We start from the raw sequence: 288,358 nt of genomic DNA, 5'->3' as shown, positions 1-288,358 counted from the left end.
GTTGACATGACTCTGACTTTCTATTCAGGGAGCAGGGCAGAGACATCAGCCGCTCCACAGGAGATGGAGCCAGCATTATGGTGGCAGAGCACAGCCCTATTCAGAGTCCAGGGGCACTCCTCCCGCCCATCTGGATGTCAATCTCTCTATTCACCACCAGGCTACCTAGCCCTGCCCCTCTGGGTTTCCCCAGCCCTGTCACTCACACAAACCAGACAGGCAGATACACATCATAGCAAAGGCGGGCTGAAATGGTTAGGCAAGCAAATACCAACTTTCTAAAAGTGGTATTTGCAAACCCAGAATATTAAAATAAACTTTACTAAAAGATGTATTTTATTATTCTGAGTTCAGGCATACTAAACTCGAATTTCTACCATGTTCCCTGGGTCTGTTAGGATCATAGGGTGTAACAATTCTAACAGCCCATTCTGGCCTATGGGAACAGGTAGCCTTGCAATAGTGAAAACGAAAAATGGCTGTAATTCACTATTAGGACATGCCACACACATCAGGGCGTGTCCTACCTTATGCTTACAATGCACCCTGCCCTTGGGCCTACCATAGGGGTGACTAATATGAAGTTCAGGGAAGGTTTAGGGACTGGGAAGTGGGTGCACTTGCCCGGTCAGCATGACAGTACCAGACTGCACGCCAGTTCTGCAATGGCATACCTTAGACACATTTTACTAGGCCGCTTCTGTGGGTGGCACAACCAGTGCTGCAAGCCCACCAGCAGCATTTGTATTTACAAGCCCTGGGCACTCCTGGTACACTTTATTGGGGTCTGACAGTAAACCAAATAAGCCAATCATGGAATCCAACCAACATATACATTTTAAAGAGGGAGCACTTGCACTGTGGCACTGGTTGGCAGTGGCACAGTGCTCTGAGCAGCTAACACCAGCAAAACACATGAGGCACAGCGACAAAAAGTGGAAGGGAGACTCACGCCAAGGTGCCAGGTCTAACAGAGCATGTGTAGTGATGTTGTCTCACTTTGTCATCCTCACAGGTAACTGCCTACGAGAAGGGGGTCATCTGGAAGAGGATCGTCAGGGCCGTGAGGACGGCGGGGGATCGCAGGCGGCGCCTGCCCCAAGTCCGGAAACGCTGGCAGGACATCCGGTGCTGGACCCGGCGGATAGCCCGGGTCCAGCTGAAACTAACACCTCCACGCAAACACGGCGGGCGCCGACGCATGACCCCCCACATGCAGCGTGTCCTGGCGGTGGTCTTCCCTGACCTGGATAGGCGGTTCCAGGAGTTACAGCAGCAAGGAGGGGGTAGGTACATGTGTGTTTGTTGTGTTGTGTGTCACCAGCCTTTCGAAGTGCTCTGTCGCCTGGATACACTATCAGGGTTCATATGTGCAGTGCATATTTTGTTCCCCCAAGTCAAACAGTGCTCTTGTTCATCCCTTCCCCTCCTTGACATGTGTACCCTGGTCTGTGTGTAATCACTATTGCACATGGTCATCTGGGCTTCCAGTTAATCCAAGTGCACATTACTTTATGCATCATGTGTGAGGGTGGAATGTGACATGTGTTGGTATCTTGCCTGTGCCCTGTCCTCTTCACTCAGTTGGGGGTCCATATTGGTTTGCACTGATGATAAGTCTCACCATAGGAGTGTGAGGTTTCCAGTGAACACACTTGCAGCATGCATTACCGATGTTGTGGCCTCAGACATGATGTGCATGAGTGGGAGATATGCATGGTGCCAGGACGGTTGCTCATGTTACAGTCAGATCATTCCAGGAACAAGGAGCAGTGTGCCCACTACAGTCCCCTGAGACACCCTTGCCTCGTAATCAGGTGTGTCATCCAACACTGTGCCCATTCTCTGTGTGTTCAGCATTGGTTTGCCTCTGTGGCATTGTTCCCTGGCCTTATCATTATTTATCCAAAGTGTGCTACATGTGTTCACTGGACAGGGAGACCCTATTTGGCTTGTGCATACTCTCACTGGGCAGTGCCTGTGTGGCTATTCACAACTATCTGTTGATGGTTGTTTCTCACATATATGTGTTGGCAGCCTCACGAGGTGATGTAGAGTAAATTTTGGGAAAATTAGAGCAAAGTTTAGAAAACCCTGATTAAGATGTGTCAGTTCTTGATCTGTCTCAATCACATTGTCTCAGGTATGGGGGGTTTGTGCGGGCAAGGCCTACATGGCCAAACCTTAAGTCTCCTTGACAACGCTGACCTGTGTGCAATAATTGTCTTGACAGACACTCAACGTGCAGTGACCCAGTCATGTTGTGCGGTGTTTAATGTTTGTGCATTGCAGCATGTGTCAGTAGTTTAAATACATGATTCCTGGTCATACTTATTTTGCACCAGTGTGTGGTCCAGATGCTACGTCGTTTTGTCTTTGTGTGCTGACATCTGTGTGGACATTCTGGCTTGCAATGAGGGTGTCTGCTAAGTGCAGGTGTGCCTTTTTACGACCCAATTGCAGTCCCCGCAGCTTTTGCATTGTCCTGTGTTTGGACATGTGTGCCACTCCACATGACAGGCAGTGGGTCAGATGGGTTGCCAACTGTGTCATCAGGGAACGGATGGCCATGTGACAACTGGCATAATTAAAGTTGTTAGTCAAAAGAGTCTTGTACCTTGGCACTCACTACACTTGTCAACATGTCTTCCAGTTTTCAATGCTTTAGTTTGATGTTTTTGTGTGAAGAACAATAATGTGCATGCATGACAGATGTCTCCCAAGGAAGTGCACAACAAACCACCTTTACACTTTCATGGAACACGCTGGCACTTTTTAAAAGAAGCCACTGTTCTCATCAGACTGTTTAGTAGGGGTGGGCGGAATTTGCATAATCGCGTTACGCAAATCTCCGCGAAACGGTAAAAAATCTCCGCGAACACGCAGAAATTCCGCAAACACGCGGAATTGCTTGTTCGCGATGCTTTTTTCCTGTTCACAATCGCTGTTTGCGTGGTTGGGGAGAAATATCTCGCGAACACGCATTTTGAGAACGCGAACAAGCAAAAATTTCGCGAAGTCACGGAAAGCGGCATTTTGGGCAATTTCGCGTTCTCCGCAGAACGCGAAATTACCCAAATTCCGCAAATTCCGCGAACGGAACGGAATTTGCCACCCAGGCCTACTGTTTAGCTGATTATACATATACTTGTTCCCAGAGTGTTGTGGAATTTGGGTAAGTGCTTGGTTGTTAGTGATACCAACTTACGAGTGTCAAGTCATCAGGACCTCTGTGGGCCCATGTATATGTACTTTCTGCAACACCATTTCTTTTGGACAGTGGGTCCTGTGGATAAGGCTGCCAGCTTCTTCAATGACTGGGTAAATGTAGTTTTGTGTGCACCTCCTTTGGAGACATCTTTTATACAGGCACATGTGTGTTGTGTTCACAAAATGGAACATTCCCACATTATTGACATGTCGATTGTGTGAAGTATTGTTATTCCCAAGGGACTAAAGTTGTTGGGGTTACTGTTTGAAATTACTTACAAGGCTCTGAGTGTGGGGACACCTTTAGTATTGCGGTGTGTTAATTTGCCTTGAGTGCACCACTCGTGTTTCTTTCAGAGTAAACAAGAGGTGGCATGACTTCATTGTATTGCTGTGCTCACCTGTTCCCAATCACTAGCTTCTCAGTATATTTCTCAGTCTAGTTTTGGGATGCTGTGTCCTATTTTTCCTTGTGTCCAAGTGTCATGGTGGGTCTACCAACTGGGGAGTACAGGGCTTACATATGTGCGGAGTAATCTAGCTGTTACTCATTAAGCATTACCTGATATGCACTGTGACCTATTGTTTTGGTACTCATGTGTCAGATATATACAGGTGACTGATGTTTTTCTGTATCTTCACCTTGCCCACAGCATCATCAACGGTAACCGAGGGAGACACCAGCACGGACCTTGAGGAGGGACCCAGCACCAGTGGCACCAGTGCTGGCGACTCATCGGGAGCCAGTGGCATGAAGGGTGAGGAAAGTCAGTCAGAGGACCTGTCTGGTGGCGACACCAACTACAACGCAGACGGGTCCGAGGCTGACCTCATCGAGGGGGCGGAGGCTGCCACTACGCCTTGCAGCAGCCCAACATCTGGTCCCGCCTCCTCTATTCCCATCACCGCCCTCCCAGTTGCTCAAGTCCCTTCTGTCCGTGCTGACTACCACCATGTCTCCTTCGGTCCTGGCACCGCACCCCTTGCCCCTGTCACCCCTGCTGCCCTCAGTGCTGAGTCTGTGGACATACAGCGGCAGTTGCAGGTTGGCCAGGCATCGATGCTTAATGTCCTCCATGGCCACACCATACTGCTGACACAGATGGTGTCGTACATGGAGGGCATGTCATCAGCGATGTCTGAGCAACGCCGGTTTCTGCAGTCCATGGACTCTTCACTGACGGTAGCAGTGTCTCTCCTGCAGCGCTTCATCCCCCCCTACCCCAGCCCCATCCACAATTCCCTCTCCCATACCTGTCCCATGCACACACAGACCTTTCCACGCACGCACCACACCAGACACATCCAGCACACCACCAAGAAAGGGCAAGCGCACACATCCTGACACGCACACTCAGGGGGAGATAGGCACACCCACTGGGTCTGGGGCACAAAACCATACATGCAGCCACAGTCTGAGTACGCATGCCTCACAGCCCTGTCCCCCCACCAGCACTCCCCTTTGCTTCCCTGCCCCCACTGTGTCACCACCCCACAAGCGGTCAAGGAAATCCCCGGGCAGGGGAGTTGAGTCCACCCCCATGTCCACCCCCTCCCCCAGGAGCGCTGAAACCCATCCCTGCGGCCCCCCCCTCGGTTGTCCCTGGGGTTTCTTCCGGGGCAGGGCTTACTCTGTCCGCCCTTGCAGAAGTGTGCAGCGCCGAGCTAACCACCACCTTTGGCGCTGCCCCACCCCCTGTGGTGGACACGTCCACCCCTGCACCCACCCCACTTACCCTTCCCCCTCCTGTCCCTGCGGTGCCTGGTCCTTCCCCACATGATGCCCCCCCCGGTCGACGAACATGAGGGTTCCAGTGTGCAGGCAAGCTAGGGGAGACATGTGCCCCAGTGTCCCCCCAAGGACTCATATGATGGACTGGCCATTGGCCTTTGTATATAGTCTTATTACTTCCTTTTGTTTAATGCTGAATAAAGCATTTTATTTTTCATTTGAACACTATTGCATTTTAGGTATTGATGTTGGTGCTGAGGCTCCAGGAGTTGGGGTTATGGTAATGTGTTATTGTTCTGAGAAATGTTCGAGTCTGATGGTGAAGATGTTGACCATAGTATCTGCGTGCCATCACAAGGTCTCTGCCAAGTATCATTTGTAGTGTGTGTTATGATGGTTTTGAGACATTGTCCCAAGTAGTGTTCCTTCCTCTGTGGCACCTGACATCTTCCCTGCAAAGAGTTGCCCAATTGTTGTGCTGACCTGTGTCTGCATTTCCTTTGTTGGTGACGGATCCCTTCAACTATGGCCATGCCTGCTCAGCAATGTCTCCGGCTGCATCGTCTGTGCCATCCTTGCTAGTCACTGTACTTGTGTATTGAGTATGTTGAAATGCCTTCATGTAGAAATCCTCCCTTTTCAGCACTATGCATGTGTGTAATCCAGGCCTAGCACACATATGGTACTTGTTCTGCTGGGTATTTGGGCATGTGACTCACAATTGTGGGCATTGTATCTGTGGAAACTCCAACCTATTCCTTCCATGAGAGACGACATCTTGGTGGCTGGCCCAGCACCTGTACATTCCTATCATTCCTGGGATGTGCGTACAATGTGTGTTCCCTTTGGCTCTCTTACTTTAGTAGGCAGTGACATGACTATTCAGTCTTGTGGCATGGTCTCAGTGTGTGTATTGTGCTGCATCTGCCAGGGGTGGGTATGCATGTGTCATTTGTCCTCACACCCACATGTGGTGTGTCATGCAGTGGGGGAAAGACAGCCATCCTCCTGGGAGTGGGACACTGCTGTCAGTGATGTGTTGTTATGGCACTATCATCATAGTCAAAACTCAGGGATGCGTAATAAACCCATGGAGTCGTGGGCATATGCTAATGATGTACACACCACCATGTCTATGTCCACTGCTGGGAGTCCTCTGCACCCACCCCCATGTCTCTGTCCATTGCTGGTAGTGATGTGCACCCACCCACATATGTCTGTCCACTGCTGGGAGTCCTCTGCACCCACCCCTCATATGTCTGGGCACTGCTGGTAGTCCTCTGCACCCACCCCTCATATTGCATGCCACTGCTGGGAGTCATATACACCCACCGACATATGTCTGTCCACTGCTGGGAGTCCTCTGCACCCACCCCTCATATTGCATGCCACTGCTGGGAGTCATATACACCCACCCACATATGTCGGTCCACTGCTGGAAGTCCTCTGCACCCACCCCTCATATTGCAGGCCACTGCTGGGAGTCCACCGCACCCACCCCTCACATGTCTGGGCACTGCTGGGAGTCCTGTGCACCCACCCCTCATATGTCTGGGCACTGCTGAGAGTCCTCTGCACCCACCCCTCATATGTCTGGGCACTGCTGGGAGTCCTGTGCACCCACCCCTCATATGTCTGGGCACTGCTGGGAGTCCTGTGCACCCACCCCTCATATGTCTGGGCACTGCTGGATGTCCTCTGCACCAACCCCTCATATGCCTGGGCACTGCTGGGAGTCCTCTGCACCCACCCCTCATATGTCTGGGCACTGCTGGGAGTCCTGTGCACCCACCCCTCATATGTCTGGGCACTGCTGGATGTCCTCTGCACCCACCCCTCATATTGCAGGCCACTGCTGGGAGTCATATACACCCACCCACATATGGCTGGGCACTGCTGGATGTCCTCTGCACCCACCCCTCATATGTCTGGGCACTGCTGGGAGTCCTGTGCACCCACCCCTCATATGTCTGGGCACTGCTGGATGTCCTCTGCACCCACCCCTCATATGTCTGGGCACTGCTGGGAGTCCTCTGCACCCACCCTCATATGCCTGGGCACTGCTGGGAGTCCTGTGCACCCACCCCTCATATGTCTGGGCACTGCTGGATGTCTTCTGCACCCACCCCTCATATTGCAGGCCACTGCTGGGAGTCATATACACCCACCCACATATGTCTGGGCACTGCTGGATGTCCTCTGCACCCACCCCTCATATGTCTGGGCACTGCTGGGAGTCCTCTGCACCCACCCCTCATATGTCTGGGCACTGCTGGGAGTCCTGTGCACCCAACCCTCATATGTCTGGGCACTGCTGGATGTCCGCTGCACCCACCCCTCATATTGCAGGCCACTGCTGGGAGTCATATACACCCACCCACATATGTCTGGGCACTGCTGGATGTCCTCTGCACCCACCCCTCATATGTCTGGGCACTGCTGGGAGTCCTGTGCACCCAACCCTCATATGTCTGGGCACTGCTGGATGTCCTCTGCACCCACCACTCATAGTGCAGGCCACTACTGGGAGTCATATACACCAACCCACATATGTCTGTCCACTGCTGGATGTCCTCTGCACCCACTCCTCATATTGCAGGCCACTGCTGGGAGTCATATACACCCACCCATATATGTCTGTCCACTGCTGGGAGTCCTCTGCACCCACCCATATATGTCTGTCCACTGCTGGGAGTCCTCTGCACCCACCCATATATGTCTGTCCACTGCTGGGAGTGAGGTGCACCCACCCATATATGTCTGTCCACTGCTGGTAGTGATGTGCACCCACCCCTCATATGTCTGGGCACTGCTGGGAGTCCTCTGCACCCACCCCTCATATGTCTGGGCACTGCTGGGAGTCCTGTGCACCCACCCTTCAAATGTCTGGGCACTGCTGGGAGTCCTCTGCACCCACCCCTCAAATGTCTGGGCACTGCTGGGAGTTCTGTGCACCCACCACTCATATGTCTGGGCACTGCTGGATGTCCTCTGCACCCACCCCTCATACTGCAGGCCACTGCTGGGAGTCCTCTGCACCCACCCCTCATATGTCTGGGTACTGCTGAGAGTGCTGTGCACCCACCCATATATGTCTGTCCACTGCTGGGAGTCCTCTGCACCCACCCATATATGTCTGTCCACTGCTGGGAGTGAGGTGCACTCACCCATATATTTATGTCCACTGCTGGTAGTGATGTGTACCCACCCCATGTCTCTGGCCACTGCTGGGAATCCTATGAAGCCACACACCCACCCACCAACCACCTTGGTGCTGTACACTGCTCTCATTGACCTCCACACACACCAATATAATGGTGATATGCTACACCAGGCCATACAACACCATTCGTGGCGTGTGTACGCCTTGTATCCCAAGTGTACTGGTGCCGTAGGGGTACGTGTGATACGGACCGTACCCCCGCATTCAGAGAGTGTGTACGGACCGTACCATGCGTACCCCTATGGCCCCAATCCAATAGTGGTACGGGCCGTACACCCGCTCTGAGAGCGTGTGTACGGCCCGTACCACGCGTACTCCTACGTCACCAGTACAATAGTGATACGGACTGTACCCACGCTATGGATGTGTGGGTACGGTGCGTATCAATAATCTAGTGGTGATGTAGGGGTACGTGTCCACGTCCACTTCCGTTGTTGCGGGACGCAGGGATTGTTGGACACGCCCCCCCCCCCCGGAGTGACCAGACCCTGGAGGTAATATATGTACAGAATATAGTAGTTTTTCAATTGGGTAGGGGTTATGTTTCGTGCCCCTCGCCCCACTTTGCCCCTGGGTGTTGTTCTGACCTTCTGCGGCATGCGCGGTGGTTTTGGTGTACCAGGTCGTAGGCTAGGAGGGCCGGGATGACACGTAGGATGGGGTCCATGGCTGTCTGTCGCGTACCGGGGCTCCTTATTCGCGTCGTACTCAATTTCCCGGGAGTTTTTGGCTGCCGTAAAAAATAAGCCGTGCGGAGTGACGTAGGCACGAATCGTACTTGCTGGTCCGTAAAACGCTGCCTGACTCCGTCCGGACGTCATGTATGCGCTGTGCCGGATCGGAATAGGTGGTGTTTTTTAACCGTACGTAGTTTTGTACGATTCGTACGGAAATGGTATTTCTGTACGAATCGTACTTGCTGGTTTGTAAGGTGGATTTCCCGGGTACGAGTCGTACGGAGAATACGCTCCGTACGACCATTCGTACCCGGGTTTTGCAGGATTGGAATCGGCACCTTGATGTATGTAAATGATTATTATTATTATTATTTTTTACAAATACCACTGTACACGATGGAGTTCTCGGACCATGGGGGAGATTTTGATTAACAGCTGACCAAGATGCTTTTGTTAAAACTGCATGTTTGCACGAATTAGTGGTTCCTCATTTGCACTTTCTGTTTTAGTATTGCATATTCCATATTGATCAGTCGCAGCAATTGCTCGTATTTGATCTTCTTACCTTGAATGGTGAGTTAGCAAAAAGAAATGTTATATTTGCTCATTCGAATAAAATTTTGGTTAGAAATAGGAAATAAACATGGAGGCCTAAAGTTGAAGCATCATATTGTTTAATGTAAATGACCTGAACAATAAACACAAGGCAAAAGAAATGGAAAATGGATTTTAAATCATACGCCAGTTCTTTTTAAATATATGCATATCATGTATACGGAAAAAAAAACAATGTTTAATTAATGGGCAGGATTTTAATGAATTTCATCAATAGGTGCAGCTCAGAGAAGGATGTCTATGTACATTAATAGGGGATTGTGGATGGGATTTAGCACATCCTATCCCAATAAAGCAGGAAGATGAGCCTAGATGTATGTATCTACTGGTAGTGAAATGTTTACGTTTGCCTCATTATATGACTCAATGGAAAACCATCCAGAACCCCTAATGGAACTTTTTCAATAAATAATGACATTTCAGGGTAATGTGATTCTGGGATTGGGGGGTTGTTTACAACACCCAGTGTTATATTCTCCAAGTATAATCATAGACAAAACTAAAACTAAAACAGCATAAGTGCTAACCTCTTATCAGACGGATCTAGGTTTGATAGATCATTGGAGAAAGAAGTTACCAAATAAGCATGAATATACTTCCATTTCCGCTAGGTTCATATCCACAGAAATGATGGATTTTTGTTTTTTAACTCTGAATTAATTTTGAAATAGTGTGAGTTTCGCCTGAATGGCTTTTAGGACCACTCCATGACATAAAGGAGTATTGCTGGTATTATGAAATGCCAGTTGGCCTATATAATGTCCACAACAAATTATATTTGAAAAACGTGGGTTTCAGAAGTTAAAACCGAAAAAACCCACTTTTTATTGCAGAATGAGTAAATGGCTAGAGACGATATTGCCTGGAACACATTTAAACCACTCTTAGCGCTTTTAGACTAACTAAAGACATAGCAGATTGAAGCAACAATAAATTGATAAAAATAAGTTGGAAGCCCAGGCCAAGCAGACGTCTGATATATACTTATGTGTAAAGAGTAGTGCAAATCGCTAAACTCTGGCGAATGCAAAACAAGATCAATAAGATTATTATTATAAGGAGACCTATTTGAACAATAAAACTTATATACAAAAAGTGAGTGCGGAAAGTGAGTATTCAGGTAAGTTTTTGGGACAGCAAGCAAGTGTAAAATTGCTAATAATACGATTAAGGTACTTTTCTGTCCTCAAAGACTTACGTAGCGGATAAGAAATTGATACACAATGTGGCATTCCGGCATTATAAGAATATAGTGTTAATATTGATAATTACGATGTCGATATACACCATGATGAATGTATGTATAATACCGAACTCTCACTGCCGTTGTTGAATTCATCTGATATCATCTCCCACTCAACCCCGAGCCAGAAATACGTTGTAAGGCAGGCCCTGGGACCTATGCCCGATGCAACTGATTGACAGATCACAAGTAACCCTTAGACAAATGTGCGAACAGGAAAACCCAGATTGATCCCACTGATAGCCAGCAACTCCACAATGATCTTAGGACCCCAATAAAACAAATTTGGCCAGAGGCCAAAACACCATTAACTCAGATGCCACACTAAGTTAGGATCACTCAGCCAATCAGAGCACAGCATCAACAATACATGCAGTGATCACACTCTCCCCATGTTGGACATCTTGACACATACCCACAAGTTCCGCATTGTGTCAAGCCCCACCTGTGTTTCTTATCAAGTGACCAGATTTATGACTCTGACTAGGCAAAGATTCCTTTTCTAAAAAAAAATGCACAAATCGCTTTATTATACTTTGTGCAATGTATAAAAAGACTGTGAAAACCAGCATACTTTGAAAAAGACTCTGTTGCCGGCTCTCCCGTCCACTGTGTTTAATTAAACCAACTGTTACTGTTTTGCCAAACAGCTCTCGTCTTTCATTGTTTTCAAGGTAAATTCATAATTGTGCAACATTTTGGCAAGCCACATAGGAGAGATTGGTTCTTTGAGCCTGACTGCAGCTGAAGGAACAGGACCGCGCCCATATAGATTCACACCTGTGCAGCAAGAACGGTGTGCAGACCCTGCAATTGATTAGAAGTTCTGCTGAATTCATGGGGCGGAGGTCCGTCTTGATGCCGCCGTCAGTGGGTGAGAGACTACATCACATCTGATCCTTAGTCCCAGCATTTGGAGTATGGCAAACTAGGGTGGAGATCACCTTTCTTTGATAGTCAGCATGCAAGGAAAGGTGAGAGTTGGTATAATCTCTTGGACCACTCAGTGTGACACAGAAGGTATGCTTGTCTCTGGGTGGAATACAGGGACCGCTTGGATCGATGGGTAAGACACAGAGGGTACGCTTGTTTCTGGGTGTAATACTGGGACCACATGGACTGCTGGGTGAGACACAGAAGGTACGCTTGTCTCTGGGTGTGATACAGGGCCGCTTGGACCACTGGGCATGACACAGAGGGTACGCATAGGCTCTGGATGTGATATAGAGCCAGCATCTCGATCCTACTATTTTCATCTAAAGGAGTGTTCTTATTGCTATCAGTTTCTTAGTACTGGTAGCATCTGAAAGAAGTGAGTGGTGTTATTCACTTGGCCCACTGGGCGTGAAACAGCCGATAGGCATGACTCCTGGGTGTGACATAGGGTGTAATTCAGACGTTAGTGAAACATTTGGATAGTAAGGTTTAGCATGTGCTTGGCCAAGGAGGGCATGTAGTTTTTGAGTCGCTCCTTCTTCTCTGCTTAAATTGTTGGTAACTTTGTCCCCTGAGCCAATGTTGACAGACTAACAGGCTCATTTATTTCCGTGTACTTCGCAGAACCCTCCCCTTATCATTGAGCTGCATGCGCTAGGAGCAGATGAAGGGATTTTTAACAAAGTCATACTTTTTTCCTCTGTCATTTTTTCTACTATTTTCATTGTGGTTTTCAATTGATGCATTTTTTTTTGATATTGTAGTGCTGGTAAAATTATTGCAAACTGTGTTTTATGTTAAATGTTATTTCCAGTTAACAATTCTATGTACGTATGAAAAAGTCATCATTTGTTTATATCTTTTTATTCTGCTGATAAAAACACTGTTAATAATATTTTTGAGTTAACCAATGCACCATCTTACAGGTTGTTATTTTCCATATGTGTTGTTTTGTGTATTGTGCAAGTTTGTTTGATGCATCCTTGCCCTAAGCTGAGCTCATAGTTAAAGAAATTATTTCCGGCCTAATCCCTTGTACATATTTTCCCCATGATCAAAGTAGTATTTAAGTTTGTTTTAAATACTTACTATGTGAGAAGTGTACTAGCTCTTAAAAGGTTCCAAGCCCATTATGGAGTTGCCCTTAAACCACTTGCAAACTAGATTCCTAACACCACACATCTAAGAGGCTAGATACATTTTGCAATAAATGGCACATATACACTGCTGGATGTCCTCTGCACCCACCCCTCATATTGCAGGCCACTGCTGGGAGTCATATACACCCACCCACATATGTCTGGGCACTGCTGGATGTCCTCTGCACCCACCCCTCATATGTCTGGGCACTGCTGGAAGTCCTGTGCACCCACCCCTCATATGTCTGGGCACTGCTGGATGTCCTCTGCACCCACCCCTCATATGTCTGGGCACTGCTGGGAGTCCTGTGCACCCACCCCTCATATGTCTGGGCACTGCTGGATGTCTTCTGCACCCACCCCTCATATGTCTGGGCACTGCTGGGAGTCATATACACCCACCCACATATGTCTGGGCACTGCTGGATGTCCTCTGCACCCACCCCTCATATGTCTGGGCACTGCTGGGAGTCCTCTGCACCCACCTCTCATATGTCTGGGCACTGCTGGGAGTCCTGTGCACCCAACCCTCATATGTCTGGGCACTGCTGGATGTCCTCTGCACCCACCCCTCATATTGCAGGCCACTGCTGGGAGTCATATACACCCACCCATATATGTCTGTCCACTGCTGGGAGTCCTCTGCACCCACCCATATATGTCTGTCCACTGCTGGGAGTCCTCTGCACCCACCCATATATGTCTGTCCACTGCTGGGAGTCCTCTGCACCCACCCATATATGTCTGGGCACTGCTGGGAGTGAGGTGCACCCACCCATATATGTCTGTCCACTGCTGGTAGTGATGTGCACCCACCCCTCATATGTCTGGGCACAGCTGGGAGTCCTCTGCACCCAACCCTCATATGTCTGGGCACTGCTGGGAGTCCTCTGCACCCACCCCTCATATGTCTGGGCACTGCTGGGAGTCCTCTGCACCCACCCCTCAAATGTCTGGGCTCTGCTGGGAGTCCTGTGCACCCACCCCTCATATGTCCGGGCACTGCTGGATGAGTGCTTGCAATGTTCAACACTCCGTCCATCATTTCCTTTGGTTTTTGCTTTGTTCGCCATAAGTTGGCAGGGTATGCTCAGACGTGAGTCCCTTGCTCACTTTGCCACTGGATTCAAGCAAGCCTGGCTGAAGACGGCTGAAATGCCAGAAACCGGTCCTAGGAAGCTTGTTTCCGGTCCATGGAAGACATGGCTTGGCAGTTCGGGCTGGACTGTTCCCATGAGGCACAGGGTCAGACTGATTTGCATATGGCCATGTCTGAAATGGGGTGGCAGAGTGGGCTAAAGAACGGTGATGGATTAAACCCAGATCAGTTGACTGGGGGTGAGTGCTTGCAATGTTCAACACTCCGTCCATCATTTCCTTTGGTTTTTGCTTTGTTCGCCATAAGTTGGCAGGGTATGCTCAGACGTGAGTCCCTTGCTCACTTTGCCACTGGATTCAAGCAAGCCTGGCTGAAGACGGCTGAAATGCCAGAAACCGGTCCTAGGAAGCTTGTTTCCGGTCCATGGAAGACATGGCTTGGCAGTTCGGGCTGGACTGTTCCCATGAGGCACAGGGTCAGACTGATTTGCATATGGCCATGTCTGAAATGGGGTGGCAGAGTGGGCTAAAGAACGGTGATGGATTAAACCCAGATCAGTTGACTGGGGGTGAGTGCTTGCAATGTTCAACACTCCGTCCATCATTTCCTTTGGTTTTTGCTTTGTTCGCCATAAGTTGGCAGGGTATGCTCAGACGTGAGTCCCTTGCTCACTTTGCCACTGGATTCAAGCAAGCCTGGCTGAAGACGGCTGAAATGCCAGAAACCGGTCCTAGGAAGCTTGTTTCCGGTCCATGGAAGACATGGCTTGGCAGTTCGGGCTGGACTGTTCCCATGAGGCACAGGGTCAGACTGATTTGCATATGGCCATGTCTGAAATGGGGTGGCAGAGTGGGCTAAAGAACGGTGATGGATTAAACCCAGATCAGTTGACTGGGGGTGAGTGCTTGCAATGTTCAACACTCCGTCCATCATTTCCTTTGGTTTTTGCTTTGTTCGCCATAAGTTGGCAGGGTATGCTCAGACGTGAGTCCCTTGCTCACTTTGCCACTGGATTCAAGCAAGCCTGGCTGAAGACGGCTGAAATGCCAGAAACCGGTCCTAGGAAGCTTGTTTCCGGTCCATGGAAGACATGGCTTGGCAGTTCGGGCTGGACTGTTCCCATGAGGCACAGGGTCAGACTGATTTGCATATGGCCATGTCTGAAATGGGGTGGCAGAGTGGGCTAAAGAACGGTGATGGATTAAACCCAGATCAGTTGACTGGGGGTGAGTGCTTGCAATGTTCAACACTCCGTCCATCATTTCCTTTGGTTTTTGCTTTGTTCGCCATAAGTTGGCAGGGTATGCTCAGACGTGAGTCCCTTGCTCACTTTGCCACTGGATTCAAGCAAGCCTGGCTGAAGACGGCTGAAATGCCAGAAACCGGTCCTAGGAAGCTTGTTTCCGGTCCATGGAAGACATGGCTTGGCAGTTCGGGCTGGACTGTTCCCATGAGGCACAGGGTCAGACTGATTTGCATATGGCCATGTCTGAAATGGGGTGGCAGAGTGGGCTAAAGAACGGTGATGGATTAAACCCAGATCAGTTGACTGGGGGTGAGTGCTTGCAATGTTCAACACTCCGTCCATCATTTCCTTTGGTTTTTGCTTTGTTCGCCATAAGTTGGCAGGGTATGCTCAGACGTGAGTCCCTTGCTCACTTTGCCACTGGATTCAAGCAAGCCTGGCTGAAGACGGCTGAAATGCCAGAAACCGGTCCTAGGAAGCTTGTTTCCGGTCCATGGAAGACATGGCTTGGCAGTTCGGGCTGGACTTTTCCCATGAGGCACAGGGTCAGACTGATTTGCATATGGCCATGTCTGAAATGGGGTGGCAGAGTGGGCTAAAGAACGGTGATGGATTAAACCCAGATCAGTTGACTGGGGGTGAGTGCTTGCAATGTTCAACACTCCGTCCATCATTTCCTTTGGTTTTTGCTTTGTTCGCCATAAGTTGGCAGGGTATGCTCAGACGTGAGTCCCTTGCTCACTTTGCCACTGGATTCAAGCAAGCCTGGCTGAAGACGGCTGAAATGCCAGAAACCGGTCCTAGGAAGCTTGTTTCCGGTCCATGGAAGACATGGCTTGGCAGTTCGGGCTGGACTGTTCCCATGAGGCACAGGGTCAGACTGATTTGCATATGGCCATGTCTGAAATGGGGTGGCAGAGTGGGCTAAAGAACGGTGATGGATTAAACCCAGATCAGTTGACTGGGGGTGAGTGCTTGCAATGTTCAACACTCCGTCCATCATTTCCTTTGGTTTTTGCTTTGTTCGCCATAAGTTGGCAGGGTATGCTCAGACGTGAGTCCCTTGCTCACTTTGCCACTGGATTCAAGCAAGCCTGGCTGAAGACGGCTGAAATGCCAGAAACCGGTCCTAGGAAGCTTGTTTCCGGTCCATGGAAGACATGGCTTGGCAGTTCGGGCTGGACTGTTCCCATGAGGCACAGGGTCAGACTGATTTGCATATGGCCATGTCTGAAATGGGGTGGCAGAGTGGGCTAAAGAACGGTGATGGATTAAACCCAGATCAGTTGACTGGGGGTGAGTGCTTGCAATGTTCAACACTCCGTCCATCATTTCCTTTGGTTTTTGCTTTGTTCGCCATAAGTTGGCAGGGTATGCTCAGACGTGAGTCCCTTGCTCACTTTGCCACTGGATTCAAGCAAGCCTGGCTGAAGACGGCTGAAATGCCAGAAACCGGTCCTAGGAAGCTTGTTTCCGGTCCATGGAAGACATGGCTTGGCAGTTCGGGCTGGACTGTTCCCATGAGGCACAGGGTCAGACTGATTTGCATATGGCCATGTCTGAAATGGGGTGGCAGAGTGGGCTAAAGAACGGTGATGGATTAAACCCAGATCAGTTGACTGGGGGTGAGTGCTTGCAATGTTCAACACTCCGTCCATCATTTCCTTTGGTTTTTGCTTTGTTCGCCATAAGTTGGCAGGGTATGCTCAGACGTGAGTCCCTTGCTCACTTTGCCACTGGATTCAAGCAAGCCTGGCTGAAGACGGCTGAAATGCCAGAAACCGGTCCTAGGAAGCTTGTTTCCGGTCCATGGAAGACATGGCTTGGCAGTTCGGGCTGGACTGTTCCCATGAGGCACAGGGTCAGACTGATTTGCATATGGCCATGTCTGAAATGGGGTGGCAGAGTGGGCTAAAGAACGGTGATGGATTAAACCCAGATCAGTTGACTGGGGGTGAGTGCTTGCAATGTTCAACACTCCGTCCATCATTTCCTTTGGTTTTTGCTTTGTTCGCCATAAGTTGGCAGGGTATGCTCAGACGTGAGTCCCTTGCTCACTTTGCCACTGGATTCAAGCAAGCCTGGCTGAAGACGGCTGAAATGCCAGAAACCGGTCCTAGGAAGCTTGTTTCCGGTCCATGGAAGACATGGCTTGGCAGTTCGGGCTGGACTGTTCCCATGAGGCACAGGGTCAGACTGATTTGCATATGGCCATGTCTGAAATGGGGTGGCAGAGTGGGCTAAAGAACGGTGATGGATTAAACCCAGATCAGTTGACTGGGGGTGAGTGCTTGCAATGTTCAACACTCCGTCCATCATTTCCTTTGGTTTTTGCTTTGTTCGCCATAAGTTGGCAGGGTATGCTCAGACGTGAGTCCCTTGCTCACTTTGCCACTGGATTCAAGCAAGCCTGGCTGAAGACGGCTGAAATGCCAGAAACCGGTCCTAGGAAGCTTGTTTCCGGTCCATGGAAGACATGGCTTGGCAGTTCGGGCTGGACTGTTCCCATGAGGCACAGGGTCAGACTGATTTGCATATGGCCATGTCTGAAATGGGGTGGCAGAGTGGGCTAAAGAACGGTGATGGATTGAACCCAGATCAGTTGACTGGGGGTGAGTGCTTGCAATGTTCAACACTCCGTCCATCATTTCCTTTGGTTTTTGCTTTGTTCGCCATAAGTTGGCAGGGTATGCTCAGACGTGAGTCCCTTGCTCACTTTGCCACTGGATTCAAGCAAGCCTGGCTGAAGACGGCTGAAATGCCAGAAACCGGTCCTAGGAAGCTTGTTTCCGGTCCATGGAAGACATGGCTTGGCAGTTCGGGCTGGACTGTTCCCATGAGGCACAGGGTCAGACTGATTTGCATATGGCCATGTCTGAAATGGGGTGGCAGAGTGGGCTAAAGAACGGTGATGGATTAAACCCAGATCAGTTGACTGGGGGTGAGTGCTTGCAATGTTCAACACTCCGTCCATCATTTCCTTTGGTTTTTGCTTTGTTCGCCATAAGTTGGCAGGGTATGCTCAGACGTGAGTCCCTTGCTCACTTTGCCACTGGATTCAAGCAAGCCTGGCTGAAGACGGCTGAAATGCCAGAAACCGGTCCTAGGAAGCTTGTTTCCGGTCCATGGAAGACATGGCTTGGCAGTTCGGGCTGGACTGTTCCCATGAGGCACAGGGTCAGACTGATTTGCATATGGCCATGTCTGAAATGGGGTGGCAGAGTGGGCTAAAGAACGGTGATGGATTAAACCCAGATCAGTTGACTGGGGGTGAGTGCTTGCAATGTTCAACACTCCGTCCATCATTTCCTTTGGTTTTTGCTTTGTTCGCCATAAGTTGGCAGGGTATGCTCAGACGTGAGTCCCTTGCTCACTTTGCCACTGGATTCAAGCAAGCCTGGCTGAAGACGGCTGAAATGCCAGAAACCGGTCCTAGGAAGCTTGTTTCCGGTCCATGGAAGACATGGCTTGGCAGTTCGGGCTGGACTGTTCCCATGAGGCACAGGGTCAGACTGATTTGCATATGGCCATGTCTGAAATGGGGTGGCAGAGTGGGCTAAAGAACGGTGATGGATTAAACCCAGATCAGTTGACTGGGGGTGAGTGCTTGCAATGTTCAACACTCCGTCCATCATTTCCTTTGGTTTTTGCTTTGTTCGCCATAAGTTGGCAGGGTATGCTCAGACGTGAGTCCCTTGCTCACTTTGCCACTGGATTCAAGCAAGCCTGGCTGAAGACGGCTGAAATGCCAGAAACCGGTCCTAGGAAGCTTGTTTCCGGTCCATGGAAGACATGGCTTGGCAGTTCGGGCTGGACTGTTCCCATGAGGCACAGGGTCAGACTGATTTGCATATGGCCATGTCTGAAATGGGGTGGCAGAGTGGGCTAAAGAACGGTGATGGATTAAACCCAGATCAGTTGACTGGGGGTGAGTGCTTGCAATGTTCAACACTCCGTCCATCATTTCCTTTGGTTTTTGCATTGTTCGCCATAAGTTGGCAGGGTATGCTCAGACGTGAGTCCCTTGCTCACTTTGCCACTGGATTCAAGCAAGCCTGGCTGAAGACGGCTGAAATGCCAGAAACCGGTCCTAGGAAGCTTGTTTCCGGTCCATGGAAGACATGGCTTGGCAGTTCGGGCTGGACTGTTCCCATGAGGCACAGGGTCAGACTGATTTGCATATGGCCATGTCTGAAATGGGGTGGCAGAGTGGGCTAAAGAACGGTGATGGATTAAACCCAGATCAGTTGACTGGGGGTGAGTGCTTGCAATGTTCAACACTCCGTCCATCATTTCCTTTGGTTTTTGCTTTGTTCGCCATAAGTTGGCAGGGTATGCTCAGACGTGAGTCCCTTGCTCACTTTGCCACTGGATTCAAGCAAGCCTGGCTGAAGACGGCTGAAATGCCAGAAACCGGTCCTAGGAAGCTTGTTTCCGGTCCATGGAAGACATGGCTTGGCAGTTCGGGCTGGACTGTTCCCATGAGGCACAGGGTCAGACTGATTTGCATATGGCCATGTCTGAAATGGGGTGGCAGAGTGGGCTAAAGAACGGTGATGGATTAAACCCAGATCAGTTGACTGGGGGTGAGTGCTTGCAATGTTCAACACTCCGTCCATCATTTCCTTTGGTTTTTGCTTTGTTCGCCATAAGTTGGCAGGGTATGCTCAGACGTGAGTCCCTTGCTCACTTTGCCACTGGATTCAAGCAAGCCTGGCTGAAGACGGCTGAAATGCCAGAAACCGGTCCTAGGAAGCTTGTTTCCGGTCCATGGAAGACATGGCTTGGCAGTTCGGGCTGGACTGTTCCCATGAGGCACAGGGTCAGACTGATTTGCATATGGCCATGTCTGAAATGGGGTGGCAGAGTGGGCTAAAGAACGGTGATGGATTAAACCCAGATCAGTTGACTGGGGGTGAGTGCTTGCAATGTTCAACACTCCGTCCATCATTTCCTTTGGTTTTTGCCGGGAATCCTATGAAGCCACACACCCACCCACCAACCACCTTGGTGCTGTACACTGGTCTCCTTGACCTCCACACACACCAATATAATGGTGATATGCTACACCAGGCCATACAACACCATTCGTGGCGTGTGTACGCCTTGTATCCCAAGTGTACTGGTGCCGTAGGGGTACGTGTGATACGGACTATACCCCCGCATTCAGAGAGTGTGTACGGACCGTACCATGCGTACGCCTAAGGCCCCAATCCAATAGTGGTACGGGCCGTACACCCGCTCTGAGAGCGTGTGAACGGCCCGTACCATGCATACTCCTAAGTCACCACTACAATAGTGATACGGACCGTACCCACTCTATGGATGTGTGGGTACGGTGCGTATCACTATTGTAGTGGTGACTAGGATTACGCGTGGTACGGGCCGTACACCCGCTCTGAGAGCGAGTGTACGGCCCGTACCACGCGTACTCCTACGTCACCATTACAATAGTGATACGGACTGTACCCACGCTATGGATGTGTGGGTACGGTGCGTATCAATAATCTAGTGGTGATGTAGGGGTACATGTCCACGTCCACTTCCGTTGTTGCGGGACACAGGGATTGTTGGACACGCCCCCCGAAGTGACCAGACCCTGGAGGTAATGTATGTACAGAATATAGTAGTTTTTCAATTGGGTAGGGGTTATGTTTCCTGCCCCTCGCCCCACTTTGCCCCTGGGTGTTGTTCTGACCTTCTGCGGCGTGCGCAGTGGTTTCGGTGCACCAGGTCGTAGGCTAGGAGGGCCGGGATGACACGTAGGATGGGGTCCATGGCTGTCCGTCGTGTACCGGGGCTACTTATTCGCGTCGTTCTCAATTTCCCGGGAGTTTTTGGCTGCCGTAAAAAATAAGCCGTGCGGAGTGACGTAGGCACGAATCGTACTTGCTGGTCCGTAAAACGCTGCCTGATTCCGTCCGGACATAACGTATGCGCTGTGACGGATCAGAATAGGTGGTGTTTTTTAGCCGTACGTAGTTTTGTACGATTCGTTCGGAAATGGTGTTTCTGTACGAATCGTACTTGCTGGTTTGTAAGGTGGATTTCCCGGGTACGAGTCGTACGGAGAATACGCTCCGTACGACCATTCGTACCCAGGTTTTGCAGGATTGGAATCGACACCTTAATGTATGTAAATGATTATTATTATTATTATTATTTTTTACAAATACCACTTGTTAGACCCGACCCTCGTAACATAGTCGGACCTGACCCCTGCACCTCACACCAGCCCCGAGCCCCTGGCCTGGCTGATCCTTCCCACCAGAACACACACACCGGACCCGGACTTCCCCCGTCTGTAGGCCTTCCCCCTTCGGCCACCCCGGGCAAGCGTGACCACTTCATGCACCAAGATGGCCGCCCGGCCCCAGCGCGACCCTAGCCTACAGGCGCCACTCCGGCTGGAGGACCTCGCGCTCCCCTTGGGATGAGAAAGGGAGGAGCAGTTTCCATCACACCTCTGCGCTTCCCTGGGAAGGTGGGTTTCGATCGACCCGCCGGCCTCCCTGAGGGCTGGCTCCACGCCTGCTGGGTGTCTGGGGCTCCTCCCGACCCGGCCCTGAAAGGATCAAAGGACTATGGCAGGAAACCCCCAACAAGCGACCCCCAGGTGACAAGACCCCTGCCTGCACAGACTCCGGACATCAAAGAGGAGTCGCCCTATAACAAGGGGTGCCCTGGGACTGTCTGGCAGATTCGCCTTGGAAACACCTGAGCCCTGCTGAGTGACTCGCGGCTCCCTGAAGATCGTACGACCTCCTAACTTGTGCTTGAGCCCTGCTGAGTGACTCGCGGCTCCCTGAAGATCGTAAGACCTCCGAACTTGTGCTTGAGCCCTGCTGAGTGACTCGCGGCTCCCTGAAGATCGTAAGACCTCTGAACTTGTGCTTGAGCCCTGCTGAGTGACTCGCGGCTCCCCGAAGATCGTAAGACCTCCGAACTTGTGCGTGAGCCCTGCTGAGTGACTCGCGGCTCCCTGAAGATCGTAAGACCTCCGAACTTGTACTCGAGCCTGCTGAGTATCTCGCAGCGCCCCCAGACTCCCTTGGTCCCGCCGGACCCCACGACGACAAGCGCATCCCCCAGCTCGAGGATTGTGAGCTGTGCGCCGGATACGCTCCTGCATTTGATCCATTCCCCCAAAGACTGTCCCGCTACCCCCTAAACCCCCTCCAAGACTTTGTGAGCCCGCGCTCTACTTGTATATATATTGCCTTGCTGATCATAAAGATCTTACCACTCCGACCTGATAAAGATTTGCTCGTAAGAACTCTCGGTGTGGTGTCTCTTTGTCGTGTGGTGCCGAGTGTACGATCCTAGATACGAGATTCCTCCCCTGAGGAGTCTCCCGCCAGTGCCCGGCTACGATACCTCGAGGGTTGGTCTCAGGACAGTCAGGGCCCCCTCCGGGCCCCTCTGAGGTCGCCTTCTAACATTGGTGGCAAGCGGTGGGATTCGGGCCCATAATCTAGAGATCGTACCGTGAACGGCTGACGCACTACCGACAAAGATGGCAGAAGGAAACGCCGTGGTTCTCGTAGAAGACGACGCCAGTACCGTGTTCCAGGTGGAACAGCTGGAAGAGTACACTCACAGGGAACTAAAGCAATTCTGTAAGGAACTCAGAATCGCTACCACTGGTCTCAACACCAAAGAAGATATGCAAAAGGCACTGAAAGCTTGGGTGGATTCGGGAGCCCCCCGCCCATAAGGAGCGGTGGAGCCCCACGACGAAGCAGGACCCTCCCAAGGAGAACGCAGCAGCAACCAGGTGCGAGGCTTCGTACCAGACGGGGGCCTATCCCCGGAGGAACTCGCAGACAGAGAAAAAAGTCGCCATCACGAGCTCGAATTAGCCAAACTCAAAATTGAGGGCGAGTTGAAATTAGCCGAGAAAAAGCTAGCAGTAGAACAGTTGCGAGAGCAAGGAGAACTGGAAGAGAAGAAACTCCAACGAGAACACGAGGGAAGGAGACTTCAACTAGAACATGAACGCAGTTTGAAGGAAATAGAACTGAAAGCAAGAAGCGAAGAAGCGCGGCCCCCGGGGAACCGAGAGGCGGCCGCCCCGACGGAACAGAAGGTCCACATCCCCAAGGATGTGGTCAAGGAATATTACAAGAATGATGACATTCAGCAGTGGTTTCGGGCCTACGAGGTCGCCATGACCTCCCATCGGGTCCCGCAGAAAGATTGGGGGGCTGGGTTATGGGGACGGTTCCTGAGCGAAGGAAGAGACACCCTGCTCGACCTACCCACCTCCATGCAGACCTCATATGAACACATGAAAGCGGCCCTCCTCACAAGGTACGGCCTCACCCCGGAGATGTACCGCCAGCGGTTCCGGGACTGCCGGAAGATCCCGGGTACCACCTGGGTGGAATATGTGAATTTCTTCAGCCGTGCCTTCGATGGGTGGATCAAGGGCAGCAAGGTAACCACCTTGGAAGAACTAACTGACCTTATGTTATGGGAACACCTGGCTGCCAACTGCTTTGTGGAACTACGCCAGCATCTGCTCGACAGCAAGCTCACGGACCTGAGAAAGCTGGCTGTCGAGGCGGATCGCTGGACCAACACTCGGGTCTCCCGGGGCCCTGTAGGAGAGTACCCCCGAGCCAGTCAGGGACCACCCCGCCAGAGAGGGGGGGGAAACCAGGGAGGGCAGAGAGAGCCCCAGACTAGTCCCCGAAGTCCTAACCTCCGCCTTTCCCGGCACCCCCACCAGCTGTAGAGACGGGGGCACCGGGTAACCATCACTTGTTTCCGTTGCCAGAAGCCCGGGCATTACGCCAAAGACCCTGAATGCCCCATGGCCCCACGCACCAACCAGGCAGCAACCCCTGCTAGACAGATAGCCAATATAGCTCTGGGGGAACCCGCCGCTATGGCCCTAGTGTCCTTAGGAGATATTGAGATGGTCCCTGGGAGCCTCCTGCCCTCTAACACAAAGAAATATGGGCAGCTCGTCACGATCAATGGCCACCAAGTAGAAGCCCTCCGTGACACCGGGGCCAGCATCACCGGTGTCCTCAGCCATTTAGTCCACGAGGACCAGGTCCTCCCCAACGTATTTTGCCCGGTCATTTCAGCCGACAACACGGAAAGCCTATGTAAGGTAGCCCTGGTGCCTTTCGAGTGGGGAGGGGTGGTCGGTAAACTGAAGGTCGCCGTGAGAACATCCCAGCCCGTCGACTGTCTCCTGGGGAACGACCTGGAAAGTTCCCCCTGGGGGCAAGTTGAGCGCAAGACCCACCTAGGGATGATGGGCCTCCCTGAGTGGGTGTGCGCCACCACTCGATCCATGGCGGCTCGACTGACCCCCCTGAGGGACGTCGACGACGCCCCGACCCCTGAAGATGGGATGGTCCCGGCCGAGGGCCCCCACATCCCCCCACCGGAAGAGTCGCTCACCAGTGATGAACCGCCGCCTTCCGACTCCACCCCAGACACCGAGTTAGGCGATCTGTCCGAATTAGCACAGTGGCGCCACGAAGGGGGCCCCTCCCGAGAGGAGTTCTGCCGAGAGCAGGCTACCTGTCCCTCCCTGGTCGGGCCCCGGCACCAGGCAGAGGCCCAGGCCGCATGCGACCAGACGGGGACGCACCGGGTCTATTGGGAGAATAACCTGCTGTACAGCAACCAGAAGTCGGTGGAGCTAGGGTCCGGCCGAGTGCTGGTGGTACCACTACGCTTCCGAGACCTCCTCCTGGGCTTGGCCCACGACGTCCCCCTCGCAGGCCACTTGGGTCAGGACAAAACATACAGTCGCCTCGTGACTCACTTCTACTGGCCCCGAATGAAAGCGGATGTAGAAGCCCACTGCAAGTCCTGTCCCACGTGCCAGGCCAGTGGGAAGAGTGGAGGGAAGCGCAAGGCTCCCCTCCAGCCCTTCCCTGTCGTCAGTACCCCTTTTGAGCGGGTCGGGATCGACATTGTAGGACCTCTGGACCCCCCAACTTCCCAGGGGCACCGGTTCATCCTCGTCCTGGTGGACCATGCCACTCGTTACCCTGAGGCCATCCCCCTGCGCACTGTCACGGCCCCCGTGGTGGGCCGGGCGCTGATGGGGATCTTCTCCCGCATGGGTTTTCCCCACGAGGTCGTGAGCGATCGCGGTACCAACTTTATCTCCCGATACATGAGGTCCTTATGGCAACAGTGCGGGGTGTCCTACAAGTTCACCACCCCGTACCACCCCCAAGGAAACGGCCTGGTAGAGCGGTTTAACCGGACTCTGAAGGGGATGATCGCGGGCCTGGAAGAGCCCCTCCGGCGTAAGTGGGACCTCCTGCTTCCCTGCCTCCTATTCGCATACTGAGAAGTTCCCCAGAAATCCTTGGGTTTCAGCCCCTTCGAGCTACTCTACGGGCACCCCGTCAGGGGGCCTCTCAGCCTGGTCAAAGAAGAGTGGGAGGCGGCGCCCCGAGGCACCCCCGAGACGTGTTCCGTTACGTCCTGACCCTCCGCAATCAGACTAGGAGGTTCCAGGAAATGGCAGAGGCCAATCTGGAGGCGAGTCAGGAGGAGATGAAGCGCTGGTACGACCAGAATGCCGCGCTAGTCGAGTTTCAGCCGGGCCAGCTGGTGTGGGTCATGGCCCCCGTGAAACCCTGCGCTCTCCAGGATAAATGGACCGGGCCCTTCAAAGTAGTTGAGCGAAAGAGCCTGGTCACGTACTTGGTAGATGTCCAGTCACCCCGGGATCCCCTCCGGGTCCTCCACGTGAACCGCCTCAAGCCCCACTTTGTGCGGACAGAGCTGAGCCTCCTACTGGCCACTGACGACGGGTCCGAAGAAGAGTCAGATCCTCTCCCTGATCTTCTATGCACCAAGGAGAAGGACGGCTCCGTAGAAGGAGTGAACCTCTCCCCGTCTCTCACTCCCCAGCAACGTGAGGATTGCCACCGGCTCCTAGGGCAGTTTCCGGACCTTTTCTCCCTGGTCCCCAAGGTCACCGACTGGTGTGTCCATGATGTGGATACCGGGGACAGCCCACCAGTGAGACACCGAGCCTACCGAGCCCCCGATCGGGTCCGGTCCTGTATCCAAGTCGAAGTCTCGAAGATGTTGACCCTAGGCGTGATCGAACCCTCAGACAGCCCCTAGGCCAGCCCCGTGGTCCGGGTCCCAAAAGCAGCCACCCCCGGGGTCGCCCCGGAACTCCGCTTTTGCGTGGACTACCGGGGGCTCAATGAGGTCACCCGAGCCGATGCCCACCCCATTCCCCGAGCCGACGAGCTCATTGACCGGCTCGGAGCTGCACGGTTCCTCAGCACCTTCGATCTCACCTGCGGCTACTGGCAAATTGTGCTCACAGAGGGAGCCAAGGAGCGGTCCGCCTTCTCCACCCCGGATGGGCACTATCGCTTTCGCGTAATGCCCTTCGGGATGAAAAATGCCCCGGCCACCTTCCAGCGACTGGTAAATAGAGTCCTGGCCGGGCTGGAGAAATTCAGCGCTGCATATCTCGACGATATCGCAGTTTTTAGTTCCGAATGGAGCGAGCACCTCCAACACCTCCGGAGGGTGCTAACCGCCCTACGCCAGGCGGGCCTCACCGTAAAAGCCAGCAAATGCCAGATTGGGCAAGGTTCGGTAACCTACCTGGGGCACCAGGTCGGAAGCGGGCAGGTCGCCCCTCTACAGCCCAAAATCGACGCCATCCTGGCCTGGGAACCTCCCACTACCCAAACAGAGGTCCGAGCCTTTCTGGGCCTCACGGGCTACTATCGGAGATTCATCCGGAATTACGGCAGCCTGGTCGGTCCCCTCACGGGGCTCACGTCCAAGAAGCAGCCCAAGAAGGTACAGTGGTCCCCTGCCTGCCAAGAGGCGTTCAATGCCCTCAAAACGGCCATGTGTACGGCCCCCATCCTCCAGGCCCCCGACTACTCCAAAGAGTTTGTGGTACAAACTGATGCCTCCGAGCATGGCATCGGGGCCGTCCTCTCCCAAGTAAATGACCAGGGTCTGGACCAGCCCGTGGCCTTCCTCAGCCGACGGCTGTTGCCCCGGGAACAGAGATGGAGTACCATCGAGCGCGAGGCGTTCGCAGTAGTCTGGGCCCTCAAGAAACTACGCCCTTACCTGTTCGGCACCCATTTCAGGGTCCAGACCGACCATCGCCCCTTGCGATGGCTCATGCAGATGCGAGGAGAAAACCCCAAGCTTCTGCGGTGGTCAATCTCCCTCCAGGGGATGGATTTCACCGTAGAACATCGCCCTGGTACGGACCACGCCAACGCCGATGGCCTCTCCCGATTCTTCCGCCTCAGCGAAGAGAACCCCCAAGAAGATGGGTAGTTCTCTCCGGCTTTCAGCTGGGGGGGACGCGTGTTAGACCCGGCCCTCGTAACATAGTCGGACCTGACCCCTGCACCTCACACCAGCCCCGAGCCCCTGGCCTGGCGATCCTTCCCACCAGAACACACACACCCGACCCGGACTTCCCCCGTCCGTAGGCTTTCCCCCTTCGGCCACCCCGGGCCCGCGTGCCCACTTCATGCACCAAGATGGCCGCCCGGCCCCAGCGCGACCCTAGCCTACAGGTGCCACTCCGGCTGGAGGACATTGCGCTCCCCTTGGGATGAGAAAGGGAGGAGCAGTTTCCATCACACCTCTGCGCTTCCCTGGGAAGGTGGGTTTCGATCGACCCGCCGGCCTCCCCGAGGGCTGGCTCCACGCCTGCTGGGTGTCTGGGGCTCCTCCCGACCCGGCCCTGAAAGGATCAAAGGACTATGGCAGGAAACCCCCAACAAGCGACCCCAGGTGACAAGACCCCTGCCTGCACAGACTCCGGACATCAAAGAGGAGTCTCCCTATAACAAGGGGTGCCCTGGGACTGTCCGGCAGATTCGCCTTGGAAACACCTGAGCCCTGCTGAGTGACTCGCGGCTCCCTGAAGATCGTACGACCTCCGAACTTGTGCTTGAGCCCTGCTGAGTGACTCGCGGCTCCCTGAAGATCGTAAGACCTCTGAACTTGTGCTTGAGCCCTGCTGAGTGACTCGCGGCTCCCTGAAGATCGTAAGACCTCCGAACTTGTGCTTGAGCCCTGCTGAGTGACTCGCGGCTCCCCGAAGATCGTAAGACCTCCGAACTTGTGCGTGAGCCCTGCTGAGTGACTCGCGGCTCCCTGAAGATCGTAAGACCTCCGAACTTGTACTCGAGCCTGCTGAGTATCTCGCAGCGCCCCCAGACTCCCTTGGTCCCGCCAGACCCCACGACGACAAGCGCATCCCCCAGCTCGAGGATTGTGAGCTGTGCGCCGGATACGCTCCTGCATTTGATCCATTCCCCCAAAGACTGTCCCGCTACCCCCTAAACCCCCTCCAAGACTTTGTGAGCCCGCGCTCTACTTGTATATATATTGCCTTGCTGATCATAAAGATCTTACCACTCCGACCTGATAAAGATTTGCTCGTAAGAACTCTCGGTGTGGTGTCTCTTTGTCGTGTGGTGCCGAGTGTACGATCCTAGATACGAGATTCCTCCCCTGAGGAGTCTCCCGCCAGTGCCCGGCTACGATACCTCGAGGGTTGGTCTCAGGACAGTCAGGGCCCCCTCCGGGCCCCTCTGAGGTCGCCCTCTAACACCACTGTACACAATGGAGTTCTCGGACCATGGGGGAGATTTTGATCAACAGCTGACCAAGATGCTTTTGTTTAAAACTGCATGTTTGCACGAATTAGTAGGATAGGATAGGATGATCATTTATAGAGCGCATACGTATGCCGGAGCGTCTTGGCGCTGGTAGAGAGAGAGAGAGAAAGGATGTCTTCATCTGCGAGTCTCGTCAAAAAGCCATGTTTTTAACTGTTTCCTGAAGGCCAAATGATTGTCTAATGATTTCATAGAATGAGGAAGCCTGTTCCAAAGACTAGCAGCCCGGAAAGAAAAGGCTCTGCCACCCCATCTGACTTTACGTATCCGATTTATCTTGATGAGGCTTTGTGTGGTAGACCTTAAAACCCGGCTGGGCACATATGGAACGAAAAGCTTCTGAACGTCCTTGGCTCCTCCTCCAAATATAGCCTTGTGCACTAAACATATTGCCTTAAATTCTATGCGCTGCTGGATCGGGAGCCAGTGTAATGTTTTGATGCCGCCAGAGATAGAATGGTCTCTGGGTACAGCAATCAGGAGTCTGGCAGCAGCATTTTGCAGAGTCTGCAACCTCTTCATCTGGGTCTTATCTATGCCTAGCAGCAAGGCGTTGCAGTAGTCAAGTCTCGATAGTACAAGCGCCACCACCACCATCTTGCGAAGGTCAAATTCGATGAGCGGAAGAGTCTTCCGCAACGTCCTTATTAAGAAGGAACACGCTGAAGCAAGATTGCTGACGTGCTGAGAAATTGAGTTGATTGTCAAAGAGCATACCCAGATTCCTGACTTTATGGACGGGACTAGGACATTCCCCCGCCTCCATCGGCCACCAAGATCCATTCCACACCGGGCTGCCCTGTCCAAACTCAATGATCTCGGTCTTCTCTGTGTTAATTTTCAGGAAACTCTCCCGCATCCAGCTCATAATCTCAGACAGGCAGCTATGGAATTTAAGAGCCACCTGTTCAGAATGATCCATGGTCGAGACTATGAGCTGGGAATCGTCAGCATAGGAGATAATGGTAAAACCGTATTTCCTGATGAGCTTGGCCAAGGGAGCTACGTAGATGTTGAAAAGTGTTGGTGATAAGGCAGAACCCTGCGGTACCCCACAGGGTAGCTGGAACGTGCTAGACTGAAGACCATCCCATAGCAGACTCTGTTCCCTACCTTCAAGAAAGGAAGAGAGGAGCGACAGAGCGGTTCCCTGTACACCGATGTTTTGAAGTCTGCGCTTCAACACCGTGTGGTTAACAGTGTCGAAGGCCGCGGACAGATCTAACATCACCAGCATTGCCCTACCTCCCCCATCCATGACGCTACGAATTTTCTCCGCTGCCACCAGGAGTGCTGATTCCGTGGAATGCTGAGCGCGAAAGCCGTGCTGAGAAGGGTCGAGCAGCTCATGCGAAACCAGATATTCTGTTAAAGCCCGGTTTAACTCCCTCTCCATGACCTTAGCCGCCAGAGGGAGTGCAGCAATCGGACGGTAGTTCTTCAAGATGTGCGGATCCAAAGTAGGTTTTTTTAGCAATGGTCTAATTATTGCCCTCTTCCAACTTGAAGGATAGCTACCAGACGCGATAACTTGGTTAATCAGCGGGGACAGCTCTCCAGCGATAACCTCAGCCGCACGATGAAATACTGCTGGGGGGCACGGGTCGAGAGGTGATCCTGGTTTGCACTTTTGCACTTTCTGTTTTAGTATTGCATATTCCATATTGATCAGTCGCAGCAATTGCTCGTATTTGATCTTCTTACCTTGAATGGTGAGTTAGCAAAAAGAAATGTTATATTTGCTCATTCGAATAAAATTTTGGTTAGAAATAGGAAATAAACATGGAGGCCTAAAGTTGAAGCATCATATTGTTTAATGTAAATGACCTGAACAATAAACACAAGGCAAAAGAAATGGAAAATGGATTTTAAATCATACGCCAGTTCTTTTTAAATATATGCATATCATGTATACGAAAAAAAAAACAATGTTTAATTAATGGGCAGGATTTTAATGAATTTCATCAATAGGTGCAGCTCAGAGAAGGATGTCTATGTACATTAATAGGGGATTGTGGATGGGATTTAGCACATCTGTTGGACTTGGCCCTTTTTGCAGGGTCATCCCTAAACTTTTTGCCTTCCTCCTGTATTTTTTCTGAACTGTTGTTGGCTGTTTTATGACTCTGGGCACCTTACCACTGCTGACCAGTGCTAAGGTGCATATGCTCTCCCTATGGTAAAATGTATACATTGATTGGTGTCCATGTTTGGCTTATTGGATTTACTGTCAGTCCCCAGTAAAGTGCACCAGGAGTGCCAGGGCTTGTGAATGCCAATGCTGCTAGTGGGCCTGCAGCGCTGGTTGCGCCACCCACAGAAAGCAGCCTTGTAAAATGTGTCTAGGGTCTGCCACCGCAGACCCCGTGCGCGGTCTGGGACCGTCGCGCTGACTGCGCAAGTACCCCCACTTGCCAGTCCCTAAACCTTCCCTTACCTACATATTAGCCACCCCTCTGGTAGGCCCAAGGGCAGGGTGCCTTGTAGGCATAAGGTAGGACATGCCCTGATGTGTGTGGCATGTCTTAGTAGTGAATTACAGCCCTTGTCGTTTTTCACTATTGAAGGCTACCTGCTCTCCATAGGCCAGAATGGGCTGCTGGGATCACGCCAACGCTGTGACCCCAGTGGACTCAGAGAGCATGGTAGAGTGTCAAGTTTAGTATGCCTGAACTCAGAATAATAAAATACTTCTTGTAGTCAAGTTTATTTTAATATCCTGGGTTTGTAAATACTACTTTTAGAAAGTTAGTATTTACTGACCTGGCCATTTCAGTCCGCCTCTGCTGTGTGTGTGTGTTCTGCCTAGCAACAGTAAGGAGCAGGGTTGGGGAATCCCCAGAGACAGGTTGGCTGCCAGGTGGTGGGTAGAGAAGTGACACCTGGATGGGTGGGAGGAGTACACCTTGACTCTTGAATAGACCTGTGCTCTGCCACCACAAAGCCGGCGCCGCCCCCTGTGGAGCGGCTGATGTCTCTGCCCTGCTGCTGAAAGGAAAGAGCAGAGTCACCATAACAAAGTGCTCCAGAACTGGACTGAGCCAGGCCTAGGCCCCCTGGCGCTAAAGAACAAAAGAATCATGGTATAAAAGTGGAGCCTGGCTCCTAAGAAATCAGAATCCTGTTTTACCACAAAGAACCTCTGCCCGACTAGAAGGAGAAGGAGACGCTGGAGGAGCTGGCCTGCTGCTTGCCTTGCTGAGAAAGAAGAGGAAGAGACTACTGAAAAGACTTTGCTGCTTTGTGCTTGAAACATTCTCCAAGGGCTTGATCTGAGCTTGCCCCCTGAACTGAACCCCAGGACCAGTGGGTTCTCTGTGCTTTTGCTCGTCCTCCGATTCGAGCCGTGTGGGCATCCCGCTGGAAAAGAGACTGCGCCCCTCATCGCCCCTCCTAGGGCCGTGACACTCAGGAGCTCGCCTGCCGTAACCCCGTGAGAGCCCCGCTCCGTCCGGAGCTGCTCTCTGTCCCCGGGCCAGGCCGCCTGCACCCCTGTCACCGCCTGCTACTGGAGCGCGCTGAACGCGCTATCACCCCTCCCGCCGGAAACCGTCCGACGACTGTGATCTACGCCGGGTCATCCAGCTGCACTGACCGTGCCCTGCGACCCCGCTTCGCTATCCCCGGACATCTCAGGCCGCGCCGCCCCCGCTGTGGAGACCCTCCGGCACCGCCGTGCTAAAGGGTCACTGGCCGCGCCTGCCTACGTGCCCACACCTGCTGATTGAGGACCCAAGAACACTTCCCAAGCTGAGAGTCGCACCGACCTGTGCCGACTCTCCACATCACGGAAGAAGTTCCAGTATCGGGCTCGGGGCCCGCAACGCCTTATTTCCCCGTTCGCAGGAGCCGATCTCTGTGAGTACTGGAACCACAAGTAACATTTGCAAGAGACTACAAGGTCTCCATTTGAAGCTACGAACAAAGAACATTTGCCTGCTTTACAACCTGGTGGCATAGCGAAAACGTTATTGGTCTTGTGATAAGTCTGCTGAGATATATATACCTATTTTTACATAAAGAAGCGTATTTTTCTACATATCCAAGTTTGGTGTCCGTTTCTGGGGGGATTGATGTATTTACTGTGTGTATGATTGTAAGTGCTTAACCTACAACGCCTGAGGAATCGCCTTGGCTGCTCACGCCACGCACCTAGAGGGTGAGCAAGGGTCATTCGCGAGGGGTTATCCTGCGCCCTGACGTGGAGGAGAGGGTTCCTGCTTGACACAAGGGCAACCTTGCGCCAACCAGAGATCCCCGACTCTAACATTGTTGGCAGCGGCTGGGATTTCGGATTTGCATTTGTAATTTGCATACAGTGAATTATTAATCACCAGATAGTGAGAGCAGACCAAGTAACGCAGCCACAGGTTTTCATTTTTGAACTGTGTTGAGACATCTGCCATTACTGCAACCATGCCTGGCTCACTCTCTGCTGGAAGAGCGCTCTCTGTGATTTCTGGAATAGATGAGGTGGATTGGGAGAGACTGGAAGGCTACACGATGGAGCAATTGAAAGGCTACAGTGTAAAATTCCGAGTTCCCCATGCTGGATTCAAGAGGAAGAACCAGTACACCAAGGCGTTGAGAGCCTGGAAGGAGTCACGAGACCCACGGAATGCGGGGGACATCGTTCCACCCGACAACCTTGAGGAGCCCAGCAGAGTCCTGTCGCCAGAGGAGCTGGCAGACAGGGCAGCAGACAGGGCGCATGCAATGGAGATGGCAAAGTTGGCAGGACAAATGGAAATGGAGAAAAAGAAGTTGGCCTTGGAGGCACAACAACGCCAAATGGATCATGATCTAAAAATGAGGCAGTTGGATCTCAAGATCAAGAGTTTAGACCGCTCTCCCTCTGGTGGCAGCAATATTGAGGTTTACAGTGCTGAGAGAGTAGTACGCACACCCAGAGATGTGGCGCCTGACTTGAAGGAGGGGGTTAACATACACCAGGAGGTTCAAGGGCATGAGGTAGCTCCAGTAGTGCGCAGTATCCCTGAAGGGATTAGGGTAACTGGCGCAGGGGTTCATAGTCCTAGTGGAGGGAGGGACACTCTACTGACTCTAGCTGAGAGGTACAGGGAGAGGGGTTCCCCCAACATTGAAGTCCTGGTGGGTGAGTGTGAAGACCGCCCAGAAGAGTGTGGGTTGTGGGACAGAGACAGTCAGATACTGTCTTGCCAGTCTCAGGAGAGTGGTGTGGAGTACGTGTGTGAGGCACTGGATGGTAAGGTGAAGGATAGTTTGGTTAACCCTGCTAGGGGGCTGTGTGATCCAATTGTGGGAGAGCATATTGTAAGTCCCTGTTTTCCAGAGCTATGCCAACACCTGTTGGAGAGTGAGTTCTCTGACTGCAGGGAGCTCACATTGGAGGCCGACCTTTTGGTGGAGTCCAGAGGGTCTGGAAAGGCATTGGGGAGTGATCCCACGATGAGTGGTCCAGGTATCTTCAAACCCAGTGTGGTGGAAGTGGCTCAGAGTGGCCCAGCTAGGTCCTGTAATAGTGAGAGGGGTGTAGGGCCTCACGTCCTGTCTGTAAGGGGAAGGAGTGAGAATGGGTTATGTCCCGGTAGTGCCCAACCTCAGTCTCAGAGCTTGGATGGTTCTTTGAGGGAACACCAGGTGGGGAGCCTAGTCTGTCCTGAGGGGCTGCCCGTCGTGCGGGATCCCCTAGTGTCTGGTGAGCTAGGAGTGTCTGTAAGCAGGCCTCCATCAGTTCTGGTGTCTGGCAGTACCGCTCCAGTTGGGAGGGTGCAGAGGTCCAGATTGAGGGGTGAGAGGGGGAAAGAGTCCCCAGTGGAAGAACCCGTGGGTCAGGGGCCAGCCAGAAGGGCTGCGTCCCCCGTGAGTGACCATGGTGACACCACTTCTGTCCTGGGGGACCTTCAGGCACTGTCAGATGGACAGGGGTCGGGAGATCAGCGCCAGGCAGACTGTGGCACGACACAGGAGTTATGTGTCACCCTCAGGGGGGGCATGCGTGCTCCCCGGGAAGTCCTGGTGCGCCAGGCGAGCGTTCAACCGCATGGGTTGGTCCCAGGGTTGGGAAGCCAGGTTCAGGTGTTGTCTGACCTGGAGGGTGGGACTACTGTAATCAGTGTCCTGACCCATGTTGCTTCTGGGGGTACCACGCCAGTTGGGAGTGGGCAGTACTCTGGAAGGGGGTGCAGAGGGAGGGAGTCCTTGCCTCTGACCCCGGCCCAACGGACGGGTTTAGACCCTAGGTTGGAGGGCCAGGTTCAGGGTGTCCCCCCGGACCTGGACGCCCAGTTGCAGGATAGAACACCTGAACTGGTGGGCGAATTGCGCAGGACACCTGCCCCAGGTGCCCTGGCAATTCTGGAAGGGGGTACCACTCCAGGTGGGAGGGTACAGAGCCCCAAGGAGAAGGACCGGGTGTGGGATAGGCCACCCCAGTCTTGGGTCCAGCCGCCGGGTACAGTCCTGGGGCTGGTGGGTCAGTGCCAGGATGTCATACCTGACCTGACAAGGGGGAGAATGGACAAAGGGTGCCAAGCACCTGGGGCTACTGCCCCCCGCTCCCTGGCGCCACAGAGGATTGAGAGCCCTGAGAGGCATATGGCCTGGGTCTCATCCCTGACTACTGTCAGTGGCCACTGTAGCATTTTGCTGTCTGTCTGTTGGGACACACCTGTGGGCCAGTTAAGGTTAGGTGCTGCACAGGTGGTGTCCACAGGTGAGGAGAAGGGTTCCCCATGGATTGGCTTGGTGGGCCCTGAGAGTATGGACAGAGGGAGTCCGATAGGTTCAGATTGGCGTAGAAATGGAGTCTGCCCCTGCAGTTGCGGGCCAGGTCCTTGTTCTATCGCCCCAAGCAGGGAAGACCATCACGGTGGTGATTGGTCTACCCTGCGTTTTGGCTGGAAGGGGGTTGTGTTGGACTTGGCCCTTTTTGCAGGGTCATCCCTAAACTTTTTGCCTTCCTCCTGTATTTTTTCTGACCTGTTGTTGGCTGTTTTATGACTCTGGGCACCTTACCACTGCTGACCAGTGCTAAGGTGCATATGCTCTCCCTATGGTAAAATGTATACATTGATTGGTGTCCATGTTTGGCTTATTGGATTTACTGTCAGTCCCCAGTAAAGTGCACCAGGAGTGCCAGGGCTTGTGAATGCCAATGCTGCTAGTGGGCCTGCAGCGCTGGTTGCGCCACCCACAGAAAGCAGCCTTGTAAAATGTGTCTAGGGTCTGCCACCGCAGACCCCGTGCGCGGTCTGGGACCGTCGCGCTGACTGCGCAAGTACCCCCACTTGCCAGTCCCTAAACCTTCCCTTACCTACATATTAGCCACCCCTCTGGTAGGCCCAAGGGCAGGGTGCCTTGTAGGCATAAGGTAGGACATGCCCTGATGTGTGTGGCATGTCTTAGTAGTGAATTACAGCCCTTGTCGTTTTTCACTATTGAAGGCTACCTGCTCTCCATAGGCCAGAATGGGCTGCTGGGATCACGCCAACGCTGTGACCCCAGTGGACTCAGAGAGCATGGTAGAGTGTCAAGTTTAGTATGCCTGAACTCAGAATAATAAAATACTTCTTGTAGTCAAGTTTATTTTAATATCCTGGGTTTGTAAATACTACTTTTAGAAAGTTAGTATTTACTGACCTGGCCATTTCAGTCCGCCTCTGCTGTGTGTGTGTGTTCTGCCTAGCAACAGTAAGGAGCAGGGTTGGGGAATCCCCAGAGACAGGTTGGCTGCCAGGTGGTGGGTAGAGAAGTGACACCTGGATGGGTGGGAGGAGTACACCTTGACTCTTGAATAGACCTGTGCTCTGCCACCACAAAGCCGGCGCCGCCCCCTGTGGAGCGGCTGATGTCTCTGCCCTGCTGCTGAAAGGAAAGAGCAGAGTCACCATAACAAAGTGCTCCAGAACTGGACTGAGCCAGGCCTAGGCCCCCTGGCGCTAAAGAACAAAAGAATCATGGTATAAAAGTGAAGCCTGGCTCCTAAGAAATCAGAATCCTGTTTTACCACAAAGAACCTCTGCCCGACTAGAAGGAGAAGGAGACGCTGGAGGAGCTGGCCTGCTGCTTGCCTTGCTGAGAAAGGAGAGGAAGAGACTACTGAAAAGACTTTGCTGCTTTGTGCTTGAAACATTCTCCAAGGGCTTGATCTGAGCTTGCCCCCTGAACTGAACCCCAGGACCAGTGGGTTCTCTGTGCTTTTGCTCGTCCTCCGATTCGAGCCGTGTGGGCATCCCGCTGGAAAAGAGACTGCGCCCCTCATCGCCCCTCCTAGGGCCGTGACACTCAGGAGCTCGCCTGCCGTAACCCCGTGAGAGCCCCGCTCCGTCCGGAGCTGCTCTCTGTCCCCGGGCCAGGCCGCCTGCACCCCTGTCACCGCCTGCTACTGGAGCGCGCTGATCGCGCTATCACCCCTCCCGCCGGAAACCGTCCGACGACTGTGATCTACGCCGGGTCATCCAGCTGCACTGACCGTGCCCTGCGACCCCGCTTCGCTATCCCCGGACATCTCAGGCCGCGCCGCCCCCGCTGTGGAGACCCTCCGGCACCGCCGTGCTAAAGGGTCACTGGCCGCGCCTGCCTACGTGCCCACACCTGCTGATTGAGGACCCAAGAACACTTCCCAAGCTGAGAGTCGCACCGACCTGTGCCGACTCTCCACATCACGGAAGAAGTTCCAGTATCGGGCTCGGGGCCCGCAACGCCTTATTTCCCCGTTCGCAGGAGCCGATCTCTGTGAGTACTGGAACCACAAGTAACATTTGCAAGAGACTACAAGGTCTCCATTTGAAGCTACGAACAAAGAACATTTGCCTGCTTTACAACCTGGTGGCATAGCGAAAACGTTATTGGTCTTGTGATAAGTCTGCTGAGATATATATACCTATTTTTACATAAAGAAGCGTATTTTTCTACATATCCAAGTTTGGTGTCCGTTTCTGGGGGGATTGATGTATTTACTGTGTGTATGATTGTAAGTGCTTAACCTACAACGCCTGAGGAATCGCCTTGGCTGCTCACGCCACGCACCTAGAGGGTGAGCAAGGGTCATTCGCGAGGGGTTATCCTGCGCCCTGACGTGGAGGAGAGGGTTCCTGCTTGACACAAGGGCAACCTTGCGCCAACCAGAGATCCCCGACTCTAACAACATCCTATCCCAATAAAGCAGGAAGATGAGCCTAGATGTATGTATCTACTGGTAGTGAAATGTTTACGTTTGCCTCATTATATGACTCAATGGAAAACCATCCAGAACCCCTAATGGAACTTTTTCAATAAATAATGACATTTCAGGGTAAAGTGATTCTGGGATTGGGGGTTTGTTTACAACACCCAGTGTTATATTCTCCAAGTATAATCGTAGACAAAACTAAAACTAAAACAGCATAAGTGCTAACCTCTTATCAGACGGATCTAGGTTTGATAGATCATTGGAGAAAGAAGTTACCAAATAAGCATGAATATACTTCCATTTCCGCTAGGTTCATATCCACAGAAATGATGGATTTTGTTTTTTAACTCTGAATTAATTTTGAAGTAGTGTGAGTTTCGCCTGAATGGCTTTTAGGACCACTCCATGACATAAAGGAGAATTGCTGGTATTATGAAATGCCAGTTGGCCTATATAATGTCCACAACAAATTATATTTGAAAAACGTGGGTTTCAGAAGTTAAAACCAAAAAACCCCCACATTTTATTGCAGAATGAGTAAATGGCTAGAGACGATATTGCCTGGAACACATTTAAACCACTCTTAGCGCTTTTAGACTAACTAAAGACATAGCAGATTGAAGCAACAATAAATTGATAAAAATAAGTTGGAAGCCCAGGCCAAGCAGACCTCTGATATATACTTATGTGTAAAGAGTAGTGCTAATCGCTAAACTCTGGCGAATGCAAAACAAGCTCAATAAGATTATTCTTATAAGGAGACCTATTTGAACAATAAAACTTATATACAAAAAGTGAGTGCGGAAAGTGAGTATTCAGGTAAGTTTTTGGGACAGCAAGCAAGTGTAAAATTGCTAATAATACGATTAAGGTACTTTTCTGTCCTCAAAGACTTACGTAGCGGATAAGAAATTGATACACAATGTTGCATTCCGGCATTATAAGAATATAGTGTTAATATTGATAATTACGATGTCGATATACACCATGATAAATGTATGTATAATACCGAACACTCACTGCCGTTTGTTGAATTCATCTGATATCATCTCCCACTCAACCCCGAGCCAGAAATACGTTGTAAGGCAGGCCCTGGGACCTATGCCCGATGCAACTGATTGACAGATCACAAGTAACCCTTAGACAAATGCGCGAACAGGAAAACCCAGATTGATCCCACTGATAGCCAGCAACTCCACAATGATCTTAGGACCCCAATAAAACACATTTGGCCGGAGGCCAAAACACCATTAACTCAGATGCCACACTAAATTAGGATCACTCAGCCAATCAGAGCACAGCATCAACAATACATGCAGTGATCACACTCTCCCCATGTTGGACATCTTGACACATACCCACAAGTTCTGCATTGTGTCAAGCCCCACCTGTGTTTCTTATCAAGTGACCAGATTTATGACTCTGACTAGGCAAAGATTCCTTTTCTAAAAAAAAATGCACAAATCGCTTTATTATACTTTGTGCAATGTATAAAAAGACTGTGAAAACCAGCATACTTTGAAAAAGACTCTGTTGCCGGCTCTCCCGTCCACTGTGTTTAATTAAACCAACTGTTACTGTTTTGCCAAACAGCTCTCGTCATTCATTTTTTTCAAGGTAAATTCATAATTGTGCAACATTTTGGCAAGCCACATAGGAGAGATTGGTTCTTTGAGCCTGACTGCAGCTGAAGGAACAGGACCGCGCCCATATAGATTCACACCTGTGCAGCAAGAACGGTGTGCAGACCCTGCAATTGATTGGAAGTTCTGCTGAATTCATGGGGCGGAGGTCCGTCTTGATGCCGCCGTCAGTGGGTGAGAGACTACATCACATCTGATCCTTAGTCCCAGCATTTGGAGCATGGCAAACAAGGGTGGAGATCACCTTTCTTTGATAGTCAGCATGCAAGGAAAGGTGAGAGTTGGTATAATTTCTTGGACCACTCAGTGTGACACAGAAGGTATGCTTGTCTCTGGGTGGAATACAGGGACCGCTTGGATCGATGGGTAAGACACAGAGGGTACGCTTGTTTCTGGGTGTAATACTGGGACCACATGGACTGCTGGGTGAGACACAGAAGGTACGCTTGTCTCTGGGTGTGATACAGGGCCGCTTGGACCACTGGGCATGACACAGAGGGTACGCATAGGCTCTGGATGTGATATAGAGCCAGCATCTCGATCCTACTATTTTCATCTAAAGGAGTTTTCTTATTGCTATCAGTTTCTTAGTACTGGTAGCATCTGAAAGAAGTGAGTGGTGTTATTCACTTGGCCCACTGGGCGTGAAACAGCCAGTAGGCATGACTCCTGGGTGTGACATAGGGTGTAATTCAGACGTTAGTGAAACATTTGGCTAGTAAGGTTTAGCATGTGCTTGGCCGAGGAGGGCATGTAGTTTTTGAGTCGCTCCTTCTTCTCTGCTTAAATTGTTGGTAACTTTGTCCCCTGAGCCAATGTTGACAGACTAACAGGCTCATTTATTTCCGTGTACTGCGCAGAGCCCTCCCCTTATCATTGAGCTGCATGCGCTAGGAGCAGATTAAGGGTTTTTTAACAAAGTCATACTTTTTTCCTCTGTCATTTTTTCTACTATTTTCATTGTGGTTTTCAATTGATGCATTTTTTCTTGATATTGTAGTGCTGGTAAAATTATTGCAAACTGTGTTTTATGTTAAATGTTATTTCCAGTTTACAATTCTATGTACGTATGGAAAAGTCATCATTTGTTTATATCTTTTTATTCTGCTGATAAAAACACTGTTCATAATATTTTTGAGTTAACCAATGCACCATCTTACAGGTTGTTATTTTCCATATGTGTTGTTTTGTATATTGTGCAAGTTTGTTTGATGCATCCTTGCCCTAAGCTGAGCTCATAGTTAAAGAAATTATTTCCGGCCTAATCCCTTGTACATATTTTCCCCATGATCAAAGTAGTATTTAAGTTTGTTTTAAATACTTACTATGGGAGAAGTGTACTAGCTCTTAAAAGGTTCCAAACCCATTATGGAGTTGCTGTTAAACCACTTGCAAACTAGGTTCCTAACACCACACATCTAAGAGGCTAGATACATTTTGCAATGAATGGCACATATACACTGAGATGCATGCGTTCCCCTGGCAGGAGGGGGGGAACCTTCGACACCAACATAACAGAACCCACAAGGTCGCACATTTGGACCAAGCACTTAGGGCAGAAGCAAGCTAAAAGAGAGGGATTGTTGGGGTCATCTTCGAGGTGGCCCTAGCTTACAAGTCTGCCCCAGACACAGCAAGCAAGGCTTCTAGACATCACCACCATACACAGCCACTGAGATGCTCTCTCTAATGCCAGCCATCCCTGTCATTACTGCATGGTGTTACCCCAATATGCCAGTTGAGGGGGCCAAAGGGACGCCAACTGGGCAGCGAGTCACCAGATCTAGGGCGGGGAGGTTATCAGACCAGAAAACCCAGACAATTCCAGCCTCATCCCAGTTCAGCACTAGAATACCCCGAAGTTCAACCTCCTATCCATTGCACGCAACCCATCAAGCCCCAGCGACACAGGAACCATATCCTCCAAACCATCCAGTCGAGCTCTCTCAGGTAACTGGAGGTTCATGGTGGTACTAGATAGTGACACCACCAGTGCGAGGGGGAGGTCTTAGCCCTCAAGGGTCCAACATTGAGGGGGAAGTCACAGGGTACACTATCCCGGTGTCTGCTCAGGCAGTGAATGAAATGACAGGAAGTGTGCTGGAGGACAAGTTCCTACAAAGGAGAACCATGCACAGAATCAACAGGGCTAGAAAAATCCACTCGCCTGCTCGCATTTGCGAGTCAAATTCAATCTATTTTTAGGTCCTACTTGCCCTTTCTGGCGAGTAGGAAGACAAACTGACACTTGACCTCTGCCTCTGAAAGCAGAGCAAATGTGACAAGATAGCAAGATTTAAATGCATCTCTATTGCTCACAAAGCGAATGAGCAATAAAAATGCTTTTAAACCTTGTTAACTTGTCAAATTTGATCAGTTTTCAGAGTCAGAGGTCAAGTGCCTTTCAGTTAGGTCGAGTAGATGTTCCATGTTACTAGACCTGCAGGTCTAGTGCAATGTTTATGATTTTTCGAGCCCTGATCAAGTGAAGAAGACAGCCTGGGTGGGAGTTATAAGAGAGGTGTAGGTTGAGGATGGAGACAAAAAGTGCTCTAGCCTGGGAAGCACTGAGGGAGAGAAGAGCAACTCACCCTATCTTGGTCAAGAGCAGAGCTAGGCCATGGGTTCTGCATGACAAGGAGCCCAAATAGAACCAGAAGGGAGGCCTCCGCTGGGAACAGAAACGTGACCAGACCATCCTTGTAGGAGGTGGGCGGATCAAGAACAAAAAGAACAGGGTAGCCTAGCCCAAACTCAATTAATACATTGGAAAAAAGCTGAATTTCATCTTTTTGTTCACGCAAGGAGAGCAGTGATGAGGATTTCTGCCACTTCCCCCAAACGTGCCAGTCAACCAAGCTGACCCCAAGAGTGTGATAGTGTTGAGAGAAGAAGGTAAGGTCTTTGCGTGACCATTCTACCACCTGCTAGTCTATTGGATTTGGAGGGCAAGTACAATAGACCATGGCCGGAGGGGGGATTGTTTGGACCAGAAGACATGACTATCGCAGATGACTGCATTGGGCACGCAGAGGGATAACCCAGATGGAACTTTACCTACATACAGGAATGCCTGAAAAGATCAGAGCGCTAAGTTAGAGAAAATCCAGGGGCGTGGCTCCAAGCCAAAATATGACCATTATTGCAGAAGGCACGTCAGGGACCATCTAGGTCCCATGGGCTCAGATGGACAAAGAAGGGCTCAATACCAAACTGCCCTCATTGATAGACAGGGAGGGAAAATGGACTCATGTTTTGAATAAAAGACTGCGGGGTTAAACCGAGCAATAGCCAATGTCAAGAGTCTGCTCAGCAACTTCATCAGAGAACAGACTAACACAGTGTTTTCCTGAACCTGCATCCAAGCAGTCACGTTGGCCAACACTGAGCAGGACGGGGCTGTAATCAATTTATTTAGACACCAGATATAGACGGCCCTGAGGGAATTTTCCCTTGCCTCCAAGATATAGGAGGATTGATGGCAGAAAGCATGAAGTCTGGGAAAACCATGACCGACTTCCTAAACAGAATGAGGAAGCGATGAGGACAGGAGATAGGACAGCCATGGACCGACATGGGCCGCCAGGTTGCATTCTTCTACAACATCCTCAGAAAGGGACTGCCTACCGAAATACATAGTAGGCTGGATAGAGTAGTAGGATTAGACATCAAACCTTGGCAGGAAATACAGGCCCACATATTGAATTACTACAAAAAGAAGCAGAAAAAGGACATGGAAAAGCAGAAGCAAGACCAAAGAGACACTACTAAGCTGGTCCAACACAAATTTAAAAAGACAGTTCTTGAAGGGGGCTGTGTTGGCCACAAGTGTGCAAATGGGACCAGTCTTAAAGGGAACTTCACCACAAAACCCAGAGGGTTTCCTTCCAATCCTAACGGTAGAGGTCAGGGGGGCTGGCAGCAGCCAGACCTCAGAGAGTGATACTACTGTCACCGAAGTGGCCACATAGCTGACCAATGCCACCTGAAGGTGTACCATGAGCAAAGATCCATAGCAAAATCCCCATCCCCAAAACCAAGCCCAGATCAACCCGAGCGTAAAGCACATTCAGCCATAAGAAAATCTATCAGCAAACACACTACCGCAACAAGGACCAGGTGGTTGGCCAAACACATGGCAAATGCAGCGGGCAGGGAACCCAACCCAGCAAGCTCCGGGATCAAAGCCACGGCAGGGAGAATTGACTCTCTGGGGAGGCAATGTCTTCACACAGGAGCGCAATCCAAATATGCAGTAAAACCCAAAACTCCAATGTGACCTATCCACTTAACACCAATACAAGGAAACTCACCACAACAAAAAGACTAGTGACAAAGCGTTAGGAGAAACCTCAAGCCTTTAATTGCGTTCAGGAAAAGCTCAGAGTTGCTGTATGTTCAGTCAATCGGGAATCCTTGCTAAAATCCGCTATTTGAGTGCCCGTAGATCCCTATGCCCCATTTTGCTGCTAGTCCCCCAGGGAGGGGTTGGTCGGCCTCGCCCCAGGGGAGGGTAGTCTGAATCGGGGCGTGCAGCCCCCAACAGCACCATAAAGCAAGCACCCAGATCCTCACATCTAAGTCCAACAGGGACAGGTTCCTATCACTAGATCAAAAGAACCAATTTTCCAACATTTTTAGGCCTCCAGCTAGTAGAGTCCCTCTTTCAATTTCAAAACAAGGCAATGCTCCACTGCTGGAAGTCAGGTTTTCCGCGCACTTGTGTTTTTAAGTAATAGTTATGTTTGCAGAGTGATGGAGAAAGGGGACAGGCCTCTGAGTAGCTCTCAGGAATCCCGCTGTGTAGGACTTACAGTAGGTACCAGGAGAGCTTCTTGGCCCCCAATGTCACTCAAGAGTAAAGTGAACTTTACCCCCAACCAACCAGTAGTGTGCCAGGAGCGCGTTTGCAGAGTAGTGGAGAAAGGGGGCATGGCCGCTGAAAACCTCCTAGCAATCCTGCTGTGTGGGTCTTACTGAAGGTAACAGAAAGGGTAGTTGGACCCCAAGGATGTACTTGGGGGTCAGCTACTCCTCCTGTTACTTACAGTAAGTCCCACACAGCAGGACTGCTGAGAGGTTGTCAGAGGCCAAGCCCCCTTTCTCCACCACTCTGAAAACGTGCCTCCTGGTGCACTACTAGTAGAGGAATGAAGTCCCCTTGCCTATTGAGGGTCCTTGGGGGCCAACTATCCCTCCTGTTACCTCTAGTAAGTCTCACAAAGAGGGTCTGCAAATGTACCCGCTGGTGCACTACTAGTTGGGGGATAAAGTCTCCTTGGCTCATGAGGGTCCTTGGTGGCCAACTTCCCCTCCTGTTACCTTCCATGGGACCCACACAGCTGGATTGCGGAGAGGTCATCAGAGGCCATGCCCCCTTTCTCCACAACTCTGCAAACATGCCTCCTGGTGCACTACTGGTTGGGAGAAGAAGTCCACTTTAGTCAGAGGCCTTCAGGAGTAAAGTGGAATTCATTCCCCAACTAGCAGCACGCCAGGAGGTGCGCTTGCAGAGTGGTGGGGAAAGGGGGCATGGCCTACAAGTCTTATCAGCAATCCCACTGTCTGGGACTTACTGGAGGTAACAGAAGGGGTTCCTGGGCCGCAAGGACCCTCCGTGTCCAACGGAACTTCATCCTCCGACCACCACTGTGCCAGGTGGTGTGTTTACAGAGCTAAGGTGAAGGGGTGTGGCTTCTGGCAACTTGCCAGAGGTTTTTATTTTAATTTTTTTTAAGGCAGGTGGGCTGGATGCCCCCTTTTCCAGGGTTGTTTTTGGCTCAGGGGACCCCCAACCCCCAGGGCCAAGTCTCTTTTTTGAATGAGTGGGGGGTCCACACAGCCCCCATCCCTGGTTGATTTTGGCCCCAAGTACCCCATCCCTCGGTGTCCACGTTTTTATTATACATTTTTATTAAGTAATGGGAGGGGGCTCGTGTGGACATTTGCCCCAGGAGGTGGTGGTCCCTGGAGGTCTGCAACAGACCCCCTGCATATATATGATTTTATGATTTGAGCCCTAGGAAGGTGGCGTTCCCCGGGGTTGCAGGGGGCTATGCTGGCCCCCACATTTCTATTAGTGATTACCCCGGGGAGGACCCCTGCATTAATATCTTATTAGCCCTGAGGGAGTGGTGGTCCCCGGGTCTGTGGGGGAGATCATTTGGGCCTCCTTCATAATTATTTAATCACCATCCCCCGGGAAGTGGCGCTCCCTGGGGCTGCCGCATTGGAACCCCTGCATTACAATAAAATCTGCCCCCAGGACCTGGCCCACCCAAGGGCTAACTATTAACAAAGCACTGGAGTCCGCACTTACTTAAATAAATTAATTTGTGGGATTCAGGATACAGCTCTACTCACACCTGTGCCCCCCCCCCCAAGAGGCCTAGGGGTCAGGGTGTTCTTACCCTGCCCCCTTTTCATTATTTTTAATGTGTTTTCCTGTGACTCAGTTAAACCGAGTCACAAGATAACTACCAACACATCTTGATTTGAAGTTTTGGCAGCCTATCAGATGTCAGCATGATATGTTGGATGGGGTCATGCATGCAGTGTGCCCCCAGTGGTATATCCTGTAAAATCTTGAACTAACTCTTCAACTACTGAACGGATTTACCCCAAATCGCAGAAGGCACTTCGTTTTACTAACATCTACCTTCCTGCTAAATTTGGTGTTCATTCCGTTCAGCAGTTCTAGCTGTAGCCGTGTCTAAATGTCCTTTAGGATTTAACATTGGGAAAACACATTTTAAGCACTCCCCTGGTTCTTGGCTCATGCTTGACAGATCACCCCGAAGCTTTCAAGATGGCAGCTGAAGTGTGCGTTGTATCCATTTTGGCGACCACTTGTAGGAAATATATATATATCATGTGATCAAGGGCTGCAAAGCCCGTAACGCATCATGGCAACATTATGCATGAAATAAACCTGCATTTTTGCACCGAGAAACTGGAGTCCATTTTCTTCTTGACAGTTTCCGGATCAACGTACTTTCTGAGATGAGAAAATTGTGCATATATATATATATATCTATATGGCAGCCTGTAACTCTACAGGGAGGCAGGTTGATTCACTCCCGCTTCACGGGTAGGTGCGTGACTGACTCTATAAGTGACTGATTAAACGTATCTTACTGAATGCATGGGTTAGTGACTAAACTGTGTGAATGTCTGTATCCATCTGTCTGTTGGTGTGTAAGCGGCTACATGGGTTTGTGAATAGCTACATGAGTGTCTATATGAGTTATTGATTGGTTGTCTGACTATCTGTATTGGTGCCTGAGTGTTTGTGTGGGTGGGGTGTGTGTGACTCTGTGCATAGATGTGTGAGTGGGTGATTCACTGGGTGCATGGTTTCAAGAGTGCATCTGTGATGGACTGTATGGGTGGGTGAGTGTGTGTATGGGTGTGTTAGTGAGTGAATGTATATCTCAGTAGTACATGTGTGAGTAACTACATACGTGAAAGGCAGTATATATGTGTGTTAGAGTATATAAATGGCTATAAGTGAGAGTGTGTGATTATGGGAGTAGCTGTATGGATGAGTGTGTGCTTGTATCAGTGATTGTATAAGAGCGTAAGAATGTGCTAGTATTTGTTTGAGTAAGTGATCTGGTGTGTGTATAACTGTATAGGTGAGTACATGGGAGTGTGAATAATTAGTTGCATGACTGACTAGGTGTGTGAGTACCTGTATGGATGAGTGGCGGTGTGTGAGTGTCGATATAGATGTATGAGTGCATATGATAGTCCTGTACTGAGTGACCATAAGTATGAGTGATTGTACGGGTGAGTGAGTGGATGTGTGTGTAGACCTAAGAATCAGTGAGTGGGTATGTAGGTATTGGTGTTGGAGTGTCATTAGTTTTGAGAATGGCCGTCTGTAATTAAGAGTGGGTGTATCAAAGGTTATATTAGGGTGTGAGAAGATGCATCAATTTATCAAAAGGATGATGTCATCATTTATGTCATCAGTGATGTTATTTGAGATGTCATCATTGCATTGCGGGGGTGTGAGTTATAGTTAGCTGAACTAACTATAACGGGGGAATTTCTATGGTTTTGTACGAGTGAAATGTCCAACTAACTATAACTTTCCCTAAAACCTATGGTTTTTTCAGTGAATTTCTAAGGTTTTTTAAAAGCTCATTTCTAACTATAACGTGCCTGAAACCTATGGTTTTTTCAGTGAATTGCGAAGGTTTTTTAAATACTAATTTCTAACTATAACATGACTGAAACCCATGGTTTTTTCAGTGAATTTCAAAGGTTTTTTAAATGCTAGTTTCTAACTATGCCTACAGAGGTAGGACATGTGATGAAAGAAGCACAACGCACAGAAAGAAAAAAAGAGAAATGCAGAAAGAAGCAACAGGAGTCCAAGACGAAGAAAATTGCAGGAAGAAGCAAGACGTGCAGAAAGAACCAACAGAGGAGCAGAAAGAGGCCTTGTTGCAAAATCATCCTGTGCCCACAACTTTTTCAGACGGGTACTGGTGGTAACTGACTCTGACTAACAAGGCCTAGAGCCAGTGCTATGCTAAAAGACACTTAGAATACAGTGAAAACACCTACATACATTAGGGAACACTATGCGTTGGGGTACCCCTGTGATTAGCATGACCTCCTCTGTAAGACCCTAGTACATAATAGGGCAGGGGGATTAAAACTACCTCTTAAAACGAGCCATGGGGCGCATTTGCACACTGGTGAAGGGAGGGGGGGCCTGAGGTGCCATGTGTGCAAACACGTACTGTGGCCATTTTAAGTTTGGGGATAAAGTCCCCTTGACTCCTGAGGGTCCCTGGGGAAGCGCCACAGAGCTGCATTGCAGAGCAGTGTAAAAAGGGGCATGGCCTGGATCACCTCTCTGCAATGCAGCACAGTGGCGCTTACTGGAAGCACCTGGTGGGCTAGTTGTCCCCCAAGGGCCCTCAGGATTGAAGGGGAATTAATTCCCCAACTTAAAATGCGTCACAGGGCGTATTTGCACACGTCACCTCAGGCCCCGTCCCCTCACTTCACCACTGTGTAAACACGCCCTGTGGCCGTTTTAAGTTGGGAGATTAAGACCCCTTGAATCCTGAGGGTCCCTGGGGTCCAACTAGCCCACTAGGTACCTCCAGTAAGCGCCACAGAGCTGCGTTGCACAGAGGTGTAAAAAGGGGCGTGGCCTGGACCTCCTCTCTGCAACGCAGGCCTGTGGCACTTACTGGAGGTAGTTGGTGGCCTAGTTGGCCCCCAGGGGCCCTCAGTATTAAAGGGGACTTAGTTCCCCAACTTAAAACGCACGTCACCTCTGGCCCCACCCCTTCCCTTTACCACTGTGCAAAGGCGCCCTGTGACACGTTATAATTTGGGGGATTAAATTCCCTTGAATCCTAAGAGTCCCTGGGTCCAACTAGCCCACGAGGTACCTCCAGTAAGCGCCACAGAGCTGCGCTGCAAAGAGGTGTAAAAAGGGGCGTGGCCTGGATCACCTCTCTGCAACGCAGCCCTGTGGCGCTTACTGGAGGTACCTGGAGGGCTACTTGACCCCCAGGGACCCCCAGTATTGAAGGGGAATTAATGTAAAAACAGCGGGGCAGGGCCTCTGGCACGATCGTGGTCCTTTTTTTTTTTAGAAGTGGGGCTGTGTGGCCCCCCTTCTTTTCCCTTTTTGTGGGCCCTGGGGACCCCAACCCCCAGGGCCTGACTCCTTTAAAAAAAAATGAACGGGAAGGGGGCCGCGTGGGCCCCCCTCCCATGGCCAATTCTGGTCCCGGGGATCCCATCCCCCGGGGTATAGCCACATTTTGTTTATTTTGTTATGTGGAGGGGGGCTGCGTGGCCCCCTCCTGAGGCCTCCATTGGCCCTGGGGACCCCATTCCCTGAGGCCTGGCCACTCATTGGGGACCGTGGGCGGAGCCCCATTTCCCCCACGGTCCCTACCGGCTCCCCGCGTCGTGCAGGAGCCGGCATTGCTTTTCCACATGGGGAGCTGCTAACATGTAGCTTCCCGCGTGGAAAAGTAATCTGGTTTGGATTTTGGAAGAGAGAGCAGGATCCCTGCTCCCTCTTCCAAAATCCAAACCAGTGTTTGCTATAACAGGGCGGGAGCCGCGCGGCTCCCGCACTGTCATAGCAAACAGCAGTGTCCCAGGGTTGGGTACCCTGGGACACTGCAGGAGCCAGCCCTGGGGGGTGGCGGTCCCCAGGGCCATCACAAGCTCCAGGAGGGGGGCCGTGCGGCCCCCCTCCCAATCTGTACACAGCCCCGGGGAGGTGGTGGTCCCCGGGGCTTGCGGGTCCTCAACAGACCCCCTAATTTACATATTAGTGCCCCGGGGAGATGGCGGTCCCTGGAGCATGTGGGCAGGCTCAAGCCACACCACACAGGTATTTTTTTTTTGTAAAAGAAGCCCCGGGAGTGGCGGTCCCCGGGGCTGCAGGGGTGGCAGTGTACTCCCCACAAATAATTAATCAAAGCCCTGGAGGGGTGTCGGTCCCCAGGGCTTGGGGGGCCTTTGAGACCCCATACATGAAAAAAAGAAGCCCCGGGGGTGGCGGTCCCCGGGGCTGCAGGGGGCTGTGTGCCCCCAACAAATATTTATAGAAAGCCCCAGGTGTGGCAGTCCCCGGGGCTGCAGGGGTCCCCCTGGGCTCCCGCAATTATTTTTTTTGCTGTGCCGCCGGGACTTGGCCCACCCGGGGGCTAATTAATAACAAAGCGCGGGAGTCCGCGCTCCGTTTTTTAAAAAATTTCGGTCGGATCCGTGGATCATCCATGCATCCCGCGATTTAAAAAAAATAAAATATTAGTCTTGGGCCCTTGGTATCCTTGCGGGACCCCCTGAGCAGGCCTAGGGGGTCAGGGTGTTTGTACCCTGCCCCCTTTTTCTGTTTTGCACATTTGATTTTCTGTTTTCTTGTGCCTCGGTTCTACCGAGGCACAAGATGGCTGCCAACACTTCCTGGTTTGGAGTGTTGACAGCCAATTAGCATGAAGCTCGTGATCGGAGGGTGCGCGGATCCACCGCGACCATAGATATCACTATCTTTATTTCTTAATTTCTCAAAAACTACTGAACGGATTTACACCATTTTTAAAAAGGTCGCCTTCTGAGCCAAGCAGTACCTTTTTGCCAAATTTGGTGTAATTCCGTTCAGCAGTTTTTGCTATAACCGTGTCTAAACCTTCCTATGGGAAATTGATTTTTGGACCTCTATTTTTTGATTTTCTCAGGAACTACTGAACGGATTTACACCATTTAAAAAAAAGGTGTCTTTCTCAGCCAAGGGCTACCTTTTTGCAAAATTTAGTGTAATTCCATTCAGCAGTTCGAGCTGTAGCATGTTCCAAAATTTCCTATGGAAAATAACATGGAAAAAACACGTTTTGGGACCCCCATTTTTTCTCGGCCCCCACTTGATGAATCACCCCCAAACTTTCAGGAAAGATGCTAACCGGAGCGCCCCACCAGTTTTGGAAATTTCGCGAAGATTCGTCATCCGGCGCCAAAAGTTATTGGGAAAAGAATGTTACGAATTTCCTATGGATAATAGGTCCTAACTGTAACTACCTACTGGCGACCGCAAGTAGGTAATATATATATAGATATATATAGATACTATTGACTTATTCAATTAACAAGGCTGTAACTAGGCAAATGCAGAACCTATGCAGCCATCTAAACACCACTTTACAACCCATGCAGTCATTGAAATACCGAGCCATACGCGTACACTGATGACACGCAGGCACTACTCATGCACTCATCTAATTACATAGAGAGTACCATTGTAGTATCCAACAAAGGTGAAACACAATTTCCAGATGCTCAATTAATTTTTATTTTTCAATGCATTCCAGCACTAGTGTTTCAGCTCACACCTTCAACCGGGCAATATATATATATAACCCAGGGCTGCATCTTTTAGCCCAGCACTGACCCTGAAAAGTAATTCTAAGCGTATTTAACAGTAACTTGTATTTCCTTCCATAGGAATCCATTGTGTGGTTTTCACCAGAAAAGTTTCTGTCTATTTTTGCAAACTAAAAATATTCCTAAAAAATCGTATGTATGACTTCAACACATTCTTTCAACTGTTTACAGGAGATTGGCCAGTGCTGGATCCAGAATCCACCACTGATTAAGAAAAAGTAACGATAACACTACTTACCTGCTAAGTGAATTTTCTGCCATAGGATAACATTGGTGATTCTATGTGAACATTTTTCTAAGTGTCAACTTTTAAAATACAATAATATTCCTTAAAAATCACTATTGTAACCAAAAGGCTTTTACTCAACTGTTTACAGGAGATGTCCAAGGACTGAATCTAGGATCCAGTCCCATGGTTAGAAAAGTAATCCATAAAGTAACTAATTGCATTTGACTAGAAATTCACATTGAGCTCAATGTTGCATTGTGTTTGAAATTGTGTTGCCCATTGCAACAACTGTAACTACTGTACTTAAAAGTCTATTGCCTATTTGCAAAGTATTTAAACTAAAGTAATTCATTCTGAGAAAGTATATTTTGTATTGTAATGTATAATGTAATTAAAAAAATAAAATATCTAAAAATAAACAGTTTACAAAATGTAGTAAATCAGTATCAAAATAATCAGTATAACAATTAATACATTAAAAACTGTCATTTACAAAACCTTTGAAATTCACTCAAGAAACCATAGGTTTCAGGCCTGATATAGTTAGGAATTAGCATTTAAAAAAACTTTCATATTCCCTGAAAAAACCATAGGTTTCAGGCCTGATATAGTTAGGAATTAGCATTTAAAAAACCTTAGAAATTCACTGAAAAAACAATAGGTTTTAGGGGTTTAATAGCTAGCAGGACATTTGACTCGAACAAAACCATTGAAATTCCTCCGATATAGTTAGTTGTACTAACTACATCTCGCGCGCCCGCAATGCACTGCTGATGATGTCAAATATTACATCATTCATGACATGGTCAGTGACATCACTGATGACATCTCAAATGACATCACTGATGACGCCCCTTTGAAAAACAGTCTGCAAAGCAGCTCCCTGGCGCTTACTGGAGGCACCTGGTGGGCTTAGTTGGCCCCTAGGGGACCTCTGGATTGAAGAGGGATGAATTCCCCAACTTAAAACGCACCACAGGGCTTGTTTGCACAGTATCACCTCAGGCCTCGCCCCCTACCTTCACCACTGTGCAAACGCGCCCCGTGGGGGATTAAGTCCCCTTGAATCCTGAGGTCATCTGGCGGCCAACTAGGCCACCAGGTACCTCCAGTAAGCGCCATGGAGCTGCGTTGCAAAGAGGTGTAAAAAGGGGCGTGGCCTCATGACACCTCTCTGCAACGCAGCCCCCTGGCGCATAGTGGAGGTTCCTGGTGGGCTAGTTGGCCTCCAGGGACCCCCAGTATTGAAGGAGAATTAGTTCCCCCTCTGCAAACGTGCCAGGGGGTGCGTTTGCAGAGTGGTGTAAGGAGGGGGCGTGGCCTCCGACCCGATCCCGGTCTTTTTTTTCTTCTTCTTTTTTTTAGAAGGGGGGCTCTGTAGCTCTCTTCTTTTTCCATTTTTTTGGCCCGGGGACCCCATCCCCCAGGGCCTGCCCCCATTTTTCATTTATTAAAAAAAAGGGAAAGGGGCCATGTGGCCCCCCTCCCGAAGCCATAATTTGCCCTGGGGCATGGCCCTTTTTTAAAAAATTTTAAATTTTTTATGGATGGGGCTGCGTAGCCCCCCTCCTCTGGCCACTTTAAGACCCCGGGAACCCCATCCCCGGGGGCCGGCCATTGTTTTTTTTTGTTGTTTTTAAAAAAAAATTAATTGGGTACTTATGGCCCCGGGGACCCCATCCCCCGGGGCCTGGCCTCTGTTGGGGGCTGTGGGGGGGTCCCCAATCCCCCCAAGGTCTCAGCCGGCTCCCCGTGTCATGCCGGAGCCAGCATTGATTTTCCATATGAGGAGCAGCTAACATGCTGCTCCCCATGTGGAAAAGCAATCTGCTTTGCTTCATTGAAGCAAGAGCAGGTTTCCCTGCTCTCGCTTCAATAAAGCAAAGCAGTTTGCAATGACAGGGCAGGAGCCGGGAGGCTCCCGCCCTGTCATTGCAAACAGCAGTGCCCTGGGGGTGGGCACCCCGGGACACTGCAGGAGCCGGCCCTGGGGGGTGGCGGTCCCCAGGGCCTATTCAAGTTTCCAGTAGGGGGGCCGCGTGGCCCCCCTCCCACATTGAAAAGTTGCCCCGGGGGGTGGCAGTCCCCGGGGCTGGAGGGGCTCCGAGCCCCACCACCCATTTTCAAGAAGCCCCGGGTGGTGGCGGTCCACGGGGCTGCGGGGGTCTGTGAGCCCCCCCGCCAATACTATCTTCCAGCCCTGGGGGGTGGCGGTCCCCGGTGCAGTGTGGGGGGATTAGGACCTGCAGTGTCCAGGGGTGCCCACCCCCAGGACACTGCTGTTTGCAATGGCAGGGCCGGAGCCTCGCGGCTCCCACCCTGCCATTGCAAATTGCTTTGCTTCATTGAAGCAACAGCAGGGAAACCTGCTCTCCCTTCAATGAAGCAAAGCTGATTGCTTTTGCACATGGGGAGCAGCATGTTAGCTGCTCCCCATATGGAAAAGCAATGCCGGCTCCGCAGGAAGCGGGAGCCTGCTGGGACTGTGGGGGGATTGGGACCCCCCCCACGTTCCCGAACTAGGTGGCCAGGCCCCGGGGTGTGGGGTACCCGGGGCTATTAGTGGCCCGGGAGGGGGGCCACGCGGTCCCCCTCCCCAAAATGTTTTTTTTTTTTTTAAAAATTGTAAAAAGGGCTGGCCCTGGGGGATGGGGTCTCGGGGCAGATTAAAGCCTCGAGAGGGGGGCCATGCGGCCCCCCTCCACAGTTTTCACATAAAAAAAAATTAGGGGCAGGCCCTGGGGGATGGGGTCCCTAGTGCCAAAAAATAAGAAAAAGAAGGGGGTCCCCCGTTTTTTTAAACGGGATCGGGGAGGAGGCCTCGCCCCCTCCTTTCATCACTCTGCAAACGCGCCCCCTGGCGCGTTTGCAGAGGGGGAACGAATTCCCCTTCAATACGGGGGGTCCCTGGGGGCCAACTAGCACACCAGGAACCTCCAGTATGCACCAGGGGGCTGCGCTGCAGAGAGGTGTTCTGAGGCCACGCCCCTTTTTACACCTCTCTGCAATGCAGCTCTGTGGCGCTTAATGGAGGTACCTGGTGGGCTAGTTGGACCCCAGGGACCCTCAGGATTCAAAGGGACTTAATCCCCCAACTTAAAACATGCCACGGGGCGTGTTTGCACAGTGGTGAAGGTAGGGGGCGGGGCCTTAGGTGATATGTGTGCAAACACGCCCTGTGGTGGGTTTTAAGTTGGGGAATTAATTCCTCTTCAATCCTGAGGGACCCTAAGGGCCAAGTAGCCCACCAGGTGCTTCCAGGAAGTGCCACTGCGCTGCGTTGCAGAGAGGTGGTGCAGGCCATGGGCCTTTTTACATCTCTCTGCTACGCAGCTCTGGGGCGCTTACTGGATGTACCTAGTGGGCTAGTTGGTCTCTACTGACCCTCAAGATTGAAGGGGAATTATTTCCCCAACTTAAAATGCGCCACAGGGCGTGTTTGCACAGTGGTGAAGGGAGGGGATGGTGTAGGAAAGTGGCTCTATATATACTGGACCGAAGTAAAATCAGCCGAACTACGAATTCCGATTTACTCACCTGTTATCAGGACAGAACTCAGGGCTGCATCTTTTAGCCCAGCACTGACCCTGAAAAGTAATTTTAAGCGTACTTACCAGTAACTTGTATTTCCTTCCATAGGAATCCATTGTGTGGTTTTCACCAGAAAAGTTTCTAAGTTTCCATTTTTGAAATTCACAAATATTCCTCTAAAATTAGCCGAACTACGAATTCCGATTTACTCACCTGTTATCAAGAGAGAACCCAGGGCTGCATCTTTTAGCCCAGCACAGACCCTGAAAAGTAATTCTAAGCGTACTTACTAGTAACTTGTATTTCCTTCCATAGGAATCCATTGTGTGGTTTTCACCAGAAAAGTTTCTGTGTCCATTTTTGAAACTCACAAATATTTCTCTAAAATCAGCCGAACAACAAATTCCAATTTACTCACCTTTTATCAGGAGAGAACCCAGGGCTGCATCTTTTAGCCCAGCACTGACCCTCAAAAGTAATTCTATGCGTACTTACCAGTAACTTGTATTTCCTTCCATAGGAATCCATTGTGTGGTTTTCAGCAGAAAAGTTTCTAAGTGTGGAGTTTTGGAACTTACAAATATTCCTCTAAAATCAGCCGAACTAAAAATTCCGATTTACTCACCTGTTATCAGGAGAGAACCCAGTGCTGCATCTTATAGCCCAGCACTGACCCTGAAAAGTAACTCTAAGCGTACTTACCAGTAACTTGTATTTCCTTCCATAGGAATCCATTGTGTGGTTTTCAGCAGAAAAGTTTCTAAGTGTCGATTTTTGGAACTTACAAATATTCCTCTAAAATCAGCCGAAGTACGAATTCTGATTTACTCACCTGTTATCAGGAGAGACCTCAGTGCTGCATGTTTAAGCTCAGTACTGATCCTGAAAAGTAATTCTAACCGTACTTACCAGTAACTTGAATTTCCTTTCATAGGCTAACATTGACTGGTTTCACTTGGAAATTCTTCGAAGTGTGGAGTTTTGGAACTTATAAATATTCCTATAAAATCAGCCGAACTACGAATTCCAATTTACTCACATGTTATCAGGACAGACCTCAGTGCTGCATCTTTGAGTCCAGTACTGATCTTGAAAAGCAATTCTAACCGCACTTACCAGTAACTTGAATTTCCTTCCAGAGGATATCATTGCCTCCCACCCCTGTTCCTGTTTAATAGTACTTCAGTGAGCCATTGAGCTGACGAGCTCGTCGATGAAGCACCCGCATGCCTGTGAGAGGTACCTGACCTGAGAAAGATGTTGGCAGCCTACTCAGCAAACCCCAAATTTCAAAGACTGTAATCTCTACTGATGACGGTTAAAGAACCAGAAACACGTGTCTAGAGATCAGCACTATCTGCGCCAACTCTGGCGAAACACTCAAACACTCTTGAAGCAAGCAAATAACTGAAACTGCATTTACCACAATGCCAGGGGTTAACCTTCCTGGGAGGTGCAGCGGTGTGCTCCCACCCCTGTTCCTGTTTGATAGTTCTCCAGTGAGTCATTGAGCTGACGAGCTCATGGATGAAGCACCCGCATGCCTGTGAGAGGTACCTGACCTGAGAAAGATGTTGGCAGCCTACTCAGCAAACCCCAAATTTCAAAGACTGTAATCTCTACTGATGATGGTTAAAGAACCAGAAACACGTGTCTAGAGATCAGCACTATCTGCGCCAACTGTGGCAAAACACTCAAACACTCATGAAGCAAGCAAGTAACTGAAACTGCATGTACCACACTGCCAGGGGCGAACCTTGCTGGGAGGTGAAGCTGTGTGCTCCCACCCCTGTTCCTGTTTAATAGTACTCCAGTGAGTCATTGAGCTGACAGGCTCATGGATGAAGCACCCGCATGCCTGTGAGATGTACCTGACCTGAGAAAGATGTTGGCAGCCTACTCATCAAACCCAATTTTCAAAGACTGTAATCTCTACTGATGACGGTTAAAGAACCAGAAACACATGTCTAGAGAGCAGCACTATCTGCATCAACTGTGGCGAAACACTCTTGAAGCAAGCAAGTAACTGAAACTGCATTTACCACAATGCCAGGGTGCAAACCTTGCTGGGAGGTGAAGCGGTGTGCTCCCACCCCTGTTCCTGTTTAATAGTACTCATGTGAGTCATTGAGCTGATGAGCTCATGGATGAAGCACACGCTTGCCTGTGAGAGGTACCTGACCTGAGAAAGATGTTGACAGCCTACTCAGCCAACCCCACATTTGAAAGACTGTAATCTCTACTGATGACGGTTAAAGAACCAGAACCACGTGTCTAGAGATCAGCACTATCTGTGCCAACTGTGGCGAAACACTCGAACACTCTTGAAGCAAGCAAGTAAACAAAACTGCATTTACCACAATGCCAGAGGCGAACCTTGCTGGAAGATGAAGTGGTGTGCTCCCACCCCTGTTCCTGTTTAATAGTTCTCCCATGAGTCATTGAGCTGAGGAGCTCGTGCATGAAGCACCCGCATGCCTGTGAGAGGTACCTGACCTGAGAAAGATGTTGGCAGCCTACTCAGCAAACTCCACATTTGAAAGACTGTAATCTCTACCGATGACGGTTAAAGAACCAGAACCATGTGTCTAGAGATCAGCACTATCTGCGCCAACTGTGGCGAAACACTCGAACACTCTTAAAGCAAGCAAGTAACTGAAACTGCATTTACCACAATGCCAGGGTGCGAACCTTGCTGGGAGGTGAAGCTGTGTGCTCCCACCCCTGTTCCTGTTTAATAGTACTCCAGTGAGTCATTGAGCTGACGAGCTCATGGATGAAGCACCCGCATGCCTGTGAGATGTACCTGACCTGAGAAAGATGTTGGCAGCCTACTCATCAAACCCAATTTTCAAAGACTGTAATCTCTACTGATGACGGTTAAAGAACCAGAAACACATGTCTAGAGAGCAGCACTATCTGCATCAACTGTGGCGAAACAATCTTGAAGCAAGCAAGTAACTGAAACTGCATTTACCACAATGCCAGGGTGCGAACCTTGCTGGGAGGTGAAGCGGTGTGCTCCCACCCCTGTTCCTGTTTAATAGTACTCATGTGAGTCATTGAGCTGATGAGCTCATGAATGAAGCACACGCTTGCCTGTGAGAGGTACCTGACCTGAGAAAGATGTTGACAGCATACTCAGCCAACCCTACATTTGAAAGACTGTAATCTCTACTGATGACGGTTAAAGAACCAGAACCACGTGTCTAGAGATCAGCACTATCTGTGCCAACTGTGGCGAAACACTTGAACACTCTTGAAGCAAGCAAGTAAACAAAACTGCATTTACCACAATGCCAGAGGCGAACCTTGCTGGAAGATGAAGTGGTGTGCTCCCACCCCTGTTCCTGTTTAATAGTTCTCCCATGAGTCATTGAGCTGAGGAGCTCGTGCATGAAGCACCCGCATGCCTGTGAGAGGTACCTGACCTGCGAAAGATGTTGGCAGCCTCCTCAGCAAACCCCACATTTGAAAAACTGTAATCTCAACTGATGACGGGTAAAGAACCAGAAACACGTGTCTAGAGATCAGCACTATCTGCACCAACTGTGGCGAAACACTCGAACACTCTTAAAGCAAGCAAGTAACTGAAACTGCATTTACCACAATGCCAGGGTGCAAACCTTGCTGGGAGGTGAAGCTGTGTGCTCCCACCTCTGTTCCTGTTTAATAGTACTCCAGTGAGTCATTGAGCTGACGAGATCATGGATGAAGCACCCGCATGCCTGTGAGATGTACCTGACCTGAGAAAGATGTTGGCAGCCTACTCATCAAACCCAATTTTCAAAGACTGTAATCTCTACTGATGACGGTTAAAGAACCAGAAACACATGTCTAGAGAGCAGCACTATCTGCATCAACTGTGGCGAAACACTCTTGAAGCAAGCAAGTAACTGAAACTGCATTTACCACAATGCCAGGGTGCGAACCTTGCTGGGAGGTGAAGCGGTGTGCTCCCACCCCTGTTCCTGTTTAATAGTACTCATGTGAGTCATTGAGCTGATGAGCTCATGGATGAAGCACACGCTTGCCTGTGAGAGGTACCTGACCTGAGAAAGATGTTGACAGCATACTCAGCCAACCCCACATTTGAAAGACTGTAATCTCTACTGATGACGGTTAAAGAACCAGAAACACGTGTCTAGGGATCAGCACTATCTGCGCCAACTGTGGCAAAACACTCAAACACTCTTGAAGCAAGCAAGTAACTGAAACTGCATTTACCACAATGCCAGGGGCGAACCTTCCTGGGAGGTGAAGCGGTGTGCTCCCACCCCTGTTCCTGTTTAAAAGTACTCCAGTGAGTCATTGAGCTGACCAGCTCGTGGATGAAGCACCCACATGCCTGTGAGAGGTACCTGACCTGAGAAAGATGTTGGCAGCCTCCTCAGCAAACCCCACATTTGAAAAACTGTAATCTCAACTGATGACGGTTAAAGAACCAGAACCACAGGTCTAGAGATCAGCACTATCTGCGCCAACTGTGGCGAAACACTCAAACACTCTTAAAGCAAGCAAGTAACTGAAACTGCATTTACCACAATGCCAGGGTGCGAACCTTGCTGGAAGATGAAGTGGTGTGCTCCCACCCCTGTTCCTGTTTAATAGTACTCCAGTGAGTCATTGAGCTGACGGGCTCATGGATTAAGCACCCGCATGCCTGTGAGATGTACCTGACCTGAGAAAGATGTTGGCAGCCTACTCATCAAACCCAATTTTCAAAGACTGTAATCTCTACTGATGACGGTTAAAGAACCAGAAACACATGTCTAGAGAGCAGCACTATCTGCATCAACTGTGGCAAAACACTCTTGAAGCAAGCAAGTAACTGAAACTGCATTTACCACAATGCCAGGGTGCGAACCTTGCTGGGAGGTGAAGCGGTGTGCTCCCACCCCTGTTCCTGTTTAATAGTACTCATGTGAGTCATTGAGCTGATGAGCTCATGGATGAAGCACACGCTTGCCTGTGAGAGGTACCTGACCTGAGAAAGATGTTGACAGCCTACTCAGCCAACCCCACATTTGAAAGACTGTAATCTCTACTGATGACGGTTAAAGAACCAGAACCACGTGTCTAGAGATCAGCACTATCTGTGCCAACTGTGGCGAAACACTCGAACACTCTTGAAGCAAGCAAGTAAACAAAACTGCATTTACCACAATGCCAGAGGCGAACCTTGCTGGAAGATGAAGTGGTGTGCTCCCACCCCTGTTCCTGTTTAATAGTTATCCCATGAGTCATTTAGCTGAGGAGCTCGTGCATGAAGCACCCGCATGCCTGTGAGAGGTACCTGACCTGAGAAAGATGTTGGCAGCCTACTCAGCAAACTCCACATTTGAAAGACTGTAATCTCTACCGATGACGGTTAAAGAACCAGAACCATGTGTCTAGAGATCAGCACTATCTGCGCCAACTGTGGCGAAACACTCGAACACTCTTAAAGCAAGCAAGTAACTGAAACTGCATTTACCACAATGCCAGGGTGCGAACCTTGCTGGGAGGTGAAGCTGTGTGCTCCCACCCCTGTTCCTGTTTAATAGTACTCCAGTGAGTCATTGAGCTGACGAGCTCATGGATGAAGCACCCGCATGCCTGTGAGATGTACCTGACCTGAGAAAGATGTTGGCAGCCTACTCATCAAACCCAATTTTCAAAGACTGTAATCTCTACTGATGACGGTTAAAGAACCAGAAACACATGTCTAGAGAGCAGCACTATCTGCATCAACTGTGGCGAAACACTCTTGAAGCAAGCAAGTAACTGAAACTGCATTTACCACAATGCCAGGGTGCGAACCTTGCTGGGAGGTGAAGCGGTGTGCTCCCACCCCTGTTCCTGTTTAATAGTACTCATGTGAGTCATTGAGCTGATGAGCTCATGGATGAAGCACACGCTTGCCTGTGAGAGGTACCTGACCTGAGAAAGATGTTGACAGCCTACTCAGCCAACCCCACATTTGAAAGACTGTAATCTCTACTGATGACGGTTAAAGAACCAGAACCACGTGTCTAGAGATCAGCACTATCTGTGCCAACTGTGGCGAAACACTCGAACACTCTTGAAGCAAGCAAGTAAACAAAACTGCATTTACCACAATGCCAGAGGCGAACCTTGCTGGAAGATGAAGTGGTGTGCTCCCACCCCTGTTCCTGTTTAATAGTTATCCCATGAGTCATTTAGCTGAGGAGCTCGTGCATGAAGCACCCGCATGCCTGTGAGAGGTACCTGACCTGAGAAAGATGTTGGCAGCCTACTCAGCAAACTCCACATTTGAAAGACTGTAATCTCTACCGATGACGGTTAAAGAACCAGAACCATGTGTCTAGAGATCAGCACTATCTGCGCCAACTGTGGCGAAACACTCGAACACTCTTAAAGCAAGCAAGTAACTGAAACTGCATTTACCACAATGCCAGGGTGCGAACCTTGCTGGGAGGTGAAGCTGTGTGCTCCCACCCCTGTTCCTGTTTAATAGTACTCCAGTGAGTCATTGAGCTGACGAGCTCATGGATGAAGCACCCGCATGCCTGTGAGATGTACCTGACCTGAGAAAGATGTTGGCAGCCTACTCATCAAACCCAATTTTCAAAGACTGTAATCTCTACTGATGACGGTTAAAGAACCAGAAACACATGTCTAGAGAGCAGCACTATCTGCATCAACTGTGGCGAAACACTCTTGAAGCAAGCAAGTAACTGAAACTGCATTTACCACAATGCCAGGGTGCGAACCTTGCTGGGAGGTGAAGCGGTGTGCTCCCACCCCTGTTCCTGTTTAATAGTACTCATGTGAGTCATTGAGCTGATAAGCTCATGGATGAAGCACACGCTTGCCTGTGAGAGGTACCTGACCTGAGAAAGATGTTGACAGCATACTCAGCCAACCCCACATTTGAAAGACTGTAATCTCTACTGATGACGGTTAAAGAACCAGAACCACGTGTCTAGAGATCAGCACTATCTGTGCCAACTGTGGCGAAACACTTGAACACTCTTGAAGCAAGCAAGTAAACAAAACTGCATTTACCACAATGCCAGAGGCGAACCTTGCTGGAAGATAAAGTGGTGTTCTCCCACCCCTGTTCCTGTTTAATAGTTCTCCCATGAGTCATTGAGCTGAGGAGCTCGTGCATGAAGCACCCGCATGCCTGTGAGAGGTACCTGACCTGAGAAAGATGTTGGCAGCCTCCTCAGCAAACCCCACATTTGAAAAACTGTAATCTCAACTGATGACGGGTAAAGAACCAGAAACACGTGTCTAGAGATCAGCACTATCTGCACCAACTGTGGCGAAACACTCGAACACTCTTAAAGCAAGCAAGTAACTGAAACTGCATTTACCACAATGCCAGGGTGCAAACCTTGCTGGGAGGTGAAGCTGTGTGCTCCCACCTCTGTTCCTGTTTAATAGTACTCCAGTGAGTCATTGAGCTGACGAGATCATGGATGAAGCACCCGCATGCCTGTGAGATGTACCTGACCTGAGAAAGATGTTGGCAGCCTACTCATCAAACCCAATTTTCAAAGACTGTAATCTCTACTGATGACGGTTAAAGAACCAGAAACACATGTCTAGAGAGCAGCACTATCTGCATCAACTGTGGCGAAACACTCTTGAAGCAAGCAAGTAACTGAAACTGCATTTACCACAATGCCAGGGTGCGAACGTTGCTGGGAGGTGAAGCGGTGTGCTCCCACCCCTGTTCCTGTTTAATAGTACTCATGTGAGTCATTGAGCTGATGAGCTCATGGATGAAGCACACGCTTGCCTGTGAGAGGTACCTGACCTGAGAAAGATGTTGACAGCATACTCAGCCAACCCCACATTTGAAAGACTGTAATCTCTACTGATGACGGTTAAAGAACCAGAAACACGTGTCTAGGGATCAGCACTATCTGCGCCAACTGTGGCAAAACACTCAAACACTCTTGAAGCAAGCAAGTAACTGAAACTGCATTTACCACAATGCCAGGGTGCGAACCTTGCTGGGAGGTGAAGCTGTGTGCTCCCACCCCTGTTCCTGTTTAATAGTACTCCAGTGAGTCATTGAGCTGACGAGCTCATGGATGAAGCACCCGCATGCCTGTGAGATGTACCTGACCTGAGAAAGATGTTGGCAGCCTACTCATCAAACCCAATTTTCAAAGACTGTAATCTCTACTGATGACGGTTAAAGAACCAGAAACACATGTCTAGAGAGCAGCACTATCTGCATCAACTGTGGCGAAACAATCTTTAAGCAAGCAAGTAACTGAAACTGCATTTACCACAATGCCAGGGTGCGAACCTTGCTGGGAGGTGAAGCGGTGTGCTCCCACCCCTGTTCCTGTTTAATAGTACTCATGTGAGTCATTGAGCTGATGAGCTCATGAATGAAGCACAAGCTTGCCTGTGAGAGGTACCTGACCTGAGAAAGATGTTGACAGCATACTCAGCCAACCCCACATTTGAAAGACTGTAATCTCTACTGATGATGGTTAAAGAACCAGAACCACGTGTCTAGAGATCAGCACTATCTGTGCCAACTGTGGCGAAACACTTGAACACTCTTGAAGCAAGCAAGTAAACAAAACTGCATTTACCACAATGCCAGAGGCGAACCTTGCTGGAAGATGAAGTGGTGTGCTCCCACCCCTGTTCCTGTTTAATAGTTCTCCCATGAGTCATTGAGCTGAGGAGCTCGTGCATGAAGCACCCGCATGCCTGTGAGAGGTACCTGACCTGAGAAAGATGTTGGCAGCCTCCTCAGCAAACCCCACATTTGAAAAACTGTAATCTCAACTGATGACGGGTAAAGAACCAGAAACACGTGTCTAGAGATCAGCACTATCTGCACCAACTGTGGCGAAACACTCGAACACTCTTAAAGCAAGCAAGTAACTGAAACTGCATTTACCACAATGCCAGGGTGCAAACCTTGCTGGGAGGTGAAGCTGTGTGCTCCCACCTCTGTTCCTGTTTAATAGTACTCCAGTGAGTCATTGAGCTGACGAGATCATGGATGAAGCACCCGCATGCCTGTGAGATGTACCTGACCTGAGAAAGATGTTGGCAGCCTACTCATCAAACCCAATTTTCAAAGACTGTAATCTCTACTGATGACGGTTAAAGAACCAGAAACACATGTCTAGAGAGCAGCACTATCTGCATCAACTGTGGCGAAACACTCTTGAAGCAAGCAAGTAACTGAAACTGCATTTACCACAATGCCAGGGTGCGAACCTTGCTGGGAGGTGAAGCGGTGTGCTCCCACCCCTGTTCCTGTTTAATAGTACTCATGTGAGTCATTGAGCTGATGAGCTCATGGATGAAGCACACGCTTGCCTGTGAGAGGTACCTGACCTGAGAAAGATGTTGACAGCATACTCAGCCAACCCGACATTTGAAAGACTGTAATCTCTACTGATGACGGTTAAAGAACCAGAAACACGTGTCTAGGGATCAGCACTATCTGCGCCAACTGTGGCAAAACACTCAAACACTCTTGAAGCAAGCAAGTAACTGAAACTGCATTTACCACAATGCCAGGGGCGAACCTTCCTGGGAGGTGAAGCGGTGTGCTCCCACCCCTGTTCCTGTTTAAAAGTACTCCAGTGAGTCATTGAGCTGACTAGCTCGTGGATGAAGCACCCACATGCCTGTGAGAGGTACCTGACCTGAGAAAGATGTTGGCAGCCTCCTCAGCAAACCCCACATTTGAAAAACTGTAATCTCAACTGATGACGGTTAAAGAACCAGAACCACAGGTCTAGAGATCAGCACTAACTGCGCCAACTGTGGCGAAACACTCAAACACTCTTAAAGCAAGCAAGTAACTGAAACTGCATTTACCACAATGCCAGGGTGCGAACCTTGCTGGAAGATGAAGTGGTGTGCTCCCACCCCTGTTCCTGTTTAATAGTACTCCAGTGAGTCATTGAGCTGACGGGCTCATGGATTAAGCACCCGCATGCCTGTGAGATGTACCTGACCTGAGAAAGATGTTGGCAGCCTACTCATCAAACCCAATTTTCAAAGACTGTAATCTCTACTGATGACGGTTAAAGAACCAGAAACACATGTCTAGAGAGCAGCACTATCTGCATCAACTGTGGCAAAACACTCTTGAAGCAAGCAAGTAACTGAAACTGCATTTACCACAATGCCAGGGTGCGAACCTTGCTGGGAGGTGAAGCGGTGTGCTCCCACCCCTGTTCCTGTTTAATAGTACTCATGTGAGTCATTGAGCTGATGAGCTCATGGATGAAGCACACGCTTGCCTGTGAGAGGTACCTGACCTGAGAAAGATGTTGACAGCCTACTCAGCCAACCCCACATTTGAAAGACTGTAATCTCTACTGATGACGGTTAAAGAACCAGAACCACGTGTCTAGAGATCAGCACTATCTGTGCCAACTGTGGCGAAACACTCGAACACTCTTGAAGCAAGCAAGTAAACAAAACTGCATTTACCACAATGCCAGAGGCGAACCTTGCTGGAAGATGAAGTGGTGTGCTCCCACCCCTGTTCCTGTTTAATAGTTATCCCATGAGTCATTTAGCTGAGGAGCTCGTGCATGAAGCACCCGCATGCCTGTGAGAGGTACCTGACCTGAGAAAGATGTTGGCAGCCTACTCAGCAAACTCCACATTTGAAAGACTGTAATCTCTACCGATGACGGTTAAAGAACCAGAACCATGTGTCTAGAGATCAGCACTATCTGCGCCAACTGTGGCGAAACACTCGAACACTCTTAAAGCAAGCAAGTAACTGAAACTGCATTTACCACAATGCCAGGGTGCGAACCTTGCTGGGAGGTGAAGCTGTGTGCTCCCACCCCTGTTCCTGTTTAATAGTACTCCAGTGAGTCATTGAGCTGACGAGCTCATGGATGAAGCACCCGCATGCCTGTGAGATGTACCTGACCTGAGAAAGATGTTGGCAGCCTACTCATCAAACCCAATTTTCAAAGACTGTAATCTCTACTGATGACGGTTAAAGAACCAGAAACACATGTCTAGAGAGCAGCACTATCTGCATCAACTGTGGCGAAACACTCTTGAAGCAAGCAAGTAACTGAAACTGCATTTACCACAATGCCAGGGTGCGAACCTTGCTGGGAGGTGAAGCGGTGTGCTCCCACCCCTGTTCCTGTTTAATAGTACTCATGTGAGTCATTGAGCTGATAAGCTCATGGATGAAGCACACGCTTGCCTGTGAGAGGTACCTGACCTGAGAAAGATGTTGACAGCATACTCAGCCAACCCCACATTTGAAAGACTGTAATCTCTACTGATGACGGTTAAAGAACCAGAACCACGTGTCTAGAGATCAGCACTATCTGTGCCAACTGTGGCGAAACACTTGAACACTCTTGAAGCAAGCAAGTAAACAAAACTGCATTTACCACAATGCCAGAGGCGAACCTTGCTGGAAGATGAAGTGGTGTGCTCCCACCCCTGTTCCTGTTTAATAGTTCTCCCATGAGTCATTGAGCTGAGGAGCTCGTGCATGAAGCACCCGCATGCCTGTGAGAGGTACCTGACCTGAGAAAGATGTTGGCAGCCTCCTCAGCAAACCCCACATTTGAAAAACTGTAATCTCAACTGATGACGGGTAAAGAACCAGAAACACGTGTCTAGAGATCAGCACTATCTGCACCAACTGTGGCGAAACACTCGAACACTCTTAAAGCAAGCAAGTAACTGAAACTGCATTTACCACAATGCCAGGGTGCAAACCTTGCTGGGAGGTGAAGCTGTGTGCTCCCACCTCTGTTCCTGTTTAATAGTACTCCAGTGAGTCATTGAGCTGACGAGATCATGGATGAAGCACCCGCATGCCTGTGAGATGTACCTGACCTGAGAAAGATGTTGGCAGCCTACTCATCAAACCCAATTTTCAAAGACTGTAATCTCTACTGATGACGGTTAAAGAACCAGAAACACATGTCTAGAGAGCAGCACTATCTGCATCAACTGTGGCGAAACACTCTTGAAGCAAGCAAGTAACTGAAACTGCATTTACCACAATGCCAGGGTTCGAACCTTGCTGGGAGGTGAAGCGGTGTGCTCCCACCCCTGTTCCTGTTTAATAGTACTCATGTGAGTCATTGAGCTGATGAGCTCATGGATGAAGCACACGCTTGCCTGTGAGAGGTACCTGACCTGAGAAAGATGTTGACAGCATACTCAGCCAACCCCACATTTGAAAGACTGTAATCTCTACTGATGATGGTTAAAGAACCAGAAACACGTGTCTAGGGATCAGCACTATCTGCGCCAACTGTGGCAAAACACTCAAACACTCTTGAAGCAAGCAAGTAACTGAAACTGCATTTACCACAATGCCAGGGGCGAACCTTCCTGGGAGGTGAAGCGGTGTGCTCCCACCCCTGTTCCTGTTTAAAAGTACTCCAGTGAGTCATTGAGCTGACCAGCTCGTGGATGAAGCACCCACATGCCTGTGAGAGGTACCTGACCTGAGAAAGATGTTGGCAGCCTCCTCAGCAAACCCCACATTTGAAAAACTGTAATCTCAACTGATGACGGTTAAAGAACCAGAACCACAGGTCTAGAGATCAGCACTATCTGTGCCAACTGTGGCGAAACACTCAAACACTCTTAAAGCAAGCAAGTAACTGAAACTGCATTTACCACAATGCCAGGGTGCGAACCTTGCTGGAAGATGAAGTGGTGTGCTCCCACCCCTGTTCCTGTTTAATAGTACTCCAGTGAGTCATTGAGCTGACGGGCTCATGGATTAAGCACCCGCATGCCTGTGAGATGTACCTGACCTGAGAAAGATGTTGGCAGCCTACTCATCAAACCCAATTTTCAAAGACTGTAATCTCTACTGATGACGGTTAAAGAACCAGAAACACATGTCTAGAGAGCAGCACTATCTGCATCAACTGTGGCAAAACACTCTTGAAGCAAGCAAGTAACTGAAACTGCATTTACCACAATGCCAGGGTGCGAACCTTGCTGGGAGGTGAAGCGGTGTGCTCCCACCCCTGTTCCTGTTTAATAGTACTCATGTGAGTCATTGAGCTGATGAGCTCATGGATGAAGCACACGCTTGCCTGTGAGAGGTACCTGACCTGAGAAAGATGTTGACAGCCTACTCAGCCAACCCCACATTTGAAAGACTGTAATCTCTACTGATGACGGTTAAAGAACCAGAACCACGTGTCTAGAGATCAGCACTATCTGTGCCAACTGTGGCGAAACACTCGAACACTCTTGAAGCAAGCAAGTAAACAAAACTGCATTTACCACAATGCCAGAGGCGAACCTTGCTGGAAGATGAAGTGGTGTGCTCCCACCCCTGTTCCTGTTTAATAGTTATCCCATGAGTCATTTAGCTGAGGAGCTCGTGCATGAAGCACCCGCATGCCTGTGAGAGGTACCTGACCTGAGAAAGATGTTGGCAGCCTACTCAGCAAACTCCACATTTGAAAGACTGTAATCTCTACCGATGACGGTTAAAGAACCAGAACCATGTGTCTAGAGATCAGCACTATCTGCGCCAACTGTGGCGAAACACTCGAACACTCTTAAAGCAAGCAAGTAACTGAAACTGCATTTACCACAATGCCAGGGTGCGAACCTTGCTGGGAGGTGAAGCTGTGTGCTCCCACCCCTGTTCCTGTTTAATAGTACTCCAGTGAGTCATTGAGCTGACGAGCTCATGGATGAAGCACCCGCATGCCTGTGAGATGTACCTGACCTGAGAAAGATGTTGGCAGCCTACTCATCAAACCCAATTTTCAAAGACTGTAATCTCTACTGATGACGGTTAAAGAACCAGAAACACATGTCTAGAGAGCAGCACTATCTGCATCAACTGTGGCGAAACACTCTTGAAGCAAGCAAGTAACTGAAACTGCATTTACCACAATGCCAGGGTGCGAACCTTGCTGGGAGGTGAAGCGGTGTGCTCCCACCCCTGTTCCTGTTTAATAGTACTCATGTGAGTCATTGAGCTGATAAGCTCATGGATGAAGCACACGCTTGCCTGTGAGAGGTACCTGACCTGAGAAAGATGTTGACAGCATACTCAGCCAACCCCACATTTGAAAGACTGTAATCTCTACTGATGACGGTTAAAGAACCAGAACCACGTGTCTAGAGATCAGCACTATCTGTGCCAACTGTGGCGAAACACTTGAACACTCTTGAAGCAAGCAAGTAAACAAAACTGCATTTACCACAATGCCAGAGGCGAACCTTGCTGGAAGATGAAGTGGTGTGCTCCCACCCCTGTTCCTGTTTAATAGTTCTCCCATGAGTCATTGAGCTGAGGAGCTCGTGCATGAAGCACCCGCATGCCTGTGAGAGGTACCTGACCTGAGAAAGATGTTGGCAGCCTCCTCAGCAAACCCCACATTTGAAAAACTGTAATCTCAACTGATGACGGGTAAAGAACCAGAAACACGTGTCTAGAGATCAGCACTATCTGCGCCAATTGTGGCGAAACACTCGAACACTCTTAAAGCAAGCAAGTAACTGAATCTGCATTTACCACAATGCCAGGGTGCGAACCTAGCTGGGAGGTGAAGCTGTGTGCTCCCACCCCTGTTCCTGTTTAATAGTACTCCAGTGAGTCATTGAGCTGACGAGCTCATGGATGAAGCACCCGCATGCCTGTGAGATGTACCTGACCTGAGAAAGATGTTGGCAGCCTACTCATCAAACCCAATTTTCAAAGACTGTAATCTCTACTGATGACGGTTAAAGAACCAGAAACACATGTCTAGAGAGCAGCACTATCTGCATCAACTGTGGCGAAACACTCTTGAAGCAAGCAAGTAACTGAAACTGCATTTACCACAATGCCAGGGTGCGAACCTTGCTGGGAGGTGAAGCGGTGTGCTCCCACCCCTGTTCCTGTTTAATAGTACTCATGTGAGTCATTGAGCTGATGAGCTCATGGATGAAGCACACTCTTGCCTGTGAGAGGTACCTGACCTGAGAAAGATGTTGACAGCATACTCAGCCAACCCCACATTTGAAAGACTGTAATCTCTACTGATGACGGTTAAAGAACCAGAACCACGTGTCTAGAGATCAGCACTATCTGTGCCAACTGTGGCGAAACACTCGAACACTCTTGAAGCAAGCAAGTAAACAAAACTGCATTTACCACAATGCCAGAGGCGAACCTTGCTGGAAGATGAAGTGGTGTGCTCCCACCCCTGTTCCTGTTTAATAGTTCTCCCATGAGTCATTGAGCTGAGGAGCTCGTGCATGAAGCACCCACATGCCTGTGAGAGGTACCTGACCTGAGAAAGATGTTGGCAGCCTACTCAGCAAACTCCACATTTGAAAGACTGTAATCTCTACCGATGACGGTTAAAGAACCAGAACCATGTGTCTAGAGATCAGCACTACCTGCACCAACTGTGGCGAAACACTCAGTCTTGAAGCAAGCAAGTAACTGAAACTGCATTTACTACAATGCCAGAGGCGAACCTTGCTGGGATTTGAAGCAGTGTGCTCCCACCCCTAACCCTGTTTAATAGTACTGCCGTGAACATGGAGAGACCTCAGTGCTGCATCTTTGAGCCCAGTACTGATCCTGAAAAGTAATTCTAACCGTACTTACCAGTAACTTCAATTTCCTTCCATACGCTAACATTGACTGGTTTCACTTGGAAATTTTTCTAAGTGTGCAGTTTTGGAACTTTAAAATATTCATCTAAAATCAGCCGCACTACAAATTCCGATTTACTTACCTGTTATCAAGAGAGACCTCAGTGCTGCATCTTTCAGCCCAGTATTGATTCTGAAAAGTAATTCTAACACTTATAAATTCACCCAGGCACTCTCCTTGCAGTACTCTAATCATTCAGTCAGTATCCAAGTACTCATGCAGCGAGCCAGGCATTAGCACATGGACTGCCTCAAACCCCTATCCACTATGCATGCAGTATCCTAACTAACCAACACACTTATAGTTCTGCACTTATACATTCAACAAAAAAAACAATATTTCAGTTTCAATATTTAAAAAAAAAAAAATCCATTTCTATTAAAAATATATAATGTAATTTAAAAATTAAAATATGTAAAAATAAACAGTTAAAAAACTGTAAAAATCAGTATAAAAAAATACATATAACTATTATTACATTTAAAAATTATGTTTTGAAAAACCTTTGAAATTCACTGAAAAAACCATAGGTTTCAGACATGTTATAGTTAGGAATTAGCATTTAAAAAACCTTAGAAATTCACTGAAAAAAACATAGTTTTCAGGGCTGTTATAGTTAGCTGGACATTTCACTCGTACAAAACCATTGAAATTCCTCCGTTATAGTTAGTTGTACTCACTATAACTCGCGTGCCCGCAATCCACTGCTGATGATGTCACATATGACATCATTCATGACGTGGTCAGTGACATCACTGATGACATCACTGATGACATCTCAAATGACATCACTGATGACATCATCCACGTGACAATCAGATACACCTCATCATACACTAGTATAACCTTTCATCACTCACTGTAAAATACAGAGTACCATATTTGAATCCATTGACACACCAATACAAGTTTCTAAAAACCCACTCAGTGATTCCTAGATCTACACACACATCTAATCACTTACCTATAGAATCACTCATACATGCTGTCAATGATCAATAAAACACTATTGAATATACTTATACACCTATATCGACATTACACACCAGCACATATCCTATTCACTTTTGCAGTCATACTACTCATTTATGCAAACAATGAATCCTAATTACATTTACTCAGCTACACACTTACACAGACACCACTTCATTTATTCATATAGATAGTAACTCATACTTAGTGTGTTATAAAATCACTATTACAAGTATACAGTTATCCATACAGTCACTCATACAATCACTGAGTCTTATGTATACTTATTTATGTACAACAACTGTCACATACTCTGCCTTTTCTTTTTCTAGTTTGTTGGACATGTACCATTAAGAGATATATTTGCTCATCAGCACACCCATAAAGATATTCACTCACCCAAACAAATGTTATAACATGTAGTCTTAACCTCATATACCTACTGAATCAACTATTCACACATCTTTCGGCAGTCACACACCTCTCACCGAACCACACACACATTCACTCTCCAATACAAATACTCAGTTAACTAATCAACAACTACTACAGACTTTCACATAGCTAGTAACCAACTGGTACAGCAGTGTACACAACAACTGACAAAGTGATACAGATATTCACACAGTTTAGTCCCTATCCAATATATTTAGTGAGACACTATAAAATAGTCAGGTAAACAGTCAATCACACTGCTACTAAATCCTCCATCCAGATATTTATATTTATATATCCACTCATTCTTCAATGCAGATTGCTATTTATATCTTACATTTTTAACTAACGAACCAAACCACATTCACTGGGTGATGTCATCAGTGATGTCATCAGTGATGTCATTTGAGATGTCATCCGTGATGTCATCACTGATGTCATCAGTGATGTCACTGACCATGTCATGAATGATGTAATATGTGACATCATTAGCAGTGGATTGCGGGTGCGCGAGTTATAGTGAGTACAACTAACTATAACGGAGGAATTTCAATGGTTTTGTACGAGTGAAATGTCCAGCTAACTATAACAGCCCTGAAACCTATGGTTTTTTCAGTGAATTTCTAAGGTTTTTTAAATGCTAATTCCTAACTATAACATGTCTGAATCCTATAGTTTTTTCAGGGAATATATATATATAGCTGGACTTTTCACTCGTACACAACCATTGAAATTCCCCCGTTATAGTTAGTTCAGCTAACTATAACTCGCGCGCCCGCAATGCACTGCTGATGACGTCACATATTACATCACTCATGACATGGTCAGTGACATCCCTAGGGTCCAACTAGCCCAGTAGGTACCACCAGTAAGTGCCACAGAGCTGCGTTGCAGAGAGGTGTAAAAAGTGGCACGGCCTGGACCACCTCTCTGCAACGCAGCTCAGTGGCACTTACTAGAAGCACCTGTTGGGCTAGTTAGCCCACAGGGGCCCTCAGGATTGAAGGGGAATTATTTCCCCAACTTAAAATGCGCCATAGGGCGTGTTTGCACACGTCACCTCAGGCCCGCCCCCTCCCTTCCCCACTGTGTAAACACGCCCTGTGGCCGTTTTTTAAGTTGGGAGATTAAGTCCCCTTGAATCCTGAGGATCCCTAGGGGCAACATAGCCCACTAGGTACGTCCAGTAAGCGCCATTGCAGAGAGGTGTAAAAAGGGGCACGGCCTGCACCACCTCTCTGCAACGCAGAGCAGTGGCGCTTACTGAAAGCACCTGGTGGGCTAGTTGGCCCCCAGGGTCCCTCAGGATTGAAAGGGAATTATTTCCCCAACTTAAAACGCGCCACAGGGCGTGTTTGCACACGTCACCTCAGGCCACGTCCCCTCCCTTCACCACTGTGTAAACGTGCCCTGTGGCCGTTCTAAGTTGAGAGATTAAGTCCCCTTGAATCCTAAGGGTCCCTAGGGTCAAACTAGCCCACTAGGTACCTCCAGTAAGCACCACAGAGCTGTGTTGCATAGAGGTGTAACAAGGGGCGTGGCCTCAGAACACCTGTCTGCAATGCAGCTCCCTGGCGCATACTGGAGATACCTGTGGGGCTAGTTGACCCTCAGTATTGAAGGGGAATTAATTCCCCAACTTACAACTGGCCAGGGGGCGCGTTTGCAGAGTGCTGCAAGGAGGGGGCATGGCCTCCGGCGCAATGCCGGTCTTTTATTTATTTTATTTTTTTGAGAAGGAGGGCTGTGTGGCCCGCCTTCTTTTTCTAATTTACTGGCCCTGGGGACCCCATCCCCCAGGGCCTGCACCCTATTTGTTTTTTGTTGAAAAAAATAAATTTGGCCCTCCCAAGACCTTATTCCGCCCCGGGGACCCCAACCCCGGGGTCATGGCCTTTTTTTTTTTTAATATATATTTATAGAAACATCTAGGACATGCTGGACAAACCGTATGTACCTATTACCATGACGATTTGCGTGATATTCATTAAAAGGCGACTATGCATAGAATTAATCCACATGGAATGTATTTACACCGCTACTGAAGCTCCGACGTGTCTGACGCCCTACCGTGCCTAATCCCGGCGCCCTCGCCGGTGGGTACTCTCCAAGTAGACACCCTTGTCGTTTATTTATACAAACATGGGTAGCTATTGACGGGCACATTTAATATACAAGCACACCAGGCCATTCAAAGGGGATTCGACAAAAATTCGACCCAACTATGCAAGAAACCCCCCTCATGGTTAATAAAACTCACATCCACCGCCGGATGTGTAATACTTTTTATTTTACTCTCTGGAAAGGAGACGAACCTCACTTGAAAGTCACAGCGTGCTCCTGGCTGAGCCCAATGCTGTGTTACACCCACCAGTGCCCGCTGAGTACCTCACACCTCTGTGTTGTATTTCACCAGCTAGTGCGTATGCTATGGCACTCTCTAGCCCATGTGCACTGTAACACCACCCCGTGAATATGTCATGCCACACTTGCCTTCGCATGGGTTATATTGCCCCATCTAACGTGCCTTCCTCGATGCCTATGTTATAACGCACAGTGCTATGCCATACATATTACAATCTGGGATCCATATCTTTGTCACAGTGCAGATGCAACGTTACACTCCCCAGCACATATTTTATATTACAACTTTAGAGACTAGTTAGGTTACACAACACTGCCCTGTGCATATTACACTGCAAGGCGCATATCGCTTAGCACGCGCTAGTGCCTGTGCTATCTCGCACTCTCCAATGAATCTGTCATTGCGCACAATGTATTGCATATTATATTTCACGCCCCGGTTCATCTAATATCACACTTTTTGTTGCATAGTTTATACCATATACTATATCTAGTTTTCATTTTCAATCATGCTCTCAGGACTATGTTCTATATAACACTGCGTCCACCTACCCTTTTCACGGGCATTACATTTTGTGATGGGGGTGGAGGGTCAGGGGGTGTTTCTGCCAAGTGAGTCCGGAGTCACAGTCACAAACGTCCTCTTCTTCCTGAATAAAAGTGAGATTATGCTGCATACTTGTTCATATTTTAAGTAGTTTGCACAGACACACATTTTAAAAACAATAAAGTTCCTAATACCCACCTTCTCTGAACAGTTAGCTTGCTGCCCCATCCACCTCCTCCCTATCCTCTGTTGTCTGAATCCATGGACTAGCCTCCTCCCTCCTGCCATGCATGGTCTGATGTGCTGCCACTGCCCTCCATTTAGCATGATGTACCAGTCCACTCCTCCTGCACTCCATTGCCCAATTCTATGGGCCATCATTGACCTCCTGCTTAGCCTCTGTGCTTAGCTTGCTGCCCCTATTCTCCTTCCCCCTGCCCTCCGATGTCTTTGTGCATGCCCCAGCTCCATTCTTTTTGCCCACCATGTTCCATGGACCTGCCACTCCTATCTGCTCTGAGTGTTCTGTTGAGCTGCCACTCCCCTCCCACCTGCCTAGCATTGTTAGATGACTGTAACCTGTCCCTGCCACCTCCACCCTGCCTGTCCACATGCCATGCCCCTATCCCCTTCCTCCTGTCCTCCATGGTCCATTTTACTGCCACACCCTTCTGCCCTCCCTGGTCTGTTGTGCTGCAACTGCTCCTCCTGCCTGCCCCGTGCGGTCTGTTGTGAGGCCCCTTCCTCTGAACTCTCTTGTCTGTGCCCAGGTCCTGATCCTCCCTTCTATCCTCTATGGTCCTTTGTGCATGCCCCTGCACCCTCCTTCATGCCCATCATAGCCATTGTGCTGCCACTAACCCACCCGCTTGCCATGCATGGTCTTCTGTGCTGCCATGGCCCCTCCCACCTTCCCTGTGTGGTCAGCTAGCTGTCCCTGACCCCCTCCCACCTTCCCTCCATGGTCTGTGTGTATGCCATCATAGTCTCATTGTTGCTCTCCATGGTGTGTCTTGTTTCTAGTGCCCATCCTGCCTGACCTCCATGGTCATCTTGCTGCTCCTGCCCTGCCCCCTTGCCCCCAGCCCTCTGTTTCCATGTGCAGACCCCTATTCCCTCCCTTCTGGCTTGTCTGTTCCATTTTAATGCCCCTGATCCGTCCCTCCTGCCCTTTATGGTCTGTTATGCTGCAGCTTTCTCTCCTGTCTGTCCATTATAGTCAGCTAGCTATCATTGCCTCTTTCACCTCTGTTCTCTGTTGTCCATGTGCATGGTCCTGTCCCCTCCCTATTGCTTTCTATGGATTGTTGTGCTGCACTCCTGTCCCGCATGTGCTGTGTGGTGTATTGTGCTGCTGCAAACCCTGATGCCTGCCCTGTAGGTTCAGTTTGGTGCACCTCTCCATGTCCCTCCGGTCCTCTGTTATCCGAGTCCATGTCCCTACCCCAATTCCTCCTGCCTACCATGATCCAATGTACCATACTTGCGAACATTTTGAACTTGGTAATAGGGAGATTTTGAAAAAAAACTGGGGTATTGATTTTCCCCTTTGAGTTACATTGAAAAAGAGGAGATTGTAGACAGGAGACAGATCAAATAAAGCCCATTTGAGCTTAAAAACATTGGACGTTTCCTGGCTGAAACAGGTCTGTTGGCATGTATGGTTGTACTACCACTGCCTCTTCTTTCTGCCCACAATGGTCTATTATATTGCCAAATCCTTTCTTGCTAGCCCTGTATTGTTGGTTTGTTGCCCCTGCCCCCCTTTCCACTGCCCTCCATAGTCTGTTGTGCTGCCACTGCCCTTCCTGCGTGCCCAGTCTGGTCAAATTGTTGCCTCTGCACTCTCCTACCTGCCTTCAATGTTCAGAGTCCGTGCCCCTGGCCTCTGCCTCTCAACAGTATCCCAATGAAAAACTAGATTGCTAACATTCTATATTTATTACAAACGTGTGGAACGCCTGACATCATCTTGATGTAATCAAAACTGTAATACCTAGAGTATTTCCTTTAGAAATTACATATATGAGAGGGTCTTATTTGCATCAAAATTATGGTTAGTGCTCTAAAAAACTAAAATGAGGACATTTTTTCTGAGTTTTCAAATAGCGACAAAGAACTTTTAAATTATTTGTTATCTTTATGGTTTTTTTTCTCCAGTTGACCACTTGATTAAATGTTGCACCTAGGGGAGAGGATGTGGTGTTACTTCCAGAGCTGCAGACTTTGCAACTGGGGAACCAGGTTGGAGTTTCTGCTTCAGCTCAACATTCTGTGATTCTGGTCAAATCACTTAATCTCCCCATGTCTACAACCAAAATGAATTTGATCTTGTGTGATGTAACCAATGCTCATGTAAAGCACTCCAATACCGGACAAGTCTGCACTATATAAAACTGCAAATACACAAAAAAATAAGTGTTTTGCACACTTCTGTCATTGGGCTACATGTGGGCTACATCTGGGTGATATTTGTGCTGCATTTGGGCACTCTTGTCTCTGGTGGCCATCTTGGGAGATTTATTTGTTATGAAGTTTCCTAATTTCCTCATTTACTGCAGTCTCCTCAGTAGGAAATGCTTTCAGTTTTTTACTTTGATTCCATCAAGAAGGTATTCAGATATGTCACACATTTGCCATCAATTCTGAATGTTAGCACTCTAGTTGCTCATTAGATCACTGTAGTAAAGCTACTGCTCACCACGGAAGTCTGCTGCTGGTATTAAAAGTGCATGTTTCAGTCTGCATATCAGAATTTTTTAATGAAATAGAAGAGGATTTGAGAAGTCACTCAAAATGTTCCCTAATTTTTCTTTCTTCAGCACTAATCATAATTTCTATGGCAAAATGAACCCCCTCATTGTGTTCCTTTTTAAATTAAATGTTTTAAGTGTTACCAGTTTATTCCAATTAAGATGGCTTCAGGTGTGCCATACTTTTGTCATAAGTAAGACAGTAAGCGCTCTAGTTGTTCTTAAGAACACTCTGGGACATTCTGTCATTGGGCTATACTTGGGCTACATCTGGGTGATATTTGGGCTATATTTGGGCTCTTTTGTCTCTGGTGGCCATCTTGGGAGATATATTTGTTATGAAGTTTCCTAATTTCCTCATTTACTGCAGTCTCCTCAGTGGGAATACTTTCAGTTTTTTATTTTGGTTCCATCAAGATGGCATTCAGATGTGTCACACATTTGCCATAATTTCCGAATGTTAGCACTCTAGTTGCTCATTAGATCACTGTAGTAAAGCTACTGCTCACCAGGGAAGTCTGCTGCTGGTATTGAAAGTGCATGTTTCAGTCTGCATGTCAGAATTTGTTTATGAAATAGAAGAGGATTTGAGAAGTCAAAATGTGCCCTAATTTTTCTTTCTGCAGAACTAATCATAATTTCTATGGCAAAATGAACCCCCTCATTTTGTTCCTTTATAAATTAAATGTTTTAAGTGTTACCACTTTATTCCAATCAAGATGGCTTCAGGTGTGCCATACTTTTGTCATAAGTAAGACTGTTAGCGCTCTAGTTGTTCGTTAGAACACTCTGAAACATTCTGTCATTGGGCTATACTTGGGCTACATCTGGGTGATATTTGGGCTACATTTGGGCTCTTTTGTCTCTGGTGGCCATCTTGGGAGATTTTTTTGTTATGAAGTTTCCTAATTTCCTCATTTACTGCAGTCTCCTCAGTAGGAAATACTTTCAGTTTTTTACTTTGGTTCCATCAAGAAGGCATTCAGATGTGTCACACATTTGCCATAATTTCCGAATGTTAGCACTCTAGTTGCTCATTAGATCACTGTAGTAAAGCTACTGCTCACCAGGGAAGTCTGCTGCTGGTATTGAAAGTGCATGTTTCAGTCTGCATGTCAGAATATTTTTATGAAATAGAAGAGGATTTGAGAAGTCAAAATGTGCCCTAATTTTTCTTTCTGCAGCACTAATCATAATTTCTATGGCAAAATAAACCCCCTCATTTTGTTCCTTTGTAAATTAAATGTTTTAAGTGTTACCACTTTATTCCAATCAAGATTGGCTTCAGGTGTGCCATACTTTTGTCATAAGTAAGACTGTTAGCGCTCTAGTTGTTCGTTAGAACACTCTGGGACATTGTCATTGGGCTATACTTGGGCTACATCTGGGTGATATTTGGGCTACATTTGGGCTCTTTTGTCTCTGGTGGCCATTTTGGGAGACTTATTTGTTATGATGTTTCCTAATTTCCTCATTTACTACAGTCTCCTCAGTAGGAAATACTTTCAGTTTTTTACTTTGATTCCATCAAGAAGGCATTCAGATGTGTCATACATTTGCCATAAATTCAGAATGTTAGCACTCTAGTTGTGTATTAGATCACTGTAGTAAAGCTACTGCTCACCAGGGAAGTCTGCTGCTGGTATTGAAAGTGCATGTTTCAGTCTGCATGTCAGAATTTTTTTATGAAATAGAAGAGGATTTTAGAAGTCACTCAAAATGTGCCCTCATTTTTCTTTCTGCAGCACTAATCATACTTTCTATGGCAAAATGAACCCCCTCATTTTGTTCCTTTTTAAATTAAATGTTTTAAGAGTTACCACTTTATTCCAACCAAGATGGCTTCAGGTGTGCCATACTTTTCTCATAAGTAAGACTGTAAGCGCTCTAGTTGTTCTTAAGAACACTCTGGGACATTCTGTCATTGGGCTATACTTGGGCTACATGTGGGTGATATTTGGGCTACATTTGGGCTCTTTTGTCTCTGGTGGCCATCTTGGGAGATTTATTTGTTATGAAGTTTCCTAATTTCCTCATTTACTGCAGTCTCCTCAGTGGGAATACTTTCAGTTTTTTATTTTGGTTCCATCAAGAAGGCATTCAGATGTGTCACACATTTGCCATAAATTCTGAATGTTAGCACTCTAGTTGCTCATTAGATCACTGAAGTAAAACTACTGCTCACCAGGGAAGTCTGCTGCTGGTATTCAAAGTGCATGTTTCAGTCTGCATGTCAGAATTTGTTTACGAAATAGAAGAGGATTTGAGAAGTCAAAATGTGCCCTAATTTTTCTTTCTGCAGCACTAATCATAATTTCTATGGCAAAATGAACCCCCTCATTTTGTTCCTTTGTAAATTAAATGTTTTAAGTGTTACCACTTTATTCCAATCAAGATGGCTTCAGGTGTGCCATACTTTTGTCATAAGTAAGACTGTTAGCGCTCTAGTTGTTCGTTAGAACACTCTGGGACATTGTCATTGGGCTATACTTGGGCTACATCTGGGTGATATTTGGGCTACATTTGGGCTCTTTTGTTTTTGGTGGCCATTTTGGGAGACTTATTTGTTATGATGTTTCCTAATTTCCTCCTTTACTACAGTCTCCTCAGTAGGAAATACTTTCAGTTTTTTACTTTGATTCCATCAAGAAGGCATTCAGATGTGTCACACATTTGCCATAAATTCAGAATGTTAGCACTCTAGTTGCGTATTAGATCACTGTAATAAAGCTACTGCTCACCAGGGAAGTCTGCTGCTGGTATTGAAAGTGCATGTTTCAGTCTGCATGTCAGAAGTTTTTTAATGAAATAGAAGAGGATTTTAGAAGTCACTCACAATGTGCCCTCATTTTTCTTTCTGCAGCACTAATCATACTTTCTATGGCAAAATGAACCCCCTCATTTTGTTCCTTTTTACATTAAATGTTTTAAGAGTTACCACTTTATTCCAACCAAGATGGCTTCAGGTGTGCAATAAGTTTGTCATAAGTAGGACTGTTAGCGCTCTAGTTGTTCTTTAGAACACTCTGGGAAGCTGTAGTAGAACACAAAGGAATCAACTGACAGTCTCTACCCTTGTTGGATGTACATGTTTTACTGAGAATGTCAGACTTCTTTCTCACATGACTGAGAAAGATAATGTGAATTTACAGAAAATATGCTCTCAGTTTAGCTTATAGATCACCTTCCAAACCTCTGTGGGAAAAGCATGAGAAAATAGTTTTCTCTCAAACATGATTCATGATATCACAGCAGAAGGCTTTTTCACATGGTAAAATCACCTTAGAACACACCACAATTCCTAAAATGAGTATGGTACCATCAACAAATGATTTATAATGTAACTAAAGTCTTAAAACCTTCTATTAACTGCAATGCTTTTTAATGAGGTGCTATCATGTATATTGGCTGCCAACACTTCTTGGATGAAGTGCTGACAGCCAATCAGATCTCACGATGAGATGTGTGGTTAGGCTCCGCCCAGATATATATGTGATTTTACTTTTAATTTTCTCAGGAACTACTGAACGGATTTACACCATTTAAGCAGAAGGCACGAGTCTGAACTGAGGACTACCTCTTTGCCAAATTAGGTGTAATTCCATTCAGCACTTGGGCTGTAGCTGCGTCAACAGGCCCTATGGGAAAATGCATGGGGAAAACGCGTTTTGGGACCCCCCTTTTTTCCCGGCGCCCGCTTGACGAATCACAGTGAAATTTTCAGGATAGGAGCGGACCAGAGCTGGCAAAAAGTTTGGAAACTTTTGCGAAGATTCATCAATCGACGCCAACGTTCTTCCAAATAGAATGTTGCGGATTTCCTATGGAAAATAGGTCCTAACTATAACTACCTACTGGCAACTGCCAGTAGGTAATATATATATATATATATTCACTGAAAAAAACATAGGTATTCAGAGGCCACGCCCCTTTTTACAACACTCTGCAACACAGCTCCGTGGCGCTTGCTGGAGGTACCTGGTGGGCTAGTTGGTCCCCAGGGACCCTCAAGATTGAAGAGGAATTTATTCCCCAACTTAAAAAGCGCCACAGTGCGTGTTTGCACAGATCTCACCTCACGCCCCGCCTCCTACCTTCACCACTGTGCAAACGTGCCCCGTGGGGTTTTTTAAGTTGGGGGATTAAGTCCTCTTGAATCCTGAGGTCCCCTAGCGGCCAACTAGCCCACCAGGTACCTCCAGTATGCGCCAGGGTGCTGCCTTGCAGAGAGGTCTTCAGAGGCCACACCCCTTTTTACAACACTGTGCAACGCAGCTCTTTGGTGCTAAGTGGAGGTACCTGGTGGGCTATTTGTCCCCTAGGGGACCTCTGGATTGAAGAGGAATGAATTCCCCAAGTTAAAACGCGCCACAGGGCGTTTTTGCACAGTATCACCTCAGGCCCCGCCCCCTACCTTCACCACTATGCAAACGCGCCCCGTGGAGCGTTTCAAGTTGGGAGATTAAGTTCCCTTGAATCCTGAGGTCCCCTGGCGGCCAACTAGCCCACCAGGTACCTCCAGTAAGCGCCAGGGAGCTGCATTGCAGAGATGTGTAAAAAGGGGCATGGCCTTATTACACCTCTCTGCAACGCAGCCCCTTGGCGCATTCTGGAGGTTCCTAGTGGGCTAGTTGGCCCCCAGGGACCCCCAGTATTGAAGGGGAATTCGTTCCCCCTCTGCAAACGCGCCAGGGCGCACGTTTGCAGAGTGGTGTAAGGAGGGGGCGTGGCCTCCAGCCCGATCCTTTTTTTTCTCCCCCCTCTGTTTTTTAGAAGGGGGGCTGTGTAGCCCCCCTTCTTTTTCTTTTTTTTTGGCCCTGGCGACCCCATCCCCCAGGGCCTGCCCCCAATTTTGATTTTTTATTGTTTTTTTTTAAACGGGAAGGGGGCCGCGTGGCCCCCCTCCCCAGCTCATAATTTGCCCCAGGGACCCCATCCCCCGGGGCATGGCCCTTTTTAAAAAAAATATTTTTGTTATGGAGGGGGGCTGCATAGCCCCCCTCCTGTGCCACCTATGGCCCCGGGGACCCCATCCCCCGGGGCCATTTAAAAAAAAATTTGGGGAGGGGGCCGCGTGGCTCCCCTCCCGGGCCACTTATGGCCCTGGGGACCCCATCCCCCAGGGCCTGACCTCCATTGGGGGCCGTGGGGGGGTCCCCAATCCCCCCACGGCCCTGCCAGCTCCCCGTGTCCTGCGGGAGCCGGCATTGCTTTTCCACATGGGGAGCAGCTAACATGCTGCTCCCCATGTGGAAAAGCAATCGTCTTTGGTATTTGGAAGAGAGAGCAGGTTTCCTGCTCTCTCTTCCAAATACCAAAGCAGTTTGCTATGGCAGGGCGGGAGCCGCGAGGCTCCCACCCTGCCATAGCAAACAGCAGTGTCCCGGGGTGGGCACCCCGGGACACTGCAGGAGCCGGCCCTGGGGGGTGGCGGTCCCCAGGGCCATCATTGGCTCCAGGGGGGGCTGCGTGGCCCCCCCACTTAAGTTAAAGCCCCGGGGGGTGGTGGTCCCGTAACGGACCCCCTATTTTACATATTCAGTGCCCCGGGGTGGTGGCGATCCCCGGGGCGTGTGGGGGGGCTCAAGCCCCCCACACAGGTTTTTTTTTTTTTTTAAAAGCCCCGGGGGTGGCGGTCCCCGGGGCTGCGGGGTGCCATGAGCCCCCCGCATTCATTAACATAAGCCCCGGGGGTGGAGGTCCCTGGGGCTGGGGGGCCCCTCTGGGCCCCCAATTATAAAACCATATTGCCCCCGGGACTTGGCCCCCCCAGGGGCTAAATCTAAGCGCTTCGTTTTTTTTTTCGTTTTTCGTTTTTTTTTCGTTAGCGGGAATAATAATAATTTTTTTGGGCCTTGGGGGTCCTTGTGGGACCCCCTGAGCAGGCCTAGGGGGTCAGGGTGTTTCTACCCTGTCCCCTTGTTGTGTTTTGCGTCTTTGTTTTTGTGCTTTCTTGTGCCTCGGTTCTCCCGAGGCACAAGATGGCTGCCAACACTTCCTGATTCAGAGTGTTGGCAGCCAATTAGCATTCAGCTCGTGCTCGGGAGGGTTCGGGGAGGGTGCGTGGAGGATCCGCGGATCCTCCGCGGCCATAGATATCACTAACTTTTTTACCTTAATTTTCTCAGGAACTACTGAACAGATTCACACCATTTATGCAAAAGGCATGAGTCTGTACTGAGGACTACCTCTTTGCCAAATTTGGTGTCATTCCGGTCAGCGGTTCGGGCTGTAGCTGCGACAACAGATCCTATGGGAATTTGCATGGGGAAAACGCTTTTTGGGGCCCCCCTTTTTTCTCAGCACCCGCTTGATGAATGAATGCGAAACTTTCAGGAAAGGAGCGGAGCGGAGCTGGCCAAAAGTTTTGAAAATTTTGCGAAGATTTGTCAATAGGCACCAAAGATATTCCCAATAGAACGTTGCGGATTTCCAATGGAAAATAGGTCCTAACTATAACAATCTACTGGTGACCGCCAGTAGATAATATATATATATATATATATATATATATATATATATATATATATATATATATATTTTTTTTTTTTTTTTACTGCCAATGATGCGGCACACAGGGATTCAGTTTAGTTTAGTTGATTTATTCAGCAAACACTCAAACCAACGTGTTTCAGCCTCCTGGCTTTGTTCACGGTCAGTGAGCCCTCTTCTCTTTCTACATATATACCATAAATCCATTATGATGCATTATGGGATCTGTAGTTTGTCATTACAAGTTACATAGTTAATATGCATTTTACGAGGAACAATTAGGCAATAAAGTTATTCAATTCATAACTGTTACTTTACATTGCAGTTCATATAGTTCGCGCTAAGCAGCAAATCACTTTAAGACATGTATAGTACCATAAGTCACTACTTCAGTGAATGTAACTGTGTATTTGGTATAGTACCATATAGTTCACGCTAAGCAGCAAATCACTTTAGGACATATATAGTACCATAAGTCACTACTTCAGTGAATGTAACTGTGTATTTGGTATAGTACCATTTTAAGAAGATTTTAGACTATATCTCTCAGTGTAATTTGGTATAGTACCCAAAACTGTATCTTCAACGGTTTTAACATGTCTTTCTTAATCGTGTTATTGTTCAATTCCAATTAATTCTCAGTCTAAATGTACATAAAGTTCTTCGTCATTGTTCATCCCTTTAGGGGTCTTCGTTCTCAGTCGGATGATGCATTTTGATTCAATTTGTCGTAATTTCTTTATATGATTTCCTCCTTGTTCATCTTGTGATATCATATGAATTCCAAAGAAACTCATCGCTCTCCAGTTACTTCCTTGACATGATGCCATATGTTTGGCAGTAGCGTAGGTCATATCTTTGTTTTTTACTGCTCTTACATGCTCGAGGATGCGCTTCTTCAACATGCAGATCGTGCTGCCAATGTACTGCATTCCACAATTACATTCAATTACATATATCACATGTGTTGATGTGCATGTAATTCTTTGGTCTATTTTGAATATTTTACCATAAGGTTCTGTGAATGAGTTCATGTTTCTTCCGATCTTGCATGCTTTGCATGTATTGCACTTCTTGAAGCCTTTTTGTTGATGTTCCAGCCAATTTGTTTGGTCACTTTCTTTGAAATGGCTCAGTACTAGTGCATCTTTCAGAGATTTGGTCTTTCTATACGATACCATCGGTCCGTTTCCTAATGTTTTTCCTATATCAGGATCACCAGAGATCAGATGCCAATATTTCTTGATTTTATTCATTATTTGGCCACTCTCCTTACTGTAGGTTGTAACGAATCTTGGTATTTGATCTTTTTCCTGATTTTTGCTTCTAGGTTTGAGAATTTCTGTTCTTGATTTCATGTCAATCCTTTTCTTGGCTTTTTGTAGATTTCTTTCATTGTAGCCTCTTGCTCTTTGTCTATCCATTGATGCTACAATCTGATTATCTGTATCCTTCGGTTCAGAACAATTTCGTTTTAATCTGGTGAACTCACCATAGGGTATACTCTTAATCAGACTAGTCGGATGGAAGCTGGTGCCATGAAGAATGCTGTTTGTCGCTGTTTTTTTGCGAAACAGTGTAGAATGGATTTTATTGCCTTCAATATAGATTTTAGTATCCAGAAAGTCAATTTCTTTTCTGCTTGAGGTACATGTGAAAGATAAACCAATGTCGTTATTGTTCAATTTTGAATAGTATTGTTCGAAGCTCTGTTGTGATCCGTTCCAAATTATGAATAAGTCATCAATGTATCGGACCCATAGTATTATGTTATCCAATTCTGCTTGATTTTCAGAGCTCCATGCTACCACCTTCTCCCACCAGCCCATGGTGATATTGGCGTAGTTCGGAGAAAATGATATGCCCATAGCCGTACCACACTGTTGTCTGTACAACTGTTTATTAAAAAGAAAAACATTGTTCGTTAGACACATTTCAATCATTTGAAGTAGCATGTTGGTGTGTTGAAGTTCTGAGATGTTTCTTTGGCTAAAAAAGTATTTACAGGCTCTTAGTCCTACTTCATGCCTTATAGACGTATATAGGGATACTACGTCAATTGTGATTAAAAGATATTGTTTGCACCAGTTTATTCCTTCTAGAATCCGAAGGAAATCGCTCGTATCTTGTATGTATGAGCTCATTGATTTCGCAATTGGTGCCAAAAAAGTTTCCACATATTGGGACATGTTCTCGTACAATGATTCACAGGATGAAACAATCGGTCTTCCCGGTGGATTTGTGAGAGTCTTGTGAATTTTAGGCAGAAAGTATATCGTGGGTATAACTGGAAAGTCATTAGTGAGGAATTTGAATTCTTCTGCGCTCAAAAGATTTCTTTCATGACATGTTTGTAAAAACTTGTTCAATTCCATTATCATTTTGTTAATTGGATTTACTTTTATTTTATAATAGTTGGTTGCGTCATTCAATTGGCGTAGAGCTTCTTTCACGTACTCTTGTGTATTCATAATGACAATATTTCCCCCTTTATCAGCGGGTTTGATGGTCAACTTCTTGTTGTCCACTAACTTGGTGATAGCTTCCCTTTCTTTTTTAGTTAAGTTTTCTCTTTTTGTTTTTTCATTTCTCTTTTTCGGCATTTTTTCCAGTTCCTCAATGATCGCGTCCGAGAATAAATCAAACTTGTTTCCTGGAGAGAGAGTGGGACAGAATCTAGATTTTCTTTTTAAGCCGCTATCGATTCTTTTGTCAGTTGCTATGTTCAAGTGGGTGACCAATTGCGTTTCCGATATTTCTCCCTCATACTGGTTACACATGAGGTCAAACATGTCCTGAAGTTCCGGTATTTCATTTATTGTCCATGTATCAATATTCTGTATATTTGTTGTTGTTGAATCTGTTGATTTTTCTGGTTTACGTGCATGGATTTTAGCTAGTTTTAGCTTTCGGATATATTTGTATAAATCAATTCTAACTTGAGTATAGTTGAAGTGATTCTCAGGGCAAAAGGATAGGCCTTTGTTTAATAGCGATGTTTCTTCTTGAGTTAATTTGTAATGTGAAAGATTGATGATTAAATTTTCTACTTGCGATTTCTTAGTGGGTAAAACCTTTTTCCTTTTCGCTCGTCTTGTTTTTCTTGTTTTTCTTGTTCCTGTTCTTGTTCCCTGTTCGGCATCGCTCTTCCCCGTCCTCGGCTTAAGGGTCTTCCACGACCTCTTCCCCGGGCTAATGTTTTGTCCAAGTTCATCAGTCGCATTTCCTCTAAAAAATTCATTGGGGTCACTCCACTCATTGCATTGGATGGTTCCCCGTCACTTACATCTGATTCAATGCTGCTTGTGGGGGTGCTTGATTGTTGTTGAGTTGGAAAGTTCTTTTTAAGTGCATCAAATCGTCTGGCAAAGGTCAATATTCTGCCCTGGGCATAGTCCTGTTCATCCCTTTTGAATTTACGTTGTTTTCGTTCTTCAATTTCTGTTTCGTATTTTTCTAATCTGCCATCCATCTCCTTGCACAATTTTGCCGTGTCCTCTTTATTGGTTTGTAGCTTAATAAGATCCTCGATTTCTTCGATTTTTTTAGTGATCTCCACGACATCTATTTTGGCATGTTTTATTAATATGCGCATCATATTCAATGAGCATTGTTGATTGTTTTCTACCCATTCGTTTAGTAGTTCTGCCTTTGTTTCTGGATGCGTCGGTAAAGTAAAAATACGCAAACCTCTTGGTATTCTGTTTACTTCTATGTAGTTTTCCAGGGCAATAATCTCCCAACTTTTGTTAATTTCCTTTTTGTACATTCTTTCTACTTCATTGAATAATTGTTTCAAAGTATTTGGTGCTTTGTTCTGCTCGCTTGTGGTTGCTGTTTCAATTTGTGTCCCCATTGGGTTTTTAAACATTGTCGCCGCTTTACTTGCTCGTTTTGCTGCTTGTGCTTCCATCTTGCAATGGTAATGATGGTTTTTGCCTATCTACACAACTGAGTGTTATTGCAATACAACTGCTGTTGTTTTCATAGACTCAAATCCCTACTCGTCGCTACCGCGACCGCCGTACTGTTTGCGGAGCGGTCCTGTCTTCGGATAGCAAACAAGTCGCTGCAGTCCGCTGCTTTGTAGTGAAATTGTTTCCCACTCACCTGCTGGGAGACTCCCGAATCGGCGGCGTCTTCCGACCCCGTCTATCGACGCTCGACCTGCGGTGATTAGTTTCTGGTGCAGTCCTGCTCGTAGCGGAATGGGCGCTGCCGGATCACTGTCACGTTTGCCACAATGGGATCCAATCGATCCTGCGCGCTCAAGTGCGGGTGCTCTGCATAGGGGTCGGATCCAGACCCATTCATCAATTTTACTGCCAATGATGCGGCACACAGGGATTCAGTTTAGTTTAGTTGATTTATTCAGCAAACACTCAAACCAACGCGTTTCAGCCTCCTGGCTTTGTTCACGGTCAGTGAGCCCTCTTCTCTTTCTACATATATACCATAAATCCATTATGAGGCATTATGGGATCTGTAGTTTGTCATTACAAGTTACATAGTTAATATGCATTTTACGAGGAACAATTAGGCAATAAAGTTATTCAATTCATAACTGTTACTTTACATTGCAGTTCATATAGTTCGCGCTAAGCAGCAAATCACTTTAAGACATGTATAGTACCATAAGTCACTACTTCAGTGAATGTAACTGTGTATTTGGTATAGTACCATATAGTTCGCGCTAAGCAGCAAATCACTTTAAGACATATATAGTACCATAAGTCACTACTTCAGTGAATGTAACTGTGTATTTGGTATAGTACCATTTTAAGAAGATTTTAGACTATATCTCTCAGTGTAATTTTATATATATTTATTTATATATATATATATATATATATATATATTTTCTCAGCCCCCGCTTGACGAATCACCCCGAGACTTTCAGGGTAGGAGCTGAGCAGAGCGCCCCATTAGTTTTGAAAATGTCACGAATATAAGTCAACCGGCGCCAAAGTTATTCAAAATAGAATTTTCAGATTTCCTATGGGAACTCGGTCCTAACTATAACTATCTACTGGCGACCGCCAATAGATAATATATATATATATATATATATATATATATATATATATATATATATATATATATATATACATTAACACTCATAAACTTTTTGAAACACTCACAGTCACCGGATGATGTCATCAGTGATGTCATTTGAGATGTCATCAGTGATGTCGCTGACCATGTCATGAGTGATGTAATATGTGAGGTCATAGGCAGTGCATTGTTCAGACGAGTGTTACACTTAAAATTAAGCTAGCACAAGAACTCTTGAGGCATTCTGCAATATTAATCCTTCTCAATTTAAAATAAAATATGTTTCAATAATTACTACCCTCACCACATTAATGACATTTTCATTAGCCTTACTGAACATAGATCACCATGTAAACATATATGTAAACATATATGCGATTTCTTAATAGATGTACACCTTCAAGCCATCGTTCCAAAAATATATACCTCTCTGCATCTTTAAGTAAACTCAAAAGTGCCAACGAAAATATAGCTATGTGCAAGCACTAAAACCATATCTCACCACCTAAGCATATGTAAAGCTGTCTTATAAGTTAAAAAACACATTGACAAACTGTGGGACTTGGCCCTTTGTGGCTAAAGTTCCCTAAACCTTTTGCCTTTCCCCTAGAACTATTTCCTGACATGAGTTGCCAACTTAGATGCTCTGGACATTTTGCCACTACTAAACAGTGTCAAAGTGCAAGTGTTCCCTGTGTCAAGTGTAATGGTGATTGGTTGTCCATTATTGGTATGTTTGCTTTACTAGTAAAGTCGCTAGTGAAGTGCACTATGTGTGCAAGGGCTACTAATGCAAATGCTACTGGTAGGCCTGCAGCACTTATTGTGCCACCCACTCAAGTAGCCTTGGAAAGGGAACTCAGGCCTGCCATTGCAGGGTCTGCGCACAGTTTGCTAAACTGCCATGTTGTTCTGGTAAGAGCACGCACTTACCAGACCCTGCCCTTCCCTTTCCAAACACATCAGGCACCCCTATGGTAGGTCTAGGGTACCCCCTGGACAGATTGCAGTGCATGTGAAAGGTGGGACATGTACCACAATATGTGCTATGTCCTGGCAGTGAAATAATCTCCATTTTGTTTCACTGCTGAAAGGCCATCTTGCCCATTAGACTAGAATGGGGAGTCTGTGTAATATGTTTTCCAGCCTATCTCTCCAAAGGCTTAAGATGGAAAGGGGAAGTTTAGTATGCCTGAACTCACCCTGCAATAACATAACTTTTGATGAGTGTAAGCTGCATTTACTGTGTTCTATCTTACCCGTGGCTGGAGACTAACCGCCAGCCAGCATGAGTGGCTGAGAGACCGCCGCAGGCACCGTGACTGGTGCTTGAGTAACTTACGTATTGCAGTACTTCTGCGTAGCAGAGCATCGGCTGATTGTATAACGCATTGCTTTATGTCTGCACAACGGACTGCCTGTTTTGTCGTATTGCCCATTGTATTAGTTTGTTTAATGAACTGCCTGATAGGTGTGTTACGCATTGCACTAGGTTTGCATAACAAACTGCCTGATAGATGTGTTCCACATTACAATAGTTTTGCATAATGATTTGCCGGATAATTGTATTACACGTTGCATTGCTTTTTCCCAACAGAGTACCTGAAGGGGGACCGTACGCATTGCATTACTGGAGCATAACAGTTTACCATGTTGTTGCTTTACGCATTGCATTACAGTGACAGTACATATCGCCAGATAACCGTATTACGAGCTGCATTAATCTTATGTTGTGAAGTACCTGACTGTTGCATATCGAACTGCACATTAGGACATTAGAATTATGTAGGATTTTTTAGTTTAGCTCAATAATAATAGGCCAGGGGGAACATTACCCTGAAGCATATGTTGGTTTAGTATTGTGTGGTCGCATCGTATCTCGTTTTATAAACATTAACTTTTTTTCTATGAAACTCGTGTGGAGTCTATTTGTGGTGTCCTCATTGGATTGCTGTGAGCGTAATTGCAAATACTTTACACATTGGCCTTGAAGATAAGCCAGGCTGCTTGTGCCAAGCTACCAAGGGGGTGGAGAGGGGTCTATCTCTAGAGGCAACCTGTCTTTTCCCTAACGTTGGGGCTTGCGGGTCCCTGTTTGGCCTACGGTACCTACCTCAGCCAATCAGGGATCCTGGGAATTCCAATACAATCACTTCCCAATACATATCTAACAAGTATTACGTCTTTCTAATTCATATACAGGTGAACAATATGTTCTCATCTTTTATTTGTGACCACACTACTCCTGTTTAATCATATTACTGAAAATACTACAACGCCCAGAATGCAAATAACAGATGTATCTATTCTGCACATGATGTTTAGACATTTAAAACATCCTTAGATCCTCATTGCAACTTTCCACAACACTATACTGTTATTTTTCAATAACATACACAATAATAAAGAGGCACTAATTCATTTTTCTGTTGCTTCCCAAAACATTTACCACTAACCTCTTAAACACATACCCTCTAATAGATACAGTTCATCTCATATATTTTTTCACATCACTGTGATGCTCCTTTTATTCAAACTCACATATACATCTTCACTTCTAAGGTACATTTTTAAAATAATTGCAAAGTTATATAAATACCAGTGAATTGAGTTTATAGATAATTGTTGTTTTAGCTCTTTCTGAATAATTTTGACAATGTTAAGATTTGTAAAATCTAAGCACAAAAATGGTGCACCACTCTTATACAAAGCAACTCTAAAATGGCAACCTCTTCAACTTTCCACTCTATCATCATGAGAACGGCAGCAAATGAAATCATGTCTTTCATTTTAGACTACTGCATTTTCACTTGTGAATGGTTAGCATCTGTTAACCCTTTCCCTCTCTTTCAAAACGAGGTTTCCGTCGGCATGTTTTCGCGATGCATTCGCAATCATCGCAGAGAAATTGCAAAAAAATGTGAGTTCAAACCCATATCTAGCTGCATTTTTCTGAAATGTAAATACTACACAACAGTGTATTTCATAGTCCTGAGTTTGAAATTAAAACGTGCTAATACTTACATTATGAAAAGTAAAGAAGAGATGGGCCTGCACACCAAAATAGTGAAAGTAATCTAACATAAACGCTCAGTTGGTTGGTAGTGTGACTGCTGTAAAGAGTGCTGTCATGTGCTGGTGTTTTAGCCCTGACCCCTGTGTAAATTATCACCCAATTAAGAGGAATGGGATGACCCAAACCTGCATGACGCACAGCTCTTGACTATGAAGTCTCTAACAAATTCAATGTAAACATTATTTATCTAAACAACAATGTGCATAAAACATTACATTGTGAAATGCTTACAATGAAAACAAGACAGGTTGTGTTATATGAAAGTGTATATTAAGTAACATATAACAAAATAATTCTCTCCTTGATAGTTAAGATCCTGTTGATTCATAAGAACCATGTATAGAGAATATGAACAAAGTCTTCATTTTAACAAAAAGTCCCAATGCATTTCGGGTTATTCAACCCTTCTTCAGGGGATAAACATCATCAAGAAGACATAGGTTTCCAAAAAGGACAGAGAGGCTAAGTGAGTGCCACGAGGTCTATTCCCCCAGGATTCCAGGGACAGATGCCTGGAAGATGTGGAGAATTTGACATGGTCTGTAGTGAGCAGTGAGAGGTGCTTCAGCTAGAAACACCCACAGCTGGACTGTGGCCCTCAGGAGTTGGGTTGCACAGCTGCAGAGGAGCAGAGAGAGGTTGCACTCCAGGTGTATTTAGATGGTGGATTGCATGGAGCCGCCCTGCATTGTACATGAAATACGCTTCCACAATATGACTGCTCAGCCCCTTTTCCTCCCTGTGTTGTTTAATGCACTGCTGCATCTGCTACTTTAGTGTTCTGTGAATAGGCCTGCTCCTCTGACTCACCTGAGACTGTCCTGATCTGAGTGGTGGGCAAGATGGTAGGTTGGAGGGGCAATGAGACAGTGAACTGTTTTGTTTGGCTCCCTCTGTATCCAGAAGGTGACCCAGTTGGAAGGACAGGCCTAGTGTCAGAGGACTACACCTAAGGAGGTTAGGAGTGGGAATGCTGAATATGCATGTTGCCTCATTCTGCACCTAGGACCTGTGTATTTACGGGGGTGGTGATGCCTTCACAAGTGTGTGGTTGCAGCTACCTGCTGCATGGAGGATCCTGGTGCTTGCAATTCAATATCCCCTGACTCCTAAGGGAGTGGTGATGCCTCTGGTGTGTAGACAAACTATCAAGTTGGAAATGCTGAACTACTGAAATATCGAGTTCTAAATATCGTGAGTCAGAATTATCGACAGCAAGAATATCGTGGTCAAGAATATCGATTTTAAGGTAAGAAATATTGTTTAAAAAAATATAGAAGTCACTAATATCATTTGCAAAAATAAAGTTGTTTAAAATAGTGATGGTTTAAATATTGTTATGTATTTTAGTATATATTTTAAATGTATGTGATGCATTTTTTTGTATAAGAATTGTTTATGTTTTTTAACATATGTGTTACATTTTTTGTAGTTATCAATTTTTTTTTTTATTAAATGTGTTTTTTAGTTTTGTAGCCGGTTGTGGGTTCATAGTTGAATAGGGTGGGAAGTAATTAAATTATAATAAATTATTGATTATTTTTTTATATTTATTTAATTGAGATTTTATAGTGTTAATTTTGGGAAGTAATTTGTTATTAATTAATTATTATTTGGTTGTTAATTAATATTAATTAATGAATTGGTAATTAATTATGGTAATTGTGTGACTTTTTTATGCGCGGGTTGTTGGGGTTTATAGGAGCAAAGGGTGGGAAGTAAATTATTTTTAATTCATTAATAATACGTTGTTAATATGAATTAATTTTTTGAAAACTAAATATGTAAATTGTGTAATTAATTTTAGGTGCGGGTTGTGGGGTTTATAGGGGTAGTGGGCGGGAAGTAATTTATATGTAATTAATTAAAAATGAGTTGTTAATATTAATGTATTAATTTAAAATTAAATATGGACATGGTGTAATTAATTTTAGGTGAGGCTTGTGGGGTTTATAGAGGAAAGGGCGTGAAGTAATTTATGTTCAATTAATTAATAATTAGTTGATCAATAATATTAATTAATTAATTGATATTTAATTAGGGTGATTTGTTTATTTTTATTATCTACTGGCGGTCGCCAGTAGATAGTTATAGTTAGGACCGAGTTCCCATAGGAAATCTGAAAATTTTATTTTGAATAACTTTGGCGCCGGTTGACTTATCTTCGTGAATTTTTCTAAACTAATGGGGCGCTCCGCTCAGCACCTACCCTGAAAGTCTCGGGGTGATTCGTCAAGCGGGGGCTGAGAAAAAAGGGGCGTCCCAAAACACGTTTTCCCCATGCATTTTCCCATAGGACCTTTAGTCGAAGGTACAGCCCGAACGGCTGAACAGAATTACTTGAAATTTGGCAAAGAGGTGGTCCTCAGTTCAGACTGGTGCCTTTTGCTTAAATAGTGTAAATCCGTTCAGTAGTTCCTGAGAAAATTAAAAGTAAAATCACATATATATCTGGGCGGATCCTAACCACACATCTCAACGTGAGATCTGATTGGCTGTCAGCACTTCATCCAAGAAGTGGTGGCAGCCATCTTGGGACCAATATACATGATAGCACCTCATTAAAAGTCATTGCAGTTAATAGAAGGTTTTAAGACTTTAGTTACATTATAAATCATTTGTTGATGGTACCATACTCATTTTAGGAATTGTGGTGTGTTCTAAGGTGATTTTACCATGTGAAAAAGCCTTCTGCTGTGATATCATGAATCATGTTTGAGAGAAAACTATTTTCTCATGCTTTTCCCACAGAGGTTTGGAAGGTGATCTATAAGCTAAACTGAGAGCATATTTTCTGTAAATTCACATTATCTTTCTCAGTCATGTGAGAATGAAATCTGACATTCTCAGTAAAACATGTACATCCAACAAGGGCAGAGACTGTCAGTTGATTCCTTTGTGTTCTACTGCAGCTTCCGAGAGTGTGCTAAAAAACAACTAGAGCGCTAACAGTCCTACTTATGACAAACGTATGGCACACCTGAAGCCATCTTGGTTGGAATAAAGTGGTAACTCTTAAAACATTTAATTTAAAAAAGAACAAAATGAGGGGGTTCATTTTGCCATAGAAAGTATGATTAGTGCTGCAGAAAGAAAAATTAGGGCACATTTTGAGTGACTTCTCAAATCCTCTTCTATTTCATTAAACAATTCTGACATGCAGACTGAAACATGCACTTTCAATACCAGCAGCAGACTTCCCTGGTGAGCAGTAGCTTTACTACAGTGATCTAATAAGCAACGAGTGCTAACATTCTGAATTTATGGCAAATGTGTGACACATCTGAATGCCTTCTTGATGGAATCAAAGTAAAAAACTGAAAGTATTTCCGACTGAGGAGACTGTAGTAAATGAGGAAATTAGGAAACATCATAACAAATAAGTCTCCCAAAATGGCCACCAGAGACAAACGAGCCCAAATGTAGCCCAAATATTACCCAGATGTAGCCCAAGTATAGCCCAATGACAGAATGTCCCAGAGTGTTCTAACGAACAACTAGAGCGCTAACAGTCTTACTTATGACAAAAGTATGGCACACCTGAAGCCATCTTGATTGGAATAAAGTGGTAACACTTAAAACATTTAATTTACAAAGGAACAAAATGAGGGGGTTCATTTTGCCATAGAAATTATGATTAGTGCTGCAGAAAGAAAAATTAGGGCACATTTTGACTTCTCAAATCCTCTTCTATTTCATAAAAAAATTCTGACATGCAGACTGAAACATGCACTTTGAATACCAGCAGCAGACTTCCCTGGTGAGCAGTAGCTTTACTACAGTGATCTAATAAGCAACTAGAGTGCTAACATTCTGAATTTATGGCAAATGTGTGACACATCTGAATGCCTTCTTGATGGAACCAAAGTAAAAAACTGAAAGTATTCCCACTGAGGAGACTGCAGTAAATGAGGAAATTAGGAAACTTCATAACAAATAAATCTCCCAAGATGGCCACCAGAGACAAAAGAGACCAAATGTAGCCCAAATATCACCTAGATGTAGCCCAAGTATAGCCCAATGACAGAATGTCCCAGAGTGTTCTTAAGAACAACTAGAGCGCTTACTGTCTTACTTATGACAAAAGTATGGCACACCTGAAGCCATCTTGATTGGAATAAACTGGTAACACTTAAAACATTTAATTTAAAAAGGAACACAATGAGGGGGTTCATTTTGCCATAGAAATTAAGATTAGTGCTGAAGAAAGAAAAATTAGGGCACATTTTGAGTGACTTCTCAAATCCTCTTCTATTTCATTAAGAAATTCTGATATGCAGACTGAAACATGCACTTTTAATACCAGCAGCAGACTTCCGTGGTGAGCAGTAGCTTTACTACAGTGATCTAATGAGCAACTAGAGTGCTAACATTCAGAATTTATGGCAAATGTGTGACATATCTGAATACCTTCTTGATGGAATCAAAGTAAAAAACTGAAAGCATTTCCTACTGAGGAGACTGCAGTAAATGAGGAAATTAGGAAACTTCATAACAAATAAATCTCCCAAGATGGACACCAGAGACAAAAGAGCCCAAATGCAGCACAAATATTACCCAGATCTAGCCCACATGTAGCCCAATGACAGAAGTGTGCAAAACACTTATTTTTTGTGTATTTGCAGTTTTATATATTGCACACTTGTCAGGTATTGGAGTGCTTTACATGAGCATTGGTTACATCACTGTTGGACTTGGCCCTTCTGGCAGGTTCACCCCTGAACTTTTTTTCTTTTTACTGATGACTTGGTGTGGTAATTGTTTGGTCTCTGCGCACTTTCCCTGTGTCCCAGGGTAAAGTGCGTGCGTGCTCTGAGTGCATGTGGTGAGATAGGCCTGCCCTCCCATAGGAATGCATGGGGAATGTATGTGTCCCTAGTAGTTCCTGATGCGTGGGGTGTGCAGGCCCGAGTTTGGTATGTGCGGACTCGTGGGAGTGAATGCTGCGCGATGATGTGTGCGGCGTGCATGTACCTAGTGTGGAAGTGCCACTTCTAGAAGTGGGCACTTCTGTGTGCAGTGTGTCTGTCGCGTGATTGGCTGGTCGTGTCATGTGACGGGCTAGGGATTCCCCAGAGTCAGGATGAGTCACCCAGTGGTGAATGGGGAGATCAGCAGCTAGATGGGTGGGAGGAGTACACCTGAGTCCTGAATAGGACAGGGTTTTCCACACACAATGCTGGCCCCGCCCCCTGTGGTGCGACTGACGACCCTAGCCCTGCCAGTGAATAGGGAGAGGTGCTGAGCAAAACAAAGTGCTCAGGAACCAGTTGTAACTGGTTCGCCCCTTCCCTGCACCTTGAAGACAAAGGGTTTCACTGTATAAAAAGGGGCTGTGTCCCCTTACAACTTGTCCTTTTGCTGATCCTACTTTGAGGAGGGGGCCTGCTGCTGCTGGGCGCCAGGAGAGACCGCCACTGGGGACTGCCTCCCTGCTGGAGGGCCCTGTGAGCTGGCCCCTGGGCCCAGTCTTTGCCCCCCCTGCTTCTGGAAGACTTTATAGCTGGAAGAACTTGGCTCCTGGACCTTTAGCAGCTCCCTGAGAGCGCTGTTGCATTTATTTGAATAGAGCGCCTGGCTCTCTCTCCAGCCAACGAAGGATCGCGTCCCGTGGCTGCCACAGCACGAAGCGGCCGGTTTCCCCGAGGAAATCCCGACGTGGGGATTCCCCGGAGTGAGGAGATCGTCACGGGAGCCCACCCCGAATTGTGTGCTGCTTCTACATCCCTAGCGGGTGCCTACCCCGCCAGGGGACTTTGTGCCATTTTAATACCCTTGGCGGGTGCCCACCCCGCCAAGGTCTTCCTATGGTCATACCTAGAGGGAGCCTACCCCTCAGTTGCCCCGCTTCACCGCCGCCGGCCCGAGCCATCCCGACCACCGAAAACCCGGAAGTCAGGCAGTCTCGGAAGGGACGGGGGCGTGGCCCAATCCAGGAAGCGGACGGTAGCCTACCCCGCGCTCCTGCAACAAAGTGAAGAGAAGGAAGCAGTCCGGCAGCCTCGCCGGATCCCCGACGAAGTCCCGGTGAGCCAGAGACAGAGGACAGCCCCACGCACCCACCGGAGGAGGCGTCCCCCGCAGGGAGGAGGCCCCGCGTCAGTCCGGTGAGTGAGGGCACTGAGGGGGGTCCGGGCTGCATTTGTAACTACCGCCGTAAGGAGCCGGCTGCCCCGGTGAGTGGGGGCTGCCTTGTGCCAGAGCGCCTGACGCTCCACCGGAGGGGGCAGTGCTTCTCGAGCCTGTGAGGCTCCAACGCGGGCCATAGTGTGTTCTCGAGTCCCCGCGTGGGACTCCAACGAAGTGGGCACATTGTTTCCCGAGCCTGTGAGGCTCGCGAGTCCCTGAGAGGGACTCCATTGTGGGGGCATATTAGTTTAGAGCGCTCGTGAGGCTCCAACGTTACGGGGGCATTATTGATTCAGAGTCCACAGGGACTCCAACGACGGCACATTATGATTTAGAGCCTGCGAGGCTCTAGGGGGCATTTTCAGTGTTTCAGAGCCCTGGGAGGCTCCAAAGTTGGCCCCAGCATTTCTCCAGTTGCCCAGCACTTAGTGGGCAACTGCTACGTGTAGGTTGTGCTTTGTGCACCTGGGTTGCGCAGCCTGCGCCGGCACGCCCTGACTCTGTTGAACACAGGGCGCCCTTGCCCCTTCACGGCCAGTTGGCCTAGGGACTGCCACAGATAGTGGCTAATGTGAGTTTTTGCGCCATTGTACCTTTCCTGCACCTCTGAGTATGTTTATGCGTCATGTGCTTTGCTTTACACCTCTAAATGTATTTTATGCATCCTGTGTTTATGTGCTTAGACCCCTACAGGTAGAGTGATACTTAGGTGGTTGTTTTCTCCTTAGTACAGGTGGTACTAGTAAGGTCCTAGTTCCCAGCGTGATATTCCTAAAGGTGGTTAGGGTTGCGTAGGTGGTACTTTCTGATACCAGTAGTTACTGGTTGTGTGCTACATGTTCTATTTTTAGTGCTACAGTGATTGTGTGCTATGTTCTCAAATATTATTCCTTCGTTCTAAGTGCTATTTCTACAAAGTGCTAATTCCTGACAGTGGTCCATGTGGCCCTGTCCCCTGTATATATAATCCCTTGTAAATTCTGCCCGTGCCTGTTGGCACATTGTAAAGTGTGTGTTTTTATCTAATGTGTTGTGTATAATACAAAGGTTATTTTTATATAATACCTTGTGTGGAGTTTCCTTTGTGGTGGGCCTTGGGTGTTGTTGCTGGGTGCGTGCGCAAACGCTTTACACATCGCCTCAGGGATAAGCCTGTCTGCTCGTGCCAAGCTACCAAGGGGGTGAGCAGGGGTTATCTTTGGCGTGTAACTTCCTTGCCCTGACTAGAGTGGTGGTTTCTGCCTGACTTTGGCGCAAGCCTTAGCCAACCAGAAATCCCATTTCTAACAATCACACAAGATCAAATTCATTTTGGTTGTAGACATGGGGAGATTAAGTGATTTGACCAGAATCACAGAATGTTGAGCTGAAGCAGAAACTCCAACCTGGTTCCCCAGTTGCAAAGTCTGCAGCTCTGGAAGTAACACCACATCCTCTCCTCTAGGTGCAACATTTAATCAAGTGGTCAACTGGATAAAAACACATAAAGATTACAAATAATTTAAAAGTTCTTTGTCGCTATTTGAAAACTCAGAAAATATGTCCTCACTTTAGTTTGTTAGAGCACTAACCATAATTTTGATGCAAATAAGACCCTCTCATATATGTAATTTCTAAAGGAAATACTCTAGGTATTACAGTTTTGATTACATCAAGATGACGTCAGGCGTTCCACACTTTTGTAACAAATATAGAATGTTAGCAATCTAGTTGTTCATTGGGATACTGTTGAGAGGCAGAGGCCAGGGGCACGGACTCTGAAAATTGAAGGCAGGTAGGAGAGTGCAGAGGCAACAATTTTACCACACTGGGCAGGCAGGAAGGGCAGTGGCAGCACAACAGACTTTGGAGGGCAGTGGAAAGGGGGGCAGGGGCAACAAACCAACAATACAGGAATGTCAAGAGAGGCTGTGGCAATATCATAGACCATTGAGGGCAGAAGGAAGAGGCAGTGGTATTACAACCATACATTATAACAGACCCGTTTCAGCCAGGAAACGTCCAATGTTTTTAAGCTCAAATGGGCTTTATTTGATCTGTCTCCTGTCTACAATCTCCTCTTTTTCAATGTAACTCAAAGGGGAAAATCAATACCCCAGTTTGTTTTCAAAATCTCCCTCTTACCAAGTTCAAAATGTTCGCAAGTATGGTACATTGGATCATGGTAGGCAGGAGGAATTGGGGTAGGGACATGGACTCGGATAACAGAGGACAGGAGGGACATGGAGAGGTGCACCAAACTGACCCTACAGGGCAGGCATCAGGGTTTTCAACAGCACAATACACCACACAGCGCATGCGGGACGCGAGTGCAGCACAACAATCCATAGAAAGCAATAGGGAGGGGACAGGACCATGCACATGTGCAACAGAGAACAGAGGGGAAAGAGGCAATGGTAGCAAGCTGACCATAATGGACAGACAGGAGAGAAAGCTGCAGCATAACAGACCATAAAGGGCAGGAGGGACGGATCAGGGGCATTACAATGGAACAGACAAGCCAGGAGGGAGGGAATAGGGGTCTGCACATGGAAACAGAGGGCTGGGGGCAAGGGGGCAGGGCAGGAGCAGCAAGATGACCATGGAGGTCAGGCAGGATGGGCACTAGAAACAAGACACACCATGGAGAGCAACAATGAGACTATGATGGCATACACACATACCATGGAGGGAAGATGGTAGGGGGTAAGGGGCAGCTGGGTCCTCACAACAGACCGCGCAGGGCAGGCAGGAGGAGCAGTTGCAGCACAACAGACCAGGGAGGGCAGAACGGTGTGGCAGTAAAATAGACCATGGAGGACAGGAGGAAGGGGATATGGGCATGGCATGTGGACAGGCAGGCTGGAGGTGGCAGGGACAGGTTACAGTCATCTGACAATGCTAGGCAGGTGGGAGGGGAGTGGCAGCTCAACAGAACACTCAGAGTAGATAGGAGTGGCAGGTCCATGGAACATGGTGGGCAAAAAGGATGGAGCAGGGGCATGCACAAAGACATCGGAGGGCAGGGGGAAGGAGAATAGGGGTAGCAAGCTAAGCACAGAGGCTAAGCAGGAGGTCAATGATGGACCATAGAATTGGGCAATGGAGGGCAGGAGGAGTGGACTGGTACATCATGCTAAATGGAGGGCAGTGGCAGCACATCAGACCATGCATGGCAGGAGGGAGGAGGCTAGTCCATGGATTCAGACAACAGAGGATAGGGAGGAGGTGTTTGGGGCAGCAATCTAACTGTTCAGAGAAGGTGGGTATTAGGAACTTTATTGTTTTTAAAATGTGTGTCTGTGCGAACTACTTAAAATATGAACAAGTATGCAGCATAATCTCACTTTTATTCAGGAAGAAGAGGACGTTTGTGACTGTGACTCAGGGCTCACTTGGCAGAAACACCCCCTGACCCTCCACCCCCATCGCAAAATGTAATGCCCGTGAAAAGGGTAGGTGGACGCAGTGTTATATAGAACATAGTCCTGAGAGCACGATTGAAAATGAAAACTAGATATAGTATATGGTATAAACTATGCTCCAAAAAGTGTGATATAAGATGAACCGGAGCATGAAATATAATATGCAATACATTGTGCGCAATGACAGATTCATTGGAGAGTGCAAGATAGCACAGGCACTAGCGTGTGCTATGCGATATGCGCCTTGGAGTGTAATATGCACAGGGCAGTGTTGTATAACCTAACTAGTCCCTAAAGTTGTAATATAAAATATGTGCTGGGGAGTGTAACGTTGCATATGCACTGTGACAAAGATATGGATCCCAGATTGTAATATGTATGGCATAACGCTGTGCGTTATAACATAGGCATCGCGGAAGGCACGTTAGATGGGGCAATATAACCCGTGCGAAGGCAAGTGTGGCATGACATATTCACGGGGTGGTGTTACAGTGCACATGGGCTAGAGAGTGTCATAGCATACGCACTAGCTGGTGGAATACAATACAGAGGTGTGAGGCACTCGGCGGGCACTGGTGGGTGTAACACAGCATTGGGCTCAGCCCGGAGCACGCTGTGACTCTCAAGTGAGGTTCGTCTCCTTTCCAGAGAGTAAAATAAAAAGTATTACACATCTGATGACACGCAATTGGTATTCTCCATGGAGGGTAAACATGCTGTCCCCATGGAACGATTCCATGAGTGCATGCGGCTGACCACAAACTGGCTGCAGCGTAATTCTCTACAGTTCAATGGAGGGAAGACTGAGATACTATATTACTCACCAGCAAGAGTGCCTCTACTTTCACCGGTGGAGTTCAGGCTTGCCCCAGAGGATGATTCGTTGACCCCGACTAAGACAATACGCAACCTGGGGGTCCTTATAGATAACAACCTCCAAATGGAATCTCAGGCAGGCAAGACAGCCAGTGTGTGCTTTGGGCTACTGCGCTTGTTGCGCCAGATCTTACCGATTCTACCGAATGAGATGCGCTCCCTGGTCGTGAGCAGCACAGTGATGAGTAGGATGGACTACTGTAACTCCCTGTATTTGGGGGCCCCTCAATATATCATCCAGGGGCTGCAAAGAGTCCAATCAGCTGCAGCCAAATTAGTGCTAAACCGCAGACGTGCTTCATCCTCTACTCAGGCTCTGAGAGAGCTTCACTGGCTGCCAATCAAAGAACGGGTCCATTGTAAATCCCTCTGTTTGGTATATAGAGCAACACACGGGATGGGCCCAATACCCCTCCAGGAAAAGTTCACCTGGTACCTCCCGCAGAGACAGCTTCGCTCTTCCAGCGCTAACCTGCTGGTAGTTCCTAGATTCAAACGGTCTAGGATGGGCGGGAGGGCTTTCAGCGTGGCAGGTGCCTTGCTGTGGAATGAGCTACCACAGAAGATTAGACAACTTGACTCATTTACCGACTTCAGAAAGAGCCTTAAAACATGGCTGTTTCCGAAAGCCTAATCCCCCATCTGTTTATTATCTCGAACCGGTAATAGTTGTGCTATATCAGAGCGCCAGGATACCCGTAGGGTCACAGCAGCGCTATACAAGAATCAATACAATACTACAATACAATCCGGCAGTGGATGTGTATTTTATTAACCGTGAGGGGGGTTTCTTGCATAGTTTGGTCGAATTTTTGTTGAATCCCCTTTGGATGGCTTGGTGTGCGTGTATATTAATTGTGCTCGTCAATAGCTACCCATGTTTGTATAAATAAACGACAAGGATGTCTACTTGGAGAGTACCCACCGGCTGGGGGGTAGGGCGTCAGACACGTCAGAGCTTCACTAGCTGTGTAAATACATTCCATGTTGATTCATTCTATGCATAGTCGCCTTTTAATGAATATCACGCAAATTGTCATGGTGATAGGTACATACGGTTTGCCCAGCATGTCTTAGGTGTTTCTATGAATATTTTTTTTTTTTAAATAACAAAAAGCAAAGGCCGGCCCCGTGGGATGGGGTCCCTGGGGCCATAAGTGGCCTGAGGAGGGGGGCAACGCAGCCCCCTCCTAAAGAATAATAAAAAAAAAGGCCATGACCCGGGGATTGGGGTCCCCGGGGCCGATTAAGGCCTTGGGAGGGCCAAATTAATTTTTTTCAACAAAAAAAATTAGGGTACAGGCCCTGGTGGATGGGGTCCCCAGGGCCAGTAAATTATAAAAAGAAGGGGGGCCACACAGCCCTCCTTCTTAAAAAAAATATATTAAATAAAAGACCGGCATCGCACCGGAGGCCACGCCCCCTCCTTGCAGCACTCTGCAAACGCGCCCCCTGGCCAGTTGTAAGTTGGGGAATTAATTCCCCTTCAATACTGAGGGTCCCTGAGGGCCAACTAGCCCAACAAGTATCTCCAGTATGCGCCAGGGAGCTGCGTTGCACACAGGTGTTCTGAGGCCATGTCCCTTTTTACACCTCTATGCAACGCAGCTCTGTGGCGCTTACTGGAGGTACCTATGGGCTAGTTTGACCCTAGGGACCCTTAGGATTGAAGGGGACTTAATCTCTCAACTTAGAACGGCCACAGGGCGCGTTTACACAGTGGTGAAGGGAGGGGACGGGGCCTGAGGTGACTTGTGCAAACATGCTCTGTGGCGCATTTTAAGTTGGGGAAATAATTCCCTTTCAATCCTGAGGGACACTGGGGGCCAACTAGCCCACCAGGTGCTTCCAGTAAGCGCCACTGCTCTGTGTTGCAGAGAGGTGGTGCAGGCCGTGCCCCTTTTTACACCTCTCTGCAATGGCGCTTACTGGACGTACCTAGTGGGCTATTTTGCCCCTAGGGATCCTCAGGATTCAAGGGGACTTAATCTCCCAACTTAAAAAATGGCCACAGGGCGTGTTTACACAGTGGGGAAGTGAGGGTACGGGACCTGAGGTGACGTGTGCAAACACGCCCTATGGTGCATTTTAGGTTGGGGGAAATAATCCCCCTTCAATCCTGAGGGCCCCTGGGGGCTAACTAGCCCACCAGCTGCTTCGAGTAAGCGCCACTGACCTGCGTTGCAGAGAGGTGGTCCAGGCCGTGCCACTTTTACACCTCTCTGCAACGCAGCTCTGTGGTGCTTACTGGAGGTACCTAGTGGGCTAGTTGGACCCTAGGGACCCTCAGGATTCAAATGAACTTAATCTCCCAACTAAAAACGGCCACAGGGCGTGTTTACACAGTGGGGAAGGGAGGGGACGGGGCCTGAGTTAACGTGTGCAAACAAGCCCTTTGGCACGTTTTAAGTTGGGGAAGTAATTCCCCTTCAATTCTGAGGGACCCTGGGGGCCAACTAGCCCACCAGGTGCTTCCAGTAAGTGCCACTGCGCTGCGTTGCAGAGAGGTGGTCTATGCCGTGCCCCTTTTTACATCTCTCTGCAACGCAGCTCTGTGGCGCTTACTGGAGGTACCTAGTGGTCTAGTTGGAACCTAGGGACCCTTAGGATTCAAGGGGACTTAATCTCCCAACTTAAAACGGCCACAGGGCGTGTTAACACAGTGGGGAAGTGACGGGACAGGGCCTGAGGTGACGTGTGCAATCACGCCCTGTGGCACGTTTTAAGAGGTAGTTTTAATCCCCTGCCCTATTATATACTAGGGGCTTACAGAGGAGGTCATTCTGATCACAGGGGGACCCCAACACATAGTGTTCCCTAGTGTATGTAGGTGTTTTCACTGTATTCTGAGTGTCCTTTAACATAGCACTGGCTCTAGGACTGGTTAGTCAGACTAGGTTACCACCAGTATCCGTCTGAAAAAGTTGAGGGTACAGGATGATTTTGCAAGAAGGCTTCTTTCTGCTCTTCTGTTTGTTCTTTCTGCACGTTATCCTTCTTCCTGCACTTTTCTTCGTCTTTGAGAGCTTCTATTGCTTCTTTCTGCATTTCTTTTTTTCTTTCTGTGCGTTTTTTTTCTTTCTTCACATGTCCTATCTCTGTAGGCATAGTTAGAAATTAGCATTTAAAAAACCTTTGAAATTCACTGAAAAATCCATAGGTTTCAGGCACGTTATAGTTAGGAATTAGCATTTAAAAAACCTTAGAAATTCACTGAAGAAACCATAGGTTTCAGGGGCTTTGTAGTTAGCTGGACTTTTCACTCGTATAAAACCATTGAAATTCCCCCGTTATAGTTAGTTCAGCTAACTATAACTTGCACGCCCGCAATGCACTGCTGATGACGTCACATATTACATCACTCATGACATGGTCATGGGGGCTGAGAAAAAAAGGGGGGTCCCAAAACGCGTTTTCCCCATGCATTTTCCCATAGGACCTTTAGTCGAAGGTACAGCCCGAACGGCTGAACAGAATTTGGCAAAGAGGTAGTCCTCAGGTCAGGGATGTGCCTTTTGCATATATGGTGTCAATGTGTTCAGTAGTTCCTGAGAAAATTGCAGTTGAAAGTACATAAATATCTATATACGTGCACGGTGCGCGCACCGTGCACGCACGGTGCTGTGCGCGAGCGTAATTCTGATTGGTGGTTAGATGTCAGTCAACAGTCGAATCGGTCGAAATCAGGAAGTGTCGGATGCCATTTTGTGTGTGGCAGTGAAAAACAAAGGTGGAGAACGTGAAAGGGGGCAGGGTAGAGAGTTCCTGACCCCCTAGCCTTTGTCAGGGGGTCCCTGAAGGACCCCGAAGGGTGAAAAAACATTTTTATTTTTTTCAAAAAACCGCGGGGTGCGCGCACGGCGGCAAAAAATTCATAAAAAAAATAGAATTACAAATCAAGTTTAAGTGTTTAGATGTTGGTTGGCTCTAAAAAGAGCCGTTGTGTTCATTGAGTGTTTTGTGGTACCTATAAGTAAGTACCGATGCAGAGTCTTTAGTTCAAGAGGAAGACTCTGTTCCCTTCATCTGTGAAATGTACACCGTCTCCTCTATAAATGCCTTGCCACTCCCCTCACTATTTCTTCTTATTTCCTGGGAAAAGGAGCTGAACAGGTATCAATTTTACTTGAAAATGGCAGAACAGCAGTCTACTACAGGGAGTGAGGAGGAGATCTGGATGTACTCAGAAGCATTGGTTCATAGTAGTTTCTGTTCCAGAATCTTCAAACACCACACCCACTCCCCTCACTATTTCTTCTTATTTCCTGGGACAAGGAGCTGAACAGCTATCAATTTTACTTGAAAATGGCAGAACAGCAGTCTACTTCAGGGAGTGAGGAGGAGACCTGGATGCACTCAGAAGGTGTCTTTCAGTCGAATGGCAATATGAAAAGAATGATAGTTGTAAAATGGAGGCTTACATACTTTTTTTTTAATAAAAAGATCTCGTTGGCTGTTTCAGACCATTCAACACTAAAAACTAGGCTGTATGTTTACATTTTTAAAAGCATGTTTTGTATTGGTTCAGAAAAATGTGTTCCCACAGAACATTACTTTGGATTTGATGTTAGGTTTGAAAAGTCAAGCAATCTTGCTCTTTGGATTAGAAACATTGTGTGCTGAACTTCTGACCTCTCTGCTCACACCTGTGTTCCATGATCTGTTGCTATGCTAGCAGGCAGAAGTCATGTTGGGGGTAGGAATCATTTGGAAAGGGTTGAAATTTGCAAGCAATAGAAATGTGTGTTTCCATTTAAAAGAAAGGTGGAGAACGTGAAAAGGGGGCAGGGTAGAGAGTTCCTGACCCTCTAGCCTTTGTCAGGGGGTCTCTGAAGGATCCCGAAGGGTGAAAAAAACATTTAATTTTTTTTCAAAAATTCGCGGGGTGCGCGCACGGCGGCTAAAAATACGTAAAAAAAATAGAATTAAAAATCAAGTGTAAGAGTTTAGATGTTGGTTGGCTCTAAAAAGAGCCGTTGTGTTCATTGAGTGTTTTTTGGTACCTACAAGTAAGTACCGATGCACAGTCTAAAGTTCAAGAGGAAGACTCTGTTCCCTTCATCTGTGAAATGTACACCGTCTCCTCTATAAATGCCTTGCATGTTGTAACGCAAGTTGTTGTGGTACATTGAACCCATACCATAGTCTCTGAGGAAAGCAGAAACAGATTTATTGACGTGCTTTCTTGCATTCTCAATCTGCGGACAATATTGGTTGGACCAGTTCCCCTTTTGCCTTTGGCATATATTAGAATATACAAAGGTAGTTTGTGGAAACAGTGACATCAATTGCACAAAGGTGTCCTTAACAAGCATTTCCAGACCTACCCCAGTTAAAGTGCCTAGGTCATTTCCACCACAGTGCACAATTATAACGTTAGGCTGTGGGAGATGTAGAAAGGATTTCACCAAAGGCATTAATTGGAGCCACTTTAACCCTCTCTGACCAATCCATTTAATGTCTACATTTGGCAAAGCAAGGTCTTTCACAATACCTCTTTTTTCTGCATACTTTTCACTCCAGAAGACATAGCTATGACCTACAATCCACACTGTGAACATCTTTCAAGGAGATCTGGATGCACTCAGAAGGTGTCTTTCAGTAGAATGGCAATATGAAAAGAAAGATAGTTGTAAAATGGAGGCTTACATACTTTTTTTTTAATTAAAAAGAGCTCATTGGCTGTTTCAGAGCATTCAACATTAAAAACTAGGATGTATGTTTAAATTTTTAAAAGCATGTTTTGTATTGGTTCAGAAAAATGTGTTCCCACAGAACATTACTTTGGATTTGCTGTTAGGTTTGAAAAGTCAAGCACTCTTGCTCTTTGGATTAGAAACATTGTGTGCTGAACTTCTAACCTCTCTGCTCACACCAGTGTTCCATGACCTGTTGCTATGCTAGCAGGCAGAAGTCATGTTGGGGGTAGGAATCAATTGGAAAGGGTTGAAATTTGCAACCAATAGAAATGTGTGTTTCCATTTGAAAAAATGTGGAAAGCGATGTGATTTGAAGTTAACATGTATATGTGTGAAAAAAGAGAGGGAAAGTTCTGGTGAGAGGTGTACAGCTCAGAGATTCTGGCTCTGATAATCTGCTGTGTGAGTGCCACATTTCTTTCTCAACTAACTACTTTTAAAGGTGAGTTATGAATTTGAGAGGGGATGTATGTGGTGCATTTTGATATAAATAATAGAAATGTGTTTCTTCTTTTAAAATTGTGTTTTACATTTCATGTTTTGGAAGATATTTAACTGCCTTGAACTTGTAAGATATTATGGAGTATGTCTTCACCATAAGTTAAGGTGTACTGGTATCACTTAGGAATACAGTTTTGTGCCTAGAATCATATCATGAGTCTGAGTGCACACAGGAATTGTTGTCAGAGATTTAATTTGTGTTGCTCTTGTTCTGTAAGACTTGCACTCGCAGGAAAGGGGCAGCTTGTTTTCTTGAACTGTGATGGTTATCATTCAGCACAAATCACTATCTCACAAATGAGAGGCAAATGCTAACACATTTGAAATCAACATGGTAGATTTTCCTTCCACTCCTGCAATGGGTGAGGTAGTTCCTACATGTTCAAAACTCCAATTAACCCTTACCACACATGTACTCTTACATACATCTCTGCAGTCTTCATGCAGTTGTGCAAGCGTCCATGCAGATCTCTCTTGCACCTGACAATACACAGTCTCCAGAAGCACACTCTTAGCACACAGGCAGCTGATTTTTCTGCACTCCCATGCTTACTATTCAGCACTGTGTGGTATTTCAGATAGCAGTGTGTAACGCTAACACATTCAACGTCACCAAGGCTCATTTCCTTTGCTCTAGTCTAATCACTCACCCAGGTTCCACATGCTCATGGTCTCAAGTAGCTGTTAGGACATGTGCTCTTTTCTGCCTCTCTAAACAATAAGGAAAATGTGTCAGGCTGTTACAGTAATTATCACTTGCTCTACCACAGTAGTAAAGGTGCTTTGAAATTGCCAATCAAATATCGTTTTCTGCCTAGAATCACACCATGAGTCTGTCTGCACACAGGAATTGTTGTCAGAGATTTAATTCGTGTTGCTCTTGTTCTGTAAGACTTGCACTCGCAGGAAAGGGGCAGCTTGTTTTCTTGAACTGTGATGGTTAGCATTCAGCACAAATCACTATCTCACAAATGAGAGGCAAATGCTAACACATTTGAAATCAACATGGTAGATTTTCCTTCCACTCCTGCAATGGGTGAGGTAGTTCCTACATGTGCAAAACTCCAATTAACCCTTACCACACATGTACTCTTACATACATCTCTGCAGTCTTCATGCAGTTGTGCAAGCGTCCATGCAGATCTCTTGTGCACCTGACAATACACAGTCTCCAGAAGCACACTCTTAGCACACAGGCAGCTGATTTTCCTGCACTCCCATGCTTACTATTCAGCACTGTGTGGTATTTTAGATAGCAGTGTGTAACGCTAACACATTCAACGTCACCAAGGCTCATTTCCTTTGCTCTAGTCTAATCACTCACCCAGGTTCCACATGCTCATGGTCTCAAGTAGCTGTTAGGACATGTGCTCTTTTCTGCCTCTCTAAACTATAAGGAAAATGTGTCAGGCTGTTACAGTAATTATCACTTGCTCTACCGCAGTAGTAAATGTGCTTTGAAATTGCCAATCAAATATCGTTTTCTGCCTAGAATCCCACCATGAGTCTGTCTGCACACAGGAATTTTTGTCAGAGATTTAATTTGTGTTGCTCTTGTTCTGTAAGACTTGCACTCGCAGGAAAGGGGCAGCTTGTTTTCTTGAACTGTGATGGTTAGCATTCAGCACAAATCACTATGTCACAAATGAGAGGCAAATGCTAACACATTTGAAATCAACATGGTAGATTTTCCTCCCACTCCTGCAATGGGTGAGGTAGTTCCTACATGTTCAAAACTCCAATTAACCCTTACCACACATGTACTCTTACATACATCTCTGCAGTCTTCATGCAGTTGTGCAAGCGTCCATGCAGATCTCTCTTGCACCTGACAATACACAGTCTCCAGAAGCACACTCTTAGCACACAGGCAGCTGATTTTCCTGCACTCCCATGCTTACTATTCAGCACTGTGTGGTATTTCAGATAGCAGTGTGTAACGCTAACACATTCAACGTCACCAAGGCTCATTTCCTTTGCTCTAGTCTAATCACTCACCCAGGTTCCACATGCTCATGGTCTCAAGTAGCTGTTAGGACATGTGCTCTTTTCTGCCTCTCTAAACTATAAGGAAAATGTGTCAGTCTGTTACAGTAATTATCACTTGCTCCACCGCAGTAGTAAATGTGCTTTGAAATTGCCAATCAAATATCGTTTTCTGCCTAGAATCACACCATGAGTCTGTCTGCACACAGGAATTGTTGTCAGAGATTTAATTTGTGTTGCTCTTGTTCTGTAAGACTTGCACTCGCAGGAAAGGGGCAGCTTGTTTTCTTGAACTGTGATGGTTAGCATTCAGCACAAATCACTATCTCACAAATGAGAGGCAAATGCTAACACATTTGAAATCAACATGGTAGATTTTCCTTCCACTCCTGCAATGGGTGAGGTAGTTCCTACATGTTCAAAACTCCAATTAACCCTTACCACACATGTACTCTTACATACATCTCTGCAGTCTTCATGCAGTTGTGCAAGCGTCCATGCAGATCTCTCTTGCACCTGACAATACACAGTCTCCAGAAGCACACTCTTAGCACACAGGCAGCTGATTTTCCTGCACTCCCATGCTTACTATTCAGCACTGTGTGGTATTTCAGATAGCAGTGTGTAACGCTAACACATTCAACGTCACCAAGGTTCATTTCCTTTGCTCTAGTCTAATCACTCACCCAGGTTCCACATGCTCATTGTCTCAAGTAGCTGTTAGGACATGTGCTCTTTTCTGCCTCTCTAAACAATAAGGAAAATGTGTCAGGCTGTTACAGTAATTATCACTTGCTCTACCACAGTAGTAAAGGTGCTTTGAAATTGCCAATCAAATATCATTTTCTGCCTAGAATCACACCATGAGTCTGTCTGCACACAGGAATTGTTGTCAGAGATTAAATTCATGTTGCTCTTGTTCTGTAAGACTTGCACTCATAGGAAAGAGGCAGCTCATTTGATAGGATTTGAAAAGCTCAAAAAAAAATATAGTAATATATTTAAATTACATAAAGGTATTTTTTTTTAGTTTCTTTTAGGTATTGGTGAACAACACTGAAATAAATTAAACATGCCTATAAAATCAAGAAAGAAAAGAACAGCAAAAACATCTATATTTGAAGACAACTGGACAACACAAATTAGTTGAAGAACCTCATGTTGGAAAAAAGAAAAAGTCTTCTGGTAAGCAGACTAAGGATTTTTTTAAAAATATCCTCAAACATAGAAAAAATGTAAAAAATATATCCACTGCAAATAGTGTTTCAAGTAGAAAACAACAAGACAATAGAAAGAAAATAGTAAATGCTAATGTACAATCAGAAGCAAGAAAGAATGACTTAAAAAGAAAAACAGAATTTCAAAACATTCGTAGAAAAATGTTTCAGAGAAGAGTGATGTTCAATTTGCTAAAGGATGTGAAAAAATATAGGAAGAAAGCACAATTTTATAAGAAAAAGAAACATATTGAATCAATTGTTGCAAAGGCTTTGGAATTAAAAAGGAGACTATTCATTTTAATTTTGAACAGGATCCGTACATTAGATAAAATAGTCAATGTGATGAAGTCATAAAGCAAAAGGAAAAGAGTAGTGAAAAAAAATAACTTTTGTAAAGTGTTCTTAGGAGAATGGAAGCATAGTGCAAGTACTGAACCATTTTTTAATGAAGAGAGTTATCTTCAAAGTAATAGTTTGCTGCATGCCAGTGGTCGAGCTTATGAAGTTAAAGATGGTTTTGTAATGGAAAAGGAGAAAATGGTTAAAAGAAATGGGGAAGAAGTGTTAGCTGATGAGGTTATGGGGAAACGTCCTAAAGCCCCAATGTACACTGGGAATTGTAGTAGTATTTGTACTGTACGACAAGAATCTATTGATAAATTACGTGACTTTCTAAGAGAATATTGTAAAAAAAGTGTTAAACAGAAGATTAAGGTGCTTCAAAGACTAGATCCATGCAGAGTGAGAAAGAATACTGGTTTGCAAGGACATTCTCTGGCTTGTCTTTCTAGGAAAGTTTGTCAAAGTGTTTTTCACCATTTTAGGATGCTGGCAGTGCATCATACTGAAATGAGAAAGTTTGTGAGAAGATTGTATTTTGCTAAAAGTCCAGCACTAAAGTTAAATGAGTTGAATAGTGCTCTGTTCCGTGGATCTGTATCAGATGTAGAGAAGGTTACTGATGATATTCAGTTTTGTTACTTTGGTCCAGAGCAAGAAAGTGCAGGAATTGACACAGTTATTGAGGAAAATGTGGAAGAGAATGTAGAACCCACTGTTAGTAAAATTTTTGAAGATCAAATGACAAAATTTACTATCAGCTCTAATGAAAGACCAAATATTACTTGTATTTGTTGCCAGAGAAGCCATTATAAAACTCAAACAAGGAATGTTGATCTCTATAAAAAAAAGTGAAAAAGAGAATAATACTAAGTGGAAGGATTTTGCTACATATTTATTTCTGGAAAATTGTTTTGATTTGGGTGAAGATCAGCGTATTTGTAAATTCTGTTATAACAAGTTAGAAGAAAATAAAATGGCAGCTAGAGCTGTATATAATAATTTAGAATTGGTTGATATTGCTGCAGAACTTAGGGCCATATGTAGGTGGCATACACTTTACCGATTCTTAAATACCGAATTTTACCGATTCGGTATTTAAGAATCGGTAAAGTGTATGTAGGTAATAATTCGGTAAATGTTACCGAATCGGAGTAAGTCGGTAATTACCGAATCGGTATTTACCGATTCGGTAATGAGGCATACCTTCCCATTGATTGAATCAATGGGAAGGTATGCCTCATTACCGAATTGGTAAATACCGAATCAGTAATGGGGGGAGGCATCATCATGGGTGGCAGGGTGTCACATTGACACCCTGTTGCACCCCTGATTCGTCCATGTGTGCACATGTGGCGCACATACATGCCCTAGGGGCATGTATGTCTGCCACATTGCACACTTCACAGGGCACAGAAATGCATTTTCACACCTAATCGTCATTTACCACCAACTATTAGTTGGTGGTAAATAACGAATCCCCACACCCACCACACAGTCCCCCTACATCTCATTTCTGTATTCGGTGTTTACCGAATCGGTAAAATTACCGATTCGGTAATTTTACCGATTCGGTAAATTACCGAATACAGAAATTATCCCCCTACATAGCAAAAGCCTAAATACCGGTCGGTAACTGTATATTTACCGAAAATCGGCCGTTACCGACTGGTATTGGGCTACCTACATGAGGCCCTTAGTGATTTAAATACATATGAGTCTATACTCATTCAATGTGTCCATCCGTTTCAGACTATAGTTCGTAAGGAGCCCAAAACAGGTAAATTACCTCCTTCAGATTTACAAAGAGGTTTAAAAGGAAGAGTTGTCTATTTGCCATTAGATTTGAAAAAAAATATTGAAACAATTGATGCAGATAGTTTGGAAACTGAACCATTAGTTATTCTGGTTAATGGTGTACCTACAAAGAATAAGAAAATTTGGCAGGAGCTAGTAGATGTACGAAAAGTACAAAGAGCAAATTTATGTTTGAAAAGAAATAATAAGTACTATGAATCAATTTATATGGATGAAGATGAAGAAGTTTTACTAGCAGACACAGGAATACCAACTGGGCAAATTGAAAAAGTGGATAAGTCAAAAGAATAAGAAATGTATGAATATTTCAGCATACATCCTCATCATTCTAAAGAAGTTATGGGAAACACTATTGATCTGTTTCAGAAGAAAAAAGCAAAAGGAACTCCCGTGAGTGTATGGGAGGAGAGCTTGGAAGCTCGTTGTTTTCCCCAGCTGTTTCCTACAGGAAAAGGTGGACGATATGATGAACATCCAGTACAGATTCCTGCTTCTGAGTATCGGACTACAAGATTATATGCAGAAGATCCAAGATTTCGTCAAAGTATTCCTTATTTGTTCCATCTTTTATTTGAAAGTGACTTGTCTGCACTATCTTATGCAGTAAATCACATTTTAAAAACTGGAGTACATCTACATAATGTGTCTGCAAAGGATTTTATGAACAAAGTGCAACAGCGAGATGATCATTTGGAATCTCAATTGATTAATCTGATGGCTTGTCAGCGTGGAACTAATGAATATTGGTACCGACGCCATGGTGAATTGAAATGTATGTTACGGAATTTAGGAACTCCTACATGGTTCCTTACCCTAAGCTGTGCTGAGTACGCTTGGGATGATTTACTGGGTTTTCTTCGAGAGGCAAATTCAAATATTGAAAAGATCCAATAGAAGACAGCAGGAGAATTGTGCTCATTGGATCCGGTTAATGTTTGCTGATATTTCAATCATAGATTTGAGGCTATGATGTTCTTCATCTGCAATAAAAAAAATCCACCTCTTGGAGAAGTTGTGGATTTCTTTTGGAGAAAAGAGTACCAAGCAAGAGGTGCTCCTCATATTCATATGCTGTTGTGGATCAAGGATGCCCCAAAATTTGGAACAGATTCTGATGATGCAGTTTTATCTTTCATTGAAGAATATGCAACATGTGCTATACCTAAAAGCACAGAAGAAAAAAACTTAAAAGAGCAAGTTTTACGTTTCCAAAGTCATCGGTGTGGAAAATACTGTCGACGAAAGTACAAGAGTAAAGATAAATTCTACACAAAATGTCGATTTGGATTTCCACGACCGTTCGAACAGTTTTATGTCAGCTGTGCGACATACCATTACAAGAAAATCTCCGAAAAATACCTACAACCTAAGAAGAAAAGAAGAGTCAAAATATATAAATGACTACAACCCAGTCATTTTATCCATGCGGAATGCTAACATGGATATTCAGTATGTAGCTGACAATTCTATTGCTGTTGCTCCGTATGTCACATCTTACATCACTAAATCTGAGAAAACGGAATTGAAAGAAATGTGGGAAGAGATTTCTCACGAGAAGACTGTCAGTAAAAAGCTATACAGTTTCAGTTTAAAGATGTTATCGCATCGAGAAATTGGGTCATACGAATGCTCAGATAGGTTATCATCTGCAAGTCTGTACTCCAAATCCAGAAGAATAATTTGGGTAAGTTTAGGCCTTGCAGGAATGCGAAATCGGGTACTGAAATCTATTCGAGAAATTGAATATTTAGCAGAGAACGAACCAGAAAGTACAGACATTTTGAAAACAAATATGTTGGACACATATTACAGAAGTCATCATCTTGAGAACATGTGTCTCTATGAAGTGCTGCAGAACTACATTTATAAACGGAATTCCACAGAAGACATCAACAATGGAAAATATAAAGTCATTGGTGAGGAAGGATGTTTGGTGAAACAAACAAAAGGAAGTTTGATTAATCACAGGAAGCTGAGTTGCGACACTACTGACAAAAAGGAATTTTACTACTTAGCACTTTTACAGCTGTTTAAACCATGGCGTTCAGAGGATGAATTACTTGGAGATTTTCAGAGCTACGAAGATTACTTTAATGCATGCAAAGATAACATAAAATGCAGTACTTTCTCAAATTATGTACAAATGTTAAATGAAGAAATTGAACAAGAAGCTACAATTGCAGCTGAAGTAGCTAGAGACAGTTCTCAAGACAGTCAAAATTCTGGTACGCTCAGTCAAGATCCCCTAGGACAACCAATCGTAGAAAATGAAGCAGCAATAGCCATGACTGAAGTGGAAACAGCTATGAATCAAGCTTAGGAAGATTTAATAGACTTACCAAATTTGGAACAACAACTGAATGATGAACAACAACAAATGTATGAAGAAGTCACAAAACAAATTGATCATGGATTACTACATGAAAATAAAGAGTGCTCATGCACATCATTTGAACCAATCAGAATGTATGTGAGTGGACAAGCTGGAACTGGAAAAAGTTTCTTAATTAAAGTAATCAGAAGCTACCTACAGAAAAAAACTGATTCAACTTTGTCTTGTGTTGTTACTGCTCCAACTGGGTTATCAGCATATAACATAAAAGGAATTACCTTACATCGTTTGCTAATGTTACCAGTAGAGCATGAGAACAAAATAGAATACCACAAGCTAACAGGAGAAGCATGTTTTGAAGTTTCAAGAGTGTTGAAGAAAATGAAAGTTCTCATTATTGATGAGGTAAGCATGGTATCAAACGTAATGCTTGCCTTTGTGCATTTAAGAATGCAGCAAATTCTAAAGACAGACTATGACGTGTTATTTGGAGGAAAACATGTTACAGTTTTTGGGGATCTACTGCAGCTCACTTCAGTTAAAGGAAAACCAGTATTTAATACTCTTACACATGAAGACACAAAAAAGTCGTTAGGAAGTATAGGGAATGTGAATATTTGGTCATACTTTGAGTACAAAGAACTCATTACCAATATGCGGCAAGCAAATGATGATGATTATGCAAGTATTTTCAAAGATATCAGAATTGGACTACTCACAGAACATGGCAGAAAAGCTTTACAGAGTCGATTGTTATGTAATTTGTTTCCAACAGAACAAATAGTTCCAGAGAAAATATACAAGAAAATTGCAGAAAAAAATACTGTAATCTGCTTAATGCCAACACTACATGAATGCTCTATATTCAATTAAGAACTTTTGAAATTGGAAAATGAAGAGATTATGAAAATGGAAGCCGTGGATAAAATACAGCATGAAGGAATAACTATTACATTGACAGGCAAATTGAAAACTAAATTGGATTCTCTAGAGAAAAATATATCGAAAACAGCTGGCTTAGAAAAGAATCTTTATGTATGTATGAACTGTCGAGTAATTTTAAGACGTAATTTGGATGTAGAAAATGGTTTAGTGAATGGAGCTATGGGTAAAGTTGTGGGTTTTGTTAACTACCAGAAAAAAGATGGAATTGAATTTTTAAAAATAAAATTTGATCAGATTGAAGAGGTTAAAGACATTTGTCGTTGTTCAGTTCGTTTCTTGCTTGTGAAAGACTTATATGTACGTAGGAAGCAGTTTCCGTTTTCTCTAGCATATGCTGTAACTATTCACAAATCTCAAGGATTAACCGTAGATAGTGCTTTTGTAAACAATGGATCTAGTGTGTTTAAAGAAGGTATGGCATATGTTGCTTTGTCACAAGTGAAAAAATTATCTGGTTTATTCATGATAGACTTTGATAACTCAAAAGTTAGTGCTGATGCAAATTGTGTAAAGGAGTATAATAGATTAAGAAGAAGCTATGCTCCTCATTTAGGTCAGTATCCTGTGTTTGAAAAACGTGTTGTTTGTCGGAAAAGGAGATTTGAGAATATCTGTAATGAGGATGTACAGAAGAGAAAACAAAAAGAGAGTGATGTGATTGCAAGCAAAAAGAAAAAGGACAATGTTGAAGAGGTTGTTGGTTGTCATTTTGAAAATAGCTCTGGTGTCAACTGCTACGCTAATGTAGTGCTGAATGTTGTATTTTATCTTGAAAGTTTGCAAGAGCAGATAATACTAAATCATGAAAAAAGATTTTGTTCTCTGCTGAGTTTCCTTTATGAGAAGCTGAGTAATGATAAAACTAAAATAGAAAGTGCTTCTGATGTTAAAAATCTTTTAGATGTATGTTCTGGATGTACACAGTTTACTGATAATGTCCAGCAAGATGCACAGGAATTCTTAATGTATATGCTTATCGTACTGGAAGATGAAGGGGTAGAAATAGAAAATATGTTTGGTCTCTCTTATAAATGGGAACATTGTTGTGAAAACTGTATGAACACATGCAGCACTAATGTTGATTCTGAAAGGTTCATACATTTAACATTACCAGAGAGTAAATCAGTGACTTTTAGTAAATTAGTTAAAGATGCAAATCACAACATGGAATGTTCTCAATGTAAATCACAAATGTTATCAACGTTATTTTTAAAGAAATATGGACAGTATATAATTTTAATGATGCAACGTTGTAGAGCTGATGGAACAAAATTGGACACTTTAATAAAGAAGTTTATAGGAAATCAATTATCAATATCTGGCAAGACTTTTGTTGCAGTTGCAATAATTTTCCATGATGGACCTTCTATAACTTCTGGACATTACACAGTTTATCTAAAATGTGAAAAAGGCTGGACACTGTGTAATGATTCTCAATTGATTTTCAAGCAACGTTTGCCTGCAGAATTACCAAATTCCTACTTAATTTTTCTAAAACCAAAATTTTAGATACAAATTGCAGCATCTGAAGAAACCATTATTTTGATTTTATAGGATTACCATTGGATATTTCACCTAAAAAGGGTTTAAAAATTACCATTTGGCCTCATGAAAGGTAAATATTTCTATTGTGGACTTCTTTGACAGATATTATTTTGGTGTATGTGTTTAACCCCTTCAGTGCCCGCCCCTTTCCCCGCCCTGTGCCGGCGCTTTCATTAGCGGGCGGGGTTTATGACGAGCTGGTCTCGTCGTGGGCACAGCGCAACCGCGGCCCATTACGAGACCAGCTCGTCATAGGCATTGAAGAGGTTAAGCAACAAGATTTACAGACGTTATTTATTGCAAATAGTTATTGTTCTTAGAAGATATTTTTAATATATATGTTACATTTCTATCAAGGTATGTTTTACTGAGGATAGATTCAGGGCTTTTTTAAACAATCTTTCAGATTGTTTATTTTTTTGCCCGCTGTTAAGTGATGAATGCAATTGATATCACTATTTTCAGTGAAATTCAATATATTCTGAAAACAGCAAAAAAAGGGCAAAAAATGACTTTGTTAAATATGAAAATATGTGTACTGTATTCTAAAATGTATTGTTAAATATTACTACTTTTTTTCTTTTTTTCAGATCGAGAAAGAAAATTTAGGAAATTGAATCCTTTTTTCTTGCAATTAAAAAAACCATTTATTTCTAATTAAGTTATTTTGTTGGTCAGGTAAGTTTAAAATATCTGTATTTCTCACCCCTTAACTTTCATGCTCCCTTTTGTTCACTTCTCCTCACTCTGCTTTTCTCATTCCCCTTCTCTCTCTCTTCTTCCTTTACTGCTCTTTCGTAACTCCCTCACTCCTTCTCTACTATTCCCCTAGGTTTAGTGCCTCCATCACTATTTTTTCAACCATGTTTCTCTCCCTGTCTACATATGTCTCAGTCATTCTAACTGCCTTACTGCTTCTCAGTTTCTTGCTCTCTGTCTCTGTTTCTGTCTCTCTCCCTTTGTCTGTCTTACCCTTAATTTCCTTAATAACTCTGGGGCAGATTTACAAGCCCCCTGCGCCACCACTACGTCACTTTTCATGACGTACTGGTGGCGCAGGGGGCTCCTCCATATTTACAAGGAGAGGAAAAGCCACCCTGCGTGACTGTTCCTCTCCTTGTAAATACAGCCACTTCCCATGCAGCACTGTGTGTTGAAGGGGCATTCAACGGGTGTTGTTGTGGGTGTTCCCATGCAACACCCATAGAACTAGACACATCTCCAGATTTACGAGAAATCGTAACTCTGGAGATGCGTGTGAATGCTACGCCACCCTAGAGGTGGCGTAGCGAGGCACAACGAGGAGAAATGTTTTCATTTTTCCTCGTTTTTTCCTCTTTCAGTGCGTGCTGCATGCTACAGCACGCATTGAAAGAGGAAAAACCCTCTTGTGATTGTTTTTGTGCAGGAAGGTGTCCCTTTCTGCAGAAGAACAATCTCTCCACCACACAGGCATCCTTGCAGCATGGTGCAAGGGAGCCTGTGCCGGTGCATGGCTGCAGTTTGTGCGCCAGCGCAGGGGAAGCATAGAGATGCGACATATTCCTGTAAATATGTTGCATCTCAGTGCTTCGAAACTAACGCAGCACGGCGTAGCAAAATTACTTGCTGCACCGTGCTGCGTTAGTTTGTTATGAATCTGCCCCTCTGTTTCTACCACTCCTCCTCTCTCCATCACTCATTTTCCATCTATGTTAATTTTTTAACCTTCTCCGTCATTCTCCTTCCCTCACCTTCCCTAACTGTCACTATCCTTTACTCATAGTCACTCCTATTCTCCTACTTCAATTCCTCCTGTCTGTATCTCACACCCCTTCACCTTTTTGCATTCTTTCCTTCACTCTCCCTCACTCTGTTTTGCTCATTGAAATCCTGACTCCCTTTCCCTCACTCCAGTTTCCTAAATCCCTCCATCCCCTCACTCCCCATCTCTCACTTTCTCTTACCCCCTTTTTTAATCCTCATACCTGTTATCTCACCATCACTCCACTTCTCTTACTTTCAATCCCTTTACCCTGCTGTACTTCATCCGCTTCGTCTGTTACTCCCTTTTCCTATCTCCGACCCTTACTCTCCTTTTCTCACTCCCCCCTCCCTCTCTCTCCATTACTCACTGCCATTCCCTTACTCATTTACTCTTCTTACCTGTATCCTCTACCCTCAGTCCTTTTGTTGCAGTCAGTCTTTCACTTCCCTTTCATGACTGATTATACTTTCCTTTTCTCACTCATTCTGTCAGTCCTTTCCTCCTCTTCACTCAGTCATTTCAGTCATTTCAATCATTCATGTATACACTACACATTCATTCAATAAAATTACAACACAGTATTTTAGGAATATAGCTCTTCTCGGAGAAGTGAAGTGAGTTCTGAAATGAACTGTTTTTTTGTCTTTTTTGTTTTGTATTTTTTTTTAGTTTTTTAACAATTTAGTTTTTTTTTTGTTTTTTTTTAGAGCAGCAAAAAAAAACAGGGAATGAAAAAGTGTTCAACGGGAACAAAAAAAAAATGGAAAAATTATAGGGTGGAGCATGTGTGCTGCTGGATTTTGTTCTCCATTAAGTTGATGCTGCTCTCACCATAACAGAGAACAACATTGCACACACTGCATCGTATATGAACCTTCTGGAACAGAGGGTGGATATCCAGAGGTCTTGATGCAGGTGAATCTGTGGCCGCAGATGATGTGCTCAGCTGAGCTCCTGGAGGGTTGTCTCTTGTGGCTCATGTAGATTCACGGGCATAAGCCACAGGATGCACTTTTTGAAAGTGCCTCAGCATAGTATAAATGCTAAAGGAGTATTCTTTTTTGGATCTCCTCTAGAAAGGACAACTCCACAAACAGTGCAGGTGACTTTTGGGGCATTCACCTTCTTCTGCCCCTCTGGAAAAGTAAAGAACTTCCATATGAAGGAGTCCTTTTGTTTCCTCTGGCTTGGTGGCTCAAAGGTCTCCTCTTCACTCTCTGTAGAAGATTGCTGTTCTGCCATTCTCACGTAGTGGAAAAGCTCTCCAGCTCCTTCTCCCAGGAAATAAGAAGAAATAATGAGGGGAGTGGGTGTGGTGTTTGAAGATTCTGGAACTGAAACTACTATGAACCAATGAAAAGTGTTGTTTCGTAATCACATGACTTGAGGTGCGCACCGTGCACGCACCGTGCGCGCACGGAGCACGCACGCATGCACACACGGAACATGCACGGAGCATGTATGCATGCGCGCATGGGGCACGCACGGAGCACGCACGCATGCGCACACGGAGCAAGCACAGAGCACGCACGCATGCGCACACGCTAATATAACCTTTGATACACCGACTCAAAATTTCAGAGTTCCATTCTCAAAACCATACATACTCCAATACCAATAACTACATACCCACTCATTAACTCTTAGGTCTACATACACCTCCACTCATTCACCTGTACAGTCACTCATACTTACAGTCACTCCATACAAGACAATCATATGCATTTATACACCTATATAGACACTCACACACCACCAATCATCCATTGAGGTAGTCTCACACCTAGTCAGTCATGCAAATAATCACACTCCCATTTACTCACCTATGCAGTTATACACACTCAAGTTCACTTACTCATAAAAATAGTACCACATTCTTACGCTCTTATAGAATCATTGATACAAGCACACACTCATCCATACAGTCACTCTCACAATCACACACTCTCACATCTACCCACTTATATACTCTTACACGCATATATACTGCCTTTCACATATGTAGTTAGTCACAAATGTACCACTGAGATATACATTCAATCCCTAATACACCCATACATACACTCACTCAACCATACAGTTCATCACAGATGCACTCTTAAAACCATACACCCACTGAATCACCCGCTCACACATCTAGTCACAGAGTAACACACACCCTACCCACACAAACACTCAGGAACCCATACAGATACTCAGACAAGCAATCAATAACTCATATAGACACTCATATAGCTATTCACAAAACCATGTAGCCACTTATACACCAACATACAGACATTTACACAGTTTAGTCAGTAGTCTGCAGTAAGATACATTTAATGACTCACTTATAGAGTCAGTTACGCACCACAGAAAATCATCCATTTACACACTTGTACACCCACTTATTCTTCAACAGGCCTTTCCCTATATATATTAAACATATTAAAATTGTTCAGAAACACATACTCAATGGATGATGTCATCAATGATGTCATCAGTGATGTCATTTGAGATGTCATCAGTCATGTCATGAGTGATGTCACTGACCATGTCATGAGTGATGTTATATGTGACGTCATCAGCAGTGGATTGCGGGCGCGCGAGTTATAGTTAGCTGAACTAACTATAACGGGAGAATTTCAATGGTTTTGTACGAGTGAAATGTCCAGCTAACTATAACATGTGTGAAACCTATGGTTTTTTCAGTGAATTTTCAAGGTTTTTTTAATGCTAATTCCTAACTATAACGTGTGTGAAACCTATGGTTTTTTCAGTGAATATATATATATATATATATATATATATATATATATATATATATATATTCACTGAAAAAACCATAGGTTTCACACACGTTATAGTTAGGAATTAGCATTTAAAAAACCTTGCAAATTCAGTGAAAAAACCATAGGTTTCACACATGTTATAGTTAGCTGGAAATTTTACTGATAAAAAACCAATGAAATTCCCCCGTTATAGTTAGTGCAGGCAACTATAACTCACGCGACCGCAATCCTCTGCTGATGACATATGTGTCTTTATGAAAAAAAAATATTTGTAATATATGTATAGCTAAAATTTAATGGAAGAAGACATGGGCAAATAAGTGTCTAAATACAGTATTAGCATCAGCAGAAGATTGCGGTCGCGTGAGTTATAGTTGCCTGCACTAACTATAACGGGGGAATTTCATTGGTTTTTTATCAGTAAAATTTCCAGCTAACTATAACATGTGTGAAACCTATGGTTTTTTCACTGAATTTGCAAGGTTTTTTAAATGCTAATTCCTAACTATAACGTGTGTGAAACCTATGGTTTTTTCAGTGAATTTGTACGTTTTTTTAAATGCTAAGTTACTTTACGCCATTCGTGGCGTGCGCGCCCACTTAACGCAGTTCGTTCCATGCGCGCACGGTGCGCTTCGCGCACCGTGCACGCACAGTGAGCACGCGGTGCGCTTTGCGCACCGCGCGCCCTGCACGCACGGTGGGCACGCGGTGCGCTACGCGCACCCCGTGGCCACGTTACGCTAGATGGGCCATGTACGCACGATGCGCTTCGCGCACCGTGCGCACATGGAGGACATATGATACGCTTCGTTGTGAAAGGTAATATTTTTGTTTTTTAACACGTGGAATATGGCATGCACAAATGGAGCCCTTCGGGCACCATTTGCACATGGGGTGGGGAGAGTATGGATTTTTTTTTTTTTCTTAATTTTTACCGTACGCGTATGGTAAGCGTAATCGGCGAAATTATCGAAAAATTTAAAATTCCGTTTTTTACCTTGGGGGATCTTTGAGGACTCCCTCAACATGGCTAGGTGCATAGGAGCTGTCTAAACAGCCCTTTTACATGTTTTTGGCCTTTGTTTGTTAACCCCCTCTCAGAGTGCGAGAGAGAAAATGGCGGCCGCCACTTCCTGGTTTCGACCGATTCGAATGTTTACTAAGATCTAACAGCCAATCAGAATCGCGCTCGCGCACGTCACCGTACGCGTACGGTAAGCGCACCGTAAGCGCACCGTAAGCTGGCTCAGATATATATATTGATTTAAAGGCTATTTTCTCAGAATCTACTGAACAGATTTACACCAAACCTACAAAAGGCACTTCTTTGACCTGTAGACTACCTCTCTGCCAAATTTCAAGGAACTCTGTTCAGCCGTTCGGGCTGTAGCTGTGTCTAAAGGTCCTATGGAAAAATGCATGGGAAAAACGCGATTTGGGACCCCCCTTTTATCTCAGCCCCCGCTTGACGAATCCCCCCGAGACTTTCAGGGTAGGAGCGTAGCGTAGCGCCCCATTAGTTTTGAAAATTTCGCGAGGATTCGTCGACCGGCGCCAAAGTTATTCAAAATAGAATGTTGCGGTTTTCCTATGGAAACAGGGTCCTAACTATAACTACCTACTGGCGACCGCCAGTAGGTAATATATATATATATATATATATATAACAGCAAGCCTCTCACACGGAGAAGGGAATGAGCCGCACACATTAGGTGATGTGAAATGCTTTAATTTCTTTAAAAGCGCTGGCGTTGGCATGTTGTTCCTGATGCATTTCGGTCAGACATTGACCTTTTTCAAAGGAAGCCAGAAGCATGGAGAGCAAAAGTAAAACTGTCACTTTTTAAATGTTTGCCCCCTGGTGGACTCCTCGTTAGGCTTGAGTAGGGCATGCTGGTATATGCAGTTCACTTTTGTCCCGTAGTTGTTTCCCATAGTGGGTGATGCTTGAAAGTTATTCCCGCTGATAAGCGCTGACACCTAATCCCCTGCGTACTACCTTTCGAGTTGCTGGGGACCAAAACCAGGATCCAGTTCCTGGCGGCTGCCACTGCCCTTGTTGCTTCCGCAAAAAATCATGGCAGGTCCGATTTCGGGCAGTAATGGCGCTCTTTTCCTTGGTGGTGCGTCGCTCTCGGCAGGACCACGCCGATGAATACAACAGCAAGCCTCTCACACGGAGAAGGGAATGAGCCGCACACATTAGGTGATGTGAAATGCTTTAATTTCTTTAAAAGCGCTGGCGTTGGCATGTTGTTCCTGATGCATTTCGGTCAGACATTGACCTTTTTCAAAGGAAGCCAGAAGCATGGAGAGCAAAAGTAAAACTGTCACTTTTTAGATGTTTGCCCCCTGGTGGACTCCTCGTTAGGCTTGAGTAGGGCATGCTGGTATATGCAGTTCACTTTTGTCCCGTAGTTGTTTCTCATAGTGGGTGATGCTTGAAAGTTATTCCCGCTGATAAGCGCTGACACCTAATCCCCTGCGTACTACCTTTCGAGTTGCTGGGGACCAAAACCAGGATCCAGTTCCTGGCGGCTGCCACTGCCCTTGTTGCTTCCGCAAAAAATCATGGCAGGTCCGATTTCGGGCAGTAATGGCGCTCTTTTCCTTGGTGGTGCGTCGCTCTCGGCAGGACCACGCCGATGAATATATATTCAGGCTACAAATGTACAAATGCGGAGCACTCTCGGGACATTTCAAAGTTGTTTTATTAGTGCAAATGCATTTCGGTATCTCAGCCTTCCTCAGTGCATATCAACCAGCACTTATACATGATGTGCTTTTAAATACATTAGAGATTGATCTCATTGGAGGAATGCAAATTCACAACAAGTGACGAAGGACTGGAACAGTTCAAGGTTCAAATGCCTTTTTACCTGGCTGCCATGTCTGTGTGTACTGAGTTAAATGAAAACAGATCGTTTTTGCTCTAAAAGAGTCTCAGTCTTTCATAGACGATTTTTGAAAGGCAAGATGCAGTTACACTCACATGATACATAGCTCAGCCAGCCCTTTGAGATTAGTCCGGTTGTGATACCTCCAAAAGTACGTGCCGTGATGTTGTTCAGGTCCCTCGCCCTGCCAGAAATCTATGAAAGACTGAGACTCTTTTAGAGCAAAAACGATCTGTTTTCAATCTCTAATGTATTTAAAAGCACATCATGTATAAGTGCTGGTTGATATGCACTGAGGAAGGCTGAGATGCCGAAATGCATTTGCACTAATAAATCAACTTTGAAATGTCCCGAGAGTGCTCCGCATTTGTAGCCTGAATTTAACAACATGATCTCACCCTCACGAAAGCGGAAGAAAAGCACCCGCCCCGAGTGCAGCAGCAAGGGTGAGACTTGGAGCCTGAATATATATATATATATACATATATATATATTCCAGAAGGAAAGCACCCAACAATTGGAGTCCCACACTCATTGTGTCAAGTGTTTTATTTTGCCACGCAGCATCGCACATCAATTCCGTAGGTACAGCTCATTTGTTCACCATCAATTTTCTGCTACGCTTTTCGGGCCTCATCCTGCCCTTGTTCACAGGGACGGCTTTGTGGGGAGAGGCAGGGTAACAGGTGAGTATTTCAACAGTTTTTGATGAGGTTCCGCCCAGTGGGCGTATTCGCTCAAAGCATCCTGGTACTTGAAGTCTTAAAAATGATAAACCTTTGGTAGGTACCGCTTCCAAGTCTCTTGATACGATTTAAACATCCACAATGGGTTGCTGTGTCCCCACAAAGTTGCTGCCATGCTGTTTTCCCCTCGCAAAATGACACAATGTTTCCTTTGCGCCATATTCGTGACGGCGCCGGACCCGCACTTCCGCGGTGGGAGTCTCCGCACCCATTGTGTCAAGTGTTTTATTTTGCATATATGTACAATTAATAGTTTATTAATTGTTTTAAAGTAAATATATATATATACATACATACATATAAATTATTATGTATGTGTATTTAACTTTTTTAATTAAGTTTATTTGTTATATTTGTTAAAGTGCACATTAAATCAATTTCTTTTAAATGAATTTTATTATTTAATATTTATCATTTTATTTTATATATATATATAAATATAAATCAATATTTTGTACAACAATTTTTTTGACATTGATATTTTTTTCTCAATATGTTTGTACTTACCTATTTAAGTATAGGGAGTCGATATTTTTGCGTCCTATACTTTTACCTCGATATTTTTTAGATCTATATTTTTGAGGTCGATTTTCTGTCAGTGAACCGATGTCTCCCTCAGGGCCCTTGGAGAGCCTTTGTTACCCCTGGTGAGGTGATTCTGAGACTAGGACACTCACGAAAGGCACAACCACCTTGCATGGTGAAGGAGGCAACAAGCGAGAGTGACACAGCAGATCAGGATAGGCTAGTTCATGGCCTCCAGGGTTGGTGCCAGGGGGACCTCAATGTCTTGGAGCAAGATGGGGCTTAGGTGGAACCACAAGGCCCTTCCAGAGCTCAAATACTGGCAACTATTGATAACTCTCAACCTGTACTGGAGGCCAAAATAGACAGCATCTCCTTGGAGGTCAGTCTGCTTAGGTGCACTTGCAAAAGGTCACAGAGCAATGAATGGAAACTGAACAGAATGCATCTTTATTGTAGGAGGAAATGAAGGCTTTTGAGGCAACTGTTAGTTTGTTGTCTGAAATTTCTAGATACCTTGGTGATAGAGTGGAAGACACCATAGGCCACTCTTAAGAATGCAACTTTTGCTTTGTGGGGTTTCCGGAGACATTAGAGGGAGCTACATCAGAAATCTTCCTGGAGCAATTGATTAAAACTGCATTCTGGCAGGACGGCATCTGAGATGTTTTTGTGGTTGAGAGGGCGCATAGGGTCCTCTTCCGCCTCAGGTGCCCCACTGTATACTATGATTCTGAAGACCCTCAATTAGCAAGATAGGGACATTGTAACAAATTACACCAATATTATGCAGCAGTGAAGCAAAAACTAAGAGCTATAGATCTACATTATATTCTTCTGTTCCTGGCAAAGTAGAAGGTGCTGCATGAAGGCAAGACACACTTTCTCACCTCACCAGAGGAGATCCAGGACTAATTCAAGATATGTGAAGGCAACTAAACCCTGGCTTAGATGGACAGAAGAGTTTATCCATGGTCTCCACGGTGAGTACGATCCTACAAGAGAAGACCCGTACATGCCGTTGGACTATGCACTAGGGGCCATATGTACAAGCCCCTATTGCCACGGGAATGTCACTTTTAATGATGTACCTGTGGCGATAGGGACTTCGCCTTATTTACAAGTCAGAGTTAAGCCACTTAAGGTGGTTTAATGCTGCCTTGTAAATAAGGCCCCCTTCATGCTATGCTTACAGTGAAAGGGCAGTGCAATGAGTGTTGTGGTAGGCATTCCTCCGCAACACCCAATTGATTCTGGAGCTGCCTCCTATTTACAAAGAAATTGTAAATAGAAAGTAGCACCAGAATTAAGACCTGGGAAAACCAGGTCGTAACTTGGCGCAATGAGGAGAAATGCTTAATTTCTCCTTGTTTTTGTTGTTTTCATGTGTGCTGCATTGTGCAGCACACATGAAAACAGCAGAAGGCCAATGATTGTTTATGTACAGGAAGGGCCCCCTTCCTGCACATAAACAAAAAAAAAATTAAAATGCTGTTTTGCAACTTCTGTGTGTGCTGCATTAAGCAGCACACATAGAAGTTACAAAAAAACATTTTTTTTAAATTATTGTTTATGTGCAGGAAGGGGAATTTTCCTGAACATAAACAATCTTCCCCGGCACGCAAACACCCTTGCACTATGGTGCAAGATTGCTGCGTTGGCGCTAGGCTGCTAAGTGTAGCACCGGCGCAGGAGGAAACGCAAGGCTGCACCCTATTCATGTAAATATGGTGCAGCCTTGCGTTTCTGAAGTGGCAAAGTGATGTCTTAAGCAACAAACGCTTCACTCCGCCACTTCCATTGAACATATGCCCCTAGGAGTCCAGGCTAGTGGTTTGATCGGGTATGACACTAGGGACAGAAAAGTGTGGGAAAAGGATATAGGAATCCCCAATGCCAACTGCGATGACAGCAGTCATTAGTCAAGTAGGAGTAACCAACATGATTGTAGAAATGTCTGAGCTCCTGGACTTCTAACAGCAACACTAGGTCATGTGGACCAAACCTATGAAGCCTAGAGGGATCATGAGTTGGGTTGGCCTCAGTCAATGGTGGAGACACAATCTGAACGGAAGGACATGTATTGATGTGTATTTTACAGTTTTTATGTGGGGAATGTGGTCTACTGGGAGCTGACATTGGGGGGCAATCTGTAGAGAGATCTTCTGCCATTGCCCCCCACTTTTTTCATGTATTGGCACGAGCTGAACACTCAAAGGTGATGTCCCTCCCTTACACTTGTGGCCTTCTGGTCGCAGATCAAGGGGGGGCTGAAGTACAGACTCCAGCAATGTAGATTTATGGAGAACGTAGAAACATGTTGGTAGAGTAGGTTAAGTGGGTAGGGTGGTGGGAATAGAATGGTTTGAGTACTCTTGGCGAGCCTCAGCTAGTTATATTACACATTTAACAGGGGGAGGAGGGTGGGATAACGGGGCAATTTTATGCTTAGCAGTATCACAGATTACAAGCCAACATAAGCCAGTATATGGACGGAGAGACAAGGCTTGGGCAGTGGGTCTAATTTGAGTATGATTTGCCCGATAGGACACAGGACTGACAATAAATCATAGTTTGAGGTAGGATGATTTTGCTCCTAAACTTTGCCACAAGGAATATTTCTGGCCTGAATAAACATGTGAAAAGGTATTGAGTGCACACATTTCTGTGACGACATAAGATACAGATAGTGTTCCTTCAGGAAACACACCTGATGGGGAGGAAGAATAAAAAGTGAGTAAGAAATTGAGGGGGCAGTTCTTCTCTGTCACCTACTTGACCTACACTCAAAAAGTGTCAATATCGGATCACACCCGATATACCCCTCCAGATGTGATATTTTAATGTAGATGTTGAGGGGTGATTTGCTTTGCTTTGAGGGGAGTTGGATCGATGTGAAGTATGATTCCTGAAAATATATGCCCCTTATTAGACACTTAAAAGACACCCACCCAAATTTAGCACTGTAAGAAATTGGGTTAAGGTGGGTAAAACCCCACTCAGGCAACAACCACAATCCTTGTCAGGATGAACTACAAAAGTCATTAAATTAACCTGTGCTCTATGGTAGCTTGGCACAAAAGCAGTCAGACTTAACTTAGAGGCAGTGTGTAAATTATTTATTCAGCCTACAACCAGGAATGCAAACACAAAACAAAAATAATTCCAAATCAATTTAGAAAAATACAGAATTTTTTTTTTAAAAGTGACATCAAAACAAATAAAATCGAATCAGTAGAACCCGAGTTCTGAATTTTTAACATTTGTAGTGTAAAATACCATATAAGAGATCAAAGCACCAACTTGGGTATCAGCTTGCACAAGCCTGGGATAAAGTAAAAAGTTAAGACCTAATGTGATAGACCGCGGGTCTGAAACAAGGGGTGGATTTCACCCAGGCTGGGTTTATCTTCAAAATTAGAAGAAAAAAATTGAATCAAAGTCCAGGAGAAGCTAGAGTTCATCAGGGTAAAGCAGCAGGCTGTGTCCGAGGAGGAGTTGTCATTGTCGAAGATCCACTGGGGGAAGTCTCAGTGAAGCCATCGAGGATGAAGGGTAAAAGCTCTGAGTGGGAGAAGCCGAATTTCTAGGCCAAGGAGGTTATCGTCATTGATAGTCGCCATTGTGCCCGGTGGAGATTTTTATCATTGGACCTATACATGTTTTTAGAAGTCAAAAACCTCCAGCAAGACAAAGCTGAAGGCTATAGCTGCAGAGGGATCCATGAGGTTAGATACCAATGAAGAGGACTCTCACTGAACAGGACTTGCTGCTGTGACTAAGAACATACTAGGAGCTACCGCAGAGTGATGCATCTTGGGTGCATCAGTTGTCAGGTTTTCAGCCGGGTCTCCAGGAAGTTTTTGGAAAAGTTTTTCTACGTTTCAAGTTTTAGGGTTCGACAGGAGTAGCACGTCTAACACCACTTCCATGGGTCTCGAACTTGGGGGCACAAATTGGAGGGTTAGGACTCCCTCCAGTAGAGACCAGGTGCAGGGTTTAATGATTCAGGAGTTTGTTATGTCCCTGTAGCTCACACAGGAGGCTAACAAACTAGCCCCTGGAGTACCTTCTGGTGGTCTGGGTTTAAGGAGAAGGCCCAGTTCTCCTTCAAGCAGCAAGGCAGTTATTTAGGCAGCAGGACAGTCCTCTGGTAGCAGCAGAGCAGTCCGTCAGAAGTCTTTCACAGGTCCAGAAGTGTACTGAAGAGGTGTTCTGAGGGTCCAGTATATATACATGATGCCAGTCTTTGAAGAGGGAGGATTTCCAATACTACTCATACATCTGATCTGGAAAGGTCTTACCTTTCCCTGCCAAGTCTCCATGAATTCTCGGGTGACAAAAGGCTATTTTCAGGGTCCTTAGTATGCCCTGGAATCAAGCCCTTTGAAATGCAAGTGGGACAGGAGTCAGCTATGCCCCAGCCATTCTGGCAGGATTGCCCATCCTGCCAAAACTAATACTCTTTTGTCTCACTGTCTAGGAGGAATACACAAAGCTGTTAGTAGGGCCATTCACAGTCACATGACCCAGGACACTGTCAGAAGGCACAAGTTACTAGGACAAACAAATTACAACTTTTTAAAAGTGCAAAAAGAACAGATGATGGATGGAATGCAGAACAAATCAAACATTCCTCCAGTCAAAGATCTGAGTTAAATCCATTGTTTTCTTGTTCACCATGCCATTCCAAGTTAGACCCAGCCATATTAAAATCAGTCTGACCCTTTATATGTCTTTTGCTTTCTTGCCCTAAGTGCACCATGTATGCCCCGACATGGGTCCTAGGCTCACTGTGCCACTGGATTCAAGCTAGCCTGGCTGATGAGGGCTGATACCACAAAACCGGTTACAGGATGCTTGTTTCTGGTCCAGGGAGGATTTGGCTTGGCAGTTCGGGCAGGACTGTTCCCATGTGGAGCAGGGCTAAGACTGATTTGCATATGGCTGGGTCTAAACTGGGGTGTCATGGTGAGGAAAATAACTATGGAATTAACCCACATCTCTTGACTGGGGTGATTGTTTGATATTGTTCAGCATTACGTCCATCATTTGTGTGTCTTTTACTTTCTCAAAGTGGCATTTTCAGAGTTGTGACTTGAATCCTGACTTTACCATTAAAGAGGATTATAAATTATGTGCTCCCAACCCTAAATTTGCACTTATTACATTTCATAAGGTAACCCAATGTTATACAATGTGAGAGATAGGCCTTACAGTAGTGAAAAACTCATTTAAGAATGTTTCGCTACTTGCACAATTAAAACTTAAACCTACATGTCCTAATTTTTAAATTCAATGCACCATGCCTTAAGGGCTTTTAGCACTTAGCGCAGGGATGACTTACAAGTATTAAAAAGAAGGATTTTGGCCTAGCAAAAGGTTTATTTTCCAAGTTTAAATGGCAGTTTAAAACTGCACTACAGGCTGCAGGCCCGCTAGTAGCATCTAATGTATATGCCCTGGTGACATGTAGTATCATACACTAAGGCAATACAAGTAAATTAAATGTGCCAAACTGGTGTAGGCCAATCGTACAACATTTTAGGGAGAGAGCACAAGTACTTTAGCACTGGTTAGCAGTGGTAAAAGTGGATGGCAATGAGGAACGAGACCTGGGACTCTGATGGTTAATCGTTTGATAGATTACCTGGGTACACTCGAGGAGTCAGTACATAGCACATGCGATAGATCATCAGAGGTAATGAACCCAGTAGGTCATGCATAGGAGGGGGGAGTGGTTTGGAGGGTGCAGAAGGGAGGAGAGGCGCTGGTAGAAACAGAGTAGGGAATGCTCTACTGACCTTTTCTTTCTTCCTTCTTCACAAAAATGATGTGATTTTAACTGCCTAGTCTGAAGCTAAATTGAGTTATTTCTATGACTAGTTGCACTGTTGTTAACTAATGAAAATCAAAACTAAAGTTATAAAAAAAAGGTCAGAATTGAAAACTAAAATGATTAGCAATAGTAGGGGAGATTTGTTTTCAAAACAATAGTTGTACTGCTCTTGTGCTGCTCTTGTGTCTCCAATGCAATTTTATATTACAAAGATGGCTTGTGAACCCCTTTAGTATTACAGAATGTGTTGGTTTTGATTCTCTGCCAGCACATTGAAATATGCCACTTACCTTATTTACAAACGGATGTTCATCTAGCAACACTTAGACCCCCAAGGACAGTGTTCACATTTTACACCTCGCTGCAAGTGATTTGGGGTGTTGTACAAGTCTCAAGGAATCTATGGGCTACTTTTAAGGCATGTGTATTTCAATATCTATGGTGCAAATAGTGTAATAACAGCGGCACTGGACACTGTCTCCTCTGCACTCATAGTATTGCATAAAATAACTAATCTGAATTCATAATGATTGCTCACTGTATCCAGTTTACGAATGCTGAGTGGACCCCCAACTTCAACCATCTGGAAACCACGAGGAAACAATCGTTTACTTTGTTGCTGAGGAACATCATTTTAATCCCTGATGCAAATTAGTGTTTTTTGATTTGCCTATAACTTTGGCGGCGTCTGACGAATCTTTGTGAAATTTTCAAAACTATTGGCCCACTTTCAGCTGTAGTGTTCAAAGTTTTGGGGTGATCCATCAAGTGGGGGCTGTGAAAAAGGGGGTGTCTCAAAACACTTTTTCTCCATGTCATTTATGATAGGAAACTTTACACACGGCTTCAGCCTAAACTGCTGAATAGAATTATACCAAATATGGCAAAGAGGTAGCTCTTGGTTCAGAAAGCACTCTTTTTGTTAAATGGTGTAAATCCGTTCAGTAGTTCTAGGGAAATGTAATTATTTCTCAGATATACAACTGTGGCCGCGGTAGATCCGCAAACCCTCCCGATCTCAAGCCTGAGATCTGATTTCGCTGCCAACACTTCAAACCAGAAAGTGTTGGTAGCCGTCTTGTGACTCGGTTGAACTGAGTCAAAAGTAAAAAGTTAAAAAACAATAAAAGGGGGCAGGGTTGAAACACCCTGACCCCATAGGCCTCCCACTGGGACCCTCAGGGCCATAAAAAGCTTTTTTGTTTTCAAGAAATTGGTGGGACTCGCAGTGGATCCGCACATACGGCTGAAAAAATATATTTTTTAAAGCAGAAACGAAGTGGAGTCCTTTGAGATGTCATCAGTGATGTCACTGACCATATCATGAGAGATGTAATATGTGAGGTTGGTGCAGTTCAGAACACAAAATCTCCTCCTGCTTCCACGGACGGAATGATTCCTCAGTCATACGCACATACACACATCACACGCTGGTGGGGCCCATAACACCAACACTCATTCCACATTAATCCTATCCGTGCCTACAGAGGGATCTTCAAATATCCCGAACTACAATTCTATCTACTTGGATGGAGGAAACGACATCTATTAAATTACCCTAACAATTCCTCCATCCGGAGGACGATCGGATCATTTAGTTGAGTTGGAATTTGATAGATAATGCTTCAATTCTTATATTAATCAATAAACATTACAAGAAATAACCACCCGACACAGTTCTTCAAACAATGATATTTCTTTATCTAATTAAGTTGCAGGTTAAAAATCCTAACAAATGCAATATTATCTTTTGTCATAATTACCTATTCTGGCTAATTGTCGTTCTCTAAGTCAGAAACTGGTCCTCAGAAATTCATCAGAGATTCTACCGTCCCGTCCTCTGCTGTCAGCGTGGAGTGCCGCATAGAGTAGCATCGATCAGGGTGTGTCTCAAGCTCTTTGGGTGGTAACCTAATTTCCCTCTCTAGACTACTAATATTTATACCAAAATGTACATATACATGTAGCATTTTTCATTATTTCCAGGTCATTGATTGGCTGAATTCGGCCCCGTCCCTATGCTTTAAGCAACATTTTCAAAATTTCACATACGGATGATGTATAAACTAGGCGCATGGGAAAGTCGTTCCCAGGTCAGGAAAGTCTCAGTCTATTGTAAATAGGTGGCTTTTGGTTCCCAGATGGCAACATTTCTTCCATGTTCAGGGACATTGGCATCTCGCCCAGAGTAGTCTTCATAGACCTGGTTCAGAGGTTCAGAGGTTCAAGGAGAGGACACTACGTAGTCAGTGCAGGCGCCTTCCTCCATTGCTCAGTGCATGAAGTCATTTACTTTAGTGAGGATTCAGTCGGCAGCCATCTTTTAGTAGGCCGAAATAGTCAACTTAAGTAAAGAGACACAAGAATCGTAATTAATACATAGAAATGATTTAAACAGTGTTATTCCCTTACTAATACCCTTATGTGTATGTATTTATCTAGCCATAAGCAACAGTTAAAGCCATTAATGCTGGTTTATTTAAGCGCAAATCACGTTAACACTGCTTAAACTAAACATATAAGTTTAATATGCGTACAAATTTAATTCACTTTTTATTTTAGCCATGCTAATGCATTCCCACGTATATTCTCTTGATTAATAAGGTTGGTTAGTTCATCACAGCACACTGTTTAATCATTAAAATTAATCGTTTAGTCGTTTTAATATAAACATATATAGATGGATTGGGTATACCAAATTTTTTTTATCTTACCCGCTCCATCAATCCCCCCTTTGGTGATATTATCACCACCAAAACAACACACCAAATTTCAATTTATTTCTCCTTTTTCAGAAATTTGAAATGTCTTTTTGCTTAATTAAAATTCTGTTTCCCTTTCATCTTTTCTCTTGGTTTTATCATACATACTTTCCTTCCACTCTTCCATTTCTATTTCATTGAGATCTTTTTCTGGTTTTTTTTCCCTCTTTTTGTAAATTTCTCTTTTAACCTTCTTTTTATTTCTTCTATATCTACAACATATACATCCTAATCTAAGTAGTAATAATACGAAAATCACACAGGTTAATGGAAATAATATTTTCCCTATTATAGTACTACCTAATTTACCTAAGAAAGCCTTTATAGCAGCCATCTTATTACTAATTCTAGTCCAGATACTTTCAACCTCCAGTGGTTTTATTTCATCATGCAATTCTGTAATATTTTTGATATAGACTTTTAGATCTCTGCTTTCGTCAGGAATGTAAGTGCAACAATGTTGAACTTTCAGCATTCCACAGACTCCACCCTCTTTTGCCAATAAAATATCAAGGGCAAGTCGATTTTGCATAATCATAGCGCGCATGGCAACTAATTCAGTGTTTACCAATAGAAATCCTCCAGCTGTGCTTGTTGACAAACGATCCACTATGGTGGACAGCTTCCGAATATTATTTGCATTCAAAGATATTCCCACTGCTGGTATCAAGGCTCCAAAAATATCACCTACAATTTCTAACCAAGTTTCTCTTCTGCTACGCATTAGTAGTTTATTTGGTCCACTATTTTCTACTCTATCCATGTGAAAGATCTTTGGAAAGACCAGGCCTACATAACATGTGCCATACCAATGGTCAGGCAACCTGTAATAAGCCTTGTTCCCACAAATATAATACAATCCAGGAAAAACTGGGTCTTCTCCACCTCTAAATCCCCATCCGGATGCAATGAAGTATGTATCATGACACTCACTTGTCCCTATGTATATATAATCATATTGAGATCTTTCTCTCATGATGCATAATTTGCCTTTCTGTGGTGAATCTATAGCTATTGTTGGTCTAACATCACCTTTCGTTTCCTGGTTCCCATCTATTGCCCAAATGTTTTCCCCTTCTTTATGTCCTTCTGCATTCTTGTGTATTTTCAACCTCCTCTCCTCAACCATATCAAGAATATTTTCTCTTCTGGTTTCAAACTGCAAGTTAAATTGTTCTTAAAAATATATTCTAGAGTTAGTCCTTTAGTTTCTATAAAAATTTCTCCTAATACATTAGCATCTTTAGCTGGATTTAATTCTTTATTCATGGGCAATCGTCCAAGAATAAAAAACACCACGTTTGCTGGAAAAAATTTAAGCACGAAAACATTAAATAATTGTCAAAGCAAGAATATCGTTTATCTCCTTATATGCCCATGTGGTTTGGGCTATGTAGGGGAAACGAGTAGGGAACTCCGCGTGCGCCTGCTGGAACATAAGTCCGCTATTAGAACAAAAAAGGACAATGCCCCCCTGGTCGATCACTTCTGCAAGATGAACCATAATTGTAATGATTTTAAATGGTTCATATTGGAGAAAATCGTAATGAACAGACGAGGAGGAAACATGGACGCAATGAGAAAGAAAAGAGAACAGTGGTATATATGCCATCTAAACACAGTGGAAAAAGGGCTCAATTCTAGAGAGGACTGGATGAAGCTGATCATGATGTATTGAGGATAAGATAGACTACGTGAGCCATTATTAGTTAGTAGACCCTAATTAGAACCTTAGGTTAACCCCTTCGCTGCTGCGGACATTCTGCTGCAGCGCTGGGGGGGGCAGGGGGGCAGCGCGGCGGGCCTGTGCTCATGACGGAGCCGCTCCGTCATGAGCCACGGTTGACCTGTGCTCATGACGGAACGGTTCCGTCATGACTCCGCCCATTTGCGTTGTCCCCCCGCACAGGCGGGGAAACAGCGCCGCGTAGGCGGAGCGGCCGCCAACGGGCGTGTCATGACGGAACCGTTCCATCATGAGCACACGGCAACCGTGGCTCATGATGGAACGGTTCCGTCATGAGCGGGGAAGGGGTTAAGAAAGTGAATACCACAAGAGCTTTTGGAAGAGGCTGCAGGAGAGGTATATTCAAGAAGGGCGGTGTTCCCGATATCATCCTTAACTGGATTTGGGATGACATAAAAGAAGATATTATCTCGTAAATATAAACAAAAATCCCATTTTAGAACAGGATAGAATGTCCAGGGAAGGTCAATAACAGATCTCTATATACTAGCATTGATATAAGAACATAGACAATTATCTAGTGTAGTACCCAATGTAAAATACCAGATCTTATTATAACAACACTTGGATCTTTACTATATGACTTGGAAAGTGCAAGTGCATTACATCGAGTTTAACACCGAATATAAATATAGTGATGCATCATATTAGACCCAATAATATGGTATTGAGATCCTTTAATAGAACTGGAACAACGTTGATGAATTAGAATCACATCTCGACACTGTGATTATCTGGAAGTAGATGATATGCATATAAACATAAACGATGAGAGTTTGGAATTGACATTTACACTCGTGGAACAGGAACAATAAAGTTTGGACAATAATATAAGCACATACTCGGAATATATAAATAAAAAAAAAATTAAAAAAAAACAATAATAAATAAAAGAGGTTGAGAAAGAGAACGCGAGTATGTAATCTAATAAGAAAGCAGGACTAAAAATACCTAGAATGTGTGAGGAAGGCAATCCAATCATAACGTTTGAGACTATTTTAGTTACGAAATCAGCTGGTCACCAATTAAGCACGTACATAGGGGTTTCACTCGTGGAACAGGAACAATAAAGTTTGGACAATAATATAAGTACATACTCTGAATATCTAAATAAAAATACAAAAAAAAGAGGTTAAGAAAGAGAACGCGAGTATGTAATCCAATAAGAAAGCAGGACTAAAAATACCTTGAACATGTGAGGAGGGCAATCCAATCATAACGTCTGAGACTTATTTTAGTGACGAAATCAGGTGGTCACTAATCAAGTACGTAGTCGTACATACAGGTGAGGGAATGAAGACTCACATCACGTGTCTAGGCCTAACCAATCAGGGGGAAGGACACACAGATTAAATAGAGAACTAGAGACAGCACAGACGGTAATCTTTTGGAACCGAACACGCGTATTGCCGTGAGACCGCATCAATAGAACAAGAGGTAAGAAGAGGTATAGTTGCAGGGTGAGACTCTCTAGTATTCAAATTATTGTGTCACATATTGAGGGGACGCGACAGATTTAAAAGAAATTTTACGTCGTTTGTGTTTAGACCCACCCGACCAAGAAGAAGGACATATAGCCTTGAGGTGGAGGGTTTCAATGCTCATCGGCTACTCGACACATATACAGACGTACAAAAAGAAAAAGGAAACCGGTAAAACTAAGAAAAACCGGCTCCACTAGAGTTGCAAGGTAAACAGAATGCAATACCTTATTAGTCAATTATTAAAACGCAAATTTAATTCGATTTAAGAAATTTGCATGAGAAAGATAGGAAGAAGCGTATTAAAATGTAGGTAATATCGCATCAACCCTCTTTTCATACGTAGATCACCAAAAAACAGATTGGCCATCTAATTTTAACGAGTGAGAACAATAAAGGAGTGTGTGATCCAGCGGAGGATATCATTTTTCGGTATACCCGAATTTGAATACCAGAAACTTATATTGTTCCCACCATCAGACAAGGTGAGCTAATAAGCGAAGATAGGAATACAAAGGTAGCTAATGGTAGAATGGTACCAATAATAGTAGATATACACCCACTTTTTGTGAATATAGATGAAGATAGATGAAGGTCGAAGATTAGGTATTTGTAATAGAAACAAACCATGAAATATTAGCTGGAAAGGTTTTTAGTAGAGTGGAAATTGTATTCCGAATTGTAGCAAATAAGTATGCTTTTTAAGACATAGTGTAAATGACAGCTTTATCATGCATATTTGTAATATATGTTTGTTGGAACCAGGTCACTTGATGTAATGTCTTAAACGGCAGTGGAATTTCAATGAAAGTTATAAAATCCATTGTGAGTAACAAAGTTGTATTAGAACCGCAATGACTCTACGATACAGAAGATTGAGTACTAATTAAAGAGGGAATGTTCTTCCACTCTTGGAAGCTGTATAGAGACAAACAAACAGGATAAATTGTTTCCCTAGCTAGAAGCAAGGAGGAGATGTGACCATGATAACAAGAATATGGGTCAACCTTAGGGTAAAGGGGCAAACGTTAAGAAAAGATGAAGTAAGAAATGGTTCATATTAATAATTATGCATATATTTATTCCATTTAGGAATAAAGAAACAAATCAAAGAATACAGGAGACAGCAAAAAAATGTTGTCTTGATAAAGATGGTAGTATCAATGTAAAACCATCTAAACACGTTGACGCCTTTTCTGAAAACACAATCCTATGACCGGCACAGATTGATGAGTAACAGATTTAAACCATAATCAACTGTGATGTCGAGTCTAATGTGATGAGTATTGGTAAAGAACAAAATGAGTGTCTTACGTATATGTTTGTCTCCATTATGCTGGTCATTTTTGGAATTTTTGTAATATTGTGTTGTTTTTTAACTGATTGAACTGTATAATGTTTTTAACAATTGTGTACTAATGAATTTGATATGAGATGTTTTGATTTATATAAGGACGATAGACAAATATTTGTCAAAATAAAACCTTTTTTATATATATTAGTAGCATTGCATAGTTTTGTTATCAGGATCTGTTTATCATAGAAACTGTAAGAGCAAGGGAATCCCCTTTTTTCTGTGTGGTTGTAAAGGACCTTATTTCCCTTGCGAATCTCAAGGGGTCCCTCTCATTTTCCCCACTACATAACATGTGCCATACCAATGGTCAGGCAACCTGTAATAAGCCTTGTTCCCACAAATATAATACAATCCAGGAAAAACTGGGTCTTCTCCACCTCTAAATCCCCATCCGGATGCAATAAAGTATGTATCATGACACTCACTTGTCCCTATGTATATATAATCATATTGAGATCTTTCTCTCATGATGCATAATTTGCCTTTCTGTGTTGAATCTATAGCTATTGTTGGTCTAACATCACCTTTTGTTTCCTGGTTCCCATCTATTGCCCAAATGCTTTCCCCTTCTTTATGTCCTTCTGCATTCTTGTGTATTTTCAACCTCCTCTCCTCAACCATATCAAGAATATTTTCTCTTCTGGATTCAAACTGCAAGTTAAATTGTTCTTAAAAATATATTCTAGAGTTAGTCCTTTAGTTTCTATAAAAATTTCTCCTAATACATTAGCATCTTTAGCTGGATTTAATTCTTTATTCATGGGCAATCGTCCAAGAATATTATCTATGTTAGACATATTATACTCTAATATTCCTACTTGACAAAATATACTAGTTAAGACGCTACATGTTATTCCATAAGTTGCTGGGAAGTGATGATAAGTCACCCCTTCTGAAACGGATGCAGGTAATTGCATGCAGACGTAGCAATCCCTTACTTCCATCGTTTTAACATATTCATACAACAATTTCGAAAACACATTACTAGAGAAATCATTTATTGGCCTATCTTGATGCACATGCTCTGTGCTTGTTCTAACCGGTATTACCTTTTGTGAGTTTTTCACTATATTAGTCATATTCTCAGTATGTCCTGCTAGTGTATCTAAAGTTACTTTGAAAGAGATCAAAAGAGCGAGTACGCTCCAAAGAAGCATTAATAGTCCTGTACAACAGCAACATGTCTTGCACCATCTTCTCATGAAGGTACATCTACTCTTATTATCATCTATGTTAGCCATCTTGTTAGATCTAACCGTGTCTTTTGACTTAGCCTCTTCTACTCCGCCTCTTATAGCTTTCCTACAAGAGCTAAAACTTATCAGGTTGTCCAAATACTTCGATTTTCTTATTCAATCCTGTGTATTCCTACAAGGATCGCCTGAAGTTACTCAGCTTGGCCTTTCGTCGTTTTTCACTACTTTCTTGTCATCCACATGCAGGATTTCCTGATCTTTCGCTTCTTCTCCAATGTCGGATAAGATAACTCTCAGGATTTCCCCAGTTTCTTCTTCTTTTATCAATTTCAGCCAAGTCTCCTCTGGATTTCCTTGACTATCTGCCTCTTCTCCTTGTTCAGGCAATGCCACGTACGTCCATTCAGGTGACTTATACTTCTGGTTTGGTTTTCTTGCTCGTTTGTTTACTTCTAACACTTCTGTTTCTCCCTCTTTCTCTGGATGCTGACTGGTTACTTCATTTACTTGTTCAGCCTCTGAGGGTTTAGCTTGTGTCAATCTGTATCTTAGTTTCTTAATTTTAATTGGCCAAATATCTCCTTTGGCGTTTCTTCCTGTTTTGCCGTCTTTGCCGTTTCTTTCCTCGATCCAAGTTCTCTTTCTCAGAACTCGACCTTCTGGTATCTCTGTTTCACTGTCTTCAGATTCTGTTTCATTTGATTTTTCTTTTTCAGAAGTCTCCTTTTCCACCTCTTGGGTTGGCCCTACTTCTGTCCCTCCTCGGGTCTCCGGCACGTAATCCTCTTGCTGACTATTTGTCCCTTCACCTAGCTGGGTGTTGCAGTTCCCTACACCTCCTCGGGGATTTTCCGCAATCTGTCCCTCTCTTTCTGCAACTGTCCCTTCTTCTTCTTCCAGTATTTTCTCAGGTGGAATATCTTCTACTCTTTCATCTGGTGTAAAAGTTACTTCTGACTGGATGTTCTTTTCTTTTCTTCTTTCTGTGTTCACCACTAGCGTTTTGCTCATCTCCAGAATCTGAAGTATCTGAAATCAGCAATCTTTTTCTCAGAATTTCTTCTCTGGGGGTCTGAACTAGTCTTGGCTCATTCTCCCCCCTTTCAGGATTTTCTTTTGTTTTTATATTCTCATTGCTTGACTCATCACTTGATTCTGATTCGTCAAAGTATTCTTTTCCAATGCCGTGTGCTGGATTTGGAACTCTCAGAGTGTGACTGGCATGTATCCAGTTTTTCAGTCCTGCACACTTCACAGCAGTTGTTGTGGTCAAGATGACCTGTCTTGGCCTTCCCCACCTTGGAACCAGGCAATTTCTTCTTCTGTGTACTTTTATCCTCACCCAGTCCCCTGGGCTCAAATCATGGGCTGGTTTCTTTTCAAGTGTGGTGGCATCCGCTCCAACCTGGTGAAACACAGAATGAACTGCGTCAGCCAGGCCTTTACAGTAATCCAAAATCATGTCATCAGTTATAGTCATCAGCTTGTTGACTGGCACAAACACGTGTCTCATGGCTATGTCATTGGCAAAACGGTTTCCGGTAGTGATGTAATCACTACCTTGTCCATGAGCAGCACATTTTACCACAGCCAACTCTTGGGGCATTTGTATTGCCTCAAGCAATTTTCCAACCACTTCTGCATTCCTTATGGGAGTTCCACTTGAGGTCAGGAAACCTCTTTGCAGCCATAGTTGGCCGAAATTGTGGACAACTCCGAAGCCATACTGGCTATCAGTCATCACAGTTACTCTCGCATTCCTCCCGATCTTGCATGCCTTGGTTAATGCCACTATTTCTGCTACTTGAGTGGATCTAACTCCTTTCAAGGGCGACGCCTCTATAACTGCTGAAACTGTGCATACTGCATAGGCTGCGCTCAACACTCCTTCATCCGTTCTCAAACAGGATCAATCCACAAAAAACACATGATCACTCTCTGGCAGTGGTAAATCTCTTATATCAGGACGAGGTTTCGTGCAGTAATCAAGCACATCCAGACAATCATGATCCACTTCCTCTCTTATCTCCACTCTCTCTGCATCAGGCAAAAGTGTAGCCGGATTCACATTCACACATCTTTCCAGACTCACATTGTTTGCACCTAGAATGACTTTTTCATACTTAGTCAGCCGACTATGTGACATGAACTGTGTTCGACTCCTTGTTAATAGGATCGCCACACTATGGGGTACAAACACTCTTACTGGATACCCCATCACAATTCCTTCACTCTGCTCTAGACTTCAGCATGTAGCTGCTACTGCATTTAGACATCCTGGCAGACCTATTGCCACTGGATCTAACATTGATGAGAAATATGCCACTGGTCTCCTTTGCCTTCCATGTTTCTGTATTAACACTGAAAGTGCACATCCGTTTCTCTCACTACAGTATAGCTCAAACTCCTTTTCATAGTCGGGCATACCCAATGCAGGGGCTTCACAAAGACTATTCTTCAATTGTTGAAACGCTGCCAATTCTTCTTTGTTCAGTTCAAGGGGGTCTTTTACCTCACTTTTTGTCAATTTCACCAATGGTTTGGCAATCAGGGAAAAATTACTTGTCCACTGACGACAATAACCAACCATCCCTAGGAACATTCTCACCTCTCTTTGGGTCATAGGAGCTCTCATTCCTTTAATGATTCGGATTCTGTCTATGGTTACTTTTCTCAGGCCTTTCTCAATATTATGACCCAAGTATGTCACTTCCTTCTTGCAGTATTGCAATTTTGTTGGAGATACCTTAAGCCCTCCATCTGCCAAATGATTTAGCAAAGCTATGGTGTCTGTTTCACAAGCCTCACGTGTCTTTGACGCCACCAGTAGGTCGTCAATTGACTGGACTAAAACTGAACTCTCAGGCATAATAAGACTTTCCAGAGATTTCTTTAACAACTGATTGAAAATGAAGGGGCTCTCTGTGTATCCCTGTGGGATTCGGCACCATGCCAAAATACGGTTTCCAAACCGAAATGCAAAAAGTGGCTGGCTGTCATGATGCAACGGAATGGAAAAGAAAGCAAGACACAAATCAATTACTGTGTACCATTCTGCATCGTGTGGGATCTGATACAAAATTACTGAGGGATTTGGAACAATTGGACAACATGAGACGACAATCTTGTTAATCTTTCTCAAATCTTGCACAATCCTGAATTTCCCACTTGGCTTTTTCAGTCCCATAATAGGCGAATTACATGGACTGCTCATTATCTCCCTCAACACTCCTTGCTGGATCATCTTCTCAATCAAAGGGGTTACCCCTGCTATTATTTCTGGGGTCAGTCTGTATTGTGGAATGTTTGGGTAAACAGCTCCCTCCTTTACAGCAATTCTCACTGGGTCTACATTTCTCATCAGGCCTACATCTTCCCCAGTGAAGTCCCAGACCGCTGCTTTCACTGTCTGTTTCAATTCTGGGGGTAATTCATCTGGATTGAATACTGCATAGGTTCCAGCGACCTCACACTCTCGGTTAGCTATGGTCATTTTGTAAAGAACATCTTCATCTGGTGTTTCAAAGGCTATTCCGTCTGGTGTACAGAATATGGTGCAATTCATCTTGCACAACAAATCCCTTCCTAATAGATTCACGGGACTGGTATCATACACCACGAATCTATGCATGTCTGAAAATGTCCCTATTCTGACCTTTACAGGGTCAGTAAGATATGTTTTAATCTGGGTGTTAGACACGCCAACTACTTGGATTGTTTCATCCGAAAGAGGAAGATTTCTAACATCGGCGGATCTGACAGTGGATCGTGTAGCTCCAGTGTCTACTAGAAAAGCAATGTTTTCATCATTAACTTTCCCATCTACAAATGGTCCTGTCTGATCTATTTCTAGAGATGCGCCAAGTACGCACTCTGCTTCCTCTTTTCGGCACCGTCAATAAATTTCTTCTGGGTCTCTTTCGTCATTTTGCATCCAATATTGTGACACAGTGCTCGCGCGTTGCGGTTTGTTTACCTGTTCTTCATTGTAGAATCCCGTTTCTTTACTATATCTCTGTGTACTTCGGCTCTGTGGTAAGGGTGGTTTTGGCACCTGATTCTGTAGATTAACAGCCTTCTGCTGCTGCGGCGATGGGCCACTCCCCTCACACTGCACCTGTGGATTTAATGACGGATTTTCATCATTAGCAAGAGGTGGATTTTTACACTCGGATTTCCAGTGCCCTAATCTGCCGCAATTGTGACAGGGAAACTTTTTCAAGGCTTCTTCTATATTACCCTTTCCCTTTCCTGGACCAAACTTTGTTTTAATGCCTGGATTATTAGCTTGTTCTTTCATCTGAGCTTCCTGTCTCTCTGCAACCTTCACTTGAGCCCACATTGCCTTCTCTTTTAGTTTCCGCTGCTTTGCCTCAATTTCATCACTAAAGTATTTAGCATGCCTCAGGATCTCATCTATTTTCTTGCTCTGCCAGTCCACGGTGTGCTGCTTGATCATGTCCCCAATCTCGGGACGCAGACCATACACAAATCTGTACACAAAATGACTCCGGTCCTTTTCTCCCAGACTGTCATCCCCACTAAACTGTTTGAAAGCCAGAATTAGCCTCTCATAGTATGCGTGGACTGACTCTTTCGCTTCCTGATGTGTTCGATCTATTTTAACCCAATCTGTTTCTTTTGGAGGCACTTTGTTCTTCAGGAAGGCCATAACCTGTTCGTATTTCTTCATGACCTCCGGGTCTGGGGCTCCTGTTTTGGGATCTCTCAGGTTTTCTTTAGTGGGCCAGTCTATGACTATCTTACATTCTGCCCACAAGTTTGCTGGCACTATTATATCAAACAGACTATTCAAATCAATCCACAGCACTTTTGACAATTTCACAAATCTGTCTACCTGTCTGTACCACTCGACCGGCTTTTCCCGTAATCGAGGGAAGTCATTTGTAAATGACAAAATGTCCTGTCTGGTCCATGGGACATGCACATATCCCCCTCCTGGAATCTCTCTCATAGGGAACTCCATCACCATCTTCTCCTTTTCTCTCACAGGGAATACTGGAAATGTTCTGTCTGAGGTGTCATTCCGCTTCCTATACCACCTGCTCTTCCATTTGTCCACATCTCCCCATTTCCTCAATACCGTGATTATGTCCCTAATCTGCCCTATTCGCCCTGCAGTGTTCAGATTCTCTATGTCCTTTTCTGTAAAATCCACTCGGTAGGGCTTTTGAAAAGGCTTTACCTTGTCCATGTCAATTCCCATTTCACTCGCTATTTCTGCTAGTCTGTCATGTAAATTCTTTGCTCTCCAAGTGACACTTTTACAAAGGAACAGCAGTTCCTCATCTTGGTAATTTTCCAGCTTTTCTATGGGGATGGTCCCTACAATCAATTCTTCGAATACCATCCGTAATCTCGCCACATCAACAGTATGAGATTCTTTTTCTTTATCCTGCAAGTTTTTCAGCCATACATTCAACTCTTCGGTAGTTATGCTCACTGATTTCTCTACATTCCCTGGTTCTGTCAATCTCTGTGGTTCTAGTATTGATCCTCCTACCATTCTGCCCCTTTCAACAGTATCTGAACAGTAAAATGGGTTCTTTGACATATGCAATTCACCTCTACCCACAGTATGTTCCCAGGAATTCTCCTTTGCTCTCACCAGGGTCTGTTCTTCCTGTGTACTGCTTACATATGGGACTGTTAATCCGTGCTCACTGTCTTTCTGCTTCTCAAAAATAAGCATAACAGGACCTATGGTCACAGGAACTGTAACTGCTTCTAGATTTTTCATCAATTCTCTTATTTTCTCTGTCAGTTCTAATGTGGTTTTGGCTAATTCCTTAGAATTTTCACTTTCAGCTGTATTTTCCTTTCCCTTTTCCTTAAGAGAATTTCTTCTTCTTACTTCTGGGGTTACAACTTCTGTTTTAATGATTCTCAGAGTTTCCCTCACTGGTGTACCTGCGGTCGGCGTTTCTGGTTCCTGCCTGTATGAAGGTGGACTTTTGTAGAACATATCATCTAGGACATCATCATCTGTTTCGTTAGCCCCATACCTCCGGGTTTCTACATGATTCTTCTTTTCTAGGCATTTCCTTCCTCCACTTTCTCCTTCTGTTCTAACGGGAAACAATCCTTCAGTCATACTCGCATCTCGCCACCTTCTCATCCGATCACAATGAGTTTCGCGATCGTTTGGCCGTCCAAACATATACCGATACCTACTGCCATTTCTCTGTTTTTCTCGCTCATGCATCTCATCTTCCCACTCTGTTAATGCCTCAAACTGTGTAGGCCTAGGTCGCGGATCTAAGCTCATCATCCTCTCTCGTAAGTTCCTCAATATTGCCAAATTAAAGGACCCATCCTCTGGAAACGCAAGAACCCCATCTTCCTTTGTATACTTTGCCCAATTGTCTAACCAAATGCAAGTATGGTACCCGTATTTCGCAACCATGAAGGATGCGGGGATTTTCGCTGGGGGAAGTAACTGTCCTTCCCTAGTCACAATCTCTTTGTCTTTCACAAACCAATTCTGCATTTTATTAAATAATGATTTTTTCTTCTTTTCGGGTGAATGATAATACATTTTCCTTCCTTTCGTGAGCCCTTTTTAATCGTCCCTGCTACAATACGATCTTTAATCCAATAACAACAGAACTTTTACTCCTGCACCAATCCTGGCGCGTCTTCGTCACTGTCACAATTTCCAATCCTTGCGCGACTCACACTAACGCACCAATCCTGGGCGTCTACGTCACTGTCACAGCCTCCAACCCTAGCGCGACTCACACTAACGCACCAATCCTGGAGCGTCTACGTCACTGGCTAACTGTCCAATGCCAGCGCGGTCCGCCTGACGTCAACAGTCGCTGCAGCAGCTCCTGCTCCTGTCTCCTGTCTACAGTCTACCCCTCCTTTACAAGACTACTCGGTAGACTTTGTTTCGATTTTACAATACTTGTTAGTTACAACATACAAACATCTCCATTGTCTGCTCCGCTAACCACAGAATAGTAAAAGATCTTTCCCACGAGAATTCTGTCTTCCCGAGAGCAGCGCTTACCTCTGCCCTACTACAGAATCTTTACATCCGTTGGCAAAATAGCACATCCCTCTACTTTACCCTTCTTTCAAACATCAATTAACTGTTGTCTCTGGTATTAAAACACATATGTGGAAACGCAATGCTCCTGAGAAATAAAACCAGAGTTCTGCAATTAATTCAAATGCTATTTCATTCACGCACTTTCACACAAAGAAATACCGTTCATTCACACAGAATCCTGCTTTCCCGAGAACAGCGAACAGTCTGTCCTACTACAGAATTATAACATATGTTAACAAAGCAGCGCTTACCTCTACTTTGTCCTTCTAACAAGCTCAGAGAACACCTGCTACCTTTTCAGTAAAAAGCGTTAGTGGCATACCAATTGGTTTCCTGGTACTTTAGACCAAAATTTCAAAGATAACTCTTTGCTATCATGTGCACTTCTCTCACACAGAAATTGTCTCTAATGGCAACACACAGCGATGTCACGGAATCGAACCCAGACAATGCGACGCGCAACTTCAATTTTTACGCGTTTTCCCGTGTACCTACGGGCAACCACAATCCCGTCTTTCCCGAGAACAACGCTTACCTCTGTCCTACTACGGAACTGTCACCGACTTCTTACATCCCAGAAGCCGTACAAACGACATGGAACTCAATTCGACTTCAACATATAGTGTTAATACATACATCAATACCAATCAATAATCGAAAAGCTATATATACATGCCAAATCATCAAAACAAAACAATAAAAACCATCCTCTGCTACCAAGAATACTGGTGCAGTTCAGAACACAAAATTTCCTCCTGCTTCCATGGACGGAATGATTCCTCAGTCATACGCACATACACACATCACACGCTGGTGGGGCCCATAACACCAACACTCATTCCACATTAATCCTATCCGTGCCTACAGAGGGATCTTCAAATATCCCGAACTACAATTCTATCTACTCTGATGGAGGAAACCACATCTATTAAATTACCCTAACAATTCCTCCATCCGGAGGACGATCGGATCATTTAGTTGAGTTGGAATTTGATAGATAACCCTTCAATTCTTATATTAATCAATACACATTACAAGAAATAACCACCCGACACAGTTCTTCAAACAAAGATTTTTCTTTATCTAATTAAATTGCAGGTTAAAAATCCTAACAAATGCAATATTATCTTTTGTCATAATTACCTATTCTGGCTAATTGTCGTTCTCTAAGTCAGAAACTGGTCCTCAGAAATTCATCAGAGATTCTGCCGTCCCGTCCTCTGCTGTCAGCGTGGAGTGCCGCATAGAGTAGCATCGATCAGGGTGCGTCTCAAGCTCTTTGGGTGGTAACCTAATTTCCCTCTCTAGACTACTAATATTTATACCAAAATTTACATATACATGTAGCATTTTTCATTATTTCCAGGTCATTGATTGGCTGAATTCAGCCCCGTCCCTATGCTTTAAGCAACATTTTCAAAATTTCACATACGGATGATGTATAAACTAGGCGCATGGGAAAGTCGTTCCCAGGTCAGGAAAGTATCAGTCTATTGTGAATAGGTGGCTTTTGGTTCCCAGATGGCAACATTTCTTCCATGTTCAGGGACATTGGCATCTCGCCCAGAGTAGTCTTCATAGACCTGGTTCAGAGGTTCAAGGAGAGGACACTACGTAGTCAGTGCAGGCGCCTTCCTCCATTGCTCAGTGCATGAAGTCATGTACTTTAGTGAGGATTCAGTCGGCAGCCATCTTTTAGTAGGCCGAAATAGTCAACTTAAGTAAAGAGACACAAGAATCGTATTTAATACATAGAAATGATTTAAACAGTGTTATTCCCTTACTAATACCCTTATGTGTATGTATTTATCTAGCCATAAGCAACAGTTAAAGCCATTAATGCTGGTTTATTTAAGCGCAAATCACGTTAACACTGCTTAAACTAAACATATAAGTTTAATATGCGTACAAATTTAATTCACTTTTTATTTTAGCAATGCTAATGCATTCCCACGTATTCTCTCTTGATTAATAAGGTTGGTTAGTTCATCACAGCACACTGTTTAATCATTAAAATTAATTGTTTAGTCGTTTTAATAAACATATATAAATGGATTGGGTATACCAAACTTTTTTTATTTTACCCGCTCCATCAATGTCAGAAGCAGTGCATTGCGGGGTGCAAATGATACTTAACTCAGCTAACTATAACAGATGAATTTCTCTGGTTTTGTATGAGTAAAAGCTGACTCTAACTATAAAGTCTCTTCAACCTTTGTTTTTTTGTGAAAAAATAAATAAATATATACACACACACACATATATCTATATAAATACTGCTTTGAAAACTGTAATTATTTCCGACCTAAAGCTCTAAAGCGCGTCTCGCCCCATCCACCAGCTTCAGGATCTCCTCCCCTCTCCTCCAGGCCTTTTGAATGGCTGGACCAAAGTGCTGAAGTCAATGAAGGAGATTGTCTGGCCCCTGCCTGACCCTTCTGCTTGGTGGTGCCACTGCATATACCATCTCAATGCTGCAACCAAGACTTATTTGCACATGTGGATCTGCAACTCTGTGATCCCTCATCCCTTCGTAGGTGTTCCAGCCTTACTTGTTTATTTACTCTTTTTCTCATTTGCCTTTCTCTGTATCTCGTTTTGTGTCTTCCCTTGCCTCTCTGTGTCTCTTTTTCCCTTGCTTTACACTTTCCTGCCCTGAGCTATATCATTTTTATATTGCTTTATCCTCCTTTGTCCGCTGCGTGCCACTCTTCCCCTCTCCCCTTTTCACTTCTCTGAAGTGTTGCATGCCCCACCAACCATCCTTGGGATCTCCTTCCCTCTCCGTAAGGCCTTCAAAGTGGCAGTAATAGTGGGTACACAAAGACAGACGTGCTGCTGGAAAGGCAAGCCTGTCTGTACCTTTCCGTGCCCTGATCCTGATAGCTACTAAACAAATAACCCACAAGAATTTGAAGTGTGACAAGATGTATGGTCTTGTGGGTGATGTGTTTCCTACAGTGGTAGGAAGCACATTGTGTTCTTTAAATACCCCTCACACACCAAAAGGGCCCTTGGTGTCATGCTTCATCAGAGGGGTCTTCGCACCCCTCTAACGGAGCGCGGCGTGCTACTAGCTTGATGTAACCACTATGTGTAGTGTGTGAGGGTGTGAGTGGTAGGGTCAGTAGTGATAAGTGAGTGAATTTTAAAAAATACCTGGCAAATGGGGATTAGAAAGATTTTGATAAACCCCTTTGCTGATATTATTAAAACCAGAGAGACGCAGGTCTAACGTATTCATGTACAACACCTCCTGTGTGTCCGTGTCAACATTTTACGAAGTCAAATGCTTCTTCTTCAGGACGGGTATGCAGATCCCTACCCTACTCACAAAGGACAGTGAAATACCGTCCAGAACATAGGGAATACTATGTGTAAATTATATGTATAGTATGCCTATTATGCTCCATTAGTTTGGCGACAAAGTAATATCTCTATCTCCTCCTGAAAAGAAACACAAAAGTATAAGAGTACATTTAGGTGGATAAATATTCCAGGCGTGACGATTGTGACCTGTAAAAGTGATACATACAGTGTCTATAAAAAGAACAAGAAAAACGATATAGTGTATTTGCAGTTTTCCTGTAAAAAAGGTGGTCAAAGACTAGACATACACAATATGAAACATAAAGCACACACACTATGTAGGACTGTTACTGTAATCCATTGGAATTGTTATTGAATTGTTTTTAGAAAAAGAAGGAGGAAATAATTGGAACTGCTTGAAACAGATGGCATACTTGCTATCAAGTAGTCCAAGGCCTCATGAGCCTTCTGAGAAAAACGCAGGGGACTCTGTGCTGTTGAGCACTCTGTGAGAAAAAGACTTTGTATTCAGCAGAGTACTCAACACTTACTTGGTAAGAGTACAGGTGGTCTCTTCGAAAGTGGCTGTGCCGCACTTACATGCACGAGGATACTACCTCACACGACCGTCCCCTCCGTGGCTCCGTGGATACTGAGGAACCGGGAGAAGGTCAATGTTATATACTTTACTTAATTAGCCAATTAAGTGTAGGTACGTGTGTAGCGGCATGTCCATGAAGAAGGCCTGACAGCAAAGACTGATACAGATTGCGGAGCGGAGGGCGGAAAAGCAGTATGACTAGACCGCTGACTGTTAAAAAAGGAAGTGGTTACAGAATAAGCGGAAGTTAGGCTGAAAAAAGTCTGCTGTATGATCAGGGCATGCATGAACAGACTGGAGTTCGCACATCATAGTAAAGTGAACCGTTCATGTCCTGCGGTCCTGAATAGAGTGTACCGCTCGCTGTTCGGGTGACATAGCGTTCACCAAAGCGAAAAAAATTCTCGCGCATGGGCGGAGGTGTCCTTGCGCTATACCGAGCTGAAAAAAGGAAGCGCTCTCAAATCCGGTGGAAAAAGGTGCGCTCTCTGTGCCAGCATAATATATGAAGCATTTGAGGACCCTCATGAATGCTAGAGGCATATTTTGAAAATTAATGTTGTGAGTCCTAAAGATAATCATAGGACTAGATGTGATAGAGCACATGAAAATATTAAAGGGATACTTAACGATCTTGAGTACCTTAAGTCCCTTTCTGATATTACAGGGGGAGATAACCCATCTACACGTTATAGGGAGTAGACAAAACGTGAAAACATATACACAAGGTACATATTCCCAATGACTAACCCTTAGTACCCGGTTATATGACTCATTTGGTCAGAGATATCCAGAGAGTGAGGTGATGTTGTGGTTAAATGAACTGACTCCAGGGGATATTAACGTTGAGACCTATGGTGTTAGTGCCCAGACGGAATACCCAGCGTTGTTCTTTTTCCAGGAGGCCACAGTATGTTGGTAGTTATTCAATGATAGTCTATTGGAGGTCATTCACCCCATGGGTTTCTGAAAGGTAATGTGTTGCCATTTTCATGGTGCTTTCTTTTACATCTGACGTTACTCTTATGTTCTCTGATGCGGACTTTGACTTGTCGTGAAGTCATCCCAACATATTCCAAACCACAGGAGCACGTTATCATGTAGACAACATTATGACTGTTGCAGGTGGTAAATTTTCCTTCTGGTCAGGTGACAAGTACTGCAATTGCCACATGGATGGTGGCCTTGGATCGGTTGTAAACAAGGAGTTTCTGTCATTAATATTAAGTCTGCTCATGGCTGATTGTGGACAATCATATCTCTCAGATTTTTGCCTCTTTTATGTGCGAATAGAGGCTTCTATAGAGTAAGACCCCCACAGTTAAGGATTCTCCAGTGTTTGTTCACAATTTTTGATATCCTATTGGAATAGGTGTTATATGTGGTCACGCAGATCGGTCTTGAGTCTGGGTCTTTTGGCACCTTGTCTTCCAGCAGTGCCTCCTTGTTGTTATTGCGTGCCCTTTTCATTGCTTTGTCTATAATGGGGGTTGGGTAGTTCCTATGAGACAATTTGGTTCTCAGATCCGAGGCTTGTTTTTTGTAGTCTGTGAGGTTGGTGCAGTTGCGCCGAAGACGGAGGAACTGACCATAGGGGAGATTGTCCCGTAGATGACGCGGGAGGAAACTGTCGTAAAGTAACAGACAGTTTCTTGCTGTAGGTTTGAAGTGTGTAGTGGTTTTCAAAACTCCATTCTCTGGGTATATATTTAAATCTAAAAATACATCACGCCTGGAATATTTATCCACCTAAATGTACCCTTATACTTTTGTGTTTCTTTTCAGGAGGAGCTAGAGATATTACTTTGTTGCCAAACTAATTGAGCATAATAGGCATACTATACATATAATTTACACATAGTATTCCCAATGTTCTGGACGGTATTTCACTGTCCTTTGTGAGTAGGTTAGGGATCTGTGTACCCGTCCTGAAGAAGAAGCATTTGGCTTCGAAACATGTTGACACAGACACACAGGAGGTGTTGTACATTAATACGTTAGACCTCCATCTCACTGGTTTTAACAATACCAGCAAAGGGGTTTATTAAAATCTTTCTAGTCCCCATTTGACAGGTATTTTTTAATATTCACTCACTTATCACTACTGACCCTACCACTCACACGCTCACACACTACACATAGATAGTGGTTACATCAAGTGCTCCCGCGTATCCGTTGGTTAGTAGCACACCGTGCTCCGTAGAGGGGTGCGAAGAACCCTATGATGAAGCATGACACCAAGGGCCCTTTTGGTGTGTGAAGGGTATTTAAAGAACACAATGTGCTTCCTACCACTGTAGAAAACACATCACCCGCAAGACCATACATCTTGTCACACTTCAAACTCTCAAGCATAGTAACAGGAGGTTCATTGATTAAATGTAAAAACACGCAAGGTAACCAAGCCCAGGATATTTTCAAGAGCAAAAAAAAAGTTATAAATATTCAGATAGATCAGGTAGAGGCTGAGGCGTGGGTAGCCCCCAAGAGGGGGAAAACGAGGAAGCTAAGGGTGCCGTCCCAACCACTTAAATTAAAGGTCACCCCCTCACTAAGAACCTTCTTGAAAGTAATGCCAAAAACTTTAACATTAAAACACCTAGATATCTTTCCTCCTGAAAACACTTTGTGGTTGCCAAAGGACGAGGTGAAGACCATCTGTAGCCCCAATAGGTCCCAAATGTTGGCGGACAACCCTCAAACTTTGGAAGGGGTTACTGTAGATGTGCCGATGGTGGATAGTGTGAGTCAAGATACAAGTATGAGTTTTGCACCCACCCAGTTGGAGGCGCAACCAGGGGGTAGTGGCCAGAGTCAGATACCAACCCCAGCTGATGCTTTGAGCACTGGACTTTCAAATGAGACAGCACCTCAGTCAGTCTCTGACTTGATTCAGATTTGAGGTTTTGGAAATAAATCAGGCAGAGATCAGGTAAGCATGTGAAAAATTGGATAAGATATTAGATGACCTGGCAACTAGAACTTCAGTACTTGAAATAACTGTGAAGGAACTAACTTCCCAAACTGAGGAAAATAAGAAGGAGATATCTTTGTTAAATGAAAAGGGTGTGGCTACTCAAGGAAAGTTGGAAGCACTAAAAAATAACCAAAGAAGAAATAATTTCTGTTTGTTAAAAGTTCCTGAGGGGGCAGAGGGGGATAATCAAAAATAAATTGTGGTCAGACTGATTGAAGCAGGAACTCAAGTGGACTGTATGGAGCAAGATCTTATGGCAGACATTCAGAGAGTCCATAGAGACCCATATAGGTTAACACCAAATAAGACAAAGCCCAGGAAAATTCTAATTAATTTTCACACGTATAAGATAAAAGAAGAAATCCTCACCAAAGCTTTTAAAATGAAGGTCATGGAAAAAGTTGCGTAGAAAGAAGAACAAGGGGGGGGGTCTCTGTTTACCAGATTTATCCTTTTATGCATGGGCTTTTCTCCTTTGAAAATGGTATTGAATGAACCAGATGGTTCAGACATTCGACAAAATCTAAAAGTGATGCTGTTAGATGTGAAGGGAGCATGGTTTCATCTATAAATTTGGGGACCCCAGATATTTCAAAAAGGTGCATCTCAAAACTCTGTATGGTTTAGCAGTTACATGGTATAAAATCAGAAAAGAGTTAAAAATTAACTATTACAGTGCCTTAGCGCCAATATGGGGCGTGCCTGGTTCCCCATAATGGACAAAGGATACCCTAGCGGCACCATTGAAGGAGGCTGGGGTAATGTGTTGGAAACAGTTAGTTGAGGATAGAATTCTACTTCCTTGGGACAAGTGGTCGGAGATCACAGAAATAAATTATCCAGGTTCAAATATCTTCAAATGAAAAGTTGGCATCAAGCAGCTGGAATGGATTTTGGCTCCCCGAATGAGTTGGAGTCTGCATTGGTTCAGAAAGTTGCAAGAGTCTATTGGACACCCTTGAGGCTTTCTAAACTGGGAAAGTGTCTTACCCCGAAATGCCCAAAATGCGCCCAAGAAAAGGTAGATGATATACATCATATGTTCCTGGAATGCCCATTGATACAATCCTTTTGGGCAGATGTGAGTAACTGTATCTCTATAATAATTGGAACTGAACTCCAGGTAAGCAAAATCTTGGTTTTCTGTGGGGTTCCGGTATCTGCTAAGGTTTTATCTGATCTTGCTTGCACGTAGGAAAATTGGATAAAAGATTTTCCTCCGACTACAATAGACTGGTATAGTTCTATGAAATATACGATTAAGTTAGATAGAGCATCACCAAATAGGAAGAAAGACTATCGCTTACCATGTGAGAAATGGCTTGAATCTGATGTGAACCTAGTCTCATGATTAAGCCTTTACACGATGTTACTTCACCACTCCGGTAGCTCTTGAAATTACTCAGTTTGGGTCAGAAAAACCACAAAAGGAGAGGTTTTGTGTAAAGTGCATCACCCTTGACTTTAAACAGAGATCTCTGGATGGTGGCGATTAAAAAAGTCCCCTGAGCAACTTTGGATGTCTCTGTCTTCTCTTTCTAAGGCAAATGAGGACTAAAATTATTATTTAAAAAAAAAAAAAATGTCTCCTCCTTCAACTTCCTGCACACTGGCTCTAATACCATCCAGGAAACCTTTTCAACCTGCTGGCTAGCGATCACCACTAAGGAAACCACCAACACCATGTGCTCCATCCACTCAGAAGCCCCGTCAAGCCCTTGCTACCACTCCCTTTTTATGAAAGTGCTCAACCCCATTTGCACAACTCTTACTCCCATACTGACCCTGTCACTTGCCACTGCCACCTACCCAGAACGCTGGTGCCACGGCCTACCCCTACTCAAGAAACCATTAGCAGATCCCCAGACTGTGGCTAACTACAGACCCACCTTACTCCTTCTCTATTCAGCCAAAGTTGTTAAGGAGTTTATCAACTCTCACCTCGTGAACCACCTCAATGCAAGCAACCTACTAGACCCCTCACAATCAGGCTTCAGACCCCACCACATCACAGTACTCATCAAAGCTACCAATGACATCAGCTGCATTACAGACAAAGAACATATGGCAGTCCTCATTCTCCCCGACCTCTCAGCAGCCTTCGACGCGGTCTCCCATCCCATCCTCTTCCAGCATCTCCACAGAGCTGGAATTTGTTGCCTGACTCTACGATGGCTAGCCACATTACTTTTTGGAAACACCCAATCAGTCAGCCTACTCTATATGTATCTACCACCACTAAACTCATCTTTGGACTACACCATAGTCCTACATGAGCTTCACCCTGCTCAACGTATACATGGACTTGCCCTGTTCAACGTATACATGGCTCTGCTCACCAGCATCCTTCACCCCCATGACTTTAGCATCATCTACTACGTTTAAGCCACCTTACTGATCTTCTCCCTCTTAGGAGATGCATCCACCACACAAAGCACTTCATAGGTGCATGTCCTCAATAGAAGACTGGATGTACAGGAACTACCTTATATTTAACAGTGGCAAAACCGAAGTAGTTCTTTTCAGCAAAAACAACTCATGCTGCTCCCTGGCCTGATAACACACCAAGTTAGTACCAGCTCCCCCTTCTAATTCCATCAGGAACCTAGTCATCTTGATTTAAAACCAAATTTCTTGTGCTCACCAGGGCACCTAGGTCACATCACCCTACTTCCACACCCTCAGAATGCACAAATAAATCTTCAAATGGCTCCAACTAGACAACCACAGATCAGTGAATCAACCTCTCGTCACCAGCAGGATAGACTATGGCAACAACCTCTACGTAGGCATCACAACCTAGCTCATCAAAAGTCTCCTAATGATTCAGAAATTGGTCAGCAGACTAACACTCTTCCTTCCTCACCAAACTCCCATAACCAAATACCTCAAAGACCTCCACTGGATACAGATCCAGACACACTCCCTCTACATGTCTTCACACACACCACCAAGACTCTACACTATTTATACCCATCCTGCCTCAACAGTCACCTCCACATACTCTCCAGAAACCTTATTCAGCCAGAGTTCTCCTCGCACACATCCGCCGTAACCAACGAGTCAAAGGTGGGGGTCACGCCTTCTCACATATTGCCCATAAAGCTTGGAAGGAGCTCTCCTTCCCCATTGGAGCTGGCAGCACTGTCTTTGAATTCGAACAGAAGCTGAAGACCTGGCTCTTCCAGTAGGCCTTCCTTAGACAGGCCTGGCTGCTCTTTCACAGTGCCAGGATACCCTCTTGAGAGATATGCACGCCCTGCAAATAACATAACATAACATACACAAAACAAATTTGTCATGGAGAAGATCTCTGTGGAAAACATTTGACTTTTAAGGACAGCTGCTTCAAATTAATTTATAATGCTATTGCTAATTTGTTAATTGGCATAGCAATAAGATGAATGACAGCGACTCCATGATGCAAGGGTGCAATGACAGGCCGAATCCCTGTCGGACTTATCCGAGATAGACAGCACTGCCAGCTCTCTCATGTCTGGAACCATACAAGCGTTTCTGAGGCTCTCGTTCATCACTGAATATCCGGCTACCCTACCCTGCACGCCATTCGACCATCTATGTCTTACATAACCACGTAGACACTGCCAATCATTCGGGGTTCCTCTGCCCAGGGAGGCAGAGGCCCATCCTGGTTCAGTGTCCTCACACAGCACAGTTTACTTAACGTGAAGCATGGCTCAGGTTTCCACAGGAGCGACGTGCATTGGATCTGTACCCAGCAGTGACCACAGAAAGATCTAATTTCAATAATACTAGTGTGCATTCTAAAGGAGAATGAAAACAAGCCTAACAACAAGGCAAATAATGAAGTTTCAACTGGTAACTTGATCTATCCTCAGATTAATCATGTCTGTCTAAGTGTTAATGAGGTATTCCTAGGCAGCTGTCCAGCAAATCTCTGGTGACCTCTGACAAACTTGTATTTTTCACAAATACTAGGTGTGTCCTTTGTTAGTATGAATAGTTACTTCTGCAAGGAAGTACTAAGTACTTTGTAGTGGTGATACATTTATTATACACCCCATATTTCATGGACGTGTACCAGAAAACAATTTCCAATCAATATTTCGTGCAGGGAAAAACTAAAAATAATTGCCTGTGCATCCTTAAAATTAATCCAAACGCTGTCCATTCGTGCAATATACATACCACAGACACAGGAGGCTGTTCATCATGATTTTTAACCAGACAATTGCAATATGTTTCCATGATAAATGAACTTCCCAAGTTGTCAGTGTTCCCACAGTGCTGATTCTGATTTGCGTAGCAAATGATGCAATATTCTGGATGTGTGTGTGTTTACTTGCTCAGACAGACACATTTGATGAAAGTCTCTACCAATTTGCATCAATTTGATGAGAGAAGCAATGTAATTATAGAACGTGTAATTTACTTCAAAAGAACGTAATCTATTGAACAAGGTGTTTTGACATGTTTTCGATAGACAGTTGCCTAGCATTATAGGTAACATGTCATATGATCAACGTGAATTTGACAAGTTGTTTAAAACTGCACAATGCCAATTATGCCAATTACAGATGAAAACAGTTGAATAAGTATGCAAGTCCGTTGCTGCATTCATAAAACCTCGAGGAACATATGGCTTGATTTAATTGCAATGTGTACCTTTAAAATCTCAACTTAATATGTGGAAGATTATTCCCCCGAAAAACAATGTATGATTAATGATTTTAATGTCCTACAAACGTTTCTTTCCTACGTTGCATTTTTTCATATTGCTTGTTTTTTTAAATTTCCCGTGTGATCTTCTTCATAATACTAAGAGTAACTATGATTAAACACAATTTATTTGAAACAGATAGAAAGGTGCAGTCATGCACCATGGGTAGATTGTTTAATGGACTAGAATGCCTGATTCTAGTTGACAGATCTACCACTATCAGGAAGATATTGTGAATTGAGGAACCAGGAAGTTTTGGTGTGAAATTCATGTATAATTTTACATAGAAAAGAGGGTAAAAGCAACAATTGCAACCATCTAACAGGTGTATATTTACTTATTTATATTCTGCTACCCAAAAAGGGTCTCCCGGCAATGAGGAAAAGAGAAGATAGCAGAGTAACAGCTTAAAACAGCTAGGTCTTTAGGTTTATTAAATGTTTAAATTATCACTCCTGTATAATACTTATATGGTGTAAACTACAATAATGTCTCTTGGTGCAGTGGAACATGTTGCCAAGCATCAGAGTTGGGCTAAAGGTTAACAGGATTCTAGCAGAGGTGATACATATGAGTGGTTACTTAAATCTCACCTGATTTCATCGGGTATGGCATTCGAGTATCTAAGTCCTAAGGCCAAAAACTCCTCCTTAATTTCCATTGACTGTTTTCATTGGAATGCGCGTAGCACATATGACTGCATGAATATAGTAAATGTTTTTTTCATAATCAGGTACTCAAATTCATTTTGGATAAAGTAGTGCCATTGGAGCAGAAAGAGGGGAGACACAAACCGAGAATGGCATCTTGAAGGTTCATGAAGGTTCACAATACTTGAGAAGCAGTGGTGTCATTAATGTGAGTCTTCACCTAAGTGTGTATGCTTGAACTTCCTTTTATGGTATTGTATTTTTGGGGGGGCGTAAGGTTTTCCTTTTCCTACATTTAAGGGGGTGATTACGATGGCGGACGGACTATGATTTTTGGCATGTTGGTCCAGTATTATTTATTAAAGTCAGATCTATTTTCTAACTTGGTCTGATGTCTGTTTGTGTAGTGTTTTCTCTCTTTTACTGTTTGAAGTGTTGCATAAATACACATTCTCCCTAGGTTAAGCCTGACTGCTCTCTGATAAGCTACCAGAAGGTTCAGCACAGATACATTTAGGGTTTGCCTCCCCCTACCCTGACTAGGATTGTGGTTGCTGTTTGACCAAGTCTTACACCCTATTCAACCAACAACCCAATTTCTGACAATATCTAGTCGGCAAACCACAGTTCAAGGAGAGACTGATTGTGGGACAAGTGTAAGTCCACAAAGTGGACAACACACACTTTGCTGTAGGCACGACAGAAATCTTTGGATTAAGTTAGATCTGTGTGCCGGAAAAAACGTTTTAGGTTACTTGTAAGTCCCTAGTACCGTAGTACTGCATGTACCTAAGATATGCACTTCAAATGCTACTTGTAGCCCTGCAACACAGATTGTGCCACACACTCAAGTAGCCTTTAAAAATATGTCTCAGTCCTGCCAATGCAGCCTGTAGTGCAGTTTTAAACTGTCAATTTAACCTGGCAAAAGAAACCTTTTGCAAGGCCTAAACCTTCTTTTTAAATACAAATAGCTCACCTCCAAGGTACACCCTAAAAAGCCCATAGGGCAGGGTGCATTGTATTTACAAAGTAGGGCATGTGTTTTTAAATTTCACATATTCTGGTTGTGAAAAACTCATACATTTGTTTTTCACTGCTGTAAGGCCAACCTCTCCCATATAATAATATCGGGTTACCTTATTACATTTAGTAAGTGTTAACATTTGATTGGGAACAGGTAGAATATGATAGAATACATTGTAATTTCAAATTCTCTTTAATTCTAAAGATGGATTTCAAGACACAAGTCTGAAATTGGCACTTTCAAACTGTTCCCTGCCCCTCTTACATTTCAATGGGCTGGCTCTAGCACACACACAATAGCATCTACCACTAGCATTTTGTCACCCCAGACTTCTTGGATCTTTGGTACGGTAAAGGAAGAACTTTCCAGAACCAGATGTTTGGGCAGCCTATAAGAATCCCTGCTGCAAAGGCTGGCACTATGTATAAATATTGGACCTCCAGAGCCACTCTTCAGTACACTCCTCGACCTGTGGACATTACAGAAGGACTACCTTATTTCCCAGAGGACATCCCTGTTGTTTGAAGCCTGTCATGTTCCTCAGAGGACTGTCCTGATGCAATAGAGAACTGCCCTGCTGCTTGAAGACTGCCTTGATTCCCAGAGGACTGTGCTGCTGCTTGAGGCCTACATTGTTCTCCAGGGGACTGCCCTGCTACATGAGGCCTGCCCTCTTATGTTAGAAAGAAGACTGGAACTGCTCCCTTCATCCCAGGCTAACCTGAATGATTCCAACAGCCAGTTGGCTTACCACCTGTTCTGAGCTACTGGGACACACAAGCTGCAGAGGCCCACTTGCCAAGCGGACCTGCTACACTAGACCTGCCTGGACCTGCAAGTGAACCTGCCTGAAATCTGCTGGCCTCTGCTGGAGTGAGTCCCTGATTCCCAAATTGAGCCTTCTCAGGTTATTGATTGACCCTAGCAATAGAGAGCACTCCTCCTTGCCTAATTGATAGATCCTTCAAATACACTGTGAAATGATTTACAGCCCTGCATAGATTCTCAACAAGGCTGAATGCTTTATTAGAACTGACGCCTAACGGCACAAAGCCTTGCCACAGAGATGAAAGCTTCATTGAAACACGTGGCAAGCACTGCAAAGCCCTGCAGAGAAATGCCAGGCAGGCCTCACAGCAAGGACCTAAGGTACAACTCCCAGTGGGCCAAACTGACCCATTCCAGGCATGTCCTCCATCGTGTTCAGCCTTAACTTGTGACTTTGCCCTGATCCAGCTCAACCAGATACCCTTGGTTGCTAATTTCTGTTTCTTGTACTATTTTTCTTTAAAAATTAAGAATGCATATATCTAGTTCTTCTGATTGGATTTTTGCTGCTTTGGTATAATTTTGTTCACTAAAAGTTACTCTATTTTTTTTAATTGATTTGGAATTTTTCTTGTGTTGTTTTTTCACATTCTTACTGTTTGTGTGGTGCATAAATACTTTACACATTGCCTCTAATTTAAGCATGACTGCTTTTGTGCCAAGTTACCTGTGGGTCAAGTACAGGTTAATGTATTGAAGTCTGTAGTTCACCCTGACAAGAATTGTGGTTGTTGATTGAAAAGGGTTTCCATACCCCATCAATCAATAACCCAATTTCATACAGTAAGAAATTTAGGGGCACACTTTACAGAATCTAATATGTGGGGGTGAATATTCTCCATATAAATGAGTGTTCAAAATGCTCTTAAAACAGGTACACTCTGATGTGAGGACACACCTTTAATGAAAAAGTTGCAAAACATTTTACCTATAATAAATTATTACTAGTGAGTTATAGCATCCCAGCATGTGAGCTTCCTATGCTGCCGGTTTAACAGTTTCCGCCTCCAACCTCTGGAGTCTCACCCATGAGAAGACAGCACAATAGAGCTTGTATACCTCCTTGCTGGAAGTGAGTTGCTTATGCCAGTGCATTTTCCAAAAGCCTCCTGGAGCCTCTCAGTGACAAGTGAGGCTTTGCCTGCAGTGATGTAGCAAGGATGCCATGGGCCCTACTCCAAGTAAGGAAATTGGACCCCCTGAACACTTGTTTAGTAGTAAAATACTGAAGTAATCAGAGTTCGTGGGCTCATCAGGCCTCTGGGCCTCAGTGCAACTGCACCTGCTGCACCACTGATAGCTACGCTCCTGATCTCATAATAATTTATTTTTCAGTCTTGGATTATTCCACTTACTATCTTGCATCCTGTTTCATTATTATACATATCTTTATTTGGCATTTACTTATACATTCCACACTACATACTGCTTCTTTCAACAGTTATCATCTTATATTTTATGGGCAAGATATGGGCAAGATATTTCAAAATCATATCTTATTAGAAAGGTTTTGCGTAGCATTTGCAATAAGGGTACCATTAACATGTCATTCTTCAATCATTTTTGCTCACTCAATTTGTCTGTCTAGCCTTCAGCAAACTTTTCTCGTACCCACCCTTCGAGCAGTGTAATGCATTCCCTAGTGTGTCAGATTAATTATGTTCGTGCGGAAGACACACCACCATTCAACAATCATAAAGAACAAACAATTCGAATAGGGAACATGATAATAAACCAACTAAACCACTTGGCTTATCTAGTGTGGAGTAGGCTGCAATTATGAGTCTGGATAATTTTGTGGAGAGCAGGAGGGAGGGGTATCTCATCTAAGGGCTCAAGTCATGGCAGGTTAATCCCCATGTAAGTCCCTTCCGTCCATATGGCATCAACCTTTTTCTAGTATCTAACGGGAGAATCAGGGTGTCCACTTCTGATCAACATGTCTGAGAAAGTCAGTCAAACTCCTTCGGGTGTGGTCTTATCATCTTCCCACTCTAATCTGTAGCGACCTCGCTGTTGCCAGTTGTACTACCAGGTGAGCTTGGATATTCCCAGGCATGTAAGGTGTCCCTCCATTGCTCTGCTATTGGGCGTAGTCGTAACCCCCTCAATTGTACTCTACACAGCGCTCTCTCTTTGGTCCCAGCCCAGTTAGTCACCTGCCTATTCCAAACATTCAGCTGTGGCCCTGTAGGTAGGTTCCATGTTATTGCTATACGTCTTTTGCCCAGTGCAAGCACTAGGTCTATACATTTGTTATCCACCTTACGCTTTTGCGGGTGGGGGAAGAGATCCAAGAAGCATATCTCCGCCTTAGGGTCAAGTGTACGCCCTAGGGTTTTAATGATTTTAGAGAGCACTTCATGCCAAAAAGATATTATGGTCTCTCACTGCTAGGTCATGTGCATGAAATCTGCAAATTCCTGGCCGTTTCTCGGATATTTCCTTAACTCCCCCCCCCAAAGGCAGCAAAAACCCTGTGTGGTGTAAGGTAGGCCATATGAACATAAATAAATTGGACATATTTCAGCCGTGTATTTCATGACACCATCTTAGGAGACTCCAGGACCCTGCTTCATTCTCTATTGGTCAGTTCCCTTTCCAGGGCTCTCTCCCATTTACCCCTCAGCTTCCATAGTGGAACAAAGGAGGCTTCACATAAGGATGCATAGAACCATTTGCCCTGGTGCCCAGCTGTTCCCAGAGTGATCAAGGAGTGCAACACCCCATTCGTTTCCGGGTTTGTTCTACTCAGGCCCCATAATTGCCCAAATACTCACAGTAGCATCTCATATGTGAGGAATTGGCCTGGTGGCAGACACCAGTCTTCCATTAGTTCTGGGAAGGGTAGTAGACTTTTCTCTTGATAACAGTCCCCCAAAGCCTCGAGTCCTACCTCTGTCCAGGGTAACATTTGCTCCGTGGTAATGATCGTCTGTGGGTCTCCGTGTGGTAATGCCACTAAGGGCAATTCTGGGATGTCGGGTAGTTAAATATTGCAGCGCTTCCAACACTGTAGCACTGTGGTCTGCAATGTTGAGCTGTAAGAGACCTTGATTGTGTGATCTAAGATTTTTGCAAACAATAATCTAGAGCTTTGGGTTTGTTCTGTCAATAAAGACCCCTCTGTGTTCACTCCCGCCAGCCATTGTGCCAACCATTGCAGTTGAGCAGACAGCTGATAGAGCTCAAAGTCCGGCACTCCCAGGCCTCAACTAGCAGTAGGGGGTCGCAAAATTTGGAGCGACACTCTTTGCCTCCCATCTCCCCAAATTAAGTCCCTCGTCTGGGAGTCTAGGTTACAAAACCAACCAGAAGGGCATTAGTACAGGCAAGTTGGCAAAATAATACAACAGGCGGGGTAGATGACTGTTTTGGTTAAGGAGACTCTAGCCATAATAGGGATTTGCAGTGTACACCAAAACATCGCATTAGATCTAAGCGATCTAAGCGCTTTATCTAAATTGCCTTCTCTCGGGTCTGTCAATGAGTGGAAGATTTGAATGCCCAGATATTTAAATGTGTCCGATGCTCAGTTAAGATCTAGGGGTAGATCAGGGGCCTGCCTCATGCTCCAGCCATTGGGAACAGGTATGTTTTGCGCTTATTGCCCTGACAGCCTCCTAAATGTCTCCAGGAGTTGGAGAGCAGTCTCTGTGCCTTTTACGGCATCACTCAAGTAGATTAGTAAATTGTCTGCATAGAGAGAAATAGTATACATTCTTCCATCTATTGTTAGTACCATACCTTCCCCTCCCTGTACGAATAGTTTAGCCAGGGGCTCTATCGCCAGGGCAAATAGGAGCAGTGACCGTGGGAATCCCTGCCTAGTGCCCCTTGGCACACGGTACTGTGGCGAGATGTTTTTATCAGTCTTAACCATTGCCGTGGGGCGATTATACAATAGTTTCATCCACTTCACCCAATCTTCTCCTAACTCCAGGCGCCTCATGACCTCTAATAGATAATCCCAGCTCATGATGTCAAAGACCTTCTCTAGGTCGACCAACAAAATGGTGGCCTGCTGTAGGTTCCCTGCCCCTGGGTGGTAGAGCACAGCATATGGTCTATGTAAATTATACGAGGTACGAGAGGGGATAAACCCATTTTGATCTGCGTAAATTAGGCTCTTCATATGTGGAATTTACCTGAGTGCCAGAACTTTACTAAGTATTTTAAAATCAGTAATGAGCATTAAGAGAGGCTTATATTCCTTCCCCCCCGGCATCTGGGGCCACAGTCTAGGGGAGTGGGATCACCAATGCATCCTGTGTGGTTTCTGGCAGATGGCCCAGTTGCAGTGCCTCTGCATACCTGGATACCACTCTCGGGGCCAGCTCGGACTCATATTTCCTGTAAAATTCTGCAGGAATGCCATCCGGGCTGGGGGTCTTCCCATTTGCCATAGAGGAGATAGCTCCCCTAACCTTTAAGGTCACATGTCCCCCCAACTCCTCCCAGCAATCATCATCCAAGGTGCAGAGAGTCAGCAGGCCCAAGAAAGCGGTAGGATGTTCACTGGAGGCTCCAAGTGGGGTGGCGAAGATGGTCTCATAATATCTGGAAAAAAATAACTAATTGATCCCTTCTGGGTCATATACAGTCAGCAAAATACACAAGATGATGGACGGAATGTTGCACATTGGCAAAAACATTCACCCCTAGTCACAGATCTGGGTTTAATCCATTGTTATTTTGCTCACCATGCTGCCCTAGTTCAGACATGACCATATGCAAATCAGTCTTGACCCTGTGCCTCATGGAAACAATACAGCCTGAACTGCCAAGCCATGTCTTCCCTGGACCACAATCAAGCATCCTAGGACCGGTTTCGGGGTTTCACCCCTCCTCAGCCAGGATAGCTTGACTCAAATGGTGAAACCCCGAAACCGGTCCTAGGATGCTTGTTTCCAGTCCAGGGAGGACCTGGCTTGGCAGTTCGGGCTGGACTGTTCCCATGAGGCACAGGGTCAAGACTGATTTGCATATGGCTGGGTTCAAACTGGAATGGCATGGTGAGCAAAAAAACAATGGATTTAGGCCCAGATCTCTGTACTGGGGTGAATGTATGACACTGTTCTGCATTCTGTCCATCAACTGTTGTTTTTGGATCATATACAGTCAGGCCATCTGTAGTCTGTATATGTATAATTGAAGTTCCATGGGTTTCCGGTTTAATTAACCAGACCAGCATCAGACCAGTCCTCCCCTCCTCCTTCTGCACCCTATCCATAAATGTTCTATAATCATAACCCTAGTCTTTCCAAAATCTTGCTGTATTGTGCCCGCGCGTCTTTGAGGCGTGTATTGTCCTGTGTGTCCTCTCCTTGAATTTCTTCTAATGCCGGCAGTTCCCCCTCCTTACCTAACAGTTCTTGATGGAGTTCTCTACGCACCCCTGCAGCTTGCCTCATGCAGTGGCCCCATACCACCACCTTAAATGCCTCCCATTCTGTCAAAACCGAGGAGGTAGAGTGTTTATTTTCGACAAAGAACCTCTCAACAAGGGAGCACAGGGCAGCATCAAATGGTACATCTCCCAAGGTCATGGGGTTAAGCCACCATATAGGGATTGGGGGTCTGTCCCAATGTGGTCTGTATGTCAGCAACAAGGGGCTGTGATCAGAAAGGGTCCATCCCAGGCACTCCGTGTGTGTGATAAAAGCAGTGAGGGTAGGTGAACACCAAAGGGCATCCAATCGTGTATGAAGTTGATGCATTGGGGAATAGAAGGAGTACTCCTGAACCCCACCATGTTGAATCCTCCAAATTTCTTTTAATCCCCAATGGGTCATCCATTCCCTCAGTCCAGCTGCCACTCAGTAAGTCTGAGCCCCAGGCAGGGGAGGATGAGATCTATCCAACATCACATCCGTCACTCCATTAAAGTTGCCACCTAGTATCACCTGCCCCACCATCATGTCTGCTATGTGAGGGGAAAGGGTGGTCATAAAGGCCATTTGGTCCTGGTTGGGTGCGTATATTCAACCAAACGTAATGTCTCGTCCTAATAGTCTCCCCGTAATAAAGACATATCTGCCCTCCTTATCTATTACAGACCTTGTTAATTCGAAAGGCACTTCTGGGCTGATCCATATTAATGCCCCTCGGCCATACGCTAAGAAAGAGGTGGCATAGACCTGTCCTCTCCAACATCTGCACAGTTTTTCTACTTCCGTTTTGAGCAAATACGTCTCCTGAAGGAGAGCTATTTGCACCCCCATCTCTTCAGGTGGTTATGTATATTATGACGCTTGGTCATGGACCCCATCCCCTTAATGTTCCACATAAGGAACTTCAGTGTCTGACAGTGTGATGCCAGCATATGGTGTGTGGTCTATCCCTGCTCCACCTACTCCCTCCCCGCCCCCAATTGCCAAAGAAAAAGGTATGTGGCAGTCCGCCCTCCGCACCATGAATAAGCCAAGTCTTGTACAAACATTAGAAAAAATAAACCAGAGGTCCCAACACGGATCAATTCCCCCTTTCCAGAGCAGTGTTGCAACGGCCGCCCGCCCAAACCCTTCATATATCTCCAAAAGCTAATCAAGGCCCATACCAGCTATGGTAAGTTCCTTTAGGGGGTCGTGACTGCACTTAGTGTCCCACAGAAGTGTATAAGGTGCAAGGTGTTGTGCAATGCACGACCTCTATAGCAGTCCAAACTAAGCAGTCCAGTACTCCAATCCAACACAGCTTCACCGCCTCTGGAGGGGGGTCCAGGCACATGCCATATCTATTAATCGCCATGACAACAGCTATACAATCTCGTCAGCAGTGTTTGGGGTTACCTGTGGCATATTAAGGCTATTTCTCTTGGAGGAGTCTGATTAAAAGGCATCTGTGCCCCTCACAGAGCACGACCCCGCTTTCGATGGAGACGCCCCTTCACGCATTTTCTCAGCCACTGCTTGCAGTGCCGCCACTCTCTCTTGTTCCGTTTGAGAAGGACTTGGTTTCTTTGAAGTATTCCGTGCAGGTCGTCCCCTAGATCATTTACTGGACCTTTGACTCCTGTGCCGGGGCCTGGCTCCACGCTGTCTGAGTTTCAGTTTTGTATGTCTCTAACCAATCCCCCGCCGCTTGTGTGTCTTCACAGAAATGGGTTTTACCATCCAGGACTATGCGAAACCGAGCAGGAAAGATGAGAGAATATTGGAAGCCATCAGTTCTCAAAGCTTTCTGAACCACCTGAAAAGAGGCATGTTTTCTCTGAACATCAAGGGTATAACCAAGGAATGTAGAAATCTTGCCATTATTCACCTCAAAAGGGCCATCCGATCATGCCCTATGTAACAGTATGTCCCTGTCCTTATAAAGTAGGAGCCTGGCCACCACCGGTCTCGGAGGTTGCCCAGAGCCAGTGGACGTGCCGGAACACGGTGCACTCTCTCAAGGGTGTAGAACTGTGTCAGGCCCTCCGGCACAACAACTGTGCAGAGCCAGGGTTCCAGGTAAGCCATCATGTTACCATTTTCGACTCCCTCAGGCAGGCCCAAAATTCAAATATTTTTTCTTTGGCTTCGCCCTTCTCCATCCTCTGCCCTGCGTTCCAGTGTCTTAACTCTGTCTGTAAATTCCACCACTTGTCTGGTAGGTGGTTGGTCTGCTGGGGATAACTCTTCGAGGTTCGTCTCCACTATTTTCACCCTTTCATTAAGTTTCTGGTCTTCTGCACATAGAAGTCCCAGCCCCACCGATACCGCACTTATATCTAGCTGTAGCGTCTACTTGGTATCAGATATTGCCTCTAGGATTTTAGCCAGTTGCTCTTGTATGGAATCCTCGAGTTGCTGTGCCCTCAGGGTGCCTTGGGCCTGTCTGAGCGAATCCTCCTCCATTTCAGGGGCAGCCTCTGTTGTTTTTGTTCTGGTCTTGCTAATCTTTATTACTAGGGGACGATAACAATGTAAAATGCCGCTGGGGGGGGTCTTGTGGTAGTCTCCCGTAGTTGCTCTTGCCTCTGCGCCCGGCGTTTGTTGTATCGCTATTCACCTCTGCCCGGCGCACCTGGGGGGGAGGGCACCGGCAGTGGGCAGCTTTGGATCTCTTTACTGTAGAACAGTGCCACAGTTTCTCTCTGTGGCCCTGTGCAACCCCGTGCCTCAGATATCAAGTCTCTTCCAGGTGGAAACCAGTTGCATCACCACCACTCCACTCTAGTAGCGCACGTTGTCGCGGTCTTTGGGCCATAACAAATCTCTCCCAGTGACCAGGTGCAAATGTCTCTCACCCCCACAGCGGTTTCCATGTCTCTGTCCAGGGACTTCTCCATCACTCCAATCTATCTTCCGGCCGTTCTGGTCACTCGGTCCCAGGGACTCTCCAGGGCACCACTCTCCATGTCTCTTTGTGCCAGGTCCTTCCCGTGTGCAGGTGCAGGTCCAACACCAAAGAGGCCTTTCCTTGTCGGGGTCATTCCGCCTGTATTTTGCAGGGTCAAGCTACACTCAGCCAAGCTCCACAAGACTACCACCTGAGCCAAAGGGCCTCTCCAGTCTCCTTCACACATGCTTCAGCGCAGGCCCAGTCTCTCCTGTACTTGCCCCCCCTAAAAGGCATAATCCAGTTAGATAAGAAGTGACAAAATGATGGATGTAAGTTGATGGATTGCCTTAAAAACTCTCTTCCATTCCAAGGTGAGAACTGGCAGGTGCATACCAGTCAGGAGACCGCTTACAGACTGAGGTCCAAGGCAGTAGGAAATTGTGTCAATTTTCAGAAATGTTGTTTTGGTGGTGTGGATAATGGGGAACTAAATAGCCTGAGCAAGTTGAAATGTAATGCAACTCTACCGGACGCAACAAGAACAGTTTGGAGGGCCTGCTTATATCCGTAGATAAATCTCACAAGATCACCTAAAATAAGTAATCTCAATTTATCCCCGATAAACGTACGCTTGTTTATCAAATGTGATGGCACACTACATTGTCTTAAAAGAAGATTTCATTTAAGACATTGTAATTTTATTTTCAAAGTGGGTCCGGTTTTTTGCAAAATTGATCACATGTTCTGTGCCTCCTTCCCTGTGCAAAATTAATATTCCAGATCATTTAGAGCCTCAGTGATGGGTAAAACAGAATATGCAGGGGACCTCTGAAATTGTTGGCACTATTGTAAAGAGAATTTCAGCCTGCACGACTCCTATATCATATTTTCCACTATCTGATTTGTTGACCTGTCTTGACATCCCCTATTCGCAGGCTATGTAGGAGTGACTATTAATAGTTAGTCAACGCATTAGTCTCAAGAACAATCTGAAAATGGTTGGAGGTACCCCTTACACCAAAATCTGCCTAGAATGTTCAGGTTCACCTATGTAAAACACTCGGGTACGGTAAAACTGCTACGTTGCAAGGGTGCCTAGTGCAGTGGGCCTCTCTCACCCTACTGCACTCGCCCTTCCCCCCTGGGAGTCACAGAATGGTTGGGGTGCTCAATATTAGCCTTTGCTCTGAAGTCTGACAGTGTGTGCAAAGGGTCATAGGAGACATGGATCCTCCCTTCCTACGTGAAAGCTTCCGAGGGCCCCTAACAGTAGGGCAGCAGTCTACCCCAAGTAAAGACCTTCAGCGAAGCGAAGTGAAGTCTGAGCAGGATAATCTTTACTAGTGCTCGAGAAAACTCGAGAAAATTAGTGTAAATTGAATAAAGGATGAGCTGCTTGTCGCTGTGCTGTCGTATGATACCTTCCGAAGTTAATGCAGAAGAATAGCTAGAGGGGTGCATGGTTCGGTTCCATTCCTCCTGGCCTTTTATAGGCACAGCTTCTCTGTCTTTAATGTCTGTAATGAATTGTATTGTATTGGTGCTTATATAGCGCTCTGTCACCTCACGGGTATCCTGGCGCTCTGATAAAACAAGTATCACTGGTGCTGAGGGATTAGGCAGGGCAAAACAATCAGGCTCTCGGAAAAAGCCATGTTTTAAGGCTCTTTCTGAACTCAATTAAGGAGTCGATCTGTCTGATCCTCTGTGGTAACTCGTTCCACATCCGAGCGCCCTCCACGCTAAAAGCTCTCCCGCCCATTCTGGCTCATTTGAAACTAGGCATTACCAGCAAATTTGCGCTGGAAGAGCGCAGCTGTCTCTGGGGGAGATACCAGGTGAACCTTTCTTGAAGAGGGACCGGGCCCATCCCATGTGTTACTCTATAAATCAGACAGAGAGATTTAAAGAGGACCCTTTCCCTGACTGGCAGCCAGTGGAGCTCTCTCAAGGCCTGGGTAGAAGATGAGTCGTGCCTACGGTTTAGCACAAGCTTCGCCGCGGCTGACTGGACTCTTTGCAGCCCCTCCAAGATGTAATGAAGGGCCCCTAAGTACAGGGAATTACAACAGTCCATTCTACTCAGTACCGTGCTCCTTACAATCAAGGGTCGCATGTCCTCTGGCAAGATCGGAAGAATCCGACGTAGCAGCCGCAGTAACCCGTAGCACACACTAGCTGTCTTACTTGTCTGTGAGTCCAGTTGGAGGTTTTTATCTATCAGGACCCCGAGATTACGTATTGTGTTGGCCGGGGCCAGCGAAGCCTCCCCCGGGGCAAGCCTGAACTCCACCGGCAAGTGCAGGGCCAACCTTGCCGGTGAGTAATACAGTACCTCCGTCTTTCCTCCGTTGAACTGCAAGGAGTTGCTCCGCAGCCAATCTGTAGTCAGACGCATGCATTCTTTGAATTGTTCCATGGGGACCGCATGTTTTCCCTCCAACGAGAATGCCAATTGCGTGTCATCCGCATAGTTGACTAACTCAACCCCCAAACGCTTTAATGATCGAGAAGAGTGGCTGTAAGTATATATTAAAAAGAATGGGACTAACACTAGAGCCCTGTGGTACCCCATAAACTATGGGAGATTTCCCAGAAGTAAACGGCCCGAAGTTACCATCTGTTGTCTCCCCGTCAAGTAGGACCAAAGCCACTGCAGTGCCCGACCCTTTACCCCTTTACCTTCCAGTCTCTCAAGCAGAATTGGATGACTCACTGTGTCGAATGCAGCCGACATATCCAGGAGCACCAGAAACGAGGTGCTCCCGTTGTCGGCCCGCATCCGCAAGTTGTCCATCATGGTTATCAGGGCTGACTCCGTCCCGTGACCAGGACGGAAACCAAACTGGTCCCTGTCCAGCAAGTGATGTTCCTCCAAGTAATCTGAAAGAGATCTGCTCACAACCTTCTCCAAAATCTTAATTCGGAAAGGGAGGAGGGAAATAGGCCGAAAGTTGGCCGGGTTAGTCGGGTCCAGAGAGGGCTTTTTGATTAAAGGGGATACCACCGCCTGCTTCCATCCCTTCAGGACTAAGCCTTCTTCCAAAGATTGGTTACAGATCTGGCGTAGCCAAGGAAGAGTCAGGCGGCCATATGTCTTCCACACTTTCTGGGGCAAGGGGTCAAGTGGCGAGCCTGAGGAAATACTATGTACCATTGTGTCAAAAATAAGGTCTGTAAGGATAGGAAAACTAACCAAGGAACATTGCTGACCCGAGGTCCCCTTAGTTGCCTCTTTACCAAGGTCCTGGGCGGCAACTTCGTTATCCTTAAAGGAATCAACGATCTTTGCCACTTTGTCCTCAAAGTGGGCGGCGATCTCGTCACACAACTTCTGTGAGGCCTCCACTTTATTCTCCAGACAGGTTGGAGCCAACATAGCTCTCACAATTTTAAAAAGTTCCTTAGTCCCATTGGATGCTTGCACAATGGATTTGGCATAGAAATTGGCTTTGGGACGCAAAACGTTGTTTTCTTCACTCGCCGTGAGGGGAACGGCTGCTTACCTGCCATCATTCGCCTGGGTCCGCTTACTTCCAAGCCGTGAGGGGAATGGCACTAACACTGCGGCCAAATCGGACCACAATTCCCAGAGGCCCTAGCGCTACCAGCGCGCAGCACGTCATCTGAGGGCGTTGGAAGCCCTCATAAGCTGGGTGCGCATCCCGCAGCATGGGACACAAAACTTTGTTTTCTTCACTCGCCATGAGGGGAACGGCTGCTTACCTGCCATCATTCGCCTGGGTCCGCTTACTTCCAAGCCGTTAGGGGAACGGCACTAACACTGCGGCCAAATCGGACCACAATTCCCAGAGGCCCTAGCGCTACCAGCGCGCAGCACGTCATCTGAGGGCGTTGGAAGCCCTCATAAGCTGGGTGCGCTTCCCGCAGCGCGGGACGCGCGCGGGCTCGCCCGGGCCAAGGGCGGGCCCGTCCCTCGCCCGTCATCGCCAGGAATAGGCAGGGCTGGGCTACCCCCCTAACGACGACTCCTCGCCTGTGCTTATAAGGTACTGTTGTGTCGTTGTTGCTGCTGGGGAAAACTTAATTGTGTACTACCTGTGTCGTTTTGCTACCAGGGACCTCCCTCTTGCTGCTATAGTTGGTTATCGTGCAGCTTGCTCTGCTCCCCTGCTTCCCTGTATCGTTGTTATCACGCCCGGAGGCATTTAAAATCACGACTCTGGACCTTGGTGTGTTTTCTATGAAATGACAGGGAAAGGGAAGCGCACGGGGGGGGGGGGTGGGACAGTATCTGGTACCTTGGACCAGTTCATAACTAGGGCCGTTTCGGTCCTAGAACATGAAATTGCTATTACTGAGCGGCGCCTTTCTACCGAGCCTATGCACGCTAGACGCTCATCTATTGGGTCATTAGCATTAGTGAAATCCCCTATTAGGTTAGTAGGGCATGGTACCAGCAACTTGGTTCAGCAGGGGGACGTTGTGGGTAGCCCTATTATTTTACAGGACAGCGGGAAGAACATGGAGGCCTTCGGTGAAGCTGTTTCTATAACTGACGGTTCTTCAAAGTCCGAGGTAGCCTATCCCCAGACAAGGGCCAGTAAAAAAGTAACAAGATCTTCCAACTTGAAGAGGAAAAGAGACGGGGATACTCAAGGGGGGAGGCAGTTGAAAACTCCCAATGTTCTGAAAAATGCATCCAGAGTGCCCGGTGCTACACCAGCTGATGATCGTTTGCTTCTGGGCGAGGCAAACAAACGTCTTTCTGACCAGTTTCCAACAGGAGAAATGATCCCCCAGATCGAGCAGGTGGAGCGATCATTAATACTCCCCCTTTTAGAAAGGGTAAAACAGGTTAATGAAAGAGTTGAACGCCTTGAACAAACGATCCTCGATAATTTTTGTTCATTAAAAAATGTTATAAAACTATCTACTAAAGATAGAGCAAAATCTAACCCCATGCCCTCTGGTGCACCCACGATTCCTATACCTATTCCTACTGTTAATCCTGTTGTGACAACTGAGGTTATTCTAGGAACTGTCCCACACAAGGTTCTAGCCAACGCCAACCATAACAACTCAGGGGTAGGCCAGAAAAGTAACGATTCTGGGGGCAACATTAATATTAACAATGAAAGTAAGGGTGTGAGAGAAGATGTAAACAGAGAGACTTGTGACAAATCTATTAAATCTCCCATGGTTCACATCCATCTTCCACCAGATTCCCTTCCATATGTTGTCGTATTAACTGGTGTCCCCGAACTAAAAGGCGGCAAACCCGAATCTTACCAAGAACTTAAAAATAAAGTAACATTCTGGTTAAATAAGCACAGACCTATCCCCAACTACATGAATGGGAAGATCCTATTTGTTAGAAGGGTCAGCTGGGTGGGACCGAGATCAAAATACGTCCTGGGTGATTCCATGATTGTTAATTTTAAAGATAGGCGCATAGTGCGCTTTATCTGTGATCATCCATCCCCTGGGGACTGGTCGGGGATTGGGGTGCACAATCTAAGTTACTTCTATAACCCAGCCCCTAATTCAGACGGAAGTACTAGACAGGACTGGGCAAGGAAAGGAATAAAATCTGGGTTCATCATTCCCCCCTTTGATTACTCCAATGGTATGTGTAATCCAGTTGATCTGGCCTGACCGGTGATAGAGGGGGCCGATCCTAACAGTGTCTAGTAATGTAAACACCGTTGGAGTTGCGCCCATGGGTGGAGTAGATGTAGCTCATCCTGTACCACCCAGGACGCCTAATCCAAAAGGGGTACAAAATTCAAGTCCGAACAGGGAGAACCTGAGGAAATATGAAGTAAGTTCTAATATTTCCCATCAGGTTAAAAAGTTTGGATTAGGGGCGGGTTCAATGATTTCTTGGAATGTTGCTGGCCTGAAGGCAAATATGGATTCTCCTGAATGGGTTGAATTCATTGGTAGTTTCGATGTTTGCCTTTTTCAGGAGACTTGGTCCTGTGAGCCCCAGCTTATGCTGGGATATCTGAATCTTTATGTTCCAGCAATTAAGGGACCTAAAGGGCGCCCTATGGGTGGGGGAACAACCTTTACAACGCAACTTTTACAACGCACTACACTTACAACGCAATTTTTACAACGCAACATCCACTACAACGCATTCCATTACATCGCATGACACTACAACGCATTTTTAAAAACTAACTTTACAACGCATTCCATTACATTGCATACTACCTTTACAATGCATACCATTACAATGCATAATATTACACTACACTATCCAACACTTACCCTACTGTTGCACCCCCTGGAGTTAGAATAGTAATTTTTACCCCTATACTATCCAACACTTACCCTACTGTTGCACCCCCTGGAGTTAGAATAGTAATTTTTACCCCTATACTATCCAACACTTACCCTACTCTTGCACCCCCTGGAGTTAGAATAGTAATTTTTACCCCTATACTATCCAACACTTACCCTACTGTTGCACCCCCTGGAGTAAGAATAGTAATTTTTACCCCTATACTATCCAACACTTACCCTACTGTTGCACCCCCTGGAGTTAGAATAGTAATTTTTACCCCTATACTATCCAACACTTACCCTACTGTTGCACCCCCTGGAGTTAGAATAGTAATTTTTACCCCATACTATCCAAAACTTACCTTAAATGCAATGTAATATTATGCGTTGTAATTGTATGCGTTGTAAAGGTAGTATGCGATGTAATGGAATGCGTTGTAAAGGTAGTTTTTAAAAATGTGTTGTAGTGTCATGCGATGTAATGGAATGCGTTGTAGTGGATGTTGCGTTGTAAAAATTGCGTTGTAAGTGCATGCGTTGTAAAAGTATGCGTTGTAACGTCATACATCCCTATGGGTGGCCTAACTACTTGGGTTCACCAAGATCTATTTTTGATGGCCATTGAAATACCAACTGGGTCCCCTGATATCCAACTAGTTAGGCTATCACTGGGCCCCCTGGGTGATCTGGATATTTATAACCTGTATCTAAGAGGGACTAAGGGGACTAGATCACGGGTCCTGGCTAGTTTGGATTCCCTTATAGACCAGCACTCGAGTGAGAGGGGAGTGCTCGTTGCGGGGGATTTGAATGTAACTTTTGAACCACTCCTGGATCCAGACTTTGAGTGGGGTCTTGATCCTGAGGAAGATCAGTTTTGGGGTATACCTGGACTTGACCTCAAACCAATTTAAAGGTGGACAGAGGCCGTAGTCCAGGTCAATGCTCTTTGTTGCGAGCAAGGACTGAGGGCATTGAATGGTAGGACGCCGGGTGATAAGTCAGGGGCCAATACTTTTGACAATGGTCGCCATACAAGTAGGATTGATTATGTCCTTTGTAGTTTGAAGCTATGGCGCTCTATAAAAGACATGGTGGTCACATTAAGAGTTGAGAGCGACCATAAACCTATATGCGTAACGCATTGGTGGTGCAAGAGTAGCCAAACAGTAGAAGAGGTGATGGAATTTAAGCCACCTGAAGCTGTCCCCTCCAACGACATGCGCAGACTCAAGTGGCGCGAGGTCAAGATTAATGATAAGGTCACTGCTAACATTGACAATAAATTAGCTAAAGCTATATTGGACCTTGAGGGTGCTTTGGCCACTAAGGCAGGTAGTGTTTTAGCTACCGGATTTCATGAAACATTGTTTGAGGGAATAACTTTGCATTTTATGAAATCAGTAAGAAAACCCAATAAGGCCCCACCCAAGCGGCTACGATGGTATGATGGCGACTGTAGGAGAGCCAGAGCTGATCTGGCTGCAGCCCTTTCTAGTGGACATAATGATCGTGTCCGAAAGGCTAGACAAACATATAAAAAATCCGTAAAACTGGCCAAAAAGAAATGGGATGAGCTTTATTGGCTAGATCTGAAGGGAGCGTGTTATGCTAGGGATTCCAGATTATTTTGTAATATTAATAAGTGGGATAGAGGAGGGCTGCCTGATAGACCCTCAAACTATGTCACTCAAGATGAATGGTTAAAATATTTTAAACCACAATATGCTTGTAGTCCCAAATCTAATCCCACTTGGGCTATAACTTATGTTTCTTATTCCCAAAGCCCTTTTAGCAGTAAAGATGCTTTAATGGCACTGGGATCCATTGCAAGTGGGTGAGTTCCGGGTCCAGATGGGGTCCCACCTGACGCCTTTCTCCACAATAAAGCTTGCTGGAGCAAGTACATTACATTATTGGCAAATGCTGTGGCCGATGGCGCGCCAATCCCTAAATCATGGGGGGGTGCAGTCATAATACCTGTGTTTAAGAAGGGAGATAAGGCACTCCCAGGTAACTACAGGCCAATTAGTCTGATAGACTCCATTCAGAAGGTCATAGGGAGGATGGTTTGGAATCAGATATTAGAGTGGATTGAAGACAATAAGATTCTGTCCCCCTTCCAAGCTGGCTTCCGTAAGCTAACCAGTACAGTGGACCAGGTTTTTCGTTTTGTTCAGCTCCACTGGAAGGTAGTTACCCTTGGAAAAGGCAGTCTCTATGCCGCTTTCGTGGATTTGAGAGCTGCCTTTGATCTCGTGCCTCGTGTACGGCTGTGGGCAGTGCTAGAAAAACTAGGTCTCCCCGTAGAAATTTTGACCTTGGTAATGAGGCTACACGAGTCTAATTTCGCCAAAATACAGTGGGGAGGGCCTGGAGATGTTACTCCTGAGTTCCCGGTAGAGCGCGGTGTGCGCCAAGGTTGCACCATGGCCCCCACGCTCTTCTCACTATACTTCAACGGGATAGTCGATTGTATGCTCAGCGTCAACACTGATGCCCCAAAGATGGCTGGAGTCACTATCCCAATATTGATGTTTGCAGAAGATACGCTAATTGTATCAAAAACTCTGAGTGGCTTGCAAAGAGCTTTGCTTGTGTTTGATGACTTTTGTCTTGGTCATGGTCTGGAGGTAAATGTGGCTAAAACGAAATTCATGGTTTTTAATCCACACCCAAGATACAGAGGGAAAAAGTTATTTATGAACGGGCAACCATTAGAGATGGTTAACAATTTTGTGTACCTAGGCATGCACGTAGGAAATGATAATAAATGGAGTAAGCATATAGAGATGGCCGCCCTGAAATTTAGACAATTATCGGGAGCCCTAATCAGGGAGCACAAAAAATCTTTTACAAAACCAATAAAACCTGTGCTCCAAGTCTACGAGGCTAAGGCCCTAAGCTCTGTGCTGTACGGGGCAGAGCTATGGGGGTTCGACCAGCTAGCTTCCTTAATTAGAGTTGAAAACAAATTTTTTCGAAGCATAACTGGTCTTCCCCAGAGTACCCCTTTGGTACCTTTAAGATATGAACTAGGTAGAAAGGCCATTACGGATATAGCAAAACTTCGGCCGGTTTTATACTGGCGGAGACTCTGGACCACTCCTGAGCTTTCCCATTATGCTAAAGGTCTCATGGACATCATAAAACTTGATGTGTTCCATAAGATCGGATGGTTGAAGAACCTCCATGAGACCTTGATTGATTTGGGTATGGAGGGGCTATGGAGTGACCCGGTGGCTGCTCTGTTCCCCTCAAAGAGATCTCTTAAAATGATATACTGGGAAAGAGTTGAATATCATGTATGGAGTAGAGCAAATTCCTCGGGATGTCTGGTTGTTATTTGGAGGAAAAATTACACCTGCTCTAGAACCGTATTGGGACCTGGTTACTATAGCTGGAGATAGGAAACTTTATTTCCAGTTTAGAGCTGGCTCTTTACCACTTAGGTCTCTGACAGGAAGATGGTCTAGTGCACGTGAGGAAATATGTCCCGCTTGTGGGTTACAGTTAGAATCAACCGCCCACTTCCTGTTTGTCTGCCCTGTACTTGATACTCCAAGACGAGTCTGGTTGACTCCAATGTGCAAGACTTTAGGTACTAGGAGTAGTGCTGTTGGACTAAGAATTTTGCGCACAAGCACCTTACCAATCATTTCTATAACATTCTTGGGATGGGCGTGGATTCTAAGGAATAAAGCCATTAAGTAAACCCTTGAAGTCCTCTAATCAAAATACATAAATATTGGGGCTCGGGTTTCTCCTCTTGCATTATGCCATGATTTTTATTAATCGATATACTTATATATTGTAGTAGATCTTGTTGTCTTTTTTAACCATGTAATTGTATTTCTCCAGTCTTCCTGATTTGTTTAATGCTTTTTTTTAATCCCTTTTAAGTATTTATTGATGGATTTTTAATAACTTTTCTGGGCACCAGATGTTATACCTTGTTTTATGCTCATGTCTTTTATGATCTTTTAAAATCGAATAAAGACTGATGATGATGATGATGGAAATTGGCTTTGCTTTCCAAGATAAGCATCTTATATCTAGTCTGTGCTGACCTTAAACTAACTTGTCCCCATCCGAGTACCCCTTCCTCCATTTCCTTTCAGCCTTTTTGCACAGTAGTCTTGACTGTTTCAGTTCATCGTTATACCAAGGTGCTCAAATTTTATTTCTGATTTTTATTTTCCTCAGCGGAATTAGTTGATCCAGGGCATCCGTGATGAACTCCTGATAAGTGATGTAATTATCCTCTACCGTGCTAGATGCCCAAAAGCGGCTCGCTGTGGGTGGTGTTAAAAGGGCGCCTGTCCTATCTAGTTTAGCCCAATTCCTGCCTCTCCGAAACGTCGCGGCGGTTTTGGCTTGGCCTCGACAATCAACTAGCTGCATTTTAAAATGGATAAAGTAGTGATCTGTCCAATTTTGGGGGACAATATTAGATATCTCCACCTCTGACTGATTTGCAAGCAGAAGGTCGAGTATATGCCCTCCCCGATGGGTCGGGGAGGTGACCAGTTGTTGGAGATTGAGGTTAGTACAAGTATACTTCAAGTCTCTCAGCTGGTTATTCATGCTTGCATTCTCCCACAAGTTAAAATCGCCCAGGGCAATCATTTTAGAGTGTGTTAGAGATAGGTTGGTGATGATGTTCAGGAGGAGCTGATACGTGGTGTTGCTCCCTGGGGGGCGATAACAGAGCAGTCCTGTAAAAAGACTACCTTTAGCTTCCTGAAGCGAAAATCCCATCATTTCAATCCCGTCTATCTCATCCACCTGTAGCAAAGTGAAATTAAATTCCTCTCTGAAGATCACTCCCATCCCTCCCCCTTTACCCTCTTTCCTTGGTTTGTGTATAATTTTAAATCCGCCCGGACAGGTGAAACCTATCTCTACGGCTGACTCCGCTCTAATCTAGGTTTCGGTTAGAAACAGAGCATCAAGCTTCATATCATCAATCAGCAAAGCAATTTCCGTGTGGTGTTTTACTAATGACCTGCTGTTAATCAGCCCGCAGTTAAGGTTACTAGATGTGTTAGTGCGCCTTTTTCCCGCAGCTGACCCGAGGTAGGCAGCATCAAAATCAGCAGCAGTCTCTGCCCTGCTACTTATATCCAGAAGCTGTTTCCTAGAATAAATGCGGCGTACCTCGCTGACTGTACAGGCAGCGTGTATCGCACCGAGCACGTACGGGGTGCGGACGGGCGCAGACGGGCTCAGATGGGCCTCCGGCGCGCCATCGGTGCGCCCGCTGCACCCGCGCGCTGCACGCTTGCATTGGCCTGATTAAATAGTCCGCCGTCGTGTGCTAAACACTAGTGCGCTCACCAATATGGCGCCCAATTCTGTCACAACTGCCCCCAAGATGGCGCTCACTAAGGGTGAGAGAGAGAAAGAAGCCCCGCTCAAAGCAGCAGGTGAGTAATTCGTTTTAAATGTGGGTATGCGGAGGGAGAAGCCGGATTATGTTAAAATATACAACAAACAGTAAAAGACCTTAATCGGTCGATAGCAATAGCAGCAACTACCAGCCCCTGGTTGCCTGTGATGACCCCCCGTGTCTTTTTCGCTCTGCAAGTAACGCTTTAAATCATGTATTGACTGCGCGCTTGCATTGGCCTGATTAAATAGTCCGCCGTCATGTGCTAAACACTAGTGCGCTCACCAATATGGCGCCCAATTCTGTCACAACTACCCCCAAGATGGCGCTCACTAAGGGTGAGAGAGAGAGAAACTAAATATTCTGCACATATATCAGTCCAGACATTATGGACCATGATTGAATGTCACAGGATGGTTAGCAATACAAAATAAGTAATTAGTGAGACGTTTTGCATCACTGAATCCCCCACATGGGTAACGAAAACACTTTAAAAAAAATACCATGCATCTGATATCTTTGTTGTGATGGATATGAGGATCTACATTCCTTTACTGAGTATCATACACATGGCTATGAGCAGTCAGCCATCTGTTATCATTGGGCAATGTAGCAAGTGATCTACAAAAGAGTGGAGCAATTATTATCAAACCTATCACTGAAGTGGGTTATAGTGAAGTTCAAAAAGAAAGGGTGACAAGTCTGGAAGATCAGTCATCTTAGTCTTCCCCAGAGGAGAAACTCCATAATGGCTTACAGAACATGTGTGATCCAGCACTCAAAACTATTAACTAAACATGTTGCCCAAATACAGTTTGACCTGATAGTAATCTCAGAATTAATTCCAACAAAGTCACATAATGTAGACTCAAATGTCTTTTTCTTTAAAAGTTGATACCTTTATTCCTAATCATCTCTTTTTTTGAAAACAACTAGCCATAGTCAACGTGTTTCATCCCGTCTGGGACTTCTTCTGGGCTCGCCCACACACGGTTGCTACCTGGGCTTGATCTGGCCCCCGGATCCGGTGTGGAACGATCTTTCGCTTCTTTGTCACCCCGCTGCTCTTCCCCCTACTCTGACGTTATTTCCTTTTACAGCGCCCTGGCCCGGTTGCTTATTGACCAAAATAAGGGATAGTCTATTCACCAAGCTCATGGTTTGGCCCACTGCTGTATGTCCCTGCCGACAGCCCCCCTATGTTGCTGTGGTGCGAAGTCGGTAGTCGCGGGGAGGTGCACTGCCTCTCAGCGCTGTCCCCACCTTCCTTTGTTCCTGCGCGTTCACGGTCATGGCTCAACCCACGGACACAGAAAAAACAGTTTCTCTACCTTGGTGGATTCCAGAGGCCTGGTACAGAGCTGGACTCTCTCACGCTCAGCTCTGTTTGCAAGTTACCTCAGCTTGCCCCTGTTGGACTTGGCCCTTTTTGGCAAGTTCACCCCTGAACATTTTGCCTTAAGCTCTGACATGGTGGTAGTGATTTTAGGCCTCTGCGCACTTTAGCGCTGTGGCCCAGTGTAAAGTGCGTGCGCTCTCTGAGTGCATGTGGTGAGATTGGCCTGCCCTCCTATAGGAATGCATGGGGAATATGTGTGTCCATGGTAATTCCTGGTGTGAGAGGAGTGCAGGGTCAATTTTAGTATGTGCGAACTCGTGAGAATAAATGCTTTGCAATGGTGTGCGCAGATTTATGGTGACTGCTGGAGAAATGCCACTTTTAGAAGTTAGCATTTCTGTGTGCTGTGTGCCTGCCTGAGGTGAATGGCATGTCTGGCTTGTGATTGACAGGAGCTGAAGGGTGTAGGTGGCTCCAGGAGACAGGGTGAGTCAGCCCAGTGGTGAATAGAGAGATTTGCATCTAGATGGGAGGGAGGAGTTGCACCTGGGACCTGAATAGGGCTGTGCCTTCCCTCCACAATGCTAGCTCCGCCCCCTGTGGTGTGTCTGATCACTGAGCCCCCACCTGACAAAGGGGAGAGGAGCTGGGCAAAACAAAGTGCTCCAGATCCTCCCTAAATCAGTTTTAACTGGTATCCCCAAGCCCTGTGCTGTGACACAAAGGAGAAAGGGAGTATAAAAGAAGGGGCTGTGACCCCATAATGTTGCTCAGTTCTTGGTTGCTGTTCCTGCTGGGGCGTGCTGCTGCTGGGGCCCAGGGGAGGACTTGCCTCCCTGGGCCCTGCATGGCCCCATGACACTACTGCTTATATCCTGGCAGAAGGGCTTTATTCTCCCTTGGACTGGGAGCACTATCTTTGAAAATGCCCAGCTGATGGAGAGCGCTGTATTTATCCTGTGAGCGCTTCACTTTTACTTGGGAGAGCACTTGGCTCTCTGTTGCTGAGGAGCGCTCCGTTTTTCGGACTGCAGCCCTAGGCTGCAATCCCTTTTAGAGGGAATCCCCGGCGTAGGGATTCCCCCGCATTGTTGGGCTCTTTTTGGCAGTGCCCACCCTGCTGTTTATGCTGCAATTACCTATTTTTATATCCAAGTTACGGGTGCCCACCCTGCTTATTGAGCGTGGTTGCGGGTGCCCACCCCGCTGTGTGTTTTGAATTTCGAGGGAGCCTACCCCTCATTGCTGCCCGAAGAGATTGTTGCCACTGTGGCTCGAGCCGCGGCCGCCCAGAAGTTAGGCATGTCTGCCTGTGATGTGGGCGGGGCCTGCGGCAGGGCCAGAAGAGGCACCAGAGTTGCGGGCCTACGCGGGGCTGTCGTGAGCTGTGGGGAGCACCGGCGCCGGAAAGGAAGTGCCAAAGGAGCCTCGCGGGCTCCATAGAGAAGTCCTGGGTCCCAGGAGGGGGCCCGGGTGAAGGTAGGGTGGCCGAGACCCGACGCGGCACCTTGTGATGCCGGTCCCTGCAAAGAGAGGAGGCTCGCTGGAGAAGCTGCAGACGTCTCCAAGCAGGCCAGTGAGTTGGGCTGAATCCTGTGATGGAGGGGGTGCATAGGGGCACAGAGTCAGTACCCGCCCCCAGTGCCGTGCTCATCTTCACAGCGGGACTCCAACGTGCCCCTTGTTGGTGCTGGACGGTGCCCACCCTTATTTCTCCAGCTGCCCCACCTGATAGTGGGCAGCTACACCGAGAGGGCACGTGTCATTGTTCAAGAGCCCCAGAGTAGGGCTCAGGCCATTTTTCCCCACTGCTCCACCTGATGGAGGGCAGCGGCCACGGTTGGTGCAGATTGATTTAGGAGTCCCTGAGAGGGACAGAAGTGGCACAGTGGTGCCAGGCCACATTTTGAGATTCACAGCTGCCCAGCAAGTAGTGGGCAGCTGCAACGTTTAGGCCAATCTTTTCTTTGGGGGACATGTCTGAGTTAGGAGTGAGATGCACTCCTTTGCCCCACATCTTCACAGCTGTGCAGCACTTAGTGCCAGGTGCACCGTTTAGGTTTGCGCAATGGCGCAATTGGATTCAGCTGCTAGGCAGGAGCCCTGACATTCTGGACACAGGGCGCTTGAGCCCCTTTGAGATGGCCAGTTAGCCATGGGGACTGGGAGGTTTGTATGGCGCCAGGCCCTAATGTGATTCATGTCTACTAAGGTCTTTATTAGGAGACTTTGTGCTGAATGTGATTTATGTGGTGCTAGGAAATGTGATTCATGTAGTATGATTTACGCACCCTGTTTTATACCTCTAAATGTAGTTCTATGATGGTGAGGTTGTTTTGCATATCTTGGTTTATGCTAGTGAGATTATGTTCCACTGTGAGATTCATGTTCCTAATGTGAGTTGTACTTAGGAGGTTAGGGTCTAATGCGTTTAGACTTGTGAGATGATTGCATAATGTGTTTATGCTGGTGAGGTTGGCGCAGAATGTAATTCACGCCTAAATGTGACACTGTGCATAAGGTAGTTTGTATTACAGGCTGATACTAAGTACAGTGATTACCAGTGGTTACTGGTTGTACGGTTATGAGATGTATTACTTTTACTAAGTTCGCTTTATGATGGTTCTGACAGTGGTCCAGTGGGACCTGTCAGGTGTATATAATCCCTTGTAGATATGACCTAGTGCCAGGTGGCGCCGTGTATATTATGTGAGTACTTTTCTAATGTGTTATGAGAATACAAAGGCTATTTTTGATTAACCTTGTGTGGAGTTCCTTTTGTGGTGTGCCTGGGATGTTGTTGCTGTGTGAGTGCGCAAATGCTTTACACATGGCCACCGGGATTAGCCTGACTGCTCGTGCCAAGCTACCAAGGGGGTGAGCAGGGGTTATCTTTGGCGTGTAATTCCCTTGCCCTGACTAGAGTGGTGGTCTCTGCCTGGCTTTGGCGCAAGCCTTAGCCAACCAGAGATCCCATTTCTAACAATAATGCACTTCCTTCTGCCTTAATTAAAATGAATTGCAAGGTTTAGTGAATGCAAATACCTATATAATAATTAAGGGAAGTGCATAGAGTGACCTAATTAATCAAACAAGGCAATTGAGAATCAAGTTATTGCACGGAAATTCAATAATGTGGCTCCAATTTGTACTTTTATTTTTACAGGAAAGGACAGAAACAATACCAAAAGTCATTGCTCTGCAGAAATTAGACTATAATCTTTGCACAGCTTTTTGAAAAGATTGAATTAAATGTCATGGGAAACAACAAATGTTGTGTCCCTTGACAAACTATATCCTTATAAAGTGGATTTCATATGAACCTTGAAATTACTGGTACAGTAATTTGAATTTCTCATGCCTTTCCTAAATGGTACTGCTAAAAAAGCAATGCTTTGGTAGCTCTTTCCTTATAAATATATTTATTATTACCATGGAAAATGCATACTTACCAGTGTGCACTTTGGGAGATACACATCAGGAATTTGTAGAATATAGCCCGCTGTAGCAGGCTATCCCGACCATTAAAGGCCCACTCCAGCGTTAAAGGCACGAGCCAAAGGCAAGGACGTTTTACAAGGAAGCAGGCCTTTAATGGCCAGCATGTCCCTGCTATGAAGGGCTTTAAGGCTATTTGAACATTCCGCCACTAGAGGGCAGAATGTTCTAATTAGTAAAAAAAAAAGGCCTCAGTGAGGCTGAGGAGAATTAAATCACCTCGGGCTCCATGCAGCCTTTGTTCACAGCAACACCTGTGAATGACAAAGATTTGAATGTTGGATATCTGGGCTTTTACCAGCCATTAGAAGCCCAGAACACTTTTTTGTCTTTAATGGAGTTACCAACATTGGAGACAATGTAGTACTCTGGGCCTCTAATGGCTGGTGGATGACTGGAGGATCAACATTCCAATGTTTTTTTCTCAGTAATAGCTGTGAACAAAGGCCTCACGGAGCCTCAGGGGATTTGAACCCCCTCGGGCTCCATGAGGCCTTTGTTTTACAAATTAGAACATTCTTCCTCTAGCGGTGGGATGTTCTAATAGCCTTGGAGCCCTCCGTAGTGCTCTCTACCGGCCATTGAGGGCCTGCTCCCTTGTTAAAGGCCCTCGCTTTTGGCTACAGCCTTTAAAGCTGGAGAGGGCTTATAATGGCCGGTAGAGCCCACTATAGTGGGCTCTAAGGATATATTAGAACATTGGAATGTTGGGAGCTCCGTTGAAAACAATGGAGTGCTCTGGACTTCTAATGGCCATTAGAAGCCCGGAGCTCCAACATTACGAAGCTGTTTTTCACAGATGTTGCTGTGAATAAAGGCCTCTCGGAGCCCGAGGAGAGTTCAATCGCCTCAAGCTCCGTGAGGCCATTGTTTTATTTGTAAGAACATTCTGCAAACTAGTGGCGAAATGTTCTAATAGCCTTATAGCCCTCCGTAGCTGGCCTATAATGGCATTAAAGTCCTGCTCCCTTTTTAAAGGCCTTTAACACTGGAGCAGACCTTTAGTTGGCAGTCTAGCCCGCTACTTGGGCTATAAGGTTATATTAGTATGAGGGGTTGTCTCTGCAATTCAGAAGGGCTCCATGATCATGCTGCAATACTGTTGGCTAAAGACAGCTGTGCCAAGAGCATTAAAGCTTCTCTGTCTTGTCTCACAATCCCAACTTCTACAGGCAACCATAATCAGAGAATCCCATTATTCTATGACACTGAATAAACACATAGGGAAGGATCACACATGTTTGTGACTGGGGCTAATACCCATCCTGTTAAAAACAAAGGTAGTGCTTAGTGCAAACAACTGTTACCACTGCCTTAGGAAAGCACATTTTGTGAGGGTTTAATACATGACATGAATTTTGTGCATATTTGTGTGTATTTTTGTTCTGTGATTATGCTTTCTGTTATTGTTTGTGTGCTTTGTTTTTGTACTGCATATAGTAACTTGATGCTGTGTTATACATTGGTATGTGGTCTATCCACTGTTTTGTTGTGTTATGGCCTTTTTATATTTTAATTGTGTTTTTATGCTACTTGGTTTATATTATTGTGTTGTGTTCTGTTGTTTGATTTAGAGATGTCAACAACTGCTTCTACAGTTCCAGCCCAAACTAGCACATTTCTTTAAAATTCTAATAGCAAGCAGCCATTTAAATAGGCGAGTCTCTATTTACAACGTCCTGTAAATTGGCTATGAGCAGGTGGATGGCAGATTGCAAAGAACAACAGCCCACCATCTCTGCATTTGCATTCCTAAATGTGAAACAATATTTTCTAAGGCAGCCTGGATTTTCAAAAGAACAGGTGCTGCTTTAAAATAAATATTTCCCATCAGAAGAGCAAGCAGTATTCCTCTTGGTGACCACCTGCTTCCATAATGCTGCCAGATAAAATGCCCAAAGGGGAAGGCTGTCCACAGAGAAGTCTTTGCCTTTGCAAATGAGGTGCCACCTCCTTTGAGGAATCAGTAAATAACTATATCTTTATATACACGAATATTATTATATGAGCTTATAAACTGTCAGCACAAATTATTTGAAATTATGAGTAGGCAGCCATGTATCTTGATGAAAGGCAGCACATTGCTATGTTGTTTTGGATTAAAATTAATACCCCACGCATATATGTGGATACACAGATGAAGTTGGCGGTTGGCAGGACATTGCTTTGACATTATAAAACCTTAGAGCCTTTTTGACTGTATTCATACTTTGGTTCACTGTATATAAAAAGGACAGTATATGATTACATATTTAAGATCAGAGCTCATTTCCAATATCAAGTTGAATTTAGCTCATATTAAAAGACTGCATACGTGTTTCGAGGTTACTTATATGTTTGATGCTGTTCAGGTACGTACATGCTCAAAGTCCATATATCTTGGATCAGTATCCAGTTATATTACAAGGTGAAGGATTAAAATATTTATGAGGCATATGTATATAACAATGGGAAGCAGCATTTTGTTTTAATATACATAACATCTTAATTGATTGTCTGAAATATACACTTTGGTTTAATTCACTTAAAATTAATGTTGAATAATTAAATACTTAGGACAAGTACAAAATCTCAATATTCAAATTCAATTGTAGCTATAATAAAAGATGTTACCATGAGATTTGAGGTTATATTTGTGCATGACATTGTTGACGTAATATATCTGTACACTGTTACATCACACATCTATAGCTGATCATGTGAGGTCGAGCATGGGTAATAATTTAGTTGACAACATGGCGTATCTTATGGATGCTGTATGTATTTGTTTTGAATTTATTGAAGCAAAGTAGTAGAAGTAAATTGTGCTGTACTTTGGGAATTTCAACTACGTGTTGATGCTTCAATGCCAAAATAATATTCATACTGGAAGTGAAAGTGCAATTGTTTCGTCATAGTAAATGTTTGGGGGCTGCTACATATTTTAGATTGGTTCCCAAAACAACGATGTTTGAGTACCCCTTCAGTTTATTATTCTTGGGTGACGTATTAGGATATGTGATATTTGTAACTGATTAATAAGCTATCCTGCAATTCAATCTGCTATTATAATGTTAGAGGATCTGCTTGTTAATACATATTTGTATGGTTATTTGAATAAGTTGTGTACATGGGAATTTGAAAGAGCTGTGATCAAAGTGTGATATAATAATATAGATTGACAAAATAAGCAACTTGGGGTACATAAATCACCCTATTTAAATTGATTCTGTGATTTTCAACAAAAAAAAAATAGACATCGTTCATAGCAGCAACTTATTTTCTTCTTTGGCCAACAAAATATCTTGGACATTTACCATTATCACGCAAAGTGGAAGCACAAATGATGCATAGTATTGGGACATTGAAAAATATGAATGGCCATATTTTGAATATAGATATTTCTTGATGAAATTGTGCAAGTTCTTTGGCAGAACATTATTTGCCATAACATTGATACTTGAAAGACAATTATACATGATAACAATTGAAATCATACTATTCAAAGTACCAATATAAATAGACAAACTCAATACTGTTGATTGGATGTTTTATAACTTGAACATATGTTGACAAAAATGTGTCATAAACACACAATAGAGAGGTAGAGGACCAAATACCTACCCTGCAGCCTCCACTCCTTACACTAAACTCACAAAAAGGTAGGAGAGTCAAGATCGGCTCACCATTACTGCATCAGGAATCCTCCGAGTTATGGGCAAAAGTATGAGAAGCACTAATCCTACCAAACAACCAAGGGTTTATGGACAGAAATGCCTCACCCACTTAGATGTGGCCTGTTTCATCAGCAGCCAGTCTTCCCCACTAAGTTAGGACAGTGCCAATCCGCTTGTCTAAACCATATTTCCAAGGGGAAAAGGGAGCTCAGAATAAAGTAGTTCTGGTCAATTTAGGCGTCCAGATACTATAAGATAAAACAACCTCTGTGTAACCCCAGGAAATAATCTTTATTAACAGAGTACACACAGTATGGTTAAAACAAGAAAAAGTTATGCTATAAATGATGGGTGTTGTTGAGAGACAAGAGCTCAACACACCAGGGCCATGTCTTATGCCAACATGTTTCGGTCTCTTAATAGATACTTTCCCTGAGAAGTCTTAGTCTGGAAAAAGATTCCTGGGACTTTGTGAGGACATAGAACAAAAAAAACCTATTGTCTGTGCTGCATGGTTCAGTCATATGTCAAGGTAAGAATAAGTCTTACCTCTATCGGTTGTTATAAGATCTTGTTCATTCAAGGAACTCTATATGACAAGTATAAGTTATTACAACACAGTTTGCCTACTGGTCTTTTATAAACAATCATAGGTGAGTCTCTACATAAAAACATATGTCACTCGTGGTACACTTCTAATGGAATTCACATCAATGCATGTGGATAACTAATGTATGACCATGCAACACTCGTGGTCCCACTTACCCTGCAGACTCCAAGGTCCAAAACTCTCAGTCACTATAGTGGGGGACCACACCTGAAGTCACACTCTGGAATAAAGATTGTCATTTATTCCTACAGGGAAAAAGCTTCAAAGTATTCCTTAGTCTATTCAATTTCCTAAACACTGGTGACAGCTAGTATTAAGATGTGGATCTATGTTTGTAGGTCCAATCTATCTTAACATTCTCTAGTATCCAATGGGGTACAATCTATTGTCCAATGTTTACCCATGCTGGCCCTGCCTAAACATCATCTCATTGCTCCTTGTAGTTTACATATCTGCACCTTTAACTCAGTTATATCCACCCCTAAGCAGATGTAAAACATACATGATGGAACATCAAAGGGTAATGGCCATTAGTGGCCATTACTAGTTTCATGCTGCACTCTGATCATCAACTTTCTATTTAGACATAATGCGGTGTCTTCGTATTGATGTCTAGTATGTTTTCAATACTAAAATAGCCACTGGAGTTGCCCTACCAATGGCGTGTGAGCTATTATTTATAGATGCGGTATGAAATACCTCATATATGAGAAGGAAACTTTTTATTCTTTAATTGAGGCATCCGTTTGATGCTACCTAATTGACTTACATTTTGTGCTGCTTCACATAGAGTATGCAATACATATACCGCCTTCTAAGCACCTTCATCAGTGAAAGTATCACCATGTTGCCTCCGTTTGATGCAGGCAGGGAACAGTTATAATTATCTAATGACGTTTGTTTCTGGTTCATGCTATCCGGTCGAGAGAGTGAGGTTGTGCTGCCAGATACCTCTGACCAAGTCTTAGGGCCCCCCTCCTTACTTCATCAAGGTGATAGTCCCACAATGTAACCTACTCCTGGACCACCATGGTGCTGCAGTGTCTACCTTATAGACCCAATACCACCATTCTAATAGTCTGAGGCGCTCCTAGGTAGCTCAAGTGGGAGGCATGCCCAGGGTTGGTAAGTGTAGTCATTTGCCTCTGGCCCACAAGATCACAATCGTGTGTTCTGATTGGTGAGAGGCTACTGCTCCTCGGAAATGTAGTCGATTTCATGTCTTAAGATCAGATACTTGCAATATGTGGTATTCATAAGGGACATAGAATACTAAACCTTACAATATGTAAACTCCATTTGAACTGCACCATGACATAGCTCCAGAAACACATACAAGTGACCCCAATTTCTGATAAACCGCAATCCTTATCTTTGATGGCATAAGGAGTTACAATATTTGCAGTAATATGTCTCAAAACGTCTAAAAAAAGGGCATTTTTTCATTTAAACAAAACCCCTCATGGGGCTGTGTTGTATGTGTTAGCGGGGGTATCTTTCTTTTCCCCTTTGACTGAGAATTGCATTACAAACTGGGTCCAGAACATATGTGTAGTGTGCAAATAAGACCAAAAGGAGTGTAATTTTTTCCAGTTTTTTTCCCGAACTTTAGTTGGGACCATGTTATTTAATTATTGAGGTCCTGGGTATCTGTGTAATCTGTAGACCCATCTCTGCTAGAACTTAAACAATGCACTGCACAAATCAGTGTGCCCTGGTTGCAATCATTCTTTGACGTACCATGTAAAGCCTTTCTGGTGATATTCATTCTCCGTGAAGTGACGCTTCATTTTTGGTGGCTGTTCTTTTGCACCTGAACAGGTTCCTATGCTCATTGATTCTGACCTTAACACATCTAGTTGTCATGCCAACATATTTATGCCCTCAGCTGCATATCTTGAAATACATGGAGTTTTTAGGCCAAGGTCAATCTCTTTCGTTTTTATAATGAGACAACACACATTGCAGCTGCCACAGGGTCGTGTCCCTTTATCACAGGCCTGTCCCAGAGACAGCTGGGTCTGGTGGCTTAGTGAACTAATGCATCCACTATAGGGGCCTCATGGACCGCTAGAGGCATCTCATGGTCACAGGTTCAAATCATGGTGTATCCACTGAGCCTGTCAACCTTATGAGGTCGAAAAAATGAGTACCATTCAGTTGGGTAAAAATAAACATCTGTTATTCAGTGCCAAGATACCCTTCTGGGTGAACATGTGCTTTACAAATACATCTACAGAGTTCGTTGGTTAGATCGAGTGTGTTGATTAATGGGTGTTGTATGCGCAATCTGGTCCATAAGCTTCTGACTTGTCAAAAAGAGAACATAGGTCTCTCAAGGTTTAAAGGGCCTGCTTTAAGGAATGTAGCACGTTACATTGTGTGCTTTTACCACGTGATAGGTAACGATGCGTGGCATTACATCACAAGTTGTTTCACTGACTTGCGTTAGGGGGCGCGCTGGACTTACGAATAGTATTAATCACTATTCCTACTCCTGTTAGCGCAAAAGCAGGAAAGGTGTTGGATTTAAAATCCAACACATCCCCTGGTGTTGCACGCCACCTAGCGTAAGTCATTGAAACGTCTTTCAATGTAATGCCAAGCATGGTAAAAACGCAGTCGTGGTAACAATGCAGTTATTGTAACGACTGCGTTGTTACCCACCTGCATGGTATAGACAGCTTTGTAAACACTGTTTCCCGCTTTAAGTAATCTTCAGTGTGTGTTGATCAGTTTTTTATGTTATTAGAGAATGAGGTATATGTAGTTACAGATGTCAGTTTGTTATTAGGTTCCCTCACCCACCTCGGTAGTTTTTGGTCCTGGTTACTATTCTGTGTTCTTTTATCAACTCTTGTGACAATCCTAGGGGTTACGCTCATTTCTTGAATTTCTACTCGAGGACCTGTGCATGTTTCTTGTAGTCTTCCTTCATAGTACAGTTACGTCTTAGATGGAGTAATTGCCCCGAAGAGTAAGTTTTCTTGTAGACTCTTAAGGTGGAAACTGTAAAATGAAAAAACCCGTTACTATCTGTAGATTTGTGGTAGACCTCTTTCTTTAAAGAGCCTTCTGCTGTGAAGATCCTATGATCCAAGACGTTTAACTTGTGGGTCTACACAATTAAATCATGTCAGAAATTCCCTTGCTTCAACTGCTGTGCCAGATTGGAATGACATCATCAATTTATCGTTTTCATAATATAGTATGGTTGCAGTAAGGGTTTTCATGGTTCAATTTAAACTTATTTTATAGAATGTGCTGCCCATTGAAGTTCCATGAGTTTGTGTCAAAATTCACCTTTGTATTCAAAACAGGTTCTCGTAAGGGCTAGGTGTGCACAGTCCAGGATGAAATCCTTTGGTGTCAAGAAATCCTGTTAGGTTCCTGAGAGGATGGATGCAATAACCTTCAGTTTTTCCTCCTGTGGAATGCTAGTATTGAAAGCTTGCGCATCCATTCCAATCAGAAGCTTTTCCAATGGGTGGAAGCAGATACCGCCCAACAAATACAATATTTTCTTCGTAGCCATAAGGTAATTGGGAGTTTTTTCCACTATAGGTCTTAAGAACCAAGACTGCAGGGTAAGTCGGAGCACAGCTACTGCATGGTCACTCATTATTATCTGCATACACTGAAGTGAGTTCAATTAGAACTGAACCACATGAGTGACACATGTTTTTAAGTACGGCCTAACCTACGATAATTTTTAAGGGACCAGAAGGTGAACTTGGTTGTAATGAGTTATACTTGTCGTATACAGGTCCTTTCAGGTATAAGATGTTATAACAACAAATATTTATTGATACCTTGATGCATGATTGAAGCAAGCCAATCTTGTTTTTTTTGTTCTACACCATGACAAAGGCCCAGAACCCTTTTTCCAGACTAGGGGGCATATTTATGAGAGGAGTTGCGTTGCTCTTGCACCATGCAAGAGCAGCGCAATTCCAAAATGCGGTTTATAAAGACACGTGACCGAGAGTGGATCCATGAATCTGGAGAAACGAAACGCAGTACAAATCACTGAATTGTGTTGCTTTGCCATGGGAAGGCACTCAATGGACGTTGGGTGGTATTCCCATGCAAAACCCATGGTTTTGACGCATTCCCATATTTACCGAAAGCAGTAGACCTGGAAATGTGCAGAAAGATACTTATCCCTCAGGGGAGGCATAACAAGGAGAAATATTCTTAGTTCTCCTCTCTACTTTATATTTCTATGTGTGCTGCATTCTGTAGCATACATAGAAAGATGGATATGCCTCTCAGGCTTGTTTTTGTGCAGAAATGTGTCCCTACCTGCACAAAAACAGTCCTGCATGCAACACAGGCGCCCTTGCACCATGGTGAAAGGGTGCCTCAATTGGTGCTAGGCAGCCAAATTGGTGCAATTGCAGGGACAAAGGCATGAATGTGCCACAGTCTTCTAAATATGAGGCATTATTGCCCTTTCCCTGTCAAGCAGAGCAGCACAGCAAGGTGACTTGCCACACTGCGCTGTGTGACATTTTCATAAATATGCCCCTAAGACCACTCAAGGAAGGTATCTTTTAAGAGGCCGAAACATGTTAGCACAAGACATTGTCCAGGTGTGTTGAGCCCTTGTCCATCATTTACAGTAGAACCCTCTCTTGTTTTAACCCTACCCTTCGTACCCTGTTAATACATTATACTGGGATTACATAAAGGTTGTTTTATCTGAGAGTATCTGGATCCCTGTATTAACCAGAACTACTTTATTCCAAGCTCCCTTTTCCCCTTGTGATAAGGTTGAGACCACTGGGTTGGCACTGTCCTAACTCGGTGGGGAGGACTGATTGATGATGAAGCATGCCACAACTAAGTGGGTGAGGCCTTTCCATTCATAAACACTGTTGTGTGGTAGATTAATGTTTCTGGTCCTTTTTCCATGAATAGGGGGATACCCCATGGAGAAAAGGTTGTCCGCTCCTGTCTGCCTTACCATTTTGTGAGATTATGGTAAAATACAGCACCTGTGTGATTACTTCTTTCTATACTTAAATCGGCTTAGAGATGGAATTTAAGGAACATACAAACAACAGTGTCTTTACAGTATATCAAAAGGCAGACCAGAGCCCACTAGAACCTAAAGAATGTTTGTGACTCCACAACAAAATATGGATATGCAAAATTACTTATCACTTTGCATTTAGAGAAAAAAAGTACATTTGCAATAGGGCCTAAATATATATATTTATTTGTTGAGTCAAAAAAGAAGAGCTTTGTATTTTAAACGCTTGATTGAAATACTCTTTTTAAATTATCAATGCCTAGCTCTTCAAAATATTCATAATATATGATGCATGGAATTTTGAATCATTTACGAACACAAGATGATGTTGGTGTGTGTAGCATATTATGAAAATATTAATAATTTTTCAACAGCCTTGAATAATAAGTGGAACATTTTCTGATTGACCTGGATTACATAAAATAACATGCCATAGCAAATGGTAATTTCCTTCGATGTTACTTGGTATATGGATTGCTGTTTGTTGTATTGAAGGTAATATGTTAATAATTACTCTGCAGTTATTCAAGTTTAATAAATATAACGCAAACAAAAGCTTGACAATATAGGTGTTTAATCATGTTTTAAGATACAAGTCAGTATATAATTACAAATGTAAATATAAATTGAGTTATTGTTTTTGTGTGTGAATCATTACAGCCCAGAGGTAGATCCCTATTTATAGGAATGAAACCCATTGGCTGGTTTGTGGCTGCCTTCCATGAAGTAAATGAAAATGAAATATTACTTTTTGATGTGTGCCTTGTGTTCACCATTGAGCTTTGGCGATAGAAATGATGGAATAAGTAATGGCGTTGGAACTATTACTAGTAAAGACTGTTAGATTTGAGTGCAGGTCATATCTTTTTATGATATACGTGTTTCATAATGCTCCTTCAATAAAGAAGAGGCATAGTATTCTTGCTCTCAGCATGGCCTCAGACTTTTATGGAGAATGGAAGACCAAGCAGCCTGCCTCACTAATAAACATTTTTTTATTCTTTAAGGACAGGCACAGAGTGATGGTAGTTTTATCTCCCAGTTGCATAATTTTTGTTGCAGAAAAGCAAATATTGGCAGCTCTTTTTTTATGTTGACTATGGCAGGGGTCTTTAAACTGTGGGGCGCGACCCCCAGGGGGGCTGTGGAGTGATGCAAAGGGGGTCGTGCCCTCCCAGTCACACTTATGATCAGGCCCAAGGGCTTCAGCCCCCCCTCTTCCCCCGTTCTGTGTCTCAGCCCGGGCTGCTGCAGTGCAACTCGAGCTGCTGTGGGCTCGGGGCAGTGTCTGGAGTCTTATCTCCGGCACGCCCGAGTTTTTCACAGGTCTTTAAAGACCATTTGCATTTTTACATGCCTTTGTAAACTGGTTACAGAGGCTTAGTTTTTTTCCTGGTTCCAGTACCCCCTGGGTCCCCACTCGGCCTATTCCTTACATTTGTATTTTACATTTACTGTTGTAGTGTGAGAATGCATTTAATGAAAAGGAATATAAAGTAGGGTTGCCAAAAGAAAAATGCCTGCTGTGTTTTGTTTATCCAACCTGTAAAGATCTCCTCTTGACACTAAATAGGCTTATAAATAAAAAAGTATGTATGCATTCGTTATGTGACATTTCTGTCTTTGTTCTCTTTAATTATCAGTATCATTGAGGCAGCCCTAGAACACAATTAAAAGTACTTTCTATTTATATTTGCTGTTCGAAGTATGCACAGATAAGTGCTGAAAATACAGCTTTAGGTGACTGCTTATTTTTGTACCGAGTGGGCCATCAAAATCTGCTGGCAACCCTAACCATAGGACTGTAAGTTTGTTGCAGGATCAGCACATTATTTATTTATTTCACCCTCGATCCCCTATTAATGCGGCAATAGGTTAGCTTAGATCTCAATCTCTATGCCGCCGTCAATAACATGCTGAGTTTCTTCATGGGTCTGGGAATGCACCCTGCATTCAGACAACTCATTCCTCATTCTCGCCCTTCACTTTCATGCTCACCCTGCACTCACAGCGATAACAATGCGCTCACACTGCTCACCATGCACTCACACCATTCACCCGCTCACCCTGCACTCAGTGATCACTCTGCACTCACAATGCACTTGCGCTGTTCACCCTATACCTTACCCTGCAGTCACACGAGTACACTATTTATCCTGCACTCATGTGACACTTCACTCACCTGTCCCCCTCACTGCTCAATATGCAACTCACTCAAACAAGCCCATCAGTAATCATACATTCATTCATCCCAATTTGAACTTGCATCCGCACGTAAATTCATACGCCACCTCAATCACCCTGAAGTTACTCCTCTTGCCCTACTCTCACACTGTTGCATCGCTCACCGTACACTCACATGGACACTCTTGTCACCTACAGAGTGCAGAGGGTTAATGTGCCTGCTACAAAGAATATGTACCATGCAGATCACAGAAATGAGTGTGAGTAAACTATGAGTAGCGCTATAAAAAATGAAATGTTTGTCAGAAAGGTGCTATAGAGAGATGAGGTGCATTGATGGTGAGTGGCAGTGAAGGAGGAAACTGGGGTGGGGCATCAAAAAAGACTGCTGTGCCGGGTGCGACCAGTGTAAGGACCAGCCCTAGCTGGGAGTGTTAGCGCCCCCCCCCCTCCGAAGTTCTGGTCTAGTGACTCCCCTGCTTCTGCCTATTATTATTATTTACATTTGTAGTGCGCCACTGTTACCAAAATATGTCCTGGGGCTAATAACCATCTGCTGCCTGAAGGCAAATGAGAAACACACAGAATGGGTTAACCTACAGAGCATAGAGAAAGATTTTTAAATTATCCTAAATTATAATGATTCTTCTTGGAGCGAAGCAAAGGAGGGTGCACGTTCCATAACTGCGTGGCCTGCATCAAAACAGAGAGACAGACAACTCATGCCTTCTTGAATTAGAGAACAATAAACAGAGTGGCACATGCCGAGAGGAGCATATGGGTCTGACCCGTATGCTTGTTGAGGAGAGGTGAGAGTAGGAGAGAGGACAGCAAGGGAGTGAGAGAATTAGATCGAAGAGGTCAGGGATGAGGATTAATGTGAATTGCCGAAGAGAAGTGTGGACACGCAAGAAGTGAGTGTGAGCCAAAGGGGAGGGCTTCTGTTAGAACAGGGGTCTCCAAACTGTGGGGCGTGACCCCCCGGGGGCCCGTGGAGTAATGCAAAGGGAGTCGTGCCCTCCCAGTCACACTTATGATCAGTCCCAAGGGCTTCAGCCCCCCTCTTCCCCCGTCCTGTGTCTCAGCCCGAGCTGCTGCAGTGCAACTCGAGCTGCTGTGGGCTCGGGGCAGTATCTGGAGTCTTATCTCCGGCACGCCCGAGTTTTTAACAGGTCTTTAAAGACCATTTGCATTTTTACATGCCTTTGTAAACTGGTTACAGAGGCTTAGTTTTTTTCCTGGTTCCAGTACCCCCTGGGTCCCCACTCGGCCTATTCCTTACATTTGTATTTTACATTTACTGTTGTAGTGTGAAAATGCATTTAATGAAAAGGAATATAAAGTAGGGTTGCCAAAAGAAAAATGCCTGCTCTGTTTTGTTTATCCAGCCTGTAAAAATCTCCTTTTGACACTAAATAGACTTATAAATAAAAAGTATGTATGCATTCGTTGTGTGACATTTCTGTCTTTGTTCTCTTTAATTATCAGTATCATTGAGGCAGCCCTAGAACACAATTAAAAGTACTTTCTATTTATATTTGCTGTTCGAAGTATGCACAGATAAGTGCTGAAAATACAGCTTTAGGTGACTGCTTATTTTTGTACCGAGTGGGCCATCAAAATCTGCTGGCAACCCTAACCATAGGACTGTAAGTTTGTTGCAGGATCAGCACATTATTTATTTCTTTCACCCTCGATCCCCTATTAATGCGGCAATAGTTTAGCTTAGATCTTAATCTCTATGCCGCCGTCAATAACATGCTGAGTTTCTTCATGGGTCTGGGAATGCACCCTGCATTCAGACAACTCATTCCTCATTCTCTCCCTTCACTTTCATGCTCACCCTGCACTCACAGCGATAACAATGCGCTCACACTGCTCACCATGTGTTGAAAATTAAAACAGCGATATGATTAAGCATTCACTAAAGACATGAATTCCCCTTCCTTAGACCAAGTCTTTCTTCTTATGTTGACTAATGTCTGGATTCCATTTTGTATTGTCGTGTCTCCACGTGCTCAGCACGAGAAGAGTCTTATCTTCGTGTTAGTTGCTCTTGTAATCTGCCTAGTAACAGTCTATAAATAGCTCCTTCGTTCGTCTGGCGCATGTCCAGACTTGACCACATCTGTTATCAGTTAGCCCTTGCTTGACCATGTTTTCGCGGGCTTAGGAGTGTGTTAACTCCGCCCACATATTGATTCTATATTGAAAATGTCCATAAAAGGTAATACTCCTTGCTTCATGTTGTATCCACCCACTTATGAGCCCCTCTGTTGTGTATAAAAGGGGACCGTGTACGCAAGTTCTTTGTGCTACTCTATGCAATACTGAAGAGTGTTGTATGGGTTGTAGGACCACCCTTAAGGGTTAATAAACTCTGTCTTTGTATTTGCAGTTTCCGTGCCAACTTCCTTCTAGCTTTCGTTACAAGAGGGCGAACCCTTGTATTTGCGGGCCTAGCTGGGGCCTGTACTCATCAATTGGCGCCCAATGTGGGGCTCATCGGCGACTCGGATGCTCGAAGGACTGGTCGTGACGAAGGTGAGGAATTTGGCCGGGGATGTGATCACTGCCAGTGGCGTTTTAGTCCTGGCATCCCGAGGTTTTCTTCCTTCCCTTCCGAACTGACCTTCTGGGTGGCACCGGTCCTCGACTGAGACCTCTTCTGTCGGTTTGCCGCGACAGCCGTTTGGGCGAATTTTGGAACTTGGCAGTTGGAATCTGGACACTCTTGATTGGTAAGAACCGTTGTACGGTACTTGCTCCGAGTTTTGAAGCCTGGATTGGCTATTTGAGTTTGATTTGTGATGACCGGTCATATTTTGTATTGATTATTGTGAGAATATATGCGTTGCAACACATATAGGCAGGTAATGTGGAGATATTTCTCCGGAACTGTGTAAATTTGAACGGCGCAAAGTTTAAAGTGCCATTTTTGATAATACTGCATATTTTGCATTATTTTTGAGCATGCCTGCTTTTAGCGCACTCCGTAAGTGGTGCTGCTGCTTTGGAAACTGGTTAAACCTCGAGGAATCTGCTCCAGCCCCCCCAGAGGGGACTCCTAATAGGGATATGTATGTGAAGCATGGTCTTTCCTCTATAATGTACAGCACAGTGTGGAGGAAATACACCAAAAAGGATCCTGAGTTACGATGGCCTTTGTATGGATCGTTTGATATGCGAAAGATTGAGTATGTGGAACAGTGTATGTGTAAACGGCGTGCTCGCCAAGACATGTTTGAATGTGTACGGTTATGGGTGAAGGAAGTGCATGAGCGAGAGAAGCGTGAGAAAGCGCTGTTGGATAAAGAGCAACGGAAAAATGATCATGTGAGAGCGCAGGAAGCGAAGCGTCGGGAAGAAAGAGAACTGGCGGAGAGACAAGAGAAAGAGCGTAGGCTGCAAGTCTCGGGTCAATATGCTGTCCGCCAGCCACTTTATCCTGTCCTTACTAATCTTGAAGATGATTTTTATTTATTAGATCGTTCTCCGCCCCCTTATGTTGGCGCGTCTGCCCCGAGATTACAGGATTCTGGATTGGTTTCGGATAAGGTAGACACGCGGTCCATGTTATCAGTTGAGCGTATGGGTGAGCTTCGGAAAATTTCTCTTCGTGCACTTAAGGGCAAGTTATCCCTTTCTGAATTGTTGGAGTCTTTGGAACAGTGGCGGGATAGAGAGAAGTTGTATTTTCTTGAAACCTTTTCTGATGAAGTGATTACTGCCTTTCGGAAATATTCAGAAGTTTTTGAGCCTGATGATGTAGTATTAGATTCTAAAGCATTACGTAACGGTGTTTTTTCTCCCTCTAAGGCACCTGATGCGGTCCGGCGACTGTTTGCATTGCGGGACGCGGCGAGCGAACTTAAAGAGAGAGCGCGCCTAAAGACAGGGGAGGAGGAGCAATCAGATTCACGTATCGGCGGCGACCAATCATCTACCTGCTACTCAGATAAGAGCGAACTAGTGCATGCGAAACCGATGCGAGAGGCGGCACCTTTGTATGTTCCTCCTAAAGGAGCGGGAACTAGTTCAGATATTACTTCCGCCGATGCTAAGGGATATTTTGTGTATAATTGGGTTTATACTCCCTGGCATAGGGCTGATGTTATGGCATTAAAGAATGCATTGCCTGAGCCCCGCAAGAATCCAGCGGCCTTTTATGAAGAGGTCGAAGGGACCTTGAATTCTTGTACTATGACTTTAGCAGATATAGATTTTTTCTTTGGGCTCATATTACCACCGGATATGTGGAGATCTGTGCGGAAGGTGGATGATGTTCCCGCTTTTAAGGCTAGGTGGTCCGAGATTGAGGATGAGGATAGGGAGAGAAAACCCGCGCAAAAACCACCGCGGATTATTTTAGATCTTCCTGCTGCTATCTTGACCAAGTTGAAAACGATTATTCCCCCTAAAAAGATTGATTGGAATATGTTAGCCTCGTGTAAACAGAAGGTTGATGAATCAGTTTCAGATTTCTTTACACGCTTTGAGGAGACATTTCATGATTTCAGGGGTCAGTCGCTTACGGATGATACGGGCCGGCATCTTTTTGTGGATAAATATGTGGCGAATTTATTACCGGGAATAGCAGCTCGTTTAAAAGCGAGTGAAAGTTCTTGGTCCACCTCGTCTCCGGCATCCCTCCTGACTATGGCCCAGTATTATGAGTGTCAGGAACAAGAAGCGAAGGGGAATGAGGAGAAGAAATCGAAAGATTTGAAAACTAAGGTGATGTTAGCACAAGTATATGGTCCGCCTCGTCGGGGTGTAGAACGAGGTAGGGGAGGATTCTATGGTCCCCCTTCGGGTCGGTCAGATGTAAATAGAAATCAATGTGCGTATTGTAAACAGTCGGGTCATTGGGCCAGAGATTGTCCGGTGTTGTATGCATCTCGTCAGGGACGTGGTCAGGGACCACCGAGAGGTAGAGGAGGCTTTTCGAATTATAGAGGGAACTCTAATGATCGTACTCGATTTGAGTCTAGCGTACAGCAACGGGATAGGCCTAATGTGTTTGATAGGCAACACCAGTATCAAATGTCTGGGAACGACCGTTCTGGGTATCATGACTCACAGCATGCATAGGATTGCGTTGGATGGGGGTTTGAATCAGTCGAAGTGCCGGTTGATCAGAAGGGTCCTTATGTTTCAGCAAATGTTTTGGGCTCTACTGATCGGTTCCTAGTTGATACAGGAGCTACTCGCAGTGCACTGTCCAAACAATTGGTTCCGAGGGCTCCCCCATCTGGCTTAATGGTTACATCGGTAGGGTTTGATGGTACACTCTCTCGAAGCCCTCTTTCCCGACCCCTGGCATTCCATGTTGACAACCTTTCCGCGTCCTGTCCGTTTCTGCTTGCCCCGAACACGCCTGAAAACATTATGGGTCTTGATATGCTCAAGTACTTCAGAGCAACGATACGCTGCTCCCCTACTGGAGTACGTGTGATCTTAAATGATAATCACCCCATGACAGAACGGATGTGTGTGGTTGCGGAGGATACTGCATTAGCTTCCCTCCCTCATTCTATGTGGGCCACTTCGGATACCGATGTGGGACAGATGGTGATTCCGCCGGTCCACATTAGTGTCCAGGAGGGTGCGGTGTTACCGCGCCTCCCTCAGTATCGTATTTCCCAAGAGGGGGAGGAGGCACTCATACTGATTGTGCAGGATTTGATTAAGGTGGGAGTAGTGGAGGAAGTTCCCTATAATGTCTGCAACAGTCCCATTTTACCCATTTTGAAGAAAGATACCGATGCCAGGGTTTATCGTTTTATCATTGACTTAATTGAAGTGAACAAGATTGTGATACCCCAGTATCCAGTGGTTTCTGATATCACGACGTTACTTACTCTGGATCCGCCAACGGCGACCACGTTTTCAGTTATTGATTTGAAAAATGCTTTCTTTTCCATTCCTATCCACCCTGATAGCCGATATCTTTTCGGTTTCACTTTGAATAATAGGTCTTATAGATTTTGTAGAATCCCTCAGGGTTATACAGAGAGCCCTAGTATTTACAGTCAAGCATTGAAAAGGCAATTGGATTCCTTTGTTCTGCCTGAGGGTGTCGCCCTTATACAATATGTCGATGACATCTTGTTGGCGGCCGACACTCCTGAGTTGTGTGAGCAGTGTACGTTATCCTTGCTTTCCTTTTTGGCATCTCACAATCACAAAGTGTCGAGGAAGAAATTGCAATTTTGTAGACCAAAGGTGACTTATTTGGGTCACTTTTTGTCTAAGGAGGGGCGTGCACTCACACCAGATCGTATTCAAGCAATTTTGGACACGCCAGTACCTTCCACACAGAAGGACGTGCGTGCATTTTTGGGTCTTGCTTCTTTCTGTAGGCAATGGATATTGGGGTGTTCACACATAGCTAAGCCATTGTTAGCACTTTTGACAAAAGACACACCGATCCCTCTTACATGGTCAAATGAGTGTGAAATTGCCTTTCAGCAATTACGACAAGCCCTTTGTTCAGCACCAGTGTTAGGTACCCCTGATTATACAAAGCCCTTTTCACTGTACTTGCATGAGAAAGATGGATGTGCATTATCAGTTTTAGTGCAGATGCACGGCGACAAGCAGCGCCCTTGTGCATATTTTTCGGCTGTACTTGATCCTGTTGCCCGAGCGTTGCCTGGTTGTTTTCGCTCGGTTGTGGCGACAGCTGTGTCAATACGCCAAAGCGAGGGAATTGTGTTATCTCATAAGCTGTTGGTATTAGTCCCCCATGCTGTTGATGCCCTGCTTAATCAGACCAAGACGCAACATTTGACCAGTGCCCGTTTAATGGGATATGAGTTGACGCTTTTGGCTCCTCATATTACGTTAAAGAGGTGTGCAACGTTAAATCCAGCCACATTGCTGCCGTTCCCGGAAACTCAGTCTGAAGCACAAAAAGCACATGATTGTATTCTTGTGACTGAGGAACAGACAAAGGGTCGTATTGATCTCCAGGATACGCCCTTTACAGATGTAGATGGAGAACTGTGGGTGGACGGATCATGCCTGAAGCTACCAGATGGTACGACTTCAGCAGCGTATGCAATTACCACATTGCAAACAATAGTGGAGACTGCACGCATACCGCAGAAATCAGCTCAAGCAGCGGAACTGATAGCATTAACACGAGCATGTGAGCTCAGTGCAGGATTGTGTGTGAATGTTTATACAGATAGCCGCTATGCCTTCGGAGTAGCGCACGATTTCGGCCTACTCTGGAAGGAGAGAGGCTTTCTAACATCACATGGAGCACAGATAATGTATGGGGAGTTAGTTCACAACCTTTTGGCTGCATTAACATATCCAAAGAAGATTGCCATAGTTAAATGTAGTGCCCATAAGAAAGTGGTTGATAAAATTGGAGAAGGGAATGCTTTAGCAGACCGGGTGGCACGAGAGACTGCGATGCAGCCTGGTGCTACTGCAATGTATGTTGTGAAGTCACAGGCAGAAAGATGGCACGATGCAAGGAGAGAAGTGCTGGAAATACAGAGGACCGCTTCCGATAAGGAACGGGAGCAATGGTCCAACGATGCAGAATTAGATGATGAAGGGTGTTGGAGAAGTAAGCAGATGGATAAGTGGAAGTTACCCACTGCCTTCATACAACCTATGGTTCAGATGGCACATGGACTAGCGCATTTCGGAGCGTCCGCAATTTTGAAATTACTCACACGAGTTTGGGAGCATCCGGAGATCGCTAGTACGGCAAAGAGGGTAGTGCAGACCTGCATGATTTGCCTGAGGTATAACCCGGGAAAGGGTACCCGAACTCCAGCAGGAGGATTTGCGACACCTACTGCACCCTTTCAGGTTTTGCAGATGGATTACATTCAGCTTGAGCGCTGTAACAATCTGAAGTATGTTTTAGTAGTGGTTTGTGCCTTCAGTAAATGGGTTGAGGCATACCCTACAAAAGACAATACTGCAATGACTACAGCCAAGATGCTATTGAAGGAGTTCTTCCCTCGATATGGTGTTTGCAGATTGTTGTGGAGTGATAACGGACCTCATTTTATAGCGGACGTTATCAAGTATGTCCTGAAAGGCCTAGGCATTACCCAGAAGTTTCATGCAGTATTCCACCCTCAGTCTGCGGGATTGGTTGAGAAATATAACGGTACTTTGAAGCTTTAGATCGCTAAGATTCAAGCTTCGACTTCTTTGACTTGGCCAGACGCTTTACCGCTGGCATTATTGTCAATTAGATCGATACCGCATTCTCGGACCAGTCTCACACCCTACGAGATTGTATTTGGACGCCCAATGAATATTTGGGGTCCACCAAAACCGAGGTTAGTGTATGATGTACCTTGTGTAATGATGAATGATTATCTGGCACAGTTAACGGATAATTTGGTTTCTATTCATCAACAGGTTCGAGAAGCGCTCCCTGATCGGTCCACAGGTGAAGGTCATAATCTCCGACCTGGAGATCAGGTTATGCTAAAGGTCTTCGAAAGGACGAACAGTCTGGAGCCGAGATGGGTTGGTCCTGAGCAAGTCTTGCTTGCAACGAGGACAGCTGTGCGGGTTTCCAACCGGAAGAACTGGATCCACTCCTTGCACTGTCGTAAAGTGCCGCCTGGATTGGTGGAGCCTGCTGTGTTGACCGACCATCGAGAAATCCTGACTGCAGAGAAAGGCCGTGCTGTGGAACCGAACGACACTGAGGAGCTCTTCCCGGACCAAGCGATTCCTGGAGGAAGAAGATATCACCTTAGACCAAGGAAGTGATTGCTGTATCCAAAGTTGTCAGAACGGCCCTTAGGCTAGTGAAACGGAGAGCCAATGTGGCAAGGGGGGGGGATCAGCCCTGCATTAGTGTAGTGACACCCGTCTTGGCCCGCTGGTGAAGAAATCAACGGCTGCCTAAGGGGAAGAGTTCTGACAACATTTTAGTTTCAGGAAGATAGTGATTTTTTACTACAAGATGGAGAAGAAGAAGATTCTTTGTGCGACAAGCTTTATTATCATTGTGGCTATTGTTGGTATAACCACATGGTTTGTTGAAGATGTGACTCCTGCCCGTGAGTTGCTTGTCTTGACCACTCCAGTGCCTGAGGAGCACTACTTTTATACCCTTCCGTATCAAGAATTGAAGCCTCGTCAGTCTTATTTGAATAACACTTTCATCCAGATGTTGCATCATACCCATGTTGCTATGAATGCTACGAACTGTTGGATATGTGGTATGATGCCAGCTCAACAGAAGAAAGGAGGAACGCCATTCATACCTCTTCCTTTCTCCCACAATGGCTCATGTAGAGCATGGTACACTTTGCTTTTTGCTACACGGAAACCTACAGTGGGACGATTACTCTTCAGACTTAATAAGGAATGTCATCAGGATAAAGATGGCTATCCACAAGCGAATGGGACAATATGGGAATGGGAAGAATATCGACCAGACAATGAATCGATTCCCTACATTTTCACGAACACCAGAGACACTACAAGGAATGAACAATTTGTGATTCAAGTGGCACAAGCTCAAGCGGACCTGTGTGTCCAGAGTGTGGGTTATATTCCAGTTGGTGTTAGCGACTGTATTATTGTTTTGAATATAGACGGTCTAAATAATAGTACTTTCTTAGCCTCCCACAACACATACTTTGTATGTGGGAATAAGGGTTATTATCGTTTGCCAGCCGGCTGGTCCGGAGTATGTTATGTAGCATTCCTATTACTTCCTGTATTCTTAGCACCTGCATCCTATCATAAAGATTTGAGATTGTTGAATAATGTGACTGTAAATAGATATAAGCGTACTCTATCTATTGACGATGTTGATCAAACTGATACTAGTTTGCAGCAGTATATTGATTTTAACTTAGGATTGTTTTTCTTTGTTGGAGCTGCCCTAAATAGTAGGAAGGTTCAAAGATTAACGAGAGTTGTAGAGGCTGTAACGAATCAAACCGCTGCTGCTCTTGGGAATCTTACGGAAGAATTACAAATTACTAGAATTGTTGCATTACAGAATCGTATGGTATTAGATGTTATGTTAGCTGACCGAGGTGGAGCATGTAAAATTATCGGAAGTAGTTGTTGTGTGTTTATTCCTGACCATACGCCATCAGTTTATAATGCTATTAATAAATTGCATAAAATCGCAGCCGAAATCCATATAGAAAATGGCACTTGGACCTTTTCTGGATGGTTTTGGGCATTGATCACTACATGGGGATGGAAGGTTTTAACTGGTCTCTGCATTATTGTGGCAATTCTGTTTTCCTGCTGCATTTGTGTTCAGTGTGGTCCTTTACTCTGTTCTCTATGTGTGTCATTTTGTATCCCTGATAAGAAAGCTATTGCCAATGTCACCTATCAGAAATATTTAACCAAAGAGGTGGAAGAGATGATGAAAATTGACATATATGATGATTACCCTAATAAGCCGGATGTCTTCAGTAAATGCTGAAAGGGTCGTCTGTTGAAAATTAAAACAGCGATATGATTAAGCATTCACTAAAGACATGAATTCCCCTTCCTTAGACCAAGTCTTTCTTCTTATGTTGACTAATGTCTGGACTCCATTTTGTATTGTCGTGTCTCCACGTGCTCAGCACGAGAAGAGTCCTATCTTCGTGTTAGTTGCTCTTGTAATCTGCCTAGTAACAGTCTATAAATAGCTCCTTCGTTCGTCTGGCGCATGTCCAGACTTGACCACATCTGTTATCAGTTAGCCCTTGCTTGACCATGTTTTCGCGGGCTTAGGAGTGTGTTAACTCCGCCCACATATTGATTCTGTATTGAAAATGTCCATAAAAGGTAATACTCCTTGCTTCATGTTGTATCCACCCACTTATGAGCCCCTCTGTTGTGTATAAAAGGGGCCCGTGTACGCAAGTTCTTTGTGCTACTCTATGCAATACTGAAGAGTGTTGTATGGGTTGTAGGACCACCCTTAAGGGTTAATAAACTCTGTCTTTGTATTTGCAGTTTCCGTGCCAACTTCCTTCTAGCTTTCGTTACAGGAGGGCTAACCCTTGTATTTGCGGGCCTAGCTGGGGCCTGTACTCATCACATGCACTCACACCATTCACCCGCTCACCCTGCACTCAGTGATCACTCTGCACTCGCAATGCACTTGCGCTGTTCACCCTATACCTTACCCTGCAGTCACACGAGTACACTATTTATCCTGCACTCATGTGACACTTCACTCACCTGTCCCCCTCACTGCTCAATATGCAACTCACTCAAACAAGCCCATCAGTAATGATACATTCATTCATCCCAATTTGAACTTGCATCCGCACATAAATTCATACGCCACCTCACTCACCCTGCAGTTACTCCTCTTGCCCTACTCTCACACTGTTGCATCGCTCACCGTACACTCACATGGACACTCTTGACACCTACACAGTGCAGAGGGTTAATGTGCCTGCTACAAAGAATATGTACCATGCAGATCACAGAAATGAGTGTGAGTAAACTATGAGTAGCGCTATAAAAAATCAAATGTTTGTCAGAAAGGTGCTATAGAGAGATGAGGTGCATTGATGGTGAGTGGCAGTGAAGGAGGAAACGGGGGTGGGGCATCAAAAAAGACTGTTGTGCCGGGTGCGACCAGTGTAAGGACCAGCCCTAGCTGGAAGTGTTAGCCCCCCCCCCTCCGAAGTTCTGGTCTAGTGACTCCCCTGCTTCTGCCTATTATTATTATTTACATTTGTAGTGCGCTACTGTGACCAAAAGATGTCCTGGGGCTAATAACCATCTGCTGCCTGAAGGCAAATGAGAAACACACAGAATGGGTTAACCTACAGAGCATAGGGAAAGATTTTTAAATCATCCTAAATTATGATGATTCTTGTTGGAGCGAAGCAAAGGAGGGTGCACGTTCCATAACTGTGTGGCCTGCATCAAAACAGAGACAGGCAACTCATGCCTTCTTGAATTAGGGAACAATAAACAGAGTGGCACATGCCGAGAGGAGCATACGGGTCTGACCCGTATGCTTGTTGAGGAGAGGTGAGAGTAGGAGAGAGGACAGCAAGGGAGTGAGAGAATTAGATCGAAGAGGTCAGGGATGAGGATTAATGTGAATTGCCGAAAAGCAGTGTGGACACGCAAGACGTGAGTGTGAGCCAAAGGGGAGGGCTTCTGTTAGAACAGGGGTCTCCAAACTGTGGGGCGTGACCCCCCGGGGGCCCGTGGAGCGATGCAAAGGGAGTCGTGCCCTCCCAGTCACACTTATGATCAGTCCCAAGGGCTTCAGCCCCCCTCTTCCCCCGTCCTGTGTCTCAGCCCGAGCTGCTGCAGTGCAACTCGAGCTGCTGTGGGCTCGGGGCAGTGTCTGGAGTCTTATCTCCGGCACGCCCGAGTTTTTAACAGGTCTTTAAAGACCATTTGCATTTTTACATGCCTTTGTAAACTGGTTACAGAGGCTTAGTTGTTTTCCTGGTTCCAGTACCCCCTGGGTCCCCACTCGGCCTATTCCTTACATTTGTATTTTACATTTACTGTTGTAGTGTGAGAATGCATTTAATGAAAAGGAATATAAAGTAGGGTTGCCAAAATAAAAATGCCTGCTGTGTTTTGTTTAACCAGCCTGTAAAGTTCTCCTCTTGACACTAAATAGACTTATAAATAAAAAAGTATGTATGCATTCGTTATGTGACTTTTCTGTCTTTGTTCTCTTTAATTATCAGTATCATTGAGGCAGCCCTAGAACACAATTAAAAGTACTTTCTATTTATATTTGCTGTTCGAAGTATGCACAGATAAGTGCTGAAAATACAGCTTTAGGTGACTGCTTATATTTGTACCGACTGGGCCATCAAAATCTGCTGGCAACCCTAACCATAGGACTGTAAGTTCGTTGCAGGATCAGCACATTATTTCTTTCTTTCACCCTCGATCCCCTATTAATGCTGCAATAGTTTAACTTAGATCTTAAACTCTATGCTGCCGTCAATAACATGCTGAGTTTCTTCATGGGTCTGGAAATGCACCCTGCATTCAGATAACTCATTCCTCATTCTCGCCCTTCACTTTCATGCTCACCCTGCACTCACAGCGATCAAAATGCGCTCACACTGATCACCATGCACTCACACCATTCACCCGCTCACCCTGCACTCAGTGATTACTCTGCACTCACAATGCACTTGCGCTGTTCACCCTATACCTCACCCTGCAGTCTCACGAGTACCCTATTTATTCTGCACTCATGTGACACTTCACTCACCTGTCCCACTCACTGCTCAATATGCAACTCACTCAAACAAGCCCATCAGTAATCATACATTCATTCATCCCAATCTGAACTTGCATCCACACTTAAATTCATATGCCACCTCACTCACCCTGCAGTCACTCCTCTTGCCCTACTCTCACACTGTTGCATCGCTCACCGTGCACTCACATGGACACTCTTGTCACCTACACAGTGCAGAGGGTTAATGTGCCTGCTACAAAGAATATGTATTTATTTATTTATAAAGTTTTATATAGCGCGAACAAGATCCCAAGGGATATCAGAGCGCTTTACAATCAATCTAGATCAGGAAGCTAATAAAGTAACAACCACAAGAAGAAAACACAAATGATTCGTAAAGTGCATAAAAGATCACATATAAGTTATGTTAAACATAAGACAGTGTACACAGTATGTCAATACAAAAAAAAAAAAGTATAGTAGTAAATGTAAAAACAATGGAAGTAAGAACAAAGTCAACGAGCCAAGGGGTTAGCCCAATTACTGAAGGAGGTTATTCATCAGGAATCCTTTGACTTCCAGTTTGAACACCGTTGTTCTGGTGATTCTGCGTATTTCTGGAGGAAGAGAGTTCCAAATCTTCGGAGCTGCGCCGGAGAAGGCTCTGTTAGAGGTTCTCTTTTTGTTCATGCAGATCACAGAAATGAGTGTGAGTAAACTATGAGTAGCGCTATAAAAAATGAAATGTTTGTCAGAAAGGTGCTATAGAGAGATGAGGTTTATTGATGGTGAGTGGCAGTGAAGGAATTCATGGAGAAGGAGGAAACGGGGGTGGGACATAAAAAAAGACTGTTGTGCCGGGTGCGACCAGTGTAAGGACCAGCCCTGGCTGGGAGTGTTAGCCCCCCCCCCTCCGAAGTTCTGGTCTAGTGACTCCCCTGCTTCTGCCGATTATTATTATTTACATTTTTAGTGCGCTACTGTTACCAAAAGATGTCCTGGGGCTAATAACCATTTGCTGCCTGAAGGCAAATGAGAAACACACAGAAGGGGTTAACCTACAGAGCATAGAGAAAGGTTTTTATATCGTCCTAAATTATAATAGATTCTTGTTGGAGCGAAGCAAAGAAGGGTGCACGTTTCATAACCGCGAGGCCTGCATCAAAACAGAGAGACAGACAACTCATGCCTTCTTGAATTAGGGAACAATAAACAGAGTGGCACATGCCGAGAGGAGCATACGGGTCTGACCTGTATGCTTGGTGAGGAGAGGTGAGAGGATGAGAGAGGACAGCAAGGGAGAGAGAGAATTAGATCGAAGAGGTCAGGGATGAGGATTAATGTGAATTGCCGAAGAGAAGTGTGGACACGCAAGAAGTGAGTGTGAGCCAAAGGGGAGGGCTTCTGTTAGAACAAAGGGGAGATGTGAAAGATGAATGGGGGGACAGGAGAGGTGTAAGATACAAAAAGACAAAAATTTGAATAGAGAGACGAGGTGAATGAGAAGTGCTGAGGGGCCCGAGAGCTGACAGGGCCAGAGAGGCCATGAGATAAATGCGAGAGCCTGATAGAGATGAGGGCAGTGAAAAGACAGAATGGCAAGAGGTGATTAAAGGTGAAGTGAGAGGTTGAATGGGGAGAGTTCAGAAGTTGTAAAAAGGGGTGAAAGAAAATGGCCTGCAAAGTGAGAGAGGGATCCGGGGTTAGGAGAGGAGAGAGGGATGGAAGGGAGGGGGTGGGATTAAAGCTGCATGGGTAAACTGCTTAACTGCACAAAACCGCCAGGTTTTAAGGGACCCTTGCTTCTCCCGGCCAGGGCCAGGTGAGCTTCTAATGTGGCAGCACGTATTCCTGCAGAGTGGAAGGCCCTTCACAAAGGTTGACTAGAAATGTTTCTGATGATAATTGCTGTATTTTGGTTATAAATGGGTACTGATTGGGTGAAATCTTTCCTCAGTGTTACTGTGTGTAAAAATTGTCAAAATAATGAAGCAATGCTATCCCAAAATACGCGGCATCACATAACATTATTTACATTTTCTTCCCACTCAATTTAGTCAAGCCTGTCGTGTAATTTGGTCCTCACCTGCCTCATAATTCCAGTAGCCCTGCCTACAGGTTTAGAAATTTTTGTCAGGAGTGGGTCCTTACGCCTCAAAATGTTGACAGGGGGGTCTCGGCATCCAAAAGTTTGAGGACCTCTGATTTATGGCCATGAGTGGTACTGCGAAAATTAAGAATATATAACTAGAGACTAAGGTGCTAAATAGAAACCTGTGTGGTTACATTGAAAGCTTCCATTCGTTCGGTGACCTAGAGGTCAGCACTTTTCTCTACGAATACGTGCGAGTAAGTCCACTAATATGTTGAAGACTTTTTATATTGCCAGAAAACATACTGTAAACAATCGTTCCATTGACATTGGAGTATTGCTATTGACATGGTTCCAATTTAGAGAAACGATTTAAAAACATAGACTCCATCTCCGTCAGTTTATTTCTATTTCTGAAAATGATAAATTAAAACGGTATCCTTTGATTACATTGACATGCTTTTACATGTAGTCGCTGTATTCTGATCTTTGCAAGGAAATGTATGATTGTACATTTTCATTTTCTGCATCACGGTGTGATTGCAGCGCTGTAACTATGAATGACACAAAACTTTTTGTTTTTGTCACATCAGAGAATTCAAAACATTGCGGGGTATATTCACAAGAACCCGTGCTAAACATCTCAAAAAAATGTTAGCGCAACTTTACACATCGCAGCCTATCGCGGGAAAATAACCCCATGTCAATGTGGAATTCACAACACGGTGGTACCATGCGATAGTCTGCCCAAAAATGCGGACAATGTCCGCGAGACAACCACCTCAACGGCGATAAAAACACAAACCCCAACGCGAGAAAACATGCGATGGGCTAAAGCGCGAAGAGGAAATCAGCGATAAGCAGTGCCAGGCCTGCAATACACACAAGGCAGGCGGGGCAAATCACTATAAAATTAGAAAAAACACTCAAACACAAACTGACCAACACCCAAGCACCATGGAGGCAGCTGGAGCAGAGGACGAGCGCAACCCCACAAGCACCCCAGACGACCAGCCTGGGACCTCGGGGACAGGGAAGGGCAAGGACAAGAAGAAGAGGAAGACGAAGTTCAGTCTGCAGGAAAACAGGATCCTAGTCATGGAGGTGATGTAACACCATCAACAACTGTTTGTCACCTCCAATGTGTCATTGGGCACCAAAAATAGAATATGGCGGAACATCATGGACAAGGTGAATGCCATCGGGGAGCACAAGAGGTCAATGGAAATGGTCAAGAGGCGATGGATTGACATCAAGCGGAAGACCAAGGATAAACTCGCAGCCAACCAGAAGGCAGTAATGCAGACTGGAGGGAGGAGCCCAGCACCACAGCTCGTGTTGGATGACATGGAGGAGCTGGTGTCGACAGTCATCAGTGTGGAGACTGTGGCCAGAGTCGGGGGACCGGACGCTGCTCAACAGGACACAACACAACCGCAACAGTGTGAGTGACCACCAGGTACTGAGGGGACGGGTGGAGATGGCCACAATGGCACACATGCACAATCAAGCGGGGCACAGTGCACACCCACAATGATTCTGGGTCATGGCCCTGAACTACAGACTGTCACAATGTACAATGCAATGCTGTCTGAATGTCAACATGTCCCATGCGGCTACATACATGTGGGCACATATTAATACACCATCTCCCCTTCACATTGCAGGGCACTGTCAACACCTCCTGCAGAGCAGTCCCAGCCACTCTTCACTGATGACGAGGTGGACACCCCTAGTTTCGACACCCAAGCCCTCCAAGACATCATAGACATCATCTGCAACTCACCTCCAGGATCAGGGCAGCACAGTTGCATCGAGGAGACCCCACCCACTACCCAAACCGCTCAGCAGGAGGCACCCACAGCCCTGGCAGTCTACCAAGACCCACAGGACCAACACACGGACTTCCAACGCCGTATGCTGGAGGGCCAGCGGGAGACAGCTGAGCAGGTGCGGGTGGGGTTCAAGACCATGGCTACCAAACTGGACTCCAACCATGGGTGTCTAGGCCAGCTCCATGGTCTCCAACGAGCCCTGGCTGACATCCCTGCAGTCATGACGCAGAGAGAAGAACACCTGTCCACTCAGAGTGGCTCCAGCGATACCAGCCATGAGCCGGCACACATGCAGAGGCTCATGGAGGACATGGTGCGGATGGAAGCGGAAAGGATGGCAGCCACCGCTGCACAACAGCGAAATGTAGCTGGGATCTACCATACCCTGCAGATCCTTATCATGGCATTGCTGCCACTAGGCGTAGTGCTGATGAATGCTGCTGCCCCCACACCATCCACATCTCCGTCCCCTGGTGTGTCAGTGCCCCACAGTGCGGCAGGCGTATCCACTCCGGCACCTGATGTGTCACTGTCACACAGTGCGGCCGACAATCCTCCTCCGGCCCCTGATGTGTCAGTGGCAGACAGTTCCGAAGCCAGTGCTGCAACACCCACAGATGGGGCAGAGCACACATCTGAGGACGAGGACATGGATGGGCTAGACTTCAGAAGGAGGCACTAGCATTCATTTCTGCCACCTGGCCTGTTTCTGCTTTGTGCCGCATATGGCCCCATGACCTTCCACTAACCCCCGATACACTCGGCTGCACTCACCTTGGACCGTGACATGGACTGCCATTTCCTGTTCGATGACCAGTGACACGGCGACCAGACTGCGGTCTGTACCCTTCCTCTTCCGCAGTACTTGTCATCCCCGGATGGACTCTGGCTGGCCCTCCACGGGCCCATATTGTGTAGTGTGCTTGGCATGGCCCTGTACCGCTGCAGCTGCAGAACTCCACTGGATGTGCAATAAACCTCCAGTAACGCACTGCTGTGTCATGTATTTCATCATTCATGTATGAATGGGAGGATGGATGTAGGGACAGTGATTGCCCTTACGTAAATGATGCTTATCTAGTGGGATGCCAGTCACAGTGGGCTACATTGCCTATTGTGTTCCAAGTGCCATGGACACTACAACAGGGACACACGCATTAGTCACTTCCTTCTCCGGACATGGACTGAACCACGTCCAGAGCCCCCGAGTCATTGTTGCAAGCCCTGCGCTGGTCCGGCGTATGCCAGGACAGCCCACTCCACTTACGCTCCGAGGGAGGGCCCACATTGCTGACTGTCGCAGGCGTACTCACTGGTGGTGTGCAGGTCACTGGTCTAGTTGTCAGCATATCATGGCCACTCCCTGAGGGAAGGTTTGCACACACACCACACCCTTCCGGCACAGGCGTCACAGGCCATGTGACCCTGCAAATATAAGGGACCGGAAACGTCACATTCCCCTCTGACGGAGGTGACTGGATGACGGATGCTCCAGGGTTCTCCCTTTATAATGGGCCCATGAGTTGTTGCGCACAGGGTTAGAGGCACCCGAAGCCTTGCTGCCATCACGGGCCTACCACCACGTTGCGCTGACTGGGGTTGCACAGGGTTAGTGGCACCCGAAGACTTGCGGCCGTCACAGGTCTACCACCACGTGGCGCTAACTGGGGCTGCACAGGATTAGTGGCATCCCAAGCCTTGCGGCTATCACGGGCCTACCACCACGTGGTGCTGAGTGGGGCTGCACAGGGTTAGTGGCACCGGAACAGCTGAGTGGGTGTGCAGCCTGCGATGACGTGTTCACTGATGTGGTCTCCGCTATTGATGACTCAGGACTCAGCGTCATATGTGGGACCTGCTGGCTCGCGGGGCGGGTCCGCAGGAAGTGGGCCATGCTATGGTGGTGGGACTGGGGACTGGAGCTTGCATGGGCACGTGGGGTGCCCACTGATGGACACACCTGTGGCAGCAGGTGAGCAGTGGGGCCGGGGTGCGCAGGGGCGGAGGTGTCTCTCTCTCTCTCTCCCTTCCCTCTCTCTCTCTCTCCCTTCCTTTCCTTTCCTTCCCTCTCTTTCTCTCTCTGGCTTTCTTTCCTTCTCTGTTTCTCTGTGTCTCGCTCCTTTAATGTGCGCATGACACACGTCCTGATTTTGTGCTTTATTTTCCAGGCTGTGATGTCGATATTGTCCCTGACGGACCCGAACAGGAGTCTTCCGCACTGGCGTTTTGTGTTGTATTTCAATAAAGTTTTTTTTTTTTTTTTTTTTTGAAACCTTTATTACAGAATGCAATAGATATACAAGTATGGGCCTACAACCTTCAGGCCAGCCGCTAGCAAACAGTGGGATCATAAAACACAGTTATAAAACACAAGCGGCAAGTGGTAAAGGTTCCCAGGAGTCGAAGGAAGCGTTTGTGGCCACACCGTCCAGACCCTCCAAATGGCGGTTCAATTTTTTAATGAAAAACTACAAACAAACCCGCAAGGCAGCAAAAGTCTAAGCAGCATTATGTGCTCCCCTCGGGAGGACCCTACCGATCCACAGGAATAGGGGGGGGGACGGGCCAGGACAGAAACAAAGTGGGCATGATGACACAGAATCAAGGTAACAAGCAGACTAGGGAGACTGGGCCGCTGCCAAGTCAGGCGTCAGTGGCGGGGTACAAATCCCGCCATGATAGGAGTTCCAGGGGCCCCACACTTTCACCCATTTCCCAGGCTTACCTCTCGCCACATACACTACCTTCTCCCGAAACATACACCAATCCATGTTGTCCTGCCATACCAAAACCGTTGGTGACCTCTGGGAGCCCCACAATTGTGCTATGTCACGCTTGGCCACCATATATCCCAGTGTCACCCACCACGTTTGCGGCACCGTGTAATCAGTCGGTTCCCACACATTCAACAGACATCTCCTAGCCTCGGGAAACAGCGTCACATGCGTGACCGCTTGCAACACCGCATGTACACCACGCCAGAATCGCGCCACCTCCGGGCATTCCCACAGAGTATGGAAGAAGGTCCCTAACAAACCACACCTACGCTTACACATCCCATCCACGGCATATCCCATACGCATCAGACCCGGCCCCGTAACGTATACCCTGTGGAGTATTTTGAGCTGGACGAAACGAAGGTGGGCCGGTATGGCCACCTCCTTCGGGGAGGCCACCGCAGATACCCAGTCCTCGTCATCCAGCTCCAATCCATCGGCAACCCATGCCTCACGAAGGCCAGTCAGCAGTCCCGAGCGATCGTTGATGAGCTTTTTATAAATCAATGAGATAGTGCCATCCGGTACATGCCCGTCTAGCACTCTATCTTCCAGAGGGGAGCACTCCGGGATGGACGCCACATCTGGGAATACAGAACACAGTGCGTGACGAACCTGTATATACCGGAAGTACTCCCTGTCCTGCAACTGGAATTCCGTCTGCAGCACATCAAACGTTTTAAATCCCCCCCTCGTCCAGAGATCGCACACCCTGCTGATGCCAATCGTGTCCCACTTATCAAAGCCTTTCGTGGTCCACAAGCAGCCCAATCGCTCAGATGCATACAAGGGCGTCGCCCGGGTCAACCGATCCTTCCACCCCATCGCCAAGTTTGCCGCGTGCCACACCCGTACCGCGACCCGTGTAGGACCCGTCAAACGTGCGTCGAGCGATCTAGAGTAGAGCGCACGATTGTAGTCGCCACCCGGCAACAACAATTTGTCCATTTCAAAAGCCGGGTTAAGGGCGGGCCCATAAAGCCCGTGGTTTATCGCAGCCAGCTGGGAGGCCCAGTAATACCGTTTGATGTCTGGGAGGGCCACCCCCCCCGTCATACCACGGGAGCGTCAGCTTCGCGAGGGCGATACGCGGCCTCCCATCCCAAAACAGTTGGCGCTGCAGACCCTCCACCTCCCGAAAGTAGCGAGCCGGGACGACGTCCATCGTGTTCTGTAGAGCGTATAAGAAACGTGGCAACGACATCATCTTAAACAGCGCCGCACGGCCGAGTGGCGAGAGCGGCAAGCGCCTCCAACGCGCCACATCCTCCTTCAGGCGTTGGAGGGGGGGAGCAGGTTCTGTTTATATCAGGCCGCAGAGTCCAGGGTAATAATGATACCCAGATACTTAAATCCCTGCGGAGCAACCTGGATAGGACAACCCCGCGGAAGGATAGGAGCCTCCCCTGAGAGGACATATACACAGGATTTAGCCCAGTTGATGACTAGGCCGGAGTTGCGGCCAAATGAACACAATACATCCACTAACACAATCAACGATTCACGCGGGGAAGCAAGGTACAAAAGAATATCGTCCGCGTAAAGGGAGACGCGATCCTCATACTCAGGAGTCCATCGGAGACCACGAATCGAAGGGTGCCACCGCAGCCACTCCGCCAGGGGCTCCAAGGCGAGCGCAAAGAGGAGCGGCGACAGCGGGCAGCCCTGCCGCGTGCCCCTGCCCAATTCAAAAGGAGCCGATACTCTACCATTCACCACCACCTGCGCCAGCGGTCCGGAATACAACAATTTCACCCAGCCAATAAATCCCGGGCCAAACCCAAACTTCGCCAGCGTCGCCCAGATATACGGCCACTCGAGCGTGTCGAACGCCATAGTGGCGTCCAACGACGCCAAAATGGCTGGCTCACGTATGAACGGGACCCTCGCGAGCACCCCATGCAGACGCCGCAGGTTAAGCGCGGTGTTGCGATGAGGGATAAAGCCGGACTGGTCCTGATGGATCAGATCGCACACCACGCTGACCAGCCGATTAGCCAGCACCTTGGCCAGAATTTTCGGCTCCGCATTCAACAACGAAATGGGCCTGTAAGACGTGACCCGATCCCGCGGCCTCCCCTCCTTATGAATAACCACAATAGTGGCAAGACGCTGGTCCAGCGGGAGGGAACCCGCCGAACGGGCCGCGAGGAACATATCACGGAGATGCGGAGCTAGTGTATCCGGCCGCAATTTGTACAATTCAATGGGAAGGCCATTAGGACCCATGGCCTTGCCAGAGGCGACCGAACGTATGGCGAGGGCAATCTCCTCAGATGTCGGAGCCGCGTCCATCAACAATTTATCCTCCTCCGAAAGGGAAGACAGCGCAATATCTTTAAGCAGGTCATGGGAATCCTCTTCCGGGCGGGAAGATACCGGGGAATACACCCCGCGAAAATACTCAGCGAAGCAATCAACAATTTCCTCCGGCTCAGTGACACACACACCATCCAGTCTCTCAACCGACGGGACAACTCGACTCGCTCTCTCCTTTTTATCCAGCCACGCAATCAGTTTACCAGCCTTATCACCCACATCATACAGTCGCCCCTGTTGCTCTCTACTCAGGCCCCTGGCCGCCTCTGTGACTAGGGCCTTGTAGTCCGCTTGTTTGAGTCTGAGAGCATGCAGTTTGTCGTCTGTGACACCACAATCCAGATCACCCTCCAACTCAGTTATCTCAGATTCGATACGGGTCACCTCCTCCCGCTCGCGCCTCCTGGAATGGGAAATGAGGGATAGGGCCTCCCCCCGGATTACCGTCTTGAACGCCTCCCACAGAGAAACAGCAGACGACACAGATCCCACATTATCTCCAAAATATTGCTCAAGGGATTTAACCAAATCTGCGCGAATTGTGGGGTTACGCAGGTACCAGGGGTTGATCGGGACCACCCTCCCCTCCCCCCTCGGGACAATATCGAAGTGCAACAAGAGCGGGGAGTGGTCGGAAATACCCCGAGCTAGATGCCGCACCTCCCCAACCCTCCCCGCCTGTGCTGCTGGCATCAGAACATAGTCAAGCCTCGAAAGACTGCCATGAGCCCCGGAATGAAAGGTGTATTGTACCTGCGTAGGGTGTTTCAGCCGCCAACAATCCACCAGTCCCAGGGTATCCAAGAGGCCAGACAACCAAGCTTGGGCGCGGGGGAGATCCCTGGGTGGGTGACGATCCTCAGTTCCGGAAATTACAGCGTTAAAATCCCCCCCAACCACTAGAGTCCCCTCCGGCAGTCCAAGAAGAAGGCGCCCCAAATCCGCGAAAGTAGTCGTCTGCAACCCCGGCGGGACATAAACAGAAACCAAAACAATCACTCTACCCTCCAATCTACCCACTAGAGCCGTATACCGTCCCCTATCATCATGGAGCACCTCATCAACCTCCAACGGGAGCGAGGTTTTAACCATAATGCCCACACCCCTCGAACCAGAGGTGAAGCCCGAGTGGGCTACAAGGCGATAGCCCCGCCTGTTCATGGCACGAAAGGAATTGCCAATAAGGTGTGTTTCCTGCAGAAATACAATATCAGGTGAAATCCGTTTTAAGAACTGCAGGACCACCCCCCCGTTTTATCCTGTCCCCCAGTCCATTAACATTCCAGGACAGAAGTCTCAGTCCCCTACCCCCCATCACAGCCAAAACCGATCAGTCTCCCCCCAGAGAGCACTTTAGATATAGCACAACAATACTTCTGCCTTGTGGTACAAATAAACAATATCCAACCCCAACCCAACATCCCAAACAAAACTCCCCCCTCCCTGCACCCCTGCATGAGCCCAGACAGCCCCCCCAACTTGCAGTGTGCCTGTCGCCCCTGTGTGAACTAAACTACAAAGACCCCCTAGAGGAGGAAAGAGAACCCCCTCGAGACACAGCACAACCTCCAATGGAGGGGGAACGAGATACAACAGTCAAGAAACCCTGAGCTTGGCCGAAAAGTGGCATCCTCAGGAATGAGCCCCAGTGTCAATAGCTCATACACGGTCCGGTGGGCACTCTCCTCCCGCTGCCCCCATCCCATCCCGATCATGTCCCCCAGACAAAGTGTCCAACCAGTCCCCGGCCGTCTCAGGACAGTCAAAAAAGTGAGTGCGACCATCAGACTCCACACGCAGCCTGGCCGGGAAAAGCATTGCGTATTTTAAGTTCATATCTCGAAGCCGCCGCTTGACTCCCATGAAACTCAGTCTCTGCTTCTGGACCGCCTGCGTGAAATCAGGATAAAAGTTCACCTCCATGTTCTCCAGCTTAAGCGGCCCCCGCAGTCTGGAAGCTTGTAAAATCGCATCCCTGTCCCGAAAGTTGAAGATACGGGCAATAAGAGGCCGCGGGGGAGCTCCGACCTTCGGCTTGCCGCCAGGAACTCTATGGGCCCTTTCCACCACAAAGAATTTACTCAGTCCTCGAGGCTGGAGATGAGTAGAAATCAGATCCTCCACAAAGAGATCCGCCACCGAATCCTCCAGTCCCTCAGGCACTCCGATAATGCGAACGTTATTCCTCCGGGCCCTGCTCTCGGAGTCCTCCAGTCGCCGATCCGTGAGTGCACTGGCCTGCCGGAGCCGGCGCACCTCCATCTGGAGGGCCGCCACCTCAGTCGTGAGGCCCGACGCGGTATGGGCCAAAGAGTCAACCCGGTCATTTGTCTTGGATAGATCTGCTCTAACAAGGTGGACATCGATGAGGACCGCGTCGAGTTTGTGCGCCAGGGTGTCGAATTGTTGACCCACCGAGGTCTTCATCTCAGCTATGGCGCCCATGACGTCCTGCAAAGTCAGATCCGTCGGCAAATCCGGGGCATCCGGAGGGCACTCGGAAGACTTATGCGACCCGCTGGGAGAACCTTTTGGTAGGGTGTAGCGATCCATAATGTTGACTTGAAGTGCGGCGCCACGCCGGGTCGATTTGGCCTTCAGCCGATTTCCATCCTGCTTTGTGGCCATCGTCTTGTATCTCGCACCCCCACGAGTCATGCAGCGGAGAACGAGCAATCGAGGCCAAGGACCCCGGAGGTCACCTCAGGAAGGCGGAGCAGGTCCCCGCAGGCAGGCAGGATCCCCCAGCGAGGCAACCACCACACAAAGAAACGCCGTGATCCCACTCGCGATGACGGCAAGGGGACTCAAAAGCGAAAGTGAAAGTGTGGGGTACGCGGCTCGCCAGGCTCGTCCCGCCGTTGTTATTCACTTCTCCACTGGATCACCCCCAAACTCAAGTCCGGGGTCAGGAGAGGAGCAGGCCGCAAACTTCAGTCGATGCTCATCACGGCACCCGGGGTCCGATTCAAAAACGGAAAACGGGTACCACCTCGGCTCAGGTTCACCAACACAGTCCCCTCAACCGATTCAGGATGAAGACAGGATAAACGTAGGAGGTTGCGGAGGTCCTCGGGAGCCTCGCACCTACGCGGCCATCTTGGTTGCGCGCTAGGCTCCTCCCCCTTCAATAAAGTTTTTGGTTGTTACTTCAGTGCTGTGTGACTGTTTCTCGTTCTTCTGGGTGTTGCAGGGATTCTGCTTTTGCACAGAACTATGCGCAGGAGACCAGGACCTCAGAGAATTGTGGGGTACCAGAAAATCCTCCTCAGAACCCAGAACCCCTTATCCGACTAGCTTAGTATCTCATTCGTTAACCTAGATCTAGCTAGGTGGTCCCAATGTATAGACAAACCAGAACAAGCGACTTAGATATTTCTCAGGAGTGGTGGGAATCTGAAATACATGTTCGTACTTATTTATTAGTCCACAACTGAATAATACAGACACGGTAAAGTTTAAAGAGTTTATTTTATAAACCTCGCGTCCTAAGATGCAGTACTTTGGCTAACACTAGCAGACTAACAATACAGATCAGAATCATGAGCATTATTACAATACCATATAGAATGAAAGGAGCAATCATACTATTAATGACAGTGGTATATGGCCACACTCCTTTCACTATAATCTAATACATTATTATTATTAGACTATTAGAAGGTCTCTTAGGCTAACAGGGGGGACCCCATACCGTATAGATCAGCTTAGTAGAATCACATCAAAGGATCAGCTCTCACAGCATACATCAGCTCTTCTTGTTCGAATGAATGTAAAACCAAACTGCTCTGCAATATTAAAGACGTTCGTCCTTCAAACATTGGCAGCTGTATGCATGATATGTCTAACAAGTGCTACGATCAATCTAAACACAACACTCTGTACCTTCTAGTGACCCAGACGCGTTCTTTGCATGATGTACAGACCAAGGGCACATTTCACGGTTAAGAATGTATAACAACCGTTTGTTATTCTGTAGGGCAAAGACGAGTCAGCATTTTACAAAATGAATAACACATAACAACAGTGTCGTGTGCAGCGCAGCAGAAACAACAAGCTTGCTTGTTAACTATGATCTCGGTTATGCTAACTTAGTGTTGTAAATAGGGCGTGGCTTAGTCCATCTCACACCTCCCAATGATCGGAGCACTAACCAATAGGGATACATTTAGCAAGAACGCAGAGTTCAAGTGATTTAGAACGGACTCAAGGGCATATAAGGTAAGTGTAAAGTCCGAGAATAAAAAAAATGAAAAAATTATGTGATAAAAGGGAAGCAAAAGTTTTGTAGAAATTTAACAATTTTGGTTGCAAGCTGCATTGACAATGTCAATCACTCAATCCATGAAGGTATATGCACCGTAAGTTGCGACTGCTTCCAATAGGAAATCATTGGAGCGTCCCGCAAAAGTATCAGCCATCCAGTTGAGCAAGTGAAAGGAACATACATGTTCGTCAATTATCGGAGCATCCAGCACCATGATAGGACAACTGTCAGCCTCATCAATATAACTTCTTTCAAGGAAATTAATAGCTGCCTCTCCGATATCCCAATTTCCACGGACTCCGTGTGCCGCACCCAAAGCCATAAACGCGACACCAGAACAGTCGCATTCATGAGCCATCAAAATCCGGGTCAGGCGACGCCAAGTTTGACAGGCACAAGTCCAGAGCCCATTGGAAGGGACAATCTAGGCAATGAAAAACAGGTTGCACACACGTAAAAAAGTGAAACCGGAAAGAAAATCCATACTTGACGCTTAATACCGCCAGTGGTAAGGTGCCATAGAAATCAAGCATCCGGCTACGAAGATGGAGCAAGCGCAGCATTCTGTCTTGCAGCCCCCGGTGTGCAGCCATAGCGAAGAGCGCAAATCAACAAGAGGATCCCAGCCACCAAAGCGAGGAGCAAGGGGAACCCTCCGAAGACACTCGAAAAAATAGAATGTAAAAATGCGGGGATCACACCAAAAACAGTCTGGAAAGATGTCACGAGGCCGGAGCCCACAATTTAAAAAAAATGTACAAGGCCAGTCGTAGACGAAGCATTAAAGATAGTTTGAATCAAAGTTCCAAAATGGAGGGGGAGGTCAGTATTTAAAATAGCTTGTACCTCAGTGCGTGTGTTTGCAACATTAAGAAGAAATGTTTCACTGGATGAAGTTAACGCAACCTCTTTTTTAGACAAAAGAGCCCTTATTCTGCTCATCCTATTGAACTCTGCGTTCAAGGTTGGAATCGCTGGCCAGATGGATATATCGAGTCGGCCTTGCGGGGGTGGGAAAAGGACGTTATTACAGCAAACTACTTTTTGTGTAACAGTCACTATGTAAGGAATACCCACTAGCATCCCACAGCAAGCTTCACTATTTAAAAGCAAATAACTACCGTTGGCAAGCAGCTTAAAAGAAGACGTTATAACTGGCATTGGAATCCCCTTTAAGACACAAGCTAAATTAGGAGCGTGTATATTGCAAGCACCATGTAATTGTATATGTCTGCAAACAACAGAGTGATCAGGAGCGGAACTGCATTCTTCACCTTTTAAGTAAACTTCCTTGCCATCCCTCACGCATCTGTGAGTGAACGGAAGTGACCAAACTTCATGCAGAAACGCATCACCAAGTTGTTCGTATCTGCCGATAGCATAATGTTTCATACACGAACTAAACTTAAACAAACTGAACGGTAAAGTTACTAATCCGTGTACTAACCACACGGCTGAATTTAACTCAGCTATAGAAAAAGGTAAGGGTTCTAATTTTTCAATGTGCAGCAATGCATAAGTAGCACCTTTCATGGACATGAACTGCTGCTTGTCAGTCAAATTAAATGGAAGGAACAATGATGAAATATTAATGTAATCCCAAGGGACTTTCCCTGCCTTTAACGTTTGCAATGTCCATGCAAACTGCATAATTGAACGCAATTGATTTTGACCATGATACAAAACAGATACATCATCTTGCACAATGTCTACAACAGAAGAAACGATATTATCTAATGTATAAATTCTTGAAGACAACGTATTAATACTATTATCTATCACAGCCAATACTTTTTCCAGATTGGCCTGGTCAATAGCACGTAGTCTAGAAGCAGCCTCAATTTGCGACAACTTCCAAACTTCATTGTAAATAGCATAAGCCCATCGTTTAGATCTACCATTAATAGGACCCTTAATGAAATCATTCAAATCTATTTTTTCATTTAAACGTGACAAATGAAGTTTAACTGAAGTTAAGGTTGAATGTTGCAGCCATGACTGACATAACTTACCTACAGAGTAGGTAGTCACCGTGTGTGAAGATGTGAAACGAGGGTCAACCCTAAGTTGTGTATACCCTGGGGTCAAATCCAGAAACCGACGTTGACAGGAATCTGAGCTTGTTTGCCATACTAGCCAACCCTCAAGATTCAATGTTGAAATATTGAAGGTGCCATTGGAAACAAGCGACTGCAACCCAGTAAGGGACAGATCTGAGTGATTTTCCCATCCAGGATAAGCGCCCAGATCAGGGATCGAGGGGGAAATTAATTTTTTAGATATAGCCAATCCCAAACAGGTTGTCTGAAAAATAGATGAATTTAAAAATAAAATATGGTTAGGGATAAGACAGGCACGATGTAAAGCTTCTGTTCCTTGTACCTGCCACGGTTTAGTTCCCCAAACCGATTTAAGATCGATAGTAGCTTTCCATACGTCATAACCTCCAATAGCCAATTCCTCCATAGAGGATTTGGAATATAATTATTTTTTGTGTGTCAGTCTGACTTTAGAAGAGGGTTCTCCCGCTACCTTAAAGTAAAAAGTCTCAGGGGTTGACACACTAAAATCCGAAAAATATGTGAATTTCTTCAATAAAGTGGCCGAGCTGCCAGGCATAGGGACAGGACAATGTTCCCATTGGGTGTAATTAACAACATTTCTGAAAGTATTTGCTCTGTGTAGGAAATGTGTGCCATAATGTTGAAAACAATACTGCTCCTCATAGTTTGCAGTATTTAAATACAGATCTTCGGCATCAAATGCAGCATAATATTTCAAATCAGAAAACAGTGCTTCTATTCCTTGTACATCCCAATCATCTGAGCGGATGTTTTGTTTAACTACATCACCCATAGAAACATGAAAAACAGTTGGCACATTAATAACTTCGGTGGGACCATGAATTTGAAAGTTCACCGCATCCCAAGCAATCCCATCACGTACAGGCCAAGCGGTGATGTTCACAAACGTCTGGTCTCTTTTCATGATGTGTGATGAGGAATGTGGGACCAAAGTTCCATCAATTAATTGAATTGTAGAACGTTCATTCAGGTAGTGTCCATTGATAAGTCTAAAAAACACTACCACAAAGCCAATTGTCATGAATAAAAAAATACAAATCAGCACCAGCCAGATGTAAGTCCAAGGTGCAACCAAAAAATGTCTCGTGAACCAGGCAAAAAATATAGAGATTTTGGAAGGGACAGTGGAAGTCAATGATTCAGTTTCAATGGAAGAATGTGACTGGGCAAGTGTTGTTGTATTTAAAAGGGGCAAAGCGACTTCTGTAGGATAAGCATACTCAGGATCAGCGGGCAAACCACCAGCATTAGGCGGCGGATCAGTAACTGTAATCATCTCAATGGAAACTTCAGGCACGATGACAGAGGGCGGCACCACAACAGAGTTTCTCAGCATCGAAGGGCAGGAAACCGAAGGTGTCATACTATGGAGAATCGGCCACCCTGTGTAGCTTGACATTTTCAATTGAAATGTACCTTTTTTCTTTGCGACCAGGAAGTGGTGGTAAAACAACTGTACGTGTACCCAATACTCCAAGTACTGGTACTGGTGCACGATAAGAGGGGCCAAACTCCTTCTTGTTCTCCACCTTCTCACGGACCAGATCACCAACTCGAGGCAGCCAGCCGACCACCGGAATCAGGAGCGCTTCTTCTGATGCAGAGGGCACGTGTTCTTTTGCCAGAGTGTCTCTTGCTTCTTGCAGATTCTGCAATACAGCACAGTGGTCATCGAGGTCAAAAGGGGCGGCAGCCGCCGCCATGTCTAGACCATCAAGGTCCGGAACAAACATTCTCACTCCAAAGAGCATCATGTAAGGGGTCCTCCCACCCAGAGACCTTCTAGGGAGATTATTAAGTGCACGTTGGACGTCATACAAGTGGGCAAGCCAGTTCCGGCCTGTACCTAACACCTTGGCTGTCAACGATTGCTTTAGGTCACGGTTCATCCGTTCCACAACACTATTGCCCTCAGGCCGGTATGGAGAAGAAAATTTGACTTGGACCCCCAAACTTCTCATAGCCTCTTTGTAAGCCTTAGAGGCGAACGCCGGGCCCTGATCAGAGTGAAGGGTACCACACGCAAAACTCCCTATAAAGACACGCAATGCTTTGATGACAGTCCTGGCATCAGCACTCCTTTGTGGCCACACCCACAGAAAACGTGTGCACGAATCCACTGCAACCAAGATGTACTTGTACGCAGTATCAGAGGTAAAAGGACCGCAGTGATCTAAATAAACACACGCTAGTGGTTGATTAGATATATGCAGCTGCGTTGGAGGTGGACGCGCAACAGAAGAAGGTTTGATCTGCTGGCAAATGTCACAATCAAGTACATAGGCCCGCGCTTGTTTATACAAACCGTACCACCAGTAACGTTGCTGCAAAAGAGAGACAGTCGCTGACACTCCAGCGTGCGCAGAAGCAACACCTTCGTGAGCAGCTGTTATCAGATTTGGTCTGCAGTCCGCGTTGGGAATCAATCTATCACCAACGTCGTTAATCCTCACTAACGGGACGTTATCAGGACTTAAGTGATAATGGTATCGAGAAGGGAAACCTCTAGGGAAGTTTTTCCCTGTCTCTGATGCCGCAATAGCTGCTAAGATGTCTGCATCTATCTTTGATTTTGATCTTGTAACTGCTGCTACTAAATATGTTGCCACTGCTGTTTTAGCTGCCTCGTCAGCCAAACTGTTACCGACAGCATGGACACCAACTCGTTGGTGACCAAGAGTGTGAATTACATCCACAAGCGGCAAACTCCCTTTGAGTTCTGACACTCGAGCCCAAATTGTCTCATGCTTTACTGAGCAACCTTTGGAGTCACGAAAACCATTCATAATCAAAAAAAAGTATATTGTCGTTGTAAGATTGAACACAGTAGTAAGAGTCACTCACTATAAGAGTAGTGACTCTGTGATCAGCAAACTCAAGCGCAAGCACCAGAGCACGTAGCTCCGCCAGTTGCGCGGTACAGTCACCCAATGACTGCGTATGCACTGCATCAGATTTGAACTCTCCATTCACGAAAGTACCGACTACAATTGCGCAAGCCGCTGAATAAGCGTGCCTTGATCCAGTTGCGGGTTGCACCAACCCGTCAGTGTATATGACACAATGGTATTCCTCGATAGGGCGCAATGACTGTGGAGCTGGATGAACGAATTCATACTCCAAACTCTCTTGAGTCTGCAACGCTGCATCTAAGATGTATTCGACGTCAGTCGAAGCTAAGGAGGTCGCCCATTGTCTCCACCTCGGATGCAAAGCCTTAGAATTCGGTACACTAGCTTTAGTGACTGCTTCAAGAGCAGGAAACGGTGTTACCACCAGCATGCGCTTTCCTTGTGATAGCGCTCTTTCTTTCAGGATCGCCATCTGAACTGCTGTCAAAACTTTTTCAACAGTGGAAAATCGCAGCTCAGCCGAAGTGTACAGATGAGATTTGTAAGCAATGGGGACTGTGTCACCCTCATTGAACGTTAAGTACGTGAAACCTTCCGCACCTGGAACAATTCTAATGACCAGGTTGGTGTGATTGTCACGAGTTTTTAGATATTTAGATGTAAGAAGATCAGTTTGCAAAGTATATAATGCCAACGAGTGCTCTGGCAGCCAGCAAGATCTGGTATAAGTTGGTTGTATCAAGGCATAAGTGTCTTGATACGCTGGGCATAATCAGGAATGTTGGATCGACCGAAATTCAGAAAACCCAGCAAGGATTGTAATTTTTTCAGTGTCGTAGGGATACGAAGGTTTGCGCATTTCTCAAGGAACTGCGGTGCCAAGCCTCGACCTTCATTATTGAGTTCGTACCCCAAGAACAACACTGTAAATTCAGCAATGTGCGACTTCTTAAAGTTAAACTTGTAACCGAAGTCTGCAAACATAGTCACTATGTTATCCACACGAGCAAGATGTGGAAGCAACTCGTCGTCTGTCAGATAGATGTCGTCGACATACGAGTACGCTTCCGGATCTACTATCTCTAAGAGAGAGACGACGTGAGCGGCAAAAACTCCAGGGCTGTTCTTATAGCCCATCGGGAGCCTCTTGAACAATTTTTGTTTACCACCCGATGTAAATGCTGTCCACTCATAACTGAGAGGGGACAGATTATGGCAATAAAAGCCATTGGATAAGTCGAGCGTAGTTTTGAAACGTTTTCTCACAAGACTATCTACGAGAGCCGAACTATGTGTATTCTGTACCTCACACGTCCGGCAATGTGAGATTAAATGCCGGTAATCCAAAACTAGGCGGTACGATCCGTCAGGCTTCGTTACAGTGAATAAAGGATTATTCATGGGTGACACACATGTCTCAATTACTCCTTGATATTCCAATTGCTCAAGGATTGACGCGACGTGAGGTCTAGCCTCGCGACGCATGGGATATTGGGGTTGAGGCTGGGGATCGGATCGCAATGGAATCTCATGATTGGGAGAACATTTGTCCCAGCCAACCTGATTACGATATAACGCAGGCGCAAGCACCTGCGCCCACTCCCCGGCCAACCTAGTAGACTCCTCCGTGGGCACTGCGTGCCCAAAGGAAGGAAGTATAACTTCCTCTCCCCTAGGGGCGTCTAAAATGAAAGCCGGAGGCCAATCTTTCTCCGCCAAAAGAATATCATATGTGGTGGCAAGATTATCCCAAAAAAACGCTTTAATTTTGCGTTGTATGTCACCCTCAGTATTAAGGACTATTTCAAATAATCTTTCTGGGGGGGCTACGCGAGTATCAGCAGTTTCAACTGTCACATATATATCAGTTGTTGTCGCCTCCAGAAATGGACGCAATGCTTCCCGCACTACTGTAACCTCCGTCGCGCTGTCTAGCAGCGTTAGTGCCCATGTCAGGTTCCGAAGCTGTGTCCTGACCATCTGAGGCATATCTCGCTGAGATAGCAGCAACTTTCTTTTTCTGAAACGGTGGACGTGGTCTGGCAGCGTCTTCCTGCTTGCCTTTACCGTCAGTCTGGCGGGGCTGGTCTCGACTTTGAGTGCCCCTTCCTCTTCCACGCTCTCCACCACCAGAGTGCGAAGTCGATGTTTCCTGTGAAGAACGAGGAGAGCGTTGTTCAGAAACCTGAAACCTATCAGGTGACTTAATACGAGTACGATCGCGCAAATCATAAGTGCGTTCACTATACGACTGAACTGGTGAGGCAGGACGAGAAACCTGTTTCTGTTGCTGCTTCTCTTGTTTTTTGGCTCGCCAACTTTGTTTAGGAAAGTTGGGCTTTTCATCTTTTGTAGACGAACTCACCTTAGTTTGTTGCACTACATCTGGAATTTTGATGGTGGGTTTTACACCTAAGGCACTACGTCCAACCATCCTGTAGGCTTTCGCAATAATTTTTGCGAATTGCCGAGGCTTGTCTTCATCAGCCAGAAGCTCCAGCATATTGCCAACTTGGAACTGCATGGCATCTCCTTTGAGGTTGCCCATTACCATGGAACAAACTACATCGAAACTGTCGACAAGCCTCATTCCCAACTCAATAGCTGCCTCCGCACCATGACTTTCTTGAACTTTCTTGATGACGGAGGGCAGTACAGCCATAGACGGAGTGCCGTAGCACTTCGAATATCTCGCCGTAAAGATCTTGCCCCAATTGTCACAATCAACAAGTTCAGGGACCAGGTCTTTGGGCAAAGTAATGGTGAGTATCCTGTGTTTATCCACAGGTGTAGTGTTTGGAAACACGGCTTCTAATTGATCAAATTTTTCTGCAAGCCAGTAAGGAAATTCATCCTTACTGAGGGGGCGCTTGCCGACAACCGCGTTAACCATAACAGGGCTTATCACCACCGCGTGATGGTGATCCGCCCGTGTCCAGCAACCGCAGGTTTTCCCACCTGAACTGTGCGTGACACATACTGCACTAAAGTCCTATGGACCGTAATCAGGGCTGTGTGTAGTATACGTAAATCACCCACTCCCACCGTCAGGTAGCGTGGGTGAGGAGTATATCCGGCCAGTACCGGCCATGTATCTCCCGCAATTAATAACGTGCCTATTCTCGCCGGTACGACCTCATGGGGGAGGGTGCCATTAAACCAAATTGTATGCTGCCAGGCAGTAATAGGAATTTCCAGAGTCCGATATGGGGCATAAGCCGCAGGTACAGCCGAGGCTGTATATTCGTGGAACAAATTATCGTCTGCATCCACCTCCGCAAAGGTCACCCATGAGTAAAACAACTCATAAGGGTAGGTGGTATCAGCACTGACCACAAAGACTACGGAAATCCCGTCATCAGGCACCCCATACGCCCTCAGATGAGTGCGCAGAGGAACCCGACTATGAGCGGGAATATTAACCGCCATAAGGACTCCTAAAAGAAGAACAACGACCTACTCAGTAGCACTTGGGCTCAAAAATTATAACCTTTTTAATTTTCAAGCTTGATAGAACCTTTAGTCTAAACCTAGGTAGGTTAAACCGTCACCCAAGTTTTCCGGAAACGAGAGCGAGGGTTGTTGTGGACTAAAACCAGCACTACTAAAGCGTCTCAGACGTTAAGACCAAACGTTAGGTGCGCCATGTTGCAGGGATTCTGCTTTTGCACAGAACTATGCGCAGGAGACCAGGACCTCAGAGAATTGTGGTGTACCAGAAAATCCTCCTCAGAACCCAGAACCCCTTATCCGACTAGCTTAGTATCTCATTTGTTAACCTAGATCTAGCTAGGTGGTCCCAATGTATAGACAAACCAGAACAAGCGACTTAGATATTTCTCAGGAGTGGTGGGAATCTGAAATACCTGTTCGGACCTATTTATTAGTCCACAACTGAATAATACAGACACGGTAAAGTTTAAAGAGTTTATTTTATAAACCTCGCGTCCTAAGATGCAGTACTTTGGCTAACACTAGCAGACTAACAATACAGATCAGAATCAAGAGCATTATTACAATACCATATAGAATGAAAGGAGCAATCATACTATTAATGACAGTGGTATATGGCCACACTCCTTTCACTATAATCTAATACATTATTATTATTAGACTATTAGAAGGTCTCTTAGGTTAACAGGGGGGACCCCATACCGTATAGATCAGCTTAGTAGAATCACATCAAAGGATCAGCTCTCACAGCATACATCAGCTCTTCTTGTTCGAATGAATGTAAAACCAAACTGCTCTGCAATATTAAAGACGTTCGTCCTTCAAACATTGGCAGCTGTATGCATGATATGTCTAACAAGTGGTACGATCAATCTAAACACAACACTCTGTGCCTTCTAGTGACCCAGACGCGTTCTTTGCATGATGTACAGACCAAGGGCACATTTCACGGTTAAGAATGTATAACAACCGTTTGTTATTCTGTAGGGCAAAGACGAGTCAGCATTTTACAAAATGAATAACACATAACAACAGTGTCGTGTGCAGCGCAGCAGAAACAACAAGCTTGCTTGTTAACTATGATCTCGGTTATGCTAACTTAGTGTTGTAAATAGGGCATGGCTTAGTCCATCTCACATGGGCACACGTGTGTATTTGTTTGGCAATGCGCGTCAACATGCGCTTGTTTGGCTCTTGTGTCGTGTACGGTATGTGTATGTCCGGGGGGGGCTGGGGGTGGTTGCAGTGGGTGTTGCGGCCCTCATGGGTATCTGCGTTGCATGATCATTGTCACCATGGCATCTGTGGGTCTCCCGGTGTGGCTCTTGGCTGGGCTCCCTTTTATGCTGCAGGTAGTCGTCCTGCTTAACACAAGCAAGAGGCAGGTGTTAATTCTCTGGTGCTACCACAGCTTATCGCCTGTTTTTGGTCCGCATCACAGATCTGGCAGTTCGTTGTGAAAGTGGTGTTGTGTTTTTTTCGTGTGCTTTGGCACGGGAACGCCTACTCTGCATCTCATTAGGGTTAGTTGGTGGTGTCCGCTGTGGAGGTAAATTTTGGAGCAGTTATCGCAGGAATACTGGCGATGTAAGCAGTTTGCACCGGCTTCTGAATGGGGTGCTACAACTAGCTCCACTTTTGATACGTTAAGGTGGGGATAAATCGGAGATAAGTCCTTGTGAATATCCCCCTGCATCTTATCCAATGTATGTCTGCTTTTTTGTTGACAGTGGTAAGGGTTTGATTGTTTGCAGGAAGCTTGGCGCTCAAGCGTGTACGTGGTTTAGTCAAGTGAACAAAGGTGTCCGGTGCCACTTGGTCAGGGGGGACAAACCCAATGAAATTACCCCTGCAATGCGTAGGTCAAGACCTACAACAAAAACTGAAAATGAGATCCTGTGCACACGTATGGATAATTAGCTGGTTCTGTATGTATTCAATAAATGCCAGAAGGAGTCAGACAGATTCTTAATAATGGATAAACACCGGTCGACATCAGGCGTGTTGCGTGCAAGATTTCTTTTAATGAAAAGTTTCAGTTCAATATACAAAAGAAATTGATCAGCCGACACGTGTTTCGTCACAATGTGTAGCTGTTGTGACTCATCAGGGCTGTACGGAAGTGAATGTATATGTCAAAAGGACCTCAGTACGAAGTCACTCGAGGAGAAGGACCCGCTGAGGAAACGGCGGGAACTGGGATCGCACGGATAACGCTAAAATAGCAGGATCGGTTGAAGAGCGGTCTCGGGTAAGGGATCAGCTCGCGATTCCAGGGTGCGAACATTCCTAAATTTACATTATTATTCTAAATATTTTTTTTAAAACTGTATAAAACACATTTGTGACATGTATTATCAAAAAAGTCCGTATTACCATCATTTCGATCTTAAAATTTATAACGGGATAAGGATTTGCAAGCTAATCAGGGATTAATACATTCAGTCAATGGAGATAAAGTGCTGGTGCAAGAAATACATAATGTGACCTGGAACACAGAGCGAACATTTTGGCAATGAATCGATAATAAAAACAAAACAATATTTAAGAATGATCATCCAAGTTTTCATACAGCAATGCATCAAGATGTGAATAATCTTTTCGTTTCCTGACTGCAAGCTGTATGAAGCGGATTACAGTACTTATCATTTTCATATTTTCTAAACTACATACAAAATTGAATTCATATTTATAATTAAAAAGCATGTTTGATAAGAATAGAGGTTTTAAAACAGATTTCCGGATATCCTTATAAAAGCTACAAAGAGAATAAATTGCATTGTCGATTGTTTAGATTTTCCGTCACAAGGACATTTCGGTAATTTCTGACACCATTTTCCCACTCTAGGGAAAGCAACTAGATAGTGTAACGTACTCATCCTTAGCCTAGTGAGATAAAATCTCTGTTGTATGTTTTTCACCAATACTAGAGGCGGCTGTAGGCCCCTCACAAAAGGTCGTTCACAATATGACATGACAGTGTGTTTTTGACTAGCAGACTGATCTCTTATTGATTGTCAAAGAACACATTTTATAAATACGAGACTTTAATGATAGAACCACACAAAGGAAATGTTAAATAAACCAAAGAAGGGAACGCCACAACGTGGAGTCACTGCTGGTGCTTCTGTCCTGTATGTCCTGTAGCACTACAATGTATTTGTGCATTTCCAAGCTAAGCTCCGCTCTCTGAGCTTGCCAAACCTTGAAGACGATTGTGTTATGAGTCTGAAACAGACTATAACAATTTCTGCAGGTTCTCGATACAGAGGGAGACAATTTCTGAGGAAGCAGGAGATTGGTTGTTATACGGATCATAATATGCGGGAGGGGACGCTACCACTGTGATTTTCTTTAAACAACCCCCTCAGGTTGGGTCCCGTAAAACAACAGCATTTCGTTACTTTTTCTGAAATAAATAAAACCATTCGTTAAAAATATCCGTTAACTAGATTTGGCAAAAGGCAATTTCGCTACAACAGCAGTTCACTGCCTCTACCAGCTGAAGTTTATGCAGATGAACACTGCCAGAAACGGTGATTCAAAATGGAAGGGCAACAAACCCCCACATCTAGAGATAGAGAAATTTGTTCTGTTGGTAAACAACGGAAATTCTTAGGAGGGGCGAGGGCGACTAAGGTGCAGACTGCAGTGATTCGAAAATAAAAGCACACTAAGCAAAGACAAGCATTTGCAATGTAAAATGTGTCGCATTTGGAAAAAATGAAGCTATTGAGGTTATATATTATAATTTCTTTAATTTATATTTTTTGATTTGCAGAGGAGTAAGTATTTAACAAAAAATACCTGCAAGTGATGTAACTGGTGTTTATGTAAAACACTCCTATAGCTTCCGGTCAAATTCACCGCTATATACATATATACAAGCTGCAGAATAATGCACAGAGAGGTAAAACAAAGCATGACATTAAAAAGAGAGACAAATAGATACTCGTTTAGTGGCTGACTTGTACAAAGTGAAGCCAAAAAACCTGGACAAACTTTGTGATCTTGGGGAAATATATAAAAAACAAAATCCTAATATTTGTGCATAAAAGTACTTACAAAATGTGAGTTTAGAACACCAGCTGTACAACACATATATGCCGGCAAATTATTTTCCTTTCTCATTGTTTCTTCGGATGGATCCAGCTGCTTCTGCGTGCATTGTTAATGCATGCCTCTGTCTTTTGGCAAAGAGTGTTCATGTTAACCATTAATATGGATCTTCCTGTAGTCCCAAAGCATTAGGGATCGATGTTGCGATAATAGATGGAAGGTGGTCTGTAAGAACCCGGACGACAAGGGTTAATGTGAGATCACTGCATACTCAGGGTCACGGAGAGAAAGACAGGAAAACCTGGACATAACACCATTGTGCCTGCGCCAAACCAATGAAACCACTAGGCGGAAAGCTACAATGGAAAGGGAAAGTCCAGAGAACGACTAGGCCAAGATCCGGAGTCCTCTACACGACAGGGCAGGTTAATAGGCACCAACGACGGGTTAACTACTGATTCCCCCTCGCCGCCGCGAGGACTTTCGAGGGGGCACTTTTCCTTCTTGTTTGGGGTACTAGGCTGGGACACGAAAACCGTGTTCCCCACAGCGCAAAGCGCGCACACCACCTGAATAAGAGGTACTATAGGAATAAAGAGTGTCCATTCTCTTTTCCTTTTTCATTTCTATGTCTATTTTTTACACACACGGTCCTGAAGAAGCGCGAGGGGATCCACTAGGGACCCAACCACGGCGCGAAACATGTTGACCAGCACGTACACTTACACACACGGGCACTAGGAGCAGCGGAGTAATACCCCGTCCTCCATGCCATCTATCAATAGAGGGTTGCCCTATGCCCCTGTATAGATTTTAACCTAGCCCCCGGACCTACGAATAAAATTATCCCCACGGCACCGGTGGGTAATTTTAAAACACCACACTCCCTCTCTTAGGCACACACACCCGCATGCACAATGCTCAAAAGATCTCCGGCATGAGCCCTCTCGCGGGGTCTGTGGGGGACTGCAGCACCACCCCCACGAGGAGCAACGCCCGATGATGAAGCACCACACCCACAAGGGTGTGTGAGGGCACTAAAGTCTAAAGGAGAGACTCCCCACCTAGCACTTATAAGGGACACTAACTATAGAGACTTTTCCTTCTCATCTACTCTCTGTGACCAAATCGGCCACTGATCTCTTCTTCTTTTTGAGGAACAGTTAACACATTGTGATTAATCGATATTTCTTGGGAGTATTGGTACTGGACCTAGTCTTTCTAACTCACTCCCAGTCCCCCCCTTCCATTTTCATACAAGATTTGTGTAAAGCGATCTATTAACAATTTTTTTTTCATTTGAGTAACATGAAAGCGTTTATGGCAAGGGCAGTGAAAAAAATGTAAAAGGAACGTGGAGGGAAATTTGGGAATACTTGTGGAGCAGACCAAAGCCAGAAACTCGGCCTTCCGAACCCCAAGAACACCAAGGACACCACACCGAAAAGCAGCATCCCAAGCAAAGCAATGGGAGAACCACTGGAAAAAAACACAGGCAGGAGCACACAGCCCTTAACGCCCCCAACCATACCACAGGGCCACAACCCCCCCAAACAAGCAGGAGATGACCAAGGCTAACAAAAGATCTGCAAACCCATGGAGCCGCCACCCAGAAGGAAGCCAACCCCCACCAGGAACACCCCTGAACCAACAACGGTGGGGGAGCACCCTCCATGAAAGCACCGTGAGAAAATTCGATTTTCGATCGTGATCAAATCGACCCGCCATTTTGTGCTCCGCCGCCATTTTGTGTTGCCCTCACTCAGGCAGCACAGCGAACAAAATCTATTCTGCTTTTCCTGCAGCTTCGTGTCGAAATAAGCCTTCTGCCTCTATTTCTTTCTTATATGTTTTGGGTGTGTATTTGGTCAATGTATATTTCACGTATGTACTATATAAGATTGTGCGCCACGGAGTGAAGTGGCAGTCTCCTGAGAACCTACCTCGTGTACTTCTGGGATAACTGTACTAGCTGCAGCTAATAAATCCGATCTTCTAACGCCTAACAGAGTGTCCCGTGTCTCTGTGTAGCTGAGCAGGAGAACCCCGGAGATTAAGGCGTACCCTGCGCCGCCAGGCCCATAAGGTTCTGGTTCTTCAACTGGCGCCCAACGTGGGGCGGCTTCAGTGGTACCGGTTCTGCCTGAAGGTCGTGAGGAACCCCGCAAGAAAACTCTGGAGGATTCGCGAGCCACGTCAAGCAACCCCTGTATGTCGAAAGTGGTCTGAAGGTCTTTTTCAGCGTGGTTACTCCTTCCTGACGGCTACTGACGACTGCTGCCCTGACTGCCGCCCTGCCTTGGCCCTTCCTTTGGTGATGTATGGTAAGGCGAGACGATAGACGGGCCTCTGTTGGCGTGAGAAGACATCCTTAGTTCAGTATTTGGTGGGTCGCTCCCACAATTTTTGTCCTTTGTTCCTTTGTTCCTTTGTTTCTTTGGTCCTTAGATTCGACTATTGCAATAGCCGAAGCCGAGGGGTAAGTGCATTTGTGCTGCGTAAACTGAGTTTTACCCCCTTGAAGTTTGGGAACAGTCCGGTGAAATTACGAGATGCCTGGTCTGACTAAGTTTGGAAAACTTTGTTGCTTTGGTTGTAATAGGGATTCCCGGCTTGAGGACTCTTGTCCGATTCCTTCGGTTGGAACTCCCACATACGAGCTCTATTCCAAACATGGTATTGGCCGCATCGCCTTTAACGAGGCATGGACCCAATACACGAAGAAAGATGGTGTTTTAAAATGGCCAGAAAATGGTAGCTTTAAGCCTGATGTGCTAGATAATTTAGAAGCAGTTTTAGTCAAAAGAAAAGCCCGGCCGGCAATGTTTGACTCTTTCCGCCTTTGGCGTAAGGAAGCCAAACCGAGAGAAATTAAGCAAACAAAACGAGATAGGAAAGCACAGGGTATGACAATTATACAGGCTGCCCAACGATTTAAAGATGATGAAATGGATAATGCGACGGAAATCTCAGAGAGACAGCATCGTATGGCGATAGATAAATGCTATCCGGTGTTGCCTGTTTCCCCTTCCGTTAACAATAAAGATTTAGAAGAAGATCCCCTAATGTCTCATTTATTGAGATTGCCTCCGCCCTATGCACAAGGTGCCAATGCACCCCAGTTGTTACAGCCTGTTCAGCCGCCAGCAGTACCTCCGCCTGTGCCGGCTCTTCCGAATTTGCCCCCTCCAGTATTACCGCCTCTGCCAGTTTTACCATTAACTTCGACTTCTTTGCCCTCATCTCCTGATCTTCGATCTCCTTTGCCTTCTGCACCTCCTGCAATTACCGGTTCTCCTTCTGTTAGTTCGCCTAATACCTTGTCCCCTATCCTCATGTCCAATTCTCCGTCTGTGCGTAGGCGACTCACGGACACTGTCTCTGGTATTCTATCTCCTTTCTTTGAAGCTTTTAATGTATCTCCGGCTTTTGCTCGAAGACAATCTCGTAGTCAATTCCCAGCTGCTGAAGAACGATAAAATTTGGAATCTCTCGTACGTAAATGGATCAAAAAGGGTCCCCAATACAGTGTGCCCGATATTATGCCTACCTTCTCACAATGGAATGCGCCTACGCAAAGATATGTTTTCGATGTAATGTGTGATACACTCATTAAAGAATGGGAGGATGTGAATTTGAATTCGGTTCCACAGGGTCTGTTAGATGTTCAGGCTGACTTTGATAAAGGACTTATTGTGGGTTCCAAAGTTGAAAACGCTGTAAGGGTACTTATTTCTTTTAGAAACTTATTGTCCTCTCAGACTTTCCTTGATTCCGATCCGTCGGTTAGACTGACACTGAAAAACTATCCCATGAGAGAGGTTTCTCCAGTATGGAAGGAAGAGGTTGCAGCTCAAGGTAATAATCCAGTTATTTCCGCTCATTTTCAACGTATATGGGTACATGTCCCCTGGAAGAGATCTGAAGTTTTAGCACTTAAACAGACTCTACCGGATCCTCGTAAAAACCCTGCGGGTTATTATAAAGAATTATCACAGACAGTTGACGCTTGCATCATGAATCTAGCTGATATCGATATGTTGATGGGAAATGTAGTCCCACAGACATTATGGGCTAGGATTCGTAAGGAGAATCACGCACAGGAATTAGGTGCTGATTGGAATAATATAATTGCCGCAGATAGAGACCAAGTGGGTGGTGCGAAGCCTGATGCTTTGATTTCAGAACTCCCTGGTAGGATTATTACATTAATGAAAACGATGATGCTTGCATTGAGAGTTAATTGGGATAAATTAGCGGCTTGCAAACAAAAGAAATATGAAAGTGTCTCTGATTTCTTTACTCGTTTTGAGGAGACATTTATTGATCACAGTGGTCAAGATATGGCTACAGAGGGTGGACAGCGATTATTTGTGGACAAATTCGTATTTAATTTGCTTCCCGAGCTGTCACACAAATTGAAAGATTCTGAAACTTCATGGGCTGTTTCGTCTTCTGCCCAGATATTGGCTACTGCACAATATTATGAAAACAGAGATAAAGAAGAAAAAGAAAAGCAAGAGAAAAAGACGAAAGAATTAAAAACAAAGGTTCTCTTGCAACAAGCTTATCCTCCTTGCTATGCTCAGCCTCAGTTTCAACAGCCTCCGCAGTTTCAGAGGTTCTATCAAAAACCTGAGCCATATATTCCGCGACCTTTGTTAGGACCTAATCAATGTGCCTATTGTAGAGAAGAAGGTCATTTTAAGAATAGTTGTCCAGTTTTATTGCAGCGCAATGGGACACTATCTGCTCCACGAGGTCGTGGTGGCCTCCAGTCAGCAAATAGAGGTAGAGGTCGAGGTATGTTGAGTCAAGAATAGCGAGCCCTTCCTCCTCCTAATTCCATGAATTACTTTGATCAGCAAAACGCTCGATCTACACAGTACTACAATGAGGATTGATATATTGAAGGCGAGAATGAAATGCTTCATGCTAACTAGGACAGCCATGGACAAAGTAAGGGAGTTGTGTCGGTTTCAGTAGATCAGAATGGACCTTATGTTAATGTCACTACAATGGGTGTTTTAGAGCCATTTCTTCTAGAAGTTCTATCATTCATTCCAAACTCCCTGGGGCACCTTTGTCTGGCTTAACTAATGTATCTGTAGGATTTTCTGGCGCCCCTGTTTGTAATCCGGTTTCTTGCCCTTTGCCTATTTCAATTGGCCCTTATGATTTGGAAGCTCCACTTCTTTTGACAAATGGTTTCGGTGAGAATCTGTTGGGTTTGGACTTATTGAAAAGAATGCATGCTACGATATATTGTTCTCCTTCTGGTGTACATCTTACTTTAGGACAGAAACTGATTTCTCCAATGTATTTGTCCAAAGATCAGTTTCCACCTGAATTGCTTTCTCTTCCGGCAACGCTTTGGGCCACGGGTCCGAACGATGTGGGTTGTCTTGAGATTCCACCTTATGTTGTCACTCTCAAGCCTAATGTTGAATTGCCACGTATTCCGCAGTATAGAATTTCCACTGAAGGTGAAAAAGCTCTTTTGGAAATCATTCATGTTTTAATTCAGAAGGGTGTGGTTGAAGAAACGAGAGGAAACATATGCAATAGTCCTATTCTTCCTGTTCTTAAATGCACTGATCCTTCTCAGCCTCCTGTATATCGTTTCGTAATTGATCTTCGGGAGGTAAACAAAATTGTTGTACCACAATTTCCTGTTGTCCCAGATATCACTGCTCTGTTGACAATGATACCTTCCACAGCGACTTGGTTTTCTGTTATCGATCTAAAGAATGCCTTCTTTAGTATTCCCATTGCAGAAGAGAGTAGGGATATTTTTGGCTTCTCTATTGGAGGCTGAAGCTTCCGGTTCAAGCGCGCACCTCAGGGCTATTGTGAAATTCCCTCTATTTATAGCCAAGTTTTAAAATGTCATCTTGATGCTTTTCATTTTGCCGTCTGGTGCTGCTCTTATACAATACATGGATGGCTTGTTAATCGCTGCTGATTCAGAAGATATTTGCAAAAATGTGACTGTTGCATTGTTACGCCATTTGTTTAATCTGAATCATAAGGTTTCACCTTCCAAACTACAATATGTCTGTCGAGAGGTTACCTATTTGGGTCATCTCCTATCAAAGGAGGGACGACGATTAACCCCAGAACGAATTCAGGCGATTGCGCAAATGTCTGTGCCATCCACACAAAGGGAGGTACGTGCCTTTCTAGGTATTACTTCCTATTGTAGGCAGTGGATCCCTAACTTCTCTCTGTTGGCCAAGCCTTTGTTGGCACTCACTTTGAAATATACACCTAAGCCCCTTCCTTGGACTGACGAGTGCCAAAGGAGTTTTACTGATTTACGTACTGCTCTGTGTACCGCTCCTGTACTAGGTACTCCTGATTACAGTAGGCCTTTTAACGCTCTATGTCCATGAGAAAGAGGGTTGTGCGTTGTCAGTTTTAACACAGCAATTTGGAGACAAACAGCGGCCATTTGCCTATTTTTCGGCTACGTTAGATCCCGAAGCTAAAGCATTGCCTAGTTGTCTCAAAGCGACAGCAGCAACAGCAATTTCTATTCGACAGTCTGCTGGAGTGGTGCTAGATAATACTCTCATTGTTATGGTACCACATGCAGTGGATACTTTGCTAAACAGAACGAAAACGCAGCATCCTACGAGTGCTCGTTTAACTGGAGACGAGCTGACGCTTTTGGCTAGTCACGTACACATCAAACGATGTAATACCTTGAATCCAGCTACTCTGTTGCCCCTTCCAGAGGAGAAAGGTGTAGGGGAGCAACATGATTGTTTCCTCCGTACTGAGGAAGAGACAAAAGGAAGAATTGACTTGAAAGATACGCCGCTAGAGATTCCGGATGGAATTCTATGGGTAGATGGTTCTTGTTTTAAAATGCCTAATGGAGATACAGTTTCAGCCTATGCTGTTACTACTTTACATACAGTTGTGGAAACAGCACGTATCAGACACAACTCAGCTCAAGCAGCGGAACTGATAGCTTTAACGAGAGCATGTGTGTTGTCAAAAGGGAAAAGAGTGAACGTGTACACCGACAGTCAATACGCATTTGGTGTAGCGTTCAATTTTGGGCGTCTTTGGAAAGAGAGGGGATTCCTTACTTCACATGGCACTAAAATACAACATGGTCAGTTGGTGACTGATCTTCTTGAGTCACTTGCTTTGCCCACCCAAATAGCAATTGTGAAGTGCAGTGCACACAAGAAGATTACGGATGATGTTGGTCGAGGAAATGCATTTGCAGATGAAGTAGCGAAAAAGACGGCGAGAGACGGCGAGAGACGCTACAAGTCGAATGAATGTGGCGGGTCCTGCAAATTGGGTCAGAGAAAGAGGAATGTATGAGGATACAGTAGAAAGTGTAAAGTTGATTCAGAAAGAGGCTACAGAGAAAGAATTGAGTAAGTGGAAAGAAAGTACGGGAATGTTAGATGAGATGGGTTGCTGGGTGGAATTATCTGAACACCAACGTTGGCTGTTAGCAGATGCCTATGTACTACCAGTGGTTACTATGGCGCATGGTCCAGCCCACTTAAGTGCGAAAGGTATATGCAAGCTTCTGGCTCCAGTGGGGCAAAATGAAGGAATCCCAAAATGTGCAGACAATGTAGTGAAACATTGTATTGTTTGTTTGATGTACAATCCGGGAAAGGGAACCCCAACTCCAGCAGGTCACTTTGTTCCTCCGACATATCCATTTGAGGTGTTGCAGATCGATTACATTCACATGGAACGATGCAACAATCTCAAATATGTTCTGGTGGTAATATGCGTCTTTTCTAGGTGGATAGAAGCATACCCTCTAAAAGATAATACAGCCTTATCCACAGCCAAAATTCTACTAAAAGAATTTCTCCCCAGGTTTGGTTTGCCGTGCATTGTCTGGAGTGACAATGGGAGCGAATTTGTGGGCCAAGTCATGCAAAAAGTTTGTGCGGGTCTTGGTATCAAGCAAAAGTTCCATGCGGCAAACCATCCACAGTCAGCAGGTTTAGTGGAATGCTACAACGGAACTTTAAAACTCAAATTAGCGAAAGTGCAGGCTAGTACAGGACTTAATTGGCCCGATGCTTTACCACTGGCTCTCCTGTCCACCAGAACTGCTGTGCACTCTCGTTTGGGACTTAGCCCTTACGAAGTGGTCTTTGGGCGCCCAGCTAATATATGGGGAGTCCCTCGCCCTAAGAAATACTCAGACTTGCCATATCCAATGTTGATTGACTACTTGCATGAACTTACAACTAAATTGCGTGTTCTCCATCTACAGGTTCAGAGTGCTTTGCCGGAGGCTTCCACAGACCCAGGTCATTCCATCCGACCAGGTGACTGGGTTTGTATAAAGAATTTCCAAAGGACGAAAAATTTGGAGCCCAGGTGGAGGGAGCCTCGTTTGGTACTTTTGGTCACGAGAACAGCAGTCAAAGTCGAAGGAAAGAAAAATTGGATTCACGGCGTGCATTGTAAAAAAGTGCCTTTGCCTCTACCCTTCGATCAATGGGTGCGTAGGGGCATTATTGACTCTGAGAGTGAGAAGGTTCCACGATTCGTACCTTCTAGCGATGCACGCCTGAATGGAACATTGTCTGAGAAAGAGGACGATGACATTCTTCAAGAAGCAATAACACCACATCGTCGCTTGAATACGACAAATCTGCGAACATTGTTCCGAGACCAAACTGTACCTGATAAAGAACACTATAATCTAAGACCTAGACCAAAGAACACTTAAGATTTTTCTCTCTCCTATGTAGTATTCTATCCCGGTTGCAGTGTCACGGTAGGAGTCTTGATTGTGACCTGAGTAGTGGCAATAGGCTTGCAGGACTTGCAGTGTCATAGGACGGCAGATAATCATAATTAAGTGATTGAGGAAGATTGCCGTGAGCATCCATTTAGAAAGATGGAAACTACATTAGGCAAAAGAGAGAGAAAGGATGAAATGAAAAAAGAATCTTGTAGATTAATGTACAGTCGTTTTAGTATAACCTTATGTATTATTATATTATTGTGTATCCTTTTGGCGTTTATAAGTTGGATTATTTATGCTCTGCAGCAAAAAGTTGTCTCTCCTTCTACCTCTTCATCTTCTTCTACTGTCTCTCCACATCTATTGCACTAAGCGCTGTGGTGTAGGCGCGCTGTGCATTTTCCTCTATATTTTAACCGCTACCCGTTTTGTCTATTTTTGTTTATTTTTAAGTTATTTCTCCCTGTTTTAACTTGGGGAATTCCCCCTTACCTGCACTGTAATTTGTTGTAACACCGCTGCTTAGCGGGTCCGGTCCCGGGGTTTCAGGAAGTTTAGGAGGGAATCGGCTGCCATATTGTGAGTGGACTGGGTGACACAGTTTGGGCGCCATCTTGAGTGTCCCAGTGGTGCTGATCACTCGCGGACGCCCTATTTAAGCCAGTCCCTCAAGCGCGCAGCGGTGACGCGCAGCGGGGGCGCCCTCCCTGCGCCTGAGTCGTGCCAGAGTCCTGCCCGTCTGCGCACGTCCGCGCCGAGTCAGGGTTAGGCAGGGCTCCGTAGCCTTTTTTCCGGTTGATGTAGTTTTTGTACTTTTCCATATCATGCATACTAGATCTGCTCTGCTTAGTTTTCGTAACGCCTTGCCCTGCACGCATATTCCGCTTCATCCTCTCTCTGGCCCTATTAATTGTCCTAAGTGTGATTTTAGACTTCCATCTCCTGTTCCTATCTCTGCATATAGGAAAGTTCCCTTAGGCTGCCCAGCTGCCATTCCGCCTCCGCTGGTAAAATCTCAGGATCCGTCTATTTTTAAGGCCTGCCATCTTAATGTGAGGTCTCTGGTTAGACATCATCAGGATGTGCATAGTCTACTTACGGACGAAGCCCCTGATGTTTTGTTCATGTCAGAGACATGGTTGCATGATGATGCCTCGGCTGCGGTGAACTTGGCTCTCCCCTCTGAGTATATGATTTTTACTCATAATTGTAACTCGAGAGGAGGTGGCATTGCGGCCGTTATCAAATCCTGCTACTCATGCTTATGGAAAGCTATGGATATAGCCGGCTGCGAAAGTGCTTACTTTCGCATCTGGGTTAATCCCCATTTTACTTTCTCTGGCCTACTCATCTATCGGCCTCCGGGCCCGGACGCCGCTTTCAGGTCAACCCTTCCTGAAGCTGTCAGTACATTAGCTTTAAGGACTGCTAACTTTAGTATCATTGGCGATTTAAATCTTCATTTTGATACTCCCCTTTCCCCTGCTGTTAGTAGTGCTCTTGCCGATCTGGAAGCTCTCCAGCTATTTCAGCTGGTCAACCATTGTACTCATGTTGGTGGTCATATTCTGGACCCTATTTTTACCAATCTATCTGCGGCTAAAGTGCTGCTTCCCAGGCCTATGGCCTGGACTGATCACCATCTCATAGAGCTGCACCTTGTAATTAAGGACCTTCCTCACAGAGTAATTTCATCTATGCCTCTCAGGCGTCCATGGAGAAAGCTATAATTAGCTGACTCTCATCTGCTTCTTGGTCAATATCCTCTGGGCCCTTTTATGGATGTTGAGTCAAGATATGACCTGTTTTGCAATTGGCTGACTGGAGCCTTGGACTGCCTGATCCCAATTGCGGAGAGTAAACACCGTCGGGCTGATCCTAGTCCTTGGTATGACGATTCGCTTCGGCTTCTTAGGAAAGCATGCAAACAAGCTGAAAGAGCCTGGCGTAAGTCTTATTTGCCAGGCATGAAAGCGATTTACCATGCCAGGACGAAGAAATATCATAGAGCGGTTAACAAAGCTCGGGCTGCCTACTATTCTCGTGAATTCAACACCAGCACCAATCCTACTAAATTAGTATTTAAGGTGCTTAAGGATCTTACAGACAGTAGAGCTCCAGTCGCTGAGATCTGTTCTGCCTCGCACTGTGAGGACCTGGCTGCCTTTTTTGTGGAAAAGGTTGAGGCCATTTATCGTTCCTTTTCTGCTCCATCCGTCTCTGTGGGGAAGTTGGAACCTTGCCCAATGACTACTATGTCTTTGTGCTCTTTCCCAAAGCTTTCGATGGAGGAGTTTAATAAAATTTTGGCGAAAGTCAAATCTGGCTCTCCTAGTGATCCTCTTCAGCCTGCCCAATTTAGAGATTCAGCGTTACTTTGTCTTCCTCCCCTGCGTGATCTTGTCAATCTATCTTTGATGTCTGGTTCTGTCCCTGCTAGCTGGAAACAAGCTCAGGTGATGCCTATTTTAAAAAAACCTGTCCTGGATCCATTAAAGCTGGAGAACTATCGCCCTATATCTCTGCTCCCATGGGTCGCAAAACTGACTGAGATTCATGTTAATGCCATTTTATCTAATCATCTTCATTGCGCTCACATTTTGCATCCCTCGCAGAATGGCTTTCGACCCGGCCATAGTACTGAGACTGCGTTGCTCTTTATGGTTGAGCACCTGCGTACTCTGGTCGACTCGGGTCAAACCGCGGCACTGGTGCTTCTCGATCTCAGTGCCGCTTTCGACACCGTCTCCTACGCCATTCTAATACAGCGTTTGGGTGAGGCTGGTGTCGATAACGTGGCACTCGAGTGGTTTCGATCGTTTTTATCTGGTCGCACGTTTAGGGTTGTTACTCCTCCTTTTCAGTCTAAACCCTATCCTATCACTCAGGGTGTGCCGCAAGGGTCAGCTCAGAGCCCCACACTTTTCAATCTCTATGTGCAGCCGCTGGCTGCTGTTGCCAAGCGTTGGAACCTGACTATGGTGTCCTATGCTGACGACACGCAGCTGGCGGTTGCATTAAGTGGGGCGTCTGACCTCGAGGTTGCTGAGTTCCGCGAGGGACTGAGCTCAGTGGCCCGTTGGATGACAGATAATTGCCTGCAATTGAACGCTAAAAAAAACTAAGTGCTCATTGTCGGCAAGCAGAGTCATCTCTGGGGTGATCATTGGTGGCCACCCGAGCTTGGTTCAACTCCTCTTCCTGTCACCGAGGTTAAGAACCTTGGGGTCTGGTTGGACTACAAACTCAGTTTTGCCTGTCATACTAAGAAAACCACTGCCACGTGTTTTGGAATTCTACGTAGGCTCAGACCTATCTTTAAATTCTTTGATGCTCCAACCAGACAGCTTATTGTTCAAGCTACGATTTTGTCTAGGTTGGACTATGCGAGCTCTCTTTTGTTGGGGGCTAATCTGGCCGAACTTTCTAGACTTCAACGCGTTCAAAATGCTGCCGCCAGGGCTCTGGTGGGCTTGCCGCGATTTTGCTCGGCCAAAAATACCATTGTCAAACTTCATTGGCTCCCTGTCGCTCAGAGGATTAAGTTTAAATCTCTGTGCCTTGTGTTTAAAATTCTGAAGCACTCTTCTCCTCAGATTCTGGAGTACTTTATTCTGCCTTATGTTCCCTCGCGCTCTCTAAGATCCTCGGGTCTTCACTTGGTCACAGTCCCGCGCTTTAAGAGAGCTCGGTCCGGCGGCCGCTCCTTTAGAGTACTTGCTGCCGGGCTCTGGAACTCTCTTTTTGTCCATGTCCGTGCAAATAACGAACTTTTTGCTTTTAGGAAGGCTGTTAAAACCTTCCTTTTTCCTCTGGATTCTTAGTGCTGCTGTGTTCTTTTCTTTGGTGTTACTTGTGTCCGGTATTTTGTCCTTTATAGCGCCGGGACGCCCCTTTGCTGGGACAGCTGTGCGCTTTATAAATCCGGATAACATAACATAACATAACATACCCTTCCTCAACATGAACTCATTAGAAGAACTGAATATTATAACAATTCCTTTGTCCAGTTATTACATCAACACCAATTAGTGATCAATACAACTGACTGTTGGGTGTGTGGACTTATGCCACATACCACAGAAAAAGGAATTCCATATTTAGTTCTTCCATTTTCTTATGAGGGTTCTGCTTGGGCTTATTTTGTTATCTTCTCCAATGCCTATCAAAGCAAATTCAGACGATCCGTTAGTTCATATATTGGTGGTCCGGATTTTAGTCATAGTTCTTTGATAAAGGGAATGGTAGCTATGGCTAAAATCATGGAAAATAGTAAGATTTCCGTTGACGAAAGGAAAGTGTACACAAACTGGAACGTCACCCATTATGTCACTAGCCTTAGTGATAAGGTTAAACAAGGAAAATCTCCACCGATTTGGACTATTCCTCATCAGGGAAATTTCGGTCTGCAAATAAATGGTCAGTCTTCTGACACCATGCAAAGAAACAACTGTTCCCACACATACGTCTACTCCTCTCAGAATTCGCCGCCTCTAGTGCCATCTCAAGGCACGTATTTTATATGCCACAATAGGGCTTACAGGTGGTTGCCAACGGGTTTTTCTGGTACCTGTTATATAGCTTTCCTTCTTCCCCCTACATACACCGCTTCTGCAGACTATCATCGAAACAGGTATGGCAGAGGGATTATTGATTCTAAAGACACAGCAGGACAAGAGGGAGGAGATTTCCTCAAAGGATTTCTTCCATTTTGGGGTCCAATGGCCAACAGCAGAAATATAAGGCAACTGGTTTGTGTCGTAGAAACCGCTATAGACAGCACTGTAGGAGCCTTAAGTAATATCACAGCGGAACTACAGGCGGATCGTCTTATGACCTTACAAAACCGAGTTGCCTTAGATTTTGTTCTTGCGGATCGTGGTGGAGTGTGCAAATTGATCAGGTCAAGTTGCTGTATTTTCATACCTGATGACGCTCCAACAGTATACCAAGCTATCTCTAAGTTACATATAATCTCTGAGTCGATTCATCAGGACGAAGGAGATTGGTCATTATTGGAGTGGTTTTGGGGACTACTGTCCAAATAGGGTTGGAAGGCATTGACATTCCTTGGAGTAGTTTTGACCATCATTTTCTCTTGTTGCCTTTGTATGCACTGTGGTCCCGCCATCTGCGACCTTTGTGCTACTATGTGCATCCCTAAACCCAAATCACAAAGAACAGAGAATATAAGAATGATGCTACAGCAACAGCTCGATGACCTCATGGCCATCGACATTGACTCAGATAAACGTGAGTCTATGTATCTTGCCTGAGTTCTGGCAAAAGGAGGGTCTGAGAAAATTCGATTTTCGATCGTGATCGAATCGACCCGCCATTTTGTGCTCCGCCGCCATTTTGTGTTGCCCTCACTCAGGCAGCACGGCGAACAAAGTACATTCTGCTTTTCCTGCAGATTCGTGTCGAAATAAGCCTTCTGCCTCTATTTCTTTCTTATATGCTTTGGGTGTGTATTTGGTTAATGTGTATTTCACATATGTACTATATAAGATTGTGCGCCACAGAGTGAAGTGGCAGTCTCATGAGAACCTACCTCGTGTACTTCTGGGATAACTGTACTAGCTGCAGCTAATAAATCCGATCTTCTAACGCCTAACAGAGTGTCCCGTGTCTCTGTGTAGCTGAGCAGGAGAACCCCGGAGATTCTGGCGTACCCTGCGCCACCAGGCCCCTAAGGTTCTGGTTCTTCAACCGGAGGGCAAAAATGCACACCGATCTAACCTCCAAAGGCGGGAAGGGGAAGGAAACCAGCCCGAAGGCGCAAAGACAACCAGGCAAGACCAAAAAGGAGGCAAACCACAGTGAGCCAAGCCCTAAGGCAAACCCACAGAGGGGTCCAAAGCAACTAGGACCCCCTTAACAACCAGCACAAGGCAGACTAGAACAGCGGAAGCACTCACTGGGCAGAAAAACGCAGTAGGGTGCCCACCCCGTGAGAAAGTCACCATGCCCAGGAACACCACGTAGCATCATAGACTTCGCAGTAGAACCGACATAGAGCAGGCACGGGAAGAAATAGCATCTAACACCGCAAAAAAAAACACGACAACCTCACCAGAGAGCCAAGGGGAAGCAAGTAGAGACCCAAAAGGCCCAGCCCAAAGCAAGAGACAAAGGGTGACACTGTCAACCATTGGACCAACCCCAACACTCCTGGGGAGACCCACAAAAGATCAATCCATACAAAACAGGACAGGGCCAGTCAACAGAACCAAGGCACCAACCTAGAGGACCACCCACGGGCAGGCCCATAAAGAGCAAACCAGGAAGGGAGAGAGCAGCTACCAAAGCAACCTACACCCCAACCTGACAAACCCGGCCACCAGAGAGCCCAGAGGAAACCGCCACTGAAAACCCTCAGAGGAGGACCAGGCCCCAGGGCAGGAACATCCAGCATCAACCACCAGACAACAGCCCACATCCCCCCCGGGACACAAACCCAACACCCTGTCCAACAAAGGCAAGGATGGAGCCAAAAGTAAGCAGGAACGACGAGCACCAGAAAACCAGCCGCCCGAATACCAACCTGAAGGACCAGTTAGAGAAATACAGACCCTACCAAGAGAGCCATCGGCAGGGGGATAACCAGAGGGCAGAACCCTAAAATCACACCCCTCACCAAAACTAGGTCAAGAACTGGACCCCGCCGAAGTAAAAGCAAGAGGCGAACCCCAGCAGACCCTGAACTAGACCAGGGCACAGCATCAAGAGCGCGGAGATGCAAAACCCCCAAGCTCATCAAACAGGGCCACCAGGGAAGACCCCACCCCAAACAACCGATACCAAGGGCGACACCGCAGCCACAAACCTGGGAGCCGACCACAGGTGAAATAGACAAGACCGGAGAACACCAAGCCACTGGTCACCAAAGAGGAACAAGGAACCAGGAAGGGAGGAAACCCTCAACTGAACCACTAGCCGACCAACCGGCCCGAAGGACAAAGGATGCCACCAAGGAACCACCCCAAGTGAGTCCCAAGACCAGCCGCAGATGGGCCACAAGAACAAGAGAGACAAACAGGGCGGCCCACAACCCAACCCCGCAGACACCACATAGACACCGAGAAGCCAGCAGAGTGAACAATAGACACACCAGCAAGACAAAAGGACACCATACGGCGCCCCCACCTGCCCAGAAGGGGGCACAGGGCCAACAGCCACCAACCTGAAACCCCAAACCACCGAGAGCAGAGAGAAAGGCACAGAAAACAGACTCTGATAGGCCAGATATGGAACTCAAAGGGGCAGGAAGACAAGCAGCCCATACTGGGACGCCAAAGCTTTGGCCCAGCCCACACCAGGTGAAGGCAGGCGCAGAGGAGAAGCCAGAGGAAAAGGACAAGGAGGCCGACCAGGCCCCCAGCCACACCAGCCAAAATAGGACAGAACTGCCGACCACCAAGGGGCTGAAAGACCCACACCCAATCAAGGCACAAAGTGACCAGAGAAAGGAAAGCCAGACAAGGACAACTGACAGACACCCAAAGATGACCTCCAAGGCACCAAGGCCCCATGGCCTGAGCCACCACCACCCAAAGGCAAGGCCACCGCACAACCCGGAATCCCCCAACCAGGAGACAAGGGCAGAGAAGGCACAATCAACCTGACCCGCAGAGGCAAACGAGGGACCAAACAAAGGGACAGCCAGGCTTAGACAGACAGTGGCAAAGCCAAGGTCCCACCAACAGACTGGAAGACTCGTGGCGACACCACAATACAAGGAGGAATGAACTCAGAGGGCACACAAGCACACAACTGAATGAGGGAGCAGGGACCGGAATAGAGACGGACAGAAACCGGACCCAAGAAGACACAGCACAGCAGAGCCAATAAAAAGCACAGAAAGACCAGGGACAGGCGACACTAGAGGCACAAAACCAGCCTCTGAACCACAATGCACTGGCCGGACAAAACCAGCAGAAAGAAGCACAGGAACACCAAAGGACCAAGCCCCAAATGGCAAGCCCCAAGTGGAAAATGACAGGACCAAGCCAGCACCACAGGAACCCCACAAACTGGGCCAAAGGCAACCAGTTGTGGTGTAGCAGGTGCACCCCAAGCACAGCCCTCGCGATGCTACAAACCCAGGGCCATGGCAAAGCCAGGCCAGAGAAAGGGCACAGCCTGGAGAAGGGAAACAACAGGGCCACAAAGCAGAAGCGGAAACCGAAAAAGCCGCATTGCAGCAGACGTCCCCAGGGCAGGCAGACACCAGACCACACTGGTAGCCATACCAACACCCCCACCAGCCAGCCAACACCAACAGGACAGAAACAAAGGAGCCACAGAGGCAGATGGGAAGGATAACCCACAACATCCAGCCCATACCAGCGGCAAACAACCCTGCAGAAGGGAGGCAGAGGACCCCCAAAATCAGCCAAGGTGGAAAGGAACAAAAGATGGGAGAAGAAACCACAACACAGAACTCACCCGCACCAGCCAGCCCAAGTGCAACCCCAACTCCTGCACAGGGCAACAGGCAAACACCAACACTGGCAACCAGGCACAACAGGGTCACCCCCAGCGCAGCCCCTGAGCCACTAGCCATCCAAGGGCCACCACTTGAGACCAGGGAGAGGCAGCAAAGGCACAGTTCAATGGAGAAACCCATCACCAAGGCCCACGCTAGGCCAGAGAGAGGGCACAACACCAAGCCCCCAGGTGAAAATGAAATGCTCAACTCCTGAGACCAGACAAAAACAGGTCTTATACAGGGTGGTATGATTGCAGGCACCAAGAAATGGAAGAAAACCACCATGCGAGACTCACCCCGAGGGAGGTAGACCCCACATAACACCAAAGGCCATAGGCAGAACATGAGAAAAAACACTATGCTGTACTCACCCCCGGTTTTGTATATAACAACAGGAGTATAACCCATATACCACGTTGAGAGGTGGGTAGGTATGAAAGAAAGAGCAACAATTCTCAACAGGTATTATTACGCTAGACAATTAAATTTGTATGTCCAAGACATCAGACCGGAGGGAAAAAGGAAGACTCTTGAAGAATGTTTAAAGAATGTATTTAGGTCAAAACATCATTTAAGCGTCATTCGTAGAAACAAGAGAAAGCAAATTTACAGTTGTATCAGCACTGTAGAAATACATATTTGAAGCAAAAAACAATAACAACCCAAATTGCACTTGGTGCTGGATGTGAAGGTGAAGGTGGCGACACAAGTGACAATTGTGAAAACAGCGACGGCGGCGCAAGAGAAGTGACAAGTAATGTACAGTGAGAGCAAATTGTATAAAATACTGTGGTAGAGGAAATAAATTGATTATTCTTTGTAATTCAAGACAATCATTTTGAAAGGAGAAAACCACAGGAGAAATGTTGCGCGATTAATGGCGCTGAACGGTCGACGGCGTTTCGATCCTCTATGTTAGGATCATCTTCAGGACCGGGTTGTTCGATTTAAAAACGGTGCTGAGGGGGCGTCGGACAAGAACGTAGAGGGGTCCGCATCAGTGGGAGAACGTTGTTTGCTGGGGGTGGAAGAGGTTGCATCAAGTTTAAGTAGAGACGCGGGGCGCGTCTGTGGATGAACATCGCCGGGCGGTCAAAGGATCTTCGGGGCTTAGCCAGGTCCCGTCAGAGGTACTCTGGGAATGCGGAATGAATCCGAGGCATGTCGGGGGCGTGTGCAGCTTGTCTTCGTGTGGAGATTCGATCGCCACACGAAGACAAGCTGCACACGCCCCCGACATGCCTCGGATTCATTCCGCATTCCCAGAGTACCTCTGACGGGACCTGGCTAAGCCCCGAAGATCCTTTGACCGCCCGGCGACGTTCATCCACAGACGCGCCCCGCGTCTCTACTTAAACTTGACGCAACCTCTTCCACCCCCAGCAAACAACGTTCTCCCACTGATGCGGACCCCTCTACGTTCTTGTCCGACGCCCCCTCAGCACCGTTTTTAAATCGAACAACCCGGTCCTGAAGATGATCCTAACATAGAGGATCGAAACGCCGTCGACCGTTCAGCGCCATTAATCGCGCAACATTTCTCCTGTGGTTTTCTCCTTTCAAAATGATTGTCTTGAATTACAAAGAATAATCAATTTATTTCCTCTACCACAGTATTTTATACAATTTGCTCTCACTGTACATTACTTGTCACTTCTCTTGCGCCGCCGTCGCTGTTTTCACAATTGTCACTTGTGTCGCCACCTTCACCTTCACATCCAGCACCAAGTGCAATTTGGGTTGTTATTGTTTTTTGCTTCAAATATGTATTTCTACAGTGCTGATACAACTGTAAATTTGCTTTCTCTTGTTTCTACGAATGACGCTTAAATGATGTTTTGACCTAAATACATTCTTTAAACATTCTTCAAGAGTCTTCCTTTTTCCCTCCGGTCTGATGTCTTGGACATACAAATTTAATTGTCTAGCGTAATAATACCTGTTGAGAATTGTTGCTCTTTCTTTCGTACTCGCCCCCGGGGCAGGCAGACACCCTAACACACCGCCTACACCCACCAGCCAGGCCAAGCGCACTCCACCAGTCCAGCGTCAGGTAACAGGAACCGGCCATACCGACCTGCCAGGTACTCTAGGGGCACAACCAAGACCGGCCCGAGTCACTATTTAGCTGCAGCAGCGTGTCTCCCAGCCCGGCCCAGCAACCAGAAAGAGGCGCCCTCCAACCCGAAACATACTGGTAGGGCCAGCACACCAGCCGCAAAGGGACGCTGGGCAACAATGATGACTCCCAGCATGTTTAGCAGGCCTGGAGACACTGTGCAGCACATCGAGGACGGCTCAGCATCCTGATAGGATCCAAGAAGACAACAGCAGAACACTGCAACAGGTAAGAAACACCAGTAATAAACTCAGTACCCAAGCCCAGCAGGCCTGGAGGCACCATGCAGCACATCGAGAACAGCCCAGCACCCTGAAAGGGATCCAGAGAAGACTGTAGCAGAAAACTGCAGCAGGTAACTAGAACCAGCAACCCCATCCCATTCTGTAGGCAGACAGAAAAAAAGAACAGGCGAAATGCTAGGTAGGTACTGGTTATGTACTCTCAGTTGAAGGGGGTGGGGTTAGGGGTCCCAGCATTCTCCTGTTCTTTTTTTCAATCAGAGAGATGGTCATCTCCACAAGTAAGGAATTGGACGGGGACTGAAGGGACCGGAGGGTAATACATATTACAATTTCACTGTCCCTTCAAAAGCTGAATACACATTTCTTCAAGGTGCATTAACCCCCATAGAGTAGTAGTGCTGCACTGTGAATGATTTGAGTCTCACTCTTGTGCTAATATCATTAATTCAGCGCTCCATTGCTTTCTAGCTAGCATCAAGCTATGCAATTACTGCTACTTACAAGTATGTTTGTTTTGGATTTAGAGAACAGAGGGAGAGGTATAAAGCATCAGGAATTTGTTTACACAACTGAAGAAGTGAGTTCTGTCTGCTAGATTTGAACTGGGATTTTCCAAATTCTTGGGTGATAGGAGGAGAAGGTTAGCCATTGTGTCTTTTCTATCTCAGTGAGGAAATATGAATTTTTATGGTCAATTGTGTCCCCTATCTTAGACCCCAACGGCTCCATGTACATGCTACAAGTACATGTATGTTCCCTCCACTTCAAGTTATGAAGACGCAAATACAATTGTGTCCAACGTTAACATGTCCTCTTTCAGATCTGCCATGAATGGGTCAGATATTCCGTTCCTAAGTATGCCTTGCCACCGTCTTTATATGGTATACTTTTCACGTTTTCCAGCTCTGGCAAGGTAGGCCCTGAATTCTGCCATCGAGCCTTTTCCTGCTTCTGCCTCTGAATGCTCCAGCCTGGACCTGCATCTGTATCCATGACCTTTGTCTTACTTCCTGCGCGGCTAAACGGTGCCTGGCCCGGCCTGTTGCCTGCCAAAAACTGTATTCAGCCTTCAAGTTATCTGCTCCACTCCTCATCCAATACATTCCTGTCTAGTAGCTTAGGTAAACATCCTTCCAGCTACAGAGCAAAGGGCCCGGCCTACTGTCTCCGAACAAGTAATTCATGACTTCTGTTGCCATGGTAGGCCCATGCCCCTCGCATCTCATGTAGACACATAGACGCTTATACTCGCACTAGTAGTTAGTATAGGATAGCCTCTGCCTGAGAGACCTTCCCTTCCAGATAATATAGTTCCTCAAACACTAGATATTAGATACGATTTGGGATTAGGTTGTTCTGACATCCCAGACTTCTGTCTCCTCATGTAGGGCTAAATGTCAAGTCCCCTTCACCCTCTAGTTACACGTCAATCACACGTCATGCGGCTGCGCGCGCATCTCTGCCATGTATTTCTGCTGGCATTGCAGGATTCTCTTATGGATCCACCCACCTGTGTCATCATCATAATGACGTTTCCAGTATACGCCTTTATGCACGCCTACTGTAACGCCTTTTTTATTACGTATGTGTTTTCTTATCTTTCCTATCAGCTGTTACGCCTCCTACATCTGTCTTTACTGTAATGCATTTACTATATATATTGTAACTTGTCAATAATGTATTGCCGATCCCTTCCTGAACCTTCGTGGTGACGGAACCCGATTGCCTGGTTCGAACCATAATTCCTTTGTAAGGAATAAATTCCCTTTTATAACCTCAAATACCACGGATTCTGCCTCTTATTTTTACTGAGTTATTCTTATTGAATTTTACCGCATAAATTAAGTCTAGGTAATTTAAATTTACCACATAATTGGCGCCCGAATAGGGACACCTCTCACACCCCACGCGCCGGAGGTGCGTTGCAGACCCGGTCTCCTGCCACAGCCGGACGGACAACTACGCGTACCCGCAGGATTTCCTGTATCTCCCTCAGGCCACCGGGGGGCGACTGAGGCTGCGATCAACACCCAGACGAGGCGGTGAGGAGTGCGGAGAATCCCGACCAGAGCCTAGCTGAGAGAGCAAGATCCGAGGTATACAGAGGCCCACCAGATTCCGAAGTTCCAAAGTATCTATGTCACGAGTCGAGTCGAGTCCAGTCCGATCCAGTCCAGTTTGGTCCAGTCCAGTCCAGTTTCCGAGGCCTTCCGTTCCGTGCTTCCCGGTGAGTACCGTTGCTGGGGACGCATTTAGACGTGCACATTAGTTTGTGCCGGTCAAGACGGGTTTGGGTACACAGATCCGGTCTGCACTGTTTCAGCAGTGTATCTGTACTGTTTAGCAGTACATCCAGTATATCTAGTATTATGCAGTTAACTAGTTTTATTCTAATTATTATGGTTCGTTCTAAAATGTTTTGATATGTTTTAAATGTCGTGGTATGAGTGATTGTTCGATTTTTATTACTGTGTTTATTGTATTAATTGTGTTCAAGTCCAAGTTTTAAAATTCAAGTAAGAATCAAGTAGCAAGGTTTAAGATGCCGTTATTTTCAAAGCTAAGACAGATAAAAACTAGAAAAGGGATACTCGAGGAAGCCATTCCCATTCCACCTAGGGACACTCCAGGGTACTTTATGTACCATAAACATGGCCTAGATGCCGTATTATATCTTGATTTATGGGTGGACTACACCAAGGATTTAGCAGAGAGTCAGAGATGGCCCGCTGCTGGGACATGGGATGCAGATTGCATCATGAGAGTAGAAGAAGTATTATGGAAAAAGAAAGCCAGACAGTCACAGAAAGATGCCATTGAATTATGGCGTAAAGAATCGCATAGACGCACAGAGAAAGCTTTCAGAAAAGAAGAGAAAAGTAGAGAGAATTCAGACAAAGCCCGAGAAAACATATTAATTGACGAAGGTATCCGAGTAAAAACAGAACAAGTAGACAGACAACGAAACACTCTTATGAATGGTATGTATCCTCTTCTGGCCGAGGGTTTGCCTAAGGCCACCCTGGAGGTACCAAAAGAACTGCCACCTCCATTACTCCCGATTAAAGTACATCCCAAGACCGCAAAGGACATTTTCCTTTCTTCCTATTTAGATGATGCAGCCCCCGAATATGCTAATGGTGTGCAGCCACGCGCACCACCTGTTGACAACGCTCAACCCCAAGATCATCTGCCCCCACCTCCGCAGCAACAAACTCCTCCTCACGTTCTAAACGTTCCACCTGTTTCTACAGTCCTTCCTGCATCTACACTCTCTACCCTACATCCAACAAATCCTTTTGGACTTGGCACCTCAGGAGGTGCGACAGGAGGTGCGACAGGAGGTTTTTCCACGCCACCGCCAGCACCTAGGTTGACTTATAGGGATTTAGCACACCAACGTACACCCCAAACAGCTAATGACAAAATATTTAATGAGCCTCTTACAGATTGTAGATATGATCCAGTGCCCGGTAAACACGACAGAATGTTGCTATCATCAGTACGTTTACGACGAGTTTCGACCTATCTAATGACGCTACCAGGAATGATTGGTCATCTAGACAAAATATATCACTTTATCCAAACAGGGGAAGGTCCTGAAAGTATTGGCGAGGCCATGGAATACCAGAAAGTGGACATGCAAAAATTATTGTTACGCTTCTTCATAAACTGCTTGATCAGAAACAGAGATAGGCCTGAGGTAGATCCGGAGGAAATGCAAGTACTTACCAGATGGGGTCAGAATATAGCAGACGGAAAACATGATAAACAGAAGAGTATAGAAGTTATGCACCGAAAGATCAGAAAAGAAGTAGAACGAATACATGAAAGAAGATTAGAAGCAGATAAAACTGAATCAGAGGGAGAGGAGGAGGAACAGTCAGAAATGAACGCAGGACAATTAGAATTACCAGCTAGAGAAATGATAGCTTATGTAGGTAAAGGAAGATCTTTTAATAATGCAATGCGTCCGATACGTCCAGAATGTAACAGAATTTTTCAAGCAGCTATCTCAAATCCAAGGACCCCTGAACACTTATTCCAGGCTACTGATAAAATACTCCGAGAACGAAGGGGGTACCATGTACTCGATTCTATGGATGAACAAGAATTAGCCAGGTCAGCAGTACAATGGGCTGACAGTTCTGAAAAATACAGTGATGATGCGCTAGCACACACGTTTCTGAATCTTGCACCCGACGAACAGCGTTTAGCTAGTATATACATGATACAACATCTCCTTATATTGTATAAAAATGAACACACCGATCCTGGTCCCCTACCTGATATACTGATAGAACTACTCCTGAATAAATGGAGAGGTCTAGGTACCGATCTAATTAAAGTAATTCTAGAATACCGACACAGATATAGTGCCTTTTTGTGTCCAGAACATGATCCAGCTCCCTCCATGGAAAGAAAAATGTATTACATAGACAGACAGAATCCCTTACGCGAAGTACACCCAGTTAGAAATGATGATAATACTTTTAGACGCGTGTTCATGTACACGCCTATAACTAAAATAGAACTATTGGAAATGAAAAAATTAGTGCCCAGCCATGACAAAGATCCAGCAGGTTTTCACCGTGAACTAAAGGACATGTTACTCATGGGTGATTATACCTATCCTGACATTATGAAAATATTAAAAGTATTATTGCCTGCGGTATTTACGAGAAACTCAAAGAAAAAGAGTGGGAGGTGGGAGACCAAAAGATTGATTGGACAGCATTAGAAAACGAAGAAAATGCCCGAACTGCAGGCGTAGGGCTTGGGGACAAAACTAAAGCATTACCAGGATTATTAGTACAAGTATTGCCACGTTTATTAACTACGAAAAAGGAAGACTGGGGAGCAATCTCAGCCTGTAAACAGAAACCCGATGAAGACACTAGTGATTTCTATTCCCGATTTGAAAAATGTTTTGGTATTAATAGCGGCCTAAAAGCAAATAGCGAGTCATATCCACATCTCTTTGTAACAAAACTAGTCGAGAATTCCCTGCCCCAGGTTAAGAACAGAGTATTGAAAGTCGAGAGCACTTGGCAAGCTAACACTCCTTCACAAATGTTACAAATGTTACAGTATCACCAGAATAGAATTAGAGAAGAACAAGACCACGAACAAAGACGTATGAAAGACACGAAAATGAAAATGCTCGTTGCTCAGTCAGTTCCAGCTGACGGTCATAAAAAGGGTGCGACACAGTCCAGTAATTCAGCGGTTCCTGTAAAAGGGACATGCAACTATTGTAAACAGCCAGGTCATTATATAAACGATTGTGCAGTTCTGAAACATAATATCTCTACGGGTAAAACCAAGGAGAGACCACGTCCACCTAGACAGGATCAGATCCAACAACAAGCACCTCAGAATGTACAGCCTATGCAAGCTGCACAACAGACCGTAGCGGTACCACAGTCACAGCCTATTGCTGCAACACAAAACACGACACAACAGATGTACCAGTATGCCCAAAATGACTATCCAGATTATCAGCGATACACATGAAATAGCCTAGAGAGGGAAGTTGGCTTACCCCTTATTGAGGTTCCCGTAGATCAAGAGGGTCCTTATGTACAGAGTCAAGTATTAGGGAAAGACAGAAAGTTTCTACTTGATACAGGGGCAAGCAGAACAACTATAAGTCATGACGAGGTTCCAGGGGCACCCCTCTCAGGCTCACAGAATATTTCCCTTGGTTTTTCAGGAAAGCCTACTATTAACGAAGTATCGCAACCGCTTCCACTTACAGTTGGTCCATTGACACGGACTACAGATTTATTGCTTACTAAATCATGTCCAGAAAACTTGTTAGGTATAAAGACATTGAAAGCTCTAGGAGCTATAATATGTTGTTCTCCGGACGGAGTACGACTATTTTTGCGTGACTTTAAAGGTCACTACGTGTCAAGAGACATGGATCACCGGTTACAGAATCTACCTGCACATTTATGGGCACAAGGCCCCACTGATGTAGGTTGTATGCACATTACACCATATCGAGTCACACTCAAAGCAGGAGTGGTATTACCACGAATGCGACAATACAAGTTACCTCCAGATGCTGTAGTGGCTTTACTGCAAATCATTGATGAGCTCATTGCACAAGGAGTGGTTGTGGAAACCGACTCCAATGTATGTAATTCTCCGATCATTCCGATTCTTAAACGAACTGATCCAAAAGCACCCCCAATATATCGATTAGTTATTGATCTGCGCGAATTGAATAAATGCATTGTACCACAATATCCCGTGGTTCCAGATATCTCTTCATTACTGACAGCTATTGATTCAGAAGCAACGTTCTTTACTGTAATTGACCTCAAAAACGCCTTCTTTAGCGTCCCAATCGATCCGGAAAGTCAATATTTGTTCGGATTCAGTTTAAATGGACGAAGCTTTAAATTTACACGCGCACCTCAAGGATTCACAGAAAGCCCTAGCATCTATAGCCAAGCACTGAAAAGACAACTTGACAGTATCCACATGCCTGTTAACACTGCACTGCTTCAGTATGTCGATGATCTGTTGATCACCGCCCGAAGCGAACCCGAATGTGAAAAAGCATCACTGACGGTTTTACATTTTCTGGCCGACAAGGGGCACAAGGTGTCCCCTTCGAAGCTACAATTCCGTGTTCAGCAAGTTGTGTACCTTGGGCACTTGCTGTCCAAGGGGGGGAGACAGCTCACACCTGACCGCATCCAGTTAATTGTAAACATGCCACCACCCAAGACACAAAAGGAGGTACGGGCCTTCATAGGCCTCATTTCGTACTGTAGGCAGTGGATCCCCCAATACGCATTTCTAGCAAAACCACTCATTCAGTTGACAACCCAGGAGGCAGCGACATCGACTGTCCTCCCTTGGACTCCAGAACATACACAAGCTTTTGAAGACTTAAAGAAAGCCTTATGCCAAGCACCTGTTTTAGCGACACCATGTTACAGTAAGCCTTTTACACTTTTTGTTACAGAACGTGAAGGTACTGCCTTGTCAGTACTCACTCAGGAACAAGCAGGATCACACAAGCCGTGTGCTTACTTTTCTAGCACATTAGATCCAGTAGCCCAGGCTCTTCCTGCGTGCCTGAAATCAGTCGCAGCGACAGCTTTAGCGATCAGACAAAGCGATTCCATAGTATTAGGACATCAATTGATAGTACAAGTACCACATGCAGTAGAAGTTCTCTTGAACCGGACACAAACACAACACTTGACTATAGCACGACTGACGGGTTATGAACTAACATTGTTCCAGCCACACATAGAAATCAGACGTTGTAGTACATTAAATCCTGCCACACTTTTGGCATTAAGTGGAACAGACCCATTGGTACATGATTGTATTGAAGTCATTACTATTACGTAAAAACCCAGACAAGACTTGACAGACATTCCATTATCAGATCCAGACCTGACATTTTATGTAGATGGTTCATGCATGAGAACAAGTACAGGAGAATTAGTGGCCGCTTATGCAGTCACAACAGACACTGAAGTCATTGAAACGAATTGTATTAACACTTTGTCAGCTCAAGCAGCAGAGCTCATCGCTCTGACACAAGCCTGTATTCAAGCCAAAAATAAGAAAGTTAACATATATACAGATTCACGTTATGCATTCGGAGTTGTACACGACTTCGGAGTCCTTTGGCGAGAGAGAGGTTATTTAACTTCTCATGGTGCCAACATTCAACACGGTCCCCTCATTCAAGCTCTATTAGATGCAATACATCTGCCTACTTCGATATCTATCATGAAGTGTAAGGCCCATACAAAAGTCACCGATATTATTTCCCAGGGTAACGACCTAGCAGACCGAACAGCTAAGCAAACAGCACAGAATCGGACTCATGCAACTGATTTGACAAAGACAATAGTTCCGACGTCGACACACTGCATGACAGTTAGGGATCCCGCCCTTGATGTAATTGACATACAGACACATGCTACACCAGAGGAAATCAAGAAATGGACTGAACTAGGAGGGATCCAAACAGATCAGGGATGGATGACGAAGGGAAAATCTACATGGTTTCTCCCCGACTCAATGGTTCAAGTTATCATTAACACAATACATAGTCCAGCACATCTAGGAGAAAAAGCTATGTTAGACAGTATTCAAAACATTTGGTTTAATAAACACTTACGAGCTGCAGCCAAACAGAAAGTCCGTACTTGTATGATTTGTTGTCAGTTCAACCCAGGTAAAGGTGTACCTGTAGAGCAAGGTGGATTCCAACCTCCCGATCACCCTTTTGAAGTCCTCCAGATGGATTATATCCAGATGGAACGTTGTCGAGGATTCAAATATGTCCTCGTAGTCGTATGTGCTCTTTCCCGTTGGACAGAGGCATATCCCGTCTCAGATTACACTGCCCCGACTACTGCCAAACAGTTAGTTCGTGAATTCTTCCCACGGTATGGTTTGCTCAGTGTACTCAGATAATGGCCAGCCGTTCTCATCCGAGCTAATGAAACACATTTCACTCTTGTTAGGCTATCAATGGAAATTCCACTGTGTCCGACATCCCGAGGCAGCAGGTCTCGTGGAGCGTCATAATCAGACTCTGAAAATTTGACTTTCTAAAATCTGCAGAGAGAAAGGTGTCGACTGGATAGTAGCCTTACCAGTTGCACTATTTTACATGAGAATGGTAGCACATTCTCGCACAGGGCTATCCCCGTACGAGGTGGTCTTCGGTAGGCCACCAAATATGTGGGGGACGCCTATACCTCGTAAAATCACTGATGTTGATTGTAATATGCTGACAGATTACCTTGCTTCCTTGATGTCTGCACTACAATCTTGCCGTTCACAGGTAGCTGCAGCCTTTCCCGACAACACCAAGGTGAAGCCCCATGAAGTGGTTCCTGGAGACCTTGTTTTCATAAGAAATTTCGACAGGAGGAGCCCGTTGGAGCCTCGCTGGCAAACGCCAAAACTGGTACTTCTGACCACGAGGACAGCAGTGAAGGTCGAGGGTCGCAAGGGTTGGCTACACTCGAGCCATATCAAGAAATTTCATGGACCACTTTCTGATCTGAACTCTCAGCCCTGCCCCCTTCCACAGACTGATTCAAAACTCCCCCTGGTTGAAAAAACCGAATCACAAGAATATAAACTGAAACTACGGTCTAGCAAGTCAGACAATTCGATTGTTTAAGTCCTCTCCAAGGTGAATCGGTTGAATTAGTCTCTGACATGTATCCTCTAGACCGAAATCGAGAGAGAGATAGACAGAAACAGCTCAAGAAACGTGCATATTGTAAATCACTTCATAGTCACTGTATAGTGACACTGTTGATTATGTTTTTTCTAAGTTTGTTGATTATTGCTGCAAGCATACTGTTGCACATGTACTATCCTATTTTCAAGCGTGCTCATTCTGCTTACAATGTTACTGCCGAACATTCTTTTAGTGAACTACCTCCACATGAGTTGTCCTACAGATTTGCGCTGCGCAACAACACATTCATTAGTATGTTACATCATTCCCATCAGACCAGCAATGCTACACATTGTTGGATATGTGGCCGACTCCCTCCCTATCAGAAATACAAAGGAGTTCTGCCTCTCTTTCCGTACCCGTTCACACACAATGGTTCCTGTGGAGCATGGTTTAGTTTGATTAATTCCTTAGATTCAAACACTGTAGTTTACCAGAGCAACTGGGTATGGGGAAACCTGAACTTAGTCTTGCTTAAAGCCTGTTACCCTAACAAGGAGGGACTTCCTAAAAGGACAGGAACTGACCTAGAAAATGAAGTATATGGATTAGGTAATTTTACACTCAACCTCATGATTCTGAATGTTGAATCTGAAACTGCACTAGTCTTGCCTGCTATGTCCGTATTACCAGTCAAAGGTGAATTATGTGTAAGAAAGAATGGTTCAGTACACCTGGGTCATAGTAAATGTACTACTGTGATCGAATTCAGTGATCAAGGCAAGTCTACATTTAGAGCTTCTCGTCATTCCTACTTCATATGTGGTCATACCGCATATATACGTTTACCTCTAGATTGGGATGGTACCTGTTACATTGCATTCCTTCTGCCACCTGTTTTCCTAGCCCCTCCTGATTATCATAGAAATACTCATCTAGTACACAATAGACCTCAGAGAGATATCCCGATTGTTGACTACACTGAAACAGCATGGGAACAATATACAGACTTCAATAAAGGTCTCTTTCCTTACATAGGTGTTGTCTCAAATAGTAAACTGATACGTAGATTAACCAGAACCCTTGAAGCAGTAGTGAATGAAACTACCTCTGCCCTAGGCAACTTAACAGAGGAGCAGTCTGCGATGCGGATTGTTGTTCTCCAAAATCGTCTTGTCCTTGACGTCATCCTAGCCGATAGGGGCGGAGCCTGTAGGGTCATCGGATCAAGTTGCTGTGTTTTCATTCCAGAAAACGCGCCATCCGTATATAAAGCCATAACTCGTCTTCACAAGATTGCAAGCCAGATACATCAGAATCCAGGCACCTGGACATGGTCCGGTTGGTTCTGGAGCGTGTTGTCAGCCTGGGGATGGAAAGTCCTATCCTTCCTAGGTATTGGCCTTCTCATAGTATTCAGTTGTTGCCTGTGTCTACAATGTGGACCAGCGATTTGCGGCCTGTGTGCCACATCATGTATTCCACGATCAAGTTCTCATTCAAAATCCCGGAAGAAGAAAAAAGAGGAAATGATGTTACATGAACAGATTGATGGATTCCTGAGGATCGATATTTCATGAAGGGTCCGTAGGGGACAAGGAGGGAATGAGGAAATATGAATTTTTATGGTCAATTGTGTCCCCTATCTTAGACCCCAACGGCTCCATGTACATGCTACAAGTACATGTATGACCCTCCACTTCAAGTTATGAAGACGCAAATACAATTGTGTCCAACGTTAACATGTCCTCTTTCAGATCTGCCATGAATGGGTCAGATATTCCGTTCCTAAGTATGCCTTGCCACCGTCTTTATATGGTATACTTTTCACGTTTTCCAGCTCTGGCAAGGTAGGCCCTGAATTCTGCCATCGAGCCTTTTCCTGCTTCTGCCTCTGAATGCTCCAGCCTGGACCTGCATCTGTATCCATGACCTTTGTCTTACTTCCTGCGCGGCTAAACGGTGCCTGGCCCGGCCTGTTGCCTGCCAAAAACTGTATTCAGCCTTCAAGTTATCTGCTCCGCTCCTCATCCAATACATTCCTGTCTAGTAGCTTAGGTAAACATCCTTCCAGCTACAGAGCAAAGGGCCCGGCCTACTGTCTCCGAACAAGTAATTCATGACTTCTGTTGCCATGGTAGGCCCATGCCCCTCGCATCTCATGTAGACACATAGACGCTTATACTCGCACTAGTAGTTAGTATAGGATAGCCTCTGCCTGAGAGACCTTCCCTTCCAGATAATATAGTTCCTCAAACACTAGATATTAGATACGATTTGGGATTAGGTTGTTCTGACATCCCAGACTTCTGTCTCCTCATGTAGGGCTAAATGTCAAGTCCCCTTCACCCTCTAGTTACACGTCAATCACACGTCATGCGGCTGCGCGCGCATCTCTGCCATGTATTTCTGCTGGCATTGCAGGATTCTCTTATGGATCCACCCACCTGTGTCATCATCATAATGACGTTTCCAGTATACGCCTTTATGCACGCCTACTGTAACGCCTTTTTTATTACGTATGTGTATTCTTATCTTTCCTATCAGCTGTTACGCCTCCTACATCTGTCTTTACTGTAATGCATTTACTATATATATTGTAACTTGTCAATAATGTATTGCCGAATCCTTCCTGAACCTTCGTGGTGACGGAACCCGATTGCCTGGTTCGAACCATAATTCCTTTGTAAGGAATAAATTCCCTTTTATAACCTCAAATACCACGGATTCTGCCTCTTATTTTTACTGAGTTATTCTTATTGAATTGTACCGCATAAATTAAGTCTATGTAATTTAAATTTACCACATCAGAACAATGTATTTTTAATGTATGGTGCTGTCTGTATCCCACCAATGATCCTGATTATGGGTGAGGTTTGTGGTATACTGGTGTTCATAGTCTTGTGGATGTCATGCCTTCTTGCCGAGGTATTAATCATTCACTAGTATGAAGAAACAGGACAGTTTTTAAGTGTGTTATGTACACCCTCTATTTGGTGACTAAAACACCAACAAGTATGTTGACCTCTGGAGCAGCAACACTACTCTATGATTTAATGTGCCAGCAGAAGAAAGTTAATGTTGCTGTGTGAAAATAATTAATTCTATGTTGGATTGTTTAGTAGAACAGAGTATCACCATCAGCTTTATACATTGCTTCATTTTGGGGTATTCCTCTGTGGTGATGAGGATGTTATGTTAATGACATTTGTAGAGCGCGACAAATACCCGGGGGTGTCCTGGCGCTAACTAATTCCTCTGAGACTACTGGCCACTGAAGAGTGGAAAGGGCGCTTACTCTTGGGAGAAGAGCCAGGTCTTTAGTTCTTTACAAAATGACAACAGATCCGTCATGGTCCTGAGATAGAAAGGCAATTCGTTCCATGCTTTTGCAGCACCGTAGATAAAACTTTTGGCCCCCCATCTGGCTTTCCTTATAAGTGGCACCCGAGCCAACATGGCTTCTTTAGACAGCAAGGATCTTCCCGGGACATACCATCGAAGTCTAAGCTTTAGAAAATCTGGGCCCATGCCATGTAAAGCCTTAAATGCTAGACAAAGAGCCTTGAATCGTACTCGGCTTTTGACTGGAAGCCAATGTAGAGCTTTCCTCTCATTAGAGACTGAGGAAAATCTTGAGGAGCCTGTGAGCAGTCTAACTGCCGCATTCTGCAGTATCTGCAATTTATTTAACACTCTTTGTTGAGCATTAAGGTAAAGTCCATTACAATAGTCCAGTCTGGCCATCACAAGAGCCCTGACCACCGTTTGTCTGCTTTCCCTGGGCAGCGAGGGCAGCCCCTTCCTCAGCGTTTTGATGATATACAACGTTTTGGATACTACCGCATTCACTTGAGGCCCTAAAGTAAGTCTGTCATCAAGTATTATGCCCAGGTTTTTTACCTTTCTAGTTGGGACGGGGAGAATGCCCATTGAGTCGGGCACCAGGAGGGAGTCCAAAAATTCGTACCATTACCAAACAATATCACCTCCGTTTTGTCTGAATTCAACTTAAGGCAATTCTTAGCCATCCATCTGCCCACTGCTAACATGCACTCCAGGATGTTCATCTGGGGGTGATACAAGTGCTAACACAAACATATGCAAAGGCCTTTGCTGAGATTCCTGCTGCATGTAGACTTCTCTCCACTGGTGTCAGTTGGACATCTGTGGTATCGGCTAGCAAGACATTGCCGCCTTCAAGAACAAATAACACCAGTTCCACTGTGACTATTCTAAAGTCCATTTCTGGAAAGAACTTTACCTTGCATAATAAGTTTAGCTTTTGCAAGGATGCTCAGGTTGTAGTCAATGTGGAACTCAGGACCTGTGCCCAGCTAATGAGTCATGGGAGATACTGTCCAGAATCAATTCAAGAGTTAACTTTGTACTGTTTGTTTCCTGTTTTTTGTTTGCAGTAGGCACATATTCAGGATTTTTAGAATCAGTTAAGAAATAATTTGGACCATCATGCTTGAATGTGACATTCTTTTAGACTGTCAGTGTCATAGCTAGACAAGATTCACAAGGTAAATCTGGATATCATCTGTGTATTGATTAATACTGATCTCCTTCTTGGTCAACATGTACAGGTTCAGTATATTACGGAAGATAAGATTTACCTTGGGGACACCATAAGGGTTTGAAATATTTTACTGGTGTCAGTACTGCCAGTGTAGTTATGGTTAAGTCAGAGTTTCTATAGGAAAGGCATGTTTTGTGTGGATTCATCAGGTGGGAGTAAACAAAAAGAGGCCCAAAAGTTCAATTTCATAGTTTGATTCCACCGTGTTCTTTGTTCTTCAATACAGAAAAAACAGCTTAACGAAATTACACCAAATTTGGCATGCTAATAGACCTAAAGGCAGGGCAATGACAATATTGGCATTGTCACAAACAGAACATTGCTTTATAAAGTTATTTACTGAGAGTCTGCATCTTCCTTTCTCCTAATGATCTGTGGTGAGTGAGTCATGACACCACCTCTTTTCTGGTTCTCAGGTTTCATATTTTCTTCCGGTCAGAGGTTATTTCTGAAACCACTGCTCTCCATCAACAGACCTTGTCTCTACATGAATTTGTCCACAAAATCTGGTATAGTTCCCAAAGGGTAAGAGGTAGCTGATAAGATATTGGGAGTTGATCATAGTTCTTATTTCTCTGCTCCTTGTCTAGACAAATAATTTGCCTTGCTATGACAATTTCATGGTCTGTGTGTGTCATTAAACTGGAACCTGAAAACAGATATGATAATCGTCCACATCATGCAATAAGATATTTAATTGAGCATAAGTGTAGAAGATTGACATGATCGGTCCAGTCTGTGATTTCATACACCAATCTTCCACCTAATGCATTCACTGCAAAAGAGTTGCATATCAACTTCTTTAATTGCCAGTATTTCCTATCCAAAATAGTATAGTTGCATTCTGATTAAAATGGTGTTCTAGAGTTGTAGACTACTAAATGTACTTCATCATTCTTGGGATTTCCCGGTTATAAAATGGCCTCAAAAGCAAAAGCTGAAGCATCAGTCTCTACAGTAAAGGGAAGTTGCGTATTTCCCAAAAATTGGAGCAGTAATAAAAGCAAACTCAAGTGTCTGAAATGTGTGGTCTGAGTTACAGGTCAAATGATAGTTGAACAGTCCTCGATAAAGGGGCTATAATAGTTCGAGAATCTCTAGAATCTTCATATTTCCTTAACTGTTGTGGGTGCTGTCCAGTCTGATAGAGCTTTGGCTTTGTTTCCATGTCAATTCATCCGAAATATAGCTTAGTGAAGTGTTGGAATGAGTTAGGAGCATTGCACAAATTATAGGTCATATATAACTAAGTATTCATTATGGCTGCCGCTAGTATTAAATGCAGTCTTTCCTCTCACTCGACTCACACATTTTTACCAAATTGTAGGCTCCTTAAAGACCCAGATTTCTTTTTTAGGGGAGGGGGTGCTCTTCAAACGTCCATAATTTATAATCATTTACAGAAAGTAAAGAAAACGCATTACTGAATCAAATTTCTTTCTCATTTTATATGAAAAGGCTGTTTGGCTTTCCTTAAACCTTCATAGAGTGATCAAGCTGCTAACATTTCAATGAAGAACAATCCACGTTCTCCTCTAAGAATAGTGGAATTTGGCTGGAGTCATGGATCCTCATTAGATTGCTTGGATTGAAAATGTTATGATTTTGTTTATGCAAGAAATCTAAGATATAATGTACTAGACATTGAGCAAATACTTGCATTTTATTTTAAAATCCGATCCGTAAGGTATTTTTACTATGATCTGATGCTTCTCTCCAAATTTCTAAATTCAAGTAAGGGTCTATTTGAGCTTTCCACTCATCTTTTAGTTTACTATTCATTACATCAACCTTTCAATTTCACTGATGGGTAAGCTTCACATTGTTGTGATCATTTGAATTTTGGAAAAATTGTATTTTATCTTAGAGCATAGCTGGTCAAGTCAGAGAAGATTCACATTTTAATCCACTTGTCCATTTTTCTAGTCCTTGTTTAAGCCATGAATTAATTTCTGTGAAGCTTAGGTTTCCAGAGATTATTTCTATTGGACTTTCTGCATGGAGATGTGGGATGCAAAATCTTCTTGTCAAATGTGAGTAGCAGGTGGTGAAGACTTTTCACGAGTGGTATCAAACTAGTATGTGCATTTTGTGTAAGAAAAATAAATCAACTCTTTTTTTGCATCTGATCCAAAAAATAATAATCATAAAACCTTGCATCCCTAATTGTTGGCAGATTTATTGCAGTAGAAGCCATATTGTAGTCTCTGAAATCTGGGAGAGCCAATCCTCCAATTTTCTGAGAGAACCCTAATTTCTTTATGCTAATTTGCTGTTATTTACCCCCCCCCCCAAAAGTGGGGGGGGGGGTAATTTGTTAAAAAGAAATCATATAGAATGCATGGCAGAGTACTGAATATAAAAAAAACTGTTATTTATACATTTTTATCAGTGCTGCCCATACTATTAGTGTGATTGGCAAATGGTTCTATCTCTTACAACTTTTTTTTAAACGTGAAAGATTACTTAGATCAGAAAAAGTATCAGAAATTCATGCTCCTGGGGTGAGTACTTCCGCTTGTGTGTTAAACAAGAATACATCTATTTTGGTTGCATTTAATTTGTACCCCCTATGAGGAAATTCATAATTCAAATCAAGAGCCAATTGTTGGGCTTGCAGTAATAAAAACATAGAATCAGCATACAATTTTAATCTAGGTGTCCCTATAAGGTTATGTTTCAGTGTTGGGCTAGACATAATGTAATTGCTAATGGGTTGGTAAATAAAGCAAAAGGTAATGGTGACATTGGGTACCATTGAAATGTTCCGCTGGTGATGAATATATTTCTCACGTATTTATTAGTAAAGACTAAACAGGCTGAGTACTTAGCATATTAAGAAGCAATCAGCTTCGTCAGCTGGGTGAGGAAACTCATTCTTCTTAATACCTCAAATAGGAATTCCCAGCTGACGAGGTATAACCCTTCTATGCATCCATTAGAACACTGACAGCAAAATTAGCAGAAGTAGAGAGAAAGTCAGTTGCTTCGGCTACAGAGTGAGTGGTTGTCTATAATTGTCAGGACTGAACAGAACTATTTGGTCCGGTTGTGACAATAAGGAAGCTGGAGATATTACGATGAGGGAAATATTTTAGTCAAAGTTTTGTAGTAGGGATGAGGATGAAGAGGAATTTTTCCATTATTTTTAGAGACCAATATTAATGTACCCTTATAAAAGGAAGCCAGGATCTATCCACCAGTTAAGAAATGGTTGTATAATATGTTAAGCAGATAATTACATTCATTTAAAAAAAGACTGCATAACCCATGGGTGAAAACCATACTCTCATCAGCTTTACACATGGATAAACTATTAATTGCAGCCTCTGTTTCTCCTTTAATTAATGGGTCTATTAAAATATGTGCATCCTCTTCATTTCTTTGGGCTGCTGTTTTGAGTCTGATATATACGTTCAAAGTGCTCCCAGAAAACTCAGCCTATCTCTTTTGGTTCAGAAGTAATCTTATCTTTTATGGGACAAACGTCTGTGTCATATTTATGAATCCATGCAAATCACTGTGTTGCCTTACTCTGCACAGATGAGGTATTCAATGGGCATTGTGGTGGGTTTTCCCATACAACTCCCCTGGTTATTGATGAATTTCCAGATTTACAAGGGCTGTAGACCTCGTAATGCATCAAACTCTTATGCCTCCCCAGGTAGAAATAACAAGGAGAAATGTTTTTATTTCTCCTGGTGTTTTCCCCTTTCAATATGTACTGCATTATGCAGCACACATAGAAAGAGGAAAACACCACTTTCCGCACAAAAACAATCCTGTCTGTAACACAGACACCCTTATACCACGGTGCAAGGGTGCCTACATTGGGGCTAGGCTGCGGAAACAGAACCGGTGCAAGGGGAAATGATAGGAATGCTCCCTATTGGATACATTAAATGCCTTTCTGGTCTCTCGATGTGGTGCTGGGCAGTGCAGTAAGATAAGTTGCTGCACTGCCCTGTGCTACCATTCCTGTAAATATGCCCGTTAGAGTTCATCACTTCCTTCTCTGTTGAAATGCAGTCTTAAATTGCTTTTGTCCTATTCCCAAAGAAGAAACTGATATCTAGAATTCAGCTTATTCAGAATACTCACTGCTTCTTTAACTAATTATGTAATCTATTTAATTTTAGGTTTCTCTTCTTATGTTCTTAGTATGCAATAATTTCCTGTCTCAAAATTGCTTCGAATACATCCCATGCTACTTCTGGGATTCTGTAGTTCTCATTTTCCTAAAAAGTATAAGGTAATGCTCTTTTTAATAACATTGCAGGATAGTTTCAATCAATGGATGGATGACGGGTCCCTGGTTGGTAATGGCGCTTACTCAATTCCAGTGTGTGATGGATCTAAGTATTATGGGTGCTCAAAGGAAGAAGGGTCATCCACCCTTCCCAATTAGTGATCCCTAGGCTGGACCAAAGAAAAATAAAGAAAAGACATGATATGAAATATCAAGAAATTTAGTGTGCATTTGTTGTTAACACATTATTATATAATTTCCAGCTGTGCTCGGGTTCTGTTGTACATTGCAGGAGAATTAATAAACATTTATCCATTGACCAGCTAAAACATGTGTTCTCACCCAGTATTAATTCCATATTCAGACTTAAGACCTTATGATTTGAAAAACAATTTGATATAAACCCAACTTACTTAACCTATTTGCAGTTTGTGATGGAAACAATTGAGAGCATAGGGTGAACATAGAAGGTATACTTTTCTGGAAACTAAAAACAAATCTGTATACAACAAGGGATGCATTTTGTAGCTGGTTCATGAGTCTACCAAATAAACAAGTTGTTGACATAAAACATTAATATAATATTATATATAAACAATATAGCAAAAATAGAGATAGCTGTTGGCATGTTCATGTGCAATTTTATGCCCTAATGGCTGATGTACTAAACCACTATCATATTATGTCTTTCAGATCCTTCTGGTTACAGGAATGTATGGGGTTGGTTGGTTGTCCAAAAACATGCAATTCCCAAAGCCAACAACTGAGCTGCAGCTTATTATAATGTGTATAATGTTTCATTGTGTTCTGATCATCCATCAATTTATAAGGTAAAATGTATGGAGGAAACCTAGGCAGTTTTTAAATGTTTCCTACATATCCATTCTAGGACTAACGGTCAACTATGAATTTGGGGTTATGCATACTATCACACGGTCCAGCGCCCATGACACAAAAGGTCTCAAATTCAAATATGGAGACATTAGCATTTCCTGTCAAAACAATTACCTGTTTTGGGGATACGGGTAGCTGCAGTATTCCTGCCCAGACTCCCAGGAAACTTTACTAAACCCAGAAATTTCTGAAAACTAAACACTGAGCAGCATCTAGGGTCATCTGACTTGCATGGATCCCAAGACATTTACCTAATCCCGATGTCTTGCAAACCTCAATCTTTGTCTAAAATCACACATTTTCCTCACATTTCTGTGATGGTAACTTCCAGAATCTGCAGGGATCTTCAAAATTCCTACCAACCAGTGTCACACTCTTCCTCTGTTACACATGCTGCTACTTTTGTGTCTAGGCCTTGCAGGCATGAGACAAATGTCTGCAGAACAAAACGTGGAAGCATCAACATTTCTTGAAATAAAGAAAAAACAATTCTGTTTTGGTAAGGTGATAGCTGCAGTATTTGGGCCTGAGCTCTGCCACCACTCAGGGAGACCTACCAAACCCAGACATTTCAGAAAACTAGACACACAGTGGAGTCCTGTTAGGTCTGACTTGATTTTATCCCACAATGTTTATTTGCACACAGCGCCTCACAAAGTTCAAATGTTTCCTGAAAACTTCCATTTTCCTCACATGTCTTTAATTAAAACTTCTGTAATCTGTGGGGATCCACAAAATTCCTTGTGACCAGTGTTCCTACACTACTCACAATAAAATCTCTACCTCTCTTGTGTAAATGGACAGAAAAGGTCTAAAAACGCCACAGAGAGACATCAGGATTTCTTATCCCATAAATTACCTATTCTGGCAATAGGGTTAGATGCACTATTTGCCTTGGCTGCCACCCAAAAAAAACTACCAAACTCAAGCATTTTTGGAAACTGGATATCAAGGGAGTTCAAGAAAGTGAGCCTTATATAGAACCATTGAAAAAAGAGCACATGATGGACGGAATGCTGAATAGTGTCAAACATCCACACCTGAATGTAAGGCCATTTCTGATCATGCCCCCTGCTCAATCTGAGTATATTACTGGGTCAGCCCAGGGGGAGACTGGGAATAGCACCTCGACCCAGTTGGTAAAAGGGAGGCAATAGAGACCCATCTGCCATCAGAAAGGCCGCTAAGGCTCCCACTGGGAAGCTAAAGGCATCTGAACAGCATAGACAAAGCCCAAATCGGCCACCATGCTTGCCAAAAAAACGGCCCATAGCTGGAACTCAGATACCGAGCCGTCAGCCATTGCCCGAGTGCACGCCTTACCAATCCAAGCCTGTTACATACTCTTGTAAACACTGGGTCATGTCGTGGATTCAGCTGAGACTAATTTACTTCCAGTTTAATGATGAGTGCAACAATTTGTCCGAGCCAATTTGTCCACCTTGCAAGCACTGGTTCGGGTAATTGTATTCCTCCTGAGGCACAGCCGGGAGACTTGTATTTGTATTCACTCGTTTGCTTTTAAAACTGAAAAATTGTAATTTTATCTGCACTTTCCCCCTGCTTCCTACACACGATTGCTGTGTGCAGGCACCTGTCCCTGCGGTAAAACGAGCGCTGGGAAGGCTACAATTACACCTTTTGGAAACCACATTCTCCCCGCCCGGAGCAGGACACGCCCACTCCGAGGCCACGCCCCCTAGCAGAGCGTATATAAAGCGCGCTGAGGCGATAGTGCGCCAGTAATCGTATTCCTCCTGAGGCACCTCCGGGAGACTTGTATTTGTATTCACTCGTTTGCTTTTCAAACTGAAAAATTGTAATTTTATCTGCACTTTCCCCCTGCTTCCTACACACGATTGCTGTGTGCAGGCACCTGTCCCTGCGGTAAAACGAGCGCTGGGAAGGCTACAATTACACCTTTTGGAAACCACATTCTCCCCGCCCGGAGCAGGACACGCCCACTCCGAGGCCACGCCCTCCTAGGAATCTCAGACTACAAGAATGTGCATGAATAGGAAGCGCAGCGGACGAGCGCAGCGGGCGCGACAATTGCGCGCCGAAGGCGCGCATAAGGCAAGCTCGTCTGCGCTCGTCCGCGCCGAGTCCGGGCCTTGGGCCACCCCCCTTGCCCCCCAGCCGTCAGCACAAAGATGCTATACGCTAGCAACCCTCTACAAGTTAAGGCTTCCTGTTAACTCATGCCCTCGGCACTCCCTCCAAGCCATGGACCTTCCTTCAACCTGTCCTACCTGCTCTGCGCCTCTCAAACCTAACTCGCGCACAACAGCCACACAGGAATTCCAAATGCTCCTACTAAACTGCCGCTCGCTGCCTAAGCATAGCGCCGAAATGGCCTTATTGATAGAAGAGCACACCCCGGATATATTGTTCCTTACGGAAACCTGGCTTACCAGTGAGTCCAACCCGGCGATAGTAGAGGCCCTCCCCACCGGCTATCAAATAACACGGCAAGACCGGCCAAAAGGGAGAGGAGGAGGCCTTGCTATCATCCATAAGGAGCAATATCATTGTCGACTCTCTCCTGAGACCATCTCGGACTGCGAGAGCATGGGTTTTAACATCAACCTCTCTCCTAACATCTGCTTCTCAGGCACCTTTATTTATCGCCCGCCCGGCCTCCCGAAGCAGTTTCTTCTAACTCTACCATCGATTGTTGCCAGCAGAGTCAGCACCTCCTCTAGCTTTACCGTGTTGGGTGACTTGAATCTACATTTTGACTCCCCCTCGGACCTTTCAGCTGCTATCCTATCAGATGATCTAGCAGCTCTACAACTCACTCAACGTGTCTCCTCCCCCACCCACGAAAAAGGCCATCTACTGGATCCAATTTTTTCAAATTGTTCTGAGATCACAGTGGACCCAGGCATTACCCTACCCTGGACTGACCACTTTTTAATCCCCTTTAAATGGACCACACCTAAATTCTCTCTTCCGGCTCCCACCACCAAACTCAGGCGAGCCTGGACACGCCTTGAGGTTGATAAGTGGTGCACTAAACTGGCTAGCTCACAACCAGAAATTCAGGATGATCCCGCCCTAGCAAATCAGGCATATACCAACTGGATCTCCTACACTCTTGACTCTACTCTCCCAATGAGCAAGACTGTACTGAAGCGGCCTCAAAAAACCGCCCCTTGGTACACCCAGTCTCTCAGAGAAAAAAAGCGTCTCTGTAGAAGGGCGGAAAGACGCTGGCGCTTAGACAAATCGGCGTTAACAAAACCCGGTACCGTGAAACCATCAACGAGTACAAAACTCAAATAAAAGCAGCTCAGTCGACGTATTTCGCCGAAAAAATCCTGAATGCTAGATCTAAACCCAAAGAGATCTTCCAGATCATTAAAAAGCTAACGAACCCATCCCCTGTGGTGCATGTCGAGAAATCTGTCACCCAATGTAATGACATTGCTGAATTTTTCTATCAGAAAATCAACAAAATGTATTCAACTTTTTCTCCCCCAAACACCGACCTGTCTACTCAACCTAATAACCTCCGTAGCCTGCCACATTCCCCCACCCCTTACAGCTTAACTCACTTTCCCCCACTAGACCTCCCCACTTTAGAATCACTAGCCCTCAGTGTCAAATCAGGTTCTCCGGCCGACCCTGCCCCTCCTGACATCCTAATGGCAGCATCCCATACCATCCTGCCCGTCATCAGAGAGGTATTAAACTCTTCCATCTCCTCTGGCACCGTTCCACCCGTATGGAAGCAGGCCATGGTTAGGTCACTGATCAAGAAACCCAATCTGGACCCGTCTGATCTGGCTAACTACCGCCCTATTTCTCTGCTCCCTTGGTTGAGCAAGGTTTTGGAGAAATATGTGAACCAACAGTTAGTGAACTATCTAGAGGACCACCACATACTGGATCCCACTCAGACGGGTTTCAGACCTAAGCACGGGACAGAGACCGCCCTCCTCATGGTCGTAGAGGAAGCGAGAAAAATCTTGGATCAGGGAGGATCAGTGGCAGTGATCCTCCTTGATCTAAGCGCGGCCTTCGACACAGTGTGTCATGACACCCTACTAAGCCGCCTGTCCTGTGTGGGGATCAAGGATAAAGCTTGGGCATGGTTTGAATCCTTTCTGGGGAACAGATCTTTCAGGGTTTTTGATGGCGATTCAGTTTCCTCCAGTAGACCTCTAAATTGTGGAGTTCCTCAGGGCTCCTCTCTGAGCCCTGCTCTATTCAACCTATATATGAGACCACTGGCCAGTGTCGTCCGCCCATTTGGAGTTAAAATCATCTCATATGCGGACGACACGCAGCTGGTGGTCTCACTGGCGCAGGAGGCATCTCGAACTGCGCCAGGCGGGCTCAGAGAATGCCTGGAGGAAGTGAGGAGCTGGATGTCGTCATCATCCCTGAAATTGAACGGAGAAAAAACTGAGCTGATGCTCCTAGGACCTTCAGAGCCGGCACTTCCCCCTTCCCGATGGCCCCCATGCCTAGGACCGCCTCCAACCCCAAAAAATACCATCAAAAGTCTTGAGGTATGGCTGGACAGCTCACTATCTTTCAATGTCCAAGCCACAAAACTGTCAGCCACATGTTTTGGCATTCTGAGAGTGCTAAATAAAATCTTCCCCCTCCTCCCCCTGGAAGCCAAACAGGCTGCCATTCAAGGGCTCATTCACTCCCGTCTTGATTTTAACAACGCACTTTATCTGGGTGCACCAGAATACACCCTTCGGAGGCTGCAAACTGTACAGAACAGCGCAGCTCGCCTTCTACTTAAAATCCCGCACAGACACTCAGTGAGGACCGGACTGACTAGCCTCCATTGGTTACCGGTCCGGCAGAGAGTTCTGTTCAAGGCGCTATGTATAGCCCATCAAGCCTTCTGGGACATGGGACCTATCATTACCCGTGATCTGATCACTCATTACATCCCAAATCGTAGTCTTCATTCCAGCCAGACTCTCTTAGCAGTAGTCCCAAGAATAAAAATATCTAGAACCGGCAGAAGGACGTTCATGTACAACGCAGCTAAGGCCTGGAATGCTCTACCACTTCATCTTAGAGCCACCCAGAACCTTACTATGTTTCGCAAGCAACTGAAGACCCACCTTTTCACATGTGCCTGCTAAACCGTTGTCTTTTTTTTCCCCTTCCCTGCTCTCTGTAGGTCACGGTTATCCTAGCGCTTGGACGCCTTCGGGCAACAACTGCGCTCTATAAATCCCCAAGATTACAAGTTTACTATGAGTCCTGCATAATTTCCAGAGCAAACCATGCAGTAAATTATCCGTGCTGGGGGTTAGCAACCTGCTTTCAGCATGATTATTTCCTCTCCATATTGTCAATTGGAAAAAATTATTTTTATGATGTTGAAACTTGTTCTGGCTATGCCCACAAAGGATGTTTGTTTGTCCTAATGCAAGGTTTTAGTTCATATACAATTGAAACTTTAAAACAGTATCGAAGCTTCAAAGAATTTGGCTTTACAAGGGCGAGTCAATCAAATTTCTTCTAACGTGTTTTCTGCAGTACTTCAAACCTTTGTCACGTCACTTAAGGCATTGCTGGCTTTTACAAAAACCGACAAACGCTCATTTATTTTCTTTCAAAAGGATGAAAAAATAGGGATTTGTATTCAAAAGGTTTATCAAAGAGGGTGCCTGCCAGTCGGCAGAAGTCACAGAACCGTGAATATTGTCATGGCTGATAGGTGAAGGTGTCGCATTTAGATATTGTTGAGATGGAGAGAGAGAAAGTTTAGCAAAGAAACAGCAGTTTCCTTCATGTGTGTAGGAATAATAACAAAATGTTGCATGGGTGTACAGAATGTGTCGCTTTTGATATCTAAATGACAAGTTCCTATATCCTTGATCAATTAAACAAAACCCTGACATATTTGAATTGACATGTCTTTATTGCAATTAGCTCAATCATAACAACATATTTTATAAATAGTACTTATTTTACATACTTTACGTTTGTTATGTTATTTGTAAAGTGGGCTATCACCCGCAATGGTACCCCTGAGCTGAGCAGTTAAATATGTGCCTTGATGTGCCTAAGGTAGTTTGGTGAATTCAAAAGCCAGGTCTTCAGCTTCTCGCGGAGTTCAAGAAGAGCAGAGGAGGCTTTGATATGGAGTTGGAGGTCGTCCCACGCTTGAGGAGCGATGTAAGAGAACAGCCGTCCTTCTGATCTTGGTATCATTTGGTACTAATTCAACTTGTTATTATGAGCAAGCCGCAAGTGTAAACAGAGATGGGGACTACTCCTTTTATCATGTTGTCTGCTGGTTAGTGAAATATTTAAAAATGGTGAACAGTCGTTTATGCACGGTATGTGTGCAAGTTGAAGTCCTGCATAGCCGAGGTAAATTGACAGTTGGTGGAAGGAGATGTAACAGTTCAAATAAGTGGGGCCTAAGTTGTGTAGGGCCTGCAATATGTGTGTGAGGAGTCTGAAATCAGCACATTGTGTTTCAGGAGCAAGTAGACCTCCCTGAGGTGTGGTTTGATGTAAGTTCTGTGTGGGAGGATGCGGATGAGTCTGGCTGCCAATGGTTTGTAGTCATCAAGTGAGGTGCTTGGTGATCCTGGTGTAGAGTTGGCTTTCATCCAGTTAGCAACTTCAGTCATGCATGCAGTGAACTTCTTTTGTGGGTTGTCAGTCTTTTCCTGATAAGGAAAATATAAGCTGCTGGTTGTCGACATAGAAGAAGATATTGAAGCCATGTGAGTGGATGGCATTGGCCAGTGTGATCGTGTATGCATTGAAGTGTGTGGGGCTGAGTGATGAACCTTGAGGTACTCTACAGATGAGTTTGAGGGCTTCCAAGAAGTAAAGTGCGAGGCTGACAGCTTGTGTTCTGTCCATTAAGAATAAGCATATGCAGAGGAGAGAAGGTCCTTGAAAGCAATTCTTGGAAAGGTGCCTGATGAGGATGGGAAATGTCAGATTGAAAGATGCCTTTATCTGTGGTGTCTTGACTTGTTTTCCACTTGTGGTCCAGTTCCTTCCAGTGGTGTTTCCTCAGCCGGAGTCCCTCTGTGTACCACTTGGCCTGATTTTAGGCGCTTGAAATTTGGTTGCGCTTGACAGGAGCCAGGGTGCTGGGGAATGCAGTGATACAGCTGTTGAGGTTCTGAATGGCTTTAAGCAAGTTGCTGGAGTGCATGGGCTGGTGTGTCAAGAGCTCAAAATACTAGAACTCCTCTCTGATGTTTTTCCTGCTGCCAGGGGTGAGTATGGTGGTGGTAGATCTATGGTGGCTTGGGATGTGTGTGCTGAAACTAGTGAGGGCACAGTATCTTCAGGTCATTATTGTCAGCTGCGATGTTGCTGATTGTGGAGAAAATTGAGTCCAATAGGTGTTTGGCAGTATGGATTGGTTTAGTAGTTGCTGAGTGAGTCCAAGGTTTTGTAGATGGATTGTAGAGTTTTGGTCAGTACAGTCTTCTAGGTAAAAGTTAAGGTCTATATGTCATCATGGATGTAGATGCTGACATCCATGATGATGGATGTGACGAAGTTCATGATGTCACTGGCAAAACTGGTACAGGGTCTTGGTTGTCTGTATATGAGGCTTCCACTGAAGGAGAAGTTGGCTATGATGTTTATTTTGAAGTGAGATGGTCCATGTAGCTGGCTGGGGTATCCATGTAGGTTGTGCAGCTGATAGTGTCTCTGAAAATGATGGCAACTCCACATCTGGGCTTATTCTAACAGTTTTATCTGGTAATCTTGTAGCCAGCTGGGATGGCTGTAATGATTTCCAGTACAGAGATTGGGTTTAGCCATGTTTACAGAACAGTGGCGGCTCCTCAAGAGAGTGCTGCGGGGCGGCGGGGCGGGGAGGGGCAGGGTGGGGGGTAGTAAACCCCAGCATACAGCCAATCAGAGTTGAGTAAAAAAATAATAAATAAAACGAATTACATTGCGCGTGCTGCAACGCCAATTCAGCGATGCAGCGCCCAATGTAATTTATTCGAAGATTATCTGGATGTAATTTTCCCTGTTATCGCCAGGAAGCTTTACATACAATGGAGGTTTGGCTCACTTCCTATAGCGTGCCTTACCAGTAAATGGTCACTGTCCAGGGCCTCCCATTGTCCAGGCTGTGGTATGAATAAGGAGGATGAATGCCATATTCTATTTTTCTGTCCTCTCTATAGTAGAGCAAGGAAGAATTGGATTGTACCTATCTGTAGAAATTTAGGATTCAGGAAATGTTCAGATGCATTAAGGATTCTTAAAACTGTTACTGCAGGTCATATTGTGTTTGCTCTCTCGAAGTATCTGTATGCTATTTGGATCAAAAGGAGTTTTATAATTTCAAATAGTGGCTAGTAGACGGGGTTTACACTTGATCATGAAATTGTAGTTACTGCTTCATTACTGTATTTTATATTGTATATATTATTTTATGTGCTCTTTTATGGCTGAAATATTGCCGAAATAAAGATTCATGAGATGAGATAACAAACACAAATCTGTAGATTCCAGGGGCTCAAAGAGAGGTGCCATCAACGCCCCCAAAAGCAAAGAGAGATCCCATGTTGGGAAGTGCTTCAGAGGACAAGGAAGAACATTACTGAACCCCTTGAAAAGACGCCCCACCAAACCATCGGGATCAGACAGGTTGTCCCAAGAACTCCGAAAAGCCTTTAATAGCAGAACATTAAAGTTTAAGGGAGGCAACCTTCAAACCTAAAGAAGCCCCCTCCTACAGAAACAGCATCACATCAAACAAGTCAGAAGAAGTAAGATCCAAATCCTTACTCCAATACCACCTACCGAAGGAACGCCAATCCCGCAAGTAAGACTTGTTGATAGAGGAGCACCTAGCAGCTTGCAGAGTCGTGGCCAAACTAGCCGGAACCCACTTTTGCAACAGACCTAGCAGTTCAAACTCCAGGCCGCTAACCGCATCCTGGACAGAACATCCTGCTGCAACACTGGGAACATCAAGGGGGTCAGAGGTAACAGCCACGGCTCCTCCCTCCTCACCGCCACAAGAAGAGGAAACCAAGAGGCCGGGGGCCAAGACAGGGTAATAAACATGACTGATGCCCCTAACCTCCAGACCCTGAGAAAAACTTGAGATGCAGAGGAAAGGGAAGAAAGGTGTAAAGACCCTGGGGCCACTGGCAGGAGAGAGCATCCACAGCCCAAACCTACCCCTACTGCGTCCGTGAGCAAAACAGCAACACTTGGGCATTGAGAAGACTCACAAAAAGGTCGATCACTCGGACACCCCACCTCTCTGTATGCTCCACAAAGTGCTCCTGGCAGTGGCAAAAATAAAACTACAACGGCCCTGCTGAGATTGTCCACCAGAGTTTTGGAGACCTCCCTGAATATGGATCGCAGACACTGCAAACAGATGAGATTCCGCCCAACAAAACAAACTGTCCTCCACCAGAGCAAGAGAAGAAGACATGCCACCCCGCTTGTTGATATAAGCCATCACTGTAACATTGTCTGTCCTGACCAGAATGACCACTCCCTCAAGAAATGGAGCAAAGACCCTCAGAGCCAAGTGGACAGCCTCCAACACCCGCCAAAACCTCCTGGTCTAAGACTGGGACTGAGTGCCCTTTACCTGATGTACCTCCATTCAGGCCTCCCATCCCAACAGACTGGCATCTGTTGTGACAATCAAGGCAGTAGGAATAGGGGGAGACACACTCCTAGAACATGTTCCCTGACAAGCCACCAACCCAGGTCCACCTGGATCTGAGGTAAGACAGGAATCAGAGAAGATAGGGGAAGACAATTGGGAGACCAATAGCCAGGTTGTGAGCTATTAGTTTGTGCAAATGAAAGTGAGCCCAGGGAACTAGAGTCACAGTGCTGCCAGATCCCTATGAACCTGGAGCCAATGTTCCACCACTTGAATGGGCCAAGACAAAAGAGCCAGAATGTGGGACTGGATCTTTGCCACCCTCACCTCGAGCAACGTGACCATGCCCAAATTGGCACAAAACCTTGCCCCAATAAAGAGATGGTCCTGGGCTGGAACAAGGCAAAATTTGTTTGGATTAATAAGAAAACCATGCTACTGCAAAATGTGCAGTACCACCCCCATGTGTCTGTGAGCCAACAGGCTTGATGGAGGGTAAACCAAACAGTTGTTGAGGTAAATATGAAGTTAGATCCCCTGATGGTCTATCCTATAGGACACAGGCACCCTAATTGTGCCTCATGTGTCCCATGTTTGTTTTTAATCAACCCTACACCACCTATTAATAATTATTCAATTTAAAAAAGGCAGGTGTACAGGGTTCTTAATTCTTAGGATCCCCATCCCTCAGAGACATCTCTCAACAGCCCCTCAGATCACTACAAGGGCTGCCCACCACTAGAGTATTCTCTGGCGAGTGCAGGATGGTCAATGATGAAGTATGACACCCAGGGGATTTTGAGACCGTCCTGAAGCTTTTGGGGAAAATCATTCTTTAGCCGTTGGGGTAAAAGTCATCCTGATAATGAATGAAATGGTGGAGGTCTGGTTTTCATAATTTAAGAGTTTGAGTTAAGGTATGTTTGCTTCTTATGATTTTTTTGTATAAAAAGGGAGAGTGCAAACGGTTATATATATACACATGTATGTATAAATATATATATATTCACTGAAAAAACCATAGGTTTCACACATGTTATAGTTAGCTGGACATTTCACTCATAAAAAACCAATGAAATTCCCCAGTTATAGTTAGTTCAGCTAACTATAACTCGCGCGCCCGCAATCCACTGCTGATGATGTCACATATTACATCACTCATGACATGGTCAGTGACATAACTCATGACATCACTGATGATATCTCAAATGACATCACTCATGACATCATCCATTGAGTATGTGTTTCTGAACAATTTTAATATGTTTAATATATATAGGGAAAGGCCTGTTGAAGAATGAGTGGGTGTACAAGTGTGTAAATGGATGCTTTTCTGTGGTGCGTAACTAACTCTATAAGTGAGTCATTAAAAGTATCTTACTGCAGACTAGTGACTAAACTGTGTAAATGTCTGTA

This window comes from Triturus cristatus, chromosome 6, assembly GCF_964204655.1.
Source record: "Triturus cristatus chromosome 6, aTriCri1.1, whole genome shotgun sequence".
NCBI lineage: Eukaryota > Metazoa > Chordata > Amphibia > Caudata > Salamandridae > Triturus > Triturus cristatus.
Note: the sequence above shows the minus strand (reverse complement) of the source record.